The following is a 288,358-nucleotide window of genomic DNA, read 5'->3' as shown; positions in this document are numbered from 1 at the left end:
AACTGTGATCAAAGAAATTAAATCGTCGGCTGCTTCAGGCCCTGATGGAATTCCTACGCTTGTTTTGAAGAGGTGTGTTAGTGCGTTATGTGAACCATTGCGTTTCATATGCAACAGTTCGTTGAGCCAATCTACATTTCCGGACCGCTGGAAGAACTCGATCATGTTTCCGGTATTCAAAAAGGGAGAAAAGAGAAACATCTCTAATTATCGTGGCATAACATCGCTAAGTGCTGGATCAAAACTGCTGGAAACGCTAGTTTGTAGGTCACTGATGCAAGCAGTCAAATCTTACATCTCAACCGATCAACACGGTTTCTTTCCTGGAAAATCTGTTTCTACAAATTTATTACAGTTTACGTCGTACTGCTTAGTAAACATGCGCGAAGGTGTCCAAGTTGGTACCATCTACACGGATCTGAAAGCAACGTTCGACAGAGTAAATCATAAGATTTTAATTGCAAACATTGAACGTCTAGGTGCACCAACTAGCTTTGTCCAATGGATAGCATCATATCTCACGAACCGTCGATTGTGTGTAAAACTTGGGTCCCACGAATCGAATGCTTTTGGAAACCTTTCTGGTGTGCCACAAGGGAGTAACCTCGGCCCGTTGCTTTTCTCCTAATTCATCAACGATGTTTGTTTCCTAATACCTGAAGGATGCAGACTATTCTATGCAGATGACCTGAAAATGTTCTTGCGAGTGAGAACCATTGAAGATTGCAAGCAGCTACAATGGATGGTAAACTTGTTTGCTGATTGGTGTTCTGAAAATCGCATGGTGATTAGTGTGAAAAAAAATACGGCAGCCGCTGTATGGAGTCCATATCATGATGTGTGGATTAAAAGAATTGAAGCGGTTCAGAGGAAATTTATTCGCTACGCTTTGAGGTTTCTGGAATAACCTTAACGGTTTACCACCTTACGTCGAGTCGATGTGCGTTGCTTGGCATGAACACTCTGTCGAACAGACGTGACATTACCAAGGCTGTTTTCGTTGGGAAATTACTGTTAGGTGAAATAGACGCTCCTCAAATTTTGAGTCAGATCAATGTTAGCATTGCTCCAAGAAATCTCCGACTCCGGCCGTTCCTTAGATTACCATTTTTTGAAACCGAATAGGCGCAGAACGAACCTGTTAGAGCAATGTGTTTAGTTTTTAATCAAGTGTTTGACGAATTCGTCTTTAATGTCAGTATCAATGTATTTAAAAATCGTCTGAATTTAAGTAATTTGTGATAACTTAGTCATTCATGTAAACTCTAGCATTAGATGAATTATAAATAAATAAAATAAAACCAATGCAATCACGTCCTTTACATCAAAGCTTGACAAAAAAGTTTACAGAAAAAGTGCATTTTCATGGAAGACTGGCAATTAGGAGTCAGCACTTTCTATACATATCAGTTGTGTTCTGAAGATTCATAGAACGCGAGAAGGGATTCAATTTTGCCTATAGAGTAAGGAGGGGTAATAGTGCGATTCAATTATTTATCGGTGCAGATTCCGAGTAAATTGACTACATTGGTATGGATGGGTGACTACTTTGACAGCTTGAACCTAACGTAAACTTTGGTTGCTTACGAAGCATACTTGCTGAGTTATGTGCAAATGTTATTTTAGGACGGTTTTGATATAATTTTTCATTATACGGCAAATGCGATATCAACAGGAGGATATTACTTATTGAAAATGTATAGCAGCGTTTTACATCACTCACATATCTGTTTTGAAAATACGGTGAAAAAGATTTACAAAATATATATTACTTTTCCACAATTTAATCAAACCCCGTCAAGCGCCTAGCGGGGTAAAAGTTCGATTCACGGACGGGGCAAAAATGTATAGCTAATTATATACAGCTTCAGGCATTATATTACAGATACTAGAAATGGAAGATCTGCAGAAAACTGTGTGCACTACAGATGTTGGCCGAAGGAAAACGAAAAACAAACGTTGGGATATAACGGAGGCTGCAAAGTTTCGATCTAACGGAGGCTGCAATACACCAACGCAAAATAAGAAAGGTGCAAATTGAGAATATTCCTTACCTAACCTAACCTAACCTAACGCAGATTAAAGATAATATGGTTTTGTCAGCTACTGTTGTGCTAATTTCTTGGATTCGAGCTTCGCACTTTTGCCCCGCGGTATTCGTACTTTTGCCCCGCTAGTAGGATACAAGTGCGAATCGGCACTGGATCAGAAGAAAGAATTTATTTTACAAAACACTATTACCGCAGATGATTTATAGTTGAATGTGAAGACATTGAGTTACTGCATCACTATAAACTATATTTTGTTATTGTCCTTCCTTATATCCCACGAAAATTGATGACAACTTCAAACATCGCACTTATGCCCCGCCCTACTCTACTATTCTTGCGTAACTTTTTCAAAGAACATTGACGTCGCGGCTCTCGCAGCATAATGAATTCAATGCAATGCAATAAACAAATGCAATTGCTCTTAACACTTGGCTCATTATATATTCTTTTAGATATTCGATGATGGTCGTTGTAAATCAAATCGATCAGGATGACCTGACAGTAAAACTTTACCTTTTCTGCTCACGGCTATATATTTTTAGGTTAATAAACCTTTTTGGGTGATTTAGCATTTTACGCAGTAAGCTTAATACTGTATAGCTTTGTCGAACAAAGCGAAAAGCTTTGCTGTCAAGTAGCAAAAAGTTCGGTTTCATGAAACTGGACGTAGAAACCTCTAACGGAACGTAAAAGCACAGCCTTGGGCTTAAACGTCTTTCTAAGACTTGACCCTTCTTTATCGACAGACTTCACGGCCGGCTTTCTGCCACGGATCTTCTAAACCTTCTGTCCCTTAGGACAAATTTCCTTCAGAGTTTGTATGCCCTGTTTGCGGGGTTCAAGCTTGAATACCCGGTAGTACCCGGTCGCCGTTTACGAAATTCAGTGATCTGGAGTTTCTAGTACCGAGTTTCCATTCGTCGTCCTTGTTTTGTCCGCTTGGTCGTTTGGTTGCTCATATTTCGGTTGGTACCACGAGCAGTTAGAGATACAATTTGCTGTGTGGTGGACGCTCATGATTGAAATGGTTCAGCGCGACGCGGATCGGTTATGCTGTATAAGCGTAAACGGACTGTACCGCGTCGAACGGTGACAATTATACGCTGACACAGCGCATAGCGTAAAACGTACGACACATAGCATAGGAAGAAATATTTCAGTACAATATAGTCGAGAACGACACGTTACGAGGACCACATCTAGTATTCTTACTCCAAACCGAACCGCCATATCCCAAGAATATTGCATGGCGATCCTCGCCAGTATGCAGTGAAAGCGAGTTTCGATACGGTTAAATTTTCTGATTCACGCGTTGGAGATGCCCAAGTAAAAAAAAAAAAAAAAAAAGTGGTCGAGTTTTGTTCCGGAAGTTATAGTTTCAGAAATTGTGCAATGAAAAACGTCCTTGTTGGTTGCAAAGCGAAAAAGCACGCTTCGAACAGTGTTCTGGAAGAGACCACGTAATACGTGAATCGTAGAGTGAAAAAAAAAAAAAAAATTACAATGGGATGGTTTAGTGCGGATGAAATCATCGCACCGGCCGCATCAAATAGCGTCATTGAACAGAACCATACCGCACAAACAATTGCACTGTGCGTGATAGCAGCGTTGGCTGTAGGATACATTGTAGTGCGGATAGTAGCAAAACTGCACCGCCAACAGACAGAAAGTGTCGCCCAAAGAGCTATTAGTATGGCAAATTTGCCAAACGTGTAAGAAACTACCAAATGTCGTGATTCAAAATAAAAACAATTAAAACAATAAACAATTGCTTTAAAAAACAAACGTATAAAAAAAAAAAAAAAAAAAAGTGTAGTGCTGTCCCAAGTAGCTTCCACGTTGCATTCGTACATCGACATACATTCTACGGATAAAAGTGCTGATTCAGTTGTACAACTGGAAATGATTTCAATCAACCAGACGATGACTGCGAGAGAAAATTTCGTTCGATGATTCCAGCTTCGGATGGATGGAAAATTTCACACTAGCGAGATATGGGAAATTTCGGCTGCTGCGGGGAAAAAATGTCAAATGTGATGACCATAGAACATCTCAAATATAACCAGAGAAATAATTGGGAAGTATCCATTAGTAAAAAAAGAAGAATATAAATTACTTTACAAAAAAAAAAAAAAAATTTTGTTTTAGGCACTATCACTGGAATGGAAGAATTTTTCAAAGCAGGAGATGCGTTAGGGAAATTACATGCTAATTTAAAAAAACATGCCAATTATAAACCAGGCACTAAGGTAAGGAAAATAAAGGAAATCCAAACCATATTAGAAGAGCTAAAAAGGGCCGTAAACAAATGTAAAGCAATAGAGACTAAAGCCCAATTTAAAAGAAGATATCTACAACTGAAGTCTGTTGCTAGGCAGTGCTATAAGCTGCTTGGCTCAGTACCTGCTAACCTAGACGACACCTTAGCCCCTGAAGGCACTAAAGGGGGTGAGGGTGAAAATTCGAAAATACAAGATAACGAAGAAGACTCAGAGGAATCAAACGACGACGAGGAAGTTCTTCAAGAAGAATTTTCAGACTTCGAAGAAGAAGAACGCTACGAAATGGCGACCAAACTAGACCTTAGCTTGGCCATGAAGGTAGTCGACAGATATAATGGCGAACCATCGAAACTGTCCATATTTATTGAAACCGTCGAATTGCTGGAGGAATACTCCAACGGAGTTCCACCAGCAGACGTCCTGAAATTTTTAAAAACAAGACTAGTAGGCGCAGCCCACGGGGCAATCGATAATGCCCGAACAACCGCCGAGGCGTTTGATGCACTGAAAAGAAAATTTTCGGTGAAGATTACACCGAGAGCGGTGGAAAAGGAGATGGCATTGAAAAAACAACATGGTTCAACAACATGGAATAAGATGCTGAAGACCACTGTGGGGTCTGTTTAATTCCGGATAGAAACGCGAGGAACGCATTATCCAGTCGTTCACCAACCATGAAGTTCTACTATGATTAGGTTTTGACATTGTTGCTTTACTAATACTTCCACTTCCATCTTAAACGCCTATGAAAGATAACCTGTTTCATCAGGTTTTTAAGAATGGTACGATTTAAAACTCATTTTCAATCATTTTTGACAAAGATCCAGTATGTCTGAATAGCTACAACCCCACTCTTGGCACAACAGCCTAAAACGGGCCAGGAACCGAGCATGATGCCAAAACATACACAAAACCGTGACGGGCCTTCAAAGGATTTAACAAAACAAACAAAACAAATTTTTGGACAGTTCTTTCTTCCGTTCGCGCTCAGGAACGGCAAACTTAGTCGGCGACGCGCCGATTCGGTGCCTCCATCAAACAAAACTTTGTGTGGTCCAAATCGGTTCACCTCATTTTCCGACATCCCGAAATCGGAATGTTGAATTGGTTCAACGCCATTGAATAGTGAGCCGCGTTTAGATGTCACATTACACTGTAAAGCACTGTCAGTCATAATTTGTGCCATTTTTATCTACTCGCCTACTAATTTTTTAGTAAATTCTTTAGAAACCTTTTCGTCTCAAACAATCTTACATTAAATGGTTTGCGTCACGTGCTGCTGTTTAAACAACCTTCCAACTAACGGAAACAATAAACTTTGGCGTGAATCGTGCCTGAAATACAAACAATAACAACAGTGTAGATATGTAGATTAAAATTCCTTTGGAAAAGCAGTTGAAATATTGCCAACAAAGTCGAGATCTGCCCCACTTTTCCGGAAAAAGTTTGCTTACTTTCGCTTTCCGCGAACCGGTAAGGAGCGAGTTCGTGCATATCGAAATCCACTTCGAAACTGAGCTCATACATTCCGCGAAAGCCGAAAAACAGCAATTGTTTTCCCGGGTTGATTATGTAGCCGTAAAAATATAATCTCATTCCTGCACAGTCAATGCAGTGGTGTTATTGTTTGTTCAAGCTGTTTTTCAAGTTTGATTTTGCTTGGGTTTGCGATTTTTTTTTGTTGTGGTGTTTTTGTTTTCGCTCTAGCCTGTAATCCGGGTTAAGTCCTTGCTTGCCTGCTTGCTTGCTCGATCGCTGCCGAACAATAACACCACCATTTGTCAATACACTTTATTGACGTCCGTCCGGCCGTTCGTTCGGCAGGCAGCGAACTGCGCTGCATTATTCATTAGAAAATGTCAACAGCAAGCAATAATAGTGCTACCAGTGGCTATGGTATCACTACTATACAATGGTGGTGAGCCGGAGGAAAAACTTGTTCTTGAGCACGTATTTTTCCCTCCGCGCGTTGGAAGAGGGGTGGTGGCACGAAAAACAACCGGCCACCGTTCGCGGAATAGTTGGGCTCGAGGGTTGGTGAAGGGGAGGCAAAACTGCAATCGTTTGCTAATTGATTTTAAACGTGCTTCGGGAGCGATTCTATGGCCACAAGTGGCGTTATATTGTAGAACCCGGGGGGGGAGAAAGTCAAAGGAAGCCGCTGTGGTACGTGTGAAAATTATTTCAATGAATGATCCTGAATGCGGGACAATTGGCGCATTTTATTGCTTTATGTATGCCATTTAAAACAATGTGGTTGTGTTTTTGAATTTGAGACTTTCAGGTCAAGAGGTTCTTGACTAAACCACATGTGGCAAACAGTTTTGCTGATGCTCTGTCTTTTCTTTTGGATCTGTGAAGACTATGAAGTGTGATGTGTAATCTCGTGCATAGAAGTCTGTGACTTTAGTCAAAAGCTGCCTCCAGTAGCTTAGCAACGACCACCCGGCACATCGCCATTTTTCTATGACTAAAATCTAAACGTCAAAAGCACTGGGCGGGAAATCACTTCATAGAAATTCTATGGAGCCGCCATTGTTGTTTGGGGCCCAGCACCGAGGGGCCCATCAGTATGGGGGTACTGTCAAATCATATGTGAGAGTGTATTGGTGACACCGGGCTGCTTAGCAACCACTGCAAGTTTGTTGATTTTATGTTCCGTTTTATTGCCATTTTTATATTTTTGTCTCTTTCGGACGGTGCCATCAGAATCAGGACTGTGCCGATAACGGACTCAAAAGTTACTACACTGAGAAAACTTTTCGTATAGTTTCAATGTGTTTCACACATAGGTTTTTGCCATGTGCCCAGTAAATGAACTTTATGTGCCAAACAGTTACCATTAAATACTATTCATATGCATGTAGTTTTCATGTGTACTTCTGGGCGCATTGTGTTTAAATGTGGCACATATTAATCATAAGGATTTTCATATGGAAATTTTCCATTAGCTATGTGCGGATTATTTTGAGTGTACACTACTTTTCAAAGTTAGAAGACAGTTTAGATCAAAGGACCTATGAATTTTATACAATTTTATACAATTTTTTACACGGCCATAATTTATGAACGAAAACAATATTTTACAAATTTAAGGTTAGTCAAATTCTCAAGAAAATTCAATTTATCTCAGATATCAATTATTTCCAAAATTATAATTCGAATCATCTTGTTACATTTTTTTATGAAAATGTAAGAAAGATTTCCAAGCAATCAATAAATAAATAATTTTCCTGATATTTTTTTCTAAAATACCTGAAAAATTTACGGAAATGCTCATAAAGAAACGTGCCTGTTTCGAGCTTAATAAAGTAAGTTGGAGACGAAATACATATCTGTCAAAATAACGACTAAATTTAAAAGGAAAGGTGTCATCTTGTTCCATCGACGCATTACATAAATATGCTTCTGGAAGGAACAGTAGGCGAAACGACAGGAAATTGCTGACTGACTGAAAAACTAAACGAAAATAGAAAAATGATACGTAAAGAACCGAACGCAATGCTGCGTTAACGTGTCTGTCAGCGTTATTCTGACAGTTTTCCCAAGGCTTAACTGTCAAATTGAAGCCCCAAACACAATGCATACGGATTTTACTACGTTGCGGCAATTTGACAGTTTTTGCACGGGTTTTCTGTCAAATTTCCGCAACGTAGTAAAATCCGTATGCTTTGTGTCTGGGCCTTGACGCTAATGGATGTGCTGACGCAGCATTCTGTTTGGCCCCAAAGTGACATACAATTGACGCAAAAATGAGATAAAAAGTGATACACGATACAAAAATAACAGAAAAATGGTTATAAAAAAACACGTTAATGATACAAAACATAAAATGATAGAGAAAAATAGCACAAACTAACATAATGATTAAAATGAACATGAACAAGACCCAAAAATGACGCTGAAAAACTAAAATTGCAGAAATGATAAAAAATAGCCTTGAAATAATAAAAATGTAATAGAAAAATGACTGAATATATTACAAAAATTAGAAAAATTATCTCAAGTAATAATACAAACATAAAGCCATAATGAAACAGAAAAGAAATAAACACAAAACAAGAAAAAGTAAAACGAAATTGACATTTAAGTAAAAAAATGATACAAAAATGGCTTAGAAAGGTAAAGAAATAACAGAAAACTTGGTATAAAATTATACAAAACAGAAAACAAAAATAGCGCAGCAATAAGAAAGCACAAAAAGACGAAAGTAAAAATAAAACTGACAAAGACGACAAATGGTACAGAAGTGATACAAAAGTGGTCATACAAATCGAAACAATAAAAGACATGAGCAGACTGAAAAAGGATCCCGAACGGCACAAAATGTGAATAAAAGAAATAGAAACGAAAAATGACACAAAAACAATTTATAAAAGGTACAAAGTAATACCAGAAGTAACACAAAAGTAGCACAATAATGAAAGAAAGAATACAAACAGGAATAAAAAATTGAAAAATATTAACAAAACTAATATAAAATTGTAAAATGATGTTCATGTTCATTATATTCAACTTCAACGGATAGAGTCTTCTTGAAACAGAAAGAATACGAAAGTTCCCAGTTTAGTACATTTTAAAGTCCCTTTTTAGGCGTTTGGGGTTGCTCATAGTGGCGGCTTCTTTTTGCCTCCATTTCTAACCTTTTTTTTGACCTTTTTTTGAATTTGTCGTCACCTCTCTTTTTAACGTGTCTTCATCGCGTTTGCTGCATAGTTGGTCACGTTTTTGTCGCTTCCTTGACATTTTTTGACATCTCTTGATCGTATTTTTCGCAACGTCTTCTGTTCGGGTACTTGTCATCGTTTTCATCGTCGACTTTTTACGCTGTCATTTAGTTGCTTCTTTGTTGTTGTTTTGACATCTATTTGCAGCAGTTCCATTTGCAGTTCCATCGGTCTGTCGTCGTTTTTTGCCAGTCTTTTTTGTTATCTTTCAGTTTAGTCTTTTTGTTGCCATCTTTTAAAAAAGAACAAAACAGCGACAGCTGATGTCAATGACATGATGAAAAGGCAAGACTGCAAAAGGCAAAACTGATGAAAAGACTTCAAAATATCAACAAGAAATAAAATACGAAAAAGTACGATAAAAACGACACAAAGGACATGCAAAAGAACGACGAAAAGGTAGCAAAAAACCATCGTTTTTGTTATTATGAAAAGTGAGAAAAAGACAGTAAAAAGGCGCTGAAAAGAGGACAAGAAAAAACGAAGAAAAGACGTCAAAATAGCATTGCCAGCTGTTGTTGCCTCTGTCGTATTTTGGTAAGTTTTTCATTATTTTTACCGAGGCATTTTTTACCGTATTTTTACATATTTTTGGACGTCTGTTTTTGACATTTTTGTATCGACCGGTTGCTTTTGATTATGGTTTGGTTTTGATTTTTTTATCTGTTTGTCACTTCACTTTTCGTCACACAATTGTTGAAAATGTTGTTTTTTTGCTGTTTTTTTTTTCGTCTTTTTGTCATCTTTTCATCGTTTTTTTTTTGCATATTTGTCACTTTTGTGACGGATTCCGAACATCTTTTCCGTCGATTTATTTCGACTTTTCGTTTTCGGTCCTATTGTGGTATCTTTTTGTCGTCTTTTTATCGTCTTTTAACCGTATTCTCCGAGAGTTCTCCTTCCAACGACACCGACTGTGGAGGTTGAAGTCCTCTTCCATCTCGACGCGCACCCATCACTCCGCCAGTAGCGTCTGTACCGATCGGACTACTCACTCCACCTCCGAACGTCACCCCGAGAGTTTCTTCGGTGTTTTGCACCAACTTTCGGAGGTTGTTGATTGTTTTTCATAGCGATAGTAGGTAGTAATCTGCCGGGACGAAAAGTCACACTGCACAGGGTACTCTGGTACCATGCAGGCTCGCCGTTTGACCTTGACAAACTTATTCAGACCCCCTAAGCATTCATCCCTTGGCACGGGTCGGTTTACGCCAACAATTGGAGTCATCTATCCCATTTCGCTCAATCTGAACACATTTAAACACTTTACGCGGGACTAAAATTACTTCTGGCAACGCTTCGACCAAGATTCAATCAACGTCATTGAGCGTTTCGTCACTCATCGTGGTCGGGTGCTGAAATTACACTGCGGTAACGCAACTGAACTTTCGGCGGGACAGATCGCAAATTTAAGGTTGCTCTAATAAAATAGATAGCAGAGCGTAGTTTAGCACGTGTTTATTGAAAGGTAGCTAATTGAAGAAGAATATAATAAATACATTACAATGGTTTATAACCTATTCAGGTGTAACACAACGAGTGTCTATCTGTTACTGTCAGTAACGGTTGCGCTAGGGTTGTACATCTAACACCTCCGCTCAACCCAATAATCCGAGTTTGTTCCGCAAGTGTTCGAAAGCTCCTCGTGCCAGTCCTTTTGTAAAGATATCTGCAAGTTGATCCGACGTAGGTAGGTAGAATACTTTCAAGAGACCCTCCTGAATCTTCTCCCGTATAAAGTTGTACCGGATGTCGATGTGTTTCATCCGCTTATGATCCCTTGGCTCCTCTGCGACGCGGATACAAGATTGGTTGTCTTCGAATAACGATATAGGGTTGTGAAACGTGACTCCAAGATCGATGAGCAGATTTTTGAACCAGATCGCATCACAAGCAGCTTGACTCAGAGAGATGTACTCCGCTTCAGTCGACGAGAGTGAAACAGTTGGTTGCTTCCGAGTCATCCATGAGACAGTAGCTCCACAAACCTGGAATACATTTCCGGAAACGGATCGTCGATCTTCTTTGTCGTTTGTCGACCCCAGTCAGCATCTGCGTAGCTAACTAGTGGTTGTTCTTCACTGCGCTTATGGTAGATTAATCTCATAGTTACGGTCCCTTTCAAATACCGTAGTATACGCTTCAGGTGGTTCCAATGAACATTCGTTGGTGCCGATTGGAATTTACTAAAGAAGTTCACAGCACAGCAACGCTTATGTCTGGTCGTGACGCAAGTGCCAGGTACGACAAACAGTCGATAAGCTCCCTGTACGGTTTCTTCGTAGTTTCCGGTTGATTTTCAGTTTTCAATTTTAAGTTGGGTTCCAACGGAGATCGATTCGAGCTGAGACAATAGTCATCGACATATAAAAGCATGTTGATAACAGATCCCTGCCAATTCATCTGATAGAGACAGCTATCCACATTAGACCGCTTGAATCCAAGCTTCGCTACGAATAGATGAAATTGATCATTCCAGCTTCTCGGGGTTTGCTTCAAGCCGTACAATGATTTCCTGAGACGACAAACGAGATCCGAATTCACACCTTCAAGACCTTCAGGTTATCGCATATATATTTCCTCTTTTAGTACGCCGTTGAGGAAGGCTGTCCGAACATCCATCTGATGCATATGGTATCCTTTCTTGTTCGCCACTGCCAGAAGCGCCCTAACGGTAGTAATTCTGGCCACGGGTGCGTACGTCTCGTCGAAATCGAATCCTTTTCGTTGTGAGTAGCCTTTTGCCACTAGCCGGGCCTTGTAGCGATCCACATTTCCTGCATCGTCGTACTTCATCTTGAAGACCCACTTGCAGTCCACAAGGTGTTTTCCTGCCGGTTTGGGTACAAGTTCCCATGTCTCATTTTTCCGAAGCGATTCCAGCTCACTCTCGATGGCCGCCTTCCACTGAACCCAGTCTGCTCGCTTTCTCAGCCCATCGATTGTTGACGGAAGATCATCTACGAACGCTTCCGCATTCAACGCAAAAGCCATTACAGCGTCTGTTGTCTGGGAACCGCCAGTAGAACCTGCGAGACACGAACTGCCAGTATTTGTTTCAAAACCAGTAACGTAATCGATAAACTTACCGGGGAGTCTGCGCTCCCGTCCACTTTGCCTCGTGGACATTTCTGCAGGGCAGTTGTTCACTTCTGACTGTGGAGGGAGCGCACCGGCAGCTTCGTCCCATTCTGTATCATCAGAATCACTATTTTTGGATAGTTCAGCTTCTGCTGCTCCAGTCGGCGCGGACAAATCGTCCTCCTCCAGATCAATTTCACCTTCGTTAGAATCATAGATTGCCTTTACCGGTTCTTGATTCTGCACTGCCTTCTTGTTCTCGTCGAAAACAACATCACGAGATGTATAAGTAGTCTTCTTCCTAGGATTCCAAATCCTGTAGCCATTGGTAGCATATCCGACCATAACGTTCTTCTCACTTCTTGGATCCAATTTACCACGCTTCTGTTGTGGCAGCCATGTGAAAGCGGTTGAACCAAATACCCGCATCTTATCTACGTTAGGTTTCTTATTGTACCACATTTCGAACGGGGTTTTCCTTTCCTCTAGAGCAGCAGTCGGGCTTCTATTCAGGATGTAAGCAGCAGTGAGCACAGCTTCACCCCACAATGATTTCGGTAAACCAGCATCTAGTAACATGGAGCGAGACTTATCCAACAGAGTGCGATTTAATCGCTCGGCAACTCCGTTCTGTTGCGGACTATATGGAACAGTAGTCTCCATATGGATTCCCCCAGTGCGGCAATACTTTTTGAACGATTTGCTGGTATACTCCCCACCGTTGTCGCACCTGAATCTCGATACCTTTGTGCCAAAGAATGACGTCGCCTGTGCACAATACTGTTCAAATTTTTCCTTCACCTCATCTTTCGATTCAAGCAAATAGACCATCGTAAAATGGCTGTAATCATCCATAAACGATACGTAAAAACGCTTCCTATTCCACGTAGTCGGAGTGAATGGTCCACATACGTCAGAATGGATGAGTTCTAGTGGGCGAGATGATCGTCTCTCAACAACATCATTGAACGGTTGTCTCGTCTGTTTACCTGCCAGGCACACTTCACATATACATCGATCGGGCCACTCACGAATTTTCACTGCCGTCTCAATCATATCGTGCTTCCAAAGATTCTTCAGATTAACCTCTCCTAGATGGCCATACCTTCGATGCCATAAATCGAAGTTGTCGATTTTCGTTGTCATGGCGCAAACATCTGCTGATCCCGTATCATCACGAGAATACACTTCAAGGGTATACAATTGGCCTTTTCTGTATCCGACGCAAACAAGCCGCTCAGCCTTCCGAATTGTCACTTTTTCTCCAGCAATCTTCACGGTCATGCCGCTGTCTTCAACCCGACGAACAGACATCCTTTACCACCGATGGTTGCCTTTTCCCATCGATCAGCATGTCGACACGGATTGTACCTGCAAACTTGGCCACAATAGCTTGTCCAGATTTGGCTACAGAAATGTACACTTTTCGTTCCAGTGGGTGCAGCTCGTCGAATAAAAATTTGTCTTTGACCATATGATCTGTTGCACCAGAATCTAAAAACCATGCAATTCGCTTGCTTGACGTTTCAATTGACGTAGAGAATGCACTCACGCCCGTGGTAGCCGTGGTGGTAGCAATAAACAAAGTGTCACTGTCATACGTAGCGTGTGCGTTACCTTTAGACTTTCGGTTCATTTTTCTCTTTTGCCATACACTTGTTTCGCGTTCCTTCTCCCTCGTCAATCGATAATCGGGACAGTCAACTCGCTTGTGTCCAAATCGGCCGCATTCAAAACACTTCAGTCCAGATTTCTTCCCAGTAAAAGCCGTTTCGCCTACGTTATCTTCTGCAGAATCCGTTTGATTAGCCCGTTTTACTGACTCGTCCATTAGCCGCTTTTTGACATATTCCAAAGTTAGCTGCTCCGGTTGGATGGTTTCCAAAGCCGTAATCAATGCGTTATAAGACTCCGGCAGCGCCAGCAAAAGTTGGCAAACGACATCTTCCTCGTCAATTTTCACTCCGGCAGCCTTCATTTCACGTAGCACTTTTTCGAACTGTAGCAGGAATGGTTTGACATTTTCGCCTTCGATCAACCGTAACCGCTGGAACCGTTTCTTCAGGAACAACTTGCCGGCGATACCAACGCGCTCGAATGCGTTCTTCAAAGCGTCCCACGCTTCTTTCGCCGTTCGCTTGTCCTTCACGTAATCCAGCTGATCCTCTCCTATTCGATGGATTAACAAATTTTTGCACTTCCGGTCTCTAGCAATTCGCTCGTCCAGTTTCTTCTTCTTCTCCGCCTTGACAGCCGCTGTGTCTTCCGGGAGATCCGTCGCGTACTCCTCGTCAGCAATCGCCCTCTCCAGACAGTCCAACAAATTTTTATCCTCCATCAGCGTCTCGATGCGAAACTTCCAGTTTCCGAAATTCATTCCGTCGAACAGCCACAGTTTTTCTTCACTCATTTTCACGTGTCACGCAATGCACTTATATTCCTGTTGGATTTTTCTTCCAACTAAGTGCTGGGCCCATAACCTAATAAAATAGATAGCAGAGCGTAGTTTAGCACGTGTTTATTGAAAGGTAGCTAATTGAAGAAGAATATAATAAATACATTACAATGGTTTATAACCTATTCAGGTGTAACACAACGAGTGTCTATCTGTTATTGTCAGTAACGGTTGCGCTAGGGTTGTACATCTAACATGCTCGTCATGGCTTTCTTCAACTGTTTCTGCCCTCAGAGTGGAGTACCTACTGTCTTCAGAGAGCGGGGCATCGAGTTTCGATTCATCCCGGTACGCTGCCCACACTTCGGTGGTGTGTGGGAAGCCGGTATCAAATCGTTCAAGCTTCATTCATTCATTCCCATCGCATAATGAGCTGCCCTTGTTGTCTTTTCGTCACTTTTTTGCCATTTTTGCGTCGTTTTCTGTTGTTAAAAATGTTGTCTTTTGACTGTTTTTTCTTCGTCTATCTATCACATTTTCGTCATCGTTTCATCTCCTTTTTGTTTGTTTTGTCACTTTTTTTACGCTTTTGGAACGCCTTTTATTGTCATTCGGTGTCGTCTTTTTGGTTTTTTCTTATCTCTATTGTGGCATCTTTTTGACGTTTTCCCATCGTTTTTTGTTTCAAATGCAAAGCTACAAAGGCTCTTTCGTCATCGGTTGTCTTCAGACGCTTAACAACCATTGCAATTTTGTTGCGTTGATGTTTTTTTATTTCCACTTTTATGCCGATCCAAATCTCTTCCATTCGACGTCACCACATTTAAGACCCAGCTGATAACGGACTCAAAAGTGGCCACATTGTGATTTATTTTATTGTGTAATCGTCAAATCGGACCTAAACCTACAGGAGCATTTTGCCAGCCAAATATTGCTCACAAAAGCGGTGGCTTTGCGGCACAAAAAAAAAAAAGAAAATAAAACGGCGATGGTCCAAGCAATAAATCTTACCATTGTCGTTCGCTTGCTTCAATCGGCTTCCGGCTTCCCTGGCCGGTTCCAGGCATTACAACGCTCTGGTTTTCCGCAGACAAAGGCAAACCAAGTAGCAAACGCAAAGCACACAGGACAAAAAAGTCCACCCCAACCCCAACATATTGGTCGGAATCATCGGAAGGCATCCATACAAAGCGGACGGGCGTCCGGGTGGACGCACGAAAGAGCTTCCGCATTGCACGCCACGTGTTCCATTCAGAGGATATCATTAGCTTATAATAGCAATTTGCTGACTAATACTGACCGGCTGACCGGTGAATTCTATAATGGTAAAATTAAGTCCATCGTCGGCGTTTGAATGTAACAACCGGACCATCCGGTAATGTGAGAAAGGGGTTGTGTTAGGTACGCCCGAATCGAGTCGTTTTCGAAGAAATGGAAGACTTTCATGATATCGAAATGAGGAGGATGCACAGCATATATGTGCGATCCTTCCGCTTTGTGAATTACACTTTCCGATGGCTTTGAATGTCATGTCAGAACCATTACGAATGCTGACGAAACGATAAGGAGCTTTGCCTTGTTCATGTGTGTGTGTGAGTGTGCGTGCGTGGGTCCCACTGTAATTAATTGGCCTACTTAGCACGTCAATCTTCCGGAAAAGACGCACTAACATAAACGTAATTAAACAGCGGTATTCAAACCGGCTTGCCGGAAGATCAAACCGATTCGGGTTTTACGGTCAGGATTAGAATGTGGGAAAATGGAAATCCTTTCCCATGAATTGATACAAATTACCGACTGCGCTTTAGAAATTTGCTGCTCGATTAAATCAAGTCTGCTAATACTCTGCATGAATACCACAGTCCTCGGGAATGTTTTCAATTCCCATCACGACACAGACGGAGATCCCATCACATTCCCAAGCTCGTAATCGGTCATCATCAACGTATTTTATTTGCCCCTCTGTTGTCGGGTGTCACACAATTTCTCTTTCTCTGTGTTAGCAGCACCCTTTTCAAAAGATAATTCAATTTGTTGAAATGACAACGCCAACGTGTTGCGATTCCACATCTTACCGTCCGTCGTAGTGGCAGAAGTAGGTAGCAATGGATGGATGGATATAGTGTGACATCGGGTCCACACTCCGTGTGGGTGACATTGGTCACAGCTTACACGACCGCACCACCGGAGGTGGTGATAAATGGCGCTAGCCGATACGTTGACAGCTGAAACGTGCAAAGGCCGAGAAAAAAACCTAATTTTTAAAGTTCACTAAAACTGGCTGCGCACTAACTGAACCCCACCGAAAAGCGAATGGCTGCATGCGGCGGAATCGAACGTCAACTCAGACAACAAACAAAGCCAATCACAGTTAGCCACGTGCTGGTTTCTAGGAAATACCTACGAACGAACGGGGGACTCGACAACGGTGAAGCCTTTGCCGTTGTGGTGGCTGACTGGAATGTTGTTTGCGACGCTAATAAGTTTGAAAACATTCTTCAGCGTTCAGTTCACGACCGTTAGTTATAGTTTCCTACCGAACCGAACCGAACCGTATACCGTACCGACAGACACGACGACCGCAGCAAAAGGAGACCTAGTAGCTATGCTACAGATATGCATGATAATACGACCACGTGCGGCACAGGGGGCCACTTTGACTTCCATTATAACATCGTCGCCGACGCCAACGATAATGATGGTGCTCTTCTGGCGAGCGACGTTGTTGCCGCCGATAATGTTGCTATTTCACCTTTCGCCTCTGTCTGTCAGTCTCCAGTCAGTCAGTTCTGATTTGCTGCTACCAGCCAGCCTGCCAGCCAGTCAGTGGCAGGCTAGTGGCAGGCAAATTGACTTTCGACTTTCGCCATTCAAGCGCTGCTGCCGTGGCCTTTGGCAGCAACAGCGGTGCTGTTTGCTTGTGTGCGATATGAAACCCGGAGGCTGTACCCGGTGGTTCCACGAACCACAGGGAGAAAAAAACGCAGAACGTTTGAAACCAAATTGAAAGCTTCGTTTTCACGTACCTACCTACTACTTTACTGTGCAATTTGCTCTCCGCTAGTGAAGTTATTTTGTAAATAACTGCATGCTTCTGGAGGAAACGGAGCTACAGATATGATCAACTGAATCTGGCCTGAATCTTCTCAATTTGGATTTTCTACCGTTTGCGGCAGCTAATAAAAGTTTTCTCGGTGGTCGAAAAACTTTGCTTGAGAACTCAAGACTCAAGATTTTATTTGTCAAATCTATCTGTATAAAAGTAAGTTTGTATGTTTGTATGTATGTTCCGCCATCACTCCAGAACGCCTTAACCGGTCTCTCTCCATCAAGCCTGGCACACATGTTCCTTGACATAAGGAAATTAGCACTGGGGTTGATAAAAGGAGAGGGGTGACTCCTACCTCTAGTGAGGAATCGGTTTCTGTTGCATTTAGACCGATTGCAGCTGCGCGAGTGTCTGGGTGACAAGAAAGGGTGGGAGGTTATGGAGGGGGTGGGGAGCTGCCGGAAGGGGAACCGACAGGGGGACGAGGAACGCGGCTCTGTCATAACTTCATCGAACTCGGCAAACATCCTAAGTAACAATTGGGGTTTTATTATACTCTTATGATGGTATTTAAGGCTACAATTGGTCTTGAAGACCACCATAAGAGTACAATAAAACACACATTGTTACTTGGAATGTCCTTTGACATAAAAGAATTGCCGCAGGAGAGTTCACAATGGGGGGTGATCTCTTCAAGGTGGAAAGTGAACGGTTCAAATGGATAAAGTTGCATTTTGCCAATATCGAAGTTGGGGTTTGCCAATATCGATCTCGGCGAGCTGTTATCTGTGTGGGCAGAGGTTGGAGAATTCGCAAATTGAATATATACACCAGGCATCGGCAAGCAAATTTTTTTTACGAGTTGGACCCAGATTCTAGACCCGATCTTGACATTCTGAACAAGAACCAGATTTTGGAACTGCATCAGATTCTGGACCAGATTTTGAACCCCATTTTTATCTGACTTGGATCAGATTTTGGGCAATGTTTTGGACCATACTTTTTTAATCGAATTTGAGACCAGATTATGAACTACATTTTTTATCAAACTTTGGATTAAATTTTGGTCCAGATTCTGGAACTGGACCAGAATGCAAATCAGATTTTGAACTACATTTTTTATCATATTTTAGGCCTGGAGCAAATGCTGGTCCTGGTGGAGATTTTGGGCCAAGTTTTTGATCAGATTTTAAACCACCAACCAGATTTTGAACCAGATTCTGCACCTGGACTAGATCGTGGACCAAATTTTTTTTTATCAAATTTTGTAACAAATTCAAACTAGATTCTGGGCCAGATTTTGGACTACGCTTGGATTTTGGACCAAGGCCAAATTTTAGGCCTGGACCAGACTCGGAATCATATTATGGATCAGATTTTGGGCCACATTTGTGATCAGATTTTAATTCACCATCGAGATTTTGGATCTGATTCTGGAGCTAGATTATATTTTGGACCTGGACTATATTATGGACCGCATTTTTTATCCAATTTTGTTTCAGATTTTGGAACAGCATAAAGCAAAGCCTGGTCTGGGTATAGACGTTCTTAAGATCTTGACACTTCTCTACCGACAGACCGCCCAGCCGGTGGAACAGGTTTGGACTAGATTGTGGGCCATACTTTACCACATTTTTTACCAGATTATGGACCATACATTCGCCAACATTCTGAACCAAAACCAGATTTTAGACCTGGAGGAAATCCTTAACTTGGATCACATTTTAAACCACTTTTTTATTCGATTTCGGACCAGATTTTGGAACAAAGTTTCTAGACTTAGTCTGGACCATATTCAGGTCTTGAGCCAGATTTTGGACTTGCATCAGATTTTGGACCACATTATTGTCAGAACTGGACCAGTTTTTGAACGTCATTATTGTTTAGATTCCGAACCAGAACCACATTCTGGGCCTGGCCCAGATCCTGAAGCTGCGTCGGATGTTAGACCAGATTTTGGATTACATTTTTATCAGATTCGGACCAGATTTGGAATAATATTTAGGACCACATTCTTGATCGAATTTTGGACCAATTTCTGGACCTAGACCAGAACGATATTCTGGACCAAACTGGGTCAAACTTTGGTCCAAATTATGCAACTGGACCACAATATAAACCACATTTAAGACCTAATCTTTTTTATCGGATTTTGGGCCAGTAGCAAACCACCAGCCGGATTTTGGATAAGGTTATGAACTTATTTTGGACTTTGAATTAGATCGTGCACCGCATTTTCATCAGATTTTGGATCAAACTTGTACCTAGACAACACCGTGGACCACATTTTTCATCAAATATTGTTTCAGATTTGGACTAGATACTGGATAAAATTTTAAACCACTTTTTTGATCGAATTTTGGACCAGATACCGGATCCAGACTCGATCCATATTTTGGACCAAATTGTGAGCCTTGCTTCTATTCTTGAGCTCGTTTTTGGGTCAAACTTTGATTCAGATTAAGGAGCTGGACCATAATATAAACCAGATTTTGGACCACAAATTTAATCAGATTTCGGACCAGATTTTGGAACTCGAGCAAATGCTGGCCCTGAAAAAGATTTTGGGCTAAGTTTTTGATTAGATTTTAAACCACCAATTAGATTTTGGATCAGCTTGAAAGCCACATTCTGAACCTAGATGGTATTTTAAACCTGGACTAAATCGTGGACCACATTTTATCATATTTTATTCCAGATTTAGGGACTAATATTGGAACATATTTGAACTATGGACAGGACCAATTATGAACTACATTTATTGTTAGATTTTGGTCATATTTAGACCTGAATCAGATGTTGGTCCATCAGATTTTAGACAATATTTTTTATTAAGTTTGGACCACATTTTGGATATTATTTTAAACCTCATTCTGAACCTGAACCAGATCTTGGAGCTACACCAGATTCTAGACCAAATTTTGGACTACATTTTTATAAAATTTTGGATAACATTTTGGACCAAACTCTGGACTCGGACCATACCGTACAATATTCTGGATCAGATTGTGGACCTTGCCGCGTTCCGCGTTTTTTTTTTGAGGTTTTCGCATTTTTTCAGATTTTGTAGCAAACTTTGGTCCAAATTGTTGAACTGGACCATAACATAAACACGATTTCGGACCACATCTTTGATCAGGGTTTTTGGACCAAAATTTGGACCTGGAGCAGATAATGGACCTCATTTTTCTCAGACTTGGGCCACACTTTGGATAAGATTTTAGACCACATTTTGATTAGTCTTTGAACATTATTTTTAACCAGATTTTGGAGCTGAACTAGATCTTGGAACTGCATCAGACTCCAGAACACATTCTTATCAGATTTGGACCAAATTTTGACAATTATTTTGCTACATATTTTAGATTAATTGATTTTGGACCAGGTTATGAACCTGACCAAGATCATATTCTGAACCAATTCATAGACCTTGTCCCGATCTGGATCTGGACCACATTTCTTGTCAATATTTGGATCAGATTTTGGATCAAATTTTGGTTTAGGTTCTGGAACTGAACCAGAATATAAACCTGATTTTGAGCCGCATGTTTTACCAGCTTATGGATCAGGTTATGTGAACCACATTTATTAACAAATTTTGTTTCAGATTTTGTAACAAATTTTGGAACTGATTCGAACTGGTCCAGATTTTGGTCTACACTTTTAATCGGATTTTGGCCATATTTGGTCCAGATTCTGGAGCAGAATCAGCTCGTGAACCTCCTTCAGATTTTAGATCACATTTTGGATCAGATTTTGGTCCAAATTCTACACCTGAACCGCATCTAGGAGCTGCATCAGATTCTAGATCAGACTTTGGACCACATTTTTATCAGATGTGGACCAGATTTGGATAATATTTTGGACCACATTTTTGAACGAATTTTAGACCAAACTCTGTACCAAATTATGGACCTTTCCCCGATTATGGACCACATTTTTTATCAGCTTTGGGGCCAGATTTAGGACCTGGAGCAGATGCTGGTTCTAGTGCAGATTTTGTGCCAAATCTTTGATCAAATTTTAAACCACCAACTAGATTTTGAATCGAGTTTTGAACCAGATTCTGAACCTGCCCATTTTGGAGTTGGACAAGATCGTGGACATACATTTTTTTTTATCGCACTTTACGACATATGTTTTTGAGACGAAACAGAATATGTATATAGTAACAGTATATGAGACGAAACAGAATGTGACTAGCAGTTTTGTTGATGCAGTGAGGTTAAAAAGGTAATCTTCTAGCCGACAGGGAGCGGTTTACTTTGCAGGGGTGAGGGCTGCGTTCGGCCGTCTTGAGCTGCGCGTGTGCGGAGCGCTCCATATGTCTCCTCTAGTGATGTTATTTTGTACAAAATAACTGCAACCTGAATCTTCTCAATTCGCAGCTAATAAAAGTAATTCGACCCGGTGGTCGAAAAACTTTGCTTGAGAACATCCATGACGTGGGAATGATTTATTTAAGTTTATCTTTTCTATCCAAGCGAAAAACGTGTCACTTTGGAAAAATTTGTTTTCAATTCCTGTATGATAGTGTTCCATCAGTTGCTGATGTTTGTCGCTATATTCGCTTCTGTGATCGGTTATGTCCAGCTGTCCAGAAAAGGCTGAAGACTCAAGATTTTATTTATCAAATCTATTTGTATAAAAGTGAACGTAAGTTTGTATGTTTGTATGTATGTTCCGCCATAACTCCTGAACGCCTAAATCGGTCTCCATCAAGGCTGGCACACATATTCCTTGACATAAGGAAATTAGCACTGGGGTTGATAAAAGGAGAGGGGTGACTCCTACCTCTAATTAGGAATCGGTTTCAAGTAAGACGGAAGGGGAACCGACAGGGGGACGAGGAACGCGGCTCTGCCATAACTCTGGGAGGCTTGGGCGGTTCTTCTTCGAAATCGGCAAACGTGTTCTTTGACATAAAAGAATTAGCGCAGGAGGGTTGACACACCATTACCATTACTGTTAAATATTGCCACTGAAAATGTCTTAGCTAAAATCATCTAATCGATCTATATTGTAAAACCTAATTCTCAGCAAATATTATTTAGTTACCTAAATTACCTAAACTACCTTAAAGCTAAAGCCTTATATACTAGATTAGCAATTTTGTACTTACAACCTAATGAACCTACAACCTAATGAACTTTTGATAACGCGAGAAAATTCACTCTCTTATCTATCCATCTATGACAATAATTAATGATCGATCGTATCTGATCGATACGAATAAAATCAGTTCAAACTAAGCATTCAGTGCGTACGGTCACTCGAGACAGAACCGAAATTCCAAACCAGTCCGGTAACACATTGTGTGTGAGAGTTCTATCGCTTTGTCCTCAACTTTGATCGGAGCAAAGTGGGAAAAGCAGAATTAGATCAGTTCGGTGTTTTAATAGTTCCGCCGCGTTATTTGTGCGTGCTAACAAGTGATCTCGTTCAGTGAAAGATCACTGAAATTGCACTATCCGTACTGATTTCATTAGTGCAAGTGCCATCTGACCGCCACCCGTGTGGCAAAGAAAATCCTTCGGTTTGGAACCGTCAAGCCAGTGCGAGTGGCTTGAACAATTACCATTAGGTATAACCATTAGATACAGGTTTTTGTATTGTTTCCACCAATTTACTAAGCTTTATTAAACTGCTCGAAAAACCTACATTCTAAGTCCACCTCTGAGCAACCTGTTGATAGTAGCAGTGCACAGTGGTCCAAAAGGGCGAAAAGCGGAACTTTTTCCCTAGTGTCTTTTGCTTTCATTTTATCATTTATGGTCTTCAGCACTTTTGTTCGTATGAATATCCCCCTTAATCTAGAACTATCAAAAGTTCATCATTGCTTACTATAATGAAAATAAAAAAATAACTTTTTTTTTGTTAGGAAATATAGACATAGTTTCTTCGGCAAAGTTGTAAATATTATAAAAACAAGCAACTTTGCTGAAGAAATAAAATTTCTATTTTTATCGAGTGCTGAACTATAGGGCATATTCTTTAAAAAAATTGGTTTTTATACTTAGCTTTTGTTAATTGCATTTTACAAGAATACAATGTTCTAGGCAACTATCGAAGCTCTCAAAATATACGTTTTTGCAGAGAACCGCAAATCTCTTGGACCTTTACTTGCTGAGTTATCGCATATTCAAGCTTTAAATTTCCATAGCTTCACAAGCCCATGGAGTAAAATGGGGCAAGCGGATTTATGAAATCAGCACTTCATCTCAAAGCTTAAGTCGATTACTATAAAGTTGTACGGGTTCCGCTTGTCCCGAACCACCCAAATGAGAGTACGGCTAGTATACGTTTTATAGACGTCAATTTTTTTGTGTTCGTAGATAGACACATGGTTTTTTCGGCAAAGTTATGGAAAATATAAAGGCAAACAATTTTGCTAAAAAAAATGACATTTCTCTCTCTATCGAGTGCAGAGCTATGAAGCATTTTCCTTGGAAATTCTTTAAAAAATAGTTTTTCATACTGAGCGTATGTTGGTTGCATTTTACAGTAATATATGGCTCTAGGCGATTATTGAAGGACTCAAAGTACACGTTTTTGAAGTAGGACTACTTCTTTGATTTCTATATTGGGGTGCACTTTAGAAAAACGAAAAGGGAACATGTAACGAAAAGTGGTTATGGTTTGCACGCTTATAACTCAGTCATCCGTCAACAGATTCTAGAGATATTGGTATCAATCGATTGGAAATTTTTCAAAAAATCCATAACAATACAATAGATTCCATGTTTTCCAAACAAACGTTTAATAATTGAGAAAATTTTAGACGGATATTCATTATTTCATTATTTTCATGTTTTTGCCTTCCCACGCCAATGCTTCCCTAGCACAGATGACAGAAATATATACGAAATGAGCTATGGGTTAAGCTGACCTTTGATTGTATTTAATTTACGCTCTATAGAATCCGCTCGAAAATTGTTGAGCTTCAGCGGTTGCTGCTTGCTCGGAATAAGGCATCGAAGACATTCAAATTCACCAAGCAAGACGCCAACAATCCGAAGAAGCCACCGACTCACCCGCCAGCGAACGATATGGTTTTTGCTATCAATAACCAGTAAAATCAATGGATCCTCGCTGCAAGCCGTTAAAAGTAAATCGCAGCTAGCCACAATTGTGACGTTCCAAGGTTGGACACATTCGTGAAAAAGGTTTTGAAATTAACTGTCGAAAAGCTGGTCCAAACAAAAAGAACAGGCGATTCCGATTCGTTCAAGGTTGATAAAACGGACGAAAACAATTTATCTTTGCTAACTACTGCAAAGGCGGCTCCGATTAAAGCTGTACTAGTAAATATGCGATGGTGCCCCCGAACAAAAATCTACTAAGCCAATGAAAACTGTAGCAAAGGCACCGAAAGCCTCAGAGTCAAAGGAAGTCGTTCCAGCGGAGAAGGTGCCCGAAAAAAACTGCTGCCTAGATTTAAATTTCGTTGATTTGCATTACTAATATCTGGTAGAAAACAATCAGTTCTTTTAAGAACTACTGAATAAAAGTATACGAAGCAGTTAAATTGATTTTTCTCACATTTTAAAGTGATGTTGGCAGTTTAGTATGAGCGTTCGAAGTACGAGCCCGTCAGAAATTACATGTTTAAACTGTATTAAGACAAACCTTCCGAAGAATATTTTTGTCTTCTTTTTACTATCGCTATTCCACTGATTTTCGGTGGCATGAAGACGATGTCGATGCTTCATATTAGGATGCTCTGCAGAAACTTATAGCTCTTCATTAAGGAAGCACCGGACACCGGTTTTGTTCAAACAATGTACGGTTTCGTTGTACGTTGTACCGCCTTTCTTTCGTGTCTATGATTCTCTGCCCTACGTTGATCCGCCTTTGTTACAACTTGCTGCCGTTTGCTCTGGTATATAATCAGAAGTAAGCCGGCGAACGGCATCATTTTCGCGTTGGCATCGGTACGGTACAGTGCAGACATCAGAGAGTTGCGGTTATATCTACCTCACTGGACTCGGCAAACTGGTAAAACGCAGCGCAGCGGCAGCAGCAGCAGCGGATCATTGTTTGGTGTAAAGTGCGCAGAACGCGTTGGTATCGGAGCATCGATCTATTATCTGCTATATTAGAATATTTGGTTGCGGGAGCGGAAGAGCTTGAATTAATGGAAAATGCTCTGTCCGGTAACCATTGTCACCATTGCCCTGGGAGGTGTTGTTTCAAACATTCAAGCCATTCTGCTGGCCGGATTTTCAACCTCATAAATTACCACAACCCGTCCTTTTTAGGACGAACGAATTTGTTTATGAAGAGATGAAAATTTTCTGTATACTAAATTTCTTTAATTAAATTTCCAAATGTCGCTGATTCTTTAAATCATGAAGAATTTCTTCTGATTTGATCTATAAAACGTTAAATATATGGTGACTCACCATGCGGTCTTCTAACTCATGACGTTGCTTTAATTTTATTTTTGCTAACAAATTTTGCCTTTCCACGCCAATACTTCCCTAACACGGATGACAGAAATATATAGGAGAAGAGCTGTGGATTAAATTCCCTTTGAATCAAAGTTTGATTGTATTTAATTTACGCTCTATAGAATCCGCTCGAAAATCGTTGAGCTTCAGCTCTTCTTCCCCGGAATAAGGCAACGAAGACATCAAAATTCACTAAGCGAGACGCCAATAAACCGAAGAGTCAACGGATCCTCGTTGCAAGCCGTCTAGAAGTATATCGCCGCCAGCTACAATTGTGACGTTTCAAGGTTGGACACATTCGTGAAAAAGGCTTTGAAATTAGTTTTCAACAAGAGAAAGCTGGTCCAAACAAAGAACTGGCGCTTCCGGTTCCTTCGCCTACCAAACTTGCTAGCGAGAAGCAAGATTACTAAGTCAATGAAGACCATAGCAAAGGCATCGAAAACTCCAAAGCCAAAAGAAGTTCTAACGGAGAATGCTGTCCGAAAAAAGCTGCTGCCAAGCAGTAAATTTCTTCGATTTGTATTATTAACAGCTAGTAGAAAACAATCAGTTCTTTTAAGAACTACTGAATAAGTATATGAAGCAGTTGATTGATTTTACGAACGGCGTCATTTTCGCGTTGTTTGGGTTACAAATAATAATGAGAGTTACGATGTTATCTCCCTGTTCGGACGCGGCAAAGGTGGTAAAACTCGGCAGCAGCCGATTATTGTTTGGTGTGGAGTGGAAATTACGCCGATCGTGTTGGATTCAAAACATCCATCTATTTAAAACAAAGCTGTCAGACTGGTGCAGTATTTTGCTTACGAATGATTAAATTGAAACTTTCATTCTTTACTTTGCTTGTTTATTATTTAGCCGCGAAAATAGTAAAACTTCTGCGACCTTGCCATTTCCAGCACACCACAGATGACCTTCATAGCGTAATGGCGAATTGCTGTAAATTACGGCATCACGAAACAAAATACAGATGCCAGCGGTCCAGTGCCAGTCCAAGCAGAATCGTAATCGTGTTCCCAACCTTCCTTAACAAAACAGCAGCGTGTCCATGATGTAGTCGAAACTCGAAACAAATCGTATCACATACACATGTGTTTAAAGCTGCCTAGCGGAACCTGGGCTGCCAGATTTTTGCAAAAAATAATCTGCATCTACCCGAAACTGTTCGAAATAATTCCCCAAATCTGCACCAACATGTATCACATGTAAGAACACAATTCTTTAACCCACGGTTACTCGCGCTGTTGTATTTTATACAACGCCTATGGAACTCTTACTTTATGTCATTATGTCTTGGGATTCTGACAATAAAGATAGTTACTGTTCTCAGCAGTTGATCAGTAGACCAAGTTCTTTCAATTGGTGGACAAAGTTTTATAAGTTTTTCACCTATCCCAAGTAACCAGTAAGCACTAAACACTAGTCCTTGGACAACATTGTATAAGCATACAGAACTATATTTTTTTGAAACGATGGTTCTACAATTGATGAAGTGACGGTAGGGGAAAGAAATGAAATTTTTTTTTTTTTTTTTGGTGAAGGAGGGGGAAGAGCGGAAAGGAAGAGGGACTTCCTTTCCGCTCTTCCCCCTCCTTCACCAAAAAAAAAAAAAAAAAATTTTCATTTCTTTCCCCTACCGTCCCTTCATCAATTGTAGAACCATCGTTTCAAAAAAATATTAAATATATGTATGACCTCATTCCAAGGTCAAGACTAAAATCTTGAGATTAGTCTATACAGAACTATGATTAAAAGCATATTTTTCTATATATACTTCTATAGAACTCACATAATGCTAAAAAGGCGAAATAGCGGGTTGTTAAAATGCTACGCCACAAGCATCCAATAAGCATTATCAGTGTTTGTTTGAGGCTTAAACGAAACGTCATTTTGTCAACATTATCGACGTATCGAAAAAGTATCGATGGCATATCGTTTGCTTGTTATGGTAAATAAAAATAGATTCGGTCGGGATTTAAAAAACTAAAAAGCAAGCGATTTTTTTTTGCTGCATCTCAAGGGGAGCAGGATAAACAGAACCATTTTTGGAAATGCTGAATAATCTTACCACCTAGACAGGGCTCGAACCGGGAGTTAGTCATGCAACCTCATTCGTTTCCTTGCACCTTTGCTATCTAAACCATAGCGGATGTGATTGAGTGAGGTGAAATTAGTCGTATTTAAATCTTGGTGATATTCCCTCTCATATCATAGCTACTTGTTCTGCATTACCAATAGGGTAGAAAAAGACGGCAACCGTCAGATGGAAGAGGGCACAAATAGTAGCCGCAGAATAGCAAAATAAGAAGTCAAGTACAAGCCGTTCATCAACACTTACGGCTCGTTTTAATGCAATTGACTATATGCATTATATTGTTACGTTATATGCGCATATATTGCTTTCTTTAATGCTGATTTACGTTAATGCTTCTATGCATCAACAATGTTAATATACGTTTTATAAGCATTAAGATGACTAATATACAAAAGTTTGGCATTTGGGATGCAGAATTATTTCCAATATACGGTTTTAGATTAATGCTTATGGTTACTTGGGATTGGCACTAATATTTGAGCACATTCTGTTCTGTTTTACCATGCCCATGAATCGAAGATGGCGCGAGTAACGAAAGGTTAATGCGCAACTTGAGTATCTATATATGAAATTCATACAAATATCACCGGCTTAAGCATTGGGAGACGAATTGCACTACATTCGTAGTCCTACTTCAAGCCTGCGCCCGTGCCACTAGGCATGGACCCTTGTACTTTTTCAGAAGATTGCAAGTCTCTAGGACCTTTCCTTACAAAAGACGCTAGGATGAAAGTTCCACTGGAGAGGCACCATGAAGGACCTACCGGATTATGATGCACGTTGGATGTTTTCAGTGCTCCTTTCAATATCTTTCCGGACCTTTTTCGGGTGGTGATTTCGTTATGAGAGAAAATTAGAAAACGGAGAATCGACCTTATGACAAGGAACATGTATGCTAAGTTTAATGAAGAAGCGTCCAGGTGTTCCGGAGTTATTTCAGAACATACATGCATACTCACGTTCATTTTTATAAAGACAGTCACAGAAAATATGGACGTGTATTTTGGTGAAGGAGAAAAATCGAATGAACTGGGAACTAGATGGGACTAGAACCCATAACTGTCAATCTCGCGTCGAGTGCGTTTCCATTACACCACCGGATGTGACGGAGGTTGCTGTTAATCCAGTTAATTTTTAAGAATTTAGTCATAAACAGTTCGCTCTGTCTGTCTGTCTGTCTGTCTGTCTGTCTGTCTGTCTGTCTGTCTGTCTGTCTGTCTGTCTGTCTGTCTGTCTGTCTGTCTGTCTGTCTGTCTGTCTGTCTGTCTGTCTGTCTGTCTGTCTGTCTGTCTGTCTGTCTGTCTGTCTGTCTGTCTGTCTGTCTGTCTGTCTGTCTGTCTGTCTGTCTGTCTGTCTGTCTGTCTGTCTGTCTGTCTGTCTGTCTGTCTGTCTGTCTGTCTGTCTGTCTGTCTGTCTGTCTGTCTGTCTGTCTGTCTGTCTGTCTGTCTGTCTGTCTGTCTGTCTGTCTGTCTGTCTGTCTGTCTGTCTGTCTGTCTGTCTGTCTGTCTGTCTGTCTGTCTGTCTGTCTGTCTGTCTGTCTGTCTGTCTGTCTGTCTGTCTGTCTGTCTGTCTGTCTGTCTGTCTGTCTGTCTGTCTGTCTGTCTGTCTGTCTGTCTGTCTGTCTGTCTGTCTGTCTGTCTGTCTGTCTGTCTGTCTGTCTGTCTGTCTGTCTGTCTGTCTGTCTGTCTGTCTGTCTGTCTGTCTGTCTGTCTGTCTGTCTGTCTGTCTGTCTGTCTGTCTGTCTGTCTGTCTGTCTGTCTGTCTGTCTGTCTGTCTGTCTGTCTGTCTGTCTGTCTGTCTGTCTGTCTGTCTGTCTGTCTGTCTGTCTGTCTGTCTGTCTGTCTGTCTGTCTGTCTGCATAACTGTCTGTCTGTCAAATTTCTGCATAACTCGAGAACTAATCAAGCAAATGGAACCAAATTTGGCATGTGGGTGTTTTTGGTAACAAGAATTTATTCTATGGTAAATTTGAGACCCCTTTCCTCTTTAGAAGGGGAATTATGACTCCTCTCCCCTTTAAGAGGGGGGGGGGGCTTCCATACAAATGAAATACAACTTTCCTCATAACTCGGGAACAAATCAAGCAAATGGAACCAAATTTGGCATGTGAAGGTTTTTGGAGGCAAGATTTTTTTCTATGGTGAATTAGGACCCCTCCCCACTTTAGGAGGAGGAGGCTCCTATACAAATGAAATACAAATTTCCGCATAACTTCAGACCTAATCAAGCAAATGGAACCAAACTTAGCATGTGGGTGTTTTTGAAGCCAACTATCCGCTTTATTTTATCAAGCTAAGCAATGGGGCAAGTTGTTTTCTATTTTACTGTGAAGAAAATTTGTATATTAAAACACCCATGAAGTCCTCAGAAACTTGCAAAACTCGATATAGGTCATCCGAGATTCAGGATTCATGTGCAACACAGTTTAATTTGTGGCAATACGAAGTTTGTCGGGTCAGCTAGTTGTCAATAAAAAGCGTTATTCTGAGCGCATCAAAACAGTTGCTTTAGTAAGTAACGATAACGATATTCTGGACTCGAATGATGAATGGAAGTGTTGTAAATATAAAATTACTTGCTTCCAGTGAGTGGCAGGAAACTCTCCGAGCGGCATCAGCAATTTTTGCCAAAGTGCTTTTGACCTAGTTATCCACACCGACTGTAGTCGTTGATGATTAATTTCCTTACGGTGGTAGAGCAGCACTGGTTGAGCAGCACAGAGCAAAAAAACCCGTAGTGAAAATTGCACGGATCAATTAGGAACGATAGCAGTAAAGACGAGAATACCTACAAGCCCTACAAGCAATTGTAGAGCACCACCTCCACCTCCACCTAATTGCAGTGCACGAAGCAATAATATGCCGAGCTTCAACAGTAGGATGTAACAACCCATTAAAATGCCATTTGAATGAAAGAAAGAAAGAACAAAAAATCGCACACAATCGGAGAAAATGAATGATCCGCTGTTTCGTTTCCTTCTATTCCCTCACTACCGTCATTCTCGTGCAGTGATTAACCCATTTCCTCCCAGCGTTGCGAAAACGCAACGCACTTTCATTCGTTCCTAGAGAAGGCCCGGTTGAAGATATCATCTTGGACCCTGAGAAACAAAGAAAGGTTGGAAAAAAATCTAATCGACCTGTTTTTGCTCAAAGGTCAGATGTTACATGTAACATAATTGCAGCTGTGACAAAACAACAGGTTTTGCTATTTTTCCGACAGTTAAGGAAAAATGCTCATAAAACTCGATTTTACCTCTATTAACGTCTGACCTATCAATCAGTGTTAGTAAGCATCGGTTGCTTGCCAAAAAAAACTTTGTTTCATAATTTTGATTATTTTTGTAATTTTAAGATAGGTTTGAAGCTTTGCGTTGCGAAAACGCAACGCTAGGAAGTAACGATATTCAAAATTTGCAACGGCAACGTTTGTTTTCGTTCGTTCGCTGCGGTGTTTCATTTGATGTCGTTGCTTTTTAGTAAACAAATGAATGTAAATCTTATCTTTCGCTTATTTAAAATATCCCAAAAATATTATAAAAGTTTACATAACATAGAATTCGCTGCTTCAAACACTGATGGCAGATGAAAAAGCCGTTGTGATAAGAGCGTAATAAAATTGTTCAAGTACCTTTGCCTCCGGAATATCTAGAGGAATTGAGTGATGGCAACGACAGTTTCATGGACCCAAATTTAATGTTACAACCTTTCCGGAACGTGTTGGTAGGCATTCAATCATCTGCGATGACATGTATTTAGCATTCAAACTGCATACTATGCGTCTAGTGCAAAGATGGTCTCCAACCCAAATGTTTCGATATCTATCTTATTACATAACATGTAATACTCTAAGTCGTTCATTTAATCTTTATTAATACTCAAATTCACAAAAAAAAATTCCAAATTTGATTTAACGGTAAAAAAGTATGAAGCATTTATTTGCATAATAATGAAGGTATGCAAAAACGGTATACCCTTAATGCCCAGCGTTGCGTTTTCGCAACGTAGCGTTGCGGGACACAGGATCAAAATTAAAAATACATGTCAGCGGTTTTTTCTTAGTTGACCTAAAAGAGAATTTTCCTGAAAGTTTCAACTTTTTATCCCTGCTAGGAAAAGTGTGGGGCTTAATGGGTTAAATTGAACAAGACGTAACTGCATAAGTCCACCGAGCTCGGTAATTTCTACTGTGCAAAAGGCACAGATTCGCCCGTTTCAAATCGACACCTCGAGCGCAATACAAACCTCAACCACCCGACCCGACCGGACCCGGTTCACTCGCCTGCTGCGATCGATCGGTGGACTGCACTTGCCAGTTTGCAATTCATCATTTCATTTGTAATCCCCCACCACCCAACCCTACTCTTCAGCTGTCATCATCGCATATACACAGTAGTGCAGGGAAAGCAAAAGCACAGAAGTTCCTGGCGGAAATAAAAAAAAGAGAAGGAAGAAAAAAACATTGTACTTTCCATTTGGTTCGATGAATGATGACCAACCTCCCGGCCCGGGCCCAAGCATCCTTTCCCGCCCCGATTGGCGCACATCCATCCTGGGGTAATAAATTGATTTTTACTCGAGTTCCTTGTTCGCGAACTTCTCCCTCCACGGCCGTCGCCGCCGGCCGTGGCGTACGAGCTAGCGTTAGCGTTGGAAATATGTCTCCCTCGCGGAATCCGGAAGTGGAAAATACTGGTTCAGTCGGCGTCCTAATTGAAAGGCCACAAAGCACACACCAGCACACACACACACAGAGAGGAGGGAGAGAGGCAATAAGGATGCGGCTTTCGTCGGCCGTCAGGCCGGGAAATTCTAGCTGGAATCAAACCCGGGTAAACAATAGTAGCGCCATTGTAGGTATTCGTGATTGATCCATTTAACCCCCTGCGGGGGTGGGGACCATTAGATTGATAGCATTTGGTCATTTCTGGTGGAGAAAGCGTTACATGATAGATGATACGCGCAGCGGAATGGCAGAAAGGCGAAACGGCGGAAACAATTGCCGCCGCCGGCGGCAGCAAATGAATAATTAAGTCGTTCGTAACAGAAGCTCCCTGCGTGTGAATGAGCTTTACTCTGTACGTTCGGTTGGGTTTGGGGAAAAGGCGGAGATCAATCGAAATTAGCCATCCGTTCCGGTTCAGGTGCACAACCGCTATACGTGCTTGAAGTGGGTGTCTATTTATTCGTGGCAGGGAACCTTTGCGCGGAAGACTGAACACATGAAACTAATTAAATCAATCAATCGGCAGCAGCGCAGAAGCGTTCAATGTACTGGAAATAGATACCTCTGCCACAGTTGCTTGTTTCACCTTCTAACCGAATGACCATCATCGAAAGGGAAAAGGAACATTAACCCCTGGTTTTCCTCCGGGTGCGGTGGAATCGTTCGACGACGAGAGGCTAATGTTGTACCATTATCTCGGAACGTTCGGTTGACTGTGGATGATGATAATTAACTTATCTTTAAGTGTGTAGACAATTATGGACTGCCAAGTTCGAATTGATGGAAGCAACCGGAGCGATTGTTCAATCAATTGACACATGATCCAAATGAAATGCTCCCATAGTCAGTAGTATACTGAATGAGGACTAACTTTTCTTACATTTGTATCAAAATCCCCACGGTCTAGAAAAGAAAATGGTTGTTAGAACCCCATTGGATTGGATCGTGTTGCATAGTAGGCCACTTTGACTGCCAACGCCGATATCTTCTTCGCGGCTGACAGCGATAATGATGGTACTCTTCTGGCGATAATCTTGCCTTATTTCACCTTTCGCCTCTGTCTGTCTCAGTCAGTCCTGAATGAACCTGATAGCTGTCATCTAGCAGCCTGCCAACGAGGCAACCAACCAGGCTAGTGGCAGACAAGTTGACTTCCGACTTTCACCGTTCAAGTGATGCCCCGGGCCTTTGACAGTAGCGGTGCTGTTTGCGTGTGTGTGATATGAATTGAAAGCTTCGCTTTCACGTATCTACCTGCTACTTAGCTGTGCAATTTTCTCCTCTCCTAGAGATGTTATTTTGTACAAATCACTGTATGCTTGCTTGTGGTGGAAGCGGAACTACCGCCCGATATGATAAACTGACAACTTGAATCTTCTCAATTCGGATTTGCTACCGTTTGTGGCAGCCAGCTGATAAAAGTTTTCCCCGGTGGTCGAAACATCCAACTCCTATGTCTGTCTGGATTGTCTGAAATGATTTATTGAAGTTTTTCTTTTCTATCCAAGCGAATAACCGGTCGCTTTAAAAACAGTTTGTTTTCAATTCTTGTGTAAAAATGTTATTTTTGCTTTTCTGATCAGTTGGTCCAGGGAAAGCATGTTTAAACAGAGTGTAATTCAGAAGAAGTCAATATATGTGACCATCACGTTTCAGTGCTACCTTTTTGATGCATTGTATCGATCGACTACGGTGTGCACGGTCTAATTAAACGGTTCAAGTTCTTTCATTTTTCCCTTAAGCAAACAAGATTGCTGCTTGCGGGCTTCCAATGCATCAGCAGCGCTGGCGAAGCTTAACGGTGTGTTCTTTGATTCGAGTCGGACTGTCAAGGGCCTTTTGGATTATGGCGTTAGATGTCGCTGACCGAAACAGATGCGTTCCTCAATTGAGCGGTTTTATTCTTACTAAGTATTGAAAACTTTAGAGTCTCCCTGTCAGCTACTGCTTACGAACAAGTGGATTTTTATTTAATCAAAAAATATCTTCATACTCTATTATCCACTACCCAGCAAAAATTTTGGATATTAAAAGGAAAAAAATTGCGTAAAATGTTTCAAAGCAAATCCCATGGAAATTAATCAACAGTATTTTGTGGATCGCGAGAAATCAATCAGGAATTTCCACGAACTCCACGAACTTCTCATTTCGATGGTTACTGGGAAGCGGCTGTTAAAAGCGTTGAAACGCACTTGAACGCAATTCTAGAGAAAATCCCTTTGAGTTTCGAGAAAAGCAGCACAATTCTTACACACAAATTGAGGCTACTCTAAGTCCACGACCAGGCCCATGCAGATCCAAGCAGTGACCAAACCGAGCAGTGTTCTGAGCCTGTTGCTTAGACAACATTTTTTTGGAAAAAATGGTCTGCATCTTACACAACTTCAACTTCGCGGAAAAAAACACAACTTCAAACTCGCGGATTGGCAGAAGTAACCACCGAACAGCGGAAATTTCCCACCAAGCAGACGTTCCAAGCAACAATTTGGGTTTTATTACACTTTTATGATGGCTTTTATGACTAAAATTGGTCATCAAAACCGTAATAAGAGTACAATAAAACTCACATTGTTACTTGGCGTGTTACGTGTATAAATACGAGCATAAGTTCATAAGTTTTTTAATCTTTGAACTGAACACATCAGGAGGAATACTTTTTCCTTTCCTACTGAAGCTAAAACAAATAGTCCTTTTAAGGGCCGTGAAGAATAAAAAACAGTGCAGAAGCCTCACTGTTCATGGCAATATCGACAACATTCTACTGGATTTAATGTAAACAGACGCGATGACAGTCGCGTTTCCTGCACTTGCTGTACACTGAATGCAATAGGATATCCAAGCGAACTGAAAGCTCGGTGCAATTATGTTTTCAAATAAATGCGGTAAACTCATATGTAAATTCATAATTGAAATAACCAAAACCCGAATTAATCCACCTAGCGGCGTGACCTAGCCTTTCTACTGCCACAATAATCACTATTTAATTTCTCAGGAACATCTATAATTAACTTGACTATATTTTTAAATATGCGTTCCGTATTCCTCAAAATCCTTGTTTGCCAGTAAAATTCACAACGTATTGCGTAGAATAATTATATTTTCTTTCCTTGGGTGCGTAAATACTTGTAAGCGTCATTTATGTTACTTGATGAACCCCTTATTTAGTTTTATAATATTTACGTGATTTATCGAGAAATAATACAAAAGATAATTTTTACAGATTTGAATGAATATATATATAGAAAATTAGAAATTAACCCACTAACGGGTCTACAGACGGCCTTAACTTTCGGGATTCAGAGCCATATACGAAACTTGTTTTGAATTGACAATTCAAGATTTTTTGATATTTTGATATTAATACCATGCGTTCAAAAGGTTAGCATCTTTGAAAAACAAGAGTTCAGAAAAATTATTATTATACTTCGCTTTTGAAGAAAAAGGATATCGACAACAAAATGATTAATCTCAAAATTTTACTATTAGTTTGCTTGGCTTCAATTTTGCAATATGTCTGAATTAGAAAAAATAACTGTGGGGCGATCGGTGTACCCCTCGAAAAAATTTGAAGATAATAGCAGTTCATTACAAGTCTTTGATCGGTGCACACGCATCTTGTTATTTGAAAACTTAAATGATTAATAAAACCATATTCTGTATTTTTCACCAACTCCTACCCTCTTTTCTTACATGGGGGCTCACCCGGGAAGGAGTTATCGAAAAATTGTTCCGTTGACGCGTTAGTATCGCGAAAAAGTGATAAAAAGTAGTACGTGCAGTGTAATCAAAATGGCGGATCAAGTAGAAGAACTGTGTGAAGTTCTCACAAAAGTTGGCATGATCCGCGAATGTGAAAAACGTGGCTTATCTACGGATGGATGCAAGAAAGAGATGGCGCAAAGAATTGTCAATTATGACACGACGACGGTTGCAAACGATGGCTGTGTGCGTGCTACAGACGGAGTACGAAACGGCAAGCAATACGACGACAACGATGAGAATGATGGCAATAGCGCAAATGATGACGATATCAATGACGACGATGATAGCCAAAATGAAGAGGACAGCAAGAACCTAGACGAAAACGACGATGGAGACAGCGAAGCATCTTCTAAATTCCTTACGGCGATGGCGAAGCTACACAAACGAACATCTACGCCGAAAGATCATTACGTGTCGGAACGGTATCAACCGTATTCCTTTAGAGATGTTGAGGATAGCATAGACACATTCAGCGCTGAAGATGGACAGGACATTAAGCTATGGATGTCACAATTTGAAGCGATATCTCTTACAGCTCTTTGGAACGAAGAACAAAAGTTAATAATGTGTAGGAAAAAGTTGGCTGGTACAGCCCGGCGATTTATGTTTACGCAACGAGATCTCACTTCGTTCGCTAAACTAAGGAACGCTCTGATTAAAGAATTTGCACCGTTTGTACGAGCGAGTGATATACATCGTCAGCTAGCAGCACGAAAGAGAAAGCCGATAGAAACCATCCGTGATTACATCTACGAGATGCAGCGTATTGCTCTCTCCATCGATCTCGATGAACCAAGTACGTGCGAATATATAGTCGATGGTATAACCGATGACGAATTCCACCGATCGTTACTCTACGAAGCGCAAACGATTGGAGAGTTAAAGGAAAAGCTGCTCAATTACGAAAAGGTACAAAAGAAAACGGTTGCGAAGCCGAGTGCACACGACGGTCAGCTGAAGAAAAAAGAGCAACGCGATAGAGACACAAAGAAGATGTCCAATAAAACAAGCTTGACGAAGCATTGCTTTAATTGTGGTGGTGCCGGACATATAGCTGATGATTGTCCTCAGAAACGCGACGGGCCGAAGTGTTTTAACTGTAACTTGTTCGGGCATTTGTCGAAGAACTGTACGAAGTCGGCAGAAAAGCCTAAACGGTACGATGGCGTTAACAAGAATGCAGCAAAAGTGAATACAATAAGTGGCAACAACGTAAATCCGCACGTGTTGGTTAAAATCGGCAAATACGAAGTGCGCGCAACCATCGATACCGGTAGTGAAATCTCTCTGGTCCGATACGATTTTTGGATGGATCTCGTAAAAAACGGCGCTCAGTTGAATACGTCGAACATGAAAGTACGCGGCTATGGTGGTTCGGTGAAAGAAGTGTGTGGCAAGTCCATGCTTAACGTATCGATCGAAAATGAAGTGTTTGAAATCCTTGTTTATGTTGTGCCGATTGAAGCGATTGATATGGAAATGCTTATTGGGATGGACTTTCTGTGCAGTGTCAATTATTCCATTACCCCGCAAGGTGTTAAAGTTGAAAAATTTCCGACGAAAGAACCAGAAAGTGACGTGAAATGGATTCGCAGAATCGAAGAGTACGTTGGCACAAACGAATTTGATGTTCCTCACAAATACCGTGACAAAGTTATTAGCTCTATTGAAAGCTACAGTCCAGAAGCATCTGTTACAGCCGCAAATAAATTGAAAATTAAACTGTGCGATAATGAAGTTGTGTGCGTGAATCCGCGACGGTTGGCTCCTCTCGAGAAGGATGTTGTGAAAAAGCAAATTAATGAGTGGTTAGCTAACGGTATTATTCAGCCATCCGAGAGCGAATATGCGAGTGCTGTAGTAGTTGTACCGAAGAAAGACGGATCGCGTCGCGTGTGTATTGATTATCGCGAGATCAACAAAAAAATGATTCGTGACCGATGCCCAACTTCGAGGAACAAATTGATAAGCTGTCCGATGCGCGAGTGTATACAACTTTGGATTTGGAAAATTCATATTTCCACGTCCCTGTGGATGAAGAAAGCCGAAAATATACATCGTTTGTGACATGCGACGGGCAGTTCGAATTCCTACGCGCTCCGTTCGGATTATGTACAAGCGGAAATGCTTTCGGACGTTTCATTAATTCAGTGTTGAAGGATTTAATAAACGATGGGACAATTATTGCATTCGTGGACGATATAATCATTCCGTCGAAAACCGAAGATGAAGGACTGGAAGTTTTGCAAAAAGTGTTGAATGTAGCAGAAAGAGCAGGATTGAAATTTAATTGGAAGAAATGTGTGTTCCTGCAGAAGCGTGTGGAGTATCTCGGCTACACGGTATATGATGGCAATATTGAACCAGCGCCTGCAAAAATTGAAAAGGTTAAACAATTCCCAAAGCCTACGACGGTGAAGCAACTGCAGAGATTTTACGGCTTGGCCAGTTATTTTCGTAAATTCATCCCTTCGTTCGCTAACGTAGCACGCCCTCTATCAGGTATGTTGAAGAAAGATTCCAATTTTAGTTTCGATGATGAAGCAATCGCAGCCTTCAACCGTATAAAAGAGATCCTTGTTAGTTACCCTGTTCTGCGGATATTTCAACACGGTGCCGATACTGAAATCCATACTGATGCGAGTAAACATGCATTGGCTGGCATACTGATGCAGTGCGCGGAGGATGATAGCAAATTTCACCCTTGTTATTATTTTAGTCGTCTGACAAGTGGTGCAGAGAAGAATTACCATTCATACGAATTAGAAACGTTGGCTGTGGTCGAATCAATCAGGAAATTCAGATGCTATCTTTTAGGTCGGAAGTTCAAGGTTGTCACAGATTGCAGAGCTTTTAAAGATTCTTTGACGAAGAAGAACCCCAACGCCCGTATTGCTCGATGGATCGTTGATCTAGCTGAGTTTGATTTTGATGTTGAGCACCGTCCTGGAGAAAAGATGCCACACGTCGATGCACTCTCGCGGGCGAATACGCTGATTATATCCAATTCTGTTCGTACGCAAATAGCTCAAGGGCAAAATAACGATGAAAAAGCCAAAGCAATTATAACGGCACTTAAAAGCAATGGAGATTGCAATGATTATAGTCTAAGTAACGGTGTTTTGTATAAAGGCGATGGAGAAAACCGTAAAGTGTACATCCCAGAATCGATGGAAGCGACGATCATAAGAGCAGCTCATGAAAAGGGACATTTTGGAGTGAAGAAGACGAGGGAACGGATCTGTGCGGATTATTTCATTCCCAGCTTGGAGGAGAAGATCAAGCAGTGTATCGCTACATGTGTTCGTTGTATCGTCAGCGAGAAGAAGCGAGGTAAACAGGAAGGAGAGCTGAATCCAATTCCGAAAGGCGACGTGCCATTGGATACACTACATGTAGACCATCTCGGACCAATGCCATCAACGCGAAAATCGTATAACTACATTCTAACGGTGATTGACGGATTTACGAAGTTTGTTTGGTTGTTCCCAACGAAATCTACTGGAGCCGAAGAAACTTTGAAAAAGCTTCGAATTATATTCGATACGTTTGGCAACCCTCGCAGAATCATCAGCAATCGAGGTACAGCTTTCACCTCGGGAGCTTTCAGTAAGTTTTGCTCAGATGAAAACATCGAATTACATACCATTGTGACCGGTGTTCCTCGTGGAAATGGGCAGGTGGAACGTGTCCACCGAGTGATCATTCCGATGCTTACGAAACTCTCTGTAGAAAACCCTGAAGGATGGTTCTCCCACGTTTCCAGTGTCCAGAAGTGTTTGAATAACAGTTGGCAGCGCGCTATTCAAATGACTCCATTTGAGCTCTTGATAGGCGTAAAAATGAGGATGAAGGAAGATGAAGTTCTCTACGAGATATTGCAGCACGAGTATCAGGACGAATTTCAACAAAGGCGCAATGAATTACGAGAATCAGCACATCAAAGCATCCAGCAGATCCAGGCAGAGAATAAAAAGTATTACAATTTACGCAGAAAGCCGTCCAGGACATACCAACTCGGTGATATGGTGGCCATACCGAAGACGCAGTTCGGTGTAGGCCAGAAGGTAAAGCAAAAATACTTCGGGCCTTATGAAATTGTAGCAGTTTGGCCGAATGAACGTTACGAGGTTCGCAAGCTGGACGCCGAAGGAGAGGGACCGAATAGAACGTCAACTTCCGGAGATTTGCTTAAGCCGTGGTCACTTCCGGGACGGAAGTAAAATCAGGAAAGGCCGTGTGGGGCGATCGGTGTACCCCTCGAAAAAATTTGAAGATAATAGCAGTTCATTACAAGTCTTTGATCGGTGCACACGCATCTTGTTATTTGAAAACTTAAATGATTAATAAAACCATATTCTGTATTTTTCACCAACTCCTACCCTCTTTTCTTACATAACTAAATAGAGCATTAGATATGAAAAAGAGAAATTGAATTTTTTCTTAGCTGGCGCTCCTTCAGATAATTATTTTTGCATGAAAATCAAAACTTAAGCTTCTTTTGAATGTACCTTCATGAAAAGATAGCCATTAGCTTGATCGCATCGTTTTTACAATGTTAGTGGGTTAGGAAAACAAAATGAGGTCGAAAAATAGTGCAAAAGCTGCGCCATTAACATGCTTGAGAATGGGAAATATGATCGATATGATTCCCAGTGCTTGTCTTTTTTTGATTTATTTATTAAAACATGATACATGACATAAGACATCTGTCCTTTAAAATGTCACTAACGAAAACAAATCTTACAAAATTACTATCGTGCAACGTGTACTTCCAATTTTTCATATAACATTTCTAAGCTCTAGTATCTATTGATTGAAAAGAGCATCTATTGATCAAACAGAATTTGTTTGAAATTTGTATAAATTTATTTGGAAAAATCGTCTCACTAGTATTTTTAATCCTATACACTACTATATCTACATGCTTAAATTAACTGCTTTTCTTCGCTTTTTGCTTTTCTTGTACAATTGTGAGTGGCTGGTAAACGGCTGAATAATGCGTACCGTCGGTGCCTTGTGCACGTGTAGGCATAAAATAGACCCTACAGTGGTTCATAGCCTCTTATTCAGCAACTCCTATTCCTACCGCCTCGTGGTACCAGCCGGGATACGAGCAACTTTGGTGGAGATCGGGTAACCAACCCCGGTGGAAGCCAAGGTCGTATGCTGACAGGAAAGGAGGGCTCTTTCGAGCTTCGTTGGCCCTCCGGCGAAACAGGGGGTTGGTGTAGCAGGCTTTGCAAGCCGTCACCACGAAAAATATTAAAGCATGGAACGAAGAACAAATATATTCTTACTGGAACAATCGGAATAGACCCACGCGACGAAAAAGGACTATGGATTGGAAACTCGGGACGTGGAACTGCCGATCTCTCAACTTCCAAGGGAGCACTCGAGTGCTCTCCGACGTATTGAAGAGCCGCAAGTTCGACGTCGTAGCGCTGCAGGAGGTGTGCTGGAAGAGCTCAACGGTACGTACGTTCAGAGATGGACATACCATCTACCAGAGCTGCGGCAACACACACGAGCTGGGTACAGCTTTCATAGTGATGGGCGAGATGCGGAAACGTGTGATTGGGTGGTGGCCAATCAATCCTCGAATGTGCAGGTTGAGAATCAAGGGCCGATTCTTCAACATAAGCATCATCAACGTGCACAGCCCTCACCTCAGAAGTACCGATGACGACAAGGATGAATTCTACGCGCAGTTGGAGAGTGAATACGACCGCTGCCCAAAACATGATATCAAGATCGTCATCGGGGATTTCAATGCTCAGGTCGGCCAGGAGGAGGAATACAAACCGGTGATTGGAAGGTACAGTGCACACCAGCGAACCAATGAAATGGGCCTAAGACTTATCGACTTTGCCGCCTCCAAGAATATGGCCGTACGTAGTACCTTTTTCCAGCACAGAATCCACCATAAGTACACCTGGAGGTCACCAAATCAGACAGAATCTCAGATCGACCACGTTTTGATCGACAGTCGGCACTTCTCAGACATTATCGACGTCAGATCCTATCGAAGCGCTAACGTTGACTCGGACCACTACCTAGTGATGGTTAAGATGCGCCCAAGACTCTCCGTTGTGAACAACATTCGGTACCGACGCCAGCCTCGGTTAGATCTCGCGCGGCTGAAGCAGCCAGACGTCGCCGCAAACTACGCGCATTCACTCGAAGCTGCACTGCCGGAAGAGGACGAGCTGGACGAAGCCCCTCTCGAGGACTGTTGGAACACTATCAAAACAGCCATCAGCAGTGTAGCGGAGAGCTCCATCGGGCATGTGGCCCGGAATCAGCGGAACGATTGGTTTGACGATGAATGTAGGAGGGTGATGGATGAGGAGAACGCTGCGCGGGCGGCCAAGATGCGCAGTGCCACACGTCAGAACGTGGAAAGACACAAACAGAAGAAGATGCAGCGAAACCAAATCTTTCGGGAGAAAAAGCGCAACCTGGAAGAGCAGGAATATGCGGAGTTGGAGCGGCTGCATCGTTCTCAGGAAACGCGGAAGTTCTACCAGAAACTGAACGGATCCCGCAAAGGCTTTGTGCCGCGAGCCGAAATGTGTCGGGATAAGACTGGCAGTATTCTGACGGACGATCGTGAGGTGACGGATAGGTGGAAGCAGCACTTCGACGAACACCTGAATGGCGCCCAGGCGGAGAACCTTGGCGGCGGGGAAAGCGATTTCGACGGTGCAACAAACGGGGAAGAGGTGCCAGCCCCAACGATAGGCGAAGTTAAGGAGGCCATCATGCAGCTAAAGAACAACAAGTCAGCTGGAAAAGATGGCATCGGAGCGGAGCTTATTAAAATGGGACCAGAAAAGCTGGCCGTTTGTCTACACCGACTAATTGTTAGAATTTGGGATACGGAACAGCTACCGGAGGAGTGGAAAGATGGGGTTATCTGCCCGATCTATAAAAAGGGCGACAAGTTGGACTGTGAGAACTATCGAGCGATCACCGTTCTCAATGCCGCCTATAAAGTGCTGTCCCAAATCATTTTCCGCCGTCTATCACCAATTGCAAATAGATTTGTGGGATCTTATCAAGCCGGCTTCGTCGAAGGTCGTTCTATAACGGATCAAATATTTACACTGCGGCAAATCCTCCAAAAGGGCCGTGAATACAGAGTTCCCACGCATCATTTATTCGTTGACTTCAAAGCCGCATATGATACCATCGACCGGAAAGAGCTATGGAAAATCATGGACGAGAACAGCTTCCCCAGGAAGCTCATCAAATTGATTAAATCTACGATGGATGGTACACAGTGCTGTGTTCGGATTTCGGGTGGATTGTCAAGTTCTTTCGAATCACTCAGAGGGCTTCGTCAAGGTGATGGTCTTTCATGCCTGCTGTTCAACATAGCGCTACAAGGTGTTATGAACCGAGCGGATATCAACACGCGGGGCACGATATTCAACAAATCTAGTCAATTCGTCTGCTTTGCCGATGACATGGATATTATCGGCAGGACATCTGTGGCGGTGGCTGAACAGTACACCAGACTAAAGCGCGAAGCAGAAAAGATTGGGTTAAAGGTAAATACGTCTAAAACAAAGTACATGCTGGCCAGCGGAACCGAGGCCGAACGACACCGCTTGGGCAGTAGTATATTGATCGACGGCGATGAGTTTGAGGTAGTCGATGAATTTGTCTACCTTGGCTCACTGGTAACGGCGGACAATGATACCAGCCGTGAGATTCGGAGGCGTATTATCAGCGGAAGTCGTGCTTACTATGGGCTCCACAAGCAATTGCGGTCGAGCAGACTAAGTCCCCGTACAAAGTGCACCCTGTACAAGACGCTTATTAGACCGGTTGTTCTCTACGGGCATGAAACATGGACAATGCTCGAGGAGGACCTGCGAGTGCTCGGAGTTTTCGAACGACGAGTGCTAAGAACGATCTTCGGCGGCGTACAGGAGAACGGAGTATGGAGGCGGAGGATGAACCATGAACTCGCACAGCTCTATGGCGAACCCAGTATCCAGAAGGTGGCTAAAGCTGGACGGATGCGATGGGCAGGGCATGTTGCAAGAATGCCGGACAACTGCCCTGCAAAGATGGTGTTCGCCTCAAATCCGCTAGGAACAAGACGACCAGGAGCGCAGCGAGCAAGATGGTTAGACCAGGTGGAGCGAGATCTGGCGGAGAGTACTCGGTGTCCGAGGAATTGGAGAGCGGTAGCCCTCAACCGAGTTACATGGAGAAATTTTGTTCAACAGGCTTTGTCTTAGGACGGCAAGCCACCTAAGTAAGTAAGTAGTACAATTGTGAGTAACAGCAAGTGAACAAAATGACAATTGAAATCTGAAATCAAAGAAAAGAAAAAGCTTTTCGATTGAATCCCACTATTTAATATTTATTTGCAACAGATACGTAGTTCGCCTACGACGCGCAGGCTTCATCAGTGTCTTATTTCAAAGCGTATACGTTTCGTATTCCATTAAGAGGCTTCAAAAACTTCAGTCAATTGACATGTTTCTCACTTTTCTTGAATTTCAATGCAAATTTAAAAATTGCAAATTGTCATCACATACACACACATACATATATACATACATACATACATACATACATACATACATACATACATACATATATATATACATACATACATACATACATACATACACACATACATCACACACATTGCATACAATTAACATTTGTTTTGATTTCACACGTTTAATATACGGTGCTTAAGTCTGCTTACGGCGCTTAAGTTTATATAACTTTTGAATGAACCGTCCGATTTTAAATAACTCGGTTTCGTTTGATAGATCTCAGCAGTAATTTTCAAATAATCATAAAATGTGTGATGTTTTTCATTAAATTAATGCTTATATGTTACATAAATATGTTTTAAATACTATTTTTTCACATTTCTTTATGTAACTTTCAAACTACAAGTCCAATCGTCATGAAATTTGGAAGTTAAGGGTTTGCAAGGCTCCCCTTTCATATGCAATCAATTTTGTTCAAATCGGTTGAGGGACCTATGAGATAATGAAGTCCCATATTTTTCGTATTTTTATACATAACTTTTGAACTAAAAGTCCGATCAATATGAAATTCAATAGCGACCTATGGGACACCTAGACCTTCCATTTGACACTAAGAACATTAAAATCGGTCCAGCCATCTCCGAGAAAAGTGAGTGAGATTAAAAGCGTCACATACACACACACACACATACACACACACACACACACACACATACATACACACACACACAGAAAATGCTCAGTTTTTGAAACTGAGTCGAATGGTATATGACATTTGGCCCGCAGGACCTTCTTTCCATTTCCGGTTTTCCAAGTGATTTCTATACCTTTATACTATATATTTATATAGTAGAAAGGCAATATATATTTATATAGTAGAAAGGCAAAACGATTAAAGCAAAACTCAAAACGCCCGAGCAGACCCAGCCGTGATTTTAGGCACACTTATACCCTATTCTATGGCGGTTCAAGCGATGCTAACTTTAGCTGCCAGTAGGTGCCTATTTACGGAAAAATTACTTGTAAAAACCCGAATTAATCCACCTAGCGGCGTGACCTAGCCTTTCTACTGTCACAATAATCATCATTTAATTTCTCAGGAACATCTATGTATAATTAACTTGACTATATTTTTAAATATCCGTTCCGTATTCCTCAAAATCCTTATTTGCCAGTAAAATTCACAACGTATTGCGTAGAATAATTAAATTTTCTTTCCTTGTGTGCGTAAATACTTGTAACACCTTATTTAGTTTTATAATCGGTCGGCCTAAACTTTCGGGCTTCAGAGCCACATAGGAAACTTGTTTTGAATTGACAATATGAAATATGTGTTCAGAACAGATTTTTTGATAATTAATTAATACCATGTGTTCAAAAGTTAGCATCTTTGAAAAACAAGAGTTCAGAAAAATTATTATTATACTTCGCCTTTGAAGACAAAGAATATCAACAACAAAATGATTAATCTCAAAATTTTACTATTAGTTTGCTTGGCTTCAATTTTGCAGTATATCTGAATTAGAAAAAATAACTGAATAGAGCATTAGATATGAAAAAGAGAAATTGAACTTTTTCTTAGCTGGCGCTCCTTCAGATAATTATTTTTGCATGAAAATCAAAACTTATGCTTTTTTTGAATGTACTTTCATGAAAAGATAGTCATTAGCTTGATCGCATCGTTTTTACAATGTTGGAGGGTTAGGAAAACAAGAGGGTTGCAAAAGCTGCGCCTTAAACATGCTTGAGAATGGGAAATATGATCGATATGATTTTCAGTGCTTGTCATTTTTGATTTATTTGTTGAAACATGATACATGACATACGACATCTGTCCTTTAAAATGTCATTAACGAAAACAAATCTTACAAAATTACTACCGTGCAACGTTTACTTCCTATTTTTCATATAACATTTCTAAGCTCTATCTATTGATTGAAAAGAGCATCTATTGATGCGCAAAATTTGTTTGAAATTTGTATAAATTTATTTGGAAAAATCAACTCATTTTTAATCCTATACACCACTATACCTTCATGCTTAAATTAACTGCTTTTCTTCGCTGTTTGCTTTTCGTGTACAATTGTGAGTAACAGCAAGTGAACAAAATGACAATTGAAATCTGAAATCAAAGAAAAGAAAAAGCTTTTCGATTGAATCCCATTATTTAATATTTATTTGCAACAGATACGTAGTTCGCCTACGACGTGCAGGCTTCAACAGCGTCTTATTTCAAAGCGTATACGTATCTGTTGCGAATAAATATTAAATAGTGGGATTTAGTCGGTAAAAGTTTTTTCTTTTCTTTAATTTCAAATTTCGTATTCCACTAAGAGGCTTCAAAAATTTCAGACAATTGATTCAGAAAAGTGAGAAACATCTTTTCTTGAATTTCAATGCAAATTTAAAAATTGCAAATTGTCATCCCAAGTAACAATTTGAGTTTTATTACACATTCAAGACCAAAATTGGTCATGAAAACCACCAGAAGAGTACAATCAAACTCACATTGTTGCTTGGGATCACATACACACACATACATACATACATACATACATACATATATACATACATACATACATACATACATTCATACATACATACATACATACATACATTCATACATACATACATACATACATACATACATACATACATACATACATACATACATACATACATACATACATACATACATACATACATACATACACACATACATCACACACATTGCATACAATTAACATTTGTTTTGAATTCACACGTTTTAACGGTTTAATATACGGTGCTTAAGTGTTAAAGTTTAAATAACTTTTGAATGAACTGTCCGATTTTAAATAACTCGGTTTCGTTTGATAGATCTCAGCAGTAATTTTCAAATAATCATAAAATGTGTGATGTTTTTCATTAAATTAATGCTTATATGTTACAAAAATATGTTTTAAATACTATTTTTTCACATTTCTTTATGTAACTTTCAAACTACAAGCCCAATCGTCATGAAATTTGGAAGTTAAGGGTTTGCAAGACTCCTCTTTCATATGCAATCAATTTTGTTCAAATCGGTTAAGGGACCTATGAGATAATGAAGTCCCATATTTTTCATATTTTTATACATAACTTTTGAACTAAAAGTCCGATCAGTATGAAATTCAATAGCGACCAATGGGACACCTAGACCTTCATTTGACACTAAGAACATTAAAATCGGTCTAGCCATCTCCGAGAAAAGTGAGTGAGATTAAAAGCGTCACATACACACACACACACACATACACACACACACACACACACACACACACACATACACACACACACACACACACACATACATACACACACACAGAAAATGCTCAGTTTTCGAAACTGAGTCGAATGGTATATGACATTCGGCCCGCAGGACCTTCTTTCAATTTCCGGTTTTCCAAGTGATTTCTATACCTTTATACTATATATTTATATAGTAGAAAGGCAAAACGGTAAAATTTATGATTCAAACCAATTTTTAAGGTAAATAAAGCAACATACGATATTTACACCTTCTAGAAAGTAACGTTTTTTGATAGTATCAAAAAGTTTGTAGAACATGTCAAACCTGTTAGATGAGGTTTTGTGTACAAAAAGTTTAATAAATAGATTTTAAGGGGGTCATGACAGAAAGTCGATTATATCTCGCACACCATATGATGCAGATACTTAGTACCTTCGGCAAAGTTTAATGAAATTTAAAGATCCACAACTTTGCCGAACACATGAACCTGCTATCTAGTTCCTATAAAAAGTTAATTTTTTCAAATATGTTATCCCCTTCATATCTAATGGTATGAAAATGTCAACAGATGCAGAATACTTTTCTAAGGAACTTCTCCTAAGACACCTAAGCTCAGAAACGTCAGGAAAAGCGAAAAATGACTTTTGACCGCCTTTTTCCAGAATGGTCCCACTGTGGGTCGTCGTCGTTGTCCTCGTCTCAGAACCAGAAGTCGCAAATCACATTCGACCTGGTCAAGCCATCTTGCATAATGAGCCCATATGTTGCTGGTACTAGTGGGATTGTCGAAGACAACCGCACTGACGTCCGGCATCCTTACTACATGGCCGGCCCACACCGTAGTCTGCCGACTTTCGCCAGATGTACGACAGGAATCTCTCCAAGCAGAACTTATTTAATTTTTTCCGGATGATACTGAAAATGGCCGTTGTTGAGGTCAGAAAGAAAATATCATCATTGAGAGTTAACGGCCGATCGTAGTACGTTCGTGGTAGCGCCGCGTCAACGAGGAGCTCGTCGCGACATTCCCCTGCCCGTGAACCTTAGAAGATTACCGGTAGCAGTTCGAACTGTGGCTTGTCGCACTCGACCATCTCGTCCAGGATATACTTTTGCCACACGTTCTCTGATCTCTACGTCGATCCATTTACACCGCCGATTAATCACCGGAAGATATACTTTAATCCAACGGTACCAGAATTCAGTTGTGATGTATTACGCTAATTTCCAATTGCTTCGCAGCGTTGCAGGTTTATCAACCTTCGCGGTGAGAAAGGTCTTTGCGCCCGACGAACTTCCCAACAAAAATTGGTTAGGCGTAAGCGCCTCCTGGTCGGCCTACTCTAGTGGCACGTAGGTAAGCGGCCTAGAATTAACCACTGCCTCCGCTTCGTAAACAACAGTCGCCAGCGTTTCATCGTCTGGTCACCGAGGAGCATCCAGGGCTGTCCCCATCGCCGTTTTCACCGAACGGACAAGTCTTTCCCACACTCCGCCCATATGCGGAGCGGCAGGTGGATTTAATGTCCATTTTGTCAGCGCACTGATGGACGTCGATGCCAAAGCGTTTTCTCGAGATACGATAGCTTTTAATTCGTAAGTAAAACGTTGTATCGCCATGATACATGAGTCTGTAGACAGGCTATGCACTATTTCCATGTGCACAGGCAGATTTCCATGTGGGAGGCAGATAAACAAAGCCACCCACCGCTTCACTTGATTTCTGCCTGCTCGTACTGTAACAGGCCCAAAATAATCCAGTCCAATGGATGTGAATGGTCTCACAAACGGCTGCATGCGATATGCTGGAAGTGGTGCCATTGGAGGTGGTCTTGGTCTCGCTCGCATAACACGGCAGTATGCACAGTTCTGTATTACCTTGTAGATTAGCGATCGCAGTTGGGCAATTTCAAATCGTTGGCGCATCTCGTTGAGGACTGCTTCTCGATTGGCGTGGTGGTAACGGCAGTGGTACCAGTCTGTAATGAGAAAGGTTATCAGATGGGAAGGATCGTTGGGAACTTAGCTTCGGACGGTGCAAATGGAGCAGCACCGATTTTGCCTCGCATTCGCAGGATCCCTTCGTTGTCGAGGAACGGCCACAATTTGTAAATGGGACTATTTTTTGCAACTACCGCATGGCGTTTTTTTGGTGGTCCCTGTGTCTTCTTCAGCATGCCTATTTCGTCAGGATATGCATCAGCTTGTGCGAGTTTCCACAGCATCGCTTCTGCATCTCTCAGTTCCGCTTGGTCAAGAGGTTCGAGTTTGGGTGTCTCTTTGCGAACCTTCTGTCGTAGATTACCGGTGTCGTGGATTACAAAGGCTATCGTCCTGTGTAGGAAACCTCAGCACCTGAAGCGAGTGAGGTCAATCACCGATGTTGGCACCCAATGAGAGAGACATCTCGTGCGAAGTTCCTCCTCTGTGGTTACAGTTTGACGTTGAGGCCAACCTACCTCCTGCTCGTACAGAACTGCGGGGTCTCTCATCCAGACGCTATCTGGACGGAAATCGGGACCCTTTTTCCACTTCGTGGCCTCGTCCGCAGGGTTCAACTTAGTCGGCACCCACCTCCACTCGGTTTGATGACTCAGACTAAGAATTTCTCCAATTTGGAAAGGGACGAATTTGTTATATCGATGATGTTCCGACTGAATCCAAGCTAGAACGGTGCTTGAATCGCTCCAGAAATATCGTCGTTAATGGCGTCATCCCAGTCAGTTCCTGAAGCCCAAATTTACTGGATGAGAACTTTTCCGTGAATGGTGAAGAACGAGAGGAATCCGAGAGGGTCGAATAGGCTCATAACAACCTTCAAGACTTCTCGCTTGGTGGGTACATGATCACTCCGGAGAATCGGCAGTAGATCGTTGCGCATTGCGCAGGCGTAGGCAAATTCATCGTCTCTCGGAATCCACTTCATCCCGAGAGCTGATTCGGAAGATTCGCCTCTTTCAAGCTGGAGGGGTTTGGACTCCTTGACGGAGGATTCCCCGATTCGTTGCAAAACTCCTGTAGAATTGGAAAGGAAGTTTCTTATTTCGAAACTTCCGTACGAAAAAATGCTTTTAACCTGGTTTACGACTGTTATCGCTTCATCAGTGGTTTGAAAACTATCCAGGTAGTCGTCAACATAACGGTTTTCCTTGATGGCTGATGCAGCGCGAGGCATTCAGGTTCTTTACGTACTGGGCGGACGCTGGCGAACAAGTAGAACCAAACGTTGCGACGTCCATTATGTAGACCTGTGGCTTTTCGGAGGAGCTTGAGCGATACAAAAAGCGTTGGGACTGGCGATCTTGTTCCCGGATTTTGATTTGGTGGAACACTACCCGTATATCTCCACACATGGCGACAGAAAACTGACGAAAACGGCTCAACACGGTAGGAATCGGTGATAGAAGGTCTGGTCCCTTCAATAATTTCGAGTTGAATGAAACTCCCCCGACCTTAGCTGCCGCATCCCAGCAGATCAATCGTATCTTTCGGGTTCGTTACGACTCCCAGCGGTAAATGCCACACCCGTTTTGGATCCGATGAATCTAGCTCTTCTGCAGTGGCCTTGTATGCGTATCCTTTACGCTCGTACTCGGCAATTTGTTCGCGAACTTTCTCTTTTAGTAATGGCTCCTTCTCTAATCTTCTTTCCAACGACTTCAGACGGCGCAGTGCCATCATGTAACTATTGGGGAATTCTTGTTCGAGAGGCCTGTTTCAAACCCGGTTTTTACTCGTCCGGTTGTTTCTTCAAGCAACTTTCTCGCTCGTTTGTCGTCCTCAGACTTTAAGCTGATTCCCGTGCGTTCCAGTGTGAAATAATCCCACAACTGTTCATTCAGTTCGGTGTCGGGACTCAAGGCCACAGCAACGTGAAAATTGGAGATTGCATCCGGTGCCGAATAGTGTGGTGCACAACCGTAAATTGTCCAACCAAGGCGACATTTGGCTGCAACCGGTTCCCCTGGCTGACCTTGATTGTCTAGTCCGATGAGCAATTGCGGTTGGACTGGATCATAATCTTCCAGAGGGAGACCTCTTAGATGAGGATATCGTTGAGCTAAATCATGGTATCTTAGCGATTGCGTCGGTAAAACGAGGCAGTTGACGGTGCGTGCTTGAAGAAGTTTACGTCTCGTCGAGCTGCCCTTCCCGGCAATCTCCAGTTGTACTCGTTGTGAGTTTGACAGTAGATTGATATAATCGCTTGAAGGGAAGAGGTGGTTGCGATAATTTCTTTAACGGTTTACTTTCAGGACATCTTCCAGGAGTTCTTCCAGGTTCAAAACTTAAATGCTAAAATTGCTCGAGGGGAAGAGTTAGCTTTACACTTTAACGAAATTGTTTACTTTCAGGACATCAAGTTGGTCCAGGTTTAATCGAAGTAGATAATTCCTTGAGTTAGGTTGAGAACTGTTGCACAATTTTAATGATCCTAAAAAACTCAACTGTACCCTGCGAGTTAACGATGTGTTGAGCCAATCAGTAGTTATGTACTCTACAGGCATGAATTTCGTCTCGTTCTTTTCATATACTTCACTCATAGTTAGCCGAGCTGTTAGCTGATCTTTCGAAACAAATATTTTCTTTAACTTTTTAGTTTGTTTAACTACGTTTATCAATCTGGTTCTCAATTAATTGGCTAGATGTGTCGAATCTTGTACGTATAGCTCGTTCAGCTTATTCGCTGTTACAAACCAGTCTCCTAGAGCAGCGGTTCCCAACATTTTTTCGGTTCGCGTACCCCCTGACGGATTTCCCTATACTATTCTGAAGCGAACTAAAGTTTTGGCGTACCCCTGGGGGTTCGCGAACCCCCATTTGGGAACCGCTGTCCTAGAGTGTTTTTATCACAGGACAGCTGCATATTTTTCTAACATTGCATCTATGAATCTGTTATATCAAATACGCTAATAAGGCTTATACAAATTCGAAAAAAGTTTATGTCGCCCCCCCCCCCTCCTTCAAAAATTTTCGATATGTGAAGGGGCGGAAAAATAAAGTGTTATATTATTACATTTTTAAATTATCCAATATATGCAAAGTTAAAACAATTATTCCGTTAGTCTTCATCGACTTTCTTCCACCAACTAAGCTTTCTGGTTTCTGCTGCAAGTCACAGGCGACTATTTTACTTAACCTTTAAGCTTCCGACGTCAAAAATTGGGGTGTTTGCAACCAGACTTATGGCTCAATTTGCTCTAAATTTCTTTTTAAATCAACGTGTTTAAAAAAACCGAATTAGATTGAGACAAAAATCAATCAAACAATATATGAGTGAAATTCGTTGCCGCTTTTGACGGATATATTCCGAATTGCAGTGGGCTTATTTTTTCCCTCGTAAGTACAAGATACGATAAAAATAGAGATACGACAAATTAGACACTCCAGAATATCAGCTATCGGTGCTTTCGCGGCTCCAAATTGGTCGTTTTATTCCATAGTTGCAGTGTAAAACTCAAAAATACAGTTTTTACCATGCATTGGATGCATGCAGAAAGGATGTCACTGAAATGTTCGAAACCTGAAATTTTCGAAACGATTTGCATCCTTAATATACAAAGGTAAACATGTTATTGTTGGAGAACAAGCATCAACAGAGGAATGAATGGCCTGATATTCAGGACTAAAAGTTTGACCAAAAAATAAGCGGTTTCAAACGTGAATAGTTTCAGAGATTTGTTTTCTCAAAACATATCGGTAGCACAGCATATGCGTTCCAAGTAAAAAAGTTGTAGGGACCTAAACTGCTCGCTCAGTTAGCTCTGGGGTTCGATGCTGGTCTAATAAACCAGCCATCGTAGGTTTGAATCTCGACTATTGAACTATTGAATCAATATAATCTTTACACTAGCCCCGTAGTTTCCCTGTACTCTAAGAGCCGGCTGCAAAGTCTGTCGATAAAGGAGGGTCAAGTTCTTAAGGACGTTTATACCCATGGATTTGCTTTTTGGACCTGAGCAGCCATTTTTGCACTATGATTAGATTACGATTCCATTTCGTGGTTAGCTATGAACTAGTAAGTGACACGGATTTGGATTGTAAAAAAGAAACAAGGTAACTAACCCAGAGACACACAAGTGCAAAGCAGAATTCAAATATAAGTCAAGTTATACGTTTGTGGCTCTCTAAGGTGATCCTGAGGCACTCCACTATTATCAAACTGATTCATCTCTACCAGGATGCTTACTTTATGCGCTTGGGTCAAAAAACTTTGAGGTTTGGTTCGGTTTGAACTAAAATTTAAATACTGCACAAAATTTTTGTGTTTAATTTTTAACAATATGGAAAAATAAACGCTAGTTTCTGCTCTTTCGTTTAGTTGTTGAAGGTTTGAAATCATTATTTTTTTCTTGGCATCTCCCCCCCCTTCAACAATAATTCGAGACCAGGACATAAACTTTTTTTCAAATTTGTATAAGCCTAATTGATATTTAAAAATTAGGTACCCATTTTCGTGGAAGCATTTCACCGTCCAAAAACATTGACATTGTCGTATCTTCACTCCAACAAATAGAGGGTAACCGTCCGATATTGAATATTTTTAGAGTTCAGTAACCATTAGACGCCCTTCCACGGGCTGACCTGAGTTAGCTTTGACGCGTCTTTTGACTGCTTGTAGGTATGTGAGGAGCTGGCATATTTGTACGTAGACCAAACCTCGTGTTTTTAGTCTTGACCTTGAGATGCGGTCAAGCATATATTAATATTTTTTGAAACGGTGGTTTTACAATTGATGAAGGGACGGTAGGGAAAAGTAATGAAAAATTTTTGACCGTACCTCAAGGTCAAGACTAAATTTTTTTTTTGGTCAAGAGCCATTTGCGCTCAAAACCTATCACCTTTTCATGACGCTCGCTTTTTGAGATTTTTTGTAATGACAGCCTTCCTTGCTACGTAGTAGAAACATAGTCCTACGCACTACCGTGCGCAGATACAAACAAACGATGGGATACCAGATCTTTCAGAATGTTTTGGTCTGGGAAAATGGAGTAACCTTAAAATGGCGAATCTGTTATTACTGGCCGATTGAGCTGAAAACTTCGGACTTTCGGGTGCAATTGGATTTAAAACAAAAGTTGAACTTAAATAATAAATTAGACTTTACTTCACGTTATACTAGAAATTGGATTTTGAACTGGACATAAATTTAGAGTAAGCTGAGCAGGAAGTTTTAATTAGAATTAAACGCAAAATCGGACTTAAAACCACATTTTGAAATGTTTATTTAAAATTGGACTTGATATATTATTACTATATATAGTTTCCTTGTGTCTGACTATAACGCTAGATCCAAGCAAGCTGTTGAATAAAAAATTTTCTAGATTACAACACGCGTTGTGAAGGTAACAATGACTCAGTGGGTGGGTGGGTGAAATTGGCAATTCAATGGGCTGCCACATAATGCGATACTGAATTCAATAAGTCCTGCGTTTGAATAAAAACATTTTATTTTAAAACAAATTTTTGAAGCAAACGTCAACCGTTTGAGATTGATGGAGTAAACGTGTGATTTGGCACGTGGTAATAAGGCTAGCCTACGAGCCATAAATGATTATCAGAAGCTGCCAAAGTAGCGCATACTAAATATAAAGCGCGAAAACGCATATTCCGTTGAGTATTCTTATTTCTACATTTACTTCTTCCGAAGTTTCTTACGAGAATGGTAGCTAAATCCCTTTCCGAGTCAGGTGTGGGATGATATTTGAATCACACAGAAGTAATGTAAAGTGTTTTCTTAAACAGTCTAATGTTTTATCAAGGACACATTCAAAGTTTGATGATAAAATAACAGCCAGAATTAATCAAAATATGGTTTATGTGAAATGTGTTGTTCCATGATTTTGACGTTAAGTTGATTTACGAACGCGACCTGATATATCTCAATATAAAGTAACATAAATATTGAATTCCACAAATTCAAGTTCTTTGAAAATTTAGCAGCTTTAGCTTTTTCTGTAGAGTATTTTATTTAAAGTATTTCAAAAGTATTCTATTTTTTTAAGGGACTCGGTTGCAGAAAAGCCGTCGAAATCTCCAATGTCCAAGTTTGTATTGCATTGGTTCGATTTTAAACAAATAGCTAATCTGAGAGTTTGTTCGGTTTACTAAAACGAAGAATGTTTTTGTAGCTGTGGTCCAACGAGTGGCAGCGGATTAGACAGCGAATGTCTGCCCGGTATAATGCAATCAATGTTTTCTGCAATCATGCTTTTGGTGACACCGAATTTAAATTTTGTCTCAGTTCTAAAATTGAGTACTTCCCTTGATCAGCACGTTCTTTACAATTGGTAGATTTTTGCCCTTTTATCAAAGCCCCGTTTGCTTCGTTTGTAGATAACACATGTTTTAATCTGAAAGGTTGCCAATTTTAAATCTGTTTCACTAATAAATTTTACGTGCTATAGTATTGTAAACCATATTACATTTTCAAAGGTTTTGGTATCGTGGCTAGCCACGACGGGTCAACCTAGTTTGAAATTAGAATTGAATTAGACCTTGGATCGACATAACTCTTTGAAGAACATCATACGAAAAACTTTTTGCCTGCACACTAGTACCATCTATGATCGACATTCTCAAAAATTAGCTTAAGACAGGAGAATCTATCGGTCGAGCCAGCATTTTCAAAATGGTCCCTCTTTTCGTTAAAAAGCGCCATTTTGACGAGCCCGGAGCCATTCCTAACCAACGCTAAATTTGAAATGACTGTTTTAGAATGGGAAGACCATGCGAGGAGTGGGACAGTGAGTGTTATGTCTGTTAGTCTGTGGTTGAAATTTGACTTGAAAATGGAAGTAAATTGGACATAAATTGGATTCACATAAGGTTGGACTTAGAAATGGGACATGAAATTGGAAATCAAATTTTACTTGAAATAGACCTTGACATCAAAGTTTGAATTTGACTTTAAATTGAACCTAGAATTGGATATAAATTATACTTAAAACAGGGCCAAAAATCGGACATGCAAATGACGCATGGCATTGGACATTAAATTATATTTGAATTTGGACTAATTTGCACAGCTAAGCACTCGTCTACAGGGATGGCACGATCACTTTGACTCAGTTCATATTCATTTGACAGTACCGTCTTAGCCAAGCTAAATTTGACAAAGGTGTGTATGGGACATTTGTAGCATTAGTTATTATCTACAATTTTGCTAAATAACGTTTTGCTATATCTTTTGTAGTTACGGCACTACAATGCTAGTAACTCGCTATTGACTAAATGAACGTTTACTTAGTCACTAAAGAGGTACTAGCATTGTAGCACCGTAAATATAAAAGATACAGCAATACTTTATTCAGAAAAGTTGTAGATAATAACTAGTTCTTCAATCGTCCCATATATAACTTTTTCAAATTCTACATGACTGAGACGGTACTGTGAAATGAATGTGAATTGAGCCAAAGTGATTGTGCCATCCCTGCTCGTCTACAGCAATTTGATGATTTTGAACAAATGAAAGCAAATTTTATTTGCCGAAACCGCTCACTATGCCGATAAACTAATATAAAATATAATACTTACATATAAATACTTAAAGATTATCTTAGCATCTACTAAAATCAGGGGTTAGGACAAGCAAAACCAAGTGTGCAATAAATTTGGAAGGAGTTTCGTTAGTTGTCCCAATTAATATTGAACTTACGCAGTTATCAGCAATTTGTGCTAAAAAGACTCAATTTTATTCGTTTATTCGGTATAGTAAGTTTCTATCAATGCTATGAAACCCATAGAACAAGTTTATTTGCATCTAACGTTCGATAAAAGCTTATTTTGTAAATCAAGTTTCTTAATAATTTTGACAAGAAAGTCGTTTGTTGAAATCGAAATTGGGACACATGTAAGAAAATTTGTTATTATGCTTAAAAATCACGTTGAAAAAATAGTAACATTCTGATGGATAATAAACATTATAAACATTACGAAGTGCGCAATAATTGGCAAATTACCCTATGTATTGAAATTCTATATAGACATGAAAAGCATGAATTCCATGAAAAACGGCCCATGTGGCCGAACTGCGCGCTCCTGGGTTACAGAAATTATTTTGTTTTACATTAAATTTCACACAGAAGCTGGGTCACGTGCCCCAGTGTGTCCTACGTAAAAAAGGCAAGGTTTTTAGCAAAAACATCTTCATACTTCTGTCAGGTTGGTTACGTTAATTGTCTTTTTTTGACGGCAAAGGGTAGTAGGCTTTGTCGTAAAGGCATCGTTCAAATACAGCACAGATTTTCCTCATGTTATTTACTGCAGACAGCAGTAGACACCAGCAGCGAGTAGGACACAAGAAGGCAGGGATTTTTATTGACATATTTTTCATTGTAATTGTGCTTGGTGCTATTCGGTTAAGAGTTTCAAATATTTACGCCACCATTTTGCACCTGCTCGCGGGCATAGGAGGCATGGTGTGGTTTGACGCGGTCTGCTGGAAACCACAGCTCAGAGATAAAATTATAAAATTATGACGTACGACTCGTTCGCAGGTAGGACGATTCGCACTGATGGGCGCTGGCTGCGTTGGTTGGTGCGTTTGTGTTGTTTGTGTTGGACAATAGAAAACGATAACATAGCAGAATACAGTCCGCAATTATGTTGTTTATGGGATTCACTTTTTCCAGTGTTCGACATTATCTAGACACTTAATTTTATTTTCTAAATTAGGGAGCGTGTCAACTGGGACTCTCTGTTCTTTGTGTTCTGCAAAACTGATAAAACTGATATACACCCAAACAACGCAGTATCTGTCGACAATAAATTATGACAATTTTTCCGCCATAACATGGAAAACTTGAAGTTGACCGACCATACTCTGTTCGTGAATTGGTGTTTCGTGAAAATATTTTACAAATTATTTCATTACTGGTTCGAGTTGAAATATTTTCTTTAAAAGCTCTTATTGATACCATTTCTATATACATATGTACAGTCATCATGGAAAAGGATAAGTAGGCCGAAAAAAGTTGTCCCGCAATGCGAATTGAACGACAGATGTCATATATTTGTTATGAAACTGAGTTTTATATCCCAATAAACAGTAGGCTAATTTTGTAGTAACTAAAAAATTAAGGTGTTCTAAACACCTGAATGAGTGGTGCCTTCCCATTTTCGTGAATTCGGCTTGAATTTATGTAAGTTGTTAAAAATAAGACTGAGGGAGCCCTCGCTCTGCAACCTTTTGATGTATTTTTCAGGTTAAAGTAATAACTTCCAGGCATAACAGACTTCATTCTGGTTTTTCTTTCTTTTTTTCCCCGAAAGCCAACCAGTAAAGCCATGCTGAATGAGCGGAGCCGTGGTGCTAATCACTGTTGTGTGCTCACTGGGTGTGCACACGATGGGCCACGGTGCCCTGGGCCCACTTAACCCCACTCGTGGGGATAATGGGAAACACGAACAACACGAGCTCGTTGCAGTACAGTGATTGCCCCTGAGCTCAGCACAACAGAGCAGGTCGGCCGAACGGAGGAATTGATGTTCGTTGATGTTGTCGAAAAGAGCACACGCGCCTCCGCCTGGTTTCGCCCGGTTCTGCGGAAGGGATAACAAGAATGTAACACAACAACAACAACAACTAGTAACAGCAAGGCAACGAGGGGTTCGTGTATAGTTTAACTCAAGTGCTTCCCATTGAAAACAATAGGCTTGAGACTTCTTTTCCCTGGCGAAGGAGCGCCATTCGAGGGTGTAACAATAGAAACTGCTCTGTTTGCTAATAAACTTCGACCGGCTGTTGAGTCGAGACTGATGCCTGCCGATGAATTGAATAGCACGGCCAAGTAAGTTGTTTTTCTCGATACACCTCCATTTTTCTTTGTTTCAAGAGATAACAACACGTCTAGTAAGCTCAAGCTTGCATCGAAGACTTTACGCACAGCAATAGGCCATGTGTTAAAACGAGCGAACAATACAGACTGTGTGAAGCATGTGTTTTAGAAATGCAGAATGCAGTTGATTACAAAGGAAATAAACATGAAGCAGACGACTGTTGAGCGTTAATAAATATGTATTTCAGCTTGAGTCGTGTAGTTTCTGCTCTTGACACTTAACAACATCACCTCGTTTCTGTCACGACACGATGCAATTGAAATGTTGCATTATGGCACTGTTCTTCTAAGAAATATAGTCTTCAGCTTTTGTTTCACTCGGATGAATTCTCATTGGCGCAGAAAAAATCTGAATCAGACTATGCTTTTGACCGTAATCCGATCCGATATCAATTTTAATAATAATTTCCCTCATCCACTGGCAAATCTTTTCACGCTTTGCTTTTGCTACTGTTAGCTAATCCAAAAGCGATGACCGATTCAATCCAAGCAACCGACGACGGAGGGGGGAGGAGGTTGCGACGAGATTGTTTTCCATTCACACAGAGCCAAATCCTATTATCGCAAAAACCTTTTCCAATCACTTTCAATTTTGATCCGAAGGATCCGGCTCGGGCAAACCGTGGAAATACACGCCGCCACACAGTGCGGCGGCGGCGCGGCATGGCACAAAGCACACAAAAACTAATTCACTGCGGTGTTTGACACGCTAAAGTTTTGCAAACTGCTGAAATTTGCTGAACGCCAATTTTATCGCTAGTCTCAGTTTTATCGTGTGAAGGACCACCACCACCCAGCAGACCACCCAGCAGGGCATCAGGATTCTCGAGCTGCTTACAAAAGAAAAACAAGAGCGCAATTCAAAGATCACAGACAGACTGTGCTGTGGAAAGATGGAGATAAAATTAATCTCTTTAGCCAATCCTATAAATACTTTTGATGGGCATTGGGGTGTTAACCGGCGCGTGCGGGGGTGGCTGGGCTACATGCTCCGTCAGTCGAGTCATCGAAGTAAGCCATAATCGATATCAGTTTGAAATTCCTTTTTAGCGCAGTGTAATAGAGAGATTATATTATGTAGGGGAATTGTGTATAACGTGCCCCCCGTGGCCAATGTGCCCCCCCTTCGTTTTTCGCTAAACAAGCGAAATTAAAATGCAAAACCACCCAGAAACCATAGTATTTGATGGAACTAGCCTACTATGCAAGTATGACAGTTGTCACATGCTGTAAAAACAAAACAAAAATAAATTTGTTTTTGAGCAGCTTCCGATGTAACTTTTGGCGTCATTTCCATATGCTGTTTTCTTGTCAAAATCTGTAAATAACCGGTTGTTGCGATTCGATTGCGTAAAGTGAACTTCAAAATGACATCCCTGCTAAAAATAACGGTATGAAACGCTTGATTTGCTTTAGCATTTAATATTGTTTCAAATAAGTAAAAGCAGGCCAATATGCCCCACTTGCGGTGGTGCAATTTGCCCCCCCTTGCAAATGTGGCTATAAACATAGGTAAACAGATCTAACTTGAAGCCAATTGCCATTATTTAATTCAATTAGTATTGTAGAGCAACCGTGGTGGGAATAATTTATTACCAACGTCCAAATTCTAGGTAATTCAACTACCCGGTACAAAACGCCACAGCTGCGGTATAATGTGCCCCATGCAGAAAAGAAAAAGTGCACCAGAAGGCCGAAACTAGGTTTATTTTACATAAAATAACGATATTTTGCAAAACAAAGGAAATAGTTTTACTTTCTACAAAATAGAGTTGGTCTGTCACTGGTAGAAATACTCAAATTACCGCATTGGGCATATTATACCGCAGGTGGGGCATTTTACCCCGCGCAGACGAGAAACACAACATTTAGGTGCTTTTATTAAATAATTCCTAGCATGTTTATTCCACAATACTAAATGAAATAAACAATTGCAATTGGTTGTCAGCTTAAGTACCAACATATACACGTAGTTGTAACGTTAATTTGGGGAAGTATAACGGAGATATATCCATTTATTCTTAGGGGGGGCACATTATACACTTTTCCCCTACATTGATCTGCTTTCAGTTTACCGGCAGATGCACTGGTTGCTTTGTTCGAGCTGCAAGAGGATTTTGCAAGACTATCCTACAACCTACAGGTTCGAGCCGAAGGGTCTCAGAATAGTATGATATTTGGTAATTTATAAACGAAAATAATGTTTAAAAATTTTGAGGTCTTCGACTCGATTTGCTGGCGGAATGAAGAATGCCAGCCTGCTTCGTTCGAAAAACCGACAATCCAAGTGAAAAAAGCTTGCGTACGGAGTGTAAAAGGAAAACGCTCTTTTCCATGCTCGATTTTGAGATTGACTGTATTTAATTTCAAGAAAATGGCAATCATATTGTTTTGACTATTTGACCAATAGGCACTGGCGTGCTCAGGCTGGGGCACACTGGGGCACGTGCTCTATCTTCTCTTCAAAATTTAATATAATCAGTTCAAGGCTAATTTAAGCTTAATGTTAAGTCGAAATTCCATTCTAACTTCATGCTGAATTTCGACACTGAGTCAGATCAAGTTTTAAGTTCACTTCCAAATACAATTTGCATTCAAATACAATTTTGCACAATTTTAAGCCATTTTCGATTCCTACTTTAAGTTCAATTTCAAGTCTAATTTCATGTCCAATTTTAAACGCTCTCAAGTTCAACTTACTTTAAATCCGATTTGCTTTCCAGTTTCGAGTCCAATCTAAAGCTAATTTATATTCATTTTAAAATTTAAGTTTAATTTTACGATAAGTGATGTGGAAAACTCCAAAGAATTTCGTTTATAACCCATGAACCAAACTGCGTGCAGCACAATTTCTTATGAAAATGTAAACAAATATTCTAATCATATTCACAGATTAATCTGGATGCTTCTGGAACAAAAAACGGAAAAGAGTACGGGAGAAAACGTAACAAAACTGGACAAACGAAATAGAAAAAGATGAAAAACTGGCCTGAAAAAAAAAGAAAAATGAAAATAATATCGTCACACTAAGAAGAAAGAAAGTCGATGAATAAAACAAGGAAAATGCAAAAAATGAGAACAACTTGGATATAAAAAGAGAAAAACGGAGTAGGAAAAATGAGTTTCTCCGGGGGAGCGAAATGGGGAAAAAATGAGAAACGAGAACAGAAAAAGAGTAAAATGGAGAGGAAATAAGAGATATAATGCTGAAATAAGAGCAAAATGGAATGGAAGAAAAACGGTATAACACATAAAACAGAACGGTGATAGCAAAAAATGGAAAAGCAGGTCGTAATAAAAGCAAGAACGAAACATACAAAAACAGAAACAGGGTTAACGAGACAGAAAACAAAAAACGAGATTGGAAAACGGGCCTAAAAATGAAGGAAAAACACGAAAAACGAAAAGTAAAAAAAAAAACAAGGGAAAAATCAAAACTGAAAAGGGTTAAAAATGGGTTAAAAAACAGGAAAAGAAGATTAACTGGAAACAGTGGGCAGAAAAAAGGAAGAACAAGTGCGAAAAGGAGAGAATAGCAAGAAAAAAATACAACGAAAAAGAGTGAAACAAGACAAGAAAGGGAACAGGGAACAGAAAACAAGCGAAACTATAAAGGAAAAAGAGAACAGCAAGAGAGAAAAAAGAGAGTAAAGCGGGAAAAAGAGGTCAAACGGGATATCAAAAGAGGAAGATGTGACAAAATATGGGAAATTATGACAGAAAAAGAAAAAAACATAAACGAATCAAAGACAAAGGTATAGAGAAAAGAACTAAAGTTCAACGATAAAGAATATGGAGAAAACGAGGAAGAAAATGATGAACTGGCCAGACAAGGAGCCAAAGCCAAAAAGAACAAGAAGAAAAAATAAAAATAAAAGACAAAGGGGTCAGTCCCGGCGTAGTGGTTAGCATTCACGCCTCTCACGCCGAGGACACGGGTTCAAATTCCAACCCCGCAGAGGTCACGAATGACCCTGACGAATGACCCTGAATGACTGGTTTAAGTGACTATAACCTAAACAAAAAAAAGGGTTAAAATGGAAAAGAAAAACGGAACATGACAGAAAAAGATGAAAAGTGGGAAATAAAAAAAGATAGAACGTAACGGACGCAAACGAAAAACAGAAAGGAGAACAAAAGGAGTAAACGAAAGAAGCGAAAAAAGAAACGAGCGAATTAATAACAGAGAAAAAACAGACAAAAATGACAAAACGGAACAGAGGATAATTATAACGCAGAAAAATGGCGAAAAAATGAGGCAGCAAACGAAGAGAAAAGGAATAGAGACAAAGGAAGCGAAAGAACAGCGGAAAAAGTTAAAACGACAGAGAAAAAGTGACAAGGGAATATGAAACCGAAATCGATGTAAACCGAGAGGTAAAAGAAGAATGGCGATAGACAGAAGAGAAAACAGATGAAGGAAACCAAAAAAAGAAGAGAAAGAGATTAAATGGGAGATAGAGGGAATAAAAATGGGAAAACACCGGTGACCGAAAAAGAAGAAAAGCACCTTAAATTACCAGAAGAACCAGCAAAACGAATTAAAACAGAATAGAAAAAGACGAAAATGAGAGAAAAAGAGAAAACCAAAGAGGAAAGGGGAATAGGCTGCCAACATATAAATAAACGTGACAGTAAAGAAGACAAAACAGCATTTATAAGAGGAAAAAACAAACAGACAAAGACAGAACAGATAATTACAAAAAAACAGTGAAAAACAAGTAGGAAATAAGAAAAAGTAGGACAGGAAACGAAAACAAAACGGAACAATGAAACAGAAAACACGGGACAGGAAAAAAAGAAAAACGAAAGAACAAGCGGAATAACAAAAAGAAAGGAAAAGTGGGAGCAAAAATCAAAACAAAGGTACGGAAAAGAAGAAAAATGAAACAAAATGTGGAAATACGGGACTGCAAAAGATGGAAAAAGGTGAGACTTGTGAGAGAGTAACACGAAATATGTCAATTTTAAGTGCAATAACAAGTCTGAATCTATTTAAATTTGGTATCAAATTTAAACTCTAATTTCTAGTTCAATTTTAACTTTGAGTTTTCAACCTAAACGGGCGGTATTTCTACGATATCTCGATTTTCCTGAGCAAAACATTCTTCTGAAAGGGCGGGTGCCCCACCTTTTGCTCATGTTTAGGCACACTGGTGCCAATAGGTATTTTCATTTTCCTAACTTTTTGCAGGATGATTTCTTGGCAGCATTGGGGATGTCGATCCAGCTCCGGTCATCATCAGATCAATTTTAAAACGGCTACGTCAGTTTTTGTTCGTAGATTTTTACATGAAAAATAACAACGTATTTATTAAAAGCAAGAATAGATTTGGTTTTCACGTTTAAACTTTAAGTAAAAATACCTAAAGTCCATATTTTTTTTGCTCGATTAAAAAATTCATTGTTTTTTTTTTCGCCCCCCACTTCAGTGGCCCAACACCGGAGGGGCAAAAACTTTTTTAAATATTTGTAATGGCCCAATTGTTTATTTCAATTCCACCTGTACCAAATTGGTGTCCTGAAAGTAATCAATTTCGTAAAAGTGTTAAGGGGGGACCCTACTCTGGAAAGTCGAAAAAATCTAATTTTATTTTTCTGTATTTTCGAGACGCTTACGCCTTCAGAAATGTCATGCCAAAAGGATTTTCTAATATCTGATCTCGTTGAAAACTTACGGAAAATATTGTGGAGTCACCTCAAGCGAAGTCCATTGCTGTACGAAACTTTGAACGCGTTTTCCCCCAACCCATGCTTCTTTAGCTGGCGGTACGTGTATCTCAGAATCTAGTGAACCGATTTGGCTGAAATTTTTTTTCAGAATGTAAAAATGAATTATCTAAATTGTTACGTAGCCGTTTTTTGATATATGATTTTTTCAATTTTTTATGAGCTTTTAATTGGCGATCCGTAGCGAAAACCGCTACGTAACAATTTAGGTATTAACCTAAAGCTTCAAAATCATCCTTGACATCCGTTCTACAATACTCCGTTGGTTCCCGGCACGTGCCGCCAGCAAGGAACTATTTTCTAGAGGGCATTCACGCGCCCACCTGCCACCAACATAATAATCACTATTCTGGTATCCAAAATATACAAAATATATCTTCAAATATATCTTAACCAATAACTAAAAGACCCCAACACTTAACTATAATTCAAGCATCTGAAAAAAATTTACGAAAATCTATTATTTTTCAGTCTTCCAGAGTAGAGTCCCCCCTTAAGCGCAATGTTGAATAGCAGGCAGGAAAGACCATCTCCTAGCCGAAGTCCCCTGCGAAATTCGAATGGGTCCGACAATCCACCAGAGATTCTCACACAGCACTGGATCCCATCCATCGTAGCCATGATAAGTCTAGTAAGCTTACCCGGAAAGCCGTTATCGTCCAAAATTTTCCATTGCTCTTGTCGTTTTACGCTATCATATGCGGCTTTAAAATCGATGAACAGGTGGTGCGTGGGGACTCGGAATTCGCGGCACTTCTGGAGGATCTGCCGCAGGGTAAAGATTCGGTCCGTTGTAGACCGACCCTCCATGAAGCCGGCCTGGTAAGTTCCCGCAAATCTATTGGCTATTGGCGATAGTCGATGAAAGAGGACTTGGAACAGTACTTTGTAGTAGTTCTCACAATCCAGCTTATTACCTTTCTTGTGGATAGGGCAGATAACCCAGGAGGATTAGACCCGGTAAACGTAAGTTTTTTAAAGAGGGAAATAAAGGTGAAGCGCTATTAGTCAAAGCTAACGGTGACTCGTACGAAGAGGTTTTGCGTGCCATGCGGACAAAGGCGGAACTAAAGGCACAAGCGCTAGGTGCAAATGTGCAGAAAATTAGACGCACCCGTAATGGCAAGATGATCCTCAAGTTGTTAAAGGACCTGAAAGTTGGTAGATCTTCTTACAAAGAGTTAACTGAAAGACCCATGGGTGACGCGGTGGTAGTGAAAGCCTTGCGCCCGGAAGCGACCCTCCAGTGCACGGATTTGGACGAGGTTACTTCGGAGGAAGACGAGGAAGGGAACCACGAAGAAGAAGCTCGAGTCACCAACGAGGAGCTGCTTGAATTAGTGAAAACCATGAAGGTAAAGAAGACCCCAGATCCAGACGGGATTCCGAACCTGGCCTCGAACGTAGCAAACCAGGAAAACCCGGACATGTTCAGAACAACGTTGCAGAAATGCATAGATGAAGGTAACTCCCACGATATCTGGAAGAGACGAAAGTTGGTGCTGCTGCTAAAACCGGGAAAACCCCCTGGAGATCCTTCAGCGTATAGGCCAATATGCTTGTTGGATAGAATAGGCTTGCCAAGTACACGGACAATAAGACCGGCTTGTCCGCCCGCTCGCTGAATATCATGAAGGTTTTGAAAAGCTATTTTCAGAACCGAACACTGATATGTGAGGCAGACAGAGGAGAGAGGACGGTTACAATCACGGCGGACGTTTCTCAGGGATCCATCGTTGGTTCGACATTGTGGAATGCGATGTACGACGGTGTATTGAAGCTGAACCTTCCCAGGGGCGTGAAGATTATCGGCTTTGCGGACGATGTGGTGCCCTTAGTAGCGGGCGAATCACGAGAGCAGGTGGAGGTACTCGCTACGGAAGCCGTAGACATTGTGGAAAATTGGATGCGGCAGCAAGAGAAGATTTTTGGGTAGGGACGAACAGCGTAGAGCAGAAGCATAGAGAATTTAACTTCCATCTCACACAATTCCTGTCAGACCACGGTTGCTACCGGAAAGTGCATTTAAAGATTTGGACACGCAGAGTCCTCTCCCTGTCTGGAGGTCTTTTACTGTCCACGGTTCGGTTCAATTCGAAGCGCAATGTTTGCCAAATTATGTCGGCACTCGTTACGGGCCAAAACCCGACGTTGGGCGTCGTTGCGTCGTTGTAAACAGATGATAGAAAATAGGACGAAAAACAGATGCCGGCGCTCCGTTGGTTTGCATAAGATATGCAATCCCTCCAAGGAGATCTTCGCCGGATGACGATCATAAAACTCCAGCTGTTGCATATGGAACCGGCTCGATAGCCCTTTTATGACTCAGTCCTTCATCGGAGGGTAAAAATAGGTTTTATGGCGCTGCACCGTCGCCGAGGACTGGTGAAGAGTTGACTGTAGAGAAAATAGGAGCTTAACGGCTCACGGAGCGCGACAAACAATGGTTAAAGAATCGGTGTCGGGAGAATTTCCATCACCGGGGAGCTCTCCGTTGGTGTAAGGTAGATCCATTGTCAGGGTCTACCTGAGCAGATTGTGCCAGATTGTGTTGGACGTCGAATCGGTCGCCTTCCTCGAATCGGTGCTAGTCACTACAGGTAATTAAGCAGCACATCCTCCTCCCGAAGTAATTCTTGACGGTAGCTTCCGGGAGGGTAGAGAGTACACGGAGTGGCATTTCAACGTTCCGGCGGCTCCGCATATGGGCGGGCTGTGGGAGCGTATGGTGAAATATATAAAGGTTTCGTTGACTCGATCAAATGCTGCTTTCAAATCAGTATAAAAGTGACATCAGGCTCTGGACAATTCTTCGGGTTACATCGAAGGTTTCGTTTGGTGTTGCGCACGTAGTTGATGTACAATCTTTTGTTCAGAGTTTTGTAATGTCTGCTGTCATATGTTATAAAAGTGTTTGTGTTATCATAGGTGGACTCGAAAGACCTTCGCCGTAAAATGCTGTCACTATATGTGGAAAGTGCGTGTTTTCTCATATCAAATGCATAGGAAAAGTTCAATATAGATAAGAGAGGTTCAAATTTTGTCATTTACCAATTTCATATCAAAATGCTCCAATCGCTTTTAATAGAATCATTGCTCCAACTGACAAGGAAAATGATTTATTTAGCATCTCATTTTCTACTGCCGTCGGCAGCTGGTAAAATAACCTCTAGTACAGCTTTAAAACGTACTCATCTTTGCATAGATAACATAATATTATCATTGTTCAAAAGTTTATAATACGATTCCGAGAAGCATCCCTTCCTAGGATGGTAAAGAACCTTTTTCGTGGTTAAATTAGCATCAAGAATTTTCCATTTACCATTCCAACATCGTAAACATACACAAACCAACCTGTCATACCACAAACATCATCACGTTCAATGGAATCCCTCGCGCCCCGGAAACCCGATGCGGCGGCGGCGGCAGCGGGACCCCGTACATTTTCTTTTTATCACGAAACACCGCGCTTCCCTTCTTCCCATCCGCCGTCGTCTGCCGTGCGTGCGTGCGTGATCTTTCGAATCGACGGAATGAATCCAATTAATGAACGACGGCGACGAAGACGCCGACGATGGATGGATGAATGGATGGATGTAGAAGAATATCTTCTAACGTCATCGACGCTCGCTTTCCGCCCACCGCGTCGCTCTCGACCCAAAATAATCTTGTTTAACGAGAAACTCGAAGCTTATCCTCGCCCTCCACCTACCGGCTCCGGGGGTCTTTTTCGTTTTATCGGTCCGTACCGGAGGTTGGTCTGAAACCAACAGTAGCTGAAGTTCACAGTGCACAGCGAAGCACAGCTGACATTATTGTGCTGGAACAACACGGGAACGTGATCTGACTGTCTGCTTTGCTGCTAGATCTGACGTACCTACCTTTGATTAGGACTAGGACCAGGGCCGACGACCGGAGGCTGGCTGAGTTATGGCTCGTTTGGTTCTTTTAAAGCTATCGTCTTTTTTGTTTTTTGGTGAGATGAAATTACTTGAAAGTGTACCTTTGACGGAGGTTAATAATTTCGAACAAAGTAAGCGACGAAAATAAACTCTCCACCACCTCTTGAGGAGAGTCAACAGCAACCACGAACAAAGGACGGACCATTAGGTGTGTGTGTCACTGCGTGGTGTGTTTGCTGCGTGGGTTCGTAAGTGTCTCTAACCTCACTTTCGCACAAGGTGCGAGTGATAAACGCCACAATCGCAGCAGGCGGCCCACACTAGCTATTCCAGAGCGTCGTTATTCCGGAGTTTGTTATTTTTAAAAAGAAGGGAAGAAAAAGTGGAATCAGTCTTTTAATATCCGTCCAGTTCATTCAGAAAACAACAAAGTTAGAACGTGAAAATAAGTTCGAAAGTCGGTGGCCCATTAGATAACAACAGCCTGTTCCCCAAAGACAAACCTGGTTTACTTTTGCGAACCGCGTAGGTGTTCGAAGGCGAACACACCTGTGAGCCAACGGAAAACGGTGTGACAACCCACTCCCGTGAGTGGGAAGCAACCAAAAATGTCCGGACAAAGAAAAACGTACCGTATTAGCACCAGAGCACGGCTTTGTTCAGGAGTTTTTTTTCTATTCTATTGATTGACCTCTAGTTTATATGCTTCAATTAGCGATTAGAAAGAAAAACTAATATCTTTCTGCTCTAAAAAATATGGTCACTAATTAAAACTATTCAACCAAAGTTCAAATCAAAGCCTGATTCTGATTAGAATGTCTCTGATCGACCGGGGCTTGATTGCAGTTTTTTTTCATCAAACTGGAAAAACCAACTGAATGGAAAACAAACGAAGGCGGAACAACAAAGCTGCCAGCATTGTTGACCCCGATTATGAGGTGCTGTCTCTCGTAAAAATAAACTGTGAAACACACACACACAGCCCAAAGCACAGCACAGACAAAGTCTCAGCATCAGCGTTTAAATATATAAAACCATTATCATCTAGGCAGGCGGCACTAGCGAGCAAATTGTTGTTTTTATGCTTTCCCCTGCCTTCCTCCGTTGGGCGCGGGCGCACCAGCGCCTGCTGCTGCTATCAACAGCAACAGCAAGGATCAGCAAATTTTCAGTCTGTACTCTCGTGAAAGGGAGTGAAAACGGGGGAAAAAAATAAAACAAAAGCTACTGTGCTATGCTTGCTTGCTATATTTGGCTCGCGCCGTCACCCCATGGTATGGCACAGCCATCGACGTCGAAATGCTGTATCTGTATGTTATGTACATACAGCATGAATGCTGTGATATCCTGTGACTTATTTATGTATGTGCATACGAACAAATGCTCTCAACCTCACTCATGTCAGCATAAATTAATTTCACGTATTTGGCCTTTCGCTGCGCTGCGCTGTTCGGTTGGCACAACAATGTATGTGATAGTAGGTATGTATGTAAATACAGATCGACGTTTTATTTGGCATGCCCATGAACATATGCTCGGAAGTTGCAAATAAATACTTGACATTACCGGAATGTCGTTTTAATGGATGGGGGAAAATCTGATTTCAAATGCCGAAAAAGTTATGGAGAGCTCCAACAGACATCGATTGAGGTTAGAATCAAGCGACCATTTTTGAAAACAACATTGCAAATGTGCTTTATGGTTAACGTGCGGAAAGCTCGGCGGAAGCCTGCTTTGTCTGTCAAAATTCGTCAAAATCAGGTTCCAGCATCACTGTATGCGACGTAAAGTTTGCATGTCACGCTTAATTCACGTGGTAATCGGCCTGGAACTACAGTCCATTATTGAAGCATTCGAAATGGAAAACTAGAATTTAAAAAAATGTTTGGTATGTGAAATTTCATGCATATTGTTGACGTAGAACTATGTCTTACCGCAAAATGTCAATACCAAATTTACATTCAGGTCATTGTCACGAAAGCATGAGAGATTTTGAACGCTAATAGCTCTTCCTAATCAGATCATTAATGAACTAGGCTTTACTAGAACTTGTCAAATGGAATGGACTGGCAATGAGCTGGATTTGGACTGGATTTGGACTGGATTTGGATTGGGTTTGGACTGGATTTGGACTGAATTTAAACTGGATTTGGACTGGATTTGGACTGGACTTGGACTGGATTTGGACTGGATTTGGACTGGATTTGGACTGGATTTGGACTGGATTTGGACTGGAGTTGGACTGGATTTGGACTGGATTTGGACTGGATTTGGACTGGATTTGGACTGGATTTGGACTGGATTTGGACTGGATTTGGACTGGATTTGGACTGGATTTGGACTGGACTGGACTGGACTGGACTGGATTTGGACTGGATTTGGACTGGATTTGGACTGGATTTGAACTGGATTTGGACTGGACTGGACTGGACTGGACTGGACTGGACTGGACTGGACTGGACTGGACTGGACTGGACTGGACTGGACTGGACTGGACTGGATTTGGACTGGATTTGGACTGGATTTGGACTGGATTTGGACTGGATTTGAACTGGATTTGGACTGGACTGGACTGGACTGGACTGGACTGGACTGGACTGGACTGGACTGGACTGGACTGGACTGGACTGGACTGGACTGGACTGGACTGGACTGGACTGGACTGGACTGGACTGGACTGGACTGGACTGGACTGGACTGGACTGGACTGGACTGGACTGGACTGGACTGGACTGGACTGGACTGGACTGGACTGGACTGGACTGGACTGGACTGGACTGGACTGGACTGGACTGGACTGGACTGGACTGGACTGGACTGGACTGGACTGGACTGGACTGGACTGGACTGGACTGGACTGGACTGGACTGGACTGGACTGGACTGGACTGGACTGGACTGGACTGGACTGGACTGGACTGGACTGGACTGGACTGGACTGGACTGGACTGGACTGGACTGGACTGGACTGGACTGGACTGGACTGGACTGGACTGGACTGGACTGGACTGGACTGGACTGGACTGGACTGGACTGGACTGGACTGGACTGGACTGGACTGGACTGGACTGGACTGGACTGGACTGGACTGGACTGGACTGGACTGGACTGGACTGGACTGGACTGGACTGGACTGGACTGGACTGGACTGGACTGGACTGGACTGGACTGGACTGGACTGGACTGGACTGGACTGGACTGGACTGGACTGGACTGGACTGGACTGGACTGGACTGGACTGGACTGGACTGGACTGGACTGGACTGGACTGGACTGGACTGGACTGGACTGGACTGGACTGGACTGGACTGGACTGGACTGGACTGGACTGGACTGGACTGGACTGGACTGGACTGGACTGGACTGGACTGGACTGGACTGGACTGGACTGGACTGGACTGGACTGGACTGGACTGGACTGGACTGGACTGGACTGGACTGGACTGGACTGGACTGGACTGGACTGGACTGGACTGGACTGGACTGGACTGGACTGGACTGGACTGGACTGGACTGGACTGGACTGGACTGGACTGGACTGGACTGGACTGGACTGGACTGGACTGGACTGGACTGGACTGGACTGGACTGGACTGGACTGGACTGGACTGGACTGGACTGGACTGGACTGGACTGGACTGGACTGGACTGGACTGGACTGGACTGGACTGGACTGGACTGGACTGGACTGGACTGGACTGGACTGGACTGGACTGGACTGGACTGGACTGGACTGGACTGGACTGGACTGGACTGGACTGGACTGGACTGGACTGGACTGGACTGGACTGGACTGGACTGGACTGGACTGGACTGGACTGGACTGGACTGGACTGGACTGGACTGGACTGGACTGGACTGGACTGGACTGGACTGGACTGGACTGGACTGGACTGGACTGGACTGGACTGGACTGGACTGGACTGGACTGGACTGGACTGGACTGGACTGGACTGGACTGGACTGGACTGGACTGGACTGGACTGGACTGGACTGGACTGGACTGGACTGGACTGGACTGGACTGGACTGGACTGGACTGGACTGGACTGGACTGGACTGGACTGGACTGGACTGGACTGGACTGGACTGGACTGGACTGGACTGGACTGGACTGGACTGGACTGGACTGGACTGGACTGGACTGGACTGGACTGGACTGGACTGGACTGGACTGGACTGGACTGGACTGGACTGGACTGGACTGGACTGGACTGGACTGGACTGGACTGGACTGGACTGGACTGGACTGGACTGGACTGGACTGGACTGGACTGGACTGGACTGGACTGGACTGGACTGGACTGGACTGGACTGGACTGGACTGGACTGGACTGGACTGGACTGGACTGGACTGGACTGGACTGGACTGGACTGGACTGGACTGGACTGGACTGGACTGGACTGGACTGGACTGGACTGGACTGGACTGGACTGGACTGGACTGGACTGGACTGGACTGGACTGGACTGGACTGGACTGGACTGGACTGGACTGGACTGGACTGGACTGGACTGGACTGGACTGGACTGGACTGGACTGGACTGGACTGGACTGGACTGGACTGGACTGGACTGGACTGGACTGGACTGGACTGGACTGGACTGGACTGGACTGGACTGGACTGGACTGGACTGGACTGGACTGGACTGGACTGGACTGGACTGGACTGGACTGGACTGGACTGGACTGGACTGGACTGGACTGGACTGGACTGGACTGGACTGGACTGGACTGGACTGGACTGGACTGGACTGGACTGGACTGGACTGGACTGGACTGGACTGGACTGGACTGGACTGGACTGGACTGGATATCTATCTGTCTGTCTGTCTTCACTTTCTCGCTCTCTTTTGTGTGGGTTTTTATTTTTCTCTCTTTTTTATCTTCGTTTCTCTCCGAAAAATTCACTTGTGCCAGTTTCTAGATCAGACTCCAATTGATGAGATCAATTCGTAGTTAAATCGTATCTGGCGCTCGTGGTAATTGTTTTATGAAATTTTCTGCATCGTCCGAATCATATTCAAACGTGGCTAGTTCTTTCCGGTGTCAGAAGCATCCTGATTGCAAACACGGTCACAATTAATAACTTTTCCGACAACGCAATTCTACTATTCTTCTGATAACGAAACACTTTCTCCTACAAATTGTTTCCTGCTTTCTGCTAGGTATAACATCAGGTTAGGGACAAGGTCGTCAGAGTCCATTTATGGCAGTCAGTATGGCACCGAATATCAGCCTTCCCTTCCCTTGTTCAGTGTATCAACATGCTCTAATAGACTCGGGAAACCATCACAAAAAAAATAAAATTAGCTCAACTAACCTGCTAGCCGTAATCAGATCTTGCAACTCGAAGCACTAAACATTGCATTCTATAGGTTCTATTACTTTTTGGAGCATAACTTACACTAAATACTGAGATTTCTGCCCAATTAAAATTCATCACTATATTTTCACTTTTTCGCCGTCGATTTTTCTTTAATTTTTTTCGGCCGTTCTATTCATCACATCACTCGCGAAACTTAACTTGAAACACAGAAAACTTTAATTTACCACCCGAACAGTTATCTGGTAAGATATTATAATGATTTTGCCCAAACTAGTCACATGAATTGATAGGAAAAACTTTACTTCGTTTCGATTGCAATTCCGAATCCGCGACCGTCGTTGTTGATACGTTACCAAGGTAACGGGAGTGATGCCATATTTACGTTGAGCGTGAAATCGGCCAATAATTTTCACTATTAAATTAACAGTCGTAGAATGTCGAAAATATACTTATAAAATTCTCTGATAATAAAATTCACCGTAAACAACATTTAATATGATAGAATTACTGTCAGATCTCGTTCAACAGCAAAAATAGATGCGCGATTCTACGTTTCATAATTGTTCATAACAGATTATTACCTACTATTAGCAACTTAGCATAAACAAAACGATAGTGGAAACAAGTACTGAAATCATTAAAAAAGCAGCTGGCCTCTGACCGACCGACGACCTAACGTTATTAGCCCAATTAAGAGTCTCTCACTGAAAGGTGCTGGAACTTGAAATAGAAAATCAAGTAGACTGAAATAAATTATGTAAATCTTGATTGTTTAATAGTTTTTCTTATCGCAAAAGTTCCATACCAATCCGAGAATGGCTCAAACTTTGGCAAACAATTATGTGAGAGCCATTTCTATCACTGCTTATCAGACAACACGGCGAACATCCTACGTTGATTCCGAATGAAAACCCATCCTTTTATCACACCATTAGAGAAACCAAACAAAAACAGTAAACTGACCATCATTTCTAACGCCCCGCTTTTGTCCGTTACCCCTTTCAGTTACCCCCTGTGACACACGGACGGTCTCTCGCCATTCCGGAACCGGTTCACACCGAGCACCGAGCTACCGTAGCGGCACAAATCAACGGTCCGACGGAAATGGCGATACTCCACCCTCCACCGTCCTCAGTGACCAGCAGTGAATGAACCGAAAAGTCAACACCAACCGGCACAGGAGATGACCATCATGGATGGTGGTGCTAACAGATTAGATGTTAGGCAACAGCAAAGTCAACAAAAACCACCGGAATTGTTACAGCAGCAGCAACAACATCATCATCCTCCGCATCATCACTTTCAATATCAACAGCCACAACAACAGCAACAACAACAACAGCGTGGACAAACAAACCAGTTTTCCACGACCGGTGGCGGCGGCAGTTTATCCGCTTTGTCGGCGGACGGTCACGGGATGACCACCACCACAACCAATCCTGCCGCCGTCGTCGGCGCCGGCGGGCAGTTTCCGGCATCCTTTCCCGACAGCTTCAAAGACTTTTTCGCCATGCTCAACGAGGAGGACGACCACGTCGATGTGTTCTCCAACATACTAGAGGATAAGGTAGGTTGGGAGGCATCTAGGAAAGTGAGCTGGAAAATTACCTACGGCTTTTGAACTTAGGACGGTATTTACCTAGCCGTATGTAATTCACGGGCTTTATCCATCCACCTTCGGTGGAAAATTCTCACACTCATGTATAAAGTAAACATTAAATGGCTGTCAAAACCTAGTTTTTGGAATCATGGCCAACTGTTTGAAAGATAGTCAATGTTGATGCTCGTATCACATTGAAAGTTTCACATTTCAAATTACAGTCAACTTTCGTTCGTTGGGCTATCTTTAAGTGGGCTACGTTTTAATCGGGCTCCCGTTAATTGGGCTATAGCCCATCTAAAACGAAGTCAAACGTCATTTCTGACAGCGTATTTTTTCTTCTGAGGGGCTCTTGAATATAGTTCATTCAAGTGTGGAAAATATTTTATATAGGAAATATTAAAATTAATTAAATGGAATACAATTACATCACATCGTTTTCCGATCAATAATGAACTAGACCCTCCCATTTTTAGCATCACGGTGAAACAGTTAAAAATGCCAATATATATTAACATTGTCGCATGAAATTCTACTATTTACTTGTTAAATAATCTAGAAATAAATTTCAACAACGGAGAGATTAGTTTTCACTTTGATTCCGTATTTAATATAAGTGTATATTTGTATAAACCTTTCTGCGACGATTTCGACAAAAACAATCGATATATTCCTCGGTTTTGACATCTCAGCCCAATTAACGAAAGTCTTTCGCTAAATGGGCTAAGAGCTTAGTGCAATTAGCGAAAGTTGACTGTATAGTAAAAATAAAGTTTCCATCTTCTTCTCCTCCGGCAGGACATCCCGCGCGGTACCAAGTGTCGCTACAGTCGTGCTTCCAACGCTGCCGGTGGCGGTTCCGGTAGTTGCAACTACAATACGGCTCCCGGTTCGGCTGGGCTGGGCCATTCGGGTTCGACGGCGTACGGTGGAGGAAACTCGCGGTCGCTCGGGCCCGGGTTTCCGAGCGCCAACAACAACTACAACTTTGGCCGGTCCAGTTCGTTCCGGATGCACCGGAACAAGGCGTCCTATGCGGCGGTGGTCGAACATCACCAGGAACGGCTGTTTGCCTATCCGTCGTCGTCGTCGTCGTCGTCGTCGAATCACCAGCTGCTGATTAAAAACATTCGCAATCAGCTGGGTGGATCCGGATTGATTCCGGGTGGCGCGAGTGTTAGTGGGGGTGGTGGTACTGGTGAAAGTGAAAGTGAAGATAGAACGATGAAGAACCTTAATCTTATCAAAAGTGCTGTGGTAGATCGATCGCCCTCTTCGTCGGCATTGGCTGCGGCCGCCGCAGGCGGCTTGACAGTGACGGGATTTCCCGGACCTGCTTCGATTAATCGGTCCAAATCGAACACGAAAATCGACGACCGATCGCCTACTTCGTTCGAGATGAAAAATTTCGAGTACGGAGGAGCTGCAGCTAGTGGAGCTCCAGGAAATGGTCGGAATTATAATATTAACGGTAAGTGGTAGGAGTTAAATAGGGAGGGTCTCACGGGGGAATATTTCACTCCACGTTATTACACTTGAGTTAGATATTACTTTCTGATGCTTTCATGGCCACAATCGTTGAAATTTTCTGCTTCCTTTAGTATTACCATACACACATTTAAAACAGTTTTAAATTTCGATCTAAGCCTCCTGAGTCCATATAAACGTCCAATTCGTCACTGCAAACTTTCTTCAAAGTTCATTTCGTGATGGCATGGTAACACAATAAATAACGAGCGAGAGCTGATATAGGGTAAATGACAAAATATTTTACCTCGCACCTTCTAGTTTCTGAACAGAGTTGGTAAATCCTCATTATAGTTATGTTTTAAAAATGAGTTATGTTTTAAAAATGATAACGCACAGCTCTCAACCTCCGGTTTATTTAACATTAGGTCGTATGAATAAAATAGGTTTTACTTTGCTTTTCTCGTTTAAATTGTATGGGAGCATTTGCCCTAACTCTTTTATTCATACGGCCTATTAAGTTTTGGTCAGGCTCTTCCAATTCAATAATTCATCCTCACATATTCGTCAATATTAGTCAATATTTTTTGCCTTATACCAAGTTTTTCCAGTTCAGCGTTTTCCCTTTCCCAATAAAATATTAGTTTATCATTGTTTCGTTTTGCTTTTTTTGCAATCACTTATTTCTTCTTTTCTGTCCCGTTTTTCCCCTTTTCTGAAACGTTTTTCATCTTTTTCTGTCCCATTCTTGTCTACATTAGCACCTGTTTTAATTCTTTTCAACTGCCTCGATTCTTCAAGTTGTTCTCCCGGTCTCTTCTTGACCTATGTTTTGTCAGAATCAGAGCGGACCAAATCGCCAAATCTTAAAAAATGAGCTAATGGCAGTAAAGAATCCAGAATTTTCTAAACGACATTCTACTTTAATCAGATTACATAAGTGTTGCAAATGTTGTTAGACACATGAGATGATTTCGAATGAATAAATTATAGAAACATAATACAGAGCAGCAAACTTTGAATTCGTTTATTTCAAAATCAGAGTTGAAATAACAACTTGCTTAAATTACTAACGGCCATTTGAGAATCTACTAAGAAAATAACTTCTGACAAGTGTTCACTCTCATTTCACCCTTTTTTCTCATCCATTCTTTCTTTTTCTACTCCGTTTGCTCTCATTTATTTTGCTCTTGTCTGTTGTATATGTCCTAAACTACTGTTTGTCTTTTGACTCTTCTGTTCCCTTGAGCCTGTTTTGCTATTTTCTTTTTAACCTCTTGTCTTTTGTTACATTAACTGCTTTCTGTTCCGTCTGCCCTCTTTGACTGTTTCATTTTATTTCTTTTTCATTCCATTTTTCTCTTTTTCTTCCAACTTATTACCTCTATTTTATTTCTATTTTTCAGCTCTTTTCTTCCAATTTACCTCTTTCTAATTTTCAGTCATTTCTCCTGCATACAAAAGTCTTTTCTCTTCTTTTTCGCGTTTTCTTATATTTTCTCTTCTGTTTCTTCAATGTGGCTATTCGATTTTTTCGATTCCACTAGCTTTTCCTTCTTCCTCTTTTTCTCTTTTCTCTCTCCATTTTGCCTCATGTTTGTCTTTCTCCGTCTGGTTTTTCCGTTTTCACTTATTCTTTCTCCTTTTCAGTTTCCGGTTCTTCCCATTTCTTCACTTTTTTTCTATTTTTCTTTTGGCTTCTACCATTCCTCCGCTTTTTTCTCTTTTTTTCCTCCTCTTTTTGTCCACAGTGTCCTTTTATACTTTTTTCCTGGACCAAAAGATCCAGCTATCCGCCTTTTCTCCTCTTTCGCATCCTTTTTTTCTCATTTTCTGTCACTGTTAATCTCTTAGCTTTATCATTTGCTTCTGTTCGGTTTTTTTCTGATTGACTCATTTTCCATCTGTTCGGTTTAACCATTTTTCTCGTCTGTTTTCCTGTTTTCTTCTCGCATTTTCTTTTCCCTATTTTTATCTGATTTTCATATTTCCGACCACCTTTCCAGAGACCTTTCCCACTCACTGTTCCTGCCTTTCGGCTTCATTTCCCTGGTTTTTCACTCCTCTTATTGTTTTCTGCCAATTGTTTCTATTTTTCTCTTCCATTTTGCCCGTTTTGCTGTATTTGTATTACCACCGGTTTGTCACCTTTTTCTAGTTTTCTAGTTCTCTTTTCTCTTCCTCCTTCTTTCATTTGCCACTTTCCTGTCCCGTGTTTACTCTTTTCTATCTGTTCCATTTTTATCTATCAACTATTAGCTGTTTATTTACCCCCATTTACCTGTTATTCCTTTTTTCCAAAATTCAAATTTCCTTTTTTCTCATCCCATGCTTTCCTTTTCCCTTGTTTCTCGTCTCTTGTTTCCGTTTTCCCTGCCGCTTTTCTCTTATTTTACCTCCTTTTGGTCCCATTTCTCTTTTCTTTTCCTGTTTATTTTTCTTCTTTTTCTTACTTATTTTGTTTTCCTCTTTTGCTCTTTTTCTTTGCCACATTTTCTTTTTTCTCTGAGCAGTTTTCCATTCTTCACTCACGTTTCCTTTTTTTCGGTACCGTTCCCATATTTTTCTCGCTTGTTCTCCTTCTTCTTCTTCCATATTTCATCTTTTTTCGCTTCCCTGTTCCTCATTTTGCCTTTTATTTCTCTCATCATCTGTCTCTGTCGCTGTCAGTCTGTGTTCTGGTTTTTTTTTTAATTTTTCATCATGTTTTATACTTTTTCTGTCCTTTTTATAGTCCTTATTTTTCCTCACCCGTTTTCTGACCAGATTTCCTCGTTTCTGTTACTATTGTAACAGTCTTTTCTCTCCGATTGTTCATTCTGCCACTTACCCTTTTTTCTCTTTTCTACAGGAACTGGTTTTCGCTCTTTTTATTGTTTATTCTTTTGCGGGTTTCCCACTTCCGATTCTTTTCTTTTGCACTCTGTTTTCTCGCGTTATATCCCTTTTTCGCTCCAGTTTTATTGTCACCGATTTTTTGTCCCTTTTGTTTTCTCTTTTCTCCATTGATTTTTTTTCCTTTTTAGCCCCAATTCTCTACTTTTCCTTTCTATTTATCGTTTCCTTTCGGTCTGTTTCCATTATTTCCTTTTTCAGTTCGGTCTTTGCTTTTTTGCTAATTTTTTTCGGTTCCGTATTCTTCCTTTTTTCTCCTGTTTTCCATTTGTCCTCTTATATCCTTTTCCTTTTTTGATAGTTTTATGTCCCAATTATTCTCTCCCGTTTACTGCTTTTCCGTCCAGATTCTTCTTTTTCACTCATTTTTCTTGTTGATCGGTTTTTTTGGCTCTTTTATTTTTCCACTCTCATTGTTCTTCCCCTTTTTCTCGTTTGTTATCTCTCTCCATTTTGTGTTCCGCACTCTATCTCATTTTCGCTGTTTATTTCCTTCTTCTTTTCTTCTTTCTTTCTTCTTTCTTCTTCGTCCGTTTTTTGTGCTTGTTATTTTCTCCTGTTTTCTGTTTTTTCTCTCATTTTCTTCTGCTTTCCTTTCCATTTCTCTCATTTCCGTCCTGGTTTTTATGCATTGCCGTTTCATATTTCTTTTCCATTATCCGTTGTTTAGGTGGTTATTCTTTTGCATTTTTTCACTTTTTCACACGTTTCACTCTTTTGATATTTTACCCATTTTTCCTCCATTTTCCTTTTTTCTGTTCGGTTTGCTCTTTTTTACTCATATTTTCTTTCTTTCGATTTCGTCCGATTTTTTCCGATTCATTCATTTTTTTACCTTTTCAGTTCAGTTTCACCACTTTTCACTCCTGTTTTTTCTTCCTCTCCCAATTTTTTTATCATTGATTTTTTCCCCATTTTTCTTCTTTTTCGGTCTAGATTTTCCTGTCTTTTGGACCCATTTGTTTGTTTGTTTGCTTTCCTTTGCGCCTCTTTGCCTGGCCTGTATTTTCTGACCTTTACCATCCTGTTTTTCGTCTCTTTTTGTTTCGTTTTTCTGCCCGTTTTCCCTTCTTGACTGTCTCGTTTTTGCTGGTTATTTCATTCCTGATTGCCTGTTTTCTCTGTGGTTTTTGCTCGTTCCCCCCCCCCCATTTTTCCTATTTTTTCTTTGGCTTTTCTACTTTTTCTATTCCTTTTTGTCTTTTTTGCTGTTTATCTGCTGTTTTTTCTGTTTATTCCGATTTTCCCGTTCTTTTCTTATGCGTTTTCAACTTTGGTTGCCCAATTCCTGTCACATTTCATTCGTTTTACTCCTTTTATTGTTTATTTTTTCCCTTTTTCTGTTCAATTTTCAATCTTGTAGTTATTTTTTCATCGGCTTTTTCCTAATTCACTCATTTTTCCACCTTTTCGGCCGCAATTTTTCTTTCTTCTACTCCCATTTTCCACTTCCTTTTCTTTTCTTTTCCCTGTCATTGATTTTTTCTTTTTTTTTCCATTCCCCTTTCGATCCAAATATTCATTCTCCACTGATTTTCCCGTCTTTCGGTACCGTTCATTTACTTCTGCTCTTCTATTTTTAATTTTCTTCTCTTTTCCCATCCATTATGTTTTCTCTATACTATTCCCTTTTCCTCTTTTTGTTTCTGCAACTTTTTCCCTCGAATTTCCCGTCTTTTGCTCGTTATTTCATCCCTTTTACTCATCGCCCGGTTTTTTTGCTGTTTTTTCTTCTTTTTCTCCCGTTTTTTTCAATTTTTCCTTTGGCCTTTTTGCTTTTTATGGCCGTTTTTTTCCTTTTTTCGGATCCGTTTTCTTCTTTTTTCCTGTACAAACTTCTTTGTTTCTTCTCCCATCATCACTATCTATTGTGCTGTTCTCTGGTTCTGTTTCCAATCCCGTTTTGCATCTTTGCTCTTTCGTTTTTTCTGTCCCATCTTTCTTCTTTTCCAACTCATTTTCCATCTCTTTCTATTTCGTTTTCCTGTACCATTCTTTCTATCTCTATTTTTGCTGCTTATTTTTCCCGTTTTTTCGGTTTTTTCTTTGTCGTTTTATACTGTTCCTTCCGATTTCTTTTTTTTTTTGTTTCGCTTTTCTTTGCTTTTTTTTGTCTTCTATTTTTTTCTATATCTTATTTCTTATGTCATTTTACCCTTTTTTCCGGATTTCCCTCCCGTTTTGCACTTCTCTGTCTCTGGTTTTTTCGTATTTCATTTATTTCTCCTTCTTGCTGGTCCATTGCGCCCGCTTTTCTTTTCTGTTTTACGTTTTTTCTACTCTCATTTTCCGTTTTTTTTCGGTTCGGGTTTCCCGTTTTTCGGCTCCGATGTTCTGCTTTTAGTCCCGTTTTTCCTTTGTCCTTTTTTGTTTTTTGCTCGTTTTCTATCCTTATTTTATTTTGAAAAGTGAGAAATTGTATGATGCGAAGAATTATTAATTGGATGAAACGGGAAATTTCGATACAGATCAAAAATATATCGGGGCCACGACAGGTGGGGTTCGCCCTCACGTTCTTTCCGTAGGTACCCGAATGTTTTTACTAACTAAACTATCACCGCGCGTTATATTAGGTAGTCTAATATCTAATTTTGTTTTATTCTCCCTATTTCCGTATTAGTTATACCCGTTTTCACCCTGTTACTTGCCTGTTTTCCTTGGCTTCGTTTTTTTTTCTTTTTTTAACGCAGAATTACGTCTTACAGGAATGTAAGTGTGTTAAATCAAACTCTTGAATGAGAAAAAGGGGCCAGCTTTTGAACGCTTATATCTAAATTATATCGATGATTTAACAAGATTGTAGCTTCAATCGATCAAAAATTCTTCTTAGAGTTGCCTTTATTTGAAAAAAAAAGTCGTATTTCGGTTGATCTATAAAGAAAATTGATAGTAAGTAAGTAGCTTTAAATTCTCCCTACATTTTACTCGATTCCCTATCTTCAAGGCAAGTCGTCAATCATTTGGCAAGAGTTTACCGGTTAGGATTTGGCATTCGCCAAAGAAGTTATGGTTTCGGCTCGTCGCTATCTGCTTCTCCTTAATCAAATTCGGACCCTATCAGTGGTAATTCGACGTATAGATATCGTTGCTAAGAAGACGATACAAGTTACACATTTGATTTTACTATCATTATGCCCCTCGAAGAATGAAGGTCTACCAGTCATCGCAAAGTCAAGGTGTTGTCCACATCTAAGTCTAAGTCTAAGTCCAAAACCAAATCCAAGTTCAAGTTCAATTCAAGCCCTGTGAAACACCTGTATCTAACGTAATCTTACCCAAATCCAAAGCCAAGTCCAAGTCCTGTCAGGTTCTCAAACCAGGTTTATTTAACATGTTGAAAAATTGGCCATTGGACGTTGAAAATTGAATTTAGGGGAAATTCTGGAAGTGATTCGCATTACTCTAAAACTGTTGTTTCGTTGGTCACATTACAGTGCTTTTACCCTATCGTCGACAAAGACAAAGTGTCTTCTTTCTTATGCCGCTCCTACTATACTATGGCCTACTATGGTTTGCTGATTGTACACTGTTGGTTGCGGTTTCAATGAGCGTAAAACGAGCGCAAAGTATAGGACAAAACCAGTTAACTTAATAACCAGAACGAGTACCGAAGTACCTACAAGTTTACAAGTTTTGTGTTGGACAAATTTTCCTCCCCCTGTCGATGGATTAAACTTTCCAGATCCAAAAATGGGGGGTTGTTAGGTGGCAATTACCGCCGGCTTTGTGACTTTTTGTGATTGAACCTTTCCGTCCGTCGCTTTTCGGTGGAGTGGAAATGGGAAAGGAAATTGCCGCAAAGTGTCGTTTGAGAATGCCGCCATCCATTGCTACTAATGGAATTCAACTAATTTTATTAAGTTAGACAATCCTACGATATTAACACTAGATTTGCAATGGGCCATTTTGACCTCAGTCGGTGGAAAAGCTGTGATATCTAATCTGAACTCATATTTTATGAAAGTGTGAGGTTATCAGTTAGTACAGTTTAAGCATAGGTTGCTCGGATGCATGTCAGCAAGACTCTCGCTGGCATTTTGTTTCGAACAAATTAACATTTCATGCATTTGAAACTAACTCGCCTTTGAATAATTCAAAATTTTTCTTTTGCAATCTTCAATTTCATACAATGTGGGTTAAAATTATCCAACATGTGTGCTAGATATTATAAGCCTCATCGTCAGGTGCGATTCGACAGCCGGCATTAAATCGGAACGCCTAGCAGCCTGCCGATGATGCCAGCACTGCCATCGTCAGCTTTGATCGCTCGATAACCGCAAGCGTGTGCATCGTACAGAATCCAATTTCCGGAACGAATCGTTTCCGTTCTTGGCAGTACAACTCCGTACAACTATGGGGCGGAAGGATTATTACACGCCGTTGAAGCCGTTTCTCTCGTGTTACCCTCCCGCACACAGATGCTCTGATGTCTGTGGTAGCGCGCGTGTTTGTGATTCTACAGCATCCGACAAGCAGCCCACCACCATGCTGGATGCCTTATGCAGATGACCTCCCCACTCAGCATCGAGCAGCGCATAAAAGAGCGGACAATGGGTTCCATTTGCCCTTCGAGTGACATTCATCCGGTCCGGTCTGGTCTTCGTCTTGCGAAGCGCAAGACCAGATCGCAGGCCCTTTTCCTTCCGTTCGATTGTCTCACGCTTCGGTGGGAACTAAGAAAAGTTGAGGTTAAGGGATTGGTTGAGGTTGGGGCAACCAGCAATCGTAACAATAACAGTCGAGAACATAGTCGTTTTCAGATCTGTTTTTTATCGCGATGCGGAGGGAGCCAGAGGCTACTTTGTTCCCCTGCTGCGACAATCGAAAAGAAAGACCAGTCGAAAAGACCAACAAACGAAAGATACCATCAAACACATTGATAATGACGGTGCTCGACTTTAATGAGGATTGAAGGTCTTAAGGTCGGCTGCCAGCAGGCAGGCAATAGCAGGCGGTGCGAAAGTGGATTCGCAGTCAGCCCGAAAGGGGCTGTCAAACAAATTAATTCCACCGTCGTTCCGAGGCGAAGCCTCCCTGCTCTCTTTCAACCACAGTGTTTCATTCGTTCCGTGTTTGTGTGTCTTTCACATCCTGGGCTGGCTTCCTGGTCCTGGAGGAAAGTCAGTCAGTACATACATCAGCGCGCACACACAGTATTAAAGTGAAATCTCACTTACTTAAATGGGGTGAGTTTTAATCGGATTCCGGACCGTCATCGTCGTCGTCGTCGTCGTCGTTGTCGGTGTTTCCGAGCAAAATCAGGCTCCGGAATGGTGCCGGAAAGCGGGTTGTTTGTTGGAGCAATAAGTTTCGAAGTTTGGTACATTATTTTTGACAGTCGATAAATTGTTTTCCAGACCAAACGGGAGCCTGACAGCCTGGGTAGCTACATATCGATACTTTGGTTGTTGGCAGGCAGAAACTGGGGAAAATCGATTGTCTCCTCCTTTCAGTTTCAGGCACACTTGGTTCAGTGTGGTGCGCTACGATGCCATCGAGTTTAATGTTAATGATATTTATGTAATTAAAACGAACGAGCATCCTCATCAGTTGCACTTGACACACGAGCAATCGACGCGGTCGTGTTCTGTCTATATCGACAGACATGCTGCAATTATTTAATAATGGAGACGCATGGTTAACCAGCAATTTGCAGGGAACGAGACATTAATTTTAAAATCGAATGTCGGTCCAAGCAATCATCTAAAGTGTCACACGTACTACCGTATAGTAGGACTAATGGCAGTAAGCAGGCTTCGCAAATTCTCTCTTTACGTCTCTTCCTTCGCTTACCCTAACCCTTCTATCGAAGTTTTCAATAGAGATGGTCGGGTATGAAAATTTGAATACCGGAACCCGACCTGTCCCCGATTAAGAAAAGAAATAAAAACCCGTGCCCGACCCGAACCCGCAAGTTTATTTTTTTTGATACCCGAACCCGACCGCAACCCGTCGGGCACGGGTACGGGTCCGGATACCCGACAATCTTTAGTGTTTAATGAGGTCAATAGATACCCGACCCGACCCGTACTCGTTTTCAAAACCAAAAGTTAAGAACCCGTACCCGACCCGAACCCGCAAATTATTTTTTTTCAATACCCGAACTCGACCCGTACCCGGCAGGTACGGGTACGGGTGCGGGTTTCGGGTAAATTTTCCGCTACCCGACCATCTCTAGTTTTCAACAGCGAGAATGATGGTATGCTGTCAGTCGATTATGACAGTTAACGGCTGACAGTATGCTGGCACTGTTCACCAGTTTCGTTCATGGAAAACTTGATTGCTTTATACCGTTTTTGTTTTTGCTTAGGTTCAATCTAGATTCGCTCTAGTTCCAATCGAACGGCTGTTAAAACGTTTGTTTTTTCACTCAGATTGAACTTAGTTTCGCTCTGGGTTGCACTTTTTAGACGACGGGTTCGCACTGAGATTTTTCACAGTTTGAACCTCGCAATAAGCAATACACTGACAACCCGAAAACGTTTGTTTATGCTCGTGAAAATGTTTGTTTATTCAGTGGTCGGTTGGAATAAACCCAGGTTAAAAAACAACAACGCTATTAGATATAGAAAATAGTGCATGCACGCTATTGGAAGTGAAAACTTTTTGCAATTTATAGAAATGAATAGATTTCTTCTACTAAATTTTATCTTCTGCAAGCGTTATTGAAGCGCTCTAATAAATAAGTTAACGCAAATAAATGTCTTCATTACCACGAAAGTAATTCTTTAGGCAGATAAATAAATTTGTAACTTTATGGTAAACGAATTTTCCTTGCAAGGTGGAAAAAAATCGAAACAGAACAAATTCAAAAGGAATAAAACGTAAAAAAAGAGTGAAACTAAACCGAAAAAGGGGAAAAGCAAACCTAAAAAATAAAAACTGGGCAAAAAAAGTGAAAAAACGAGTACAGAAAAGGAAAAAGCAAGAAAAAAGAAGAAAAATGGAAGAAGAAAAAAGAAACCTTGCAAGCAAAATGGGGAAAACTGGACTGGAAAATTTGAAAACTGGCACCCAGTTAGTTTAAAACAAAATTCGTTTATTCATCCTGACTTACAACTGGACGAACAAATTGTGCTTATTTTCCCACATTTGACAGTTCTTCTTTATTAGGCCGTAGCCGTTTGGATACATAAAACAGTTTGCTTTGCTTTTCCCGTGTAAATCTTTTGGGAGAGTTTGCTCTAATTCTTTTATTAATACGGCCTATTAGCTCGTAAAAAACGGTTCAATCAATCAAACTTTTCGCTGAAACCACAAAAAACTTTTCCCTTCTGGTGTTGGTGCAAATAACATGTTCATCAAATAAACTACAAACGAGCAAAACACTCTCTACGTAAATAACAGACCGTCGTCGGTCGTTCGTTGATTGCCCCCCGTGGAATTACAGTCGCCGTTTCCGTGGCTACAGCTCATCAATTCGTTAAACGCCCAGGATTCGCCTACTACGATTCATGCAACCGCACCACTAGCGCTGCACTATGCTGGCACTGCAAGCGTCAGCCTGCCCTGTGCGTGAGGGACTCCCGCCAGCCTATACTGGTACTGGCTGGCTGGCTGGCTGGCTGTTATCCGGTAATTAAAATTAATAGAATCCCAGCACGAAATAACGATTGAATTTCAATGACCCGTCTATATAGTCTATAGCAGCTGGGCTGCCCATGCTACGAAAGGATTAATTAACTCCCTGACGGGCCAGGGTTCCAAAACCACGAAGCAATTTGCAGCAAGTCCCAAGGGGCGCGACTTAATGGACGGACACCGGGCGAGCCTACGGCTCGGCCGGTGACCATTAATAATTGCAATTTTCTTTGGCGGTTTACTTCAATTTGCGGTAATTAGCGAGCTAATTGAGTTAGTGCAATGTAGTCAATTTGGAGATGGTCTTCTCGTTTTCACGGAGGTGTCACTGAGAAAATAAACAATGCTTCCCTGAAAGTTACGGACGGGAAGTGGCGGAAAAGTAGGTCAAATATCAGTTGAAGTAAAACCTCCGCAGGAGGTTTTTGTTAATACGATTGCTTTATTCAAACTTGTAAAATGAATCTCTGGTTCGGGTAAAACTAATAGAATCATCTATTTGCATGTGGAAAACAGAGTGGTGGTAATCTCAAATGGATGGAAACTCGGGAGTGAAAAGTGATGAAATCTGAACAGTGAAAATGGTAAAAAGCTTTTACCAGCAAGCAAGCAAGCAAGCTAGCTCGCATGGCGCGACAAAGCAAACCATGCATTTTTGAACGGTAGCGTTGACACTGTGACAGTGACAGTACGAAACTCAACAAGTAAACATTCTCTCAGCATGCTTCGATTGAAGTCAACCATTAGGTAGGTACGACCGACCCACCAACAAAAGTACGGATAAAAAAAGAGATCGAAATCACATTTCCCTGGAAACCACAGTAAATTGTGCGCTACACCGCCGCCGTCGCTGCCACCGCGCTGTCAGGTGTCAGGAGAGAGTGTGATAACATCGGTAAAGAATGTGTACTTATCTGGGTTCTCGAACAGTGAAATATGAAGCGCGAATTCTCGGAACGGATCCATTCAACGGTGGTATCCCAGGCCATTGAAGGCAAGGCAAACAACGTGAAATTTAGTGCTTCCTGTGCTGAGGACTTGCCGAAAACTGTGGTTCGTCGACGGTGGGATGGATGCTCGTGGAAATGAAGGTAATGTGTGCGTTTTAAATAAAAATAGAAATGATGTTCTATCGGTTCGTTACATTCGTAAGTAGAATCTCATAATAACCAAAAATAGGGAAAGGTTAAACAACCAAACCGGTACTAAACGACCGCTGTCAACACCCACCCAAGATGGGTGGATTGATCAAAGAACATATTAATTATTTTGGAATATTTTCAATTTCAATCGCCATTGAGTTAAGCAAACAAACAAGAATAGAAAAGACAACTGCCCCAGCATGAAAAAGGTTACAATCATTTACGGTTTGCTTCCTTTTATTACACGACCGCATGGTTGACGTAGGACTACGTTAGTCTGTTAGTGGCCAAATTATAATGGCAACAGCTAACCTTCGAACAACCCCTGCACGTCCAACCCTCAAAAGGAACTATTCTGATGCCTAATATTTTACGATTCCTTAAAACATAGACAAATTTTGAATCAATTGATCAATTTCCAATTTTTTTCAATGGGCTGCGGCACAGAACTTCGGCTTGATGGGCCTAAATACGCCAACCAGAAACAGAAATGTGAGGAAATTAGAGCTGAAATCGGGCTTAAAACAATATTCGAAATTTTTATTCGAAATTAAACTTGAAATTTTATTCAAAGTTGGACATAAATTGGATTTAAATAGAACTTGGGATTAGACTTCGAATCAATCGAATTCGATTTTGTTCCTTTTTATTTCGTTTTTTCTCTCTTGCTGTGCCGTTTTTTTTTGGTTTTCGTTGTCACTTTCCTCCTATTTTTCCTTTTTTCTGTCCCGTATTTCTTACTTGATTGTTCCATTTGTCTTCGTTTCCGGCCTATTTTTATTTTCAGTCCTATTTTGCTCATGTTTTCCTAATGTTTTTCATTCGTTTTTTTTTTGTTATTTTCATTTCCGTTTTTCGTCTTTTCTCTCCTTTTGTTGCATTACCTTTCGTTGTTAAGTTTTCGTCTTACTTTTAAGGAAGGGAGTCTTCCTTTCTTCTTCGTCTGTTCTGTTTTTCCTCTTTGTTAAGCCCCTTTTTTCGGCTTTTCTGTCACGTTTATTCTGTATCTGATTTTCTTTTTTCCATTGCCCTTCAGTTTTCCTTTTTTGTCTCGAATTCTGCGCCTTTTTTTCGTTTTACCTTTTACTTTAAATCAGTTTGTCGTGCTTTTCTGCTTTTTTTGGTTCATCTTTCTACTTTTATACCCCGTTCCATGCCTTGTCCTGGTTTCCTCGTTTCCTCTTCGGTTTCTTTTCTTTTCAACTCTGTTCTTTTTTTTGGGTTTCTTTTGTTTCCATATTCCCTTTCTTTACTCATTTTCCCTCTTTTTTCTCTCATTATTTCTCCTCTTTTCCTGTATCGTTTTACACCCTTTTCTTGATTCCTGATTTTCCTCTGTCCCTTTTTTTTGTTTTATTTTTGTTTTTACTCGCTTTCAAGTCTTTTCCTCTCCTTTCTTGTCTCGCTTTATGCCATTTTCTGTCTCCTTTTTGTTTTTTTCGCCTTTTTCGCATTCTAATTCCTTTTCTATCCCGTTGTTCGTTTTCGTCTGTTCCGTCGTGTCTTCCGCATATTATGTCCTGCTTATCCTCCTTTTCTGTCACGTTCTGTTTTTCTTTCGCGTTGTACACTTCTGTTGTCCTCAGCTTTCTGTGTTGGTTTCCATTCTTTTTTTCTGTCCCGTTTTTCTTTTTTTCTGTTCTTGCTTCACCTTTTCCCTGCTGCCGTGTCTCCCCCGTTGTTTTTCCTCCTTTTATATCTCGTTTTTCTTCTCTGTCCGGGTGATCCTTCTCTTTTTGTTTTCTTCGTATTCTTTGATTTTTCCTTCTTTTCTCTTCCATTCTTAATCTTTTTCTATTCAGTCTCCTCGTTTTTTGCCTCATTTTCCCCTTTTTTGCGATCCGGTATTTTTTTCCGTTCTGTGTTTTTTCCTTTTTTTTCTATAGTATTTTGTCTGTTCAGTTGTTGTCACGTTTTCCTTCGTGCTTTTTTCCATTTTTTCACCTACTGTCTGTATTTTTCTGTTCCTGGTTCTTTTTCTGGCGAGCAGCAGACTACACCTACATCCATTGGTAAACCATCTGTTAATATGTTGGGAAAATATGCTAACATTTTCATAAAAAACTGATTGCTCCACTTTGTTCGATTCATGAGATATGAATTTTCCGAATAAGGTAAACGTACAGGAAAACCGAGTTTTTCAGCCATAACTTAGGAACAACAAAAAGTGTTTTATCATGAAAATTTTATCATCAAAAGATTAGAGATTGACAAACAAGAATAAAATATTTCAAAAACATTCCATGTGACAGAACATAATTTTCCGACCTTTCTTTGAAATTTTTCGCCATCACTTTTGGGGTCAACCAACTGCCAGTTGAAAGGCCCATTTAAAAAAGTAAATACATTAAATACAGTATCCAAAACCAAGTCTCTGACAAGACGTCATCAGAGGCATGTCGGTAACTAAAAACAGGCCCCTGACAGGGCGTCATGCTTTCCTAGCAATGGGTTTTATTCTCAGTCACCTCACTGGTCGACTGCCCGATTGCTCGATTGCTCAATTGATCGACTAGACTGCTCGACTGGACTGCTCTAGTGAACTGATCGACTGGACTGTTCGATTTGACTGCTCGATTTGACAGCTCGGCTCAACTGTGTGACTGGTCAGCTTGATTCAACTGCTCGACTCGACTACTCTATTCTATACTACTGCTCGATTCGGTTTTTCAACTAGACTGCTCGACTGGATTACTCGATAAAACTGCTCGACTGAACTACTCGTCTCAACTGTTCCATTCAACTGCTCGACTGAACTACTAGATTTTACTGCCCGCCTGAGCTGCTCGATTCTACTATTCAAATCGGCTGCTCAACTCGACCCGAATGCTCGATTCAACTGCTCAATTTAACTGCTCAACTTGACAGGCTGACTGGACGGCTTGATTGAACTGCTCGACTAGACTGATCGATTTCATTGCTCGACTTAACCACTCGAACCGACCGCTCGACGCAGCTGTTCGACTAGACTGCTCGACTAAACTGTTCGATTAGCCTGCTCGACTCAACTGCTCGACTGGACTGCTCTGTTCAACTAATTTGATAGTGTCAGCCACCATATTCTGCTTGCCGAACTCGATCATCTGGGTGTGGGCTCATATCTTCTCTGCTGGCTCGAGTCTTCTTTTTTTGACTAATCGTCGACTGTGTGTCAAACTGGGATCAGTGGAGTCAGATGAATTTCATAATCCCTCAAGTCTCCCACAAGGCAGCAGCTTAGGACCATTGTTAGTTATTATATTTCTTCCAATGACGTTCGAAAGGTTGCAAACTTTTACGGGCTGATGACATCACATTCTTCCAGACTATCAGTTGCTACAAAAAGTCATCGACAAGTTTTACGACTCGTGCCAACGTAATTTCATGATACAGAGCGAAATGCTCTAGAATTACGTTGACAAGTTGACCTGTCAGTCCGATGGATGTAAACGAAATAAATGACAAATAAATAACAAATTTCAATCGCCATTGCGTTAAAACGAACTAACAAGGATTACAAAGGCAACTGCTCCGACGTGAAAAAGGTTCCAAGCTTTCACGTTCTGGTCTTCTTTTATCCGCAGGAAATTAATTGCTATCAGCGCAGATTCTTTCATTCCGACCGATTGTTGCACATTTTGCGAAATCCATCATCAACGAGACAAACAAAGCGCTCAACTTACGGGGTTGAAAAATGAATTTATTTATTCACTTTAACGGGCAATAAACGAAAAAACAATGTCACAACAATGGAGATTTTCGCTGTTGTGCGAAAACAAAAACAGCTGACGGACGGACAGAACCATGTTTCAGTCCATAACCTCTACCTACCGTACCGGTACCGGACCGACCGAATCCCCAACGCAACGCAACGCAACGCAGGTGGGCAGGCCAGAAGAAATAAAACTTCTTTTTGAGCGGAAATTAAGTTACAGGAACGAAATAGCCCATTCCGGACGAGCAGGGGTCGGTCGACGGTGAGCCGCACCATTAGGCCGAACCGGAATGGAATGGAGCAGAGCGGTACAATGGCCGTATAGGCAAATAGGGCAATCATCATCATCATTGTGTGGCAGCAATGGAAGAGGTGTAACGATAACATCATCGTTCAACCCCGGCCCGGTTGAAATTTCGTTTCCGCTGCTCGCTCGGTAAAAGACCGGATCGTAGTAGGCTGGAGCACATATTCGTACGTCACAAACGTTACGTTTGAAGGAAGAAGTGAGAAGGATGCGTTGGTTTCTTTCTGGTTACAGTGAAGTTATATTTCACTGCTGTCTCCGTATCGTTTAACCTAAATCTGGCTTTAGTCGTATCCCCCCGTACGTTGAAGGTGAGCCTATCAGATTAGAATAAGCAACGGAGCTTGATGGTGCGTGAATGGGTTTAATTTACGGGAGTTTCGTGCGAATGAAAATAGCTGCTGATACCGTGTGTATACCTAAGGAAAAAGGTGTTCCTCGAAGTGCTGGTTGACGAATGGGAAACGTTTTGACTCATTGTGGGTTGTGAATTACACGAAGCTATGGGCAAACTCGCACAGATGTTTTACAATACCAATAGTGGACCTTATCAAGGGATCTTGATCAAGGGTGGTCACAGCTCGACGAATCAGGTCCTTAAAACTATAATTATCCTCATTATATCTACTTTTATTTGCTAATTAATTTTAATGTAAAAGACCTCGAAGTCTGAGAGAGTGACATATTTTTTTGAAGGAAGGAAATTGAGCGAATGACATCTGGAGTAGAATCTTAACCCAAAATAGACTGATGAAATCTATTGTTTGTTACCCAACAGTGATTCCCAGATTTCTGTCCAACGGCTCCCTAATTATGGTTCAAAGCGAAGGGGCAGGGCCGTCTATAGACGGCATTACCCGTTAGAGCGTTAATTTCCCTCCTAAAAAGGTAAATAACACCATGCGCCTCCACTTACAAATTGCACGGAACCGGTTTAATACATTTGTTTTTATTGTGTTTTCTCTTCCAACAAAATAAATACCGCTTGAAATGATTGAAGTGAAATTTCTGTGCTCGTTTTTATTGCACGAATTCTTTTTCTAGCAGGTTCAAATGAAGAAAATCACGAAGAAAGCACAGTCCATTGGCTGTGAATGCAAAAGCCGCCCTTTTTGAGCCATTTGACAGTACCAGCAGCAGCAGCAGCAGGAAGCGCAAGTAGGCTTTGGCAAAATTTTTCAACAAGGAAGCGGAAAAAATCACAATTTATTTCAGATTGCTACCATTTAGCAGGGAGATGAAGCTTTCTTCCATGCAACATTTTTGTGCTGGTCAAACTTCTTAAGTCCATGGTTTTCCAGAGTCCAATGAATGCGGAAGCATTTGCTTTGGTTTCGTTGCACTTTGTTGATTGTTTCGCTATACGGGGTCTTCTTCGGAGCGGGTGTCTTCTTTTAAACTCTGAAAATCAAATTTACGACTACTTCTAAGTAGGTGCCTAAGTGGTTGGAAGTAAAATGTAAATCGAAAGAATGGGGATTTTATTCGTGACAGTACAAAATGAAGAATCCTATCCTTGACTATATACTTCTGAAAGTAATTATAAATTGTAAAATTTGCAAACGTAAATCTGCTAATACCAGCAAGTTCTCCGGAACAAGCTCATATAATATCAATCATATTTTCAAGCAACAGCATTCACCCATACTTCATGAAAGTATCAACCGAAAACTTTAACACAAAGCGGATAAGTTTATGACTAAGCTATCTCTCCAAAACAGCACGGTAAGTTGCAAACTTTGCTCAATTAGACGTACGAAAGTTCAAAGGAAAATGGAACGAAGTGAAGAAATATAATTACTCTTTAGTCAACTGGCAACCGATTCAATTCCTTACCTCGTTCCTTACGAATATCTAATAATTAAGTAGGAATGAGCTTGTTGTGACGTTGTGAAACATTTGCCATCATTTAAGCGCAAATAAAATCATTTGTGACGTAATGCGGTAGTGTGCCTTATGCAACCTTTTACTTTCTTATGAATCCATTTATTATGAAACATTTTCGTTTCGAAAACTGCAATCGTGCTGATCCCGACGGCGATTTTATTTAGCTGCTGAAAAGGAAAACAATACCATGCGCCTCCACATTGAATGGGGGAAAATAGAGTCGACCGGTAAACCCTGAGAGAGAGAGAGGAGCCAGCTCAGTGACAGATTGATTGTTTTCGTTTTCTTCTTCTTAGTATATTTTATGCATAAAATTCAAATAACACCATTTAAGGTGAAGGTCGTCAGAGGCCAGCTGCTTTTTTACTGTTTTCAGTAGTTGTTACTACTATCGTTTTGTTTATGCTAAGTTTATGCTAAGTCGCTAGTAGTAGGTAATAATCTGTTATGAACAATTATGAAACGTAGAATCGCGTATCTATTTTTGCTGTTGAACTAGATCGGACAGTAATTCTATCACATAAAATGTTGTTTACGGTGAATTTTATTATCAGCGAATTTTATAAGTATATTTACGACCGGTTATTTAATAGTGAATATTATTGACCAATTTCACGCTTAACGTAAATATGGCATCACTCCCGTTTCCTTGGTAACGTATCAATAACGACGGTCGCGGATTCGGAATTGCAATCGCAACGAAGTAAAGTTTTTCATATCAATTCAAGTGAACAGTTTGGGCAAAATCATTATAATATCTTACCAGATAACTGTTCGGGTGGAAAATTAAAGTTTTCTGTGTTTCAAGTTAAGTTTCGCGAGTGATGTGATGAATGAAACGGCCGAAAAAAATTAAAGAAAAATCGACGGTGAAAAAGTGAAAATATAGTGATGAATTTTAATTGGGCAGAAATCTCAGTATTTAGTGTAATTTCTGCCCCAAAAAGTAATAGAACCTATAGTATGCAATGTTTAGTGCTTCGAGTTGCAAGATCTGATTACGGCTAGCAGGTTAGTTGAACTAATTTTATTTTTTTGTGATGGTTTCCCGAATCTATGGGAAGGGAAGAGAAGGGTGATATTCGGTGCCATACTGACTGCCATAAATGGACTCTGACGACCTTGACCTTAAATCAAGTCAGCATGCTCGGTTTTGCGAGGGGTTTGAAATTTCATCGCAAATAAATACTTCCCCGGTGTTATTCATTCAAGCAAGCCCGGTTCACAGTGCACTATGGTCCAGAAAGCCAAATTAGGTGGAAAAAATTGTTAAATTGTAAATTGTCGTTGATTTTAGACTATTTACGTGTTAGCAACAAAATCCTGATTTAGGATGCCGCTTTTTTTGGCATGAGCTATTTTAGGGTGACCCTTAAATTATCCAAGATCCAGAAATTATCTTAAAAATGAAACAAGATAGAGCGATATTCACTTCAGTGATTTGATAGCTTGAAGTACTTTGAATAATATTGCAGAAATCGAAATTCCTCTATCTCGAACCGTTTCCATATTAGGGAGATTTTCCTGAGTCAAGTTAGGGTGACCCTGCTATTTTGCGATTTTTCTCCATAACTTTTTTATTTTGCATTTTTCGCAAAACACTTCTTCAGATGACTTTTGAGGCTTAATAAGACGCAACTTTTGGTGAAAAAACATATTAGCTATCTACTTTACTTCTACACTTACATTAAATTTTATGATAAAAATAGGCCGTTTTCAAATGTTAGTATCTTAGAAAGATGCAAGCAAGATGTGCATAATATCAAAAAATTGGAGAGTGGATTTTAGTCAATATCAAATAAATCAACTTTGAATATGTGTGGTTTTAACATATTTAAGTATATAAAAGTAAACGAGTTGCGCCATAACTCCGGGATGCCTTGACTGTTCTTGATTAAACTTGGCGTACATGTTTCACATAAGTAAATCAGCATAGAGGGTTGACAAAAGCGGGGTGTTCCCTAAAAAGGGGAGTGGGAGGTACAAATAAGTAAAAGTGACTGTAATTATCTTGCATTTAGACCGTTATAAGTTGTGTGAGTGGTCCAAATCTAAAAGAGAATGTATAAAATTAACCTCATGTTTGTTGACTTGAACTTTATAATGAGGTTAGACATTAAAATCGGACATTAAAAACGGAAACGGACTTTCCAATAAACAGAGGGAATGGTAGACAAAGTAATGAAATCATATGTGTTTCATAGTGTCATGGAGTGGAACTACCGAATGAGAAGTTTAAATAGTTTTCTACCCGCGACGGGGATTTCCGTGATTCGCACCTTCCCTTTCAGCAGAGGCCACCATCACAGAACAGAAGTGAAAGTCCGAACGATTCGGCGATCAAAACTGGTAACAGAAACTTTTTTGTTTTTCCTTTTCTTTGGGAAGGTGTTCGCATAGAAGCGAATAACAGCAATATAAGCAGAACGCTCGCTGCCAATCGCATAGCAGATTTCACGTGCCTTCGTGTGCATTCGTATGCGTTCGTGGGAAAAATTGACTCGCTACCGCCATGTTCGCTAGTATTTGTAGAAAGGAGCATGTACGTGTTTGGATTTCTAGTTCTACTTCCACTTCTGTTCTGTGCCACCATCCTTTTGTCTTTCAGCCTCTTGTACATCTGTTTTCGATAAGGTTGAAAATCTCAGGCGAGCGAGTGTGAAAAGCATAGCATCCAAAGCTTACTCCACTGACGCAAGCCTACGACAAACAACTGCTGGTACTGTGTGCATACATTCTGCTACCTACACACTCGCGAGTGTACAGCCTCATAGCAACTTGCTACACATCCCGCCCGCGAATCCAAAGCTCACGAGCTGTCCATAGGTCGTGAGCACGAGAGCACTTGTCGCAGTGCATGAGAATCTCAGAAAAGAAATCCGAAAGAAACGCTCATGCATGTGTGTTCGCTAGAAGAAAATCGTGAGAGAAAATTGGACCACACGAATGCGGGCTTCACAACACTACGTTTCAGTTTGCAAATTCTCATAATACAAAGAACAAAGCTTGATTAGCTCTCCCTTTTGTCTACAGCAACTTGTACGTCTCGCCGAAGATAATGAAAGAGAAACATAGCCTTCCTTAGATTGTTCTACTCCCGAAGTTATGACCCTCCCATCTTTTCACACGCTCTTCATCTTATCTCCCAGCCGCTTGTACAACTTCCAGCAGACCAAATGCAAGATATTATTATTATTATTCTATATTTGAGAGGTTTTCAGCATGTGGCTGGTTCGCCCCTTAAGGCAAGATGATCGCAGCCACTTTTACATATTTGGACCTCCCCCCCCCCGTGCTTTTTAGCGACCACCCCCTTTTTGTCAACCCCCTGTGCTGATTCACTTGTATCAAGAAACATGTACGCCAAGTTTAATCAAGAACAGTCAAGGCGTTCCGGAGCTATGGCGCAACTCGTTTACTCCTATATACTTAAATATGTTAAAACCACACATATTCAAAGTTGATTTATTTGAGATAGACAAAAATCCATTCACCAATTTTTTGATATTACGCAATCAACCGATTTCAATTCTGCTTGCATCTTTCTAAGATAATAACATTTGAAAACGGCCTATTTTCATCACAAAATTTAATATAAGTGTAGAAGTAAAATAGATAACCAGTTTCTTTTTACACCAAAAGTTGCGTCTTATTGAGCCTCAAAAGTCGTCCGAAGAAGTGTTTTGCGAGGAATGCAGAATAAAAAAGTTATAGAGAAAAATCGCAAAATAGCAGGGTCACCCTAACTTGACTCAGGAAAAACGCCCTAATATGGAAACGGTTCGAGATAGAGGAATTTTGTCTTCTGCAATATTGCTCAAAATACTTCAAGGTATAAAATTGCTGAAGTTAATATCGCTCTATCTTGTTTCGTTTTGAAGATAATTTTTGGATTTTGGTTAATTTAAGGGTCACCCTAAAATAGCTCATGCCAAAAAAAAAAGCGGCATCCTAAATCAAAATTTCGTTGCTAACACGTAAATAGTCTAAAATCAACGACAATTTACAATTTAACAATTTTTTCCACCTAATTTGGCATTCTGGACTACAGTGCAGTGACAGTTCTTACCCGGTTTCACCCGACAGTTCGATGTACAAAAACAATCCCAACTGGCTCCTCTCTCTCAAGTCCCAAACACAATGCATACGGATTTTACTACGTTGCGGCAATTTGGCATTTTTTCCATGGGTTTTCTGTCAAATTTCCGCAACGTAGTAAATAAAATCCGTATGCATTGTGTCTGGGCCTTCAGGGTAAACCTACATCCGTTTTTATTGTTTTTTTTTCTCTCACCGAAAAACACCGCTTGAAGTGATTGAAAATGAAAATATTTTCTGTGTAATCTGTTATGAATGTGCTTAGTTTTCGCTACAGCAGCACAGTTGTAGTTTCCTTTTTCTTTACTACAAACTTTGCTCCACCATCGTCCTTAAATGGACTATTAAATTAGTTATAGGACTTCTGCTCGTTTTTGTTGCGTGAATTTTTTTCTGGCAAGTTCAAATGAAGAAAATTGAATCCAAATTCCAAAGCACAGTCCATTGGCTGTGAGAATAAAAAAGCCGCTTCTTTTTGGGTCATTTGACAGCAGCAGCAGTAAGAGCAAGTAGGCTTTGGAAAAATCGTTCAACAAGCGGCACAAAAAGCACAATTTGTTTCAGATTGCTACCAATTACCTATAGTAAGCAGAGGGGAAGCTTTCTTTCTGGCAACAATCTTGTGTGGGTCAAACTTAAACCCATGGTTTTCATATGTAAATGAAGCATTCGGCAGCATTTGCTCCTGGTTTCATTGCACTTTGTTAATTGTCCCGCTACACGGATCTGGTGGGTGTCTTGTTTTAAGCTTTGAAGTTGTAATTTACGACAGAACAGGTGCTTCTACTATGTAACTAATAGTGGGAAGTAAAATGTTGCTCGAAAGAATGGGGATTTTATGATGAGGCGGCTAAATGAAGAATTCCATCCTTGAGATTTTGAGAACATTCATTGGGAAGTAATTATAAATTGTAAAATTTGCGAACCTTCGGTTGATACCAGCAGAAGGGTGCTCTTGGCGAAGACTCTATTGCTTCCTGTTGAAAAAGTTATTAGAATTTTATGAGAAGTTCGCAGCTAATTTGAGGCTGACATTAGACTTCATCGAAATAAATAATTCCTAACCTCTTGAGTCGGAAAAATCTCTAAAATCCATTGAAAAACAGCTGAGCAAAACTTGACCACTTTTTGTTACAAGTTTATCTCTCGTACTTCTGAGATGCAACCAAAAACAATGAACCAAAATGTAGTTCGACGTTAAAACTTTAGCTCAGTTTTAACACTTTGAACAGTTTACAAGATTTCGAGCAGTTTCAACCAGAATTCAAGTGAGTGTCGGTTTTTACCGGCACCGATCCATGAGATGACAGCTGAAAATAGAAACTACTGGGTTGAAAATTATTATTACTTTCTTGTAAAAATAGTTCCATCTGTTGCTCAATGACCCAGAAAGAGGTCTTCTGTCGGAGACAGATACGAAGAACTACAGCTGCTAATCCCTTCTATCGATTGAGTCATGTGTTCGATTGTGGCCTTTGCACCACTTTTAACCACCCCAGAATAACGGGAATTACGTCATAAAACCAAATGTTTACAGAAACATAAAAGGCAATCAAATCCACTTGCGTCGGTTGAAGTACGTAACGTAATCCGACGCTGCATGCCGGTCACATTCATCTTGCTGGTGTTTTTGATGAACCGTCTTTGACACCCCGGCCAATCTCGATATGTACAACAAAGTATCCGTTTCAGGGTTTATAATGGCACCAACGACGACAGACAGAGACATAACCACACTCTCCACAGCACAGGCAAGAGCACAAAACAGCTTTTCCAGTGCACGACACATTTCCAATCCGTCCGGTATCGTTGCATTTCATGGCCCATAAAGACCGAAGACCATTTTCGAAACTGGCACACAGGCAGGAAAAGCACCCGTTAGCAAAAGGATATCAACTTTCTGCGATGCCGATAAAATGAATGGCATCGTAAAACAATTTCCATCCGGAGCTGCTGCTCCCCGGCCTAGCGGAACGTTAGGGTAACGTTTATGGGCGGCGGGGAAGCTTTATGGATCACCACCAACCAACCACCGAACGGGGTTTTCCAGTATCATCGAGCCGGAAGAAGCCCCACAGTAGCAGCAAACGGCAGGATTGTAACTCAATTCATTTGCTATAGAGTTCTTTGGTATGGGAACATAGTTTGAGCGCATCACTGCAGAAGCAACTGTGGCAGCTATGAGATTCCCCTCGGGGGACGGGAAAAACTGTTTTGCAGTGCATATGCAAACGACAGATCGTACTGACGATTGAAATATTGGTAACTAAAAGAAATAAAGCAGGGAACTGACCTGAATATTTTAAAAGTTAGGGAAATGCAAGCAAAACAGCAGCACACTGAAGTCATTCCTGAAGTGACATTTCAATTGACAAACGTACGCCAAGTATGCGAAAGCGAATGAAAAATGCGATCAAAGAAAGTCATGAGAAGCGAACGGATCCCCACCCAACCGGGTGCTGGTGTTTGGCTCTTGTTTCCCACGCCATGGCAACGCCTTTGCCTGTGTTTCCATGGTTCTTGTTTACACTAGACCGGACCCACGGTCTGGTTTATCCGGTGGGCAAATTGTTAGCTCTATTACGGTACGTAAATCTGAAGTGTTAATACGAGACGATTAGTATTGTGTTTACATTTACAAGCCGTGCTCTTAAAAGGTAAGAAAAAGCAAAACACTGTAAGCAATAAAATGAACAAAACTACGTACCTACCTACCAGGCTAATGTGAGGTTTATTGTGAACGGTGCTGGAGCGGAAAAACCGAAAAAGTTAATGAAAGTCGGAAGTCCTAACCTGAAAATAATCCCCCATTAAAAGGCACCAGAAAGCTAATTTACCCAATTTGCCACACCATGCTCCCGCTTTTTTCGTTCCTGCTTTCGTTACAGCTGCTATATGAGCAGTGCTGTCGTGAAATTTAAAAGTAAGTACCTAGCTATGTAGTACTAAAGCTGTTAAGAAGTGGAAATGAAAGTGCGATAAAAATGGCTCCCCCGTGTAACGTTAGCTTCGGGAAATCACCGACCGTATCACTGTACCCCAGTACTGGTGAGCGAGTGGCAGCAAAGTCTGGACTTTTTCCTCAATCAACTCCAGGCTTCCTCCAGGTCACGCGGGCTGCAGACGTCTTTAAAACCAGAATCTGAAACAGAACAACCGAATCGCTACCAGAAGAACCAGAGGATTTTTCTGACAAAATTGCGGGATAAAGCCGCCATCTATCTACTGGAATAGAGTACAACGTAACGCAGGATTGCACCGTAAAAACCGAACCCGGTTTTTACTCATTTGTTTAGCCTCTTAACCGCGCAATACCAGACCGGACGCTCATCCGGAAAGCAATTAAAATAATTAGAAAATGGCAGCCCTCCCGTTTTTAGCATTTTCCTCGGTCAGCCGGGGAAAACAGGGAAAAAGTCTGGGCAAGTACGGGCCGACTTTAAACGTGCCACTGTCGGAAAAACTGCCGTAAACGGACGTAGCTGGTCCGACCGACCGACCGCCCGACCGACCGGTGTGTTTGTGTGGAATGAATGATAAACAGAAGAAGGAAAATTGAATGTTTAAAGCTTCTTTGTTTGACACTAATGAAGGTATAAAAAGCGCGTCGAAAAACGTGAAGTTCAGGACACTTCGTTTCGTTTCCTTTGAACTTTCGTTCGTCTAATTGAGCAAAGTTTGCAACTTACCGTCCTGTTTCGGAGATACAGTTTAGTCGGAAACTTAACCGCTTTGTTGAAAAGTTTTCGGCTGAACCTTTCATAAAGGTATGCTTGAAAATATTATTTTGTTTTGAGATAATTTAATAGATAGACGTTGTGTTTACGTCAGTCAGTTCACGATAGGTCTATTGACTGCTCAGAAATAGCTCCATCATCGTATGATTGTCTGATTTTTCAGACTGGAAAGAAAAGCTGAGGGGCTTGTAACAACCTTGAAAGTAGATGTCACCTTTCTCAATGATAAACCCTCGGAAAATGTTGACTTGCAAATTTCGTATCGACCTATGGACCTTGTTTCGGAACACTTACTAGCATTAGCAGAATGTTTGCAAATTTTACAACTTATAATTACTTCCATAAGTAAGGGCAAGGATAGGGTTCTCCAAAAAATTCCCATTCTTTCGATTTACATTTTACTTCCAACCACTTACCTACTAAGAAGTAGTTGTAAATTACAATTTCAGTGCTTAAAAGAAGACACCCGCCCGACCATTAACAAAGTGCAACGAAACCATCGCAAATGCTACCGCATTCATTGGCATCGAAAAAAAAGACTCAAGCTTAAGTTTGACCCACACAAGAATGTTGCCACAAAAAAAAGCTTCCCCTTCCTACTAGGTAGGTAGGTAAATGACAGCAATATGAAACAAATTGTGCTTTTTTCCGCTTGTTGAGCAATTTTAGCAAAGCCTACTTTCTCTTACTGCTGCTGCCTCTTCTGCTACTGCTGCTAGTGTCAAATGGCCCAAAAAGGGACGGCTTTTGCATTCTCACAACCAATGGACTGTGTTTTTCCTTCGCTTTTCTTTATTTGAACTTGCCAGAAGGAAAAAAATCGCGCAACAAAAACGAGTAGAAATCCCACAGCAAATTTAATAGTCTATTCGACGACGACCGACGCTGGTGGAACAAAGTCGGTCGTAAAGAAAAAGGAAACTGCAACTGTGCTGCTGTGGCAAAAATTTAGCACTTGCGGTTCTTGGTAAAAAAACTTGGTATTTTTATTTTCAGCCAGTTCAGGCGGTGTTGCTCGGTGGAAGAAAAAAAAAACAAACAAAATAAAAACGGATGTAGTTTACCGGTCGTCTCCATTTCCTCACTGCAATATGGAGGCGCATGGTGTTAGTTACCTTCAACATGCAGCGACTCATCTCGATCTGGTATCGATTTTTCCTCTAGCGCACGACAGCTTCGCGAACAGCTCTTTCAGTTTTACTTGTCTCTGACTCTGTCGCGGTTCAAGGTAAATCATATTTTTTAAAGATTAAGGGTGCGTTTCGTGAGGAAGAATGGTAGACTTAGAGCAAAGAGATGTTTTATCATGGTGCTTCTTGAGCTTCACAATGGACACCTTACTGTGCTCCATGATGTCTTCCATAATTTTTACGGCAGAAAAGTTCAAACACTTTGATACGTTGCTATGCTGCGATTTGGGTCCACAACCTATTGGAATGAACGAGAAAATGATATGAGTCCGTTGCCAGTTGACTAAATATAAATTGACAAACAATTCACAGATTGCTTTGATTCGTATAACTAACACCAATCTGCGCAGATTTATTGCAAGAAGAGGAAGATATTAAGGCATTTTTTCGAACAATGGCCCGTATGAATAAAACAACTTTGCTTTGCTTCCCCAAAAAGATTCACCCGGGAAAAGCATATTAAACTGTTTTATTCATAATTCATAAGAATATTCGGGCTAATGGAATGAATTTCGTAGGAATTTGAAACCAGCTGAGCTGAGCTATTCGAAGAAAATGTACGGGCGGAGCAATCCAGTGGCGCTGCAATCCTCCAAGTGCTCCCTATTTCGGAGGGTTGTGGGAAGCAGTAGCCAAGCTGGCGAAATTGCATCTGTTCCAAGTTCTTGGGGACCACGTTCCGCGTTGCGTTGCAACAAAATTACCACAGGGCACGATCGGCAATAATCTGATTAAGTGATATGCCTGATACCTGATAAGGGAAACAGATTATCGATCAAGATAATACGTTAAACGGCAAGCACTCGAGGGCAGTATCCACAGCGTTTGTCCAATGTCTCGCCAAAGTCGTGTCGTTACATCGGAGCTTCAATAGCTCGTGAAGAATTAGGGCAGCTATTCCGGCCTAATGACACGCGCAAGTTTTAAGGAGAACACCGCAAGGTCACACAAGGAATCGGATTGCTGAAGCCACCGGTAAGGCCCACATACCAACTTCATAATCACGAAAGAATTGGGACGCTACCAGAGAAATATAAAGAAGATGCTGTTTGTCCCATCTACAAACAGAGTGATCGAGTCCACTGCTGCATCCATCGCGGGCGGTGTAATGCTGATACTCTCCACATGAAGTACTCTCCCAATCAAGTGGGTCTCATGGATGCTCGCACAACCACGACCCATCCGACCGATTTTGCAGAAATGTGTATTGATTTCAAAGCAATATACGATATCATAACACGACAAAAATGTGACTAAAAAGTGATGAAAATTTAACGAAATGTCGACGAAAGACGACAAAAATGCGACGAAAATAACATGAAAAGCTGGAGAAGAAAAAACGTCATAACAGTTACGAAAACAACGGCAAAAAATGTTCAAAAAGCGCTGTAAAAAGGCAACAATACATGCAAAAATGACATTAAAAATATGACGAAAGTAAACAAATAAAAAAAAAATATTTTGGTTGTCTTGGCAAATGACAAAAACGGCAAAACCCGTCGGAAGAAAAGCTACAAAAAATGCCAAAACCACGAAAATACGTTGAAAAGAGGACAAAAAGACCATTAAAAGACGACGAAAATTATAAATAATAATAAAGATACAATTATAACGATAACAAAAAGACGACGAATACGACTAAACAACAATAATATGACAAAAAGTTGGCTAAAAGGCGCCGAAAAGATAACGATAAGACGACGAAAGAACGACGAAAAGACAGCAAAGAGACGACGAAGAGGTAGCTAACATACGACGAAAAATGACGGACATTTTTGTCGTTTTTCATCACAAGAAACTTGACGAATTAGAAAGACGTTAGAGTTAGAAATATGACAAAAGAGCGGCGAAAGGTCAACCGAAAGACATTTTTATCACCAAAATTTGGGACAACGAAAAACGTACAAAAAAGTGGCCAAAACGCAGTGAAAAAAGCTGCGAAACGAAGACAAGCAATGATGAAAAGATGACAAAAATAAACGAAGAAAAGACGGCAAAATGGCGTCGAAAAGACGCCAAAAAAACAACAACAACAAAATACCAAAACGACAAAGAGCCGTCGAAAAAACGAAAGTAATGCCAAAACCACACGACGAAAATACAATAAAATGATGGCAAAAAGACCTTGAAGAGACGACAAAAATACGTCAGAGAAATTACGAACAGAATAGAAGACGAAAGTATCTACACGGTAACTCGGAGACGGTGGTGAACGAGGTACGTCAACAATACCATATCTCACGCCTTACGACGACAGTAAGCAGTGCTGCAAGAGCGTGTCAAAGGTGTAGAGTCTACAAGCTGTCGCCGAAGATTCACCGTATGGCCTAACTCCCGCTGACGAGACGTACCTAACGGTGCGTGCAGTTCATTTAAAAACCGCACACAGTCTCTCCACGGATTCCTGCATTAAATGCAATCGCCGTATTATCGGCCGTCGAGGTTCTCTAACCGAAATTTATTCGGATTACGGCACGAATTTTCAGGGTGCGCCAGCTGTAACGTTCATAGGCACCTCTTAGACCAAGTAGATCTTCAACCCACCCAGCGCTCCACGCATGGGCGGAGCGTGGGAGCGGATAGGGCGCTCAGTTTAAACAGCTGTAGAGACAAACTTGCAGCAACAGTCGTGAACTGAATGACGAGGCGTTGGAAACGTTTATGATGTAGGTAGACACAATCGTAAACAAGCAGTCGCTGACATACTTACCCATTGCAACGGTGGAGTGTGAAGCCCTGACACCGGGCCACTTTCGGGCAGGCCACCAAGGAACAATACTGCCCAGAAATGGAAGACTACTTAGGGGTGTCATATAATGGAATTATTGTGGTTCAAGGTGGTTCAAGGTTCATGTATTCCGGAACTTGTTCCGGCTATTGCTTCGGAACCGTGTATCCGCTCTAAATTTTCTTCAATAGTGTTCTTGTAGGCCATAAAATCTTTCGTTTGGTAGTTGTTGCAATCAAATCGGTCCTGGCGTTTTTAAAATCAAATGCTTATTCATACATTTTCACTACTGTGACTGTTATGCGTTTATTTGTAATACTAGTTGAGCTCGAATCTTACGATCCGGAAAATATAAATGTCTGTTCAGAATTCAGAAAACTGCGGGTACATTCCATTGGCCAGTGTTTGCGAAGATGTTTAATCTTTGTATTAGTTCTTTGAGTTCTTATATTGCATAATATTCTTATTCTTATTCTTATTCTTATTCTTATTCTTATTCTTATTCTTATTCTTATTCTTATTCTTATTCTTATTCTTATTCTTATTCTTATTCTTATTCTTATTCTTATTCTTATTCTTATTCTTATTCTTATTCTTATTCTTATTCTTATTCTTATTCTTATTCTTATTCTTATTCTTATTCTTATTCTTATTCTTATTCTTATTCTTATTCTTATTCTTATTCTTATTCTTATTCTTATTCTTATTCTTATTCTTATTCTTATTCTTATTCTTATTCTTATTCTTATTCTTATTCTTATTCTTATTCTTATTCTTATTCTTATTCTTATTCTTATTCTTATTCTTATTCTTATTCTTATTCTTATTCTTATTCTTATTCTTATTCTTATTCTTATTCTTATTCTTATTCTTATTCTTATTCTTATTAATACCATCACAGCCACAATAAAGGATTCCTGGAAATAATTTTAATTATTTCTAATGATAGAAATATTTCAAATTATTTTCTTGTCTGTATTAACATTTGGAAAACATCCGAGATACATCGCAAATGTTAAATCGGCCAGGCCAACTGAGAAGTATTGCCGCAAAGACGATTCTGTGAAATGTATCTTGTGTGAATAAGTTATTCATACATACATACATTTCTGAATCAGCAGGGAAAGAAAAAACGGGGACGTCTCGTACCATCCGCTTCTGATAAATTATTAAGCTTTGTTTCGTTAGAAGTATTTAGCTAGTAAATAATACTCCGGACCCTCAAGGATGAACTTATGGTATTTAGGCCAAAAGTCCGGCTGCAATAAGCCAAGGTTATAGCGCCTTATTTCGCTCTCTGCAATTAGATGAAACATCCCAACTACCAAAGATATAGTAAATAGTATATATTATTCGTTTGACATGAGTTACTTAATGAGGTAACAAAAATTACTATATGATGAAATTACTGGATGACGTAAAAGCAGACAGACAGCAGAATGTTTTTGTAAAAAGCAAAATTGCTTAATATTAAGTCATTGTTTTTATAAAACCTCATGACAAACAAAAAAAAACCAAAACGATCTCACCGGTATCTCCCGTTTGTTCCATCGTTCGTTCCATTAGTGCGCAGATTCATGAATCCGGCGTTCTCCCAAGCAGTGAACATTTTCCTCACACAAATTAAGGAGCTGAACGGATTATTCTGGTTATCACCGCCACTAGCCACGGATCCAACAGTCACCCCACTGTAATCTGTTGGTGTATCGACTGGACCACAACCAGACCTGTGACCTCCATATCCTTGAACTGGGGACAACTTCGTTAACCTGAGGAGGACAATCTGGCTCCAACACTGAATAACTCCTCCGATTGAACTTGACAGTGACGCATTGAGGACTCATCCGAAAGCTGGGTTTCAGGTAATTCATTGTTAGGACGCCCAGTCTGCAAGAGCTGCTTCCGTGTGAACGACCTTAAGGCCATCGACATCCGCCAACGGTGCTAGTAACTAGTTGGTGGCTAGTAATACATATCAGGAACACATCTATAGTTCAATTACTTTAAAGATCCAAAATCACCTGATTGATTGAATAATTGAATAATTTTTACAATTGGGTATTTTAATTTTCCCAAAAAAGTTGCTTTTTTTACCTCATTTGGTAGCCCGTCGTTTTCTGAATCTAACAGTTCTTCAAATCAAAATATTGAATCAATATTTGATGAAAAAATTAATAAAAACCAAAAATAGAATGATTTGCTGTTTGACAGATATCAACCAAGCCGATTGATTGAAATGATGTCAGAAGTTCTCTTCCTCTCTTCTATCTTTCTGATAGAGCTTTTCATTTTGACCGAGCTTTTGACAGCTCCCATATGAAACTTGTATCGTCTGATGACCATAGTTTATCTATCCACTGTGTTGTCGAAGGCGAGCTGAGAAGAAAAATGGTTTACTTATAAGCTATCGTCTAATCCCAAAAATTTTTTTTAAATGAAAAAAATGCTTTTTTTTATTACTTTCACTCGTCAAATTTGGAAAAGTCTTCATGTGACTTTACAGTGACATCATATCTTATCATAATAAGCGAGAATTTAAATACCGCTAAAATACCCAATTCACAAGAAAAATTGACAGCAAAATTTTTTTGCTGCCGACCACACGCGTTGCTTACTGCGATCTTTTCTCTTATTCTGAGTTCTTATATTACATAATATAGCTCTAAAATGTTGTACATAAAAGAGTCATAGCCGGAAATTGAAACAAATAGTTTTTATGGTCGTATTATTGTGGTTTTACATGATCGTTGGATTCCAAGGGCAGTTCAGTTACTGTTTCAAACGTTCCAGAGGTAAAAAAATGATTAAATTGGCAACACAGTTCGTAATATTTTATCGCTATAACTGGCAACACAGGCTCATTGCGTTTCTGTCGTAACCTTTTTCGTAACTTCGTGCTAATCATACAAAAACGTTTGAAAAAATTGCTTTCGAATACGAACGTTATTGCTTTGTCGCAAATGACTAAACAACTGTCTAAATATTCTTCTGATAATAAAGGATAAACTACGCTTTATCGACTATGAAATTTCGGCAAACCGGCTTTGAAAATGCAAGTTCATTTTTTGCTGAATTTCGTTACATTTCTTCTGAAAAAAACCGTTATTGCTAGGTTTATTTACTTTGCTCGATTGGTTCCAATGGCGAAACAGCGATGATGACACAATTTGACATTTTATCTGTCAAAAGCCAAAAACGACTATTTTTATGATCGTTTGAAACACGACTGTTTCAGCCGTCGGGTCCAGTAAGGGAATGCGCGCACAATAACTGAATAAAAACATTACCACCACTGTGCTGATTCTATGGATGGGTAATATGGCTCTTTTGTGTGAGTGGCTCTGAACCGTTTATTGTCTGCCGCAAACCGATTCATATGGTCGGTGTTAAGTCAAAACCGAGTGGCAAAATTCTGACTTCGAGAAAAACACATTCAAAGTTTGCTGCATTCGAAATCATCTTCTAACTCGCCGACCATATGATAACGCGACAAGCAATCGAGTTGAGCAGGCGAGTCGAGCAGTCGAATCAAGCAATCGAGTCAAGCAGTTGGGTCGAGCAGTCGAGTTGAACAGTCAAGTCCAGCAGTCTAGTCGAGCAGTTAAATCAAGCTGTTCAGTCAAGCAGTCCGGTCAAGCAGTTGAGTCGAGTAGTTAAATCGAGTAGTCTAGTCGAGCAGTCGAATCGAATGGTTTAGTCAAGTAGTCGGGTCAAGTGGTTAAGTCAAAAAGTTGAGTCGAGTAGTTCATTTGAGCAGTCGAGTCGAGCAGTTGAATCGAGCAGTTGAATCGAGTAATCTAGTCGAACAGTTTATTCGAGCAGTTGAGTCGAGTAGTTCAGTCGAGCTATCGAATCAAACAGAAGTCAAGCAGTTGAGTCGAGTAGTTTAATCGAGCAGTTGAGTCGAGTAGTTTAATCGAGCAGTTAAGTCGAGTAATCTAGTCGAGCAGTCGAATCGAATGATTTAGTCAAGCAGCCGGGTAAAGCTGTTTAGTCGAACAGTTGAGTCGAGCAGTCGAGTCGAGTAGTCCACTCGAACAGTTTATTCAAGCAGTTGACTCGAGTAGTCCAGTTGAGAAGGTAAATCAAGCTGTTCAGACGAGCAGTCGAGTTGGACAGTTGAACCGAGCAGTCGAGTTTAGCAGTTTAATCGAGCAGTCGAGTTGGGCAGTTTGATCGAGTAGTTAAGTCGAGTAGTCCAGTCGAGCAGTTAAGTCGAGCTGTCGAATCAAACAGTTAAATCAAGTAACTGAGTCGAGCAGTCGAGTTGAGTGGCTAAATCGAGCAGTCTTGTCAAGCTATTGAGTCAAGCTGTCAGTTGAGTCGAGCAATCAAATCGAGTAGTCTAGTCGAGCAGTTGAATTGAGCAATCGGGTTGAGCAGTTGAGTCGAGCAGCCGATTCTAATAGTCCAATCGAGTAGTTGAATCAAGCAGTTCATTCGAGCAGGCGAGTCGAGCAATTGAGTCGAGTAGTCCAGTCGAGCGTTGAATCGAACAGTTAAGTCGAGCAATCTAGTCGAGCAGATGAATCATGCTGTCCAGTCAAGCAGTCCAGTCGAGTAGTCGAATCGAACAGTCCAGTCGAGCAGTTCAATTGTGCAGTTAAGTCGAGCAGTTGGGTCAAGTAGTAAGTCAAGCAAATGTGTCAAGCAGTCGAATCGAGTAGTTAAGTCGAGTAGTTCACTCGAGCAGTTAAATCGAGCTGTTCAGTCAAGCAGTCAAGTCGATCTGTCCAATCAAGCGGTTGAGTCGAGCAGTCGAATCGAACAGTTCAGTCGAGCAGTTCAGTTAAGCAGTTCAGTCGAGCAATTAAATCGAGCAGTCCAGCAGTGGACCGGTGAGGTGGCTGAGAATACAACCCATTGCTACGTAAGCATGACGCCCTGTCAGGAACCTGTTTTTGGTTACTGATAAGCGTCTTATGACGTCCTGTCACAGACCTGGTTTTCGGTTCAGACATAAGATCGATGGGACTGACATAGTTTAATATTTTTTTCAACATTTTGGGAACAAACATAACGTTTTTGTTTGAAATATTGAAAGAATAAGTAATTTAAAGATGATTCCCAGGTTTATCTCAAAAATGGTGAAAGTCATATGGGACTGTTATGCGTTCATGGGCAGAATACAGAGCCTATCAATAGCAAGGATCCTTATAACTTCGTCTAATTTTTGTCAAAAAACCAAGCTGCTGGATTACTGTGGAAGTAACAATCGAACGATTCAGATTAAAATATAGCGAGAACAACGCCCAGGTCGTTGATATGTTCAGCTTTTTTCAATATAGGGAACAATATAGGGATGACAGTTCGATGGATTGTTGTAATCTAGCACTTAGTCATGCAAACAATGAGCCAGTTCTTGCGCCATCAATTGACGAAAATACTCAGCTGCTTTTACAAATAGCGACAGTCTTAAATAAACTTACATCCACCACCCAAAAGTAACGTCTACGTCGCTACAGTACAATGAGTAAAGCAATGGGCCAATATTGCTGCCCTGCGGTACGTCTGATTTATTCGAGAAAGAAGAGGAAAGACATGAATTGAATTGCGTAATTTTCATTTGAAACTTTATTATACAGATGAAAATGCTAGTTTTGATATCATTTGCCAAGCCAACAATATCCGTCGACTTTGATAGCTTTATATGTTACTCTTGTTGACTTTCTCACCGGAAAAGTCAACAAGAGTAACATATAGAATTTTACGGTGACAAACCCCAACAATTTGATAGCTTTAGTCTTAACACACCATTGTTCGATGCGTTGCGTTGCCTTTCTCTCTGCTCGCTGTTTGTGTAGTACAGTCAAGTCTCGTTTTACGTCAACTATTGAGGGAACGTAAAATACCACTACCAAACAGTAAATCATACACTCAAAATATATTTCACGTCGAAGTTACCTGAAAAGTTATGTGAATATTTTCCACCCAGCTTTTCCTGTACTATTTACGTGATTTTCAGGTAGTTCGCACGCATACTAATGCGTTAACGTGAAAATCAGATAGATGTTATTATTTTTTCCAATAACAATCACCTGAAAGTCACGTAAATCCCTGTAGAGAACTTTACGTGATTTTTCACGTGGAAAGGACGTGTGGATTATTTTGAGTGTAAGGTTTGGATAACGAACTATTGAACGTATGAAAAATTTCACGCATTGATGGTTTGTTTATCTTTAGAACTATAGTTCTACGCCAACCACGCGTTCGTGACCCTAGGCACAGACCTTCATATACTTTTTTTCCGCTCGTCAAACGATTTTCCCAAAGCCTACTTGTTCCTACTGCCGGTGCTGCTGCTGTAGCTGCTGCACTATTATTCGATACTAAAACTACAGAGGAGAGTGTTATACAAAAAAGAACAGTGGAATGGGTGAGGTAATTGGAAAAACTAACAAGAAAATATAGGAGTCTAAAGAAAGGGATTTAATTTCGCTCGGAAGTCCGTTAAAACCAGGAAATACGTCCATAGAAATAGTAATTTGGAGTAAAATGATTATGGGTAGGTAATAAGAAATCACTTTGTTTTTATTGCTAACAATTTCGAACAGAATTGCGATGCAGAAATGTTTGCCGGACGTACCAAACGTCGCAATTATAGGATTTGTTTCGAACCACAATAAAAGATTATGTTTCATAATTTAAAAAAAAATTGTACTCAGTCCGACTCAATCAAATGGAAAGAGCTTGTGGTTTGGGATTCGAAATAGAATGAATTCTACCTTCGGTACGAGTTGGATTGAATAAATATCTTTCAACGCTCATTGTATCAATCAATCAATCAATCACATGTGAAAGCACACTTTTAGCTTCTCTAGCGGCCAGTAACGAACCTGACTCTAGACAAAGTTGATAGCCTGCTGACGGGAAACATTACCATAATCCACAACCACCCTCTCCCTATTCAGATCGAAAGTACTCAAAACAAATGTCGGTACTCAATGTCTTAAGGATAGAGTTCTTTATTTTGTCGCCTCAGTATTAAGTGCCCAGTCTGTCTATTTACATTTTACTTAGTATTCATCAGAAACTTAAAAATGCAACGTGCAATACAATAACAAATGTCGCATCCCTATGCATAACAAAAAGAAAAACTTAAGCATGAGGACCCACAAAAGAAGGTTGTCATAAAGAAAATTTGTTCGCTAAACGTAGCAATCTGGTAGCAAATTTCAATGCATTTGTTTTGACTGTGCTTTTTTCCGCTCGTTGAACAATGTTGCCTAAGCCTACTTGTTCCTTCCTACTGCTGTTGCTGTTCCAGCTGGTCTGATGGTACTGTCAAATGGTCCCATTTTTGCAGTAGGTACATATTACAACACAGCCAATGAACTGTGCTTTTTTTACTTTTCTTCGTTTAAGCTGTCCGCAAAAGAATTCGCGCAACAAAAACTCGAAGCAGAGCTCCCACAGCAAATTTAATACTCCATTTGGTGGCTGATAATGGCACGGGTGCGGAACAAAGTTGTCGCAAAAGGAAAAAGAAACCACAACTCTGTGCTGCTGTTCTGGGTAGCAAAAATTTAGCAAAGGAAATACCTTTGCGGTTCGTATACATACAATAGTGAAAAAATTTCATTTCCATTTTCAACCACTTCAAGCGGTTTTTTTCGCGGTGGGAGAAAAAAAAACGTAATAAAATGAATGCTTTTTACCGGTTGCCTCCACCTCAAATGGAGCGGTGGAGGCGCACGGTATTATTTACCTTTTCCGAAGGTAAATTAAATCGCAGTCGGAAAATCACAACGGGGTTGTTCTTTTCGATTCGAATCGACAATGCAACCATAAATGGATTCATAAAGCCAAAAATAAATAAAACCAACGCAACGGGCGAGAACAAAAGCCGTAGGTAAGCAAAATTTAATCTATTTTTCATCACCTTATTTGCACCTTTCTTTCTACACACACTCACACAACCCCGCCGGGACGGTCGGAAGGCAGACAAAACAGTAATGGAAAACCAATGTTCGGATGGAAATAAAACATGTCTTTTCTCCCCTGTGCCGTGTGTTGGTAGGTAGAAAAAAACTTTTTTATCGCGACTTGTCACCACCGCGTCCGCCCCCCGCGTCGTCGTCGTCGGTGGAAAACAAGCTTCTGGCAAAGTAGCAAAATTCCTCACCAAATTCTCACACGGCGATGCGATGGGGTGAAAGTTCATTACATTTTCTTCTGCTGTCTTCTGTCTTTCGCCAGTAGCAAAGAATCTACTAGGAAATTCAACTACAGGCGCAGTAGGCGTCTGATTGCAGCGTTCGCTTCCTACCTCTAAAAACGGCCATTAAATTGATTCCGCCAGCTGATTCAATGTGGTGAGGCAGTCGTTTGGAAAAAAGTGAATTGACAGTGGATTTGGATGGAATTTAAGTTAGGGTAAAATAACCAGTGTTTATAATCCACACTAGTGATTCTCTGTTTCGGTTGTTTACCTCCGTCGATTGATTTTGGGAGAAAAGTTTCCGACCCATTTCAAAATTAGCGTGCGGTAATGTTGTTATTCGCGATTCACATCACACACGCCGCCTGACGCTCATTTCTCGTAGAACTTTTTCTTTTTGTCACCGTAAACCAGCCAGCCAGCGCCGGCAATATAAATATTATTCATGGAAACCGCGTGATATTTTAATCAACAAAAGTGACAACGCCGAGTCGCGTTTAGCCGTTCGTGACGACGCCGACTGACGACGCGCTCGGAAAGTAAATGAAAGAGAAATAAAAAATATGAATAAGCCATTCTCCTCTATCACACAGACAGGTTAGTCACGATTTTTCCGTATGAATCAACTTTAATTTGTGGGTGGGGGTGCAAAAAAAAAGGCGAGAAACAAAAGGTACCCGCCATTATCCTACACAACAATAATAACAATAACAGCAACAACAACAACAGCTCCAACACCAGCACAGAGTGCTGTGAGCAAAAGTGCCAACTCGGTTACCACCCACAGCAATTTACTATAGCAATAGCATAGCTATGCTGCGCTGCGGTGTCACCCACCTGGAAATTTAATGCGACGCGACGACCATCATCCGCACAGTAGGCGAGCGTGCGAGCGGCGCGCGCGGAGACGCGCCACCTGGGGTTCCGCAGAAGAGGAGTCGAGGATTTTTTTCACTGGATAAATACTGTTTCCACTGCCAAGCCAAGCGCAGAGAGTTGGTTTGCTTGGATCTGGTATGCTAAATAACCGCTCTGCGGTAATCCTACATTTAGTGAACTAACAGCTGCTTACGCGGCTTTTATTTCGTTTCGAACTGGAGTGATTTATTTCTGATAGGATAGCACCGAATAGTTGTCATTCGGCCGGATTTACGACTATTCCAGTACTGTCAAGTTTGCTTGTTAGTCAGACTAAGATTAACGTGTAACTTGTACGTATGCCATCGTCACGAGAAACTTCCCAAAGTTCCCAACGCTAGGTGTTTCGGCCAGCGCTTTAGCGTGCCGTTGGACGCTGTGCCCCCCATCAATGCACAGTGGTCCAAAAGGGCGAAAAGCGGAACGTTTTTCCTAGTGTCTTTAGCACTTTTGTTCGTATGAATATCCCCCTTAATTTAAAACTGTCAAAAGATAGTCATTGCTTACTATAACGAAAATTAAAAAAAATAACTTTTTTGTTTTAAGAAATATAGACATAGTTTCTTGGGCAAAGTTGTAAATATTGTAAAAACAAGCAACTTTGCTGAAGAAATAAAATTGCTATCTTTATCGAGTGCCGAACTATAGGGCATATTCTTTGAAATTTCTTTAAAAATTAGTTTTACATTCTTAGCTTTTGTTAGTTGCATTTTACAACAGTACAATGTTCGAGGCAATTATCGAAGCTCTCGAAGCACACGTTTTTGCAGAAGACCGCAAATCTCTGGGATTTTTACTTTCTAAGGTATCATATATTCAAACTTTAAATTTCCATAGCTTCACGAGCCCATGGGGTAAAATGGGGCAAGTGGATTTATGAAATCAGTGCTTCATATTAAAGCTTAAGTCGAGTACTATAAACTTGTACGGGTTCCGCTTGTCCCCAACCACTCAAATGAGAGTATGGCAAGCATACGTTGTATGGGTCTCGCGTTCGCTAACGGCCCGATTCACGTCCATTTTTTTGTGTGTTATTAGATAGACACATGGTTTCTACGGCACAGTTATGGAAAATATAAAGGCAAACAACTTTGCTAAAGAAATGACATTTCTATCTCTATCTAGTGTAGAGCTAGAGAGCATTTTCCTGGGAAATTCTTTAAAAATTAGTTTTCCATACTTAGCTTATGTTGGTTGCATTTCACAGGAATTTACATGCATTTTACATGGTTCTAAGCGATTATAGAAGGACTCAAAATACACGTTGTTGCAGAAGATTGCAAATCTCTAGGACCTTTCCTTACAAAGTTATCGATGTTTGCTCTTTAAGTTAAGGAAAAAGAAAGCTTACATAAGCAATAAACTTGTAACGAAAGGTCCTAGAGATTTGCAACCTTCTCCAAAAACATGTGTTTTGAGTCTTTCAGTAATCGCCTAGAACCATGTACTCTTGTAAAATGCAACCAACATACGCTAAATATGAAAAACTTCTTTTTAAATAGTTTCCAAAGAAAATGCTCTATAGCTCTGCACTTGATAGAGATAGAAATGACATTTCTTTTGCAAAATTGTTTACCTTTATATGTTCTATAACTTTGCCGAAGAAACCATGTATCTATCTACGAACACAAAAAAAAGGACATGTATCGAGCCTTTAGTGAACGCGAAACTCATAAAACGTATGCTTTCCGTACTCTCATTGGGGTGGTTAAGGACAAGCGGAACCTATACAAGTTTATAGTACTCGACTAAAACTTTAATATGAAGCACTGATTTCATAAATCCGCTTGCCCCATTTTACCCCATGGGCTCGTGAAGCTACGGAAATTTAAAGCTTGAATTTGCGATAACTCAGCAAGTAAAGGTCCAAGAGAGCTGCTGTCTTCTGCAAAAACGTGTATTTTGAGAGCTTCGATAGTTGGCTAGAACATTGTATTCTTGTAAAATGCAACTAACAAAAGCTAAGTATGAAAAACCAAATTTAAAAGACGTTTTAAAGAGTATGCCCTATAGTTCAGCATTCGATAAAGATAGAAATTTTATTTCTTCAGCAAAGTTGCTTGTTTTTCTAGTATTTACAACATTGCCGAAGAAACTATGTCTATATTTCCTAAAACAAAAAAGTTATTTTTTTATTTTCATTATAGCAAACGATGACTAACTTTCGACAGTTTTAGATAAAGATTTTTAAGTCCAATTTTAAGTGATGGTGGAAAACTCCAAGGAAAAGTTGAAAAATTATCTTCACTCACATTAAAATTTCTTTTAAATATTTTTTTCTTGTTTGTTAATTTCTAATCTTTCCATATTACATGAACCAAACAATGTACAGCAAACAGTATCTTATGAAATTGTAGGTTATTTCTTTTAGCATATTCACAGAAGGATTACCGATGGATCTAACTAGATGTAGTCCGTCTCCTGCTGCTTTGTAGAATATCTCTGCAGACAATTGATTTACTCATGTCCAACAAACTTTACTTTGCCCCCCGATTTTTGAGGCCAATTTCAAACAAATGGAAAAAAGCATGAAAACAAGATAAACGAAAGAATAACTGTGACAGAATTGAAGGGGAAAACGGAACATTTAAAGGGAAAAATGTGGAAAAGAACAAAAACGAGAGAGAAACGAGAGAAAACGTAGTAAAAAATGAGGAGACTGGACAGAAAAGATGAAGAACGAAAATGAAAAGAAGAAAAAGAATGAAAAACCATAAATAAAACGAATAAAATAAGGATAAACTGGACAGAAAAAGAGTAAAACGGGACAAAAAGAGAAAACATGGAATAGAAAAGGCGGACAAGAAAAGGAGAAAATACAGGAGCGTAAAAATCGAGAAACCAGAACAGAAAAAAGAAAATTATTGGGGAGAAAAACTTAAATCAAAGGACAACAAGGATGAAATGGATAAAAAAAAAAGCAGAATGTAACAAAAAAAGGTCAGAAAAACCGCACCGCAGAGAACGGAGCAGACAAAATCGAAAAAACGGGATAGAAAAAGAGATAGTTAAAGAGTTAGAAAGAGAAAACAGACCAAAATTGAGACCAAATAAAAGACTAAAAAATCGACAGAAAGTCGGACAGAAAATGAGAGGAAAGGAAAGGAGACAAAAAGAGACAGATAACAAAGAAAAACGGATAAAAAACAGGACAGAAAAGAGAAAACAAAAAAGAATAGAAAAAAAGAAAACGGCGGAATAGCAGCAGCAAGGTAAAATGTCATTTATTTGATCAAAATGTCAAAAAACAACCATCCCAAGTAACAGTGTCAGTTTTATGCGCTCTTATTACGGTTTTCATGACCAATTTTGGTCATAAAATCCATTATAAGAGTGTAATAAAACCCAAATCGTTGCTTGGGATGTGCCGTAAAGAAATTCCCTGTTATCGAGTTCCCCATGGAAATAGCTGCTTTTTAGAGCGAAAAAGGATCAATTTTATCAAAGCAGAATCCGAAGATATGGAGCTTTACATCTTTCACATCGAGAAAATTAGGGCAAAATGCCCTTCTTTTGGCTAGAACTGTCATAGATGCATGCCTTTTCTCCACTGTGAAATAGGAGAAGAAAAAAACGGAACAAAAACGACACGAAACGTAGTAAAAAACAAGGAGACTGGACAGAAACAAAGGGAAAACGATAAGAGAAATCATAAAAAAATTAAAAACTAGAAATAAAACTGGACAAAAAAGGAGTAAAAACGGGACAAAAAAACAAAAAAGGGATAGAAAAGGGAAAAAATCCGGAAGCATGAAAATGGAGAAACGAGAACAGAGGAAAAACGGAACAGAAAAAGGAAATAAATGGAGAGAAAAATGAAAACGGAACACAAAAAGGATAAACAAAACCGATGAAGGAAGAGGTCAAACAGGATATAAAAGTAGAAAGCTGAAACATGTCGTTGGGAAGAAAATGAAGATAAGTAAGACAGAAAAAACGGACTAAAGAAAAAGGTAACACAGAAGAGAAAAGATGAAAAAACGGTAAATTAAAAAGGAAACCCGGAGACGAAATGGAAAAATGGGGCGAAAAACGGGGTATCAGAAAGAGCAAAACCAGGACAGACGAAAACGAAAAACGGGAAGGAAAAGAGATAAAAACAGTTAGAACGTTCGAATGCACAATTAGATGAGTACTGCAAACGAAAAATAAAGTGAAAAAGAGAAAACGGAAAAGAATATAACAAAAAACAAAAAAGAAAACAAGCTTGAAAACAGCAAAACCATGGATAGGAAATGAAGAAAAACGATGAAACAGGAAACATGGGACAGAAAAAATGGAAAACGAGAGACAAAAACGAAAAACTGGACTGGAATCTGACTTTTGTAGAATGACCTTCTGACAAACAACTACTACACCTTTTCGTGACTTTGTTGCCATTTTTGCGTCGTCTTGTTTGTCATCAAGACAACAAAAATTTGGTCTTTTCCTTTTCTCTTCGTGGTTCGTTTGTCTGTCTGTTCTGCCTTGACACTTTTAAGCGTCACTACTTCTCGTCTTTTCATCGTATTTTCATGTTATTTCCGTCGTACTTTCGTTTCTTACAGTCTTTTCGTCGTCATTTCTTGGTTTTTTTGTCATCTTTTCATCGCCTTGTCGTCATTTTTTTGCCCTTTTTTCTTCGTAATATTTAACGTCAAGTAAATGCCGTCAAAAATAGTGTCTTTTAAAGCCTTTTCATTGCTTCTTTTACTACGATTTTATCGCCTTTTTAGTGCTTTTTAGACGTCTCTTTTTCGTCATCTTTTCGTCGTTCTTTCGCAGCCACTTCATCTTCAATTTGTTGTCTTTTCGCTGCCTCTTCGTCATCCTGTCATGTTTTTTTAGCGCCGTTTTGTCATCTCTACGTTGCCTGTTCGCGTAATCATCGTCTTTTTGTCATCTCTCTGTCGTCTATTTACCGTCATTTCATTCCCAAGTAACAATTTGGGTTTTGTTATACTCTTATAATGGTATTTAAGACCACAATTGGTCTTGAAGACCACCATAAGAGTACAATAAAACTCACATTGTTGCTTGGGACAAAAACACTGTCGTGCGATTTTTAAAGCTTTTGACGACTATTGGTCGTTTTTTTTGCTGTTTTGGCGTCTTTTTGACATAATTTTGTCGTCTTTTCTTCGTTTTTTTGTCATCTTTTCATCGTCTTTCGTCTTCCAATTTCCAAACCACTATTTTCTGTTTGCATCTTCATAGGGCCCCAGTACATAGCCAGTACAAGATGTTTCTGTTCTTGAGTTAATTTCTCTTACGAGAGGAAAGTTGATTGTTGGTAATTAATTGATCATACGATATGCCAAAACATTATATTTACATCGTCAACAATATTGTCATATCGTATTGCTGAGCTGTATGTTTTACATATTTTTCACAAGCTGGTTCTGTAATTAGAATACTAACGTATTTGCATGGAGCAGATTCACAGTGACGTCTTTTTTATCTTTAACAGTGGTTTTAACCAGTTGGTCTTTCACCAGCAACATCTTTTATTGTAAATCGTTTAAACGTCAAATGGATTTTGCTAAAAATATTGACATTTATACCTTGTTTATTGAATTAGGCAATGTGCTATGAACTGAAGTGTGTTTTATGTTTCCTGTTTCAAGTCGAATATATACAAAAATAATTATAAGCTAGAAAAACAAAAGCAGGGGTTCATAATATGGAAGAGTCCATAACGTCTTCATTTCGCCGCTTTTTTTTATTGCCTTTTCGTCACTTCTTTGTATTTTTCTTTTCGTCATCCAACTTGTTGGTAAGCTAGAAAAAAATGACTTTTGACAGTCTTTTAGTCGTTCTTCCTCCTTCTTTTCAACGTCATCTTTTCGCTTTTTTTCGCATTCAAGGCGACAATTTTTGGGGCTTTTTATACGTAATTTTGCTGCGAATTTTTTTGTCACTGGTTTGAAAAGAATATGTTTTCTTGCTATTTCCGTGGAAATTTTTGTCGTCTTTTCGTCAACTTTTCATTGTATTTTCGTCAACTTTTCATTTATTTTCTAGTGATAAAAAACGAGGAAAATTGTCGACTTTTTTCGTCGTCTTTTCGCTGCTCTTCCTCGTCTATTTGCTGTTTCTTCGTTGTTCTTTCGTTGTCTTTTCAGTGCCTTTCAACCGTCTTTTTGTCACATTTTTGTTGTTTTTTCGTATTCGCGTTTTTTTGCCATCTTTTTCATTTTTGTTGCTTTTTATGGTCCTTTTATCATCTTTTCGTCGCATTTTCCTGTTTTTGACATTTTTGACTGCTCTTTTTCGGAGGCATTTTGCTATTTTTGTCATTTTCTGCCCATTTTTGTAAAGACAACAAAAAAGTTGTTTTGTTTTAAATTTTTTACTTTTGTCATCTCTTTGATGACTTTTTTGCAATTTTTTTTGCTGCCTTTTTAACGTTTTTTGAATGCTATGTTTTATTGTAACTGTTTTGACGACTTTTTATTGTACATTTATTTTGTATCCGTCGCAGTTTTTTGTCGTCTTTCGGCTGCTTTTTCGTCCTGTTTTTGTCGTCTATTTGCAGTCTATTTTCTACTTCGTATTAGTCGTCTCTTCAATGTTCTATTGCTATCATTTCATGGCATTTTGTCAACGTTCTGTCGCTTTATTCTTATTAACTTTTCGTCACTTTGTGTAATTTTTTCGTCGTTCTGCTTGTTGGTAACAAAAACGTCTTTTGATTATCTTTTAGTCGGTCTTTCGTCGCCTTTCGTCTTTTTTTCGTATGCAAGGCAACAACTTTTTAAATGTAATTTTGTTACGATTTTTGTTTTTTTTTTGCTGCTCTTTTGGCGTCTTTTCGTCGTCTTTTTTGTCCTGTCATTATTATTATTATTATTCTCTTAAGATGTGCGGGGCATGCGGCTGGTTCGCCTCTTTTTGTTCTGTTTTTGTTGCCTGTTGTTGTTTGTTGTTTTTGTTGTCATCACTTTTCCGTCTTTTTTATATTGCCCTATCGTCCCTTTTTTGTCGTCTATTGGCTGTCATTTTAACGTTGACTATTTGGCGCCTTTACGCCGTGTTTTGCTCGCTTTTATGGTCCTTTTTGTTATTTTTTCATCGTACTTTCTTCGTCTGTTTTCGGCATATTTAGTCGCTTGTTGCTTATTGCTGTTTTAACGTCTTTCTGTCGTTTTTTGTTCTTCTATTCTGCTTTTATTTTTGTCACCTTTGAATTGCCTTTTGCCCTTGTTTTGCTTTTTTTGTTGCCTTTTCGTAACTTTTTTGTTATTTTTTCTTCATCAAGCTTGTTACTAAACCAAAAAGTATTTGCATTTTTGTTGTCTTTTCATCGTTCTTTTGTCGTCTTTTCATACGATATCACTAGTATTTTTGTCCTCTTCTCGTCAATTTTTCATCGTATTTTCGTCATCTTTTCATCACATTTCGTTATCTTTCGCGGCGTCTTCGTGGTCTTTTTGTCATCTTGTTGCTGTCTTTTCGCCGCTTTTTCGTTGTCTTTTCGTCATCTTGCCGTGGTCTATTCAGCGTTTTTTCGCCGCTTTTTTGTTTTGACGTAGGACTACGTCTTACGGCAAGTTTTGAGATAGGGTGTCATTCCAAAAAATCGAAAAACGCGAGCGTCACGAAAAATGATAGGTTTTGAGCGCTAATAGCTCAGCGGTTTTCCGATCGATTTTCAATATTCTTACACCAATCGATCGGAAAATCTTCTAAGAATTGACCCAAATGAAGAAAGGTATGGATTATTGATGTTGAACTATTGAAAAATTTAAAATAATGAACCTATGTTTTACCAGAATTCTCGCTTCGTGATTGGTTGGAAGAATCTTTACGATGATCTAAACCTATACCAATTTGATATCTGTGCTTGGGAAGTAAGCCAAAACAAGTGACAGTTTCCTCATTTCAACAAGATTTCTTAACACCGCGGTTCAACCTAGACCATTTTGATGTCCTTGCTTGGGAAGTACGCCAGAGAGAGTGACAAAGCCCCCTCGTGCCAAAAGATTTCTTACGAACGCGATTAAACCTAGTCCAATTTGATGTCTGTGTTAGGGAAGTGTGCCAGAAAAAATGACACAAGTTCGTTGTCCCAACAGATCGTAAATACTTTACTGCGAGACCATTAAACCTCGGCGAACTTGATATCTGCGTTGGAAAAATGTGCTACAGCTGTACTGTTCGGTTATAATACGACTCTGTATGAATACGCATGCTTGCCGTTTCAGTAGAAGTGTAGTGAAAAGATGTTGCTGTTGATAAAATAGGATTGAATTGGTAAAATCCGACCCCCCGGCACGACGCCATTTTTCTGTGACTGAAACTGAAACGTGAAAAACACTGGGCGGGAAATCACTTCATAGAAAATCATTCCATTTTTTTTCGTTTTCTGTCCTGTTTTCTTCTTGTGTTTCCTCTAATTTTTACTAGTTTTTTTTTTGTAATTTTCTCTCCCGTTTTCCTTTATTCGTTTCCAGTTTTCGTCTTTTTATCTTTTTTATTTTTTGATTTTTGTCTTCGTCCCATTTTTTTCTTTTCTGTCACGTTTATTCTGTTTTTGGCTCTCGTTTTTCCCTTTGGTCTGCGGTTTTCCTTTTTTATCTTTCGGTTACCCTTTCTAATTTTTTCAATTTTATTTTTTTCATTTTTTCTGCTTTTCTTTTTTTTCTTTTCTTCTGTACCATTTTCTATCCCATTTTGTCCCATCTTTCTCCTTTTATATTCTGTTTGACCTCTTTTTTCCGTTTTCCTCTTTTCCTCTATCGGTTTTCATTTCTGTTCTCTCGCTAGTCTTCTTTTCCCTTTTGATTTCTCTCTGTTTTCTGTTTTCTGATTGGATTGGAAAACGAACCATTTTTTTCTTTCCTATTTTTCCAGCTTTTCTGTCACGTCTGTTTCTGTCGTGTCCCTCTACTTGTCTCGTTAGTCGTTTTCCCTCCTTTGTTCCTTTTCTTGAATTTCCTTTTCTCACTTCTTTTCCTGTCACGTTTTTCACGCACTTCATTCCAGCTTTTCTCTTTTCTGTACCATTTTCCGTCCTTTTTCTTCCATTTTTCCTTATTTCCAGGCCCGATTGACCTCGTTTACTGTAACACTTTTTGTTGGTAACACTCGTATTTTTCCTCTTTTTTCTGTTACTTAATTTTCATGCTCCCGTTTTCTTTTCTCGCTTTTCTATCTGGTTTTTTCTGCATTTTTGTTCATTTTTTTTCTTCTTTTCAATTTGTCCTTTACTTTCTTCCTTTTTGTCTCCCATTTTTCTTCATTTTCACTTTATCTTTTATTACGTCCCGTTTTCCCTGGCATTCTGTTACGATTGGCTTTACTGTTGAGACTTCGATTTCGTGAACCAAAGTATGCCAAAACATCATGGCAACAAACCAACACCCGTTGTTGGATTGGATTGGATTGGATTGGATTGGATTGGATTGGATTGGATTGGATTGGATTGGATTGGATTGGATTGGATCGGATCGGATTGGATTGGATTGGATTGGATTGGATTGGATTGGATTGGATTGGATTGGATTGGATTGGATTGGATTGGATTGGATTGGATTGGATTGGATTGGATTGGATTGGATTGGATTGGATTGGATTGGATTGGATTGGATTGGATTGGATTGGATTGGATTGGATTGGATTGGATTGGATTGGATCGGATCGGATCGGATTGGATTGGATTGGATTGGATTGGATTGGATTGGATTGGATTGGATTGGATTGGATTGGATTGGATTGGATTGGATTGGATTGGATTGGATTGGATTGGATTGGATTGGATTGGATCGGATCGGATTGGATTGGATTGGATTGGATTGGATTGGATTGGATTGGATTGGATTGGATTGGATTGGATTGGATTGGATTGGATTGGATTGGATTGGATTGGATTGGATTGGATTGGATTGGATTGGATTGGATTGGATTGGATTGGATTGGATTGGATTGGATTGGATTGGATTGGATTGGATTGGATTGGATTGGATTGGATTGGATTGGATTGGATTGGATTGGATTGGATTGGATTGGATTGGATTGGATTGGATTGGATTGGATTGGATTGGATTGGATTGGATTGGATTGGATTGGATTGGATTGGATTGGATTGGATTGGATTGGATTGGATTGGATTGGATTGGATTGGATTGGATTGGATTGGATTGGATTGGATTGGATTGGATTGGATTGGATTGGATTGGATTGGATTGGATTGGATTGGATTGGATTGGATTGGATTGGATTGGATTGGATTGGATTGGATTGGATTGGATTGGATTGGATTGGATTGGATTGGATTGGATTGGATTGGATTGGATTGGATTGGATTGGATTGGATTGGATTGGATTGGATTGGATTGGATTGGATTGGATTGGATTGGATTGGATTGGATTGGATTGGATTGGATTGGATTGGATTGGATTGGATTGGATTGGATTGGATTGGATTGGATTGGATTGGATTGGATTGGATTGGATTGGATTGGATTGGATTGGATTGGATTGGATTGGATTGGATTGGATTGGATTGGATTGGATTGGATTGGATTGGATTGGATTGGATTGGATTGGATTGGATTGGATTGGATTGGATTGGATTGGATTGGATTGGATTGGATTGGATTGGATTGGATTGGATTGGATTGGATTGGATTGGATTGGATTGGATTGGATTGGATTGGATTGGATTGGATTGGATTGGATTGGATTGGATTGGATTGGATTGGATTGGATTGGATTGGATTGGATTGGATTGGATTGGATTGGATTGGATTGGATTGGATTGGATTGGATTGGATTGGATTGGATTGGATTGGATTGGATTGGATTGGATTGGATTGGATTGGATTGGATTGGATTGGATTGGATTGGATTGGATTGGATTGGATTGGATTGGATTGGATTGGATTGGATTGGATTGGATTGGATTGGATTGGATTGGATTGGATTGGATTGGATTGGATTGGATTGGATTGGATTGGATTGGATTGGATTGGATTGGATTGGATTGGATTGGATTGGATTGGATTGGATTGGATTGGATTGGATTGGATTGGATTGGATTGGATTGGATTGGATTGGATTGGATTGGATTGGATTGGATTGGATTGGATTGGATTGGATTGGATTGGATTGGATTGGATTGGATTGGATTGGATTGGATTGGATTGGATTGGATTGGATTGGATTGGATTGGATTGGATTGGATTGGATTGGATTGGATTGGATTGGATTGGATTGGATTGGATTGGATTGGATTGGATTGGATTGGATTGGATTGGATTGGATTGGATTGGATTGGATTGGATTGGATTGGATTGGATTGGATTGGATTGGATTGGATTGGATTGGATTGGATTGGATTGGATTGGATTGGATTGGATTGGATTGGATTGGATTGGATTGGATTGGATTGGATTGGATTGGATTGGATTGGATTGGATTGGATTGGATTGGATTGGATTGGATTGGATTGGATTGGATTGGATTGGATTGGATTGGATTGGATTGGATTGGATTGGATTGGATTGGATTGGATTGGATTGGATTGGATTGGATTGGATTGGATTGGATTGGATTGGATTGGATTGGATTGGATTGGATTGGATTGGATTGGATTGGATTGGATTGGATTGGATTGGATTGGATTGGATTGGATTGGATTGGATTGGATTGGATTGGATTGGATTGGATTGGATTGGATTGGATTGGATTGGATTGGATTGGATTGGATTGGATTGGATTGGATTGGATTGGATTGGATTGGATTGGATTGGATTGGATTGGATTGGATTGGATTGGATTGGATTGGATTGGATTGGATTGGATTGGATTGGATTGGATTGGATTGGATTGGATTGGATTGGATTGGATTGGATTGGATTGGATTGGATTGGATTGGATTGGATTGGATTGGATTGGATTGGATTGGATTGGATTGGATTGGATTGGATTGGATTGGATTGGATTGGATTGGATTGGATTGGATTGGATTGGATTGGATTGGATTGGATTGGATTGGATTGGATTGGATTGGATTGGATTGGATTGGATTGGATTGGATTGGATTGGATTGGATTGGATTGGATTGGATTGGATTGGATTGGATTGGATTGGATTGGATTGGATTGGATTGGATTGGATTGGATTGGATTGGATTGGATTGGATTGGATTGGATTGGATTGGATTGGATTGGATTGGATTGGATTGGATTGGATTGGATTGGATTGGATTGGATTGGATTGGATTGGATTGGATTGGATTGGATTGGATTGGATTGGATTGGATTGGATTGGATTGGATTGGATTGGATTGGATTGGATTGGATTGGATTGGATTGGATTGGATTGGATTGGATTGGATTGGATTGGATTGGATTGGATTGGATTGGATTGGATTGGATTGGATTGGATTGGATTGGATTGGATTGGATTGGATTGGATTGGATTGGATTGGATTGGATTGGATTGGATTGGATTGGATTGGATTGGATTGGATTGGATTGGATTGGATTGGATTGGATTGGATTGGATTGGATTGGATTGGATTGGATTGGATTGGATTGGATTGGATTGGATTGGATTGGATTGGATTGGATTGGATTGGATTGGATTGGATTGGATTGGATTGGATTGGATTGGATTGGATTGGATTGGATTGGATTGGATTGGATTGGATTGGATTGGATTGGATTGGATTGGATTGGATTGGATTGGATTGGATTGGATTGGATTGGATTGGATTGGATTGGATTGGATTGGATTGGATTGGATTGGATTGGATTGGATTGGATTGGATTGGATTGGATTGGATTGGATTGGATTGGATTGGATTGGATTGGATTGGATTGGATTGGATTGGATTGGATTGGATTGGATTGGATTGGATTGGATTGGATTGGATTGGATTGGATTGGATTGGATTGGATTGGATTGGATTGGATTGGATTGGATTGGATTGGATTGGATTGGATTGGATTGGATTGGATTGGATTGGATTGGATTGGATTGGATTGGATTGGATTGGATTGGATTGGATTGGATTGGATTGGATTGGATTGGATTGGATTGGATTGGATTGGATTGGATTGGATTGGATTGGATTGGATTGGATTGGATTGGATTGGATTGGATTGGATTGGATTGGATTGGATTGGATTGGATTGGATTGGATTGGATTGGATTGGATTGGATTGGATTGGATTGGATTGGATTGGATTGGATTGGATTGGATTGGATTGGATTGGATTGGATTGGATTGGATTGGATTGGATTGGATTGGATTGGATTGGATTGGATTGGATTGGATTGGATTGGATTGGATTGGATTGGATTGGATTGGATTGGATTGGATTGGATTGGATTGGATTGGATTGGATTGGATTGGATTGGATTGGATTGGATTGGATTGGATTGGATTGGATTGGATTGGATTGGATTGGATTGGATTGGATTGGATTGGATTGGATTGGATTGGATTGGATTGGATTGGATTGGATTGGATTGGATTGGATTGGATTGGATTGGATTGGATTGGATTGGATTGGATTGGATTGGATTGGATTGGATTGGATTGGATTGGATTGGATTGGATTGGATTGGATTGGATTGGATTGGATTGGATTGGATTGGATTGGATTGGATTGGATTGGATTGGATTGGATTGGATTGGATTGGATTGGATTGGATTGGATTGGATTGGATTGGATTGGATTGGATTGGATTGGATTGGATTGGATTGGATTGGATTGGATTGGATTGGATTGGATTGGATTGGATTGGATTGGATTGGATTGGATTGGATTGGATTGGATTGGATTGGATTGGATTGGATTGGATTGGATTGGATTGGATTGGATTGGATTGGATTGGATTGGATTGGATTGGATTGGATTGGATTGGATTGGATTGGATTGGATTGGATTGGATTGGATTGGATTGGATTGGATTGGATTGGATTGGATTGGATTGGATTGGATTGGATTGGATTGGATTGGATTGGATTGGATTGGATTGGATTGGATTGGATTGGATTGGATTGGATTGGATTGGATTGGATTGGATTGGATTGGATTGGATTGGATTGGATTGGATTGGATTGGATTGGATTGGATTGGCGGGAAACTTACGAAGATGGTGTTTGCATCAAATCCAGTAGGAACAAGCCGCAGCAAGATGGTTTGATTAGGAGGGTGGAGCGAGATTTGCTTCTATGAAGGCGCTCTTTCTGATAATTCTCCTAATTTATGGTCCTAAAAGTTAAAAAAGCGTCACTTTTCAGTCCGCGGTGCCGATTGCTCGCCAAATGAGGAACTATTCCACTTTCCACCACTTTTTTATCTGATAGACTTGCGACCCACTCTACTGATCGAACGAGCTATAAAATTCTTGCTTAGAAATTGGTCCGAAAACGGCCTTCCAGGTGCTCCATCCTTCTTTTTCGCCCATGAAAAGCTAGAAGATACGGTTGGCGTCATAGCAACGGACATTGTGCTGTTGTTTCCTTTCAGCGAAATCCCTCTGATAGCAAAACCAATACAGTTTCGTTCAATTAACGACATCAAAAATATCCCACATTCTGAAGCATCCACACACGATGATCGTTGCATTTCTGCGTAAAATTTGGTCCAGGTGGCTACTTACGTTATTGGATATTTTTCTAACTTTTTATGACAAACCAACCACGAAAAAACCCAGAGCAAATTGACTAAGCAGGCGGTGAGTGAGTGAAGTACTAACTTTTCTGTCCAGCAACATTGTTTTGTATCACTTTCGTCGTGATGAGGCAACACTTTCGACATTTCGACGGTCGTTTAGAAGATAGAGGACTCCTACAAACCGCCGATGGTAAATGGATTCCGGGCCGGGCCCCATAAATATGAAACGACTTCTTGGCTGAGTGAGGCAAGGGCTTTTGATAAAATGTTATTTATATGAAATGAATTTTCTAATTTACTGTCAACCACCACCGACCGACCGACTGACGCACGGGTCCGAGTCTGGGTGCTGGGAAAATTGTGCTTTTAGATGCTGTGGTATGTACGTGTTTGAATTTTAGATTAAAATTTTTCTCGCTCATTTAGGGCGGAAGCAAAGAAAGAAGGGATGTATATCGTTTCTCATAAAGGGAAGGACACAAGAAATGGGTTTGTCTCAATTTACGAGTATCGTCTCGTATAAACGCGTTATTACATTTTCTGGGAAAAAGCAATGTAAGCTATCGGCTGAATCATCAATTTGCTTTTAAATGACAATTTAATTATTTTTATTAAATTATTGCCTTCAGTTTGATTTCAGCCCATAACTTCATAATGATGAACCTCATTGAATAACTCAATTAATTGTGCTCAATTATAGCGGATTTATGTGCAATATTAAAACTCGTTTGCCATCGAACAGGTTTCATCGCAACTTTTCACTTTGTATGGCAATCACAATCATAGTAAGCTGTTTACACCAGCAGCCAGCAGCGGGTATCGGTTTGACAGAATCATCCTTCGATAAGGGGTGGAAAGCTAGCGAGGAAACATCATGTGACAAGCGTTGATGCACACATCAGGGTTGCTGCGAATTACTTTCGGCGTGGCGAGCTCATAAATCAATTATTTTTCGATAATTGAAATCTATTTACTTTTGTGAAATGGATTACCAGCAACAAAAAAAACTGGGAAACAATTTAATTGGATTGTTTCACTCATGAGTGCTCTGCTATGGTGCAGCGAACAAAGCCCGGTCTGTTCGGGCAGATATGAATCTAGACAGTGTAGATTCAAGCTTTTGCTGTGATAACAACTGTTAAACAACAAAAGTAATTTGTTCTGTAGGAATTCTGAAGGGTTACATTTCGTTGGAGAAGCAGATTCATTTTCCTCGGTTCATTAATTTCAATTTTCTCATAAACTAATGACAAAGAGGCAGGCCGGAATTCGTTTACGGTTCGCGTCTGTCAGTAGAAAGATAATCATAAATTAAAACCAATGAATTATGAGTGTAAATGGCACATTTCCCGCTGGTAACATGTTCAGTGACAGACTGCGAATTTCTGTCGAATCACTGTTAAAAAAAGCTGTCTGTTATTGACGTTTAAAGATAGAATAAATTCAACCAGTTACCCCCATTTTGCCAAATGCCTACCCGAAAAAAAAATCAAATTCTAAAACCATCTCCCGCATTTATTTACGGGGGCCCTCCTAAACTCATCGTAAACCCATCTCAAACAAAAACGGCACATAACCGTGCTACGTCTATCCGCCCCGCCTCGGCGAAGCTTGATTGGATTGGTCAAATTGAATTTCGAAAACAAATTACTGTTCCCCATGGCCTACTAGTGCAACGCTGTCCGTCCGTTCGTTCGTCCGTATTTTTAGTCTGCCTGCCTCCGACCCTTAGGATGATGGCATCGAACAGAATAAAAGAATCAGCGACTGTGACAAACCTTTCAGCGCTTCTGCCGCCGGTCGGTGGTGGTGACGGTTGCGACCGTCCGCGGACGTGGACGGACGACCAGTTCGGCCCGGCCCGGCCGAATGGTAGGTAGTTAATCTTGTGATATCTGTCCACTCGTGTACGGCTCATGGGGTTGGAAATTTGTTCGAATCGAAACCGACAGACCGGACTGGACCGCCCCGTGACCGACCGGTGAAGATGCAGTGCGGTATTTTTATTTTCTGGCTATCGAGTTTCGATGGTCCTACGGGGGTTGACTTTCATGAAGAATAACTGTTAACTTTTCGAATGGATGCTTTGGGGGAATGAAGTCGCTGTACGACAATGTTTGTTTTATTATGTATTCACAGCGAAGGTGACCGAGTGCATTTTAAAAGAGGTAGCCCAGTCCCAGTCCCAGTCCCAGTCCCAGTCCCAGTCCCAGTCCCAGTCCCAGTCTTACAGTCTACCCAGAACTTACATTGGACCTGACAAAGTCGTAACACAACCTGATTTGATATCTCTTTTTGACCCTGATTTGGGAGCTGTCTTGGAACTGAGTTTGAGAATTGTTTTAGGACATGAGACATGTGGTATGGTGCTTGTTTTGAGACTTGATTTGAGACCTGCTTTAGGCCTAATTTGGGACATGTCTTGGAACAGGATTTGGGACTTTTTTGTCCCTGTTTTATGGTTCATTTCCACCCTAACTTGGAACATATTTTGATCCTAGAGACTAGTTTCGACCTTGATTTAGCCCCTGACAGACTACTGACTCACCTGATTTGCTTAGAAAACAATTTCAACCCCGATTTGGAACTTATTTTGGGACTAGATTTGAGTACTGGTTTGAGATAGGATTTGAAACTTGTTTTGGGCAAAATTTGAGACTGGTTTAAGACGTGATTTGGGACTTATTTTGACATCGATTTGGACATTATTTTGACCCCGATTTGAAACACATTTTGACTCTGAATTTTTACTTGTTTAGGGAATTGATTTGACACTTAGTTTGGAACATGATTTGAGATTTGTTTCGGCTATTATATATTTACCTAATACTGGATCTGTGAGATCATCTAGATGAGTCTAGAGCTAGTCCGTTTCCTGCTGTTACTGGTGAAAAAAATGGGCCAGAACACGGGTAAAAACGTGACCAAATCCGTACTAATGGGATTGAAAAAACGAGAAAACGTGAGAAAAAAAGACCAAATTTCGAGTCAGTTTCAAGTAAAATTCCATGTCCAATTTAAGTCCAATTTCATATCCAATTTAATGTCCCATTTTAGGCTCAATTCTAAGTCAAGTTTAATTGTAATTTTGACTTGACCACCAATTTCATGTGCGTGCAACGTCAAGTCCAATGAAATCCATTCCTGGAGACCAGTTTTAGTTGCAATTTAATGTCGCATTTTAAAGCAATTCAATTTCAAGTCCACTTTCCTGTCCCATTTTCATTCCAATTTCAAGCCATATTGACTTTTTCAACAACTTTAGTATTAAATGAAAGGTCTTGCTGCCGCTAAAATTTTGGAAGAGTTTTATTTGAACCAAGTAAGTGGTTCAAAAATTGTACATAAAAATGTGTTTTTACTAGGTATCAATTAGTCGAATGTTTCTCAGAAATGGCCGAACCGATTTATGCACTATTAGTCTTGAGTGAGAGGAAATCTAGCCTGATGGGTCACTGATTTGTTGAGCTTAGTTGCAATTAAGGTTTAGCTCCGTTTGAGTTCAGCTGCGACTTCGTTTATTTCAGTTTTAGAATAATGTCAGTTCAATTTTAATTCGGTGTCAGCTAAGTTGTAACTCAGTTTCAGTTAAGTTTTAGCTTCGTTTTAAATCGGTTCAGCAACAGTTTCAGTTCAGTTTTAGCTATTTTTCAGCATCGTTTTAATTCAGTTTCTGACCAGCTTTGCTGCAGTTCAGTTTTAGCTTCGTTTTAGTTCAGTTTTAATTCAGTTTCATCGAAATAGTAACTCAGATTTGGTTCATTTTCAGAACGGTTTCAGTGCAGTGTTAATTCAGTTTCGGTTTAGTTTCAGTTCAGTTTCAGCTCCATTTTAGTCTAGTCTCAGCTTGGTTTTAGTTTGGTTTCAATTGCGTTTCAGTTCAATTTCAACTTAGTTGTAATTCAGTGTCAGCTTTGTTTTATCAACATCTGTTCTGTTTCAGTTCGGTTTCATTTTGGATTCATTTTAGCATTACAACTCAGTTTCAAATCAGTTTCTGGTTTCGTTTTGATTCAGTTCAAATTTTAGCCATTTTTCAACATCTTATCAGTTCAGTTTCAGAACAGTTTCAACTTTGTTGCAGTTCAGTTTTAGCTCTATTTGAGTTCAGTTTCACCTTCGTATTATTTCAGCTTTAGTTCAGTTTCAGTTAAATAATAAATTCAGTTTTAGTTTAGTTTCAGAACAGTTTCAGTGCAGTGTTAAATCAGTTGCAAACCCAATTTGGATTCATTTTTGCTCCAGCTTCGTTTTATTTCACTCCCAGTTCGGTTTAAATTTCGTTCCAGTTTGGTTTTACTTCAGTTTAGTTTCAGTATAGTTTCAGTTTGGTTTCAGTTCAGTTCCAACTACATTTTAGTTCAGTTTCAAAATGGTATCGGTCTTCAATTTACTTTGGTTTCCACTAAGTTCTAATTCAAGCTCAGTTTAGGTTCAGTTCAGTTTCAGTTTCGCTTTAGTTTCTGTTTAGTTTTATTTTAGTTTCAGTACGATTTCATTTCAGTTGCAGTTCAGTTCTAGCTTAGTTGTAGTTCATTTTCAGTTGAGTTTCAGTGTAGTTTTAATACAGTTTCTGTTTAGCGATTAGTTTCAATTCGGCCTTAGTGATGTGTCAGTTTAGTTTCAGCTTAGTTGAGGAGCCACTTTAGCTTCGTTTCACTTCAGTTTCAGCTCCGTTTGAGTTCAATTTCAGCTTCGTATTATTTCAGTTTTAGAACAATTTCAGTTCAGTTTTAATTCAGTTTCAGCTAAGTTGTAATTCAGTTCCAGTTCAATTACAAACCAGTTTCAGATTAGTTTCAGCTTCATTTTAATTCAGTTTAAGAATGGTTTCAGTTCATTTTTAGTTATTTTATAGCTTCGTTTCAGTACAATTTCAGCTTAGTTGTAGTTAAATTTCAGATCCATTTGAATTAATTTTTAGAACAATTTCAGTTCAGTTTCAACTAAGTTGTAATTCAGTTTTAGTTCAGTTTCAGAACAGTTTCAGTTCGATTTTAATTCAGTTTCAACTAAAGCGTAATTTGGTTTTGAATCAATTTCAGTTTCTGTTCTAACCGCGCGTAGCTTTCGACAAATTACTTTATCCATTAAGATCGATCTTTATCTAGCTCCGCCCTTTCACTAACAACAATTTGTTTGCCGAAATGCTTGTGAAGATGCAGAGGATTCCTTGATCTTCAGTTGCAACAAATATTAAACTAATCTTCCTTTCCATGCCACCAGGATTCGCATCCGGACGTAGCCAGCGTTGGTATTGACAACCATCCGATTTGCTGACACTAGAATTCAACCAATTCCCTTTTATTTCTCGCCCAAAATACACTTTCTTTTGGAATTTTTAAGCCGTATAAACAAGTAGATTATAAAAAATTAACTCAACCGGAGAAAAACGTAATAAAACACTTTTCGAGTGGACACCTGTTTATTGTAAACACTTGTTTTTGACAGATGCAACGAACGCACGGTCACAGTAATCCATGCTTCAATAGTATCAACAGAAGCACATTGGTTAGGTTATGTACATTAATTTCACCTAAACGTGATGTTCGTTGTGCTGCCAACGAAATTGTGTTAAAGTTCAATTTAAATTGAATTCCCGACCGGAATGAGTTAAGCGAAGCGTTCAAACTTACAGCTGATAACCCTGGCACATATCCTTTGAAAGCACAGAAGCAAAATATATCACCAGTAAATAGAAAAATCAATTTTCTGATTCCGCCGCACTCGATTTTCCCGTTTTCCTTTGAAAAAGCATTCCACCCTCACGGTGAACTTTGCTTGCGGTTCTATTGAAAATGAAATGATTGATGGCAACGTGCGGTGAGCCGCTGCTGTCGTGCTGTGCGCAATGTTGTTAGTCAATGGAGCGCATTGCAATTTCATCTGGGATAGACTCCATTGTATTGTCACTTTAACATCATTCTCACTCACACCCGCTCCTTTTCCCTTCTTCTTATTTAACAGAAAACTGCGACGAAATCGAGGAAGACACGCTGAGTTCGAGTGGCAGCAAGCAAAATCTCTCCTCGAAGATGACAAAAACAACCACCTCCTACTGCTTCATGCGCCATCATCAACAACAACAACAACAACAGCAGCAACAACAGCAACCACATCAACCTACGAGCAAACCACCGCACCACGGAAGAAACAATTCCCTGCGGGTGCATCGATCAAACGCCTCCACCATCTCACCGTCGGCTTCGGTTGCATCGATGTTCGCTGCCGGAGGAGTAGGAGGAGGAATCAACAAAAGCACGCTCGGTGGTTCCTGTTCCTCGTTCACCGGCGTACCGACGACGACCATGGTCAACTGCCCAACCGGGAAGTGTCTGCAGCTGAACAGCTGCAGCTGTTGCAGCACCAGCAAAGTAAGTCTAAGTTCCAGAGTCAGAGACCCAAAACTTTGAAGTTTGTTAAATTGTGTCCATTTATAGGATTTTATGAAACACCAAAAGTCACCGGTCTTCAACCGGCAGCGGTCGTCGTCCATTAGCGTTGCCCGGCCCACGCCCGATCTGCATCGCTTTCTGAAGGCAGAAGCACCCCCACAGCAACCGCTGTCCCCCGGGACAAGGTAAGTACCCAAGGTTTGCACAACTAATTCCAAAAAGGAGGGTCGCTAGCCTAAGCCAAAATTAGGACTAAAATGGTGCAAATTTATCAGACTTACGGAGATCATTTATTAAAGCCGTCCTCACTCCGGGGTTCGAGCTATGACCTACTTATTCAATCCGTTGTCACCACATTTTCAATCCACTCAACTTTTATTTTCTTCAACGCACACGCTCGATAAACCGCACGTCACTTGGAAACTCCGTGCCAATCCATCTTGCGGCATTTTATACGCTCCACTTAGCACACACATTGTTTGTACTACGTACCTTAGAGTGCGCGTACCACACGTGTCCTTGGAAGACTTTCCCGAACCCTTTCCATCCACTGGTAAACGATGGATGGTGAAAGGAAAAACTGCTCCCGAAATAGATGGATTGTTTACGGAATCCCTTCGTTCCCGTCCGTCCGTTAGTGTAGTACGGATACATTTTGACAGCAACAATCGTTGAAATTGCAAACCGCGCACACATACCTACATACATAAGCGTATCCATCAAAGCATCAAAGTAAGCGAGGAGGAAGCACACTTCTATTTTACATTCCATCGGTTCCGCCGATTCGTGCTGCGCTGCAGAATTCGTTGGCAACCAAAAAAACATTAGTTGAGTTGTGTGCAAGGCACGACCGCATGGTTAACGTAGGATTATAGTGGCAGCACCTACAGACCGACCGGATGTGGGCACATCAAACTCTCCAATGAAACTATTTTGACTAAACAATGCTTAATAATTGCTCAAAAGTTTACAAGTTACTGTTTTGCATTATATTCATTGATATATTTATTAATCTATTGAAGCAAAAACCTTCAAAATAAATTGGTTTCTGTGATTTTCGATTCAAAAATGTCGATTTAACTTTTCAATAACAAATGTTAACAGTTCTGATAAGAACTGATTGGCTTAGTGAAGTTTGCATGAGCTAAATGTCATAATATGTGCTCTTTCATTTGTGACTTTCGCTTCATATTTCCACGACAAATTTTGATGATGAAAGACTAGGAAATTGACTTTAAAATGCTTAGCAATGGTGAGCCGGTGATGTCAGATCAGATCTACGAATTTATCAAGCAGGACGTATCGACGGATTTTCATTAACTTCCCTGAAATTGTTGAAAACTTCTTTCAGTTACAAAATTCTTGTTCTACTTACTTGAATTGGCTTTAGTCTTTTTACGCGACAATCGAAAACGGTTGGACAGTTAAGCCTTCAGAGAACACAACAATAAGGCGACGAATAGAAATCTTGATTACGTAAAAACGGCAACGAGGAAACGCCGTGAAGACGACGAAAATGCAATAAAAATAAAAAGTGATGAAAATACGATGAGAAGTTGAGAAAGAGACAACGAAAAGCGACAAAAATACGACGGTAACAAGATAAAAATGCGATACCACGACGCCAAAACAGCGACAAAGGGTCGACGAAACATGCTCAATGACAATTAAAGAACGATGAAAAGATAGTAAAAAGGTAACAATTTTATTGTCAAAACATGGACAAGAGTGACAACGAAAACACGGCGAAACGACGCCAAAGCCCTAGCCCTAACCCTAGCCCTAGCCCTAGCCCTAGCCCTAGCCCTAGCCCTAGCCCTTGCCCTAGCCCTAGCCCTAGCCCTAGCCCTAGCCCTAGCCCTAGCCCTAGCCCTAGCCCTAGCCCTAGCCCTAGCCCTAGCCCTAGCCCTAGCCCTAGCCCTAGCCCTAGCCCTAGCCCTAGCCCTAGCCCTAGCCCTAGCCCTAGCCCTAGCCCTAGCCCTAGCCCTAGCCCTAGCCCTAGCCCTAGCCCTAGCCCTAGCCCTAGCCCTAGCCCTAGCCCTAGCCCTAGCCCTAGCCCTAGCCCTAGCCCTAGCCCTAGCCCTAGCCCTAGCCCTAGCCCTAGCCCTAGCCCTAGCCCTAGCCCTAGCCCTAGTCCTAGCCCTAGCCCTAGCCCCAGCCCTAGCCCTAGCCCTAGCCCTAGCCCTAGCCCTAGCCCTAGCCCTAGCCCTAGCCCTAGCCCTAGCCCTAGCCCTAGCCCTAGCCCTAGCCCTAGCCCTAGCCCTAGCCCTAGCCCTAGCCCTAGCCCTAGCCCTAGCCCTAGCCCTAGCCCTAGCCCTAGCCCTAGCCCTAGCCCTAGCCCTAGCCCTAGCCCTAGCCCTAGCCCTAGCCCTAGCCCTAGCCCTAGCCCTAGCCCTAGCCCTAGCCCTAGCCCTAGCCCTAGCCCTAGCCCTAGCCCTAGCCCTAGCCCTAGCCCTAGCCCTAGCCCTAGCCCTAGCCCTAGCCCTAGCCCTAGCCCTAGCCCTAGCCCTAGCCCTAGCCCTAGCCCTAGCCCTAGCCCTAGCCCTAGCCCTAGCCCTAGCCCTAGCCCTAGCCCTAGCCCTAGCCCTAGCCCTAGCCCTAGCCCTAGCCCTAGCCCTAGCCCTAGCCCTAGCCCTAGCCCTAGCCCTAGCCCTAGCCCTAGCCCTAGCCCTAGCCCTAGCCCTAGCCCTAGCCCTAGCCCTAACCCTCCAATTCAGAACCAAGCTCAAGTTTAGATCCAAAGCCCAAGTTCACATCCAAACTTAAGTTCAGATCCCAACCGATTCCAAGTCCGAGCACAAGTTCAAATTAAGTCGTGTCTAGATCGCGACGCTCCACATTTTTATACTGTTCTATAGTTTTTTGTTCGTTTTTCTAGCCAATATTATGGGGGTAAAACTGTGTCAATACAATACAGGCCGCCAAACCAGCAACAAAAAGTCGACAAAAACAACCCAAAGCAAGAACAAAAATGCGACAGAGAAATGACAACAATACGAAGACAACGACATGAAGAAGGACAACAAAAGGACGACGAAAAGAAGCCAAAACAGCGATAAAAAACACTACTTAAATACGACAATGCAAACAAGAAACACGACAGAAAGACGTTTAAAAGTGTCTAAATAAAGAAGACGACGAAAACGGCAAAATTCGATGAAAAAGCGACAAAAATGCCAATAGTAGACTTCAAAAACGATAAACAGACAACGGAAATACGGTGAAATGGTGGCAAAAAGACCATAAAAAGACGACAAAAATATGGCAGAAAGATGACAAAAAGACGACGTATACGAATAGAAGAATACAAAGATATGCCAAAAATAATCGAAACGGTATCGAAAAGACAACAACGAGATGACGAAAAAGAGACGATAAACAAAGACAAAAAATCAAACAATCAAAAAGTTTCAAAAAGAGACAGAAAGACGATGAAAGAACGACGAAAAAACTGTAAAAAGACAGCTTTTCATTGTCTTGATAGCAAACAGGACGGCAATAAAACTGCAAAACAGACGAAAGGCCCCCAAAATAAACGGTGAAACGATAACAAAAGACGACCGAAAGATGACAACGGAAAAAGGAAGAAAAGACGACTGTAAGATTGCAAAGCAGCAACAAAAACACCGAAAAAGCGCCGAAAAAATCAACAGAAAATGCCGAAAACGAAGTTCGAAAAAACGACGAATGAACAAACGGCTACATGAGCTACATGCTGAAGACAATGAAAAGCCGACAAAAAAACTCGATAAAAAGACGTTTAAAGATCGTTAAAAACATGACAAAACATGCCGAAAACAAGATGAAAATATGACGAATATACAGAAGGCAGAAAGCCGACAGCATGACGACGAAAAGAAGCCAAATCAGCGATAAAAATGGCAAAAAGCCGTCAAAAAAAAACAACAAAAACAGAAAACACGACAAAAAATAATTCAGAAAGCGTAAAAAGACGACAAAAACGACGAAACGACAATGAGGAAAACAACGTTTTGGTTGCTTTTTTTCAGTACGCCAGCTTCTGGCTTTGTGACGGTTTTAAAGACGATCGTTTTTTGTGGCAGTTTGGGTTGTCTTCCAAAGGTACAGGACAGCGAGAAAAGGTGCCAAAGGGTTATGATGAAAATACAACAAAAAGCGAAAAAAATCGACAAAATGACAAAGCCAAAACAGCAACAGAAAACATGACAACAACGATAAAAAGTCGTTGAAAAAAGTAACGAAAAACAGAGTAACAAAATGACAAAAAGACGACGACGACGAATGTGACGTAAATATGGCAAAACGACTACGGAGAGGTGACAGAACAAGACACCGAAACGTGTCGAATAAACAACAAAAAATAACCGAAGAGAACATAAGAACGACGAAAAGACAGTAAGTAGATGGCAACAAGGCGGCAAAAAGATAACGAAAAAGTGATGACAACTAGGCGAAAAGCTGATGAAAATAAAAGACGAAAAACGGGCAAAAAATATGATGAAAGGACACCGAAAAACGCCAGAAAAATGAAAAAAAATATGAAAAAACGACGAAAATAATTTTAATAGATATAGAAATGGCGATAAAGAGACGAATGAATGACAGCCAAAAAGCGACAAAAGATGCTAAAACGGACTCCTATTCTCTGTCACATTTTTCTCCTTTTGCATCTCGTTTGACCTCTTTTTACTGTTCCTCACTTCCACTATCGATTTTATTTTTTCTCTTTCGTTATTCTTCTCTTCCTTTTTGATTTCACTTGTTTTCGGTTTCGTTTTCCTCCGCATTCTTGTCCATTTTTTATATCTTTTTTTTTCTGTCCCGTCTCGTCTAAAATTTATCTCGTTTTCCTTCCTTTTTATCCCATTTTACCTTTTTCTGCCCGCTGATTTCTATTTCTTTGTTTCTCTTCCTTTCCTAACCCGATTTTTAGCCCTTTTTTTGTTTTTTCCTTCCGTTTTTTGTCATTTCTTCTTATTGTCACATTTCGCGTTTTTTCGGTGCCGATTTTTGCCTTTTCCTCCCTTTTAACTCTTTTTCTATTTTTTTCATTTCCGTCCATTCCGTTCATCCTCTTATTATGCCCTCTTTTTCCCATCTTTCTTTCTCACCTTTCTCTATTTACATCCCTTTTGACCTCTTTTCCCCGTTTTTCTTGTTTCCTCTATCCGTTTTCTTTTTTCTCTCGCTATTCTTCTCTTCCTTTTTGATTTCACTTATTTTCTGTTCAGTTTTCCTCCATTCTTGTCCCTTTTTCCCGCTCCCCACCCCACTCTTATACTCTTTTCTTTTCTGTCCCATCTTGTTTCAAAATTATCTCGTTTTCCCTCTTTTTAATCCCATGTTTTCTATTTTCTGTCCGCTGGTTTCTCTTTCTTTATTTCTCTTCCTTTCCTAACCTGATTTTTAATTGTTTTATCATCTATTTTTATTGTTTTATGTCATTTTTTGTTTCGTTTCGTTTTTTTCTTTTTTTCGGTCCCGGTTTTCGCCTTCTTCCCTGTTCTTCAACCTATTATGTCCTCGTTATGTTTTTTCTTTTCTGTTTTATCCCTTTTGTTTAGACGATTTCATATTTTTCTCTCCATTTTTCTGTTCGTTCTCCTGCTCCCGTATTTCCTCTTTTTTCTTCATTTTGTTCTCTATTTCTCTCCCTTTTTTGTCCCGTTTTCCCATTTCCTGTCCCATAATTCTCCTTTTACATCCCATTTGACCTTTCCCGTTTTCCGCGATTCCTCTATCGGTTTTCTTTTTTCTCTCTCTCTCTCGCTGTTCGTCTCCTCCCGGTTGGTTTCACTTGTTTTCCCTCACGTTTTCCACCTTTTCTGTAAAGTTTTTCCCCGATTTCTGCCCGCTATTTTCCTCCTCTCGATTTTTAGCTCTTTTTTGTCTTTTCCTTCCCGTTTTTTAGCATTTTCTGTCCCATTTCATGTTATTTATTTTTTCCCTAACTCTTTTTCTATTTTTTTCGTTTTCGTTTCTTCAATTCTTCCTCTTATTATGTTCTCCTTTTCCATCATGTTCTGTTTTACTTTTCTGTTTTATCTTTTTTTCCTACCGTTTTCAGATTTTTCTCTTCATTTTCGTCTTTTTCTGCTCTCGTTTCACCTGCTCCCGCATTTACTCTTTTTCTTTTCCTCTTTTTCTATCCCCCTTTTCCTCCTTTTCAGTTCTTTTATCATCATTTTCTTTTCCGTTCTCCGCGTTTACTTTATCATTTTCAGTTCTTTTATTCCTCGTTTTGGGACGAACCAACCACCGGCTTCGTTCTCTCTTTTTTGTCCAGCGTTCTCTTTTTCTTCGGTTCGTTTTTCATGTTTCTCTTTTCTTCATTTTTCCGTTTTCTATCCCATCTTTCTCTTATATCCCCTCTTTGACCTCTTTTAACCGTTTTCTCGTTTCCTCTATAGATTTTCTTTTTTCTATCGCGCTATTCTTCGCTTTCCTTGTGTTTTCACTTGTTTTCCTTTCCGTTTACCCATTCGTGTCTTGTTTTGCTTCTTTTTCTCTCCCGTTTTTTACCTTATCTGTCCAGGTTTTTTCTTGTTCTATTCCGTTTTTCCTCTCTTTGTCTCGTTTTCCCTCCTATTTATTCAATTTTTTCTTTTTTCTGCCCCTGCCCATTTCTGTTATTTTTCAAATCTGATTTTACATCGTTTTTGCAGTTTTCTTTCCCGTTTTCTGTCATCTTTTGTCCCGTTTCGTCCGTTTTCATTTTTCAGTCCTGATTTCCGCCTTTTTCCCCTTTATAACTTTTTTCTATTTTTTTCATTTTCGTCTGTTTCGTTCTTCCTCTTATCATGCCGTTCTTTTTTATTACGTTGTACTTCTTTTCCGTTTTATCCCTTATCTCTACCGTTTTCCAATTTTTTTTCTCCATTTTTAACTTTTTCTGTTCTCGTTTCGACGGTTCCCGTATTTTGTTTTCCTCCTTTTCTGTTCATTTTGTCCTCGTTTTCTTTTCCATTTTCTGTATTTTCTTCGTCGTTTTTTTTTCATTACGACTTCTTATATTTTTCGTTCTGTCTCGTTTTTGACCAACCGTCCCTTTTTTGTTTTTGCTTCCCACTTTTTGTTCTCATTTTATGACCCGTTCACCCCCCCCCCCCCCCCACCCCCACTCTCCCCCTCTTTCTCTACTTTCACGTTTTCTTCGTTTTTGTTTTTTATGCCAGTTTTTATCTCTCGCATTTCCGCCCTTTCTATCCTGTTTGTGCAGTATTTGTCACGTTTTTCTTCGTGCTCGTTTCCATTTTTTCTTTTTCTGGAGCGCAGTTCATCATCTGTGATTATCCTTCGTACATTTAGTTACATTTTCATAAGAAACAGACGTCAAAATACGACGCCAAACAGACGTAGAGATGACAAAAATCATGAATCATGAAAAGCTAACAATAATACGACAGAGAGGTGACAAAAATACGACGGAAGGGCGTAGAAAAGACAACAATTAGAGAACGAAAAGACGAAGAGAGCAGCAATTAAACGAGAAAAAGATAACGAAGAAGCAACGAGAAGACAGCAAAAAATGTTTTTTTTTTGTTTTGATTATAGTCACTTTAACAGCTTAGGTCATTCGTGACTTCTGCGAGTCAACAAAAAATGATAAACAGATGCAAAAAAACGGTAAAGAGACGTAAAAGACAGCAAAACAGCGACTGGAAGTATCAAAAAAGACTACAAATAATGATAAAAAGAACCCCTTAAGAACAATCTAACGCCTCAAAAGACGATAAAAAATAACGGCAAATCGCTGTATTTGAAAACGAGGTAAAGATGTTAGAAAGCTAGTTGTTAAAAAGAATTAAAAGAACGAAAAATGACTGACAGAAGTTAAAAAGGCAACAAAAACACGACAAGACGACAGGCGACAGTGAACACAAAAAAGAAAAAGATGACAAACATACGATAAAGAGATTACCAAAACATGATGAGCATAAAAAGCAACATAAAAAAACAAAGAAACATGAAAAAACAACAAAAAACATCAAAAAGGAGACAAAACATGCTAAAAAACTGTGCACAGATGTCAAATATACGACAGAAAGACGACATAAGAACAACAAAAAGACGGTTATTTTATCAACAAAAAATGGCATGATGAAAGAATGGCAATAAGTAACGAAAAGTCAACAACAAAAAGGCGACAAAACGACAAGACACCAATAAGAAAAGGAAAAGACAGCAAATAAGCTACAAAAACATGACGAAGAAAGGGTGAAAAGACAACTGAAAGATGACGAAAAACGATGACAAAGAGCCGAAATGGCGAGGAGAAAAGACGGTCGCCACAAGCCACAGCTAAAATGCCAAAAAACACAAATAGATGCTGACAAAGCGCTGAATAAAAACGGGAAAACAGTGACAAACAACGTTAAAAAAGATTACAAATGACGATAGAATAACGCCATTAAGAGCAACCAAAAATGGCACGAAACTCTGAAAGCCCGTGCCGGTTTTTCTGAAGATGGCCAAAAGTATTCAGGAGGCCGAAACGCGTCACGTAGAAAACAAACACAGCACCTTTATTTCGTCGAAAAGAATCCAAAAATCCCATATCATAATTTATTACGGTGCTTTAACGTCCAAACAGACGATAAAGATGCTAACAAATCGCTGAAAACGTAGTTTTCAGCCTTTTCTTTGGTGTTTTGTACCATCAACTTAACTTAACCTAAAACTGAAATGAATTGGTTTTAAATTGGGCTTTAAACTAGGCTTGAAATGTCACCCTATTAAAGTAAGCCGTAGTCCTACGTCAAAAATGTACTGAAAATAGGCGGTGAACGTTGCAAAAACGGTTGGAAAGGTGCGGCCGCGATTGTGCCAGCTAGCTACAGAGGTGATGGGCAAAATCGGCGTACATGTTTGGGTGCAAAAAAACCTGCTGGAAAACACCGGAAACGGTGTGTAACAATGTTGGCAACGAACGGGGCGAAGCCGCCGCCGCCAACGCCGCCTGCTGTGTGTGTTGTTGTTTAGATTTAGCTCACGTTTCGGCAATGTACCTTTCTTCCAACCGACGCCGACGGGACGCCACCGACTCTTCGAAAGAAAAGCGAGAACCGAACCCCTGGCTGGGCTCCAGCAGACGAACTCCGACTGCAAATTGTTTATTGAGAAGTCAGATTCGTCTTTATTACCTTGGGTTTTGCTTTTTTTTTATTTTGGGGGTTTATTTATAAGATTTTCATACTGCGACGTGTTTTGGTAGCGTAATTTTTAGGCATTTCGGCATCCGATGGAAACGCACGGTTGCCTACTACGATGACGGGGACGGCCGTGGCCGTCAATCCAAGCGAGCGCACGTTCAAAACCGTCAAATCACGGAAAAGTTTACAAATCACTTTCCGATGATGATGATAATGGTTGTTTTTTGCTGCCCAGCAGCGAAGCTGCCAGCAGAGAGGTGAATGCTTTGTTTGCACTTCACCGGGCACCGCGCACCGGTGAGGTTTGACCCCCAGAGCAAGAGAATGGCGCCACATCGATTGTGCGATTCGACTGACGAAAGACCTAATTTTAGCCCCGTACAGTCCAGTCCAGTCCAGTCGTACATACAGGTCGGCCCACAAGCGAAAGGCTAATCCAAAACAGAAAAGCGCAGTGATCGACTGGCTACGGTTCGTTCCGGACGACCGACGGTATTGGAAAACTTGTAAATTGTAAACTTCCGCTGAGATTTCTCCGTTTCGGTTCCGTTGGGGCATGCAGTGCAGTCGGGTATGTTTGCGTTTCGGTCCATCAGAACCGGCGGCGGCGGCATCGTGGTAAGCCTACAGGCTGCTTGTAATGCAAAAGTTGCCATCAAAAAAGTGAGGTTAGTGAAGATGGTGTCCCAGTCCGGGTGGTATAGTGTAAGTGTGACGACTAGCAAGCACTGCAACTGAGTAGCTTATAGCCTGTTTGACGAGTGGTGTTTATTGTGCTGAACTATTTTCATTACTATTAATCCGTTATTCAAGCTCTAGCGCTAGCGCTAGCAATCATGGCATGATATTAAACAACTTTCCAGAAGATGTGCCGGAAGCTTTTTCTAGGTTTATAGAAATCAACAGTTTTATAACTTATGCCATTATGCCGGAACTCAATCTCGGAAGGAACGTCCGTTGTCCAGACAGCACAGTCTGAAATAGACTCGAGTGGGAGCAACTGTTACGGATCGATAGGATTGCACTATCCTCGCAATTACACTTACCATTGGTTACGATCTACGAAGGTCAAATTCTTTCATGAACTTTTACCGTGAGTCCGTCAAGAAATAATCCGAAACTTTACCGAAATCACCTGCTTGAGTTATCTGGGTGAATTCTCCAAACAAGTTATAAATCAGGTCGGTTCTTTCTGAAACTAATAGAGATTATATTATTTTATTACCACTAGTTATTTCCGTCTTTTATCTGAACACATCTTTTATATAATATAAAGATATAACAAAGCTTACGTTCACTCACAGGCGCGGCTTACTTCGATCTTCTGGCATGCTTTCATTCCAAAACCAATACGTTCTCAAATGGGTAGATATTTTACTGATTATTACTGAAAAGAGAAGCTTCTAACCTCTTGACGTCAACCACCAAGGCTCGAATGTGACGTAAGCGAATTGAATTTCGATGATAGGTTCAACTCACTTATCCACTCTCTTCACATGTTTAATATGCAGCTGTTTTTAACCCAACGATCCATCTGAAAGCTCTACAAAGTCGAACTTTTACGGTTATAGCTTCCTAAAGCAAAATGGTTTTTATGTTTGTTTCTTCCTGTTGCTTGAACCGATAGACGGGGCCAGCTGCGTTCAAGGTTGTAGCCATGCAACTATGTTGAGGAAGAAGATATTGATTATTCATCGAAGGTAATAGCAATTTTTGACGGGGGACTACCTCTTACAAAAAAGTTTAGGTGTAAAAAAGGAGTAAGGTTTTGAACGCAAATAAATTCAGCCATTTATCAATCAATTCAAACGATATTTAAATCAATCGATCTCAAATTTTTGTACGATCTAAATAATGTAACAAGAATAATATATTTTTGGAAATTCATTATTAAAAATTCCAAAAACGTCAAGCATTTTCATACTTGATGAGTCTAAACTGATGAGTATAAATCTTAAAGCGTACTTTTGTTTCCCAGCCAAGTGACGACAACTGTATGCAGCAACGATTTTATTTATTTTAGTGTTTAATCTCAACTTTCTCTACTCAACTCAACTCAACTACTCTCTACTCTCTACTCTCTACTCTCTACTCTCTACTCTCTACTCTCTACTCTCTACTCTCTACTCTCTACTCTCTACTCTCTACTCTCTACTCTCTACTCTCTACTCTCTACTCTCTACTCTCTACTCTCTACTCTCTACTCTCTACTCTCTACTCTCTACTCTCTACTCTCTACTCTCTACTCTCTACTCTCTACTCTCTACTCTCTACTCTCTACTCTCTACTCTCTACTCTCTACTCTCTACTCTCTACTCTCTACTCTCTACTCTCTACTCTCTACTCTCTACTCTCTACTCTCTACTCTCTACTCTCTACTCTCTACTCTCTACTCTCTACTCTCTACTCTCTACTCTCTACTCTCTACTCTCTACTCTCTACTCTCTACTCTCTACTCTCTACTCTCTACTCTCTACTCTCTACTCTCTACTCTCTACTCTCTACTCTCGACTCTTCACATGATCTTCCATAAGACCTTTGATTTCACCTTTTAAGGAAATATAGCCACACGTGTATTCTCATCGAAACTGAACTTATTTTATGTGAGAAATATCGATTAATTGTTATTTGAATTACCTTTACGTCCGGAATAGCAGCAATCGGTTTCCCAATCAAAAAATATCCAGGAATAAATTGTGTACATCTCTACGTGTGGTGTTTAACGCTTTTTATACCATCCTCCCAGGTCCCACCAGAGTTGAGTAAACGGGGAGCAATTAAAATACGCACTTTGATAGCTCCACTAACCATGATTTCGCGATTTTGCTAATCGTAGGGCCTTTCTCAACCGGAATGACTCCGTTTCTGTGAAATGATTTGCTGACAGAATTTTGGAAAGAATGCAAAAGTTTCCGTCTTGAATCTCAAGAAGTCATCCATAATCCACTGGATATCCATCCCAAATCCATCCGTAATTCATTCAAAATCCATTCAAAATTCGTACGGAATCCTCTCAAAATCCATTGTTTATTGTAAAATCCATTGGAAAGCCATTCCAAATCCATTCAAAATATCCATTGTTTTTTTTTTTTTGTTAAATCCATTCGAAATCCATTGTTTATAAGAAATCCATTCAAAATCCACTCGAAATCCATTCAAAATCTATTGTTTTTTGTGAAATCCATTCGAAATCCACTCAAAATTCATTCGAAATCTATTCAAAATCGGTTCGAAATCCACTCAAATTCCACTAATTATTGAGAAATCCATTCGAAATCCATTGTTTTTAAGAAATTCATTCAAAATCCATTCGAATCCATCGGAATCAGCTTTTTTCTGAGAAATTTTTTCCAAATCCACTCAAAACCCATTGTTTATTATGAAATCCATTCGAAATTCACTCGAAATCCTTTGTTTTTAAGAAATCGTCCATTTAAAATCCACTCGAAATCAGCTGTTTTTGAGAAATCCATTCCAAATGCACTCAATCTATTTTTTATTGTGAAATCCTTTCGAAATCAATTCGCATTTCAGTCGTAATTCATTCAATATACCTTCCAAATCTATTTCGATCCATTCAAATTCGAAATCCATTCGAAATCTATTCAAAATTTCTACGGAATCCCCCCGAAGTTCATTGTTTATTGTCAAATCCATTCAAAATCCATTCGCAATTCATTCGAAATCCATTGTTTATTGTGAAATCCATTCAAAATCCATTGTTTATAAGAAACCCATTCAAAATCCACTCGAAATCAGCTTTTTTTTTTGAGAAATCCATTCCAAATTCACTTAAAATCCATTGTTTATTGTGAAATCCATTCGAAATACACTCAAAATTCACTCCAAATCTACTTAAAATCCTTTGTTTTTAAAAAATCCATACAAAATCCATTCGAATCCACTCGAAATCAGCATTTTTTTAGAAATCCATTCCAAATCCTATCAAAATCCACTGTTTATTGTGAAATCCATTCGAAATGCACTCGAAAATCACTCAAAATCCATTCTTTACTGTGAAATCTCTTCGAAATCTTTTCAAAATCTTTTCGAAATCCACGCAAGTTGCGTTTTTGTTTGTAAAATCCATTCGAAATGCATTTAAGAAATCCATTCAAAATCCACTTCAAATTCATTCCAAATCCTTTCAAAATCCATTGTTTTTTGTGAAATCTCTTCGAAATCCTTTCAAAATCTATTCGAAATCCACTCGAGTTCCGTTGATTTTTTCTCTTTTTTATGTAAAATCCATTCGAAATGCATTTGAAATCCCTTGTTTTTAAGAATTCCACTGGAAATCCATTCTAAATCCTTTCAAAATCCATTGTTTTTTTTTTGTAAAATCCATCCGAAATCCGTTCAAAATTTATTCGAAATCCACTCGAATTCCATTATTTTTTTGTGAAATCCATTCAAAATCCACTCGAAACCCGTTCAAAATCCACTATTTTTCGTGAAATCCACTCAAAATCCATTCGAAATCCGTTCAAAATCTATTCGAAATGCACACGAATTCCACTGATATTTGAGAAATCCATTCGAAATCCATTTTTTTAAGAGATTCATTCGAAATCAGCATTTGGTTTTTAGAAATCCATTCCAAATTCTCTCAAAATCCACTGTTTATTGTAAAATCCATTCGAAATGCACTCGACAATCACTCAAAATCCATTCGAAATCCATTCAAAATCAATTGTGAAATTTGTGAAATCTCTTATTGTGAAATCTCTTCGAAATACTTTCGAAATCCACTCGAGTTCCGTTGTTTTTTTTTTTTTGTTTTTGTTTGTTCCGTTCGAAATGCATTTCAAATCTATTGTTTTTAGGAATTCCACTCAAAGTCCACTCGAAATCCATTCCAAATTCTTTCAAAATCCATTGTTTTTTGTGTAATACATTTGTAATCCATTCAAAAGCTATTCTAAATCCACTCGAACTACATTATTTTCTGGGAAATCCATTCTTCAAAATCTATTGTTTTTAAAAACAATCCATTCAAAATCCAATGTTTTTCGTGAAATCCACTCAAAATCCATTCGAAATCCAATCAAAATTTATTCGAAATCCATTCAAATACCACTGATATTTGAGAAATCCATTCGAAATCTATTTCTTTTAAGAGATTCATCCGAAATCCAAACGAATCCATTCGAAATCAGCATTTTTTTAGAAATGCACTCGAAATCCATAGGAAATTCACTCAAAATTCTTTGTTTTTAAGAAATCTATTCAAAATCCATTCTAATCCATTCGAAATCAGCTGTGTTTGAGAAATCCATACAAAATCCATTCAAAATCCACTGTTTATTGTGAAATACATTCGAAATGCACTCGAAAATCACTCAAAATTAATTGTTTATTGTGAAATCTCTTCGAAATCCTTTCAAAATCTTTTCGAAATCCTCTCAAGTTCGGTTGATTTTTTCTTTTCTTTTTTTGTAAAATCCATTTGATATGTATTTGAAATCCATTGTTTTTGAGAAATTCCATTCCAAATCCTTTCAAAATCCATTGTTTTTTAGTAAAATCCATCCGAAATTCTTCCAAAATCTATTCGAAATCCACTCGAATTTCATCATTTTCGTGAAATCCACTCAAAATTCATTCGAAATCCGTTTAAAATCTATTCGAAATCCACTCGAATACCACTGATATTTGAGAAATCCATTCGAATTCCATTTTTTAAGAGATTCATCCGAAATCCATTCGAATCTACTGGACATCAGCATTTTTTTTAGAAATCCATTCCAAATCCACTCAAAATCCATTGTTTATTGTGAAATCCATTTGAAATGCACTCGAAATCCGTTCAAAATCCACTCGAAAGCCATTCAAAATCCATTGTTTTTCGTGGAATCCACTCAAAATCCACACGAATACCACTGATATTTGAGAAATCCATTGTTTATAAGAGATTCATTCAAAACCCATTCGAATCCACGCGAAATCAGCATTTTTTTAGAAATCCATACAAAATCCACTGTTTATTATGAAATCCATTCGAAATGCACTCGAAATCAATTGTTTTTCCATTCATTTCCTTTCAAAATCAATTGTTTATTGTGAAATCTCTTCGAAATCCTTTCAAAATCTTTTCGAAATCCACTCGAGTTCCGTTGAATTTTTCTTTTTTATTTTTTTTTTTTTTTTTGTAAAATCCATTTGAAATGCATTTGTAATCCATTACTTTTAAGAATTCCACTCAAAATCCACTCGAAATCCATTCAAAATCCATTATTTTTCGAGAATCTGCTCAAAATACATTCAAATTCATTTGGTTTTTTTGTGAAATCTATTCAAAATCCATTGTTTTTCGTGAAATTCATTCGAAATCCACTCAAAATCCATTCGAAATCCACTCGAATTTCACTGATATTTGAGAAATCCATTCGAAATCAGCGTATTTTTTTTTAGAAATCCAATCCAAATCCACTCAAAATCTATTGTTTATCGTGAAATCCTTTCTCCGGCAGACACTTCGTACTGTACCTTTCCTCGTTCACCGCAAGCCGTCCAGTGTCAACTAGGCTTTGTCATCCGTTATGACCACGACACCGCGCATCACCAGAAAGATGTTCTTCATAAGCACTTTCAACCGCTCCTTCTACCTAGGAATAGGTGACCTATTCCTGCTCAAACACGCATAAAAATGTCCATTTTGGCCAGGTACTTCTTCACTGTTTGGCCGGTTGCTTCGATATCCCAGTGCAAGGAGCAGAATGAAAAGGCCTCCTTGTTCTCGATCTTCAGTCTCTGCTGCATTTTACGGTCGGACGGCCGAAACCAGGCTTCCGTTCGTCGATCTTACCTTTCTCCAGCAGAGAGAGAAGGTTGTACAAGCTGGATCGACTATATCCGGCGGATACGAAGTACCACACGATGTCCAACTTCTTTGCTCCGCGGTCGAGCTGGCAGTGTGTGAACAAAGCATCCAGCTTAGCGTAGCTGCTTGACTGTTTTCTCCATGGCCGCTGCAAATCAAGTGAAAGCGCTGTTGATTTTTTCTGTACGGACCGGATGCAGAGGGGAATTCACCACCAGGTGGCAGGGTAATCGCATTATAGATCTCTAAAATCAGTCAATTTTTTTAACGCTATTTGGTTGGGAACCAAACCTTTTGATTAAAATGTAGGAGTGTTTGTTTGAGCTATATAATTAAATGTTTAAAATTGGTTGAATTAAGCTAGTCAACCAATAAATAAAGTTTTTGGGGTTCTAATGATAAGTGAAGCGTATGTATTTAATGTATTTATTTTAACAACAATCATCAAAGAACACACATTTTCGTTATATGACTTATTTTTATTGATTTTTCTATTCCTTTTCCTCTCTTTTTTGTTCCATTTTTCCTCTTTTTCTGTGCTGCTTTTCTTTTTTTGATTTTTCCTCCTTTCCTGTCCCTTTTATCTGTTCCACTTCCGCTTCTCTGCTACTTTTTCTTGATTTTTTGTTCGCGTTTGACCTCTTTTTCTGTTTTTCTCTTGCCACCTGGTCTGTTTCTTTTCTCTTTTTTGTTCCGTTTATTTCTTTTGCTTCGTTTTTTTGTATTTTCTTTTTTTCTCACTTTTTTTCTAATTTTTTCCCGTTTTTCGTTTTTTCTGTTCACATTTTACGCCTGTTCGTTCGCGTTTTTCCTCTTTTATAAAAACCTTCCTTAGCTTGTTTCAGTTCTGTTTTTAATTTCCAGTTGTTATAAAGCAGTTGTGGCAACTGATTTAGAACCAATTTCAGTCGTAGGTAAATAAGTTTCTCCAACTAAAAGCACCACAAGTGTGCTGCTTGGACTTTTTCTGTCACGTGTTTTCTCTGTCTCTATCCCACTGTTCCTCTTTTTAAGTTCCGTTTTTCTACTTATTTCTCTTTCCCGAGTTCTCTTTTTGCTCGGTCATTCTCATCCACTCTTATCCTGTCCCGCTCTTTTTTTCTTCTGTTTTTTTTTTGTTCTACTGTCACATTTTTGCTCAGGTTTTATCCACATTTTCTGTTCTTAGTATATCTCTTTGTGTACTCATTATTCTTCCTTTCTGTTCTCTCCTTTTGTGTCATTTTCTTCTTGTTACGTGCCCTCTCTTTCTGTCACGTTCCGATTTTTCATGCCGTTTTCCTCTTTTTTTCCGGTTTCCCTTTTACCTGTCTTACTTTACTTACCTTTCTTTTGTGCTCCTGTTTTCTCTGTTACATTCTCTGCTCTGGGTATTTTTTTGTCACTCACTTCACTTTGTCACTTTCCTCTTCCATATTCGCGTTTGTTCCCATTTGGTGAAGAACCAAAAATGAATTAACTTCCCAGGCTTGTGACAACTGTATGCATACGATTTCATTTATTTCGTTCTCTACTCTCTACTCTCTACTCTCTACTCTCTACTCTCTACTCTCTGCTCTCTGCTCTCTGCTCTCTGCTCTCTGCTCTCTGCTCTCTGCTCTCTGCTCTCTGCTCTCTGCTCTCTGCTCTCTGCTCTCTGCTCTCTGCTCTCTGCTCTCTGCTCTCTGCTCTCTGCTCTCTGCTCTCTGCTCTCTGCTCTCTGCTCTCTGCTCTCTGCTCTCTGCTCTCTGCTCTCTGCTCTCTGCTCTCTGCTCTCTGCTCTCTGCTCTCTGCTCTCTGCTCTCTACTCTTTACTCTCTACTCTCTACTCTCTACTCTCTGCTGTCTGCTCTCTACATAATCTTCCAAAAGTCACAATCTACTCTAGAAATATCTACCAAACATAACCTTCAAAAGACACAATCTTCCAAAAGCCACAATTTTATAGCTAATCGTTTGATTTCGCTTTCAGAGGTTAACAGAGTATAGCCACATTCTCTTGTATTCTCTTCGGAACTGAACTTCATGCAAGCGAGTTTTTCAAGCAGAAAATATCCAGGAATAAAAGGTGTACTTGAGAAGGGTAATCATCTTTTTGTCATCATTGATCCCAACACTCTATACGTTAGGTGTTTAACGCTTTCTATACCAGCCTCCCACGTCCCACCAGAATTGAGTAAACGGGGAGCAATTAAAATACGCACTTTGACAGCACCACTAACCATAATTTCGCGACGTTGTTGATCGTAGAGCCTTTCTCAACTGGAATGACTTCGTTTCGGTGATGTGGATTTTGGAAAAACTTCAAAAGTTTCCGCCCTGAATCTCAAAAAGTTACCCATTTATCTCATTTTTTCTCCTTCTCCTCCGCCCGCTTTTCGTCCTCTTTTTCACTTTTCTGTCTGCATTTTCCCTGATTTTTTATTCGCATTTGACCTCTTTTTCTGTTTGCTTATTCTGTTTCTTTTCTCTTTTTATCTCCTCCCTTTTCATTTCGGTTTTTCTCTCCTCTTTTTCTCTCCGGTTTCTCCTACTATTTTTTCTCCACTTTTCCTTTTGTCCTCTTCAACTATTTCCCTTTTTTATTTTTCTTTCCTGCAATTTTTTTCCTCTTTTCCTGTTATATGTTTCGCTGTTTATGCATATTACATACGTTTCGTTTTTCTTCTTTTTCCTTTTTCCCGCTTCCTCTTTTTCCTCGTCCATTCTCCGTTCATTCGCTCTTACTCTGTTCTGTTCTTTTTCTTCTCCGTTTCTTTCTTGTGCTGTCCCATTTTTACTCAGTATTTCTCCACCTTTTTGTTTTCATTATACCTCTTCGTGTATTCTTTATTCTTCTTGTTTTGTGCTGTTTTTCCTCATTTTCTGCAACATTTCCATTATTTGTAACACTCGCTTTTTCATTTAGTGTTCCCCTTTTTTGGGTTTTCGTTTTTCTCTTGCATTTTCATCTGTTTCTAACTTCTTTTTCCTACTTTTCTGTTTCCTTTTCCACATTCCCGTTTACTCCCGTTGTGTGAAGAATTAAAAATGGATGAACTGGGAAAAAATATATGCAAACCGTGAAAAATAATTCACTAGCAGGTTCTTCTATACCAGTAAATGAGAGATTCTTTCATTTAAGGACAAGGTCGTCAGAGTCCATTTATGGCAGTCAGTGTGGCACCGAATATCACCCTTCCCTTCCCTTCTTCAGTGTATCAACATGCTCCCATAGACTCGGGAAACCATCACAAAAAATAAAATTAGTTCAACTAACCTGCTAGCTGTAATCAGATCTTGCAACTGTAAGTTCTATACATTGCATTCTATAGGTTCTGTTACTTTTTGGGGCATAACTTACACTAAATACTGAGATTTCTGCCCAATTAAAATTCATCACTATATTTTCACTTTTTCGCCGTCGACTTTTCTTTAATTTTTTTCGGCCGTTCCATTCATCACATCACTCGCGAAACTTAACTTGATACACAGAAAACTTAAATTTACCACCCGAACAGTTATTTAGTAAGATATTATAATGATTTTTCCCAAACTGTTCACTTGAATTGATATGAAAAACTTTACTTCGTTCCGATTGCAATTCCGAATCCGCGACCGTCGTTGTTGATACGTTACCAAGGAAACGGGAGTGATGCCATATTTACGTTGAGCATGAAATTGGCCAATCATTTTCGCTATTAAATTAACGGTCGTAAAGTATCGAAAATATACTTATAAAATTCTGTGATAATAAAATTCACCGTAAACAACATTTTATGTGATAAAATTACTGTCGGATCTAGTTCGACAGCAAAAAAGGATACCCGATTCTACGTTTCATAATTGTTCATAACAGATTGTTTCCTACTACTAGCAACTTGGCATAAACAAAACGATAGTGGAAACAAGTACTGAAATCAGTAAAAAAGCAGCTGGCCTCTAACGACCTTCACCTTAATTCCACTACTATGGAACTGGTAAATTATTTTCCTTCAAAGTACTCGAAAACTTAGAGAAAAATAAGAAGAGTGTTAACTCAACATAAATAATTCTTTTGGCAATTTTATTTTCCCGTTTTAACTCTTTATCTGAATGCCTTTTTCTTCCTTTACTGCTTCGTATATCTTCTTTTCGGTCCCGATTTGTCTTTTTATCTATCACATTTTCCTACCTTTTCTGTCTCTTTTAATTTTCTTTCTTTTTTATTTTAACATTTTACCTTCCTTCCTGTACACATTTAACCTGTTCGCTTCCGTATTGCCTCTTTATTTGTTCTTTTTCCTAAGCCGTTTTCATGTTTTTCCTGCGCGTTTTAATCTTTTTCTCTCCTGGTCTTTTTCGATACTATTTTTTTTCTTTTCCTGTCCGTTCTTCCTCTTTTCTCCCATCAATTATTGTGAACTAACTATACGCATTTCACTCACGCCTTGCAGGCTTTATCAGTGTTTGTTTTCCTAAGTTATTGACCAGAAGAATAACTTTACGCAAAACTCCTTCCATACATGCCCAATATCAATCGTTATAATTTCACACTTTTATTGGCGTTCCAGCAGAACAAAGAAAACTTTCGTACCACCTTTTGTTACAATAATAGAATATGATTCGAAAAGCTCCCACAATAAATTTCAATAATAGCAACTGTATAAGATCATTTTCTCCACGAACCGCCCATGCGTTGAAAAGATATATAAAACCTAACCTGAAAAACGCGCCCGTTACTGTCCTAACGGTCGCTGTTCGTTATCGTCCTGTTGTAGTACCTACCCGCCTAGTGCATCCTTGAGAATCTCAGCACGTCCAGTGGGAGATTACGACGGCCACTCTACTGCTGTGCGCTGTCCGCCCCCACTCCCGGGCGGGGGCGAAACCGAATGCTAGAATGTTATTGCTATGCTGGCTGCGCTAACAATCATCTCATCAGCTTTCTCCTGGACGATGATGCTCTTACGGTGTGTACGGAGTGCACACATCCTGGGAAATTATACCCCATTCATTGTGCTTGCGGACCACCGCAGGGCGCGCACACACAGATGTGCAGTGCATAAAGTGGCCAGCCCAGCCAGCAAGGTACCGGGGAGTAGCGAACACACGTGCCGAACACGTTCTGGCTGGAATGTCCGCGATGTGATGCGGTGGTGCGGTGGCAGTCCACCGCTTGCTTGGACCCGCTGCTGGCTGGAAGGTGAAAGGTGGTGGTAATTTCCTATCTGTAGAAACTAAACCCCAGCAGGTGGCAATCGAAGCGTGCCCGGAATTGTAAAGTGCATGTAATGCTTACAAGCCATTTGCCTTTTTTATCCATCAAAATATCATCACAATTCGCCACTTGATAGAAATGTTTGAGATGGTGGAAGCTGAGCGAGCCACTTATCACCGGAAAGCAGCGATACGTATACCGAATGACGTCGGAAAATCCAGTTGCGGTTTGTGCATTATCTTTCATCTGACACCAGCAAAAGTGGGATGGTGAAGCAAAACTGGATGTCACGTCCAGAGGTTTAATGCGCATCAAACAGACAAAAAGTGTTGTTTTTTTGCAAGAAATTCCTCCAACTGCTGATAAATGTGACGATGTTTGTGACGTGTTTGGTTTAATGTTTAAGAAGACGACCTTAAACAACAAAGTTTAGAAACAGAAATAAATTAACCTCATCGTAGAGCTGTCAACCGGTCGTGTTTTTCATCCTGTCGGGAAGCTAACATCATCCGACACTCTTTGACTGAGTAGCAGTTTAGTTTCATCCACCGGCACCGGCTCGGATTCACCCGCTGGAAGATAAGACCTGGGGGGCTCGTCAGTTCAGAGCAACTTGTTGCACTCTTCACTGCATCATCGACCGACAGACCGGTTCGTGGGAAGCTGCTTATCATCTTACCCTCGCACAAACTGGTCCGAAGTGGGTGAAAACTACGGGCGCACTCGATGTCACGTGCAATGGATTATTCGATGACAGAGAATCAGTTTCAAATCTCTTCAATCTCCATCAGAATGACTCTTTTGGAGTGTAAATATAGTTACTATTTCACGCTTTTTGTTTGGATTGTTTTTTCCCGTGTTTCTTTAACGTCGACGTATTGAAACTATAGCGGCACAGCCTACTTTGATACTCAAGTGTGGTTGTTGTTAGGAGCAACGCAATTTTGATCCATTACGATACCAAGTCTCGATAAACAGTTGAAAAGAGCGAATCAACCAAACGTAAACAAACCGAGTGAGAGGGTTTTTTTGCTGGAGAATGATAGGAAAACGAACCCTCACTCGGTTTGTTTACATTTGATTGATTGGCCCTTTTCAATTGTTTATCGAGAAGTGGACTCCACGTTCCTGTGCGTGGACAACCGTGGACATTGACTCAACACCCAGTCCCCTCTCATATTTGTCCACGTGGATATTTTCTTATGCAAAATTTAAGGAACAAAAAAAACAAACCTATATTGTAAACATAAAAAAACGAAGTAAGAATGATGAAAACTGAAGAGCAAAACGAAATACGATAAGTATAGAACGAAAAACGATTATCGAAAGATCATAAACTAAAGAATAAGAGCTACTAATAGCGAAAGATGGAAAACGAAGCATGGAATATAGCAAAAAACGAAGAAAGCTGGGCAAAAAAACAAAAGTTAAGGAAGAAAGACGAAAAAATGGCGAAAAGATGATAAACAGGAGCCAAAAATTGGACAAAAAGACGGCGAAATAAGACAAAACAAAGTAAAACCAAGCCACAAAAAGCCAAAAACGACGACAAAGAAGGCAAAAAGAGGATGAAGAAATAGACAAAAAGACAACGAAAGGACCTAAAAAATGCCATAAAAACAAAAGAAGCAACAGAAAGACAAAGGCAAGACGAAAAATTGACGAAAAACCGACGAAGAAACGGTGAAATGACGATGAACTGGAGACGCAAAAAAAATTTAAAAAGCCAAAAATACAAAAAGACGTTAGAAAATTGTCAAAAACAAACTGCAAAAGGACGAAGCATAGACCACAAAACGACGACAAACAATAAATAAAAGGCGATGACAAAGATAGCGATAAAACGATGAAGGACCGTTGATGAACGGACGACGAAGAAATGGCGACGAATATATGATTAAGAAACGACAAGATGAGAAGCGAAGAGACGACAGCTTGAGGACGACAAAAATACAAAACGACAGCAAAATGACAAAAAAAAATGCCAAAAAACAATGAAAACGACGTTACAAAAAAAACGCCAAAAAACGACGGAACGACGACGAAAGAATGTCGAAAAGAGAATAGAAGGGCAACGAATAGACAGCAAAAAGACGTAACCAAAAACCAAAAAAGTAACGAAAAAATAGTGAGAAGACGACGACGACGGGCAAAAAGACAAACAGACGACGCCAATACGATAGCGAAACAGCAAAAGAATGATTAATAAACAGCAAAAAGAAGCATAGACAACAGAAAGACAAAGACAAGACGAACAAATGACAACAAAACGACGAAAAAACGATGAAAAAACGATGAGCAAGCGTCGAAAACTCACCAAAAGAAAGCGAAATACGACAAAAATAGCTTTATAAAAAGCCGAAAAACAAAAGGCGACGAAAAAGAAGTTGGAAAATCGGCAGCAAAAAGACGAACCATAGGACACGAAACGGTGATGAGAAGAGAATTAAAGGTGACAAAGATGGCGAAAAGACAATGAAAACACAACGAAGAAACGGCAAGAGAACGTTGCAAAACGAAGAGACGACAGCGAAAAGATGTCAAAAATTCCTCCAAAAAAACAATGAATATGACGTCGAAAAACCAATAAAAACGACGGAGAGGCGACGAAAGAGTGGCGAATAGACAATAAGAGGGCAACGAACAGACAGTAAAAAGATGGAGAAATGACGATGAAGAGACAATTGCACGGCGATGAAAATATAATGAAAATAATAATAAAAAGATGACGACAAGGCAAAAAGACAGCAAGACGATGCAAATACGACGGAGAAGCGACAACAAAAAGAAAAAGAGATAACATCAAGAAAAATAAACAAAAAGAAAGAAGACAACAGACAGACGAAGACAAGACGAAAATGACCGACGAAGAAACGGTAAAAAACGATGAACAGGTGTCCAAAATTCGTCAGCAAGACCGTGAATTACGACAAAGAGACGAAGTATAGGCCACGGAACGATGACGAAGAGAGAAAAAAAATGCAACGAAACGATGACAAAGATGGCGAAAAAACGATGAACAGACAACGAACGGTAAGAGAACGACGCAAAGCGAAGAGACGATAAAAATGCGACGAAAGACGTCAAAAAACGATGCAAAACCACCAACAAACGACAGAGATACGACGAAAGAATGGCGAAAAAAACAATAAGAGCCGTCAGCAAAGACGGCTTAAACACGACGAAGAAACGGTAACAAAATAACGATGGATAGACAACACGACGACAAAAAGGAGACTGAAAAGCGTCGAAAATATAACAAAAATGCGACGCAAATACAGCAAAAATACGGCGAAGAAACGACAAAAGAACGACGAAAATACAGCGAAAACACAGCAAAAATACGACAGAAATACAATTCAATACACCCAAAAAAAAACAATTAAAGAGACGTTGCAAAAAACAACCGAGAGATAACGAAATATTAGCGAGAACACAGCAAAGAGACGACTATAAAAGGAGAAAATGACGAAAAAAAATTGATGATAAAAAAGCATTCCAAAAGACCAAAAACGATGACGGAAATCAGACATTGGGAGTAGCACTATTCTTGTCCACTGCGGACTACTATCGACTACAAGAAAACCTGTTTGAACTAGACTTTCGCTTGACGAAAATCACAACACCAATTTGCATGTGAGTTTAAGAAATGCATACAAAAAATACAAAATTAAAAAAAAACTTTATTGTTAAAGTAAAGAAAAAAACGAAATAAGATTAACAAAAACCGAAGAACAAAAAACGAATGGTGAAAAACAACAACGAGATACGAAAAGTGTAGAACGAAAAACGTATATCGAAAGACTATAAACTAAAAACAAACAAAAAGACGAAGCTGCGACGAAAATACGGCTTAGAAACGACAAAAGAACGGCAAAAAGCGAAGAAACGGCAGCAAAAAGGCAGCAAAAATATAAAAAGAGAGCAAAAAAAAGTAAAAATATCAAAAAATAACGAAAATGACCCTGCAAAATCATCAAAAAACGACGGAGAGACGACGAAAGAGCGGCAAAAGGACAATAAAAGGGCAACGGCAGCAAGAAGACGAAGAAAACACGATGAAAGGACAATGCCACGGTGTCAAAAAAAAATAATGAAAAGATGACGACGAGACAAAAAAAAAGAAAGACGACGCAGATACGACGCGGAGACGACAAAATAAGGATGAAGGAACAATAAAAAGAGAAAGACAAGACAGAAAAATGGCGAAGTAATGGTAGAAAGACGATAAACTGGCGTCAAAAATTCGATAAAAAGGTAGCGAAATACGAAAAATAATTAAGTAAAAGGTCAAAAAACAACAAAAGACGATGAAAAAGACGTTGAAAAACTGACTGCAAAACGATGAAGCCGATAGGCCACGAAACGATGACAAAAAGAGAATAAAAAGTCGATGAAATAACGACAAAGATGGCGAAAAGACGATGAAAATGCTGCAACGAACAAAAACGACAAGAGAACGATGCAAAACGAAGAAACGACAGCGAAAAGAGGTTAAAAAATGCAAAAAAAACTACGAAAATGACGTTGCAAAACCAACAAAAAATGACGAAGAGGCGACGAAAGAGTGACGAATAGATAATAAAAGAGCAACGAATAGACAGTAAAAAGATGGGGAAATAACGATAAAAGACAATTACATGACGACGAATAAAAATAATGAAAAGATGACGACGAGACAAATTGACAGAAAGACAACGCAAATACGACGAAAAGCCGCAGAAGAACAATGAAGAAACAACAAAAAGAAGAATAGACAACAGAATGACAAAGACAAGATGAACGAATGACGAAAAACCGACGAAAAAACGATAAAAAGACGATGAACGGGCGTCAAAAACTAACCAAAAGAAAGCAAAATACATCAAAAAAAATTCTAAAAAGCCGGAAAACAAAAGGTGACGAATAAAAGGAAAATCGACGGTACAAAGACGAAGCATAGACCACAGAATGATGACGAAACGACGACAAAGATGGCGAAAAACCGATGAACAGACAACGCAGAAATGGTGACGAAAATACGACGAAGAAATGGTAAGAGAACGATGAAAAGCAAAGAGACGCCACCGAAGAGACGATAAAAATGCGTCGAATGCTCGAACAATAATATGAAAAGACGTCAAAAAACAATGCAAAACTACCAATAAACGACAGAGAGACGACAAAAAAGTGGCGAAAAGACAATAAAAGCCGGCAGCAAAAAGACAGAGAAAAGACTACGAAGCGGCGACGAAAAATGACACAAAAAATAATGAAAAGGTAACGAAAAGACAAATAGGCTGAAAGACGGTGTAAATACGATGAAGAAACGATAAAATAACGATGGATAGACGATAAAAAGACAACAGAAAGGCGTTGAAAATATAACGAAAATGCGACGCAAATACAGCGAAAATACGGTGTAGAAAAGAAAAAAGAACGACGAAACGAACAGCAAAAAGACGATGGAAATACTTCAACTCAATATACTCAAAAAACAATTAAAAAGACGTTGCAAAAAACAACCGAAAGATAACGAAACAGTAACGAAAACACAGCGAAGAGACGACTATAAGATGAAAAATGAAGAAAATACGATGAAAAACACCGAAAGTAAAAAAAAGAATGATGATGAAAAAAGCGTTTCAAAAGACCAAAAACGATGATGGAAATTGACGAAAACATAGAGCGATAACAACGAAGAGACGGCGGGAAACGCCGAAAAACGATAGAAATACGACAGAGCGACAACGACGGCCAAAAGACGGCGAATAGAGCGACAAATAGGCTAGAAAAAGGATGCGAAAAGACTACTAAAGCTCGACAAAAAGTTAAACAAAAGACCATGAAAAGACGGCGAAAGACGACAAAAATACACTCAAGTCACATTTTACGTGAAGGATACGTTCCACGTAAATCAAAACCGTGTAAATTCTGAAATTCGCGTAACAAAAATGCGTAAATAAAAATTCCGAACTTCGTGCAGAAAAATTGCGCGAAAAATGCCGTGTAAGAAACTAACAGCGTAAAAAGAGACTTCAGTGTAAAACAACATCAGAATGGTAAAATGACGACGAAGAAACGGTGAAACGGGTAACGGAAATACAATGAAAAACCTGATTTAATCCACCTAGTGGTGAAAGGAACCTTTGTTATACGGTCTTACTTGCTATTTGAGATAGAAATCGACACGTTTGGTTTACATGAAATTTTTGGAAATTGAATAAGTGTACAAAATTTAAACCAAATAGATGCACTTATAAATTTTGATAGTTCCTTTTCTCATGAAATTTCTGAGTAAGTTGTTACTAATGAGGGTAAGTGCAAGTAAAAGTAAGTTGTAAGATGAAATATTATTCTTTAACATATACATTGCGTAATAAAGGTCTAGTTAATAGGTTTTTGAACTATGCATAATTTCCTGTAACTCCATTCTATTTGATTCACAACAATAAAGTTTTCTTGAATAAATTTCATCAATTTTTATTAACCTTCGGTTACTCACGCTGTTGTATTTTGTACAACATGTGTAGGTTTTTGAACGCCATATTGTTATAAAGTTACAAATCGTATATTACGTATATACTAACGTATATTCTTCAGTAAACTTGTTATGAGCAAAATGTCAGAATTATTCAATGCATTAATATTTTAAATTGTTAGGAAACAAGATTAGCATAAACCGACATCACAGAAACGAAGCAAGTAGCATGTGAGGTGTACCGCAATTGACCCCAACTGGAATTTTTTCTCGTTTCTTCATATGGAAAAATGGTGTCGGTATGCAGCAAATCTACCAGCAAATGTAAAATGTTTAAGATGTATCCGTCTGTTGGTAATCGAGTAATTCGGGGTCAAAATCAGGTTATTTTTTACAATTAAAGTTCTACAGTTCCTAAACAAGCAAACATAGAGGTATACTAAATTCAGCAAAGTTGTGTATGTTTATTATTTGTACAACTTTGTAATACATGGAAATGTCATGCAACAATTACAAGAAGAGTTAGAATAGAAAAACTGATTTTACAAATTCATGTACAATAAATAAGATTTTTCTACCTTCACTGAAGAGATAGAAGGTTACTGTTTTAAGTAAAATTTCTTGTAATAATATGCACTAAAAGTTTGCAGAACACATCAATGTGTTGTATTGAAACTGAAGGAAAATAATTTTTTTTATTCACTTTTAGGGGGATTAATCAAAATTCAAATTCTACCAGACGATAGAGCTTCCAATTTTAAGAAACTTTTCCAAAGGTTCGATAAACTTAAAACCAAGTTTTCCTAGTCAAAACTCTAGTGCGCACGTTTTCTTTGGTTTTGGGCTATTGTGCGTGCGAGTAACTGTGTTATAAAAGTTGGCGCGAGTGTTCGAGGGTTAATATCTTTTGACCGGTAAAACCAATTCTTATGTAATTTTGCATATATATTCGTAGTGTGAAAATCTCTCGTTTGATATTAAAATAATTGAAATTAGGTAAATTATCTTGGTTAAAATCATTATAAATTATTGTTAATTTTGGTATGGTGTATAGTGATGTCCGTTAATCGTTCGATTAATTCAACTAATCGAATAACTATAAAAATATTCGAATAATTTTTAATCGAATACTGCCAGCACGAGTAATTGAATTAATCGAATAGTTCAAAGGAAATACTATGAATGCGAATAATCTCCGAATAATGGCCGCTAATCGTTCATAATCGTTCGAGTAATCGAATTAATGAAAAAAGTATTCGAATATTTCTAATCGAATACCACTAGTACGAATAGTTGAATTAATCGATTAGTGCAGACAACGCTCGCCGATTAATCGGTAATCGAATAATTGAAAATGTCGGACATCACTAATGGTGTATTCAATTGCTCATAACTTTCAAATTAAACGTCCAATTAGAAAACCATTCAATAGTGATCTATCCGGCTATATTACCTGCCAAATGAAACTAATAGCGCGTAAATCGGTTTGGCCATCTCTGAGAAACAGGCGTTCATTTGTACCTAGTCAAAACAGGTTTTTCAAGGCTAACTTTTAAACTGCTTGTCCGTTTTCAATAAAACTTAGCAAAATGTTTAGTAATAGTAAGAGCTTTCGTTTGGTACTAAGATCGTTAAAATTGGTTGCGTGGTTCCGGAGAAAACCATGTCACGTAGTTTTCACATTTTTGCTTATAACTTTCAAACGAAAAGTCAGACTACGAAACCATTTAATAGTGATATACTAGGCAATAATACCTTTCAAACAAAAGTAATAGCGGTCGAATTAGTTCAGCCATCTCCGAGTAACAGGCGATAGAAAATTCGGAGCGAACACACATACACACATACACACATACATACACACACACACACACAGACATTGCTCAGTTCGTCGAACCCTATCGATTGGTACATGTGACTCGGCCCTCCGGGCCTTGGATCAATTTCGTGTTTTTCGACCAATTTCTAAACCTTTGTTATATAGTATAACAAAGGTAAAAACGACATGAGAACGATGAAAAGCGAAGAGCTGACAGCGGAAAGACAAATCAAAATTGCCAAAAAACGATGAAAATGTTGTTGCATAACCACACAACAAAAAAAGCCGGTAAGAATGGTGAAAAGACAATAAAAGAGCGATGAATAGATAGCAAAAAGACGAGGAAAAGACGATGAAGAGACGGCTTGAAAACCGATGAAAAGGCGACGAAACGGCGACAAAAAGATGACGAAAATGCAACAACGAAGAAAAAACTTCAAACAAGCAACCAAAAACCAACCGAGACATAAGGAAACAGTGACAGTGATGCGACGACTAAACGATGAAAAAATGGAAATGTAAGTAAAAAAACAAAGATGGTGGAAAAAGCGTTACAAATACACCAAAAAAGGCAATGAAAATTAACAAAAATTTAAAGCGAGAAACGAAAAAAAACTACTGCAATACGACGGAGCGACAACGAAAAAACGATTTAAAAAACAACAGCCAAAAACGGACGGAGATAAGCGATGAACAGGCAAGAAGAAGGTTGCAGCTGGATGATCAAAACGCGATAAAGAGACGACTGTAGGACGATAAAATAACGACGGCAGGACGGTGGAGGGCAACAAAAATACAACGAAAAGACGATAAAATGGTGACAAAAGATGACGATAACGAAATAGCAAACGAAATACAAGAATTTTTATTGTATTGACAACAAACTGGAAGAAAAATTATGAAAAAATGATAAAAAAAACGAAGAATATGGGGCAAAATGTCGACAAAAATTCGCCAAAATAGCAACAAGAAAACGAAACAGAAGGAGCGCAAACTCGCTTGAAAACAAGCGACAAAAATACCAAAAACAGACGTTAAAAATACATACAGATATGAAAGAATTGAACAATACGAAGAAAAGGTAACAAAAGATGACACAAAGCCGACGGTAATATTACAAGAACACGACGAAAGACAGCAAATGAACAACAAAAGGATAGTGAAAAAACAACGGAAATACGACGAAAATATGACGAGGAAGCGAAGATAAGAAGGCGAAAAGAAAATGAAGAAAAGATGCAAGAAGTTAAAAATACAAAAGAAAAACACTGCAAAAACGCCAAAAAAGCGACAAAACGTACCGAAAAATGCCAAAAAGAAAAGGTAATGCCAATAAAAGACAATAAGAAGACAGCAAAATGACAAGACAAGTTTAAAAAAACTACAAATAAAAACGCCATCAAACCAAAAACTCCACAAAAGACGATAAGAATTACAATAAATCGCTGAAAAGAAACAATAACATGATGCAAAGATACAATGTACGATGTAAAGAAAGCCTATCTAGCTTTGCAGTCCTGTTTTCCTTTTGTATCTGCTGTTTTTCCAGTTTTTCTTTGGTCCACTTTTCCTGTTTTTCTTTTCTCATTTTCTTGCTCATTTTCCCATTTTTGTACCATCTTTCTTCTTTAACTTCCTGTTTGTCCTCTTTTTCCGTTTTCCTCGTTTCGTTGGTTTTCATTTTTCTCTCTCACTATTTTCTTTTCTCTTTCTTTTTTCATCTTTCCACCTCTCCAATCACGTTTTTTTTCGTTTTCTGTACCGTTTTCCCTCTATTTGTCTCGTTTTTGCTTCTTTTACTTGTCCTTTTTTCTATCCATTGTTGCCCCTCTTCTCTGTTCCTCTTCATTTCCTATCGCGATTTACGTCTTTGTTTTTCCTCTTTTCTTTCTCGTTTTTTTGGCACTTTCTGTCCCGTTTCGATTTTTTTCTTTTATTCGGCCCCCTATTTGAATCTTTTTCCATTGTTTTCGTTTTCGTCTGTTCCGCTTTTCTTCTTATTTTGTCCTTTTCTCCTTTCTTTTGCATTATGTTTTTACTTTCCGTTTTATCCCTTTTGTCTGCTGTTTTAATTTGTTTCTCCGTTTTTTTTATTGTTTTCTTTTATGTTGTTCCGGTGTTGCTTTTCTTGTACTCATTTATTTCTCGTTTTCTTCGTTTTTGTTGTTTTCTGTTCAGTTGCTCTTTTGCCCTCTTTTTCCTTCTATTTTCTTCTTTTTCACTTGAAATTGAAGTAGACTTGCAATTTAACTTTAAATTGGATTAGAAAATAAACACAAAATTGCTCTTTTGTGTTCAATATGAATAAAAATGATCTTTTTGCTACAAACGGTGATTTCTTTTTTTTTTCTCGATATTCCTCTTTTTCTCTTTGCCTTTTTTTTCTTGTTTCGTTTTCCCACTTTTTCTTTCACGTTTCCGCGCCGTTTTCTCTCTGTTTGTCCCGTTTTTCATTTTTTTCTATCCGGTTTTCCTCTTTCTCTGTTTCTCTTCATTTCCTATCCCGATTTGCGCTTCGTTTTTCTTCTTTTCCTTCTCAATTTTCTGTCCCGATTCGGCTTTTTTTTTCATTAATTCGACACCAGTTTTCGCCTTTTCCCTTCATCTCTCCTTTTCTATTTTTTTCGTTTTCGTCTGTTCTGTTTTCATTTTTATGTTCTTCTTTTCTTTCACATGCTGTTTTTCTTTTCAGTTTTATCTGCCGTTCTAATTTGTTCTCCCTTTTCTTTCGTTATTTTCATTCTTTTATTTGCGCTCGTATTTTCTCTAATTCATTTCCTCCTTTTCTCTCGCGTTTTTTTCTTTTTCTGTCCCGGTTGTCCTCATTTTCTTTCTCGTTCTGCTCGTTTTATTTACAATTTTTCCTTCTCCACTCTCATTTCTTCTTTTCTCTTCTGTTCTTCCTCTTTTTCAGTGTTTGGTCTCCTCTTTGTTACCTCTTCCCTCTTTTTACGTCCTTTTTCTTTTTTTCCACTTGATTCCTTTCTTTATGTCACGTTTACCCTCTGTCAGGTCTTTCTTTTGTTTAGATTGGAAATTGGCATGCAAGAAAAAATATATCAAAACATTCCATGTAATAGAATATAACTTTCCGAGTTCTCATTCGGCGTTTCCACCATTACTTTTTAACTTAAAATAGGTCTTACAATTCAACATTTTTTTCTGTACTTTTTTTTGTAGCCAGTATTTTCGTTATAACTTTGAGTCTAAATTTTTATTGCCTGGGTAAAAAATGACGAAATTTTGGGTACAACTAATTTAGAGTACAATGTTTACATGTGCAAAATTTGGCCACAATCTGTCACAAGTGGTTATCGAGATGGCTTCCAAGCAAAAAATACTTCGACAAAAAATTATGGGCGCTGTCGTGAAAAATCCAAGCTGATCCTCCCAGCCGGTGGATCGCAAAACAGTTGGGAATCGAACACTAGTCCTAGCAGCAGCGAGCTGGGCAGCAGAAGAAAAGCGAAGACGACCGGATCCCGAGAAGGCAAGGAAGGTGAGGGTTTATTTCAAGCAAATTTCGAACCTTTCGAATAGGGGCATGACCAAGAAGGTCAACTCTTCCGTCTTGCGGTTCGTCCAGCAGACAATGAAGCGGGCCGGATTTCATGTCTTCAAGGTAAGGAAGGCACCTAACCGAAGTAGTTCCGTGCCAGGAAGCTGTACCGCGCGAGATGAGATGGATGATTAAAGCGGACGCCAAGCAGATTCGCGGCCTGATGTTTTTCGTCGACAAGTCCCGCTTGGATTGTCCGAAGAAGTCCAGGAAGAAACTTCGGTGTGGCAGGTGACCTGCTGGCGCGGCAAATTCAGTAAGCCGTGCTTAACGACCGGCACCATCTATGGCCAAACATATAAAGCAGAGTGCCTCCAGAAGCGCCTGCTGCCCTTCCTCCGGTTCCACGAAGATGACACTCTGTTTTTGGTCGGATCTGGCATCGTGCCATTAGGCGAAGTTGGTGATGGAATGGTAGGAAGCCAACGATTATGCAGGGTATGTTCCGGAAAACAGAGTCTTCAAACACGACCAGGATTTGAATAAAAAGAGTGGATAAAAGTATATATCAAAGATGGTGGAAGTGTTGCACAGGATTTGACAGGTAGCGTAAAGTCCAAGATCCGGGCATTTAGCCTAGAAGAGGAGGTTGAATAGACCTGTTGGATCTAGGTTTTAGATTATTAAGACCACTATTTATCTTAGCCTGAGTAAAAGAGATTAATTTTATTGGCAACACATATCGCAAGTCTTATTTCCAGGGGTGTGAAATTGTCAAAATTTTACGGGCTAAACATCCATGGACGGCGACAACTTGGAACCAGCCAGTATATCGAAAATAACAGCTAATATTACTTAAATTATAGCTAAAAGGCTGTGTTTAACTGCTTTCTAATTAATTTCGGTAGTCTTAAAATGAATAAACCTTTAAGTAGGCACCAGAACCAAAAGTACCAAAATCAATGAGTGGGACATGTACAATGTATGTAGTTTGACAGCCACACCACCCCGCTGCTTATTTCTAGGTTACATTCTATTAGTGATGTATAAGAAAACAATATTTAATTAAACCTAAACACATGTTTGTGCGTCACTGTGTTGCCGCTCGTTATGACAGCTAGCAGCATCTGACAGCTGACGTTATGTTGACAGCTTGATGTTCTGCTGGAACCATACAATGGTCAAGCGTATAACAGTTCCCATGTCCTACACTGAACGACAAATTGAAACGGTTTATTCCAACAAAACTAACTTTGCGAAAACATAGCTAATATGTGTTTATTTATTCCCTGAGAGTTTCAAAAATATCCGATTTAAAATGATTTTTTTGATGACGCCTTCTTTTTGAGAAGGCGGCCGGGCAATCAACATCTTAAAGTACTAAAGCAGGCTTAATTCCGAATAGTAAAGCTCGGTGCATGCGTTTACGTCAGCACATGCGTCAGGAGATAAAACTTTATGGTATATGAATGGCCGCTTTTTATTGTCTCATTCAAAGTGTAATTTGCAGTAAAACACAGTGACGTTCTTAAAAACCTTACGTTAGAAGAATAAAAAGTTTATTTCACTGCTTGTACCAATTTCCTGTACAGAAAACAGTGAAATATCACCGTGGCACTAAAACCAATTTAGGTTCAACGCCATGATCGTAACGGAAAACATATCAGATTCTCATCTCAATTCTCGTTTTCCACCCGACGACGACGATGTGGTATGAAAAGGAAAATGTTTGATCTCTACGCCGGCCGTACCGGCTTCTGTCGTTTCTTTGGCATTCGAATGCGGTACGACTTGAAGGTGCACTTCGTTCCTGCTGCTGCAAGTTCTGCAAAGAAAAGTTGCTGCCTTCAAATGCATATCATATGTTTTGCCCGTCGGCACAAATCATATTCAGTAGCATACCGCGGCAGCGGTCTGGAAGTTTGCTCACATTGAATTAGATTGCTTGTATGCGGGGTCGGTACAGATGACATCCGGCGTCTCCGTATTTGATCCTTTTCTCTGCCACGCTCTAAAGCCGTTTTCTTTTTTTTTCCCCCTATCCGTTACAATTTCAGATTCGAACCACGTGATAAGTTCCCATCGCTTGGGGCAAACGCCAGCGGCACCAATCTGGGTTCGTCGACGTCGACCCTCTCGACGCTGGTGGAAAGTGTAAGCGGCGTCAGCACCAGCACCGTTAACAACGGACCGCTCGACCAGGACGCGGCACTGATGATGGCCGATAGCGGTGGAGGCAACAATAACCACAACAACAACAATAATACCAAACAGCAGCTCAATTTCAACCTTGGCATAAATAGCGGCACCAGCAATATGTCATCGTCATCTTCGGGCTATCGGTTGAAGTACGGCGGCGGAGGAGGTAGCGGCGAAGGCGCTACCCTGGTCCCCGGCATCAAAGCGGATAGTCGATACCAGAATGGCGAGAACGATGCCAATTTCAGCAACCACCAGCACCAGCACCAGCACCAGCACTCGGCGGTGCCACATCGAACCGTCAGCATCAGCACCACGGCCATCGTTTGCGGTGGTGGCGGCGGCGGCGGCGGCGGTCGGGACGGCAGCCGAACGCCGGCTCCGGGCCGCGAAGGACCGCCATCGGAGGATGCCAAGCAACAGCGGCTGCGGACGTCCAGCATGCCGGTGGAGAATCGAAAGGTAAGTTCGAAGCTACGCCTTGTTAGCGCAGCCGGCTAGCTGGCGAAAGCTTTTAAGCTGCTTTTACAGATCGGTGGATTTCTTTCCTTTGGAAAGAAGAAAGTAGAGAAGGCCATTACTGTTCATTTCAAAGGTTAAACGAATAGAGAAAACGAAGCGCTTGTCATTTGACTTCGTTTCGCAATGGAAAAATTTAATATCAATTTTGTGCTTATCCCTTTGATGGTAAGCAAACTATGCTTTCTCGGATCGAAATTTCATTATTGTTGCACCCAGAGAATGCAAAAGTTTCGCGCTCTATCTCATTACAGGCTAATTAGTTTTACTACGTAGAAGCACCTCAAAAATGTATCAAATTGCACTGTAAAGTTAGTCCCAGTTTGTACGGAGCCCTGCAAGTGCAATATTCCATTAGCAGAATGGAATAATATTACTCAACTCTATCATTAAAGTTTGTCCCACCGACTGCTTCAATTATACCGTCAAATGACCTTAAACATCACCTTTTTAATTTTATTTAAGCCTTAACAACAAGTTACGAATGGATAAAGCAACAAACTGCTTCATTCGAAACAAAACCAAAATTGCCAAAACAAAACCAAGTTGCACTTACCCGGTGTGATTAGTTCTTCCAGTCGCACGCGTCCCCATACCGACGGGCGGACGGACGGACGGACGACGAAACTATGAAATTCAATCCGACAGCCCCCAGTCGTCCCCTCGCCAGTCTGTCTCTCCAGCCAGTGAAGTGCCAGTGGAGAAAATCCCATAGAAAACTCAATCCGGTAATCGAAGCATTTGTGGCACAGACATTTTGAGTTTAACGTTGCGGTTGCCGGATGCCGAAAGCGCTGCACCACTACAGTATGTTTAAGGGTACCTGCAACATCTGTCCTCCTCGTCTGTGCTGTTAATGCAGAGGAGATGCACTCAAGCAGAGGGAGAACTCAACTAATATGATGTGTACTTCTCGGGCTTCACGGGCGTGCCCAGGGGCGGAAGTTGTCTTTAAAAAAATAAATTACTAGCCATGTTTGTTAAACAAAGTCAGGATAAAATTTGTCAATGATCTCTGTGGTGGGGAACCCGACCTTTTAGATAAATATCTTGGAGTTGTCGTAGGATGGCGAATTTATTATTACTTATCACCAAAATACCGGTTGATTAGGTTCAAAACTCCGAATGTTCGTGTGCAATTCGAGTTAAAATCAGAGTTGAAATTGAACTGGAAATCAAACTTCGAACTGCACCAGAAAATAGAGTTCAAATTGGACTTAGTATCGGACTTGACATAGGACATTAAATTATACTTGAATTTGGAATAATTTGAACTTGAATTTTAACTTCAAACCGCTCATGGACACGAAGTTTTACCGGAAATTAAATTGACATTGACGTTTTACTTCTTTTCTGTTCAGTTTTTTCACTTTTCCAGTCCAGTTTTTCATCTTTTTGTCTCGTTTTCCATTTTTTCTTTCCTATGTTTCCTGCTTTATTGTTCTGTTTTTCTCCGTTTCCTATCTAATTTTGTTCTTTTTGTTTTTCTTTCGTTTTTTTTTGTTATTTTATTTTTACTTTTCTTCTTTTTCCCCAATGTATGTCCCAGCTTTCTCCTTTTATATACCATTTGATCTCTTTCTCCCGTTTTCCTCGGATCCTCTATCGACTTTTCTTTGGATTTCTCTTGTTTTATGCTCCATATTCGCTTTGCTTTTCTCTGCTTTTCAACCTCCTTATTTCTTTTTTCCTGCCTGATGTTTCCTCTTTCCCTGTTTCTTTTCTTCTCTTCCGCTTCCTAAGCCCTGTTTTTCCTCTGTTCCGTTTTTCATCATTTTTCGCATTTTTCATCATTTTTTGACTCATTTTTCCTCTTTTTCTGTCGTTTTTTATCATGTTCCGTCCGACTTTCTACTTTTTTCTTCTATTCGGTCCCGGTTTTCGTCTTTTTTTCACTTTTCAGCTCTTTTTCTATTCTGTTGCTCGATTTCGTCTGTTCTGTTCTCTTTTATGTCCTGCTTTTCCCACCTTTCTGTCACGTTTTGTTTTTCTTTCCCGTTTTATCCTTTTTAGTCTTTTAATTTCATTTATTTATTTTCTTTAATTCAATTTCAGTCAGGGACAAAACCAAGACGGAAACGGTCTTAAATAACCCTTGTCTCAATCTCAAGCATAAAAATCCCTTGAAAGAGTTTTACATGAGCTTAACCACTAGTTACAAAAATCATGGTTTCTTCCCCTAGCTAAAATTACAATGCAGTTAGGTTTGGTTTATGGACCTCAGGCAGTCATAAGACTGATTCGATGGCTATTTGGTGATATGAGAGTATACATAGCTCTTGTGTTTATATAAGACTAGCTGACCCGACAAACTTCGTATTGCCACAAATTAACCTGTGTTGTACATAAATCATGAATCTCGGATGATCTTTGTCACTATCTCGAGTTTTGCAAGCCCCCCAGTGGGCGGCGCTTCCGACGGCGGGTCACCGGCAACACTCGCGACCGGCTCGTCCTGAATAATCTAGTGTTACTATAGATAGTTTTTGTGGTCTTGTTATTGATTAATGTTTTATGGAAGAGCCTCGAATTTCTCGAGTTGGATTAGTTTTTGAGTTTCGCAAAAATTTCTGTTTTATTTGTATGAGAGTCATATCCCCCTACCACAGGGGTGAGAGGTCTCTAACTATCATAAAATAAATTCAAGACTCAAAAATCTCCTACATGCTAAATTTGGTTCCATTTGCTTGATTAGTACTCAAATTATAAGGAAATTTGTATTTCATTTGTATGGGAGCCCACCCTCTTAAAAGGGAAAGGGGTCGTAATACACCACAGAAAAAAAATTCTGCCATCTAAAACTCTCACATGCCAAATATGGTTCCATTTGCTTGATTAGTTCTCGAATTATGAGGAAATTTGTATTTCATTTGTGTAGAAGCCCCCCCTCTTGAAGTGTGGAAGGATCCTAATTCACCGTAGAAAATATTTTTGCCTCCAAAAACCTCCACATGCCGAATTTGGTTCTATTTGCTTGATTAGTTCTCGAGTTATGGGGAAATTTGTATTTCATTTGTATTGGACCCCCCCTCCTAAAGTGGGTAGGGATCCCAATTCATCATAGAAAATATTTTTGTCTCCAAAAACACCAACGTGTCAAATTTAGTTCCATTTGCTTGATTATTTCTCGAGTTATGAGGAAATTTGTATTTCGTTTGTATAGGAGCCCCCCCTCTTAAAGTGGGGAGGGGTTCTAAGTCACCATAGAAAATATTCATGCCCTAGAAAACTTTCACATGCCAAATTTTGTTCCATTTGCTTGATTAGTTCTTCAGTTATGAGGAAATTTGTATTTCATGTGTATAGGATCCCCCCCCCTCCTAAAACGGGGAGGGGTCCCAATTCATCATAGAAAAAATTTTTGTCTCCAAAAACACCCACATGCCAAATTTGGTTCCATTTGCTTAATTACTTCTCGAGTTATGAGGAAAATTGTGTTTCTTTGGTACAGGAGCCCCCTCTCCTAAAGTGGGGAGGGGTCCTAATTTACTATAGAAAATATTCTTGCCCTCGAAAACCTTCACATGCCAAATTTGGTTCCATTTGCTTGATTAGTTCTCGAGTTATGCAGAAATTTGTGTTTCATTTGTATGGGAGCCCCCCCTCTTAGTGGGGGGAGGGGTCTCTAACCATCACTAAAACCTTTCCTGGCCCCAAAAACCTCTACATGCAAATTTTCACGCCGATTGGTTCAGTAGTTTTTGATTCTATAAGGAACACAGGACAGACAGACAGACAGAAATCCTTCTTTATAGGTATAGATAAATCAAATTGATCATGATTATCTGACTTATTACCGGCTTAACGAAATTGGTCATGAAAACCACTAGAGTAACGCAATAAAACTTAAATTGCTGCTTGGGATGTGATTAGTGATTACCCTGCCACCTGGTGGTGGACGCATCGCCAACCGTTGCAACCCCGTTGTGTACAGCAAAAAATTTGAAAGCGTTTGATCAGTTGATTTGTAGCAGCTATGGCGAAAATAGTCAAGCAACTACGTTCGATGCTTTGTTCGCACTGCCAACTCCACCCCGGAACGAAAAAGTTGGTAATCGTGAGGCCGGATATAACCGATCCGGCGTTTTCAACCACCTCTGCCTTCTGCAGAATGGTGAAAGCGTCGCTCAAATGTTCTGCGGAGAATGGCTACGCATACCTGCGCTCTTTTAACATAAAGCCCCTTAAAAGTTGGTTGAAAATTAGACGAAAGCTGCAATAGCTCTTAAACCCAGAAGGGTAGAGCCCCACTTCTTTCAGCAAAAAAATGTATTTTCACAGTATGCTAAACGTTGTGGAACATTAAAAATTCGTCGAAAAGAAAATACCCATAGAAAAATTAGAAAAACTGTTATTAACGGGATACATTAGTTTGTATAGCACTATAACTTATTTACCTTAAGAGATAGAAGATTTCTTTCTTCAACAAAACTTTCTTAAATAATATTTTGTATTACTTTTTCTTAGGCATTGTTAATTTTTAGCTTCAAATAAACAAGTTAAAGTTAAAACACAAATGCAAAAAACTTAGTAGTTTCCCTGCAAAAGCTGATGTCCGCCTTTTTTTGAATCCGTTCCACTGTCCGTCGTGATCAAACTGGATGACAAGACCTACTTGACGCTGGACAGCAACGACTGGCAGGAGACCAGGTACCTTACGTCCCCGATCAAGGAGATAAGCAAAGCATCGAATATATCTCCCACATCAAGTTCCTAAAGAAGGTCCTTCTAGGGCTGGCAATCAGCGAGAAGGAAAGCTGCTGTTCTTTTTTTCGGGGCTCCTGGCGACTAGGGATATATACAGCATGAAGTATCTGAAAAAAGCTGTCACCTTCATCAAGAAGTGTCACGCGAAGAAGGATGTGGTCTGCGATCAATAGAAAAATTTCCGGTGGTCCTCAAACGGACAATCTACTCCGATAATTTTGTGGTCTAAAGCGAGAAGCCGCTGATCGAAAAAGCTAAAAAACATGCCGACATTCTTTTTTTTTATCGGTCATGGGTAAAGATCCAGCCAACTGCCGTAACGCCGTCTGGCAGAATGTCGAAGCATTCTTGTAGAAGGCTTTAAGGAAAATTTAAGGATTTGAGGAAAGGGAAATTTGTTCCACGTTGGATTTGGATGCCACGGGCCTTGTAGCTTAAAATGACAGATTAACGAATACGGGCGAAAGAAATAATTGAGCATGCAGTTTAGTTAAGTTGCATCAATCTCTTGCCAATGACATATTGCAGCAAGCTTGGAGCGAATCTTGAAATAAAACTTCATATTATCGACTAAGGGTGAAATTATTTAAGTACGCAGTTGTCATCATTGAAGTACAGCAGAAGTTTTAACGGTCCCAAATGACTACTATGAGGGATTCAACACGAGGGAGGAAATTATCGTTCAAAATCTCCAAATGTCACAATCAATTTGCGACCTACGAAGTAAATAACCGAACCAGCGTAAAACACTGTTGCAAATACCGAAACTTTCCACTTTGGAAGCCACAATAGTATGATTGGTTTTATCGAATGTCGCTGACAAATCAGTACGCATGACGACATGATGATCACACAGTATAGGCGGGTAATTGAAGCTTTCAAGAGGAATCCAGACAGCTCAGATATGTGGCGAAAAAACTGAACTTCAGTAAATCTTTCGGGTAACATGCAAAAAAAAGACTACACACGTTCAAAGTCCAAAAGTCTATCTGTAGCACCTACTTTCCACGTCTATATATTCGAAAACACACCTGGAGGCATCCAAATGGAGACTCTAAAACTTCTGAAAGCCAGGAACAAGCGGCCGTAGGAAGTAATCGAACCGGATCATTGTCAGGATCTGGCCGGAGGAGTGGTTGAATGGCCTCATTTGCCCAATTTTTAAAAAAGGATATCGACTAGCGGGTAAAAACTATCGTGGCATTATATTACTTAATTCTGTCTATAACGTGCTCTCTGGTATCCTATTTTGTAAGCTGAGACTATTTGCGGAGTCCGTCCTTCGTCGACGAGTACCATGCTGGTTTCCGCTCCACAACGGATCAAATGTTTTCCCCGCGTCAGTTACTAGACAAGGTCCAGGTGGACAACTGGCAGACTCATCAACTGTTTGTGGACTTTAAGACGGCGTACAATTCAGTCAAACGAAATGAGCTGTAGCAGATAATGCTAGAACATGGTTTTCCGACGAAACTAGTTAAGCTGATCCGTGCGACGCTCGATGGGTCCAAATCATGCGCCAGGGAATGCCAGAATCAACCATAGAGCAATGGAAAAGTTCAAATAGTGTTGGTGCCAAAGAGGAGCTGAATGGGGAACGATATGAAGTAGTTGAGGAATTCATATACTTTGGTACACTCGTGACATGTGACAACGATGTAAGCGGATTCAAAAACGGATTTCTCTGGGCTCCAAAAACACTTTCCCTCATTGACTGGAATATTAGACAACGCAACCGGTGTTAACGCAGCAGTAGACATTTTCTCGAACACTCTAATTCAGCAATTCAGAACATTTTTTCCTCCCTCCCGCCCTCGACCGAAGCCGCCCTGGTCGAACGGTCGCTTACGGCACTTCGCAATAATACCAATCGGCATGATCCCCTGACAAAACGGGAGTTCGCTTTTGCCAGCAATACAATCGCTTTTGCCAGGTACAATCGATTACTCTATTCTAAACATGCGATATGTACTCAATTAGATTTGAAACGAAACCCCAAACGCTTCTGGTCTTTTGTAAACGAGAAGCGTAAAGAGAACGGGCTTCCTTGCAGCATGTTTCTAGCAGACGAAACTGCCAGCAAGCCGAATGACACTTGCAATCTCTTTGCTAAACACTTTTCGAGTGTAAGTATTTGCAACTGCTTCAGCTAATCCGACTCAGGTCGAAAGTGCTATCCGTGACGTTCCGAACAATGTGCTAAGCCTTAGAAACTTCCGCTTCTCAAAAGAAGATATCTCGGCTGCACTGAAAACTGAAAAAATTGAAGTCTTTAACATCAGCAGGGCTGATGGAATCCCGTCGATAGTGTTAATAAACTGTGCGAACGCCCTATATGCTCCGTTGAAAATACTACTTAATCAGTCACTGGCGCAGGCGATATTCCCAACGCGCTGGAAAAAATCGATTATGTTTCCAATTTTTAAAAAAGGCAATAAACAAAACATAGCAAATTATCGAGGAATTACGTGTCTTTGCGTGGGCTCAAAGCTGGTGAAGTGCTATTCCGAGAAGCTAAAGCATACATCTCAACAGACCAACATGGCTTTTTTCCAGGCAAATCAACTACGACAAATTTAGCACAGTTTACTTCGCACTGCATTAGGGCTATGGAAAGCGAAGCTCAAGTAGATGCCGTGTATACAGATATAAAAGCAGCATTTGATCGCGTAGACCACCTCATCCTATTGGCGAAAATCGAGCGTCTTGGAGCCTCTTCCAACATAATTGAATGGCTGAAATCATACCTAATTGGCCGAACCTTATCTCTAAAAATAGGCGGTCGTGAATCACAATGCCTCACGAGCTTGTCGGGCGTACCACAAGGAACCCAAGTAACAAATTCAGTTTCAAGGTGCACTTGAAGATATTTTTAGCACTAGCTCTTTAAAACCGAACGTAAAACTTGTAATTTTACAGAACTTCGATAAAACTGTTATAAATCTTTGATAAAACTGTAGAGGCCCACACTAAAGACGGTTCTCAAGAATATTTCTAAAGGTCCTCATAAAACTTGTAATTTTTATCGATATCTATTTATAGTGACTATTAAGAGTCATCTTAAACTATCTCAAGGGTTGATGGTTTTAAGATGCTCATCTTAAAGAACACTTGCAAGACGTCATAAATATTTCATAGACTTTATTACTTGAACCGATTTACTTTGCCTGATACAGGTTTAATTTTTTGTACTGGCTAAGAGCTATACAACTTATATAAGAGAAAAAAGTATCCAAAGTCATTGCATTTCTAAAATGGATATAAATGAAGCATAACAATAAAAATTAATATAAAAGCATTCACTTTGTACCAAATTAATAATAAATTTTTCATGCCGTGTTCAGTTTGTCGATGTTTTATGACATAAAAGTTAGTAAATTTTAACGCGCCGGTTATTTCTGCTAGATTATTCAATAATTTAATTTAATTTAAAAAATCAATAATTTTATGAAGAAGCTGATAGTTACCAAATTTTAATGAAGTTGTGGTAAGAAGCTTCTTTTATGTTGAAACATTTATTCAAAAGTGTAAAATCACTTGTGATATTAGAGAACACCATATTTTTTAACGCCCATATGTAATATTGGCTACTATTACGAAAGTAATCAAACCAGCCTTGAACGCCATTTTTTCAATGGTTTCAGCCTAAGCCACCATAAAGCGCTAATAAAAATAATATTTCTTGCACGAGACAAAGAAGATTTTTCCAAGAGCGCGATAAGTTCATCAATATTTATTGTATTCTTGAAGAAGACAAGATGCGCTTGAATAACACTTGTTTGAATTATTCAAGATAACCAAGTTTTTCGTGAGACAGGCATAAGCTCTTTTCTTCCAGTGTAAACAAATAAAACGTCAACGCGGAGTGTCAAGTCCACAAGAATAATCGTTGCTGATTCATTCCAGTGAAATAGGTCACATAGCACATTGCCACTCTTTAAAAATAAATCTCAGTAGGCAGAGACTTATTTTTCGTTTGACATCTATTGCGATTATTATCTAAAATTTTTCTTTCGTCGGTTTAGTTGTGCGCCTAACAGTTGCGCGCAGCTCTGTTCTGGTTGCTCGCAGTCAAAGTATCTCTTTTACACTCTTACGAAATCTCGTAAGAAACTGTCAACGCAAGAGTGATGAGAAAAACAACAATATTTCTCTCTCGCTCATCAGCTGAATGCTAGGGTAGCTTGCTTCGTGTTTACCCGTTCAAACATGGACAAATTTTTCACAAACGCAATCAGCATTTAAATTTTATCATTTTCGGTTAACGTAAGACATTGTAACTGTGTTGTTTTGTAAGTCTGTACGTAATAGGACAAAACAAATGTTATCTAAGCAAAGAATAAGAGCATAAACATAAAAAACTTACACGTGCTTACACTGTCAATAATATATGATTTACCTTTGCGCACAACTATATTAAACTGGAAAACGAAATATTTTCTCGGGAAGCACAATACTTAGTTACGGTTGAAAACGGTACACGGAAACGGCAGTTACGGTCTTCTCGTATTTTCACTGTTCCGCCATTCGTTAACAAAGATTGCACCGTGTAGGTATTCCTTTTCATCATTATTTACCTTACCAGTACTTTAAAACTTATTCGTCAACTTTCAGTATGCCTTTCAAGATTGTTCAGACGATAGAAGACGGAGAAATCTGCCTCTGTGTCGTGCCCAGTGGCTGGGAAACCAAAGGAATCCTTCGATGGCCAAAAAAACATTTGGTAGGAAAGTTGTCCCAAATAGAAACATCTGTTCCAGATGATAAGTGGGAAAAATTGAATTGCGTCAAGAAAAGAGAATTCCAGACACGCAAGGAAGCTGATATTGAGCTTGATCGAATGGAGGCACGGTCTGATACAGAAATTGAGGATAATCCGGTAGCACCTCCAAAAAAACGTTTTCGTCAAGGAATCCCTCAATCGTCAGTATATCCAGCAAAGGATTTTAATAGTTTTGTTGGACAATTAATGACAACGGAGAAAGTTGAACCCAATTCTGAATCCAGTCCAATGGTAAGTAGCCCAAATTTCTAGTATGTTTTTAAAGTTCAAAGTAACCATTATTGATCGTAGATCACCGCTTCCATGCCAGAGAATAATGATCAAGTGCTCTACGTGACAGAAAACATTGACCCAGAAGAAAGAGAAGAAGAAGACGACTCATCCCAAGTCATTATTTTGTCAGGCAGCGGTCAAACGTTCAATCACACCACTAATTTTGACACAATTCTGGAAAATCAACGTACCATTCTCCAGAACCAGTCAAAAATTATCCAAGCATTGGCAAAAATTCAAACCAATCAGGAATACGCTGTGACTCATTGTTATTGCCGCTCGACCCCAACAGCTGCTGTTTCGACCCAACAGAGAAATGAGAAGAATCTATTGGCACCAGTTAACTCTGTGGAAGAGTTGGAAGCTTTGGAAAAATCGCTTGAAGACGGAAGTTTAATGCAGCAGTTTTCATCGGAAATGAGCTTTATATGTGGGATAAATGGTAAAGCTCAAGGAATGGACTGCTGCTACAAGTTAATCGACTACTTTTTTACCCGTCATTTTCTTACCTTATGTTCCTGGACAGGAACCGTGCGACAAGCAGCTACAAATTCACAGCAGGAGCCATCGACCGATGTTAAAACCAAGGTGCCATTAAAGTTCTATAAAAATATTCGTATGCTGTTTTTGAATTTAATCATACAAGCTGATAAGGATTTCTCTGTACTCGATTGCGAAAAATTCTTCAAAACTGTCCTTAAAAACAGTAAGCAACGGCTCTCGGCGAAGGTTTTGACATCAAAACACAAAAACAGACCAACGAATATGCAATACTGAAAGTCAAGGACTGAATACGGAGCTGCTAAGATTTCTTCGAACGATAATTTGATTCAAATTACTAACGAAATTACCACAGAGACATGTGATGTATCCAATGAATAAACTATATGTACGATTAGAGGTTCTCGATTCTCGATATACAATATGTATAACAAGTTAATTAATAGTTTTATTATAAAAAGAGTACAACACAATGATTAAACAATGCATTTCAACTGATTGTATGAAGTAAGGGAATAAATACCATATCTACGCTTCTGTTTGGGATTGGTATTCCTACCATTTTACATCTTATGTCTGTTAGTGAGTATTGAGTATTTGCTGCTTTTTCGCATTTAGAATAAAATACGCTTAAATGACTTGAATTTACAGGAGTTGTAAAATAATCGCTGATATATATCAATGGGCTGCCTATTACAGATATATTTTCATTTCGTTCATTAGCATAATCGAACGAAACTATCTTATTACTTTTAGCAAGGAACCACTTATTAGCCATGTTGTTATATAACGAATAACTTTTAAATTCAATTTTAGCAAACTTATTAACGGATTCAGATGTAGTAATAGGTTTTTTTAATAATGGAATTTCAGATTTGAGACATGTTGGATTGCAATTTTCTTCTAACTGGTTAAGTTCACTTAAACGTTTTGCCACCTGAGCTAATGGTTTATTACCACTTCTAATTAAATTTTTGATCTGGTACAACTTATTTTCGAACGGGTACGCACTGAAACTTGGGAGAGAACCAAAACGCTTTACATCTTCTGTTAGATGACTTAGATTATGTACATTACTTGTAATGAAATCTTCTCCATATATATCAACAAATCGTTCAATGTAATGTTGAAGTAACGTTTCAGCTAAGTCGATTAAATTAGAATGAGAATCGGATGTGCAAATAGTAATGGCACAAAAAAAAATTAAAAAATGTTCGTACACATCTTCTGGTAGAAAAGGTTTCAAAATCACTATGCCTATATAAAACAAAAAGCTGCGAAATTCTGTTCCCTTCCAGTGACTTAAGCAGTCAAGACCTCTCATATTTCTGTGTATTTCAGCTGGTAGTTTTAGCTTTGTCAAATATTTCGTGATATCTGATATATTTTGTGCTGACCATTTGATTCTGTAATTTCCAAATTTGCCATCTCTCCACCCAATGAGACATTTTTTCATTATCCCCAAATCAATCAGATGAAGTGAGTCACCAATTGGAAAATCGGCAATCATGTCAATTGGTAAACGTAGCAATGGTGTGTCCACTTTATGATGTGATCCATAAGATTTAGTTCGGAAATTTGCATCCGTCCTTTTTAGACTATTTGACAAGGGAAAATAGTTACAATGAGATAAATAAGAATACTCTCCAGATGTTGTGCATTTTTGGCAACCATTTTGTGCGTTACAATATGCTACGCCTGGAATAAGGATGATGATTTTACCTATAAAATTGTATATTTTCACTTTTTTACCTTTAATAAATGCCCTTGCAGGGGAGTCACATATAAAGCACCGAAGTTTTATCAATATTCTGTGACTATTGATAGTAATACCATTTTTCAGAATATCGTTCAATTCATTAACAAATTGGTCCAAAAAAGCATTCAAATCATTTGGCTTACTTTTCCCATAGTAAATACCTATCACCATAGGGTCTACGTGAGGCAAATCATGAATATTGAAAAGAATCGGCCAGAATTCGTCTTTAGAACTTCTATAAAGAGGTAAACCATCGAGGTTGACGTTGATGGCAATTGTCATCGACGCATTTGTGTTTGCAAAAAGATTTTTGAGGCATTGTTGTAGACCATGGTGCCAATATTGACCATCTCCTACTTGCTGAATGGACACAGTACGCGCAGTTTGTAGCAAAGTTCTTGGATCTTTTGGCAAAACTTTTGGAATGCGATCGTTGATAATTGTAATCAGGTTTTTTAGTGCATTTTGCTTAATATTGTGTGTTATTGACCAACTCCTAAGTGATGATAATAATGCTTCATTCTTGCTGTCCTCGTCATCCTCCTTGTCATCTTCCTCCTCTTCCTCCTCATCATCATCCTTCTCATCCTCTTCTTCGGCAGGCTCAAACTGCCATGCCTCATCTACGGAATGCGGCCACTCGTTATAAGATGCACTAGACTGCCATAACATGTCCTCTCGTACTGTCGTTAAATCTTTCGGGACGTCTGAGGAAATGTTTGATTGAAATTCATTCTTGTGACACTGCGCATCACTATCCTGTACATTGTCGTTTTTTTGCGACTTTGCTGACTGTTCAGATGAAGGAATGTTCAAAATATTGAACAGATTTTTATTCAGTTTTCGTTTGAAAGAGCCACTATTTTTTAATTTTCTCCAGGTGTTGGCGTCCATTCTGACAGATCAGTTGGTTATGCTAGAATGTTCTTTCTTAAGAGTATGATTTGTTTTTCAAGAATATCCGGTTTTAAGAGAGTTTTATGGCAGCATTGTGAAGATAAATCCATCTTATAGAAGAAGGTGATACAACTTTGTCAAAACTATTGTCAAGTTTTAAGGAAGCTATGTAACGACGTTTTGAAACTGGAATCAAGTATTTTTTGAAACCACTTATAAGTTGAATTACCCTTATTAATAATGCGGTTTTATGGGTGTTTCTTCAAGTCTTCTTCAATCATACTTCAGAACTGTTAATCAAATCAGACAAAATTCACTTGAGGCTAACCATTATAAAATCCGATACACTTGGCAATGCTCTGATAAAACTACTATAAGAAATGAATAAAACCTATTTGCTATTGGATTGTTACTTGGGAAGTAATCTGGGACCATTTCTTTTTTTATTATTTTTCAACGATGTCTGTAAGATAATTCCATCAGGCCGATATTTAATTTATGCTGACGATCTAAAGCTTTATTTTGATGTACGCTCGACAGCTGATTGCATCAAACTTCAGCGACATCTGGACGACTTTAGCGATTGGTGTGCTCAAAATTTGCTTTATACCCTGAGTGTGTCCAAGTGCTCTGTGATCTCTTTCTCACGCAAAAAGAACCCAATTCGCTGGTATTATTTTATAACTGGAGAATCACTCAGTAGATTAACGGTAGTTAAGGATCTAGGTGTTCTTCTGGATGATCAAATGTCCTTCGGGAATCACTATTCCCATGTCGTTTCAAAGCCGAATAGAAATTATTTAGGGTTTATTATAAGACTCGCCAAAGAATTCACTGATCCGTACTGTTTACGAGCATTATACTATTCCCTTGTTCAGGGCCGGCGCTAGCCAATTTGTCGCTCCTCGCAAATTCTCAAAATGGCGCCCCCAGAACAAACGAAAAACAGCCAGCGTTACTGTGTGCAGACATTTTACTACCTACACACTCGCAAACGCACAGTCTCGTAGCGCCTTTCTACATAAGCACTCACGAGGCAAACAACTCGTCAGCAGCCAGCTGCCCGTGCGGGCTAGCAGCACACTTTTTGTTTTCTTCTTCATGTTACGCCCTCGATTCCACACGCGGGTGGGAGTGCGAGCCCTCGAGAGTGATCGGTATCAGCTGCTCAAGCTGCAATGACGTGCAAGAGCGACGACCGTGGCTGTTAGCCATTTGCAAAAGTCATTGCAGTGCCCCTTACACATAGGCATATGTTGAGTTGGAAACGAATAAAATGTTGGCAGGTTATTCAGGTCGAGCGGCAAGCCCAATATCTTCTTTTGCTAGCTCGGTTCGTGGCGCTCATACACAGGCGAGAGTGTTGACCGAACATGAATTTACCAACATTTTCGGCCAACATCTTCATAAGTGTTTGAGGGCCTTTAGGAATAGAGAGACCCAACTTACTGGATGGCTCGACCAGGGTGAAGCTGATTTGCTTGTGTCGAGATGCTCAACGAATTGGCGGCAAATTGCCCAGGATCCAATACAGCGGAGAGTAACTCTAAATACACCACTTACCTACCATCCCCGCTTTATGCTGCTAAAGCAGAAGGAAGAAAGTTTTATATTAACCACTTATTTATTTAATACTACAGTTTTTTTTAACGTAGGCGAAATGGCGCCCCCTCGAAGTGGCGCTCCAAGCAGCTGCTTGTTTTGCTTAAGGGAAGCGCCGGCCCTGCCCTTGTTCGTTCCGTATTAGAAGCCTCAGCTGCCATTTGGAGCCCATACACGGCTATTTGGTCAAATAGGAGCGAAGCTATTCAAGCAAGGTTCCTGCGCTACGCGTTAAGAAATCTGCCTTGGAAAAACCCACTGGAGTTATTTCCATATGCTGAGCGCTACCGCTTGCTTGACACGAATGCTTTGGATAAAAGAAGAGATGATATATGTAGAGCAATTTTTGTAGCAAAGCTGCTGATAGGCGAAATTGACTCTCCTCTTATTCTTTCCCAAATCGACATCAACACTCCACCCAGAAACTTTAGGTCATGGGATTTTTTAAGACTGCAATATCAGCGCACTGATTACGGCAAAAACGAACTCATAAGGGCAATGTGTGACGTGTTCAGGCAGGAATGGCAGAACAAAATTATTCTAAATATCTTCAATATCAATATCAGATTCTCTCGGAAGATAATCCAACGAATATTAGCTCAAGACACATGCCATGAAACGTCATGATCTATGAGAAATGAACGAAAATGGGAAACTTATTACTGATTTTTACGGCGCTAAAATCGTCAGGGTGTAGGAATTGTATGGGAGGGGGAATGTCAAGGTGAAAAACGTGGGAAACAGTTAGAGATACACCTAGCGAAAGTCGGGAGGTTATGGTGGGCCGCCACGACGCAAAGATGCCGGACGACTGTGCCGCGAAATCTGTTCTCTTCAAGAGCACCACCGACACCAGCAATAGAGGGGCCCAGCGTCTTTCAGATTTCCTGTTTTCCAGGTCTCCGGTTTTTCAGTTTAGTTGGTTTAGCCGGTCTTCACCAGTAACTGTTCTGATCGGGTGTGCTTAACTTTTGAAGATAAATGAACCAATGATACCACTTGATCATAAAAGATACCAAATAGTGATTTTTTAGGATGCAGCGGTGTTTCGACTGTTCAGCACAATGCCGAATGGAGTTATTTGGGTCTTGCTTGACACTACGCTTTACAGCCGCAATAGCTTCGACACCCCACCCCGTTTTTCGGACCTAGCCACGCCCAGCATGGCCTAGCTGCAAACGACAAACGAAATACGACATCCGAACCCCACTGCCGCTGCGCTGCGAAACGGGTACGGTAGCAAGCAACACAGTGCAGTGCAGTGCAGTGGCGGCAAACTTTTCTCATCACGCTGCTCCCGTCCACGTCCACCAGCCAATCACGTACAAAACAAAACACGAACGGAGTGAGTGAGCGGGCGGAGTTTGCAAAAGTGTAATTAACTCAAAAATTTAATCTTTCCGGTAAAATGTACGGCAGCAGCCGAAGCAGCAGCAAGTTAAGAAGGATGTGCATATGCATCATCATCTCCTCCTGTCGGGAGCTCTTTTCAACAAAATCGTTACGCTCCACCCGTCATGGATCCGTGAGTTTTCCCGGTTTAGTTGGTGGTGGTCCGAATGAAAGTGTAAGTTTGTTGAGGTGGTTCAGCTGCTAAAACGAAAAACATACGCAATTGCTGACTGGAAACCAAAACACTAATTAAACTTTTACTCGGGGTAGCAACAGCAGCAGCAGCAGCAAAAGAAACGCAGACGGTAATAAAAATTGTAACTGTAGTTTTTTGTACAATTTAGTGAATTGAATTCATTGGACAGAATTCCGAGAGTACACCCCAACAAAGCTAGACAAAGTACGCAACGCAAGGATTGTCTTGCTACGCTGCGTGAGCGTGTGGAAGCAAAATAATTCCGGATTCCGAACATTGAAACATTGAAATACTTTTCTAAAGCTATTTGTTTACAAGTTGTTGAAAATGAACACTCAAGATAGATACGTACGTATGTAACGTACCTACAGACGTCATACGCTTACGTCAGAGCACGTTCACCATTCACAGTCACAATACGAGCTCAGTTTTCATGGCTTGCTACAACACATTTATGGTAAATGATTTTCTCCGAACGTACCTACATTGCTTTCATTGATTGAGCTTTTCAGCGTTTTGTGCGTTTTCTCTCCCCAATATTGAAAGGCAGTTGTTTCGTTGTAAAAATGGAGCTTTTCAATTAAAGCTCATAGAACTCGTTTTAGTTTTACAAAATAGTTGCAGCTTCATTCTTAGGTACGGTACTACAATTTGCTTTATAAAAAATATGACAACCATTACGATAACGAGTATGTTATGACCATTTGGAAACATTCGGATCTAGAAATGAAAAAGTGATTTCTCGCATCAGCTCGTTTTTTAATTAGTTCAACATGCTGCAACGTTGATTTGAATATTAGAACAGTAGGAATATTGGTATACACAGTGTGGTTCTGACCTGATGGAATCCTGATCGCAATCTTGTTATAATACGGACTTAGAGCTGCGCTTGACAAAATAATTGGAGATCAGTGCTTCGGAATTCTTAGGATAGGATAGTCAGGCACGTAGATCAATGATCATTGATCGAGCATTAAATATCTCTTCTACATCCGCGATAACGGTGAACAAAATCTGATCACTGACTCGGTTTACGATGATCGTCTTCTTAACGAAAGGCATCATGCCTTCCCATACTCCACCTATATGAGGAACGGATGCAGATTAAATGCAGAAACGCGCTAGTGTTCGTTAAGATGTTTATGTGTATCGCTCTTGCCTCGGTGGATGCTTCTAGAGAGATGCGGGTCCCGATGGACTGTCGCCGTTATTTTTGAAACGATCTGCTACAACATTGATGCCGCCACCTGCCAATGATTTTTATTAGCTCTCTCGACAGCGGAGTTTTTCCTTGTGTTTCAATTGCTACAGCAGTCCATCAACACGACTTGTCGGCTGACTCTAATATAATGAGTTCCCTAGCTAAAATTTTAAAATGCATAAAGAAACATACATGCATAAATAAATCCAACATACGCACATTTTTCCAAGGCCTGAGTCAAGGTTTGCACTAACTTGCTAGAATGGAGGTCTAATTGAATATCATCGCTTTTGTGATTCTAAGTGGATCCAAATCAAACTGCTGCGATATACCATCCGGGGTTCCTTACGGCAGCGTTTTAGGACCATTTATTTTTGAAATAAACATATCGATGTATAGTGTAGCCTTCAACATTTCACAACGGAACGGAAGTGAAATGAAACGTTATAGTTATGTTGAAGATTTGTGTGCTCACTTAACACAAATGTTTCGGATTTCAGTGTTATCCAGCTCCACTATAGGGGCGCCGTTCTAGCAATAGTTGTTCTAGCTCTTCACGACCTTTGTCCTCCTTTTGGCGTTTCTTCCTTCTCAGTATCGTGGTCAGCTCATTCCGCACTCATCGAATAGTTCGAGATGAACTTATTGTTTTCTAAGAAAGCATTACCATTAGCTGGTACAAAATATTCAAACTTTATAGCTGCAACTTCAATGGTAGTCTATAGAAAGAGTGACCCATAATTGTGTAAAACTTGTGAAAAATCGTATCACAATTATGAGGTAATTTTATTTTTCTTCGAATGTCCATAAAATTTTAAAAATTAAACTTGCAACTGATCTATAAATGTGGATTGAAATTAGACTTGACATAGGCCATTTAATTAGACTGGAATTCGGACCAATATTGGACTGAAGCTAACGCAAGTAACAATTCTGACACCACTTGGTTTTATTTGAATTTTTTAAAGGTTTTAATGTGCTATAAACCATTACGTCTGGTTTTATCATGGTGCTGCGCAGCACGCAGATGAGACAAGTCAAAAACAATTTATAGCCTGCTAAAAAACCTTAAAACACCTGTATTAAAGCCAATTTAGTGTGGTAGCATTTTCAAGAGGTTATAAAGGTCTGTCTGTCAGATTAAGACGTCTGTCTGTCTGTCTGTCTGTCTGTCTGTCTGTCTGTCTGTCTGTCTGTCTGTCTGTCTGTCTGTCTGTCTGTCTGTCTGTCTGTCTGTCTGTCTGTCTGTCTGTCTGTCTGTCTGTCTGTCTGTCTGTCTGTCTGTCTGTCTGTCTGTCTGTCTGTCTGTCTGTCTGTCTGTCTGTCTGTCTGTCTGTCTGTCTGTCTGTCTGTCTGTCTGTCTGTCTGTCTGTCTGTCTGTCTGTCTGTCTGTCTGTCTGTCTGTCTGTCTGTCTGTCTGTCTGTCTGTCTGTCTGTCTGTCTGTCTGTCTGTCTGTCTGTCTGTCTGTCTGTCTGTCTGTCTGTCTGTCTGTCTGTCTGTCTGTCTGTCTGTCTGTCTGTCTGTCTGTCTGTCTGTCTGTCTGTCTGTCTGTCTGTCTGTCTGTCTGTCTGTCTGTCTGTCTGTCTGTCTGTCTGTCTGTCTGTCTGTCTGTCTGTCTGTCTGTCTGTCTGTCTGTCTGTCTGTCTGTCTGTCTGTCTGTCTGTCTGTCTGTCTGTCTGTCTGTCTGTCTGTCTGTCTGTCTGTCTGTCTGTCTGTCTGTCTGTCTGTCTGTCTGTCTGTCTGTCTGTCTGTCTGTCTGTCTGTCTGTCTGTCTGTCTGTCTGTCTGTCTGTCTGTCTGTCTGTCTGTCTGTCTGTCTGTCTGTCTGTCTGTCTGTCTGTCTGTCTGTCTGTCTGTCTGTCTGTCTGTCTGTCTGTCTGTCTGTCTGTCTGTCTGTCTGTCTGTCTGTCTGTCTGTCTGTCTGTCTGTCTGTCTGTCTGTCTGTCTGTCTGTCTGTCTGTCTGTCTGTCTGTCTGTCTGTCTGTCTGTCTGTCTGTCTGTCTGTCTGTCTGTCTGTCTGTCTGTCTGTCTGTCTGTCTGTCTGTCTGTCTGTCTGTCTGTCTGTCTGTCTGTCTGTCTGTCTGTCTGTCTGTCTGTCTGTCTGTCTGTCTGTCTGTCTGTCTGTCTGTCTGTCTGTCTGTCTGTCTGTCTGTCTGTCTGTCTGTCTGTCTGTCTGTCTGTCTGTCTGTCTGTCTGTCTGTCTGTCTGTCTGTCTGTCTGTCTGTCTGTCTGTCTGTCTGTCTGTCTGTCTGTCTGTCTGTCTGTCTGTCTGTCTGTCTGTCTGTCTGTCTGTCTGTCTGTCTGTCTGTCTGTCTGTCTGTCTGTCTGTCTGTCTGTCTGTCTGTCTGTCTGTCTGTCTGTCTGTCTGTCTGTCTGTCTGTCTGTCTGTCTGTCTGTCTGTCTGTCTGTCTGTCTGTCTGTCTGTCTGTCTGTCTGTCTGTCTGTCTGTCTGTCTGTCTGTCTGTCTGTCTGTCTGTCTGTCTGTCTGTCTGTCTGTCTGTCTGTCTGTCTGTCTGTCTGTCTGTCTGTCTGTCTGTCTGTCTGTCTGTCTGTCTGTCTGTCTGTCTGTCTGTCTGTCTGTCTGTCTGTCTGTCTGTCTGTCTGTCTGTCTGTCTGTCTGTCTGTCTGTCTGTCTGTCTGTCTGTCTGTCTGTCTGTCTGTCTGTCTGTCTGTCTGTCTGTCTGTCTGTCTGTCTGTCTGTCTGTCTGTCTGTCTGTCTGTCTGTCTGTCTGTCTGTCTGTCTGTCTGTCTGTCTGTCTGTCTGTCTGTCTGTCTGTCTGTCTGTCTGTCTGTCTGTCTGTCTGTCTGTCTGTCTGTCTGTCTGTCTGTCTGTCTGTCTGTCGGGATGTTCCTTATAGAATCGAAAACTGCTGAACCAATCAGCGTGAAAATTTGCTAGGGGTTTTTGGGGCCAGGGAAGGTTCTTATGATGGTTAGAAATCCCTCCACCCACTAAGAGGAGGGGCTCCCATACAAATGAAACACAAATTTCTGCATAATTCGAAAACTAATCAAGCAAATCGAACAAAATTTGGCATGTGGGTGTTTTTGGTGACAAGAATTTTTTCTATGGTAAATTGAAACCCCTCCCCTCTTTAGAAGGGGAATTATGACTCCTCTTTCCTTTAAGAGGGGGGGCTTCCATACAAATGACATACAAATTTCCTCATAACTCGAGAACTAATCAATCAAATCGAACCATATTTGGCATGTGGGTGTTTTCGGAGACAAGAATTTTTTCTATGATGAATTAGGACCCCTCTCGTTTTTTAGGGGGGGGGCTCCCATGCAAATGAAATACAAATTTCCTCGTAACTTTAGAACTAATTAAGCAAATGAAACTAAACTTGGCATGTGGGTGTTTTGGGAGGCAAATTCTTTTTCTATAGTGCATTGAGACCTCTCCCCTCTTCAGGAGGTAAATTATGACCCCTCCCCCCTATAAAAGGGGACGGTCCCATGATGGTAATTAGTTTCGTCGCAAAACCATATTCTAGCATTATCTGGCACAGCTCATTTCGTTTGACTGAGTCGTACGTCACCTTGAAGTCCCCAAAACGGATGATGAGTTTGCGTCATGGAGCGAAAATCACATTGGTACTGGCCTACAAAGGACTCCGCGAATGGCCTCAGTCTACAGAACAGAATTGAGCAATTTGATACCTCGATAGTTCTTACAATCGAGTCGATGTCCCTTTTTAAAATTAGGGCAAATTCAACCAGTCCGCCTCATTATTGGATATTATTTTAACTTCAACTTGAAGTGCATACGGAAAAGACGCTCTAGCTGTAAATTGAATTGAATATAAAACACTTCCCAGCTCTCCAATGGATGTAAAAAGTGCACTTAAAATATTTTCGTTATCGCAATAAAATTCACACGCAAGTAAGGCTCTCCTTTCGGCCAACCCTGAGCTCTGAACCTGTAGCTATAAGCCTGAATTGAAACTTCAAAACTTATGCCAATATCCTGCCTCTCTGGTAAAGCGTGTATGGCAAATCAAATTTACCCTCGCAGGCATGGTTATTTATTCAGAATGCATTCCGTGATGGTTTCAAGTGGCTTATACACAGTCAGATATTGATTTTTAGCTTCACAGTAACTGCCACGAATGGTACGAGTAAATTGTTCCCAACAATGGCTAAGCTAAATTTTTAAAAAATAAATCATAAAAAGTCTATCATCTGCATTAAAATAAAAACATCAAAGCTGCCTTAGAATCAAACAAAGCTCACTCGCTCGCTCGCTCGCTCGCTCGCTGGTTGCCTTGGCACCGTGCCAAACAGAACCAGCAAGCACGGCAGGCACGGTAAAGGTTTACATTCGTCAATCAAACAGCACCTGCTAGCAGACCAACCAGCAGGCTCTGCCTGCTGGCTGACAATCATTGTTTGCATGTTTCCTGTCCATGTTGTTGTTGTCATCATCATCAGCAACATCATCATCACCGTCGGATCGGCTCGGATAGGATCAGCAGCGACGGAACATTGTCACATCGTAAATGTCCATCAAATCGTGTGCCCCCGTGAAACCGCGCGCACCTTCCAGGTGCTGTTCTGTTCAAACTGAACAGAACCTACAGGCGGTAAAAAACACAACACCTGTCGGTGGAGGGGGGCTCTTGGCGAGCTGGGAATGCAAATCAGGTGAAAAGTATAAACAATTTCGTGTCGAACATAGTAGCTAGTAGGGAAACGGCGTCCGCCGCTGCTGGGCACAGCTAGGTACAGTAGGTATGTAGTACCTGCTGACGTCTCTCCCGTCTCTCTTCAAGTGAAGCATAAATTGTTGAACAGATTTGCATTCACGCTTGCAGCAGGGCATCAGCAGGCACCAGCTGTCGATTTTATTGTGTTGCGCCTACCGACCGGTTACGATGCATCTCGCGGTAGCAGATTCGCTCTAACCGCGGAACCATCCGGACGAATGAATCGCACCCGCAAAGCGGTTTGGTTTTCTTTCGAAACCCTTATACCGATGATGGATTGCAAACTAATTTCGGTTTTTTTTGTTTGTTTGTATTTTCAGCCCCGTCTGGCGGACACCCGGAGGTCGGCCATCCACTGCGCGGACGTGGACATGGAGTACTACCGGTTGCGAAGTTTTAGCATCACTTCCCATGGAATTTGTAATCTAGGGGATTCGATGAGGTAAGTTGGACTGCGTCCAACTGTTAACAGCTAATAACAATGTGTTCTTATTGGTTTTGAGCAGAAGTCGTCGATCACGGTCGATCAATTCGGTAACTTCCACAGGCTCCGGAGGCGGCGGCGGTGGTGGTGGTGGTGGCGTGAAAGATCGCAAGGAAAGCAGTGGGTCGCAGAAACAAGACGCGCACATGGCTTCGGCGGAAGGCAGCGGCGATAACCTGTCGGCCGTCAAGGAAAAAGATCATGCCTACAAAGTGGCGATGCTGGGTGCTTCCGGGGTCGGAAAGACAGCCCTAACCTATCAGTTCACAACTTCCGAGTACATCTGCGCCTACGACTTGAGTTTGGGTAATTTGGAATAAGCTTGGTTTTGATTTTTAATAGTTAGTAAAGAATACTAATTGCTGTAAGTTTCAGATGACGACTACGGTCAAAAGACAGTTTCCGTGCTGCTAGACGGACAGGAAACTGACCTGGAGATAATCGATCATCCAGCGTGCGAGATGTCGGTAAGTTTCAAGGTGTTCAATCACTGGCTTGCCCAGACTGGGGCACGTGCTCCACCTTTGCCATAAAATTTATTTGATTGCGTACAAATAGTTCCCGTTTCCAATTTCTACTACTACTACTACTACTACTACTACTACTACTACTACTACTACTACTACTACTACTACTACTACTACTACTACTACTACTACTACTACTACTACTACTACTACTACTACTACTACTACTACTACTACTACTACTACTACTACTACTACTACTACTACTACTACTACTACTACTACTACTACTACTACTACTACTACTACTACTACTACTACTACTACTACTACTACTACTACTACTACTACTACTACTACTACTACTACTACTACTACTACTACTACTACTACTACTACTACTACTACTACTACTACTACTACTACTACTACTACTACTACTACTACTACTACTACTACTACTACTACTACTACTACTACTACTACTACTACTACTACTACTACTACTACTACTACTACTACTACTACTACTACTACTACTACTACTACTACTACTACTACTACTACTACTACTACTACTACTACTACTACTACTACTACTACTACTACTACTACTACTACTACTACTACTACTACTACTACTACTACTACTACTACTACTACTACTACTACTACTACTACTACTACTACTACTACTACTACTACTACTACTACTACTACTACTACTACTACTACTACTACTACTACTACTACTACTACTACTACTACTACTACTACTACTACTACTACTACTACTACTACTACTACTACTACTACTACTACTACTACTACTACTACTACTACTACTACTACTACTACTACTACTACTACTACTACTACTACTACTACTACTACTACTACTACTACTACTACTACTACTACTACTACTACTACTACTACTACTACTACTACTACTACTACTACTACTACTACTACTACTACTACTACTACTACTACTACTACTACTACTACTACTACTACTACTACTACTACTACTACTACTACTACTACTACTACTACTACTACTACTACTACTACTACTACTACTACTACTACTACTACTACTACTACTACTACTACTACTACTACTACTACTACTACTACTACTACTACTACGGTTTTTTCCTCTTATTTCTCTTGCTTTTTTCTCCCATTTTGTACTGTTTTTCTCTCGTTTTCATTCGTTTTATTTACTGTTCTCAAACAGAAAATACCATGAAAGAAAAAAAGAAATGATGAAAGAAAGAAATGTGACAAAAAACGGGATAAAAAAGAGGAAAATCGTGGGAGTGAAAAGAATAAAAACTGGCATGGAGAAAATGAAAGGGAAAACGTGACCGATTGGGAGAAAAAACGGGTCATAAAAAGAAAAAAAAAGTGTAAATGTAGAAAAGAAGCGAAAACGAGGAGAAAGAAAATGAGAATAAACTGGACAGAAATGGAGAGAATGCGACAAAAGCCAAATAGAAATAAACAAAAAAGTAAACGAGAAAGTACGGCTGCAGGAAGATAAAGAAAAAAAGGGAAAACGGAAGAGAAAGAGAACAAATAAAGCGGCAAAACAGAACGTGACAGAAAAGGATAAAATAATAATAACTGATGAAACCGAAAAATGGGATAGAAAAACTAAAAAAGACGAATGAAAATTAAATGAAAAATCGAAACATGTCAAAAAATGAGATATGAAAAGAGAAAACTCCGCACAATTGGAGGGAAAACGGAACATAAAAAAATGAAAAAGAAGAAAAGAAAAAGAGGGAAAACGAGACAAAAAAGAAGAACATTGGACAGAAAAACAAAGGAGCAAACGAGAATAAAGCAAACTAGAAAGAAAATGAGGATGACCTCTGGAACTGGAGAATAGACAGGAAATAGAATATTGGAGAGAAAAAATAAGAAAAGGAAGCCAAAAGGGATAAAACGGGACAGCATAGAACACTCGAAAAGGGACAAAAATGCCAAAAAACGGAACGACAGAACGGAGAAAACGAGGAAGAATATAGATGAAAAGCGGAACAGAGAATCAGAACACAGGAGTTAACAGGGGTTAGACGAAAAGGAATAAAAATAATGAGAGAGAAAAAAAGAAAACGGGAAAAAGAGGTCATATAAAAGGAGAAACACGCCATAAAAACGGAAAAGGGAAAATATTTATCCACTAAAAAGATACCAGACTGTGAAAGAAAATGAGAAAAAGCAGAGTTATAAATAAGAGAAAGAGCGAAACAGTCGAAACGGAAAAAAATGATAAAAAACAAGACAGGAAAAGAGAGAAACGGGACTGAAAAAGAGGAAAAATGAAACCCAAAAAGCGGAACAGAGAAACTCAGGCAAAAAGCGGGATAGAAAACAGGAAAATCGGACTAAAGAAAAAGGAAAACGGAAAACCGATGTTGTCATCGATAAACTGGAAAACCGAAAAGAAAAGGAAAAAGGAATACAAGTGAAAGAAAAGGTGGAAATAAAATCAAAAAAGGACGAAGATGAGTAAAAAAGGTGATAAAAAACACCATAGGAAAAAAGAAGAAACAACAAACAATTAACGACTGAAAATGGGAAAAACAGAACGAAACAGAAAAAAAGGAAGAAAAAGAGCAGAACATAATAAGAATAAGAACGGACCGGGTGTCGAACCGGGTTCAAAAATGACAAGAAATGGACAGGAAAAGAGTGAAAACAGGACTAAATCGAGGAATAAAGGCGAAAAGCGGAATAGCGGAAATCAGTCAAAGGACGAAAAACGGTACAGGAAAAGAGAAAGATGAAACAGGGACCAGAAAAAAGGAAACAAGAATAGAGAAATAGAGGAAAAACGATGCATGAAAAGGAGTAAGGAGCATACAACAAGAGAAATTTAAAGGGGAATGAATAATAACGAAAGAGAAAAAACAAAACTTACAGAGTAAACAAGCAAAACGAGAAAAAGTCAAACGGGATCTAAAAGAAGAAAGATGCCATAAAATCCGGAAAATGGGGCAGTAAACGATAAGAAAAATAGGATAAACCGACTAAAGAAAACAATAAAAAACGGAATAAAAAACAATACAAAGGAAAGGAAAGGAAAAAGGAATAACTGTGACAAAAAAGACGGAAAAATAAAATTCAAGAAAGTAAAGGCAGACGAAGACGATAAATAAGTAGAAAAGAAGATAAAAAACAAAAGATGGAAAAATGGGAAAGAAAATAACAAAAAATGAGTGCAATAAATGACTGAAAATAGATATTATTAAGAAGAAGAACGGAACAGTCGAAACGGAACAAAAATGATAAAAACGAGACCCAAAAAGAGGACAGAAAAAAGGAAGAAACAAGACATAAATAGAGGAAAAAACAAACATGAAAGGGAATATGGAACATAAAACAAGAGTAATTTAAAAGGAAATAAAAAGTAACGAAGGAGAAACCCCACAGAGGAAACGGGAGGAAAAAGAGGTAAAACGGGAAAAGTATAAATATGCAATGAAAATGGAAAAATGGAACAGAAAAAAAGAAAAGAACCAGGAAAAACCAGGACGAAAAACAAGAGATGAAAAATTAAAATCGAAATTGAAACGAAAAAGGAATAAACGTGACAGAAAAGGCAGAAAATATAAAATCTAAAAAAGAGAAACAGACGAAGATGAAAAACGAGAAAGAAAAGCGATAAAAAGAGTTGAAAAAAGGACTAGAAAAAGGGGAATAGGTGAAGAGAAAAGGCGGAAAACGGGAAAGAAAATGATTAAAAATGAGTGAAAATATGCGGAAAAACAGGGACTGAAAATAGGGACATGAAACGAAGAAAAACGGAACAATGAAACAGGAAACATGGGACAGAAAAAATGGAGGAATAAGTGGAGAAGAAAAGTCCACGGAAAAAGGAACTGAAAACGAGAAAAAAACGGAATTATAAAGATAAACTCTTTTAAAAGGCGAAAAATGGACGGGATAGGAGAAAGAGGGAACAGGGCAAGAGAAAAAATGAGGTATGAAAAAGAATAAGACATATAAAACATGAGAAATTAGAAGAATGAAAAATATTGAAAAGAAAACTTACAGAGTAAACAAATAAGAAAAACCTACTAAAGAAAACAGTAAAACGGAACAAAAAACACAAAAAAAACAAAAGAAACCCGAAAAAGAAAAAGAAGAGGAATAACGGTGACAAAACAGACGGAAAAATAATATCCAAAATAGGAAAACCGGTGACAGACGAAGACGATAAAGAAGATAAAAAAAACAGGAGGAGAAAAGGAGAAAGATGCTATAAAAATGGCAAAATGGAACAGACAAAAAGAAAAGAAAACAAGGAAAAATGAACTAAAGAAAAAGATAATAAGGAAACAAAGAAATAGACACAAAACAAGAGTTAAAAACTAAAACCGAAAATGAAGGAAAAGGAATAAACGTGAAAGGAAAATTTAAAATCTAAAAAAGAGAAACAGACGAAGATCGAAAAACGAGAAAGAAAAGAGATAAAAAGAGTAAAAACAGAAAAAAAGGGGAATAAGTGAAGAGAAAAGGCGGAAAACGGGAAAGGAAAACATAAAACAAAGAAAACAATGAACAATGAAACAGGAAACACGGGATATAAAACAGGAAAGCAAGAAAAAAAAAGAGAAAAACGGAAGGAAAATTGGAGAAGAAAAACCCACGGGACTGCAAACGAATAAGAACAAGAGAAAAATAGAAAAGAAAACGAGGCTTGAAAACGAATAAGCAACATAAAATAAGAGAAATATAAAGCGGATTTAATCTTCATTCTTTATTTCTATGCATTCTTCTACGAGAAACAAAGCCGAAAGAGGAAAACGGGAAAAAGAGGTCAAACGGGATATGATATAAAACGAGAAAGATGCCACAACAAAACGGGAAAATGGAACAGAAAAAAGCAAAAGAAAAACAGTAAAAACGGACTGAAAGAAAACGAAAGGAATAAATGTGAGAGAATAGACGGAAAAATTAGAATCAAAAAAGGAACAGACAAAGACGAAAAAACGAGAAGGAAAGAAGATATTTTCTTTTGTTTAGATCTTAGCCACTTTAACCAGCTTTGGTCATTCGTGACTTCTGCAGGGTTGGGATTTGAACCCGGGTCCTCGACGTGAGAGGCGTGAATGCCAACCGCTACACCGGGACTGACCCCAGGAAATAAGATTTAAAAAAAGTTAGAAAAAGATGAATTAAGCGAAAAAAGAGAAAAGAAAAGACGGACAACGGACTAGAAAATAACTAAAACCAAACGAAACACGAGGAAAAATGTGATGGAAAACGAAACAATGACACAGGAAACACGAGACAAAATAAAGGGAAAGCAATAGAAAAAAGGGAAAACGGAAGGAAAACAAATGCAAAAACCTTGATAATACAGTAAAAGATAAAAAACGGGAGAAAAATTGAAAAAAAGGACAAGTCTATGAAGAAATACGTACCAAAAAACGAGATAAACGGGATAGTAAAAAAAGAAGCGAGAAATAAACAGAAAAGAAACATAAAACGAGAACATTGGAAGTGAAAAAGAAGAAAACGAGAAAGAAAAAAGGGAAAGAAAAAGAAAAGAAAAATGAGAGTAAAGAAGAGTAATGAGAGTAAATCATAAAAAAACGAAGAAATTGAGGATAAATTGGACAGAAAACTGGAAAACTGGTGAAAAAACCGGGAAAGAAAAAGGAACAGAGAAAGAGGAGGCAACGGACAGAAATTAAAATAAAACCTGAAATGAAAAAAAAAAGAAAAACGAAAAAGAAAAAAAGAAAATGGGAGGAAAAATGTGACATAAAAAGAGAAAAAAGTGGAAAAGAAGGACGAAACGAGAGGAAAAAAATGAAAACGAGACAAACAAGGGAATACGTACCAAAAACAAGAGAAACCAAAAGGGAAAAGAAGAATAGAGAGAGAGAATCCATGAAGGAAACGAGAAAAACGGGACAAATGGGATATAAAATGAGAAAAATGAGACAAAAAATGAGAAGATGGGACAGAAAAAGAAGAAAAGCAAAATAGACATAGAAACATGGGTTAAAGAAATCGGTAAAACGGAGAAGAAAAAGACGAAAAACGGAATATAAAAAAAGAAAATCAAAAAAGGAAATAGGGAAAAAGGGAGCCAAAACATAAGGAATGTGACAGAAAAGAGGGAAAACGGGACATCAAAAAATGAAAAATGGAACAGGGGAACATGAAAAACGAGAAGAAAAGGCGATAAAAATCGTTAGAAAAAGACGAAAGCTGGAAACATAAAAGAGGAGAATGAAAACGGGAAAGGAAATAACAAAACAAAACGAGTAAAAAACATGAGGGAAAACCAGACTGAAAATTAGAAAAAATGGGACGGGAAACGAACAACGAAAGAGAAAACGCGAGACAGAAAAAAGGAAACCGAGAGAAAAAAGCAAAAATGGAAGAAAAGTGAGTGCAAAAATCATGAAAACTATAAAACAAAACAAAAAAAAATGATAGAAAAATTGGAAAAAACGGGACTGGAAGAGAGAAAAAACAACACAGAAAAGAAATAAAACGTTAGAGAATACGACGAAAAATGTCATTTTTACTTTCAAGTAAAACTTCGTGTCTAATTTCGTCTAATTAATCCAGATTCAAATCATATTTTGTCCTATATTAAAGTCCAGTTTTACCTTTAATTTCCAGTCCAGTCACGAGTCTAAGTTCTAGTCCCATTGAACCCAAAAGTCCGGAGGTTTCCACCTAATTGGCTGGTGTTTTTGTATTAACTAATAATGGCCGAATGCCCCACCTTTTGTCCCTTCAGTAAAACGTTGCTTTTTTTTCTTTTTCGGATTCACCCGACAGGAAGAGGCATTCTGTTCGACGTACCACATCGACATCTTCGTTGTCGTTTACTCGGTGGTCGATCGCGGATCGTTCAAAAAAGCCGAAAAAATCCTTCACTTTCTGAAGGATACCGAAATGCTGCTCACCCGGGGAGTCATCCTGGTCGGCAACAAAACGGACCTGGAGCGACAGCGGGAAGTTCCTACCAGTGCGGCTCGCCGGCTGGCGAAAGAGATCGGTGCCAAGTTTATCGAAACCTCCAGCGGAATGGACTACAACGTTGACGAACTGCTGGTGGGAATCGTTGCGCAGGTTAAGCTAAACCCGCAGCGAATCCATCGGCTAACGGACAAACAGCGGAACAGCATTGCCGGGTCGGTCATCCCGCAGCCAAAAACTCCCATCAAGGGCCGCAAGACGGCCATGTCGATGCGGGAGCTAACCGGCCGGGACGCCGCCAGTCGCATTCGGCGAATGGTCCGCCGAAGCAGCATCGGAAAGTTCGGTTCGCAGGATGACGACGACGACGACTACGAGCTGGGCGATAAGCGACTGCGTAAAAAGTTGCAAAACTACCAACAGGACCACCACCAGGACGATGACGGTGAAAGCGACGACGAACGGTCGACGGACAACGAGACGAATCTGCTGAATCGGAAGCGATTCGAGAGCGGTGTTGCCGGTTTGACAGGCGCAAAGCGCCTGTCCTACGACGAGCAGATGCAGCAGGATGCCGAGGGATTGCGATCGTCTCAGCAGGATCCGCACCGATCGCCACAGCACACCATCAGGCGGATCAACTTTATCGACGATAAAGCGCCGACCCCGGCCGGCGGGGCGTGCAGTACGCCGTCCTCGAACCGTTTCGCCAATCGCACCAAACTGCTGCTGACTTCGTTTCTGAAGTTCAAGCGCAATCTGCGCGTTAAACGGCGAAGCTCCGGCAGCTGCAGTGATTTGTTCGTAATTTAAACTGACTTGAGTGTAGGTCCGATTCCACAAAAAAGTTTCCTATATAGAGTTGATTTTTGACGTTTTTACGGTACACATAAAAAGTGCACGAAAATCAGATTTCGGAGCATCAAAATGGGATCAAAGCAAGCAAGGTTTTCATATCTCAGTCGGTAATGAGGGGACACAACGAAACCAAAACTAAAACCAAAACCAAAGTAAGCATTGGCTAGAGCGCGATTGAAAACACGAGTAGTGATAGGTTATGAAATCGTTTTTTACAAGCACCTCTGTTTAGATAGTGCGTGTACTAAGTATGTTGCATTAGTTATTATCAAATCATTACCTATATTGTATGGGCCGTTTTCGTTACGTTTAACATTGTGAACTATTTTTAAGCCAAGTTGTAAATCAAACTGCAAAATGGATTCAACCTAAATCAAAAGCTATATCAAATCGTAGACGTTTGAGTGTTTCTTAAACTGTTTCTAATTATTGATCTAATAATACTTAAAAAACGGACATTATAGTGAGTTATTCAGATCAACGCTCCAAGTACATGTACGCAGTAAGTATAAAAAGAATATTTAACACTATAAAAATAATGACCAATTTAAGACGGGAAGTGGACATGTAACGAAATAATGAAGCAAGATACAGTCAAATCCTAACCTCTTTTTTCGGTAAAAACTCTGTTAATCGCTAAAAACCATCAAATACGCGTGTGTGGCACGGAAATTAAAATGTGTCAAAGTCTTCCTACTATCAAGAACAACAACAAAAAAAAACGATACACCAAAAACGTATGCAACAGAAAACTTACAATTTACGAAACCAAACTTTAACTTGAACTATCCTTCAATTGCATGCATATCGAAGCTATCTATCAGACACACATATCCAAGCCAAACTTTCCAAACGGTCCCACTCGTCCTACTACTTTAGTATCCTTGTGTCATGTCACTGATTCTGCAGTCCCACACAGAGGACGATTGTACATACAGTACAGTAATGCAAGCGGACGGTATAAAAAAGCTCTGATGAACAATAAAATTACTGCTAGCCAAGCCAGCGCCACCGCTGGTGCGCTCGCTGAGAAGAGATGCTAATTGAAAGCTGCCGTGTTTTAATTTTTATACCTATTATTCCTCTGAGCCTGCCCGGCTAAAAGTCTATAAATATATGCTCGTACGCTACTGTGACGTTTTTTGTTGTTTCCGCGGAGGAGGCGGGGACTCCCGCCGCGGAATGATTGGCCCGTTCTCCGGTAATGAAAAAATGCGACACGCAATTTTTTGCATTTGCAATTGCATTTTTACAACCGTATTTTTCCATTATTCATCAGGCGTCGGTTAACTTTACTATACCTACATAGGTAAGTTTTTATTAAAATGAATATTCATCGATTTCGCAAAAATTTAACTAATTTCCTGGATGAGCTTTCGATAGCTGTCAGCGAGCTTTAAAAATAGCAAGCAGGAAATACCGTGGGATGGTACCAGCATGGTCAGCATACCTCCAATTACTAGGCCTACTATGTTTCCGTGTAACAAGACCCTAAAGAGCCAATTTGTCAACACGAAACGAATTTATTTAGGACTAGTAGGGTAACGGATCCATATTTCGCCACCATTATCCAAAAAATTTACGTGAAACGAAACAGAACCAGGTTCTATAAGTTCAGATATTTGATAACATGAAAATATTATACTTCGGACATTTCTCTTACTAATTTCGCCACTTTAGAAAAACCCGATTCAAATAGATTTTAATGTCAAATTTATAAATGAATTCTCTATGTTCTTAATAAATCCAGTTGTTAAATAGATTTTGCTTCGTTTTCAAGTGATTGTTTATGAAACGTTTTTAAAAACCAATAAAATACCAATAAAACCACAAATAAACCAATGAAAAGCAACAAAATAGGAGAAATATTTTTACATTTTGAATAAAATTCACTCATAAAGTAACTTAATTTTCTCTGTCTCCGGTACATATATGCTAATCGAAATTCCACTCAGGAAACTTGTTTGAAATCTGTTGATTTTTGTAACAATATCATCGACTATGGACATATCCGTTACTTTGCCGCAGTTACGAGTAAAGGGACAATTCAACGTCAGTAACCTTCGGTTACTCACGCTGTTGTATTTTGTATTTTGAACGCCATATTGTCATATGTACTCTATACTGTTGACATGTGGCCTAGTATCAGGCTAGATTGAAAAAGATCTGTTAGAATAGGTGTCGCCTTGCCCTTTTGTAGTACATACAGGAAAAAATTTCATCCCTACCTGGTGGTTTGAAGGGTTCAAAGGTGTCAATCGCCCATTCAACCTTGCTTCTAAGACAAAATTTTTAGCCAAAGTACAGGTATAATTAACCCTGTTTCTATCTATCCTAGTCATTTCATTCACTATTTCAGGGATATCTGTCCTGGTTTCAAGAGACAGTTCTTGATGCTGGTGTACCTTGGTTTTCACAAGAGGTAATGATGGAACTTGGAAAGTGGGTGCTCATCAATAACTCTATCGTTTCATTTGTAGAGCTGGTAAAAGAGCCATCCTCTTTTTTCAACTTACCTATCCCATTTGAGTGACCTTTAGCAAGAATTTTCTGCAAGCTGTCAGTCGATGGATTATTTTCTATGTTTTCACACGTATGCCTCCAGTTAATTCTCTTTGATCTCCGAATTTCCCTATTATAGGCAGTCGGGGGTCGGGGCTTATTTATATGTCTCCCACTGTTGTGTCTGTTCGGCCCGGTTGAACAACTTCCGGGTCTTTCTCCGAGATTTCTCTAAAGTTTTGTCCCACCAAGGCACATCTCTGTTCGTAGAGCGTTCCTTTGCAGAACAGCTTTCAAGGTAGGCTTGTTGAATCAGGCTAGAAAGTTGCTTTTAATTTTTTTCAAGTTCGTTTTGCATTTTCGCGCAACCTTTCAAGCTCTTGACTCCATTCCTGGGATCGCTTATGATTTCAATATGTTGTTGATTAGTCTCATAATCGAATATTATTTGCTTATATGATCGGACAAGGATTCTTCGTCCAATACATGCCAGTTTTTTATTTTATCAGTCACCGTCGGACTGCACAAAGTTAGATCAAGTAGGGTAACTGGTGGTAAAATGCCCAGTCGGGGCAAAATGCGCCGCTGTTATATTTCACGAAATACTAACTTTTAAACAGTAATTAAGATGCCAATCGCTTCTATTTTACGTTATAAACTTGTGTTGATCATATAAGCTTTCTATATTAGGTAAATCCTATGAAAAACGCAAAATAAATTTTCAGGCTTATTTCTTACAATTTTCAGAACTTTTTTCGTAAGACATTACTCCACCCATAAACAGTATTACGTACCTGTAAACTGCTCTTCTTATGAGCAATGGTCTTGGTATTCAGCAGCCAACGTAAAATTTCTTAATTGAATTTTTATTTGTATGATTTAAACGATTTTTTCAAATACGTTTTAGCGGGGCAAAATGCGCCAGTGCAACCAAACGTTCGCCGATCTAGTAGCCCACGCGCATCTAGGGACCATTCAAAAATGACGTCCATTGCTTATGGAGGGCGGAGGGGGGTGTCAATTTTGTAACAGGTTGTGACAAAGGGGGGGAGGGGGTCTAGGCAAATGTGACATCTGCCGAAGAAAATTTTAAGAAAAAGAAAAATTTGTTTCTCTGTCATTCATCACTCAGCGATTTATTTCGATTTTCGAACTTATCTTACTTCAGCAGCAGGGCCCGACATTGTCGAAACAAATAAATGAAACTGATTCTCTCCTACCTTTGCTTTACTCAAGAAGCGAGTTGTTTTGTTGAACAGAATCTTTCAAACAAGCTTCAATTGAAACTTGTAATTGCTCCAGCTGACGGCGCTTGAAAGCAGGCACAATTTGTCAATGTTAACTAGATAGACCACGCGTTACATTGAAGGATATATGTAAATCAAATTCAGTTCATTTGCTAGCAAAGTTTCTAGCCTTTTACTAAGTATTTCATAGAAAAGTACAATGAACTCTAAAAGTCACGATGTAGTGAAACCTTCGTTTCGCCGACGCAGATTGAAGCTTGATTTGAAACGGAGCGGTGCTACTTTAATTGAAGCCAAAGCTTCATTTTTTCATTGATTTGTGACGATTTGCAATTGATGGTTGTTAGAGCAATTGTTCGCAGTTAATAAATCGTGCCCATAAAAATATTTTTACTAATAAAATTACATACAAGCAAGTCAGCAATTCGATAAAAAAACTGTAAAAAAGCAGCAAATGTCTACTCGCTGGGTAGAGAAAGTTAACAAAACAAACGTGGAATTTTATAATTTCGTTAAAAAGATAACTCTAAGATCAGTTTATTAACATTAGCATTAGCATATGAGGTTGCAAACATCGTAGATGGCTATATAATCGCATTATATACCTGATGTCTACGTCCGAACAACCGCAGGGGAAGTGGGTAGGAATGTTAGTGATAGCATCTACTTTTGAAAGTGCAGGGAACCCATACTACTTTCATAAGTGTTACAGGAAAACAGAGGATATCGTGTTAGTAGGGCAAGGTAAACAATAAGAATCAAGAGGATTCAATAATAAAGTATATATAGTACATAATGAGTATAAATGGGTAAAAATAGAAAAATCTCACCAACAATCCATCGAGTGAAATATAATTGCGTCATTTGAATTTCCATCAGTTCATCTAATATCCAATAATTTAATTTTTCGTTCTAACTCTAAGATCAGTTTATCCGGAAAAATCTCGAAATTTATATTTCTGTTTTTCGAGAAAATACACGACTGTTATTTTCTATGTTTTTAAATTCATAATCTAACTCTTAAAAGGTTAAGCTATTTTTACAAACTGCTTTTCGTTTTCAACGCGCTGACTTGTGTGACGTCCAAAGGGGGGGAAGTTGAGTTTTGTGACAAAATCTGACAGAGGGGGAAGGAGGGGGGGGTCTAAAAACAGAAATTTGGTGGACGTCATAATTGAATCGTCCCCTAGGCAAATGTCAAAACGTTGGTAAAGAGCAGTGTTGTCAAGGGGTCGGTCACTCGGCACAGCCGTTTTTATGTTAGGCGACTTGAAACGAACCGAACTGTGCCGATGCTGTACCGAAAGTGCCGAACTGCAAGATTTGTTAAATTCGTTAAAATCTGATAGATCTGGCAACCGTGCGAGATGATTTTGACAACTGGCAGTGCTCCCATTTCATATGTAAAATTGAACCGGAGGTGTGTAAAGCCCTATAAATGTTATTTTTATAAGGCTTTAAAGGAGTGCCGTTTGATATCTCTGCAGTGCCGGGGCACTATGTGCTGAGTGTCCGACCCCTTGATCCTGAGTTAAGTTAAGTAAGTTAAGTAAAAAACTGTTCTACCTTAGGGCTTATTTTTTAATTTCTTGAAATGCATTCTGCATTGACGGATAATATGATATTTTTCTTAACGTGGGCATTATACCCACAGTCCCCCTACCTCTTGTCTTATTGCATTTACACTGATATGAAATCTAAAAGTATAGTTACTATATAAGTTCGGCGGATACAAAAATCGGGAGCCAATTAAACGTCAAAAGCGGAGCCAAACGTTTTTCAAAATTCGATTTGTGAGAGTAATGTTAATAAACACACTTTATTTTCATAGAAGTAGTCATTTTCAACACCAGCTACTGTTTTACCTGACTCACTGCGAATATGCGTATTATTGAAATAAAACGTAACCATACGTTTTATTCGTTTATAACGCATGTGCAGTTAATATCGATAATAAACGATTTTTTATAAGTTGTGCTTTTGTTATAGCATTTAATTTGTAAAAAGTTGCATAAATAACAATTCAGTTTCACAATACAATTATTGCGTACTACTCGCACTTGAAATATAACGTTTAAGTACGTTATTTTTAGTGATCAAAATTAACGATATTTTCGATACAAAGGCGATATTTTTCGAAACCTTTCGAACCAACACGATCCCGCGAACACAACGCATATTCGCAGTGAGTCAGGTAAAACAGTAGCGATTATTTTCCGTAAAAACCTGCACATTTCTCCATAATTTCAAAATTCAGGGATGCCAACTCGCCTGGTTTTCTATCCGCCGAACTATATATATATAGTAACTACATATAGTGTAAACCAGTGATAAATGATATCCCAGATTATTAATTTATTTTTTTCCGTTCAACCGTAAGTTGAATGTTCAATCACAAATATTTTATGTTTCGAGCAACCTCCTTAAACCTGTTAACATTAATTTCAAGTCAGTTACTTAAAGTTGACTAGTTTTCAAAATGCGATATCATCGCCAATTACCAGATGTAGCGTGATTGTAGACTGATGAAACTCTTAGTGGAACTACAAACTCTAAGAAACGGATAAAACTTATATACAGAGCACGGGCATTTAGGAAATTTAAGCTTGTCTTCTTGTATAAAATATATAGGAATGTTTCAGAGCATTTATTACAATACAGCAAAATCAAAAATTTGCGTGACAAACATTTGCAAACAGTTGCTTTGTCGAATTGAACCTGCCTTCGTAGTCCTACGTGAGCCCATCGTTCGGGCCCCTAGGCACAGACCTTCCTACTTTTTTCGTTTAGTAACGTGAGAATGTTGACAATAAAGCACTACAAAGCCTAGATGCTACATCTCGTTTTCGGAACCTAACCTTATGCCGTTTTATATGACAGATAACTCAACCAATTTAGACTCGAGATTCGAACATGCAACGACCGCTTTGTGTCGTACCTCGAAAGTCAACTGGAAGCCTCTGAAGTTGCCAACTGTTATCAGTATATACTGTTACTGTAGAACTGTCCATGGATATAATTGCTACTATTAGGCTATTATTACATTCGCATTATTATAGGCCTAAAATCAATTATTTAAATCCAGATTATAGTAGAATTGAATCAAAGTACACTGAAAAATTGTATTGTCAAGAAATGAATCATGAGTAAACATGCCTACTGTTTTACCTGACTCACTGCGAATATGCGTGTTATTGAAATAAAACGTCATCATGTGTTTTATTCGTTTATATGCATATTCGCATATGCAGCTAATATCGATAACAACCGATTTTTTTATAAGTTGTGGTTTTGTTATTGCATTTAACTTGCAAAAAGTTGCATAAATAACAATTCAGTTTCACAAAACAATTATTGCGTACTACTAGCACTTGCAATATAACGTTTAAGTACGTTATTTTTAGTGATCAAAATCAACGATATTTTCGATACAAGGGCGATATTTTTCGAAACCTTTCGAACCAACACGATACCGCGAATACAACGCTATGCGCAGTGAGTCAGGTAACACCACCCCATCGGCATGCAACCATGTTTTCACCGCTAACATCTCGTGTGTGCGAAAATGAGATAGCATATCAGCACTGCGGTTCACTCAACTGCCAGCAGTCTGATTTGGGCCCGCTGTCAAATTTTGAGCCCAGGACATGTTGTCGCTGACGTTTACTGCAGCTCGATATAGAGATGTCGATGGGGTGGGTAACACAGTAGCTCCTTTGCACCATGCAAAACATACAGCTTGGGTGTAACTTATAACCTTCGTTACAATACTTCGCCTAGCAGTTAAACCATATGACCAAAAATTATATCCCAATCATGCAACGTAACATCAATTAGCGCAGATCCCACCAGCCGATAAGCCGATATGTATTACATTTTTCGGTATGGTCCTAATAATCCTTGGTCACGCAACCGAAATCCAGTCATGCACTTCGGACGAACGCAATCGACCGTTCGACAGTAAGTGACCGACAAGCGACATAAAACTAGACAACAGAGCGACAACGACGACGAATGGAACTCAACCAGATTAACAATGGTTTGGATCCCAAATCGCAAAAGCGAAAACGTGCCAAAAAACCCAAAGCGAAAAAAGTGAAAAAGGAACGCAAACCCAAGGACCCATTCGGCATGCTGCACCTGCTGCGCAGCAGTCTCCTCTATCAGACGAAGGAGTTTTTCAAGAACTCCACCCTGCACGGAGTGCGATACATCGCCGAAGAGGGCCGCCCGTTTATGGAAAAATTCATGTGGTTCTGTTTCGTGATAACCGGTGCCGTCGCAGCCATCGTAATCATCTTCAGTTTGTGGGAAAAGTTCCAAACTAATCCGACTATTACCGGGCTGGACACGGACTTTCACAACCAGGAGGTAATCTTTCCAACGGTGATGGTCTGTCCAACCGAACCGTACGACGAGAAGAGTCTCCAGGAGTTGGCTTTCGTCACGCTTGCGAACTACGAGGACGATTCGGAACAGTACGAGCCCTTCCTACGGACCCTCACCCAGCTGACGTATGACAATATAGGCAAAACCTTTGCGCTAACCGAAAACTTGACTGACCCCAAAGTGCTAGCGAGCAAAGATCTCCGAAAGCTGGCCTTCAAATCGGCCGTCCATTGCAATGCGACGTTCAGCTATTGTCGCTATAAGGACGAACCAATCGATTGCTGTCAGTACTTCAAATCCGTATACTCCGAGTGGGGATTTTGCTATTCCTTCAACTCCCGCTTCGTTTCTCAATCCTATGTCGAGTAAGTCGAACTTTTTGTACACTTCTCTTCTAGTTCCACAACTTACACTTAATCTTTCCAACAATAGGGAACGCAACTCGGAGGTAAACTATCTGTACGAAACGGACAAAAAGTGGGGCTTGACGTTTGCCCCGCTTCGCCAGTCGCTCGTGTTTGTCCACTCGCACAACGAAATCTCCGGCCGAGACTTCCGGCCGCAGGTTCAGTGGGATCAGAACTTTGCGATCGATTTCCTGATCTCGATGAAGCAAACCTACACCACGGAAGACGCCCGGCAGCTGTCGATCGGTCAGCGTAAGTGCATCTTTCCCGACGAGGTGCGGCTGCACTACTACCAGGACGAGTACACCTTTTCCGGGTGCATGAAAGAGTGTCGCATCCGGAAGTTTCTCAAATTTTGCCGATGCATTCCGCCGTTTTTCGCTCCACCGGTGTCGCTGCCCTTTTGTGAAATCGCGCAATTCGAGTGTATGACTCGGTACATTGAGAACATTTCATCCATTGCCGAGTGTCACCACTGCGAGCTCGGTTGTCATAATACCGTTTACGATATTGAGAAGTATTCCAAGATGTAAGTATCGTCCCACTGCTTAATTTGGAGTGTTTATTGACGCATTGTAATTCAACAGAATGAACAGCGACGTAAACAAAGAACCAGTGGTAACCATCGAGTATCTCACGTGGCCTATAATCCGCTACAAACGGGAAGTACTCTTCGGGTGGGTCGACCTGCTGGTCTCCTTCGGAGGTATCGCCGGTCTCTTTCTCGGTTTCAGCCTTCTCTCCGGGGTAGAAATCATCTACTTCTTCACCATGCGAGCGTGCTGCATGGTGTACAAAAACCGTGACGAACTGATCGCCATCGAGCAAGAGAAACTGAAACGTCCCCCACCGCGGTACGACCTCCGACTCAAACCGGACTTCCGGTCCAGCATCGTTCCCCCAGCGCCGTCATCGTCTCCTCCGCAAACCGACCTAATAAGACGAACAAAACACGTCTCCACGATTGGGCTGATCGATCGGGAATTCCAAACCGTCAAGGTTCCCGACGGGAACGGAATGCTGCTGCTTCCCGGAGCGATCAGTTCGCGCCATCTGCAGCGGTTCGAACGAATGCGAACCCACGTACGGGCGAATATTTTCCGTCCCGTTCAGGTGGCTCCGTACAGCGATCAGATTATGCCACTCGATAGGAACTGGATTCGCACCAAGGAAGGACTGTTCTACAATGGTTATCTGCCCTGAGCGGGCACGGATACTGGCGAGAGTGTCATTAGTGTCCTTTTAGTCGTCCACTTAGAAGTTATCTGGCGCTTTGAATCCCTAACTCGTTTGGTTTGACTAGTAGTTGGGTAAGAGTTTTACACATAAAAAATTGTTAAAAGTTGACATAAAACATATGGATTCAACGTGTTTTGACGTTAAAACATTATCCGAATGTTAGTCTAAAGATTTTGGCATGAAAAATTTCAAACCAAATTTCAATTTTTTTTTTTTTTTTCAAAGGATCATAAGTATCTCGGAATACGCTTTTTAGACGTTTCTAACTCGAATTTATGTACGTTGCGTTTGCAATATTCGGCCAACAGATAGTAAACAAACCCCAAATAGATGTCAAATGGGCGAACCGCGTTCATTTGTGACATCACCGTGCAAAACCTTATTATACTCTATAAAATCTGGCGAAAGGCCTGCGCAGAATTCGTACTTTACGGTTGCGTTTGCGTTAACCTGACTGTTCTCCCATACAATTTGACAGATTATCTATCAGATCTACGCAAACGCTACCATAAAGTAGGGCACTATCAATATATCCGAAGAAATCTACACCAAAGAGCTCAAAACCCTCGCTAGGTTATCTTTTACAGTCTTTTCTATAATCTGTATGCATACTACTGTGTTACCTGACTCACTGCGAATATGCGTTGTGTTCGCGGGATCGTGTTGGTTCGAAAGGTTTCGAAAAATATCGCCTTTGTATCGAAAATATCGTTAATTTTGATCACTAAAAATAACGTACTTAAACGTTATATTTCAAGTGCGAGTAGTACGCAATAATTGTATTGTGAAACTGAATTGTTATTTATGCAACTTTTTACAAATTAAATGCTATAACAAAAGCACAACTTATAAAAAATCGTTTATTATCGATATTAACTGCACATGCGTTATAAACGAATAAAACGTATGGTTACGTTTTATTTCAATAATACGCATATTCGCAGTGAGTCAGGTAAAACAGTAGGTGCTAAAAGTTATAACGCATATCGAATATTCACGACCAAAAATTCATCGATTTTTGGGAATTTTGCCAACCTGCGGGCAGGCTTGGCATACACTTTTCGCTTCGATTTTGCTCTTTTGATTACTGCACCTCAGCCAAGCAAAATTTGAAAAAGTGATGTATGGGACGTTTGTAGAATTTGTTATTATCTACACTATTGCTGAAGTAAGCATTACTGTGCATTTTGTATTTATGGTGCTATAAGGCTGCTACTCTCTTGGTAGCAAAAAGAGCGCTCTTTTTGCTACCAACGGCATTGATGCCCTACAGCGCCGTAAATACTAAAGATAAAACTTCACTTTCTTCAGCAATATTATAGATAATTACTACTGTTTTACCTGACTCACTGCGAATATGCGTATTATTGAAATAAAACGTAACCATACGTTTTATTCGTTTATAACGCATGTGCAGTTAATATCGATAATAAACGATTTTTTATAAGTTGTGCTTTTGTTATAGCATTTAATTTGTAAAAAGTTGCATAAATAACAATTCAGTTTCACAATACAATTATTGCGTACTACTCGCACTTGAAATATAACGTTTAAGTACGTTATTTTTAGTGATCAAAATTAACGATATTTTCGATACAAAGGCGATATTTTTCGAAACCTTTCGAACCAACACGATCCCGCGAACACAACGCATATTCGCAGTGAGTCAGGTAACACAGTAGCTCTACAAATGCCCCATGCACCACTTTTTCATATTCTACTTGGCTGAGGAGCAGTAATCAAAAGAGCAAAATCAAAGCGAAAAGTGTATGCCAAGCCTGCCTGCGGGGCAAAATGACCATCCTTTTCAAAAGCTAATAAACCTTCATTGTATTTCACGTACAGTACCGCCCCGCTAATCCGACAAATTTATAGCCGGATTAGCGAATTTTGACTTGATAATCCGACAGTCAAACTGACGTCAGTGTGAGTTTGAAATGTGGTTTTGTTTACATCCATACGTAAACAACTCCGGAAATTTTTGAAAATATTTGTCGTAAGTACGCAATAACTATGTTTTATACGCGGTAATACTCAATTTCGTCAACAAAATACTTTGAAATTCTTAGTTAGTGTCGAAATAAGCACAAGCATATCAGCCTATTGAGAATAGCAATGAAAATATTATAGCCATGGCAAAAGTGAACGTAGTTAGAAGCAGCACCGTGTACCATTTCCATTTAGTTAGAAAGAGTGCCATTCTGACTTTAACGGAGAAGCCAAACGAAGGTAGTGTTCGATTGAAAGAAGTCAAGTACAATACGTTTTAATTCGGAATTTTCCGGATTAGCGAGATCCGGACTATTGAGTCGTCGGATTATTGGGTGTCGGATTAGCGGGGGGATACTGTATAATGTAAATAATAAATATTATGGATTCAAGCTGCTCATAAACTATTTTAAACATTTATTTAAATAATTTGGAGTGTTTAGTTAACCATAAAAAAGTTGTTCATTGAATGTACGTATTCCTCTGTGGTCATTATTAGACAGAAATATGTTAAACAATGAATATTTTAATCGAAAACAAATAAATATGCATGTTTATTCCGTTACAAATATTTTATGCAGCGATTGTTGCAAGTAGATGTATTTTTTAAAAGCAATTTGTGGTAAATACATTATCTGCATAATTGGTGCAATATCAACATCTGATTTATTGCTAAAATCAATGCCAATGAACGATAACTCATTCGTTAAATGAAAATTTTTAAAAATCATGATTATAACCTTATTTTATGGCTGCGCAGTATTGCACTCGTGAAATTCCTTTGTAGTTCTTTATGCAAAAATAAAGCTTGGTGACGATAAATCTTTACGTTTAATTTTCAATAATACAGTTGGATTTCGAATTTGGCATGGTTCGATTTTGGCATGCCTCGATTTTGGCAACAAAAGTATTCGTTTTTGGCAACACACGATATTTTACTTCCAAAAATATGCTTAAATATCAATTAATTTCCGCATACATGCTTTAAATGACGAAGAAATGATGCCCTCCGTATGTTCATGAAAAAAAGTTATGTGATTTCGAACAATAATATTTTTATTGCCGTAGGACTACGTCTTACCGCAGGGTGCCAATAACTTATTTGCACCGCACGGATAGCTCTTGTCGGACTTTTTAAACATAAAATGGTTGCAATCGTTGATTAATGATATTTAGTCAATTTCTAAAGCATTTACATTAAATTTTTTCATATCGAAAAAGGATCTCGATTTTGGCACGGTTTCGATTTTGGCAACATAGGCGACACGTATTTGTTGCCAAATTCGAAATCCTACTGTATCGATACGAATATTTGAACTCCTTCATAGATCGATACTCGCATTTAAAACATTTTCTTTGTCAGTAATTTGATAAAAATCTTTAAAGATATTACACTAAATTTCGTTCAGTATGAAAGTATCGCAAAAACTTTAATTTTCTTCGCAGATATTTATCTAAAACTACTTCTGTTTTGATATTTACCATTGTATCTTTTAACATTGACAAAGGATAATGAAGAATGGCATCGATGCGTATACATATGCATATATGATGTATGTTCAACTATAGTTACTATATATATAGTTCGGCGGATAGGAAATCGGGAGCCAAATAAACGTCAAAAGCGGAGCCAAAAGCTTTTCAAAATCCAAAATGCAGGAGTAATGTTAAAAAAACACACTTTATTTTCATAGAACTAGTCATTTTCAACACCCGCCAGTGATTATTTTTCGTAAAAACCTGCACATTTCACCATAATTTCGAATTTAATTTCATAAATCTGGGATGCCAATTCGCCTGGTTTTCTATCCGCCGAACTATATATATAGTAACTATATGTTCAACCCGAAATTAACCATATGTTGGCTGAATCATTTGAACTGAGCACTGAACCCAAACATCTTCCTCTGCCAGTTTCGCCAAATTAGTTCGCCACTCTCGTACATAGACGAATTCGCCAATATGTTAATACATACATGGGGTCCTTTAGAATATGATTGCCAGTTTTATCTAAGCTCCCCAAGAGTAGTCGTAAATCTGAAGATTAATGGTACAGTTTAGAAATTGCATGGGTTCGAAACTTGCCCGAGCCAAAAATAAGAACAAAAAAAATTCGTGAAGATTAATAACGAATTGGCGACAGAAATTGACATTTATTTTTGAAGATGACGGTTGATATCGATATTTTGGTGAGGATCTTTATAAAGTAAACTTTAATTTTCTATTATTATAAGTTTGTAGGAATTTGTTTATTGCGGTGGACGTATTTGTTTATTTGTATAAAAATATCAACAGGCCCACTGGCTCTACCGATACACTTAAACTAGCATCTACGTGCTAGTGCCAGGAAACGAGTTTTCAGTACAGACGGTAGATAATCTGCAGACGCGCAAAGAGAAAAATTACCACTTCGGCAACACTTTTTTTTTGTTTATTTTATTTAAACAGTTTTGGCAACCAGTCAGAATTGGATCAATCTTCCTATAATCAGCAGTAAGTTGCGTAAATCGCGATTCGTGGAACTTCGCGAATTACAACGCATATTTTCCAAATTGAACAAGCCAATTGAATTTTTTAAAGCATTATATTATATATTGAGGGTAACTAATCCATATGTTGTTAGTAAATCAATAGTTTAAGTTTTAACATTTCGGGTAGATTACAAAACTTAGTCTTCCCTGCCTATACGAAACACAAGTTTGTTTACTTTGCTCATTTGGAGCCTCTATTTGACGGTTCGATTGGTGTTTTATGCCACGCTCTTTGCGCGTCTGTAAAACGAAAACCCCAACCTATTCTGGATGTGTGACGAGTGCGTAAAACTAATGAAATTTGCGCGCTTCAAAAGTGTGGTTTCGTCTCTCGGAAATGTTATCTCTACCGTCATCGAGGGCCAAATAAATGGAATCTCTGAATTCAAAGACGAAATTGTCAGGAATAACCATCAGGTTGCAAAACTCGCTGACGAGGTCAATGCTGCAACCCCGATGCGGATACCTGACCGCGATCGTCCTTCAAAACGTCGCCGAGGTGACTCGGTGACTCCGAATAAACCGGCCACCCGAACGAGACCCGTCGAGAACCGTGATAAGCTTGTGGTCAGTTCCCCACCCAATTTATTCTGGGTGTACTTGTCGCGTTTCCACCCCACCGTGACCACTGACGCCGTCGAAGGACTAGTTCAGGATGGCCTACAGATTCGGGATGCCATTCGAGTTGTTCCCTTAGTAAAAAAGGGTACTGACCTCCAGTCGCTAAATTTCGTGTCCTTCAATGTTGGCATTCCCTTTAAGTACAAAACTGCGGCCTTGACCCCCGACTGTTGACCGCAAGGAATCGCTTTTAGGGAATTCGACGACGCTCGTTCGAATCCAGCGGTATGGCTTCCCCCTATCCCCACCACTCCACCTGCAACTCCAGCCGTTAAACCACCCGGTAACCCGACATCTTATCCGTGACTCCGATGGCGTTGGACTCTCCAGTCCCTTTAGAGCCGTCGACTTCAGACGCCTAGTTGCTGAAATTCAGGCGATACCGGAATGCATCGAGTACAGCACCATGGAAGACCGCTCTCAAGAAATTTTCAAAATATCGAACGTTGCCACTCCGTAACCAATACTTTGAACGATTGAGTCGCTCCTGTTTCCGGAACTACCTGAGCAACATCGAACGTAGACTAAAAAGGAATCCCAAATCCTTTTGGAAGCACGTCAACGAGCAGCGGAAGGACAACGGGCTTCCTTCGATAATGTTCCTGGGTACTGAAACTGCCAGTATCACAGAACAGATTTCCCAACTATTCGCGCGGAAATTCTCCAGTGTATTTACTGACGAAAGGTTGACAAGAGAAGAGAAGTAATTTCCGCAGCCGTCCAGTGCGTCCCCGTACTTAGCCATTGTCTCACCTTTCTATCGACGACGCGATGGTCATATCAGCCGCCGCGAAGCTAAAATCCTCTCGTACTTCTGGACCGGATGGTATTCCGTCTCATCTGCTGAAACAGTGTATCAACGCCTTGGCTGCTCCGATGAGCCACCTGTTCAGTTTATCAATCAGTACAGGTGTCTTCCCAACAATATGGAAATCGGCATACATGTTTCCTGTTCATAAAAAGGGGAATAGGAGAAATGTGAATAACTATCGCGGCATCTCTGCACTAAACTCAATATTAAAACTGTTCGAGCTTGTTGTGTACGCACCTGTATTTGCATTCTTTAAGCAATATGTCGTAGACGATCAACACGGCTTTATGCCCCAGCGGTCCACGACAACCAATCTTCTAACTCTTACGTCCGACGTGATAAAAAGTTTTGACGACCGGTCGCAGACGGACGTTATTTACACGGATCTTTCCGCTGCTTTCGACAAATTGAACCATCGAATCGCCATCGCGAAACTGGACAAACTCGAAATCGGAGGCTCGTTGCTACGATGGTTTAATTCCTACCTCTTCGATCGCCACCTAGAAGTTTGCATCGACGGGTTCACCTCCAGACCTTTCACTGCTAACTCTGGAATTTCACAAGGTAGCCATCTCGGACCTCTGGTTTACCTCATTTACTTCCACGATGTCAACTTCCTGCTTAAATGCCCGCGACTCTCTTTTGCCGATGATCTGAAACTGTATGCTAAAGTCGATAGCCGTCCGACGCCGCGTTCCTGCAAGAGCAGCTACTGATCTTTGCAAAATGGTGCACAGACAACCGCATGCTGCTAAATTCCGACAAATGTGAAATATTTACATTCTCAAGGAAATTGAACCCTCTCGTTTTCGACTACATTCTATCAGACGTGCCTCTACGCCGCGAAAATTGTGTTAAGAGGGGGAAACTTGGGAATACTGCTTGACTGATAAGGCCTGCAGGAATCGGGGATTTATCATGCGTATCGCCAAGAACTTCAACGACATCTACTGCCTCAAAGCTCTCTACTGTGCTCTTGTCCGGTCCAACCTTGAATACTGCGCTCCTATGTGAAGTCCTTACTACCAAAATCGAGTTGACCGAATCCAGTCAGTGCAGCGCCGATTCATACGTTTTGCACTTCGAAGATTGAACTGGAACGACCCCTCTCAGCTGCCCTGCTATGAACAACGCTGCAGACTCATCGATCTTGACCCATTGAACACTCGTCGCGACGTGATCAGAGCAATGGCTGTCGCCGACATGCTGACCTCGAGAGTGGATTGCCCATGTCTACTCGCGAACCTCAACATATACGCCCAAAGTCGTGTTCTACGCAACGATCCATTTCTGCGTGTACCGCATCGGCGAACCAACTATAGCACATTTAGCAGAATCATCGGTCTGCAACGCCATTTCAATCGATTTACACATAGCTTCGACTTAAACGTCAGCCGCGATGTCAAACTGAAAATGAACGAAGAACAACGGCCAGAGCATGAGAAAAAGAAAACCGTCTTCGCGACTCTCTTTCTCTCAGCAGATTAGTCATCACAAAAGAATTTCGCAATATTATAAAATGTTTCAAGCATTTGTGCAATATTTATGATATGTTACATAACCTTTTTGTTTCATCCTCTCTATGACGACAGGAATATCGATATTTTATGAAATTACTGCAATCTCCAACACTTGAAAAAAGAAACTGTAATGAGGGTTCACGGCGCGGTTCACATGCACTTTCACGGAAGCCGAAAGTAAATACGGCAAATAAATATTTATCGTTCCGTATTCCGTTAAACTTTCTAAAGTGGCATCTACTGTAAACATCTGGTTCAGGCGGTGTCACACGCGCAAACCAACATACCTTAGTTCGGTGTTCTTTGTGCATCATTCGATTTTCGCGTGATTTTCCCTTTTCCTTTCACGCAACCAACCGCACAAAACTTCAAAAAGTATAAAACGACAAACCCACACAAACAACGTTTTTTCACGCAAATCAGTTGCAGTTGGTTGTTGGTTGTGGATGGATTGGACGGGCAAGACGCAAAAGACAAGAGCAAGAGCAGTCTGCTGTTTTTTTATTGTTGAGTGTGTCTTTCTTCTCGCATCGTATCGCAACGCAAATTCGCAAAACGTCGGTTCGTTTCGTCGAACGAAAGATCTATCGGAATCAAAATAGTGCAAAAATAAAGAATTTAGATAAGTGTTACTAAATACGTTCAGTACTCTTCATTTGAGTGGAACGGTATATCGGTGGTATCGGTTGCTCTGTGCTGGAGCACCCAACAACCAAACGGAAGAACGGTCGGTTTCGGTTAGTAACCTTTTGGATTGTTGAGCAAAATTCCTGCCATATTTATTTTCTCGGTAGAATTCTTTTGTTTACACGATTGAACTGTTTGCTTCAGGTCGGCTCACTTGTGTGTTTTTTTTTCGCGTAGCTTGCTACGATTCCATTGGACCAGGATTTTTAAAACGGAAAAATTTTCGACTGACTAGATGAGACGGAGGTAACAGGGCTAAAATGGAGTACTACGCAATTTATCTGCCATACAAGGAACCCGAATTGTGTAAGTAACCATAACCTTTCTCGAATCCGATTCGAAACACTTACCTACTGATTTTTATTTAATTTTCAGCGATAAAAAGCTTCTACAATGATAAGGAGGAAGCGTTGAAGGTGCTCAAATCACACAAGGAAGCCCGACTGAAGGCTTTCCGAACGAGTGAAGAGGCGGTCTATTTTTATCTGAATGGCCCTTCCGATCCGCCTGCGGCGGCCACTCCTAAATGTACGTCCCACTGGTATTCGATTGCAGCTAAACGAGCGTGTTGATAAATTTAGTTTTTCTTTCCAGCACCGTCTAGCACACCGTCGAAGTTAAAACTAGAAAAGACTCCCTTCAAGGCACCGAAAAGTCAGGAGTTGGTTGCCTTTCGAAAGTTGATTGAGAAGAACGAGCTTGAGCAGGCGCGCAGCACGATGCAGCAGAATCCTCGCTACCTGGTCAGCTCGGGCGATATGCCAACGATCCTAAAGGAGGGCCCACGCTACAATGCGCTGCACGTGGCGGCCATGGAAGGGCACGGTGAGATGTGCAAGCTGATTCTGCGAACCATCGAGAATCCCGGCTTTATTGAGTTCCTGCACGGTCAGCGGAATCCTTCGACCGACGAGGTCAGCGCAATCCTGCTGGATCTGTACCTTAACATGCCGGACAAGAGCCGCAGTGAAACGCCGCTGCATTTTGCAGCTAAGTTCGGTTCGGTCAGTGCCGTCGAGGTGCTCATTTCCTATCCGCAGTGTAAAATGACGCGCAACTCGGACGGGCACCTGCCGAGGGATGTAAGTAGGCCATGCTTTTCTGTTACTAAGGAAATACCTAGGCGTTGATTGTTTTTTATGCTTTGTTAAATTTTTCACAGATTATTTGCAACCGTGCCAAGAGTAAGAATGACAGTCCGGAAATTCGGAAGGCGATTGCAAATCTGCTGCAGGAACGGTTTTTTGTGCCAGTGATTCGTGCCGTTGATAACAGTACACCTCCGGTCGTCGGCGAACCATTTACGTTGGCCAACCTTCCGAATCTGGAAGCAAAGGATAAGTTTAGTCCCAAGCTGGAAATCAAGGCGTTCGCCGGACCGATGGACAAGGAAAAGGCACAGGTGTTCTGCAAACGCTGGAAGACCCCGCCGAGGTTAATCCCCTCGCCACGGTTTATTTCACCGGTGAAAGCGTGGAGTTCCAGTAAGATTCCGATCCCGATCGGAGGGGAGGGACCGTTAAGCCCGGTGTCTTCGACACCGATTGGCAACAAACGGCTCGGTGGACGGCGGTCGCTGTTTCCCAACCGGTCGTTCGAGCTGGCGCTCGAGCGGGAAGAACAGGAGAATCACAACGGGATTAATAATAATTTCGAAATAGAAGTGGTCAAGGAGGATGTTGATTTGGAAGCGCAGGAGGAGAAGCGACTACAGGACGAAAGGAATGGAAACAATTTGGTGGCGGTGAAACCGATTCGGATGACCGGAGGGAACTTTGGAGGGATGCGGATGAGTCCGATAAAGAAGAAAGCCGGTGGCTTTCTGTTCCAAAAGTATCGTGAACAGTTGCAAAATTCCTTTGCCACCATTTACGACGACGATGACGATGGCGTTGATGGCGGAAATGACACCAAAGAGGGATTTGCCGAGTTGGATGCGCCAGAAAAGCCGTCCGGGAATAATGGTGATTCGAATTTTAGCTATTTTTGTGATGAAAGCCATTCCTTCTACGAAGGGACCAACATCACCGAGTCACCTTCGTTCAAAGAACGAAAACTGCGCGTGACCGACACGGAAAAAGGTCTCGAAATCATTGGCCGCACTTTGGCTGAAGATCATGCCGTCGGATGGAATGAGTATTGGAAGTTTTTGGAGACGTTTGTCGATCTCAAAAGCATGGATGGCCTGCGAATGTTTGAGGAATACCTACAGAAGCGTCGAAACGACGCTTCCGAGTCCCCATCGGTGGAGGAAAAACGGCCTCGACCAAAACAGTTGGATGTTCTTTCGACCGTGAATAATAACAAAGCCAACGACAGCGTTGGTTCCATATGTAACGCTCTGGAGCGCATGTGCTTGAAGGAGGGACTCCGAACGTCGTCCCCTCAAGTACCATCGGCCACACTACACCATCGTACTTCTGCACCGATCGAACCGACTCCCGTTCACTCAAACATCACCAATCCGTACCTCTGTTTGCACAATTCATTGCAAGTTTTTGCCAAAAGATTCGTCAAGAATCTGGACGAAAGCAGCACAACGACGATGATGATGGATTTCGCCACCTTCTTCCAGCAAGCGGTGGTCGACTCCGTTCGAAAGTTGAATACCCTCATCGACAACTACCGGAAGGATGCAGCGTTTTGTTCAATCGATTTCAGCAAAGTACACTCCCGCTATGCTCAACTGGTAATCATCAACATTGAACAGCAGTCGGAGACTGCACAAAGTGTGGTAAGTTACTTAACAACATCACCATTTAATGCCTAAAACTTTCATGGTTCTGTTTCCCCGCTCAGATACACCGCCTCAAGGTTCTCCTGGACAAAAGCCGCGAAGTAAACTCGGCTGGAAAGCATCGGGATCTGCAGGACAGCCTGGTCTGTCTGCAAGGCTATCTCGATTTTTACATTTACAAAAAACCGGAACTGATGCAAGACTGCCACCGGCTGGAGGAACCGCAAACGGAAGCAAGCTGCTGCCAAACTTGGACCGCAAACCCGCTGGTTCGCAGCTGCCACTGTCGGATCGACGGAGCGTACGCCAAGAAGGGCAGCATGGAACGACTGAACAAGCGCCGCGAGCAGCGGAGGAAAAATGCTGCCGTAGAAAGTCTCGCCAACCGACCGCCGCCGTCGGCGGCCGTCCTCGTTTCTAGTCCATTGTCCTCGTCAGCAGGCTCGAACTTTGCCGCTTACAGGAATCCCGTCATTCTGATTGCGGATCATTCGGGAGATGAGGAGGACGAGGAGTACTTTGTAGGTGACCACAAATTCCTCTATATTTCATATTTTAAAGAAAACGTTTTACTTTCAGAGCTGCAGTGACTCCGAGCTGGACACGGATTCGGACGGGGATGATCCCAACGTGAGCTACGAAACGCCTCCCTCTAGTCCGTCGTTCTTCTCCCAGCTTGAGGATACGCTGGACCTTAGTGCGCATTCCGCCGACGATGGTGCGGCCAGTAACGGCAACAGTGACAAGGAGGATCAATTCCTAGACAGCAACGGTGATATCAGTGAACCCGAAGAAGAAATCGAAGATCAGCCTTACACAAACTTCATCGAAGGAGAGCAAGCCAGCAAACAGGATGTCGACGTACTACAGGTGATCGAAAAGCGACCGATCGACCAGGAACAGTTTCCCTGCGTTTACGAGTGGCGAAGGGCGATGCTGAAACTGCCGGTCGAACTACGTCAGAGGTGAGCTCAAAAAAAACAAAACTCTTCCGTTGCTAGGTTACCACCAAACAAATTCACTTTCCTCCATCCGTTTTTAGTTTATCAACCAAACCGAACCGGCTGCGTTGGCGTGCGGCAAGCAACACGTCCTCGCAAGGAGGACTGGACTATAGTCCCCTCGCCGCAGGCGATTTGAGCAGCGTATCGATAACGGCGGCGGATGACGCGCTGGTCGGTGGTGGTTTCTCCGCTTCTCCACCGACCACACCGGTTAGTGCGAGAAAAATGCTTCGCTTCGGGCCGCGGGCGAGTTCGCTGGCGGCTGCGGCGAACGGCAGCAACGACAGTCTCAGCTCGCTGGACGGTCGTATCCGTTTGATGAATATCTCCGACTACAACAGCACGGTTCAGCGTGTGGCACCGGCACCGATTTCGTAGTTTTAACTCTGTTATTCTTTCCGTTGTTTGATAATCATCTATTTTAATGTTTCGGGGATATTTTCGTCTTTTACTCTTCTAATAGGCAAGGCGTCACACAATTTTTAAGCTAGTGACAATTAACAAATTAGCCAAGCCGTTCTGATTAGCAAGTTTTTGCCTGCCAAACAAACTGTTCCAACAATTAAACTAGCAAATGTAAATCATGCGTTGAATACTACTGGTGGATACGAGTCTCCACCGGAGACTCACCACCAGAGAGACTCGTGTGCGGGACTCGATTCGATTCGATTCGATAGGTTATCATTGCACTACTCAGAAATAAGTCACAGGGACGTTGCCCTTATTCTTTTATTACATTTTTATATCAAATCTTAAAATAGGCTATTATTGCAGGGCTAAATAAAACTGTCGCGTATGATGCAAACAAGAAATAACTACGAAATCCTACCTTCATGCTTGCTAAAACAATTCGAATAATAGTTCGATTTTTGGCTTGGTGTCAGTGTGAGTGGCTGCAATAATTTACAGGAATTCCAACCTCACAATTTCGAAATCTGCAGAAACTTTGTATTAGAGATCCTAGTAATCCATGAATTCGGTTAGTCAGTAAAGTTAACACTTTGTTCTACCGTTGCTATTGGACGTCTTTCAGTCAACAGTTCCCATAGTAACGAGCTGAACTGTAAAAAATTCGAATTTCGGCAAAACATTCTCCTAGAAACAGAATTGGATGAAATTCAAATCCCGAAGTTGGAGTGGAAGCATCTGGAGCCGCAGGAAAAGTTCAAACGGAACCAGTCCCCGAAACTATCACCAGCAAGTGGAAATGGTATGTTACCAGTAAAGAGGGTGTTCATTCGTGAAGGAAGATGTGAAAATTCTATTCAGTCATGGAACGCTTCAACAATCAAGAAGCACCGGTCCGCCCACCGAGCCACCCCAGATTCCTCATTGAATCGATGGCGTCCAATATCCATGAGTTTTGCTACGACTCCGAAAATGGCTATGTGTTCAACGGATGATTCCAGATATACGAAAACCTTTTCCTGAAACACGGCGCTAAGGTCCGGTTATAGTGTGACGGTGCACGACAGGTACGTAAATTTCGTTTTACCGACGTATCCCCGGGAGTTTTCATTCGAGGATACCGTGAATAAGTTGAAGTAGCTGTTCGGAATAAGGACCACCTTGTTCAGCAAACAGTACCGGTGCCTTCAAGTTTCCAAGCGCCCTGAAGAAGACTACGTAACGTATCCAGCTTTCCACGAGCGATAATGGCGGCGATTGAGCACAAGTGAGCACAATCTTTTGACATTCATTGGAGGAGCGTCGAGTTCACCCTGACGTAGTTACTATGGAAACATCCATGATTGTTTGTTGTTCGACTGTAAAAATGTAAACATCGTTAAGTTTTGCAGATCAGCGGAAGAGGAACATAATTGAACGGAAGCAAACTTTTGTGGTTTGTGGCCATAATTTCCTGAAAGCACCGGCTCAAAAAATCCCCTTTAGTATTGTGCGAATTGAATACTCGCGTGCACTCAGACAAACATTAACTTTATATTGGTCGAGCCGTAGCCAAGTTGGCCAGCGTCTCGGTCTGATAAAAAACTTTCCGTTGCGCATTTGGACGTTATTCCCGAAGTATGCGCAAACTACGAAGCCACAATCCATTAAACTTCTTATCTATTCAATTATTCATCGTACACGAAAAGGTGGAAAATTAGCAATATGTTTCGCTTCATGTGCGAAAACTAAACAATGTTTATAATTTTACACTTGAACAACAAACAATCATGGATGTTCCCATAGTAACTCCTTCAGGGCGAACCTGATGCTCCTCCAGTGAATGTCGAAAGATTGTGCCCACTTGTGCTCAATATCCGCCATTATCGTTCGTGGAAAGCTGGATAGAGCGGCAGTGAACAAGTAATGTGAGGATATCGAGTTGAACCGTCTCACAACCGATCAATTCAAATCTCTCGTCTTTATCTGAACGAATGTCAACGTTTGCAGAATCTGAACCATGACATCGCCCTGGTAGAACAGAAATCATCGAAAGCCGCAGCAATTTGTCGTATCCACAGTCGAAGGATAGCAAGCAGTCAAGCGTTCCGAAGACACCGTACTGGCAGTGCGGTTCCTGACCTATTCCATCGCTCTGGAAGGAGCCATCAAAGACGGCGCCTGCTATGTAACCATACATCCAGACTTCAATTTGCTCGGTCTTGACTGGATTGAACTTTTCGAGCTGATGTCGCAACGTTACTTTGAAAAAGACAAACGGCAAAGTACCCGTTACCCGGTTCCGAATGACATCTTCATCAAGCTCAACCGGTTGCAAATTCTCAGCATCATCGACTTGTCGGATGCGTATCTTCATGGTGAAGAAGCCGACGAGTCAAAGCAGCTGTTAATAATCAACCCTACCCAGGACTCTACCGCCTGAACAGATTGGCATCAGGTTTAAAGTCTGCCCCTGCAACTTTCGTACAGCTGATGAACGGCATGACATTATGGTATACAGCGAAACCGTGTTGAAGCATCATCGACATCTTACGGTACTTCTCAAAAGGCTGGCAGAGTACGGATTACATCTTCGGAAAAAGAAGTGCAGCATTCTTCAACGACAGATCAAACATTTCAGTCATATCGTCAATGCCAAGGTTTGCGCCCAGAATCAGCTAAAATTGAAGTAATATCCAAGATGCCAGCGCCATCCGATATCACTAGTCTTCATTCCTTCCTGGGTGCTGTACACCTTTGCTCGAAGCTCGTACGGCAAATGCATCGGCTTCAACCATCCACCAGATGCACTTTTGAAGAAGGATGTCCAAGGACCGTTCTTCGACCAATATTTCCTGGTTGTTGTCGATGCGCATTCAAAGTGGCCTCAAGTCAAAATCGCTAGGTTATGAGCAATGGGAATTGGATCGAATTCAAATCCTGAAGTTGAAGTGGCATCTCCTGGAGCCGTAGGAAACGGTCAAACGGAACCAGGCGGTTCAAGGTCAAGAAAACTACAGCTCGTGGACCTTTGCTATCAAGGTGGTGCTCATTCGTGAAGCGTGCTGGAAAGCCATCGCTGCGGACAATACAGCGGACGAACCATCAGAACGGTGACGATATGTTTGAGCGGTTACATCTTCCATCTGGGAGTTAGACAGCTGACCGGGGTCAAACTTGTGTAGTGTGAATCGCTCGAAACCTATCTAAATGTTCTGACGACCACTCGGCACAAGTTGGCCGCAATCGCATTCGAAGTTAATGACCATGGTAAGACCAATATCCCTTTGATGGGACTACCGAAGACGTACGATCCCATGATCATGGGTCTTGAAGCGTCCGGAATTGGCTCATACTGCTGAAACAAAATTCTCCAGGATGTCGAATAACCAGATGAGTCGCAGGATGCGATGTTGAAACAGCGTTCTGTGACCAAAACAAGAAGAAAGCCGTAAACGTCAGGCCGGATGTGAAATGTTACCGGGTGTAAGTAGCAGATCGGACACTCTGCGCCCGAATGCAAAAAGAACCGCAGGTTCCTAAGGAATCAGAATGGTAATAAGAAGTCGAATACGCACTCGATGTCGAACGAAGGAAAATTGATCAAGGAAGATTGGCAGCGTGACTTGCTATTAATAACGTGGCGATATCAGTGATAGTAAAGGGTGACCTGGAAGTAGAAGCTGATGTAGAAAGTGAATCTATTATGATCAATGTTGCAGATGTGATATATATTCCAGAGCTTGCTGCTCTGATTTCGGTAAAAAATTACCGAATTCGGTCATCGGGTTGTCTTCATAAAGGACTGGCGCAAAGGGATCAGTCCAGCTAGCGACGTAATTGCGATTTAACGAGGTGAAGCATTTCGCCATGTATTTCGTCTGTGCTTACGTGGGAAACAACAACGTCAACCAGTTCTGATATAAAGGTCCTCAAACGGACGAAGTGCTGGACCCAAGGGACTGGCAACCCTATCATAGAGTAGGATGTGTTTGACAGTAGCCAACATATATTGAAATCGTGGGTATTATTTGCAAAAATCTGGCTAAGATTTGAAAATAATACCCTTCTACCAGCATACTGGGCTTTGCAGAGTGAAACGAATAGAACGTGTAGCGATATCATGCTGTCTTATTTACGCTAATGGTTAGATGTTGACTGCATAAACATGGCTGCTTAGCAGTACCGTGGCTGGACCGAATCCATTCCGATTTGTGCGGCCAGATGGGAACAACTTCATTGACCAAAAGCGAGTATTCTCTTCCGCGAAGAAATTCTTCCCACGACGCCGCCGCCGAACAAAAGGAGGCGCATCAGCAACAAAATGGAGGATCAGCGGCAGCCGATTAATCAGCACCAGGGAAGCGGTTTACCATCCGGGAGTCAATCCACCCGGTCCGAATCAGCAGTCGGGAATATCAGCAGATGCCGCCATTGTCCTAATTTTGCAGCAGCTCCAGCACCGTCAGGCAGTAACAAACAGCGCGAATCTGCCCACAAGCAGCAGAGTTTTACGCAACAGTCGGAAGCCCTTTTTCCGGAACGCGATGTCATCAATCAACGTCATCGCTGCACAGAACCTAGAAGCCATTTTGGATTCACCAGGAACGTTCACACCGAAGGCAGCTATGTACGCCAAAGTCTACGCACACAACAAGTGGACTTGGGTGCCTGGCACTGTGATGGAGAAAGTCGGCAACGTCATGTACAACATCTGATCGAACATCGAGAAAATGATTCGGTCCCACATTAATCAGCTTCGGGCCCGAACTCTGTCAGGACCAGACATTGTCTAGACGAATAAGCCATCGAAGCAGTTACCAATCAACATTCTGCTAAATGACTGGAAGCTACCATACCGTTCATCACCTGTGTTGGCACCTACGTCGCAACTGCCTGAATCACCAAGGTCACCAGTAGGTCAGCCCGTAGCCTCCGCAGCATCCAGTAGTCAAAGCTCGACATCATCTTCTCTAATCAACTCGTCGCCTGTGGTCCAGCTACCTAGACGCTCTTCTCGCAACCGAGGATCGCCCCAATGGTTCCAGACGTACCGCAGGTATTAAGGAGGCAGATGTTGAGAACATTGGCAACCCTAACCCAGAAGTTACCACAGTGCTCACCGTTGACAGGTAACTGTCATCCTCTTCATTCCCGACAATTGAGCAAGCAGCATGCTTTTAACATGTCGTGCTTATAAAGTAATATTTTAGTTTCGTAACGTACTTAAGTGTATATTTTTATAACTATCACACCACCTCGTCACGTTACGACAGCAGTAGAAAACTGGATTGTTTCAAAGAATTTCAAGCCTACGCTGAGAAAAAGACTGATCATTACACGTCAACCAAGAGATGAAGAAATATCGTCGAAAATGTAGGTCTCATCATGAAACCAGCGTGCAACACAACCCTGGACAGAAAGGTATATAGCTGAACGTATGAAGCGTTCCATTGTTGAGCAGGCACGATGTTTCGATGCTAATCTGGATAAAACTTTTTGAATTGAAGTAGTTCCACGACACATTTGATCAACTGATAGTCGACTAAAGGGCTTGCAGTTCATCAAAAGTAAATAGAACAACCTCGTTTTTTAGTCTTGACCTTGATATGCGGTCAAACATATATTAATATTTTTTGAAACGGTGGTTCTACAATCCACAAAAAATTCCATTACAAATTTATCGTAAGCTGAAACGTCATGTTTCTGAGTGAGCAGCAAAGCAGACAAGAGAGTCTAGAACCGATTGAGCAAGAAGCAGAATATGATGTTGATTGTATGACGATATGATGACGAGTTGTATTCCAATTCGGCGGAAGACAATGTGACTGAGTATGCTGATATGCGTGACGAGCCAGAGGAACATATGAAGGAAGACGTACGTGAACCAGAAACAGCCGCATCACCGTCTGTGACTGTGCTTCCTCCACAACCAGAATACAAGCTTGAAGCGGTAAGACGCAGTAGACGGGAGTGCCGGATTCCAGGCAAATACCTTGATTTTGAAATTAGTTTCGGTACCACTTCTCAAAAGACTTCCGTGTCTCGGGTGCAAACGAAAAGCTACCCTACTACGTACCGCTGGAGACATATAAAGCCCGACATGTCATTAAGGGATATCAGTTGGTGAAAGGCGTGGAATACCGGGAAACCTACACGCAATGTGACGACCTTCAGTTATATTTGAATGACGAGCAATCGGTCTCGAAGGTAAAGCAGCAACTGTTGGCGAGATTCTTGATGAATGATCTCGGTGTTGCGAATCAAATACTCGAAAACAGTGACTCGCATTTAACCCGAATCAGCGATTGACCAAGAAGCTGTACTCGAAACCTGCCGAGGAATTCTTCAATCGACGTGGTGTAGACTAGGCTAATTCTTACACTAGCTGAAACAACCAGCTCAAAAGTAAGTTGGGATCAACTGAAGACCCGATTGAAGAATATAGAAAATCCTGGATTTATGAAATCAGTTGCCCACATTGCGAAAAGGGTTAGATCGGCCAGACTAGAAGAAATCTGGAAATACGTACTAAAGAACACTTGGCAGTAGTAACAAAAGCATCAAGAGATGCCGAGAAGTATCTGACACACCATTTTAGATCAAAAATGGCTGAGCATATCTTTAACGACAACCATGAACCATCCAGACACTGATGAAGCCTGCAAGTCGCAGGCGAAATACGTATCTGTCGCAAATAAATATAGATAGTAGAAATTAATCGAAATAGTTTTCTTTTTATTTAATTCAGGTACAATAAATAAGTGAATATCGAGACTGAAAATAAGAAAAAATTGATTCTTAACGTGGACAAACAAAACAATAAGACAGAAAACATGGGACAAAGACAAAAGAAAAGAAAACCAGGAAGAACGAAAGCAAAGAGCAAAAACCAAGAAAATATTACAGAAAAAAACCGAACAAAAACTGAAAAACGGCACTGAAAAACAGAAACGCAGAACAACAGAAAAGAGGTAAAAAGTGTGATAGAATTAGACGAAATTATCAGTTCTAATTTCAACTAATACTTCGTGTCCATGACCAAATTCAAGTCTATTTGAATACCCTATGTCAACTCCGATTTCAACTCTAATTTCTAATCCAGTTTTGAGTCTAATTTCTGGTCCAATTTCAACTTTGATTTTAAATCCAATTGTCGCTGAAAGTCCGGAATTTTCAACCTAACCAGGAATTTAATGAAATAGTAAGGAAGGTGCGGTGTTGTTCCGTAACGCTGGAATGTGTCCTTTGAAAATAGGTAATCGTAGTGAAAGGGATTCTGAATCTTTCAGCTTCGGAACAACACCCTGTAGTAGGACATAGTACTACGTTAAAAGTTTTTGCAGGGTAGTTAAATGGGAAAGCGAAAACAGCACTGAAGCTTGCTTTGGCATTGGCATGCCCTGTCCAATCGCTTATCACCGCCACCGATGCAATGTGCACCATGGAAACCGTTAAAATCGAATTAAACAAGCGGAGAAATGACGACGACGACGACGACGACGATGTTGTAAGAATTTACACATTCGAACGTTTGAGTGGTGATTTTCTTTAGCTTACGTGAAGGAATTAATCGGTCACATATCTAGTAATTCCGGCAGATTCGGCCCGTTGGAATTCCGGTTCACTAAAGCGGTGGCTATGATCTTGGAATAACGTGAGCTCGAGTTCAGATTGAATTGCGCGTCTTCGAAAAGGTGTGTGTAAATATGTTTTATGGGCAGAGTGTGTGGTTATAAAAAGACTGGGAAAAGACGCCGTGAAATGTTCCAATCGAGAACAATTTCCTGAGCCTGCTTCGTCAGAAGTATAACTTTTTTATAACCATATTTTGTTATAACAATTATTTAATAATAAATTAAATATCAACAATTAAATTATTATCGATTTTTTCTGTGGGTAGTAAAAGGCGCGCATGACGGACGTTTAATAATGGAAATATTATATCAATATTTACAACATTTTAACTGAGGTCAGTTGGCTCGTGTATCAAAATAGAATGACCAGATGATCGTTGAATGATATTAACGATAACGCGATGGCACATAAATTCGGGAATCAACGTTTTTATAGATGTGAATATTAAATTCAATGTCACAATAATATTACTCAGCAAAGTAGGTAACAAAATGTGTTAAGCGTTTGTGAATTTTTAGAACCCGTTGCCAAGAAAGTAAGCAATTTTTCAATAAGATCAAAACTGCCACTACTCGCAGAACGGTCCCTTTCCCATATAAATAGGACTGTAAGAGTAAGCGGTTTATCGTCGTACCAAACTGTAAGAAAATTCCAGTTTCATCAACCAAAGTCACGTTCGAAAGTTTTTGTTACAATATAAAGTCTCATTCATGTCTTCCTGCAGTAAACCGATTCCAAGATATTCTAGCGCGGCTGCTCTCACAATGGACACCGCATATTCGGCGGAAATTATCAACAAATTCAGCAATCTAAATCTGCGCAACAAGTCCCCCAAGCAGCCGGAATATGGCAAACTAACGCCCGATCAAATAATGGATATCCACCGACCCGACGAGAACCGACCGAAGTCGGCCTTTGTTCCTGCGGTTTGTAACTTTCAAACCGCCCGGAAGATGGCGCAGGAAAATCTCGAACACCAACCGCTACCGGACGCTGTCATGGACATAGCCTTCCGGAAAGCGCAGGTTGCCGGTTCGGCGAATCCCGGTGTGGCTTTGGAGGTGGGCCCCTATGCCACAGGTAATGAGTTGTTAACAGTTCGTGCTTTGTTTAAATAATGAAACTAATGTGAATTTTAGCCGTTGGTTGCAAAAACTACAAAGCCGGACCGACGAAGTGTACCAAATACAGAGTTTACCGTCCGAAAACATGTGGAGTTATCCCGAAACCGTTGAGTGCATCCGGTTTGAACGAACGAATACCGGAATTCAAGAAGCGTGAAAAAGTTTGCCCCATGGATTTGGCCATAGGGTGGGATTATCGCACCAAACGGGAGCCGAGTCGGGCAATGTTCATGGATGGTTCAAAACCTTCGGTTGCTCCACCGATTTTCGAAGTGGTTGAACCACCCAAAGATCTTAATCTACCGAATGGTAAGTAGCAGTCATTTATTCATGTTTAGTTAATGAACAATTTATTAAAATTTTAGTGGTTCACTCCGGAGGAGTGTTCTCGAACACGCTCGGCGAGGAGGACTTTTTCGATCGGGACATAATACGGCAGCACGACGAATACACGCAAAACTACAACTTGGCCAACCGCTGCAAGTGCAACGGCAGTGCCAAGCCGAGATCGGCCAAATCCAACCGATCGGCTAAATCGGATCGGCAAATTGTGGCCACCTCAAACGAACAACCAAACAAAGTGGAACAAAGTGGTGCCGAGCTGCCGGATCTGGTTCAGCAGCAGCGCCCGAAAGGTTCACCGAACGTGATGCAGGAAATTCGCTCGCAAAGCTCCAGACAGCGTACGCCGGTTGACGGTAAGCAAAGCAAAGATAGCAACAAAATACCCCGGCTCTGCCACAGCAACAATGCCGCACCGGGTGACGAGTTTACCTACAAGGTGCAGCATGAGTTCCGGTGTGCCTTCAAGGCGGGCATCCCGCAGAGCAACTCGTCCGGAACGGTCGCCAGCTTTGACAGTGGTATTTCCAACTGCTCGCAGAAAAATGAACCGAAAAAATTGAACGTCCCGAAGCCGCGGGATCCGTACATTAAGAAGAACTACATTATCGATACGTTGGCGCCTCCGTTTGCCTTTTGGAAAAAGGGTTCCGGCTATCCGGACTATTGGCGGCTGGTCAGCGTGTATCAGCACGCTTACAAGCCCGCGGAGAAACGAAAATATCCACTGCTAAAGACGGTTTATCAGTAGAAAAAAAACGACCGGTTGTCGTTTAAGTTTAGCTTTTCTTTCAGTGAATGGTGCACCTTAGCTTGCTAGTGATGTATTGTTGTAATTCTTAGCTTCCAATGTTTGGCAATAAAGAAACATGATTAGTTATAATATTGTAGCAAACACCTTTTGAGCGACTATTCAAATGCCTGCGTAAGTTTCTTGACTCAAGATGTAGACGTAGTGGTAGAGCTGCTGCAGTATCTCTGCTTTCGATTGCATCGCATTAGAAAACATCACTTTCGTAACCATGCAGCGTTAAAGCGTCCAAAGAGTTGTGGTATAAAGACAGCCACTCTTCTGGACAGGTGGACAGTATCTGAAAACGTCGATAGTTTCTTCTGCTTTCGGCGTAGTCTTACAGCGATCGCTCCCAATCGCTAAATCAACTCCCGTTTTCTTCAGCGGCTAAATTATCTGAAATTGATCCTCCCAAAGTCCCAACCAACCAGAGGTGCTGCCGACCTCAGGATAGAATTTCTACAGCCCGGAAAGGTACTTTCAAATCCATTTGGGCGACTTTAACGTGAAGAGCCTCAAACAACGCAATACTTAAACGCATCCTGCTACGCCAAGGCCTAGGATAGATAAGTGAAAACCGAGAGTTGTGTTTGGTAGACCGCTCTTCCCTCATGGGCCATCGCATAAAGGCAACGGTTTCGCGCGACAGCTTTACAGAAAACTGGATGCACTGCATCAGCCGAAAATGGAGAAGGATGTTCTAGACGTCCAAGCAAACGCCACGCTAATGTTGCATCCAACCATCCGCGACTCACTGGTGTGCTTAGGCTGGGGCACACTGGGACAAGTGCTCCGCCTTCTCGGTAAAATTAATTGTAAATTGAGATCCGCAGTTCAATCGGCCATTATTTTTGTCATAAATTAATTGTACAAAAATATCTCCAGTTTTCGAACTACATACAACTGAGGAAGCCTGCAAGTCGTAGGCGAAATACGTACCAGTCAAGAATAAATATGCATAGTAGAATTAAAGGTTTCGTATTCTACTAAGACGCTCCAAAAACTTCAGTCCCCATGGAAGATGGGAATGTCTTCAAGAAGTCAAACGAGAAATTTGGTTGCTGAAGACCACCAAAGTCGCTGGTAAGAACCGTTTACCGGAAGAGATTTATACACATGACCGAGAAACGCTGTCAACGGCCCAGTGAGATTACTTCGAAGATTTTGAGAAGGAGAAGAAGCTATCGGAGGAATAAATGAAAGAAGAGGTTTGTCCCATCTGGACAAAATGGATGATCGGCTCGAATGCTGCAATTACTGCGGCATAACTGTGCTAAACGCAGCCTGCAAGGTACTCTCCCAGAATTACCAGGCAGGTTTTGGGTGGGCTTACCATCCGACAGATCTTGCAGAAATGTCGGAAGTATAACGTACCCACGCATCACATCTTTATTGATTTTAAAGCAACATGCGATTCACTCGATCGAGACCAGCTATGGCAGATAATGTACGAACACGGTTTTCCGGATAAACTGACGCGACTGATCAGAGCTACTTTGAATCGAATGATGTTGTTCGTGCGCATCTCGGGGACACTCTCGGGACACGACGACGGCTCTTGAGGGAGTGATCCGACGAGTGGGTATTGAAACGACAGGAACGACTTTCACCAAGGTTAGCCAACTTGTAGGCGTTGAAAATGACTTTGATATCATAGCCACAACCCACAGGACGCACTCGCCCTTGCCCTGTTCGAGCGGAAAGTGTTGCGAACGATATTTCGTGGAGTACAAACTGAAAGTGCAGAGTAACGGAGGCGTATGAATCGTGAGCTACAGGCGCTGCTTGGAGAGATTTTCATCGTATATCGACGCATCGTAAGGACAATAATACGAGGAAAATAGTTCTCTTCAACAGCCGGCACTAGAAACAAGGGGGCTAAACGAGCAAGATACATAGCTTGACCAGCTCGATAGTGATTGGCCACTTCTAAGCGACTGGTAATTTGACGAGGCCCTTAATCGAGATGAATGGAGACGACTTCTCTAAACAGTACGAGGCACCCCAGCTCTATACTGCTGACGACAACGGTAACCAATAAGCATTAGTATATGCAGTAAATCAATCGTTTATTAGCATCCCTGGCGTTTTATACTGCAAGTTGCTGTTTATCAGCCTTTTGACTGCAGAACTGTTGTAAATTAGCATCCACAATTCTATTTAAATTCTTCTTGTCAGTAACTAGCTGCAAATAAGCATTGTCAGCACTATAAAAGGACTAGCAGTAAAGTAGTCGCATATTTTGCCAAAATAGCATTTAAGGCAACTTAAATGTTCATTGGCTTGCATTTAAATTGCATTGGAAATGCTTACTGATTACCTGGGGGTGGTTATAGCACTGACGAACTGACATGACACGGGCGTTTCATTTTTGACTCACAAGATCTTGCAAGCAAACGACCACTTGCTTACAAGCGAGCGATCGCTTATGTCAAACAGCAGAGAGATTTACAAAGGCGTAAGACAGATTTATACAAAATTCAGTTTGTTTCAACGGAAATCTGTATGATGATGTATGAATATCGCAAATCACCCGGTGGGTAATTCTTTGTGTATTGCAAAAACAAAGGATAAAGGTGCATTCACTTGTGCTCCTGGTGTGTTTTTATTTTTTCGTGTCGGTTAGTTAGTGAATGACATTCTGCCAAACCTGTTCTCTACTTTTCCAAGATAAACCCAAGATAAAAAAAGAAAACTAGAAACCAAATAATAAATTGGACAAAAAAGGTGTAAAAACGGGACAAAAAAGGAAAAAACCGTAGAGAAAAGGAAAAAATACGATTGCATAAAAATGGAGAAACGAGAACAGAAAAGGAAGGAAAACTGGATAGAAAAAGAAAAAAATATAGAAACAAATGAAAACGGAAGACAAAAAGGCTGAAACGAAAAAGAAAAATAGAACATGACAGAAAAGTGGGCAAGCCAGGACATAATAAGAGGAAAAGCGGAACAGCGAAAAAGCGAAAAACGACGAAAAGCGGGACCGATTAAAGAAAAAAGTCGAGAGTCAGACGGAAAATGATAAAAAACTAGACAGGAAAAGAGGAAAAACGATACAGAAAGATTAAAAAAAATCAAAACGGAGAACAAAAAAGATAAAACGAAAAAGAAAAATAGAACGTGACAGAACAGGGGAATATAGGACGAAAAAAGACGAAAACCGGAATCAAACAGAAGTAATAAGTCGAAAGCCGGACAGAAAAGGACAAAAAACGAGTGAAAACGGGCCAGAAAATTATGAAATACGGAACGTAAAATTCAGGGCTTGGGAAAAGGACGAATAGTAAAGGAACAGAAAAGAGGAAATAGTGGATAGAAAAAAGAAAAAAAGGCAAGTGAAAAAGAGGGAAAACGAGACAAGAAAGAGATCACGGAACACTAAACAAGAGAAACCAAAAAAGAAAAGAAGAATAGCGAAGGAGGAAAATGAAAGTCGATACATAGAGGAAACGTGGAAAACGGAAACAAGGGGTAAAACGCTATATTAAGGGAGAAAGTTGGGACATAAAAAGAGGAGAAAACGAAGAAAAGTAAAACAGAAAAAAATGAACTAAAGAAAAAGGTAACACGGACCAGAAAAGACGAAAAAAAGGAAAACCTGAGACAAAGGGGAAAGCGAAAACGAAAGGAGATAAAAACAGTTATAATGTTATAATGAACAGTTATATGAAAACTGGAAACGAGAAAAAAAGAAAGCGGGAAACGGGAAAGAAGATATCAAAAAACAAAACAAGACTGAAAACAAGAAAAAAATGGTTAGAAAACGGAATAAAACGGAACAATGAAACAGGAAAAATGGTAGAGAAAAAATGGCAAACGAGTGAAAATAATGAAAAACGGGACGGGAAAAGGGAAAAACCGAACCGAAAGAAAAGAGGTAAAACGTGTAAAATAAGACGAAAATTGTCAATTTAATTTCAAGCAAAACTTTGTGTATATGTGCGGTTTACAAGTAAAATTCAAGTTCAAATCAATTCAAATTCAAAAGTATAATTTAATGTTCTTTGTCAAGTTCGATTTCAAGTTCCACTTGAGCTCTAATTTCTAGTGCAGTTGCAAGTCCAATCACCAGTCCAATCCCCAATTTTGATTTTAACTCCCATTGCACCCCAAAAGTCTGGAGGTTTGAATCTAATCGGCCGATATTTTTGTGGTAGGTAATAATAGATCGCTGAGATCGGCATGAGTCGCACGTGTCCAACGACGGAAGAAAAGGGTCTTTGTCGAACAAGCATCGGTGCTGTCGAAGGACAATGACCGGCATCAAGAAAATCTTTATCGCTAGGGATCCCTATTAGCACAGTTGTTATAAAGCAGTTGTGGCAATTGATTTAGAACCACCTTCAGTCGTAATTGAAAAGTGCAAAAATTGAAAAGTGCGCAGCTGGAGGAGGGAGCAGATTTAAGAAGGAACCTAGAGAATGATCGAGGAGCGAAGAGATGAAAAACGGCGTTGAGCGAAGCAGAGCGCCTAAGATATCTGCCCCTCAACGGTATGCCGGACTGCAGAGGACTGTTCAACAGTTTTGCTTATTTTTGGTGATATCCATTTCCGAAGAAAGATCAAATGCCGCCGCCACTAGCAGTATCCAGTTGTATGATATTTTTCGCCACCATAGTAGTGAAAGGACGAATGCCGCTAAACTTGTCAATTTGTCAGTACAACAACTGGTTCAGCCAGTTGTTAAGCACTGGGTAGACCGTAGAGTTAGGTGAGTACTTGGTTCATCCTCCACCAAAAAAGCGTTTGCAGGATTTGTTCAGTATCTGGTAGAACTTTCGCGTTTCCTACGAACGATGCAGCCGCTTCAACACCTCATACTTCTGCTCTTCTAGGCAGCACTTTTCCTCCCGGAAGATTCACTGCATGTCAGCCGCCTGATGCTCTCTGGTACACTGCCAATGGCTGTTTTTATGGAATTCTAGCTCGTTTTTCTCGTAACTCGTAGTTTACGAAGACATCAAGCTATCCTAGCTATCCTGGTCCTGACTGGCGTTAGAGCCGAATGTTGCTCACAGTGAAGAGTTTTGGGTGCATCTTGACCATTACTCCACTATCTAGTGATCGTTTCGAGTCAACGTTAGAGCTTTTAAGAATCGGACGTCAATGATGTCTCAGTAGTATCGGCTGTAGACCAAAATGTGACCGATCTTTGCTGCTGTCTGAGCTGGTGTCCTTGTGTAAAAGCATATAGTGGAAGAACGTGCCACGTACGGTCAAGTTCTTGGAAGCGTCAAAGTATATAAGTCTTAGGTGCATTTCATTGGTCAGCGGGTCCAATCAACGGTTGGTATTCTTTCTCCTGGACGATCCGAGCCTTGAAATCCCCGATGACGATCTTGATGCCATGTTTTTGGGGCAACGACCGTATTCATGATCCACCTGGGCGTAGAATTCCTCCTTGTCGTCATCGACACTTCCGAGGTGAGGGCTGAAGAACCGGCCCTTTATTCTTAACCTCCACATTCGAGGATCGTTTGGCTACCACGCAATCATCCGTTTCCGCATCTCACCCATCCATCACTATGAAAGCTGTACCCAGATCGTGTGTTGCCACTGCTCTGATGATATGTGGTATGTCCATCGCTGAAGGTTTATACCATTGAGCCCTTCCAGCACACCTTCGTAGCCCTGCAATGACGCTACGTCGAACTTGGGGCTCTTCAATGCATCGGAGCCGGAGATTTTTCTCATTTAAACGAAAATTTTACGATTGCTTCGTTATGAGCTTAATCAGCTTTATTTCGGCAAACCATTTAATTGTTGTCGCAGTGCCGAACAAGGTGGAGATCTGATTAATATCTCTCAATTCGTTTGATTTTGTACGTTTCCCATCGGCTCGGTGGTCTGAAAATGATTTAGATATGGTTATTTCATGGCCAACTTGATCGAGTACCGGTTTCAGCTCACATCACACTTAATGACGTCGATCTGTTGGCCCTGTCTCAGACATAGCAAAGGTAAATGAGTATCTGAAAGAGGACTATTTTGAAGCAAAGATTTAGTTGGCAGCGCTCGATATAGTTTTATTACTCTGAAATTTTTTCAGGGAACTTTGTGAACAATTTCGATACTCCACACTGCTGACACGACCGATCCATGACCAATTTACAATTTATACAAAAAACGCTCGTTAATATTTGAAGGCCCTTATCCATTTGCTGCTATACATTTTCTTCTTTGCAAGACGATTCCATCTTATTTGGGCTTGGTTCCTCGGATGGACGCAGCACAAGCTGCGGATGCCGCCGCATAAACCCGTAGTACCAATCGCGCCCGCTCATCTCTTTCTCATTCCAGCTGGAAGGATAATTGACTTTCAGTTTTCTGGCAAACTGGTACGCCAGCCGTCGGAAGTCACCGATGCTTAGCTCGTTACCACTGTCGTGAAATTGTTTCGTATAGATGATGAAGGCTTCCTCTTCTTCTACGCTGAATACCTACAAAAATTGGGTTAAATCGAAGTTGCAAAATGCTATACACCATAATACTCACCCGCTTTACGGCACATGCTGCGTACGTGCCAACCCTTTTGATGGTTTCCAGCAGCTGCTCGTCACTGACGTTGGAAATATCGTCGTACTTCAAGGCTACATTATCCATATGGCGCTGCAAAGTCGTTCGAGGCAGATGATAGAATCGCGCTCCAGCCCTTAGCCTAATTTGACCGGATTTTATGGCTCTGATAGCCTGAACGACTGTCGTCAGGTCTACGCTGCCCCGATCGGTCGTTCGCTTATGCCGGGATGTACTGCATATTGGAATGAATAGAAAAAATGACATTTGCCATATTATGCTCATTTATTTCGTCAGGTTTAATAACATGAAACATACAGAAATTATTTACTTGTTTCGATAAGCTTTCAAATTACTTAAAAGTGCAAGCTTTTTAATATAATTGCACTACTTTTAATGCTTTATTTTTTTCATTCACCCCTTGAGTACACTACTGGATGGAAAGAACGGCCAATGAACACAACTTTACCTTATCTGTTCTGTTTTGATTACGGGCTCAACTTTGTAAATCGGAATGGCAACTTTCTCCGGGTGTTCGGTGTTCTCTAGTGGATCCATATCGTCGATAATTTCACACTCTTCTTGTTTGATTTGAATTAATTCATCCATTTTTGCGCTATTCACTGGTACTGCAACAGTTTAAGTTACCGAACTGCTAAAACGGGCTAAAACTGCAACAACCGCAACAACTCCTCAAATTTTGTTTTGTTTTGCTTTGCTTGTTCCTGTTCTGCTCGACTGATCAGAGATGCCACATTTTTCTTAAAAAAAATTCCAGCTATTCGAAGTACAAAAGAACGTACAAAACCGATTGTTGATTTTTAAAATAATCTGCAAAAATCCGCACAAATTTCTGCTAAATCTGCAAAAAAAAACTTTGAAGACTTGCAAAGCTTGCAAACTTTATAAATTGCCAATGGAATTTGACAGCAATAGAACACCCCTTGGTTTTCGAGCAGTTGCACTGCAGGCAGGGTGCAGAGCGTGCAGCTGCAGAGGGGTGCAGGCAGGCAGAATGGCAGATGCAAACTCAAAATCCTCTGTTGGTTCAGCGCGTTTGTGGCTTACCGACCTGAAATCAGCAAAACAACGATAACCACAGCCGATCGTAACGATTTAAAACATTATTGAGTTGAAAATATTGTTCTGTTTTAGATGCTTCGCATTTGGCCTTTTTCTACTAACTATAATTTCATGAAATAAAATGGACATCACTATTAAAACTGAAAAACCCGAACATTTTGTTTCGGGACAAAAGGACGCCGATTATATCGCGAACAATTCGGAAGACTATGTTGTTAAAACGGAATTAACAAGGTAAGTAAACTCGAGTCAACCGAAAGTAACAAGACAGTGAATGTCCTTTTCGTTTTCAGCCCAAACCAATCGGGCGAACCGATTGGTTCCATTCGTCCAGACCCAGGTCCCAGGATTGGTTGCAGACTACATGCGTGTCCTATCTGCGGTAAAGCTTTCCAGAAACGATCCTATATGATTACGCATATTTGTACGCACACAGGTGAGCGGGCTTTCAAATGTGATAAATGCGGAAAAAGCTTCATGTCAAAGGAGCACCTTCAGACGCACGAGCGAACACATTCCGGTAAGCAGCGAAATAAGTGTGATGTTTGCGGACGAATTTGTGATTCGAAAATCGAACTGGTAGCTCACGTAAAGATTCACAACGGTGAGGATCCCTTCAAGTGCGAAATCTGTGGCAAGAGTTTGCGTGCCTTCAAAAGCTTGACAGTGCACCAGCGGCATCACACCGGACAAGACTTGTTTAAATGCGATATCTGTGGCGGAGAGTTCGGATTCAAGGCCAATTTGAAGAAGCACATGATGAGCAAACACATGACCGAACGACCCTACAAATGCAGTTTGTGTGGAAAAGGATTTATTGCCAAGGACAAACTGGAGCGCCACATTCGCAGTCACCGGTTCGAATGTGTCGTCTGTGGGCAGAAATTCGTTACCGGTGCCAACCTGCAACACCACATGTTGGTACATACCGACCGGAATCCTCTCGCCTGTGATGTTTGCGGTAAAGTATATCCGGTAGACTCTGTGCTGCGAAAACACAGGGCGGCCGTGCACGGTATCTGTCAACCTTACGAGTGTTCACGTTGTGATCGACAATTTGAAACCAGTACGGGGCTGCGGGCACACAGTTTTACTCATTTCAGCGCGGAAGAGTACTTCGAATGTAAGCTGTGCGGCAAAAAGTATCAACGAGACACAGGTCTTATTACTCACATGAAAAGAAAACATTCCAGTATTTAGTGGCCACTAAGGAACGAGGATGTTGATCGCCGAACTTACCGGAAACCAGTCAACAAAAAGGTAATTTATATGTACTGTAAGAATGAAAAAGTGTACTAACTTACCGCTTAAGGTTCATACTAGTTCTTACGTTAACACAAATCCATAATTAAAGTCAAAACATCACTATAATTTATTACAACCCATATGTTGCAAAATGATTAATTGAAGAACTTTTTATGCCGAAGCGACCTATATGGTAAGTCAGCCTGCGAGAAAAACTACTTTTTACTCCGTTTAAAAACATGTTTATTTTAAAACTTCAAATGAAATACTCAATTAAAAATATCTACCAATGATTAACAGAGATATTGGATCTGGATTTAAAATGTCACAAAAGGGCTATAAACCACTCCGGTCACTGTAGAGGCGAACCAAAAAATATTCAACCGCATTCAGCTATAGGCAGTGCTTGAGCCCGCAAGCTGCTGATGTGACAGCAAATGCGCCGTCAGGCTTCTTTTGTCCGTATAACTTTTATTGCAGTGGCTGCACTTGTGCGGCCGTTCACTCATGTGCACTACCATGTGAGCTCTCAGTTTGCATTTCTTGGGGAACTCCTTAGCACAAATATCACACTGGAACATCTCTTCGCCATCAGCTTGCGGTGGTTGATGTACCAACGACGAGTGCAGCGTAAGACTTCCCTTTTTAACGTAGCTTCTGCTGCAGAGATTGCACTTGTGCAATCGTTTTCTCATGTGTACGATTATGAGGTGATTTCGCGTTCTTCGTTTGTTCGGAAATTTCTTGCCACAAATGTCACATTCGAACAAGTCTTGATGCTGGCGCGAATGCGATTTAAGGCTTCTTTCGCTGGTGAACCTTTTCCCGCAGATGCTGCATTTGTGGGGCGGTTCGCTCATGTGTACTACCATGTGAACGTACAAACCTGTCTTCGAGATGGACTCCTTATTACAAATGTGACATCTGTACAAGCCCTGTCCAGTGTGCAGCCGTTCGTGCGCTCTCAAGTAACTCGAAGTAGTAAAGTTCTTGCCACAGGTTGCGCACTCGAAAGGATTTTCTCCCCGGTGGACCTTTTCGTGAAGTTTAAGATTGGTTTTTGTTATACAAAGTTTACCACATACTTCACACTTGTTTTTCGGGGTGGTGGCATGTGTTTGTTCATGAATTTTAAGGTATGATTTTGACGAATATACTTTTCCGCAAACGGTGCACTCGAAAGACCGTTCACTAGAATGTAAATTCTTGTGCGAAGATAGAGTACCCTGGCTACTGAATGCCTTGCCGCAAACATCGCACTCGTAAGGTCTCTCGCCGGTGTGGATTCGTACATGTTCTGTCAAAAAGAATCTATACCTAAATTCCTTACCACAAATCTCACATATGTACGGTTTTGTGTATGGTTTTTGTTCCGTATGAGTCGCTTTGTGTCGTTCTAGATGGTATTGATCAACGAACGCCTTTGGGCACTCGTCACATTTGAAGGCTTTCTCGGCGGGAATGTTCCGTAGTTTACATGAATGATCCATATGTCGCTTAAGATGGTATCGATTCAAAAACATGCTTCCACACATACTACACCCGCAGGACCTTTCCGTGGCAGGATTTCGTTCGCTCGAGTGCATCCGCTTGTGCCGCGTCAGATGATGCCGATGGATGAATGCTTTACCGCATTCGTCACATTTGAAACATCTGTCGCCAATATGTGAGCGCAAGTGCACTCTCATAACTTGTCGCTTTCTAAAGGATTTGCCGCAAATCTCGCACTCATGGCTTTTGCCAACATCCTTTGGAGGAGCTTCGTAAGCCGATTCGCTTGGCTCGATCTTTGGGCTGTAACCAAACGAGGTAAACATTCGTCTTAGAAAACTTTCTTCGTATTATTTATTGTGAACTATATCTTACCTTTCAATCTCAATTTCATCACAATTTTCCATAGTGAAAAGGACCTCACTTTGAAGGCTTCTACCGGCAGAAAAACTATCATCCAGCAGCTGCAGCACTCGTTACAATCTTTGCAGTGGCAGTGGCAGTGCATCTGGAGTGGGTGGAGTCATGGAGTGTCAAACTCAAACATCACTGCTCGAATTCGTGATGGCACAGTTTCACGATCTCTTTTACTCTCATGAACTTTCCATAAGGCGTATAAGTGTGCAAATCTGTGCTTTTTTATTTGTCTTTAAAAAAATCAGAGGGGTTGTGTACAAGACACGACCGCATATATAGGTGACGCAGGACTACGTAAGTCTCTTTGTAGTAATAGTGGTATGCATTCATGCTTGTAATCATTCGATTCTTCATTTGTCATTTTTTTAAAAATTCATTGGACACAATGCGGTCTTAATGAATACTAATAAAAATAATAATAAAAATAATGTTAATAATAATAATAGTAGAACAAAAACTTAAATACAATTACTCTACACACGAAGAAACACATAACTATTGTCTTTGGGAGAGTCGTCTTCTAAAAGTATCGATTGAGATGTCGAAGTCAAATAACTCGTAGACTGTGTTGAACTGGGCTGCCATGTATCTTGTTGGGCTAAATAGACCGTAGTTGACTCTCCTTGCTTACTTACTTAATTACTTAATTGGCCTAACGTCTTATGACAAGGCCTGCGCAGTATAATTTCTCCATCTGTTTCGGTCCATGGCAACTGATCTCCAGTTCCGCGGGCACCCAGTGCTCGCCAGATCTCGCTCCACCTGGTCTTGCCACCTCGCTCGCTGTGCCCCTCTTCGTCTTGTTCCTACCGGATTTGATGCGAAAACCATTTTTGCAGGATAGTTGTCCGGCATTCTAGCAACATGTCCTGCCCAACGTATCCGTCCAGTTTTAACCACTTTCTGAATACTTGGTTCGCCGTAGAGACGCGCGAGCTCGTGGTTCATTCTTCGCCTCCATACACCGTTCTCTTGTACTCCGCCAAAGATGGTTCTTAGCACCCGCCGTTCGAAAACTCCGAGTGCTCGTAGGTCCTCTTCTAGCAATGTCCACGTTTCGTGCCCGTAGAGGACAACCGGTCTAATTAGCGTTTTGTACAATGTGCACTTTGTACGGGGGCTCAGATTGTTCGACCGCAAGTGTTTGTGGAGTCCGTAGTAGGCCCGACTTCCGCTGATAATACGTCTCTTAATCTCACGGCTGGTATTGTTGTCCTCTGTTGCCAGCGAGCCAAGGTATACGAACTCGTCGACTACCTCGAACTCATCCCCGTCGATTACCACGGTGCTGCCCAAGCGAGCCCTGTCGCGCTCGGTCCCGCCCGCCAGCATATACTTCGTTTTAGACGTATTTATCTGCAATCCAATCTTCTCTGCTTCGCGTTTCAGTCTGGTGTACTGATCTTCCACCGCCTCAAATGTTCTGCCGACAGCATCCACGTCGTCAGCAAAGCAGATAAATTGACTGGATTTATTGAAAATCGTGCCCCGCATTTCGATCGCCGCTCGCCTTATAACACCTTCAAGCGCAATGTTGAATAGCAGGCAGGAAAGACCATCTCCTTGTCGAAGTCCCCTGCGAGATTCGAATGGGTCCGACAATCCACCCGAGATTCTCACACAGCACTGGATCCCATCCATCGTAGCCATGATAAGTCTAGTAAGCTTACCCGGAAAGCCGTTTTCGTCCAAAATTTTCCATAGCTCTTGTCGGTTTACGCCATCATATGCGGCTTTGAAATCGATGAACAGGTGGTGCGTGGGGACTCGGAATTCGCGGCACTTCTGGAGGATCTGCCGCAGGGTGAAGATTTGGTCTGTTGTAGACCGACCCTCCATGAAGCCGGCCTGGTAACTTCCCACAAATCTATTGGCTATTGGCGATAGTCGATGAAAGAGGACTTGGGACAGCACTTTGTAGGCGGCATTCAGGATAGTGATGGCTCGGTAGTTCTCACAATCCAGCTTATCACCTTTCTTGTAGATAGGGCAGATAACCCCGTCTTTCCACTCCTCCGGTAGTCGTTCCGTATCCCAAATCTTGACAATCTGTTGATGCAGCCAGCCGGCCAACTTGTCCGGGCCCATTTTAATAAGTTCCGCTCCAATGCCATCCTTTCCCGCTGCTTTGTTGTTCTTCAGCCGCTGGATGGCTTCTTTAACTTCCCTTATCGATGGGGGTGGCACATCTTCGTCGCTTGCTGCACCAATGTGGTCACTTCCTCCGCTATCATGGTCTTCCGCCTGCACGCCATTCAGGTGTTCATCGTAGTGCTGCTTCCACCTTTCGATCACCGCACGGTCATCAGTCAAGATACCTCCATCTTTATCTCTGCACATTTCGGCCCGCGGCACGAAGCCTTTGCGAGATCCGTTGAGTTTCTGATAGAACTTCCGTGTGTCGTGAAAGCGGTACAGCTGTTCGAGTTCTTCGCACTCCTTCTCCTCTTGGTGGCGCTTCTTTTCCTTGAAGAGTCGGGTTTGCTGCCTCCGCTTCTGTTTGTATCGCTCCACATTCTGACGGGTGGCTCTACGCAGCATTTGTACCCGCGCTGCGTTCTTCTCATCCAATATCTGCTGGCATTCCTCGTCAAACCATTCGTTACGTCGATTCGGTGCCACACTGCCTAGGACGTTCTCCGCTACGCTGTTAATGGCTGTTTTCACGGCATTCCAACAGTCTTCAAGAGGGGCTTCATCCAGCTCTCCCTCTTCCGGCAGCGCGGTTTCGAGAGATAACGCGTAGTTTTCGGCGACCTCTGGTTGCTTCAGTCGCGCTAGATTATACCGTGGCGGGCGGCGGTATCGTATGTTGTTCACAACAGATAGTTTTTGACGTATCCTTACCATCACTAGGTAGTGATCCGAATCAATGTTAGCGCCCGGATAGGTTCTGACGTCGATAATGTCTGAAAAGTGCCGACCATCTATCAGAACGTGGTCGATTTGTGATTCTGTCTGGTTGGGTGATCTCCAGGTGTACCGATGGTAGAGGTTATGCTGGAAGAAGGTACTACGTATGGCCATGTTCTTGAAGGCGGCGAAGTCGACAAGTCTTAGGCCGTTTTTGTTCATTTGCGGGTGGGCGCTGTACCGTCCAATCACCGGTTTGAATTCCTCCTCCTGACCAACCTGAGCATTACAGTCCCCGATGATAATTTTGACATCATGTCTTGGGCAGCGGTCGTATTCACGCTCCAACTGCGCGTAGAATTCGTCTTTGTCATCATCGGTACTTCCGAGGTGAGGGCTGTGCACGTTAATTATGCTTATATTGAAGAATCGGCCCTTGATTCTTAATCTGCACATTCGGGGGTTGATCAGCCACCACCCGATCACCCGCTTCTGCATCTCGCCCATCACTATAAAAGCTGTGCCCAGCTCGTGTGTATTGCCGCAGCTCTGGTAGATGGTATGACCATCTCTATACGTACGTACCATCGTTCCTTTCCAGCATACCTCCTGCAGCGCTACGATGTCGAACTTGCGGCTCTTCACTTCTTTAGAAATCACGTGGGTACTTCCGAGGAAATTTAGAGACCGACAGTTCCATGTTCCTAATTTCCAATCGTTAGTCCGTTTTCGTCGCCTGGGTCTTTGCCGATTGTTCCGATTAGAGTTATTATTATTACTTACGGAGTCCATTGCTTTGGTTTTTTTAGTGGTTCAGGCTTGCAAAGCCCGCAACCAACCCCACAGTATCGCCGGAGGGCCAACGTAGCTCGAAGGAGCCCTCCTCCCCTGTCAGCATACGACCTTGGTTTCCACCGGGGTTGGTTACCCGATCTCCACCCGAGGTTGCTCGTATCCCGGCTGGTACCACGAGGAGGTTGGGGTAGGAGTTGCTAGGTAAGAGGCTGTGAACCACTGTGGGGTCTATTTTATGCCCAGTGCACAAGGCACCGATGGTACGCATTACCTAGCCATTTACCAGCCTCCTTGCTTAGAGATAGAGAAAATTCCTCGTTCGAAGAGCTCGTTCTGGGGCGTAGAGATTGAGCTGTTCCAATAAAGTTGAGCAATCAATTTGTCCGTTCAAGAGCTTAGCAACGAACACAACTTGGGTGATGTTGCGCCTCTTTTCGAGCATTTCGAGCCCCAAAAGTTGACACCGTGCAACATATGGGGGTAGGTCCGACGGGTTACTCCATGGCAGCATGCGAAGAGCGTAACGTATAAACTTTTTTTGCACTGACTCAATCCTTGCAATCCAGTTAGCTTGAAACGGGCACCAGACAACTGAGCAGGACTCGAGTATTGAGCGTACTAAGACGCAGTAAAGCGAACGGAGCAAGATGCAGGCGAAAGGTAAGCGCACAATCGAAATTTACGCCTAAGTCACGAACGTGATCAACTCGTTGTAGTCCATGACCCAGAATGCAGTAATTTAAAATAATCGGGCTCTGATTGCGGTGGAACGTCATGACATTGCATTTGACACTAATTGTCAGCAAATTTTTCGTGCACCAGCCTTCAAATGACTCAATCGTCTGTTGTAGTCTCGAGCAATCAAGTACGGTTTTTATAGTCAGGTATATCTTGACGTCGTCAGCATAAAACAAGCGGCATTCAGTTGGTAAGACTATAAAGAGCTCGTTGATGAATAAAGTAAAAAGCAATGGGCCTAAATTGCCTCCTTGAGGAACTCCCGAAAGATTGCAAAACAATTGCGACTTTTCTTGACCGATTTTGACGCATAAACTACGGCCGGTAAAGTAAGACCACAGAGAACAGACTACCAGGTAATTGATAAAAAAGTGTGTAAAAGGTTTTTATGTAATCTACGAGTAATCCTTCAACAGAGCATCCCTCGAGCAGTAAGTGGCAAACTAAATCTTGATGTCGCTGCCATCGCTGCTATGTAACTCCAGCACAAAGAAATATTGTCAATAGCAAGGAAAATTGTACCATCCAAAGTGCGATATCGCTCATAAAAGTGCTATTTTGCATTAAATTGTTTCGGTATCTTCGGCGCACTTTTTCGTTATCTTCGAAGCAATCGCACTTTGGATGGTACAATTTTCTTTGCAATTGACAATATTGATATAGGTACATGGATATTTTTTGATGCGTTTGGCAAACTATTTCTGGAGGGCGCCACCGACAGATTTTACACTCAAAAAATCGATTACTTTCTTCGAGCCTGTTAATCTGTTCTCTGTAGTAAGACCTCATCCATCTTGTAAATGCAGCAGATATTCCAAGTTTCTCCATCCGATTCAGTAATATTTCGTGGTCGATACGGTCGAATGCAGATTTTAAATCTGTGTATATCGCGTCTACTTGCGCGCCTTTCTCTAGGCTATTTAAACAGAACGAAACAAATTGCGTAAGATTCGTGGCAACAGATCTTTTGGGGATAAAAGTACAAGGGTCCATGCCTAGTGGCACGGGCGCAGGCTTGAAGTAGGACTACGAATGCAGCGCAATTCGTCTCTCAATACTAAAGCCGGTGATTTTTGTATGAATTTCATATATAGATGTACAAGTTGCGCATTAACCCTTTATAAGGCAGTGGCAACTATATTGCCACCAACGAAAAACATTGTTTTTGCTTTTCTAACAATATCGTTTTAGCATATTATGTACTCAATATGTTCTGATAGCCTTTGGCAACATTCTCAATGTTTTTAAATCGCTGAATTTGTAAAAATGGTAATTTACGAACCACTTTTATGAAAACAAATCTTGGTTTTTGAGTGTCAACAGTAAATTTGGTTTAAATTCGTAGAAAAACCATTAATTTGGAAACTTTTTGGATGGTAATATTCAGTTTACGGCGTTTTGTGATAGATTATGTGGATTTATCCAAAAACTTAGAACCAATATTCGAGAACATGTTTTTTGGGCTTAACGGGCAGTGGCAAACATATTGCCACCAACGTTTTGCGCTAGACGGGCAGTGGCAACTATATTGCCACCAATTTTTTCAAGTTTTACAGCAATTTTCTCATCAAAAAGAATATAAATGGGTTCTACCGAATGTTAACATTGTGTTTCGCTAAAGTTTGTGTTAATTCCACGCGTAGTTGCCACAGCCTTATAAAGGGTTAAAGAATTGTGTTCTTACATGTGAGAAATTCATAATTTCAGCTCTTCAGTTAATTTATATGGTGTACCTCAAAAGGTCCGTTTGTTAATCTCTAATTCTCAAATTTCTGACTCGTAGTGTCCATTGTCAACTTTCGTCCTTTAGATGGGCATTCCACCAATTTAAACCCTTCTGCTTCCGCGACCAAAATTTGGGTTTTCTAGCTTATATAATATTCTATTATAGCCGCTTATTGTCAATTGCAAGTAAAATTGTACCATCCAAAGTGCGATATCGCTCATAAAGTGCTATTTTGCATTAAATCGTTTCGATCTTCGGCGCACTTTTTCGTTATCTTCCAAGCAATAAGTGCGCCGAAGAGACCGAAACGATTTAAGCTAAAATAGCACTTTTATGAGCGATTGCGCACTTATTGATTGGACAATTTTCCTTGCAATTGACAATAATAGATCGATGTTTCGAATCCAACACGGTCGGCGTAACTTCCACTCCACACCAAACAATAATCGGCTGCTGCCGAGTTATACCACCTTTGCCGCGTCCGAATCCGGACAGGGAGATAAAATCGTAACTCTCACTCACTAAATCGTAACCCAAACAACGCGAAAATGATGCCGTTCGCAAAATCAATTCAACTGCTTCATATACTTATTCAGTAGTTCTTAAAAGAACTGATTGTTTTCTACCAGCTGTTAATAATACAAATCGAAGAAATTTACTGCTTGGCAGCAACTTTTTTCTAACCGCATTCTCCGTTAGAACAACTTCTTTTGGCTTTGGAGTTTTCGGTGCCTTTGTTATGGTCTTCTTTGACTTAGTAATCTTGCTTCTCGCTAGCAAGTTTGGTAGGCGAAGGAATCGGAAGCGCCAGTTCTTTGTTTGGACCAGCTTTCTCTTGTTGAAAACGAACTTCAAAGCCTTTTTCACGAATGTGTCCAACTTTGAACCGTCACAATTGTAGTTGGCGGCGATATACTTCTAGACGGCTTGCAATGAGGATCCGTTGACTCTTCGGTTTATTGGCGTCTCGCTTAGTGACTTTGGATGTCTTCGTTGCCTTATTCCGGGGAAGTAGCAACAGCTGAAGCTCAACGATTTTCGAGCGGATTCTATAGAGCGTTAATTAAATACAATCAAACTATGATCCCTTTGATTCAAGGGGAATTTAATCCAATAGCTCTCTCCTATATATTTCTGTCATCAGTGTTAGGGAAGCATTGGCGTGAGAAGGCAAAATTTTTTAGCAAAAATAAAATTAAAGCAACGTCATCTCATGAGTTAGAAGACCGCATGGTGAGTCCACATATTTAACGTTTTATAGATCAAATCAGAAGAAATTCTTCATGATTTAAAGAACCAGCGACATTTGGAAATTTAATTAAAGAAATTTAGTACACAGAAAATTTTCATCTCTTCATAAACAAATTCGTTCGTCCTAAAAAGGACGGGTTGTGGTAATTTATGTGGTTGAAAATCCGCCCAGCAGAATGGCTTGAATGTTTGAAACAACACCTCCCAGGGCAATGAGACAATGGTTACCGCACAGAGCATTTTCCATTAATTCAAGCTCTTCCGCTCCCGCAACCAAATATTCTAATATAGCAGATAATAGATCGATGCTCCGGTATCAACGCGTTCTGCGCACTCTACACCAAACAATGATCGGCTGCCGCTGCGCTGCGTTTTACCAGTTTGCCGAGTCCAGTGAGGAAGATATAATCGCAACTCTCTGTCTGGTGCCAACCGTACCAATGCCAATGCGAAAATGATGCCGTTCGCTGGCTTACTTCTGATTATATACCAGAGCAAACGGCAGCAAGTTGTAACAAAGGCGGATCAACGTAGGGCAGAGAATCATAGACACGAAAGAAAGGCGGTACAACGAAACCGTACTCCGTACATTGTTTGAACAAAACCAGTGTCCGGTGCTTCCTTAATGAAGAGCTACCAGTTTCTGCAGAGCAACCTAATATGAAGCATCGTCTTCATGCCACCGAAAACCAGTGGAAAGGCCGTAAAGCGCGATAGGAAAAAGAAGAAGAAGCCACGCCACTAGGAGAGCAACGCTATTTTCTTTCATTTGATACCGACAGGGATGGCACGGCAACGGGCATGGCAGACGTGCACTCACAGTTGTGTGTGGTTGTGCCGGGTGAGTTTGCCAAGCGCGCCGTCTCGGAAGGTACCAAAGTATACCGGCCTATAGTAAATGTATCTGGTCAGGCTTCTGTAACTATACAACAATTAGCCCTTTTTAGGGCCTAATATATAAATGAAGATGCAATTCGATTTTCTCACTAAACGCTTAGTCTCGAATTACGAAGTGGCGCAGTTTTCTTTTGCCAGATAATGTGGCTTACTCGTTTCGTGTTTTTAGAAAGAATCTTAAATTAGTATTATTTTGCCTGTGTAGGTATATGAACAATTTTGTTCAGAAGTATTCTTCGGAAGCTTTGTCTTAATACATGTAATTTCTGACGGGCTCATACTTCGAACGCTCATACTAAACTGCCAACATCACTTTAAAATGTGAGAAAAATCAATTTAACTGCTTCGTATACTTTTATTCAGTAGTTCTTAAAAGAACTGATTGTTTTCTACCAGATATTAGTAATGCAAATCAAGGAAATTTACATCTAGGCAACAGTTTTTTTCGGGCACCTCTCCGCTGGAACGATTTCCTTTGACTGAGGCTTTCGGTGCCTTTGCTACGGTTTTCATTGGCTTAGTAGATTTTTGTTCGGGGGCACCTGCATATTTACTCCAGTAGTACAGCTTTAATCGGAGCCGCCTTTGCAGCAGTTAGCAAAGATAAATTGTTTTCGTCCGTTTTATCAACCTTGAACGAATCGGAATCGCCTGTTCTTTTTGTTTGGACCAGCTTTTCGACAGTTAATTTCAAAACCTTTTTCACGAATGTGTCCAACCTTGGAACGTCACAATTGTGGCTAGCGGCGATTTACTTCTAACGGCTTGCAGCGGGGATCCATTGATTTTACTGGGTATTGATAGCAGCAAAAACCATATCGTTCGCTGGCGGGCGAGTCGGTTACTTCTTCGGTTTGTTGGCGTCTTGCTTGGTGAATTTGAATGTCTTCGATGCCTTATTCCGAGCAAGCAGCACCCACTGAAGCTCAACAATTTTCGAGCGGATTCTATAGAGCGTAAATTAAATACAATCAAAGGTCAGCTTAACCCATAGCTCATTTCGTATATATTTCTGTCATCTGTGCTAGGGAAGCATTGGCGTGGGAAGGCAAAAACATGAAAATAATGAATATCCGTCTAAAATTTATTATTATCATTTTATTAAACGTTTGTTTGGAAAACATGGAATCTATTGTATTGTTATGGATTTTTTGAAAAATTTCCAATCGATTGATACCAATATCTCTAGAATCTGTTGACGGATGACTGAGTTATAAGCGTGCAAACCATAACCACTTTTCGTTACATGTTCCCTTTTCGTTTTTCTAGAGTGCACCCCAATATAGAAATCAAAGAAGTAGTCCTACTTCAAAACCGTGCTGATCGAGAGATATGTAATGTAAGCTACTGCTGAGAAATGCGTTATGTACAATTACTTCCAAGACTTTCGAGCAGGCACAAAGTGACGTGATGCCGCGGTAATTTTCCATGTTTCTCTTATCTCCCTTTTTATGCACGGGAAACAATGGATTTTTTCCACAATGTGGGAAATACATTCTGCATCAGCGAAAAGTCGAATAACATTGCTAGCGGACGAGCAACAGCTGTGGTACATTTTTTCAGAACACATGAAGGGATTCCGTCTGATCCAATAGCGAGGGAATAATTAAGTTTTTTGATTGCAGTTTCAACGAGATGATCACTTATATGGAAAGTGTTCAAATTGATCATATCAGGCGGTGTGTCTTCGACAGCAGAAGCTACTTGTGCTTCCGATGCAATAAAAGTGTTGAAGGAATTTTTGAAGTGGGCAGCAAAGAGTTCACATTTTTCGCCTGCTGTGTTCGCGCTACAGGTACTCAAAAACATGTTCACATGCAGCCCTATCTCGCTTTTCTTAGAATTCACGAACGACCAGAATGACCCCACGCTGGTTTTCGAGGTGAATTGCGGGTGGGCACACAGTTAGAGATGAGACGTGTCATAATTTGAGTGAAATGACTAACAGCTTATTAACATCAATAAACCGGTCAAGGCAACGCCAATCAACACGAGCAATAGCTTCGGTAAGAGCGGGAAAGTCTGCTCTTCGAATGCATGCTATATGCAACATATACATGCTACATGCGTTGTATGTAACATTTATTTATCAAAGTAGTAACATTGCATACGTTCAATTCTCAAAAGATTGTGCATTTGAAAACAATTTAACAAAATCAAGAACACAAACTATTGCTTTCCTGCTACCTTACTAAAGTTAAGGACAAGGTCGTCAGAGTCCATTAATGGCAGTCAGTATGGCACCAAATATTACCCTTCCCTTCCCTTTTTAAGTGTATCAGAATGCTCCCATAGACTCGGGAAATCATCACAAAAAAATAAAATTGCTTCAACAAACCTGCTAGCCGTAATCAGATCTTGCAACTCGAAGCACTAAACATTGCATTCTATAGTTTCTAACACTTTTTGGAGCATAACTTACACTAAATACTGAGATTTCTGCCCAATTAAAATTCATCACTCTATTTTCACTTTTTCGCCGTCGATTTTTATTTAATTTTTTTCGGCCGTTCCATTCATCACATCACTCGCGAAACTTAACTTGAAGCACAGAAAACTTGAATTTACCACCAGAACAGTTATCTTGTAAGATTTTATAGTGATTTTGCCCAAACTGTTCACTTGAATTGATATGAAAAACTTTACTTCGTTTCGATTGCAATTCCGAATCCGCGACCGTCGTTGTTGATACGTTACCAAGGAAACGGGAGTGATGCCATATTTACGTTGAGCATGAAATTGGCCAATAATTTTCGCTATTAAATTAACGGTCGTAAAGTGTCGAAAATATAGTTATGAAATTCTCTGATAATAAAATTCACCGTAAACAACATTTTATGTGATAGAATTACTGTCGGATCTAGTTCAACAGCAAAAATGGATACGCGATTCTACGTTTCATAATTGTTCATAACAGATTATTATCTACTACTAGCAACTCAGCATAAACTTAGCATAAACAAAACGATAGTGGAAACAAGTACTGAAATCAGTAAAAAAGCTGCTGGCCTCTGACGACCTTCACCTTGAAGATTGTTTTTATTATCCATGGTTTCCCACGTTGAAGGGATTTTTCCAATTCAATCCTATTTATCAACAGCACATCTTTTCACTACACTTCTAATGAAACGGCAAGCATGCGTATTCATACAGGGTCGTATTATAACCGAACACTACAGCTGTAGCACGTTTTTCCAACACAGATATCAAATTCGCCGAGGTTTAATCGTCTCGCAGTAAAGAATTTGCGATCTGTTGTGGCAATGAACTTGTGTCGTTTTTTCTGGCACACTTCCCCAACACAGACATCAAATTGGACTAGGTTTAATCGCGTTCGTAAGAAATCTGTTGGCACGAGGGGGTTTTATCACTCTTTCTGGCGTACTTCCCAAGCAAGGACATCAAAATGATCTAGGTTCAATCGCGGTGTTAAGAAATCTTGTTGAAATGAGGAAGCTTTGTCACTCGTTTGGGCTTATTTCCCAAGCACAGATATCAAATTGGTATAGGTTTAGATCATCCTAAAGAATCTTCCAACCAATCACGAAGCGAGAATTCTGGTAAAACATAGGTTCATCATTTTCAATTTTTCAATAGTTCAACATCAAGAATCCATACTTTTCTTCATTTGGGTTAATTCTTAGAAGATTTTCCAATCGATTGGTGTAAGAATATTGAAAATCGATCGGGAAACCGCTGAGCTATTGGCGCTCAAACCCTTTCATTTTTCGTGACGCTCGCATTTTTCGATTTTTTGGAATGACATCCTATCTCAAAACTTGCCTTAAGACGTAGTCCTACGTCAAAAGCTTTTAATTGTTTTTCTTTGTATGGTCGATCTCGACTTGATCGAAAAGGTCACTGTTCAGTTAAACAATTAAAACATCAGCTAACATTTTTTCACTCAAATCCAGTCTTCGATCTGTAAGAATTAGGCCAAGCGTACTGTAACGCGCGTTCGGCTGAGACCTGTGTATACACGGGACGCTAAGAGCGACTTGCGCCATAATTTGTACATCTGCGGCTCACTATTCCTCTGTCGTTCCCAAAACTCCAGCACATTACTATCTGCTGATATCCGTGGTTGAAATGCGAGTTCTTTCAATTTCCTTTCAATGGTTTGTCGCCCATAGTCTTGCTGTGAGTGCTTTTTTCGTGACATAGCTTCCACGCGGCTGACAGACGGGGACGACACATTCAAAGCGATCTGACTACTTTCTTCTAGCAAAGAAGCCTCTGCGGTATCCTTAAGACGATTTTTTCCCACAGATTCATGGTTTGCTCGATAGCCAGCCACTTATTTTCATCAGTGAGAAAGTCTGAGCCGGCATAATTGATCCGCTGATCGAAATATACAGCGGCAGGGAAACATCTATTTTCGAATATAAAAGCTTGACGGTATTCCACTGCAAGGAAACGAACATTCGAACCAAATGAGATATAGATCTCCCATTGTAACTGATTCATTTTGTAATCGAAGTGTTGCAGAGTAGACCGGATTGAATGCGTCGACAAATGCCTCTATAAAAGATCCAATCTTCAGAGGTTATTATCAAGTCACTGTTTTCGTCCACCAGCACGGTGTTGAAAACTTTGTGGGTCATCAAATGAACCAGCATTGAATGAGCGGAATTCCACCTGGTTTCACAATCCAATTTGTGGGTACAGGAACCTGACCTCGTTTGAACAATTTTCGATAACTGCAAAAGAAATAAGGTAATGGGCACTTTTAGACGGACGACTCCCTTCTCCAGACGTTCACTATACATTGGATGGGTAGTTGTTATACTTATCTTATCCTTGTTGACCCGTTTTCCCGCATTACCTTTCCGCATCTGTCTTGATCATTTCCAAATTTGACCTCTATCTCAACCCCGAAGACATCCTCGTCGCCATCATTCACAGGCTCCCAGCCTCGCTGTCGTTCAAAGGCTTGCTCATCTGAAACTCTTGTGTGGGGGGGGGGACCTAAAGCGACGCCACCAGAATTTCCGATTTGCCTTTGACGTTTGGTAACACATGATTTACATGATGAATGTGCATTTGATAGAACAAAATATACGTTAGTCGATGTAAATTTTAATAAAAAAATAAGATTCGTTCTAACCAAGCTCCCAATGCGAACGATGCCGTTTGTGTAGTTTTAAATAAAGGAATTTTCTTTTTTGTGAAATCTACCTAATTATGAGCATTCGATTACAGCGCTGTACGATTTTATTGATTATCCTATGGTTCTGGTATGTTTTATCTCCTTCCCTAGTCCAAGGCATGTTGGGCCACACCTGTGATTACGTCAAAACTTGCTCGGAAGCTTTGTTTTGCTTTACCTCTGCGTGTGCACTTTTCATGTGCTTGTAAAGACTTACGCGTGAATTGTACTTCATGCTGCACAGTTTACATTCCACGTGCGTTCCTGCCGTAACGTGAGTGAAACCATGCTGCCGCAGTTCTACGCTTCTCTCGAAGCTTTCGTCACAGTCCGAGCACTGGTACGGATGGCTCAGTGCGTGAACCTTTTTCTTGTGTTTAATCAAACCTTTATTCGCATGAAAATCATTCCCGCAAATATTGCACACGTAACGGTCACGGTTGGTGCTGCTGAGACCGGTCCTAACTTTTCCAATGTCCACCTTCAGCGAAAGTGAAGAAGCTTTGAAAACTTCTTCGTATTCGGTAAAACTGGAATACTTTTCCTCGATACTCTCCGGTTGTTGCGTAGGGCTTGGTGGATCGAATAACAAAGCACAATCGTCACACTTATCGTCATTATCCGAAACTGCCGACCGTTTGTTCTGACTTTGCGAATAGAAAAACGATTTCCCACAAACGGAACATTCGTGTGGTTGTTCAACGGTATGCGTGCGGGTGTGCTGCACCAATGAGCGGTTTGTACTGAATTGTCTGCCACAAATGGTGCACTTGTGCTGCCGAACATTTGTGTGCATTGTCAAATGCGTTTGCAGCGTTCGCTTGAATACGAACTCCTTACTGCAGACATCACACCGAAATAAACCTTGTCCCGTGTGCAACCGCTGATGCGCTTTCAGATAAAAGCCACTGCTGAAGTTCTTGCCGCAAGTATCGCACTTGAAAGGCTGCTCGCCACGGTGAGTTTTCATGTGCGACTCGAGATTTGCCTTTGATTGACAGTTTTTCCCGCAAACGCCACATTTGTACCGTTGCTTGCCGGAATGTACAAGCATATGAGTCTTCAGGACTTTCGGCGTGGAATAATTATTTCCACACACGTCGCATTTAAACTCCCGTTCCGAGTGTAGGAACATGTGATGATATAAAGTACTGTTTTGGGCGAAAGCTTTTCCGCATACGGTACATTTGAATGGTCTCTCGTTGGAGTGTGCCCTCAGGTGGGTCGTCAAGCTCTGCTTTTGCTTGAATCCTGTGCCACAAATTTTACATTTGAAAGCGCGCTGGTCGGAGTGCGACTGCTTGTGCTGGCGCAGATGCTGCCGAAGGAGGAACGCTTTGCCGCACTCGGTACACCGGAAAGGCTTCTCGCCGGTATGCCCGCGCAGATGCCGCTTCATGGCGTGCCGTTCCCGGAACCGTTTGCCACAGATTTCACACTCATGCGGTCGGCATTCGCCAGCAGCTTCGAGTGTCTGCTTCATGCTAAAAACAATGATGTTTTAAATGATATTTTTCCCACAAAACAATGCAACCATACCCTGAACTTTGAACATTCACGCAATTGTCTATACCAGGATAAACTGCACGTATTTTCGATACTTCTTTTACACTAGTTTTTTGAGTGAGTTCCATTTTCAATCTTTTGCATTTGCTGAAACTCAATGTTTATGTATCATGTAAATATATGTTTGTTTTTATGAACCACCACCACCACCCAATCCAGCCCAACCACCCAGTACTGTCATAAGTGTGACGTGTGAGCACAGAGAACAGACATCCATTCAGGAACTAATTTTTCGGGAATTCTTGGATAAAATTTTGAAGGAAATTCACAGAGGCCAGACATCCATTCAGGAACAAATTTTTTGACGTAGGACTACTTTAATAGGGTGGCGTCTTACTTTAATAGGGTGGCACGTTGGAGAAGCAAAAATGACCGCGACACGACGAAGTGATAGATTTTGAACGCTTATAGCTCAGTCAATTCTGAATATATTTTTATGGTTTGCATACCATTCGAATCACAAAATATCAGCCTTTTGTATAGTTTTTATTACAAAATTGTATTTTGTATGTAACTTCTGGAATTTCCACGTAAAGTTGAACAATTTTTCCAAATTCCCTACAGTATTCGTTCAATCGTCGCCATAGTTACCATATGCAATTTTTATTAATAACATACAATCAATTTAAGTGAGAAGTGAGTGATTTTGTGCATCTGATTCTACAATGTCTCAATTGCTTCAAGCAAAATATATGCGTAAATACCGCAAGCGAGTCCGTGAGCAGACATTATTAACTGGACCAGCAAGAGGCCAGCGTTGACGGTGGCAGAGAACTGTAAATTCTACCATTTGAGAAGAAAAGGAAATCGTAGTGATTCAATGTATTCTGGAGTGGGCAATACATCGTTAGATGGTGCATCGCACGAAATAGCTGGTCCCTCCAACGTTGAAGTGTTGCGTGAGGTGACCGCTCCGGCGTATAAATATTATACAATTTCCTTTAGTAGGTGCGAATGCTCTTACTGTAAACAAGAGTCAAGGCGGCACATTTTCTGAAACCGCGTACGAATATGGCAAGGGTCAGAAACAGCAGTTGGTGTACGTGGGAATGTCAAGAGTTATATCGATTGAAGGATTGTACTTGACGAATAACAGAGGCATATTTAAGTTTTACCATGCCAAGGGAACTGCATCACCGAGAATCCAGGAATTACGGACGGAACTTAGGCGCCTGGAAAATCACAAATTGGTTACTTTAGATGCTGAACTTCTAGAATTTATATCTAACGTAAGCCATTTTGCTGTACTGCTGAGCCTGAATGTACAGAGTCTAAACGCACGCACATTCAGCAGATATTTCAACCGATGCGGTTCTCAAACTGGCAGATATCCTTGCGCTCAGCGAAACATGGATGGACAATAATGAAGTTATTTCCATATCGACATTAGTGCCAGGAGCTTTTCCTTACCAACCGGTAAGGAGATGACACCATGTACCTGATTTTAACGGCTAGTAAGTTTCTGATTAGCGAAATCAATTTTTTTTAATAATTGCCAATGTGACAATGTGGTTTCTTCCCTTGAACCCTTTAAACAATCCAGCTGAAATATTCGGACAAGCGACATCAACTCAATAATGTTGCCACTGGAAATCAGATGTAAGAAAAAGAATATCATTTATGATTATACCATACATTACTTTATTTCATAGTGTCAAACAGAAAACTCAAATTATCAGCATTATCATGATGTCTGAATTCAACCCCACGCTGCTCTAAATAACAGTTCAGCATGTGTCAGATTGCTTATAATTTACACGATGCGAAGTTCTGCAATATGTAATGTAATGTAATGATTTTGTAATGCTACACTATGCTTTTTCTCTACAGCACAAACTAGCCAATCCATTCGTTTCAGTCAATTTTAAACTTTCAATATGGTTCTTTTCAAAACCATCATAACTGTCAATGAAGAGTATTATGATTTCCATTAGCAATCAATTTTCTCATAAGTGTTTTTAGTAAGGTGTGTCTAGATTGGCAACTAGTGGCATGCAATTGTTCCTAACAGTTGCTGATGTTTCCAAGTAACTATGGCGACGTACCACAAATGTGCAGGTGGCAACAGAAGCAACATTGAGCAAAAACTAGCAACATATCGCATTCCCAACGTAGCCAAAATTGCCCATTCTAAACGCACCTTTACATTAACTTTGCGTAGTCCTACGTTGAATATGCGGTCGTGTCTTATACACAACCCCTCTGATTTTTTGTGAATTCCGGAGTGATTCGCGATACGGGCGCAACTAACAAAGTGTGAACAATGAGAAATATCACTGTGATAATTTGCCAGTACATTTTCAAATCTTAATTTAAATAAAAGCAAATATATTATATTAACAATATAGTTCACTCCTCTATAATCCTGAAGACACGACTACTAGCGCCATTGCGGCATAAAAGGTTACCAAAGTACACCGTAAATTGAACACGTCTATCGGAAACAACTCAACTTTCAGTATAGAGTTTAACCATTTCTAGATAGAATTAACAAAAGGGCGAATGTCACAAATGTAACCCAAACGGATGAGTTATTATCTGCTGGACCAGTATAAGAAAATCAGCTTTCGCTCGGTTTGTTTACGTTTGCCACATTCTCTGGTTTGCTGGTTCTATCTTCAATTCAATTCAATTCATTTCTCCAACATCCCTTTTACACTCATGGAATTGCGCATATGAAGATAGAATCAACAAAAGGGCGAATGCCGCAAGCGTAAAAAGCCATTTGAGAGTTGATTTTGCTAGGCTCGTCCAGCAAAAAATAACTCACGCGTTTTGTTTACACCTGGGGCATTCGCCCTTTTGTTAACTCTATTGAGATATGTGAGTGTAAATGAAGAATTATTGTCAAAAATCTTTGTTTAATGATTTCCTGACCTTGCTTGTTTTGAAGACTAAACATTTACTGGTGGCAGCACCTTATTTTCGTAGCCGAAGTACGAAATACGAAGTGAAAATTTACTAAACGGTTTAAAATAAAAACGTTGCTACAATTTAAACATTTGGTTGGATCGCTCAAACCACACTCAAAATATTCTGCACATAACTAATGGTAAATTTCCATATGAAATTCTAGATGATTATCATGTGCCGCATATAAACACAATCCGCCTAGAAATACACATAGAAATTATACGGATATGAATAGTATGTGCAAAAGTTTCGCGTACCCATAAATTATAACTGTGTGGCATATAAAGTTCATTGACTACCCAAGTAACCAAAAGTTCGAATAATGGTGTCTAACAAGGGTTAAACAGCTTTACGTATATCAATCTATAGCTTGCTAAGCAGCGTCACTTTTAAGTAATTAACCGAACTTTCAAGCTGTCTTGGGCCCACTGCATAGAACGCTAAGCAGCTTCGAAATAAACTGTCAAAAACTAAGAAAAAACAAATTTAGCAGCACTTCTATGTTCTATTTTTATATTTCTACCTAACTTCTATATTCGTTGCATTTGCCTGCTGTTGGGTTTGAACCCGGGTGTTCCGCGTTGCAAACCTATACCGATCCACTGCGTCACCTTTGCCGTATACAAGCGATGTGAATTTTGCAAATGAGTTGTTAAGTAAAAGTTCGTTTTAGAACTTGCAGCAACTTTATGCAGCGCGAGTTAATTATAGAACATAAAGTTTGGATCCAGGCAATTAACTATAGTAGTGAGATACCGACAGCATATGCTACACAACACAACACAATAATGAAGAGCATTACATTCTAATTTATATTTGTAATTAGAAATGTGCGAGGATTAAATTTATTCAAGTGAAATAAAAATAATTAATCTCCAATAGTTTCAGGTTCTGCTGGTTTGATCACCAGAAATATAAACAAAAAAGCAGCACGCAGAACTTGTTAGCAACTAAAGTTACTTCAGAACTTCATGTAGCATCCTAATAGCTTTGAAGTATCTATGAAGTACTCGCAGCACTTCTTAAAGCATTTAGTTCCACGTATATTTGATATACACTACTAGTCAGCAAGAAAGTTCCACGGAACTGAATCTGAACTAATTATGAACTTTCGAGTTCGCGTGTCAAGTAATATTCGAACTTTTGGTTGCTTGGGTAGGCACATTGCAAAAATCTATGTGTGGGACACATAGAAACTATACGAAAAGTTTTCTCAGTGCAAGACTTTTGTCAATTTTTCGTATAACAAACTAATCCTGTTAGTTTTATTATTGTTCAAGTGCTAAATTTGTGAAATGGGTCGCATATACTGTGCAGTTTTCGGATGTTCCAGTTTAAAAGAAACTCCTTCCAGTGTTTTCTTTTTCCGAATTAATTCTATCAAAAGGTAAACTATTTCGATTTCCAGTTATGTTCCTATTTTATTATATCTCTAGGCAAATGGATACGTGGGCAAAGTTTTGTCGCAAACCGTCAATCAGCAAAAGTAGTCTGATTTGTTCCCTACATTTTCATGAATCCGATTTTTTCAATCCTGATAACAAACGTCAAGGGTTAATACAATAGAGCATGAATGAAAAATAATGATAATTATAAATTAATTGTTTTTAGTTTATTCCTGCACGCTACTGAAATGTCAAAAATGTTGTTCAACTATTACGTACACGTCCGACATTATGGTTCGTAAAAAGCCGGATAGTTTCTAGTATTCACAATTAATTTTTATATCTAATGTTACAATTTAGAAGAATGACGTCATAGGGCTAGAGATAGCATATTCAATCTACCGCACCTTTTACTTATGCATTGGTTGCACGCTTAAAAATGTTTGTTACAAAAAGCTTTTAGTCACCTTTTTGTCCGCAAGAGGGTGTTACTTTTGCGTCTTTTCGGATATATATGAGATTTTGCGAAGTGAACTATATTGTTAATATAGTATATTTGATAAAAGTTACAAAAATCAAGTTTAAAGACATAAATTGGTGTAGAATAAATCAATCTTATAATTTCACAACAATACTGCATAAAATTTGTGCATTCAAGCTCAAAATCTAAGTTTTATAGTTGAACCCCTTGGAATGAGCCTCAAAGCATTTTGACAATGAGATTCGCCCAGCCCTGTTTCGCCTTGTTTAGTTTTTTTTTATTAAGTTTCGCCTGTGTTTTGATAACAACGCAGTTTCGCTCTTTACTATTGCAGATTGCAAGAAAAATTCTCACATCGCGGTTATCTTGACTGTTGAACCAAACCATCAAAAGATCACCGCAGAGCAGATTTCTGCAATTTATTACATGAAAATTTACTAAATCAATTGTTTTTCATCAAAACCATGCTACAAAACTGTTATTTTGTAGAACTGCAAACCATAAAACCTAAATTTTAATATTGCGTTTATCTCGCGGTTATCTCCTGGGCGCGTTATCACCGCCGCTGCATGCGGATTTTTCATAACCGCCGCAATATCGCCTATTTACAAAACGTTTTGCGAATAAGCCTGTCACTTCATAACAATGCAAGGGGCTAAACTGCAAACTGTCCTTTGTTTTGATTAAACACTTCTATCGCCCATTACCAAAAACTTGTTTTAAATAATTCTAACGATTAAAACAGAAGAAAGGATTCTTGCCAAGGATATTATCAATCTTTTTAAGGCTGATGGTGTGATAAAACGATTTGTTTACAATTTGTAGTTGAGCCCCAATCGCGAATCACTCCGGAATTGTTGGATAAAATTTCAAATTAGAATCACCTAATATGCTAGCGTCACCACCACTATAGCACGGACAAACAGAAATAACTCTTGGAAGAAAAATCGACAAAAATTATCGTACCTCACATTTAGCCTGAACACCAGCACCATCTATGATAGACATTCCCAAATACAGCCTGAATTCGTTAATTGGGCCATGACTGCACTCCAGCTGATTCGCTAATTGGGCCGACTGACAGTTGTTAGAAATTTCTAAACTCGAAAATTCCATACAATTTTGACATTCAAGTTGTCACATAGCCCAATTAGCGAACACCCAATTAACGAACCGCCCAATTAACGAACCACCAATTAACGAAACTTTGCTGTATCAAATAGCAATATGGGTGTCCCTCGAAGTAGCAAGTATTTTTTATGGGCAATTCCCCTTCTTTCGTCAAAAAGCGCCACTTTGACCAAAACGGAGACATTTCCAACTAAGCCCAAATTTGAAATGACGGTTTTATCGGTACGATGAATGGAAAACGAGTGTTATGTCTGTTTGTCTGTTCTAGAAAATTGCCGACAGCCCAAGTAACCAAGAGTTCGAATAATGGTGTCTAACAACCCAAGCAACCAAAAGTTCGAATATTACTTGACACGCGAACTCGAAAGTTCATAATTAGTTCAGATTCAGTTCCGTGGAACTTTCACGCTGATTAGTAGTGTATATCAAGTATATGTGGAACTAAATGCTTTAAGAAGTGCTGCGAGTACTTCATAGATACTTCAAAGCTATTAGGATGCTACATGAAGTTCTGAAGTAACTTTAGTTGCTAACAAGTTCTGCGTGTTGCTTTTTTGTTTATATTTCTGGTGATCAAACCAGCAGAACCTGAAACTATTGGAGATTAATTTTTATTTCACTTGAATAAATTTAATCCTCGCACATTTCTAATTACAAATATAAATTAGAAAGTAATGCTCTTCATTATTGTGTTGTGTAGCATATGCTGTCGGTATCTCACTACTACAGTTAATTGCCTGGTTCCAAACTTTATGTTCTATAATTAACTCGCGCTGCATAAAGCTGCTGCAAGTTCTAAATCGAACTTTTACTTAACAACTCATTGGCAAAATTCACATCGCTTGTATACGACAAAGGTGACGCAGTGGATCGGTATAGGTTTACAACGCGGAGCACCCGGGTTCAAACCCAACAGCAGGCAAATGCAACGAATATAGAAGTTAGGTAGAAGTATAAAAATAGAACATAGAAGTGCTGCTAAATTTGTTTTTTCTTAGTTTTTGACAGTTTATTTCGAAGCTGCTTAGCGTTCTATGCAGTGAACCCAAGACAGCTTGAAAGTTCGGTTAATTACTTAAAAGTGACGCTGCTTAGCAAGTTATAGATTGATATACATAAAGCTGTTTAACCCTTGTTAGACACCATTATTCGAACTCTTGGTTACTTGGGAAGGGTTAAACAGCTTTATGTATATCAATCTATAACTTGCTAAGCAGCGTCACTTTTAAGTAATTAACCGAACTTTCAAGCTGTCTTGGGTTCACTGCATAGAACGCTAAGCAGCTTCGAAATAAACTGTCAAAAACTAAGAAAAAACAAATTTAGCAGCACTTCTATGTTCTATTTTTATACTTCTACCTAACTTCTATATTCGTTGCATTTGCCTGCTGTTGGGTTTGAACCCGGGTGCTCCGCGTTGTAAACCTATACCGATCCACTGCGTCACCTTTGTCGTATACAAGCGATGTGAATTTTGCCAATGAGTTGTTAAGTAAAAGTTCGATTTAGAACTTGCAGCAGCTTTATGCAGCGCGAGTTAATTATAGAACATAAAGTTTGGAACCAGGCAATTAACTGTAGTAGTGAGATACCGACAGCATATGCTACACAACACAATAATGAAGAGCATTACTTTCTAATTTATATTTGTAATTAGAAATGTGCGAGGATTAAATTTATTCAAGTGAAATAAAAATTAATCTCCAATAGTTTCAGGTTCTGCTGGTTTGATCACCAGAAATATAAACAAAAAAGCAACACGCAGAACTTGTTAGCAACTAAAGTTACTTCAGAACTTCATGTAGCATCCTAATAGCTTTGAAGTATCTATGAAGTACTCGCAGCACTTCTTAAAGCATTTAGTTCCACATATACTTGATATACACTACTAATCAGCGTGAAAGTTCCACGGAACTGAATCTGAACTAATTATGAACTTTCGAGTTCGCGTGTCAAGTAATATTCGAACTTTTGGTTGCTTGGGAGCAAAGTAAATTGATATATACCAGGTATGTGACCATCGAGGGTTGCATTAGTGTGTGTAGAAAGAAGAAGAAATAGTTCTGAAATATGATGGAACTTGCATGAAAATTAAAACTAAATTAATTGTAATTAATGAATGCAGCTATATTATTCCAGACAAATATTTGAACATTTACAATGAAATGTAAGGAATATATTTTAAAGTCATTTGCACTTGTAGTCTTCTTTATTATGCATAAAAAATTTGAGAACATGGGTGACTAACTATTTCGATGTGCAATTGAAAAATGAATTAATGTTAATGTAATACTTCACGATCAATACCGGGTATGAAATGGGGAAGGCAACTAGGAAGAAGCGCCCAACATAGCTCTAGCCATCCCAAGCCCCTACCTAGCGCCTCCACGTGGCCATACCTGGAAATACTTCAATTTGTATAATTGAGTAGCCAAGCTAGGAGGTGCGGGGTCGTGCGGTTTTCAGTTCCTAACCTTACAAATGTAGTTTTAGGCAACCATTAAACCACACGACTTTATTTTCAAGTATTATATGATTTAAACTAATATTTTTGGCAAAATAATCTATTTTCAGAGAGCGAAATAAGGCGCTATATCCTTGGCCAATTGCAGCCTGGCTTCTGGTCTAAATACCATTAGTTCATCCCTGAGGGTCCGGAGTATCATTTAACCTTTATTAGCAAAGATACTCCCAACGATTGTAAATAAATCATTATCTATGTATACGGGAAGCGTTTGGTACGGGAGGTCCACGCTTTCTTCCTTCCCCTTGATTTCAAGGAGTTTAATGGAATTAGATATTTTTTCTGGTTCCACTTGATTCCTTGGAATTCTCTCTGCGGTACATGCTGCGCAGTTGGCCTGGCCGTTGACAAGAAAAATGATTGATTCAAGTAATCGTCATTTTCCAGGATGCCTTCAAGAATTGGCTGCGTTAGTGTGAGATTAGATTAGATATTAGATGTAATACTTCACGATCAATACGGTATACGGTTGCTTGAATTAAAACACGTTCCATCCAACATTTTGCTTGCATGATGCTCTTGAATATCTGCCTTTGATGTCTTCTTTTAAAAAATAGTTTTATTCGAATAGATGCTTGTGCTATTGGTTGAAAAGTCACTGTTCCAAGATGATACCTTTTTATCATAAATTTACCCGTCTCAACACTACGTAGAAAACCATAAAAAGTAATCTTAGATTGCTACAAAACGGTCTTAGAAGATAATTAACACTTTAAAAGCTTACCAGAAATCAGACGAAAAATATCGCGGGCGGATAACAATGTTGCTCATGCTGCTTATTGAACAATCATGTCCGAGCATTTTAAAAAAAATCTTTTTTGTTTTACTACTTGTAGGAAAGCGATATAACGACATTTCTTTGAGACATCTTGATACCGCTCTGACGAAAAAATTTCCGCTTGCAATTTGGAATGTTGCACTTCATTGTATTCATGAAAATACATACTAGAAATAATGTTCTAAGCATAAACATAAAAGCTGTAAGAAAAAAAAAGACAAATCTTGCGTATCCAACGATTTTTTTAAAAAATTAACTAATTTTCCATACAAAATGCTCGAAATCTCAGAACTAGTGTAGATGTGTTAGTGCAAAGTGTATATGACAGCTCGCATTGTCATATACCTGGTATATATCAATTTACTTTGGCTTGGGAGTAGATCAGAGCATAGAAAAAGCAGGGGTGTGAAATTGTCAAAATTTTGCGGACTAAACATCCATGGACGGCGACAATTTGGAACCAGCCAGTATACAGAAAATAACATGCTAATATTAGTTAAATTATAGCTAAAAGGCTGTGTTTAACTGCTTTCTAATTAGTATCAGTAATCTCAAAATGAACAAACCTTTAAGTAGGCACCAGAACCAAAAGTACCAAAACCAATGAGTGGGACATGTACAATGTATGTAGTTTGACAGCCACACCACCCCGCTGGGTTTGACCTCACAACTATACAACTACATAAAGCATTGCACGCAGATGTCAGTGCGTTTTTTTCCTCCCAGGTTTGACAGTGTTGTGGGGTTTGTTTTGATTACTTATTCGTAAGACTCAGAAGCAGAGCTGCCACAAATACAGATATTTGTGCATGCATAAATTTGGGACCCATCAATTATTTCAGTTGCTGTGATATCTGGCTCTACTAATATTCCTGAAATATAAAGTACTTCATGAACTATTTATGTTATTTAAAAGATTAGATCGAGAAAATTAAATACTCCGGAGAAAACAGTATGGTCCCAAATTTATGCATGCACAAATATCTGTATTTATGGCAGCTCTGCTCAGAAGCAAAAAACTGCAAAAAGGGCAAAAATATATGTTGTACAGAACTGTTATCATTTTCCTGTTTCGGAAAAGTCGGGTATTTCCGGTTTCCGCAAACAAGTAGTACCAATTACAAGTAATAAACCCACTAGCAATAAAATTAGGTTACAAAGGGAATCAAAACAAAACACACAAAAACGTCAAACCAGAGTTGAGGTTAGGCACCGTGCAAAGGTTTATAGTAGGCACTGAATATGGTGCTGGCACGGTTTGCAGCAGCGAAATCTTTTGTTTTGGTTTTTCACAACTAGATAACCAACATTTAACATACAAAGAAAACAAAAGGTGTTTGTCTATATTTTTACCTTAACATTAAGCTCCCTTAGGGTTTGCCTCCTAACCAATCATTTCTTGATTAGTTAATCCAGTATTTACTCTCGTTTCCGCTTTTTTCGTGTTGTACATGCATCATTGAAATTATTGATTGATTTTATCAATTCGGATGTCGCCGTTTGTTGATCCATGTGAAATTTACTCATTGCCGTTTCTGGAGAAAGAAAGAAAATTACGAATGTACCTACTGTGTTGCAACAATTTGCCCATTCCCAAAACATACCTAACAAAATTTTTATGATTTGCAGTTCACTTGCGGCCAGCGTTGGGAACTCATGCTTTGCATTGTGTGCCGTTCGGCCGCTGTACGTGTACCGGCTGGTGTTGCAGAACAAATATCCAACGGCTTTCCGTAGCAGATCGTACGGCGATTTTGCCGACAGGTGGTCGAATTTCTTCCTTAGCACGAAAGCTCCCACGTCCGTTCGGGCCAGCTCCTCCAACCGCGCCAGTCCGCTATCGTTTTCCACCGGAAATTCCACGCTGACCTCCTGATCGAAACGGTTTATTACTACTGGAATTTGGTTTTTCGCTGCGCAGTTCGTTTGCTGCAGGTTTTCTACGACTTGCTTTGTTTTGAGGCAGCATTCGGCTAGGCTGTCGACTTTTTTATCTGTAATAATAATTTGACCAATCAAAAAGTAATATGTGTGACCAATTATTGTTGGTTCACTCACCAAGTTCTGTCAGTTTGCGCATTATGTCAGCTAGACTAATTTGTTTTATCTCCAAGTTATCCAAAACGGTGTTGTTATATCGGAACACTCCTGGCGGTGGAACTGAAAGAGGAAAATTCTTCTAATTGTTTGTTTTATCTTCTACAGTCAAATCAGTCATAGCAGCTGGTATCGACTTAAATACCAATACCGGCATCGGCAAATCACCGGATCGGGGACCGGTGGACCCCCGGGCATCAACGATAACGGAATGATAACAAAAAATAGACAAACCTTGCTGGACGATATAATGGTTCTTAGCGCCGGGGTCGTTACTGCCGGTGCCGGACGGTTCGGCTACTAGCTGCATTCCAAACATTGGTTCACCTTTCATATTCATGCTACTCATGGTTTTGTTCTTTTAAATCGCGAACACAGCACTTCATAACACGGTAATCTTACCATTAAAGCTCATGTTTGATACTTTTTGCATTCGAATAAGATAACCACGTCTAGAAAAGTGTTGTTTATAAAGCGACACCAAAAACAAATTTCGATTAACTTTTACGCTTGCGAATTATTGTGTTTTGCAGCAGCTTTTACCAGAATTTCACCTTCCACGGTTCAGTAATCAAATCAAAACAAAATGATGCATCTCTCGAGTCGGGGGACAGAGGATTGGGCGATACCGTATCGATACCCGCGATATCGATACTCGAAGGCCGATATTTCGATATATTTCATCGATACTTACGACGTCGATATTATGCTAAATCGATAATTTCATCCCGATACTGTTTTGATAAAGCGGGATATGCAGCTAAAAAAATATAAGCTAAAACTAGGCCTGGATATGCTGAAGAAAGCAATATTTTAAAGATTTTTTCTGGTGCTGTTTTCTTTTCAGGTAGGGTATGTTGCTACATCGTCGTAATTGCCTATTCCCGTCCTATCCAACACAAATCAATAAAAATATCAGCATTTTTATGAAACACGATGCAAAACTAGCAATTCCCTAATATTTTAGTTTGTTGTCTATCATACGCGATCAATCAAAGTGAGCTGAGATCTATTTAAATGCTTTTTATCATTAAAGAAGTCCTACCAGCCAAATTTCCTACGGTTTTTCGTGCGACGAAGAAGAAAATACCGACTAATCGTAATTTTCGTCATTCTTAAATGAAAATAACTCACGCAAGGCATTGTCGTTATTCTACAGCCGGGAAAACTTGCCTGACCTTCATAAATTTTGTAGAATAACATTTGTCATGCCGTCCTACACAAATACATGCGCGTTAGCTTCGTAAACAATGTTGTGATTTTTGGTTCGGACGATGAAAAATTTTGATGGACGGATTTTAAAACGGTACGACGAATTTTAGAAATAAAGTCAGTTGCGTAATTTCAATAATATGCTTTAATAGTCGCTTTTCAGTGATTTCAAAGTTCACGGATCGGAAGGTAAGTGTGATTTAGTCAAATCAGCACAAGAACTTTTGGAGTATTAATTAAATCCATCCAACAAATGATGAAAATTAGAATGGCTTTACTTATTACGACGGGAATTAGAAAAAAACCCTACCTACTAACCTTAATTCTCAAATTTACTTTATTGGAATTGACTCTTATGCAAAACCTTGAACAATGTCACTTACATGTTTAACGCTTATTGAACAGTAAGTGCATACGATACGCGATTTTCAGCAATTCTGAACTGACCAGAGAGCACAGAGAGTAGTATTGGGCGTTGACGCTATTAACAAAGACTTTCCAGCTTTTTACACGCCATAATAGCGGTGAAAGTGGTAGGGGTGGGACAAAGATCGAGAAGAGCTAGAACCGGAAAGCAGCAACTCCCGGCGGAACTCTGTAGGAATGGCCAAGAACCGCCAGCAACGACACATCACCGGATGGTTTGAGGGGTTTGGGAGAGGGCAGCCGGACGAGTGGACTTAGGGTGTGGTTTGTCCCATCTCGGATAGATTGCTGTAATTACCGCAGCATAACGCTAGTCAAAGCCACCAACAAAGTGCTCTCCCGGATTTTGTTGTGTCGTCTATCCCCGGCAGCAGGAGAGTTCGTAGGGTAGTACCAGGTGGGCTTTATGGAGGCCCATGCTACTACCGATCAAATTTTTACTCTTCGGCAGGTCATCCAGATGTATCGGGAGTACAACCCATCATATATTTTTGTGGATTCCTGGGCAGCATACGATTTAGTCGGGCGCGAACAACTGTGGCAGGTGGTGCACTAGTGCGGTATTCCGTACAAAGCGACGTATCCGAAATAGAGGTGTTTTTATTGATTAATTTTTATGAATCCCTTTTTTGTGTAGCATTTCCTAATCCCAAAATGCCGCCTTAAATAGTATCGATAAATCTAATATCGATACTTCATGAACGATATATCGACGGCATCGATAAAGCGGCGGATTTGATATTGATATTCAATTATCGATACTTCCGGGAATTTTGCCCAATCATAGGACAGACAGGCGACAGCCGACAGGGTGGCCTGTATTGGTGAACAAAGGCTTCATTCGACAAGCAGTGGGCGCTGCGGTAAAAATGATATTTTTATTTCGAGCTGTCAAAACACATAGAAAACTAAAATCATAAGAAGCGAATTTGAATTTTTTTTAAAACTGCGCGCTTTGAAATCAATCAAATGTTATGGTTGGGTTAGAAAATAACATATATACTTACTATAATTTTTATTTGCCTGCATTTTATTTAAAACCATTTATAATTTTATTACATAATAAATACTAAACAATAAGGACATTGATTCAACATGCCTTGTATGAAATATTGTTATAATTTTGCTTAAAATCATTGAAATTACCTTAAACAATATATAGAACACTTTCATGAATATATCTGGATCTAAATTTTTCGGTCTGGAACCTATAAACATAACCACACACACCTAAACTAAATCCGGATCTCAATTTACTTGTCCTAAGTACACATTTCATTTGCAACCACCAGTGCGCTAGCTGGTTAATAAGATTTCTAACCCGCTGCAGAAAATTCAATGTTCGCAATATTCATTTTACTGAGATTTAATTGAAAAATGTTTTGATTTGTATATCCGTCCAGCGAAAATTTGTAACTGATCATCATTTTCCTAGTTCAGACAGCCAAATGTAGGAGTCGCATGGGCTTCATTAGTTTTGCGTTTATTCGCCTATACATACAACCACAGAGAACAAACATTCCAGCGAAAGGTCCCCACTGGGATAAAACCTATGTCAAATTAGTTGGAAAACTATAGTGATGATGTCGCTAAAGGCGCATAAAGTTCTACACTAAACTCACAACAGCAGGTTTCTGACGCTAGCATCACAGAGAACAGACATCCATTCAGAAACAAATTTTTCGGGAATTCTTGGATAAAATTTCAAATCAAAATCACTTAATATGCTAGCGTCACCACCACTATAGTTTCCCAACTAAATGATTCTTTTGATTTGCACACTGACAACCTTTGGCTCCTCTGGCGCTAGTATATATGGACTATAAGCGTTATGCTAGCGCCAGAAGCTAGCTGTTGAGTTTAGTGTAGAATTTTATGCGCCTTCAGCGACATCGTCACTATAGTTTCCCAACTAATTTGACATAAGTTTTATCCAAGTGGGGACCTTTCGCTTGGATGTCTGTTCTCTGTGGTTCGGAGTAATTAAAATAGGTCTATCTTGCTTGATGGTTGACTAACGAAATAACAATCTTTATTGAACAAATTAAACTTATGGCCTTCTAAGTAGGGAAGCAAAGTAAAGCAAGGCATGCTACAGGCAGATTCGATTTCGATTATGCCAGCTAACTGGCACCTTTATCTCATTTGCTTTGCGTTGACGAGAGCTAACATTAGGCGGGCTCAGGAGTCGTGGGCCCCACTGACAGCTGAAGAGCTAACTTGCGTGAAGAGTGGCGAATATACGATTTCTCGTTTACGCTAACGCTAACATGTTGGCAACGAAAACATGGCTGCCTACCAGCTACTTGGATTATGCCAATACCGCCTCTCAGTCGTATCACAGAGAACAGACATACATTCAGGAACAAATTTTTCGGGAATTCTTGGATAAAATTTCAAATTAAAATCACCTAATATGCTAGCGACACCACCACTATAGCACAGACAAACAGACATAACTCTTGGACGAAAAATCAACAAAAATTATCGTACCTCACATTTAGCCTGAACACTAGCACCACAAACAAACAGACATAACACTCGTTTTCCATTCATCGTACCGATAAAACCGTCATTTCAAATTTGGGCTTAGTTGGGAATGTCTCGGTTTTGGTCAAGGTGGCGCTTTTTGACGAAAGAAGGGGAATTCCCCATAAAAAATACTTGCTACTTTGAGGGACACCCATATTGCTATTTGATATTTGGGAATGTCGATCATAGATGGCGCTAGTGTTCAGGCTAAATGTGAGGTACGATAATATTTGTTGAATTTTCTTCCAAGAGTTATGTCTGTTTGTCTGTGCTAGCACCATCTATGATCGACATTCCCAAATATCAAATAGCAACATGGGTATCCCTCGAAATAGTATTTTTTATGGGGAATTCCCCTTCTTTCGTCAAAAAGCGCCACTTTGATCAAAACGAAGACATTCCCAACTAAGCCCAAATTTGAAAAGACGGTTTAATCGGTACGATGAATGGAAAACGAGTGTTATGTCTGTTTGTCTGTGACTATAGTTTCCCAACTACAGTCAACTTTCGTTCGTTGGGCTATCTTTAACTGGGCTACGTTTTAATCGGGCTCCCGTTAATTGGGCTATAGCCCATCTAAAACGAAGTCAAACGTCATTTCTGACAGCGTATTTTTTCTTCCGAGGGGCTCTTGAATGTAGTTCATTCAAGTGTGGAAAATAATTTATATAGAAAATATTAAAATTAATTGAATGAAGCACAATTGCATCATATCGTTTTCCGATCCCTTATGAACTTGACCCTCCTATTTTTAGCATAACGGTGAAACAGTTAAAAATGCCAATATATATTAATATTGTAGCATGAAATTCAGCTATTTACTTGTTAAACAATCTAGAACCAAATTTCAACAATGAAAAGATTAGGTCCCACTTTGATTCTGTATTTAATATAAGTGTATATTTTTATAAACCTTTCAGCGACGATTTCGACAAAAACAATCGATATATCCCTCGGTTTTGACATCTCAGCCCAATTAACGAAAGTCTTTCACTAAACGGGCTAAGAGCTTAGTGCAATTAGCGAAAGTTGACTGTAAATGATTCTTTTGATTTGCGCACTGACAACCTTTGGCTCCTCTGGCGCTAGTATATATGACCTATGCGCGTTATGGTAGCGCCAGAAGCTAGCTGTTGTGAGTTCAGTGTAGAATTTTATGCGCCTTTAGCGACACCATCACTATAGTTTCCCAACTAATTTGACATAAGTTTTATCCAAGTGGGGACCTTTCGCTTGGATGTCTGTTCTCTGTGGTCGTATTATCCAAAAAACTTTCGAAGTCCTTAAAATTGTATTGTATCCAGAGCTTTAGTGAATATATCTGCCAGTTTGTTGCTTGGGCACGATCGATCAATCTTCAGTGTTTCCCTGTTGATATGCTTACACAAGAAGTGGTACTTGCCGTCAATATTTCGCCCTTTTGCATTCGTGGTTCTTCGTGGCTGTCTTTGTAGATCGTGAAGGATTGATCCGATGACATCATGCTGAAGATCCATGAGAATTCCTTTCAACCGTAATCCTTCCGAGACAGTAAAGCTCAGCGCACCATACTCAGCTTCGCCGGATGATAAGCCCAGCGTGTGCTGCTTTCTGCTAGGCCAGAAAATTGAAGCAAAAAACATGAATTCGTTAACAGATTTGCCGTCTACAGTATCTAAAGACAAATCCTTGTAGACAAATCGTACGAGAGCTATCTTTCAAGCAGCGAACAATTCTTTTCTGCTGATTCAGATCCTTGCAACAGACTCGTACTCGTCATTTGTATAAAGATATCAACAGACTCTATGACCCTATGATCCTATGACCCTTAACCTAGAATGTGTCGTGCTAGTGTCAGGAATCGGGTTTTTAGTGCCTTGAAGTCGAAGTTATATATAAAGCGATTGAAGTGGCGTTGCAGACCGGTGACTGGAAGGGGTCGTTCCAGGGCAATCTCCGAAGAGCGAAACAGATGAATCTGCGCTGCACTGATTCGATTCAGTACACTCCATTTTGGACCGGAGAAGAGCGCAATTGAGAGCTTTGAGACAATAGATGTCGTAGAAGTTCGGTTGGCGATCCGCATGACAAATTCCAAGCAGCATTCCCAAGTCCTTGACAAGGTCAGATTCAATTTCCAGATGGCGAGGTACAACTGTCAATGGCCCTTCCGGTTGCTTCTTCATAGCAAATGAAAAGGAAAACTTGTCGAGTTTAACGTCTCGAGCCGTTTGCCCAATAGCCGTTTGGAGCATATCCTATCGTCACTAGCTTCTTTCTCTGCTGCGGCGGGATCCACACAAATAGCTTGCAACCGAATACTCGAAGCTTAGCCAGATTGGGTTTTGCCCTCAGCCAAAGCTCTGTTCATTAGCCACCAGCTTTGGCCATATCCTTTTGATGACTAACAAATTTGCGCGCAGATCCGGTACAAACAATACGTCGTTAATAGTCATCCTAGTCATAGTTCATCTTAAAAATTGATTCCACAAATCGTTTCTTCATGCCCAGTCGCCATTGACTGGTCCTAGTTCTCCACATAAAAGCTAGTCTTACAATTTTCTTATTTTTCATCCCATATAAAAGGCTACTCTTAGTATACTTCAGCTTCTACTTCTTAGGAAGTACCCAGAACTTACAAAAGGCTCGCCCAAAGGCATCCCGCTTGATAATAATGCATAAAAACAATTATCTTCAACGACCATTTCACTTCTACCGCTTTTTCCCACCGCCGGTACTGTGAACGAGCTTGTGCTGCGACAACCGGCTGGCCGTGCCGAAACTTTTCTCGCACAAATCACACCCGTGCGGCAGCTTTTCGCCCGTATGCACCGCCATGTGTATCTTCAGATTGTAGTTATCGATGTAACCCTTTCCGCAGACCGTACAGTGCGCCAGCATAACGCCGGAATGGACCGTTCGGTGCCGGCGCAACTGGCGCTGGCAGAGGAAGGCCTTCTCGCACACGTCACACTTGTGCTTTCGCTCGGCCGTATGGATTCGCATGTGCGTGTTCCGCTGGATCTGTGTTGCGAATCTGCGGTCGCAAATTTCGCACTTATGCGGCCGCTCGCCGGTGTGAACGCTGCGACGATGCGCCAGCAGCAGTTCGCGTCGGTTGTAGCCTTTGTCGCAAATTTCGCATCGGTACTGCTGCTCACCGGTGTGCAGGCGCATGTGAACCGCCACGTAGTGCTTGTAGGTAAAAGATTTGTGGCAGATCGGACAGCGGTCCGGCTGCTCGTTGGTGTGGATTAACTGATGCTTTTGTAGGCCTCCCTTCCGCGTAAATTCTTTGCCACAAATATTACATTTATGCGGATTATAGTTTTTTGTATTGTTTGAATTCTGAGCTTCTGAGGTAATCCTGAAAAAATTAAAACAAGACAGCATATGTTGTCTCTGCGTTTTGACCACGACGGATTTACCTGGTATCGGTTTTACACTTTTGAGGCAGCCTTGCTGCGTTTTCGTCGATATTTTTACCTGTTTCTTTTTTGGTCAAATGTGCCTTACTTTCTTTTCGATGGACGTTCCTGCGATGTGTTCTCAATTTGGAACGCGATTCATAGCTTTTGCCACAAACAGTACATATGTAAGGCTTTTCTCCAATGTGTACCGACAGCATATGCTTCTCAAGAAAAACTTTTCTAGCCGCTTTGTATCCGCAAATATCACACTCATATTTTTCCTTCACCCAGTGGATTTTTCTCCTGTGTAATTTCAGCGAATTTGAATCTTCGACATGAACGTCACCGGCTTCACAACCGTAAGGACTTTTAGCATTCGATGGTTCCTCTTTTAAAGTGGACTTTTGCGGCCAATTATCAACAGACTCACTCAGACTAAAATTAAAAACGGTTTACATGGTTAATCGGGTTTTTAACATTAGGTCGTAAGCTTACCATGCGGCTTCGATTTTGATACAACTTTCCAACCCGAAATCGGTATCGATGTTTTCCGTAATGAACTCACTGCATTCTGGTTGAACATCGTCAGGTGGTTCCATTGATTCTAGCGGCCTTAAAGTAGGAATATTCAGTTTTGATTGGGTTTCTAAAAAACAGCATTAGCTTACCATTCGGTTTTGATTTGGATAGATCCTTCCAGCCTGGAATCGACGCCGTTTTGCTCCTCTTTTTTGGAGGTAATACCCATTTGAATACTACGACAGTACAAAAATATATTCCTTGTGATCTAAAAGTTGATCCTGTCCTGATCTTTTTTGTTATTGTTTTACTTAGAGTGACTATATACAGAGTGGCGCCAAGTCATCCCAAATGTATGCAATGCGGTTTATCCTAGGTTTTTCTTTCTCTTTCCTGCATACGCGTTGGATAGGTTGTCTGCTCGATTGGAATGACACTGACAGATAATTATCATTCCAATTTTGACATTGTCGCCACTCTGTATATAGTCACTCTAGTTTTACTCTGTTTTACTCGGAGGTCGGAGCTCGCGGTTTGATGATTATATTGTGCTTCCCGAGAAAATATTTCGTTTTCCAGTTCAATATAGTTGTGCGCAAAGGTAAATCATATATTATTGACAGTGTAAGCACGTGTAAGTTTTTTATGTTTATGCTCTTATTCTTTGCTTAGATAACATTTGTTTTGTCCTATTACGTACAGACTTACAAACAACACAGTTACAATGTCTTACGTTAACCGAAAATGATAAAATTTAAATGCTGATTGCGTTTGTGAAAAATTTGTCCATGTTTGAACGGGCAAACACGAAGCAAGCTACCCTAGCATTCAGCTGATGAGCGAGAGAGAAATATTGTTGTTTTTCTCATCACTCTTGCGTTGACAGTTTCTTACGAGATTTCGTAAGAGTGTAAAAGAGATACTTTGACTGCGAGCAACCAGAACAGAGCTGCGCGCAACTGTTAGGCGCACAACTAAACCGACGAAAGAAAAATTTTAGATAATAATCGCAATAATTACACAGACAATAAAGATAAGATGTACAACAGTCCAACAATTTGACATTATGCTATGTTCAACACGCTCCAAAGAGATTATCCATAATTCGAGTGGTTCTTACTCAGTTTGAAAATAAGATTCAGATTTTAAGCCGAAAATTTTACCAATTTCGCCTACCTGCTTGCTACCAATCATTGAATTATACACTACGTCAAATAACGCACTGCCACTTGTGCGCCAATTTTCTAGTTAAACGTCCAAGTCCAAGGTAAGCATAATTTAATCCAATTAAAATTCGCGGGGAGGTCTCGCAATATGATTCAATTGGAAGTCCTTTCAAATAATGAAATTGTTTTTGTAACTCGCTGATATTCATCGTCTGCGGTTTCAACTGTAAGTTTTGTACTGTGCGTACATTTGAGAGGGAAAACTTTGGCACCGATTCGATGAGCTGGAGATGTGCAAGTTTACTTTCTGGGAAGCGTTTTCAATCCTCTTCGTAGTGCAGAGGTGCAGGTTTTCCGCGTATGCCAAGTTCATCGACTAGGTCCTGCTCCAAAAGAGTTATCTCAGAACCGTCGTCCAAAAATGCATGTTTTCACCACTTTGCGTGGACCATATAATGTTACCGGTACCACACGAAACAAAACATCACTATTGTTTTGTTGATGATAGTTTACATTGCTCTTAGCTCGCTCCATAGAGGCTGATGCATAAATCTGATCTGCAGCTAACTCTTTTGTCTTTTTGACATTTCACCATGAAAGGTTAAGTACATCTCTCTCATTAGACGGCTTTAGCTTCGGCTTCTATCGTATTGCACTGTGTACTCATCACCCCACTTGCATCTTCGGCCAATGAGTAGAGCCATGAGCTGAATTCAAATAATGTTGGCACGGGAACATTTCTGGCCGACCTGGCCCATTCTAATTTCAGTGTAGGTGGAAGGCGCTCTACAAGCTCGTATCTCAGAGATGCGCTGTACACATAATCGCTTATCTCACACGCCTTGATTGTGGCACATAAGTTTTTTACAGAGAGTGCGAAATCAACGATTGTCTCCAATCTGTCTACCTTCGGCGAAGGCAAATCTTTTACCTTTCTTATTACCGCTTGAATAATCGCTTCTGGTTTTCCATATAACATTTTTAATGTCGATAGAACACTTGGCACGTTACTAGGGTGCAGTAGCTCACATCTCACTCGGTTGAGTCTCTCCCTTCAAGCATTTTCGAAGTCTCATCATGTTTCCCTCGTTGGAAAATCCGCACATTTGGCTCGATGTGTTGAACATGGCTAGAAATAATGGCCAGTCCTCAGGATTGCCGCTAAATTCAGGTAAATCCTTCGGAACAGCATGGCGGGCAGTTAGTTGACTCCTATTAAGGAGCACGGTTTCATCGTGAACGGGATCTACCCGCTCCGTTCGCGATCGGTGGAAATTAGTTGTGGATCTTTGGTGTGGTAAAAGGTTATTCACAGAACCAATACCTTTTAAGTTGACTTGTTCACGGTCATTTGATAAATGCACTCCGTGATGTCCAGTGCTCTGTCTGGTTTGTATCATTCGTGAGTCGGGAAAGGGGTTCCCATTTCGTATCGGCAGTTCCCGAGCACTCGTTTGTATTTGCCGAGATTGCATCTGGATTCCTTCATTGTAAGTTGGTTGATCTTGTTGTTGCGTTTGAAGGTGAGTGCTTTTGAGTGCCTGTGGAACACTCGGTATGGCAGATGAGCGATTGTTATGGAGAGGAGCGTTACGGTGTACACAATCCCATAGTGGTGGAGTGGGTGGTCGGATCGCCTCTGGTCCGGAGCTGCCTGAATCAAAATCTGCGAGTTAGTCGGTAGTTGCTTATCCATTTCGTCTAACGGAAGGCCTGAATCATCTTTATTTGCCAAACGGTCTGTTGCTTGTATCCAACTCTGAACTTGTCGGCTAATGAACCACCGTCTTCATCATCACTTTCATCTCCGTACGCATCCAAAATCGTGTATTTTTATCCAGAAATCGCTTTTCGATTGCTTCGGCTTCCTCTAGTTTACGTAATTCTAATTCCATTCTTTTTCGGGAATTACTTTTACAAGATCCAGGCTTGCATATTCGGGATCGTATCGAAGTTTTGTCTTCGAGCCCTGTTTGCTTTTGGTTTTTTCTCAGGTTGGTGAGCTAACTGAGCAGGAATGTGTTCCTGCGACGGTGCAGTAATTAGAGGCTGCGGTTCGACGACACTCCCTATATCACAAGAGGGACAGTTCCAATCTAAATCTTCTATGCCTTAGGTAACTTCGGCACACGTAAAGTGATACCAGCAATCACAACTATCGCACTGCACCATTCTGCTATTGTCACGTTCGTTGCATAACCTACAATGGTGGTTTCTCAGATTCCGGTGTATAACCTCTCTGTTCGTGCTTTTGGAGTCTGTGTTTTCGCTGGGGCCTTGACCGTTATTCCCGGCAATTTTCTTAGATCCATCCTCATCGTTATCCGCACCTGGTCTGGCTTGTCCTGTATCTGACATTGTTTCGTCAGAGTGTTAAAGGAATTTTATAAATTGTTGACCGCAGCACGACTTGGTTTTCGGTTTAGATAAGAATTAAAGAAACTTAATTCGTGATAACAATTTTACTTAAAAATAGTAGATTTGCCTTTAGTAATTTGGCTGTGGCAAACAAACGCGTGGTTGCAACCCACTAGTTAATTATCGTAAAGCTCCTAAGAATTATTATTGATGCTAGAATATTTTCATCTTTTCGGAAAGATCACTATATAGTTACCTGTGCTAACAATAATAATTTGAAATGGTTTGAAATGTGCTAACACAGTTTAATTTTAGATATAATTATCTACTAAGATCAACTCTAGATATAAGATTAACTACTACAACTTCTGAAACAAGTATATCCGTTCATCTGTCAGTTTCACTATGAATTGCAGTTTTATATCACTCTTGTCAAACAACGACTTTTCTTACAGGTAGCTGGTGTAGCGCCCTGGTAGCATTTGCAAGGTGACGTACTACTCGACAGCATCACGGTACTTTGAGGGTAAAGTGGGGCTCGGTGATCTGCGTGGCGCAACTAACAATATTAAAAGCAGTTTTACTTGAAATTATAATTGACGTTTTCCGTCTCATTCTTTAACACTTTTTACCCGTTTTATGTTTTTTCTTTCTTTTTTCCAGTTCCGTTTCTGCACTTTTTGTTCCGTTTTATTTCCTTTCTTGTACCTTTTTATCGAAATTGAATCCACTGATTTCGAACGCAGATGTAAAAATGATCGTTTCCCGCTGCCTGAACGTCGCTGAGCCTAGTGATGTAATTCGCTTAGTTCCCAGAGGAAAAGATGTTTCTACTATGTCGTTTGTGTCCTTCAAAATCGGGCTCGATCCTGAAATGCGGGACATTGCTTTAAACCCCTCATCGTGGCCAGCTGGGTTACTGTTCCGGGAGTTCATTGACCAGGCAAAAAACTTGGACCAGCGCACGGTTGCTGCAGGTGTGCTTCCGATGGAGGATGTTGAGGTTATGAATTAAACACAAAGCGATCTTTTGTGGACGGTGGGAACCTTATGGTTCCCGCCAAAGGCGAGTATCTATCAAATACGACTAATTTTCCTGCTGTGTACAGTATTTCCACGTTACAGTACTGTGACACACATTCCAACGATATCAGCGTCTACTACCAAAATGCCAGGGGATTGAGGACAAAAGTGGACGAGCTTTATCTGGCGTGCCGAGATTGCTGTCTTGACGTTATTATTTTGACGGAAACAGGACTCAACGATTCCATAAATTCAGTGCAACTGTTTGATGAAAAGTTCAACGTTTTTCGCTGCGATCGTTATGCTCGTAACAGTGACAAGCGCAATTTCGGTGGAGTACTGATTGCTATCGCTCGGCGACACTCATGTGCCCTTCTTACGTCAGTGCATGTAAACCTTAGAGCAGGTATGTGTTACTGCAAATATTCGCGGTTTGAAGATCCTGTTAAGCGCCATATACATACCTCGTGACAAAATACTGTTGTGGTCGAGTCGCATGTTTCTTCCATTCGTGAGTTGTGTGAAAAAACCCGCTCAATTGAAGCTGTCCTGATTTGCGGTGATTATAATCAACCGCGTATTACTTGGGACTACAATGATGGCACGATTCGACCCACTAATACACCGCACCTCTCCGCTGCGAGTACGATTTTGGTCGACGGAATGGACTTTCTCAACCTCCAACAAGCTAATCTGGAGCGTAATCAGCTTGGTCGAGTACTCTGATTTAGTTTTCCATTCTGCAGACCATGCTGTATCCGTTGACACTCATCATCCCCCGTTGTTGATTTCGTTGCCAGTTATTAATGGTTATCTCGAGAATTACTCGCCACCCGAAATTGAACACCGACAATTGAACTATCGCAAAATAGATTTTGACTTGCTCTCACAGTATTTACGGAACTTTGACTGGGAAGGTTTACTTGGTATGAATGAGCTAGATGAAATGGCGAGTTTATTCTGTGGCACTATCAACCTGTGGTTCCGATCTAACTTACCATTTGTTAAACAACGTCGCACACCGACGACCTGCGAAGGAATCCAAAAGGTTTTTGGAGATTTGTCAACTCGAAACGCAAAAGTGCTTCTATTCCTGCTAATGTTTATCTTGACGGCTCCGAGGCGCGTTCCGTCATGGACTCCTGTGAAAAGTTCGCATCTTTCTTCTCCTTTGTGTTCGCCAATACGTTCGCTACCGATGCTGAAGCTGAATCGTCTGCGGTAAACGTTCCAGAAGGACTAGTTGACCTCGACACCTTTGAAATTACCCCAATAATGGTTGTTGAAGCAGCACGTAAGTTGATGCGATCCTTCTCCGCGGGGCCCGATGGAATTCCTGCTGCTATTTTTTGCCGCTGCGCATCAGAATTATCTACGCCACTGTGTCGCATTTTCAATAAATCCTTTACGCAAGGCAAATTTCCTGGTATCTGGAAACAATCCTTCATGTTCCCCGTCCATAAGAGTGGTGATCGCCGAAATGTACGGAACTACAGAGGCATCACAAGCTTGTCTGCTGGCTCCCAGCTTTTCGAAATTATCGTGAGCAGAGAAATTCTCAATCGTACGAAAAACTATATATCCTTCTACCAGCACGGGTTTATGCCTGGGCGATCGGTCTCAACTAACCTACTCGATTTTGCTTCCACGTGCATTGTGCTACTCGAGGAAAAAGCACAAGTGGACGCAGTATACACTGACCTGAAAGCTACATTTGACCGTATCGACCACCGTATCCTTCTACGAAAACTTCAGCGACTGGGGGCCTCACAGCGGCTATTGTCGTAGATTAGTTCATATTTGAGCGACAGTCTTGCAAGTTAAACTAGAATCTGCCGTTTCGTGTGTGTTCACCAATAAATCTGGTGTCCCCCAAGGAAGCGACATGGGACCTTTGCTCTTCATTCTATTTTTCAACGACGTGACTACACTGCTTGCAGCCGGATACGCACTTATTTACGCTGACCTTAAATTGTTTCTTCCCGTGCGTTCCATCGACGATTGTCTCCGGCTGCAAGAATTACTAGACGTTTTCGTGAACTGGTGCAAGTTGAACTACTTGATTGTAAGTACAGGAAAATGTGAGGTAATTACATTTCACCGCATCCAGAGCCCAATTATCTTCGGCTATAACATAGACGGGAGTACTCGGCATCGTACTCGACTCCAAACTTAAGTTTAACCTTCACTATTCTGCTATTATTTCGAAAGCATCTCGACAGCTGGGGTTCATTGCCAAAATTGGGAGAGATTTCAAGGATCCTCACTGCCTAAAATCGTTATACTGTGCGTTAGTCCGTCCTGTGTTTGAAAATGCAAGTATGATCTGGCAGCCCTATCAGCTCACCTGGATTTTAAGAATCGAGCGCATTCAAAGAAGATTCATCCTTATGGCCCTAAGGGATTTGCCTTGGAGAGATCCTGATAATCTTCCGCCGTATCAAGAACGATATCGCCTGCTAGACTTAGACACTTTGGAACGGCGCCGCAAAGTTTAATAGGCAACGCTGGTGGCAAAAATACTTAACCATGACATTGATTCACCGACCTTACTGACAAAACTAAACTTTCGTGCATCGCAAAGACATTTACGCACCACGGCGCTATTGCATACCGAGTTTCATCGAACCACGTTTGGGTACCATGAACCAATGGCTGCATGTATCCGGACATTCACGCAGGCTGAAGG

The 288,358-nt window shown here is 40.5% G+C and overlaps 11 protein-coding genes across 13 annotated transcripts; 6 read left to right on the top strand and 5 right to left on the bottom strand.

Moving 5' to 3' along the window:
* The first annotated feature begins 36,650 nt into the window (after nucleotides 1-36,650).
* On the top strand, nucleotides 36,651-38,690 carry LOC128746413 (uncharacterized). Its single transcript, XM_053843462.1, has one exon. The coding sequence runs from the start codon at nucleotides 36,651-36,653 to the stop codon at nucleotides 38,688-38,690; it is 2,040 nt and encodes a 679-aa protein (XP_053699437.1).
* A 37,711-nt stretch (nucleotides 38,691-76,401) lies between these two features.
* Nucleotides 76,402-203,994, top strand: LOC128746412 (uncharacterized). Its single transcript, XM_053843460.1, has 9 exons — nucleotides 76,402-76,785; nucleotides 77,617-78,289; nucleotides 137,206-137,612; nucleotides 137,679-137,818; nucleotides 172,584-173,187; nucleotides 195,585-195,706; nucleotides 195,771-196,054; nucleotides 196,124-196,215; nucleotides 203,041-203,994. Exons 1-9 carry the CDS (start codon nucleotides 76,402-76,404, stop codon nucleotides 203,992-203,994), a joined length of 3,660 nt encoding a protein of 1,219 aa, XP_053699435.1.
* Nucleotides 203,995-211,802: 7,808 nt separating this feature from the next.
* Nucleotides 211,803-213,787, top strand: LOC128746411 (sodium channel protein Nach). Its single transcript, XM_053843459.1, has 3 exons — nucleotides 211,803-212,542; nucleotides 212,610-213,113; nucleotides 213,172-213,787. The coding sequence occupies exons 1-3, from the start codon at nucleotides 211,803-211,805 to the stop codon at nucleotides 213,785-213,787; spliced, it is 1,860 nt and encodes a 619-aa protein (XP_053699434.1).
* An 8,007-nt stretch (nucleotides 213,788-221,794) lies between these two features.
* Nucleotides 221,795-226,523, top strand: LOC128736743 (ankyrin repeat and LEM domain-containing protein 2 homolog). Of its 2 annotated transcripts, none has more exons than XM_053831240.1 (8): nucleotides 221,795-222,032; nucleotides 222,160-222,288; nucleotides 222,358-222,510; nucleotides 222,577-223,064; nucleotides 223,145-224,716; nucleotides 224,782-225,240; nucleotides 225,299-225,684; nucleotides 225,762-226,523. In XM_053831240.1, the coding sequence occupies exons 2-8, from the start codon at nucleotides 222,243-222,245 to the stop codon at nucleotides 226,099-226,101; spliced, it is 3,444 nt and encodes a 1,147-aa protein (XP_053687215.1). In that variant the 5' UTR covers nucleotides 221,795-222,032; nucleotides 222,160-222,242; the 3' UTR covers nucleotides 226,102-226,523. The 2 variants fall into 2 exon arrangements, with proteins under 2 accessions (XP_053687215.1, XP_053687208.1); XM_053831233.1 differs by having other exon boundaries at nucleotides 222,127-222,288.
* Nucleotides 226,524-234,512: 7,989 nt separating this feature from the next.
* On the top strand, nucleotides 234,513-235,965 carry LOC128732652 (uncharacterized). The gene is made up of 3 exons (XM_053825944.1): nucleotides 234,513-234,828; nucleotides 234,888-235,181; nucleotides 235,238-235,965. Exons 1-3 carry the CDS (start codon nucleotides 234,513-234,515, stop codon nucleotides 235,963-235,965), a joined length of 1,338 nt encoding a protein of 445 aa, XP_053681919.1.
* A 5,847-nt stretch (nucleotides 235,966-241,812) lies between these two features.
* On the bottom strand, nucleotides 241,813-243,216 carry LOC128732552 (uncharacterized). The gene is made up of 5 exons (XM_053825824.1): nucleotides 242,994-243,216; nucleotides 242,504-242,759; nucleotides 242,042-242,448; nucleotides 241,919-241,980; nucleotides 241,813-241,855 (listed from the first exon to the last, which is right to left on the bottom strand). The coding sequence occupies exons 1-3, from the start codon at nucleotides 243,131-243,133 to the stop codon at nucleotides 242,173-242,175; spliced, it is 672 nt and encodes a 223-aa protein (XP_053681799.1). The 5' UTR covers nucleotides 243,134-243,216; the 3' UTR covers nucleotides 241,813-241,855; nucleotides 241,919-241,980; nucleotides 242,042-242,172.
* Nucleotides 243,217-243,683: 467 nt separating this feature from the next.
* On the top strand, nucleotides 243,684-244,924 carry LOC128745706 (zinc finger protein 226-like). Its single transcript, XM_053842789.1, has 2 exons — nucleotides 243,684-243,841; nucleotides 243,901-244,924. The coding sequence occupies exons 1-2, from the start codon at nucleotides 243,729-243,731 to the stop codon at nucleotides 244,805-244,807; spliced, it is 1,020 nt and encodes a 339-aa protein (XP_053698764.1). The 5' UTR covers nucleotides 243,684-243,728; the 3' UTR covers nucleotides 244,808-244,924.
* Nucleotides 244,925-245,241: 317 nt separating this feature from the next.
* LOC128746410 (zinc finger protein OZF-like) lies at nucleotides 245,242-246,830 on the bottom strand. The gene is made up of 2 exons (XM_053843458.1): nucleotides 246,719-246,830; nucleotides 245,242-246,646 (listed from the first exon to the last, which is right to left on the bottom strand). Exons 1-2 carry the CDS (start codon nucleotides 246,748-246,750, stop codon nucleotides 245,242-245,244), a joined length of 1,437 nt encoding a protein of 478 aa, XP_053699433.1. The 5' UTR covers nucleotides 246,751-246,830.
* Nucleotides 246,831-260,308: 13,478 nt separating this feature from the next.
* On the bottom strand, nucleotides 260,309-261,652 carry LOC128746408 (zinc finger protein OZF-like). Its single transcript, XM_053843457.1, has one exon. It carries the CDS (start codon nucleotides 261,650-261,652, stop codon nucleotides 260,309-260,311), a length of 1,344 nt encoding a protein of 447 aa, XP_053699432.1.
* Nucleotides 261,653-272,288: 10,636 nt separating this feature from the next.
* Nucleotides 272,289-273,603, bottom strand: LOC128745723 (uncharacterized). Of its 2 annotated transcripts, XM_053842811.1 has the most exons (5): nucleotides 273,588-273,598; nucleotides 273,279-273,496; nucleotides 273,006-273,107; nucleotides 272,552-272,941; nucleotides 272,289-272,482 (listed from the first exon to the last, which is right to left on the bottom strand). In XM_053842811.1, exons 2-5 carry the CDS (start codon nucleotides 273,391-273,393, stop codon nucleotides 272,367-272,369), a joined length of 723 nt encoding a protein of 240 aa, XP_053698786.1. In that variant the 5' UTR covers nucleotides 273,394-273,496; nucleotides 273,588-273,598; the 3' UTR covers nucleotides 272,289-272,366. The 2 variants fall into 2 exon arrangements, with proteins under 2 accessions (XP_053698786.1, XP_053698780.1); XM_053842805.1 differs by having other exon boundaries at nucleotides 273,279-273,603.
* A 6,302-nt stretch (nucleotides 273,604-279,905) lies between these two features.
* On the bottom strand, nucleotides 279,906-281,396 carry LOC128746407 (zinc finger protein 888-like). The gene is made up of 4 exons (XM_053843456.1): nucleotides 281,272-281,396; nucleotides 281,099-281,215; nucleotides 280,622-281,038; nucleotides 279,906-280,560 (listed from the first exon to the last, which is right to left on the bottom strand). The coding sequence occupies exons 1-4, from the start codon at nucleotides 281,349-281,351 to the stop codon at nucleotides 279,906-279,908; spliced, it is 1,269 nt and encodes a 422-aa protein (XP_053699431.1). The 5' UTR covers nucleotides 281,352-281,396.
* Nucleotides 281,397-288,358: the final 6,962 nt, after the last annotated feature.

The sequence above is a fragment of the Sabethes cyaneus genome, chromosome 1, assembly GCF_943734655.1.
Source record: "Sabethes cyaneus chromosome 1, idSabCyanKW18_F2, whole genome shotgun sequence".
Classification (NCBI taxonomy): domain Eukaryota; kingdom Metazoa; phylum Arthropoda; class Insecta; order Diptera; family Culicidae; genus Sabethes; species Sabethes cyaneus.
Note: the sequence above shows the minus strand (reverse complement) of the source record. Positions and strands in the feature narration are given on the sequence as shown.

Excerpts from the sequence above, each read along its gene's own strand:
- LOC128746413 (XM_053843462.1), top strand. The coding sequence starts at position 36,651 with ATGGCGGATCAAGTAGAAGAACTGTGTGAAGTTCTCACAAAAGTTGGC.
- LOC128745723 (XM_053842805.1), bottom strand. The coding sequence starts at position 273,393 with ATGAGTAGCATGAATATGAAAGGTGAACCAATGTTTGGAATGCAGCTA. Across the intron at positions 273,108-273,278 it reads CCATTATATCGTCCAGCAAG|TTCCACCGCCAGGAGTGTTC; the intron begins GTTTGTCTATTT and ends TTCCTCTTTCAG. Across the intron at positions 272,942-273,005 it reads GCGCAAACTGACAGAACTTG|ATAAAAAAGTCGACAGCCTA; the intron begins GTGAGTGAACCA and ends TTATTATTACAG.
- LOC128746407 (XM_053843456.1), bottom strand. The coding sequence starts at position 281,351 with ATGGGTATTACCTCCAAAAAAGAGGAGCAAAACGGCGTCGATTCCAGG. Across the intron at positions 281,216-281,271 it reads ATCCAAATCAAAACCGAATG|GCCGCTAGAATCAATGGAAC; the intron begins GTAAGCTAATGC and ends TCCTACTTTAAG. Across the intron at positions 280,561-280,621 it reads AAGTGTAAAACCGATACCAG|GATTACCTCAGAAGCTCAGA; the intron begins GTAAATCCGTCG and ends TAATTTTTTCAG.
- LOC128746408 (XM_053843457.1), bottom strand. The coding sequence starts at position 261,652 with ATGAAGCAGACACTCGAAGCTGCTGGCGAATGCCGACCGCATGAGTGT.
- LOC128746411 (XM_053843459.1), top strand. The coding sequence starts at position 211,803 with ATGGAACTCAACCAGATTAACAATGGTTTGGATCCCAAATCGCAAAAG. Across the intron at positions 212,543-212,609 it reads GTTTCTCAATCCTATGTCGA|GGAACGCAACTCGGAGGTAA; the intron begins GTAAGTCGAACT and ends TTCCAACAATAG. Across the intron at positions 213,114-213,171 it reads ATTGAGAAGTATTCCAAGAT|AATGAACAGCGACGTAAACA; the intron begins GTAAGTATCGTC and ends GTAATTCAACAG.
- LOC128745706 (XM_053842789.1), top strand. The coding sequence starts at position 243,729 with ATGGACATCACTATTAAAACTGAAAAACCCGAACATTTTGTTTCGGGA. Across the intron at positions 243,842-243,900 it reads GTTAAAACGGAATTAACAAG|CCCAAACCAATCGGGCGAAC; the intron begins GTAAGTAAACTC and ends TTTCGTTTTCAG.
- LOC128746410 (XM_053843458.1), bottom strand. The coding sequence starts at position 246,750 with ATGGAAAATTGTGATGAAATTGAGATTGAAAG. Across the intron at positions 246,647-246,718 it reads GATGAAATTGAGATTGAAAG|CCCAAAGATCGAGCCAAGCG; the intron begins GTAAGATATAGT and ends GTTTGGTTACAG.
- LOC128746412 (XM_053843460.1), top strand. The coding sequence starts at position 76,402 with ATGACCATCATGGATGGTGGTGCTAACAGATTAGATGTTAGGCAACAG. Across the intron at positions 137,819-172,583 it reads CCGCTGTCCCCCGGGACAAG|ATTCGAACCACGTGATAAGT; the intron begins GTAAGTACCCAA and ends TTACAATTTCAG. Across the intron at positions 196,055-196,123 it reads CGCCTACGACTTGAGTTTGG|ATGACGACTACGGTCAAAAG; the intron begins GTAATTTGGAAT and ends TGTAAGTTTCAG.
- LOC128732552 (XM_053825824.1), bottom strand. The coding sequence starts at position 243,133 with ATGGATGAATTAATTCAAATCAAACAAGAAGAGTGTGAAATTATCGAC. Across the intron at positions 242,760-242,993 it reads ATCAAAACAGAACAGATAAG|TACATCCCGGCATAAGCGAA; the intron begins GTAAAGTTGTGT and ends TCCAATATGCAG. Across the intron at positions 242,449-242,503 it reads CAGCATGTGCCGTAAAGCGG|GTATTCAGCGTAGAAGAAGA; the intron begins GTGAGTATTATG and ends CAATTTTTGTAG.
- LOC128736743 (XM_053831240.1), top strand. The coding sequence starts at position 222,243 with ATGGAGTACTACGCAATTTATCTGCCATACAAGGAACCCGAATTGT. Across the intron at positions 222,289-222,357 it reads ATACAAGGAACCCGAATTGT|CGATAAAAAGCTTCTACAAT; the intron begins GTAAGTAACCAT and ends TTTAATTTTCAG. Across the intron at positions 225,685-225,761 it reads CCGGTCGAACTACGTCAGAG|TTTATCAACCAAACCGAACC; the intron begins GTGAGCTCAAAA and ends ATCCGTTTTTAG.
- LOC128732652 (XM_053825944.1), top strand. The coding sequence starts at position 234,513 with ATGGACACCGCATATTCGGCGGAAATTATCAACAAATTCAGCAATCTA. Across the intron at positions 234,829-234,887 it reads GGTGGGCCCCTATGCCACAG|CCGTTGGTTGCAAAAACTAC; the intron begins GTAATGAGTTGT and ends TGTGAATTTTAG. Across the intron at positions 235,182-235,237 it reads AGATCTTAATCTACCGAATG|TGGTTCACTCCGGAGGAGTG; the intron begins GTAAGTAGCAGT and ends TTAAAATTTTAG.